Raw genomic sequence first — 232,819 nt, 5'->3', positions numbered from 1 at the left:
CTCACACAACATTGCTACCTAGAAAGGGGCCTTTTCGTAAATCTGAGACCCAGTCCATAAAATAGAAACTAGAAGACCCTGCTCACTAAGCCAGTGAGGCAGCAAAGAAGCAAGTGGGTAGAGAGAGAGAGAAAAGGAAGCCTGACTCTGAACCTTGCTGTGTGTGCTGTATGAATTTGCATTATCCTGTCTATGTGGAAAACCCCAAACGATAAAGTCTGATAAAAACTGAAACCTTTGGGGCCTTGGCAGACAGAGTCGAAGGTGCTCCTGCCCCACAGAGAAAACCTCCACAAATCAGTTCACTTGATTCCTGTGGAACTAGCTCCCACGCAAGAAGAATTCCTAATAAAAATGTGTACTCCACAAGAGGAGACAAAGAACTAAGGAAAAGGGAGAGTACAGTGAATTAGATAAACCACATCCAAAGAAATACAGGTAATAGAAAAAGACAAACATGCTTACATTAAGGATGTTACATTGTTCAAAGGAAAGAAAAGCATGGAAACCATAACACAAGAACAAGACATAATGAAAAGAATCTGAACTTTTTTTTTTATAAGAAGAAAAAAAATTCTAAAAATTAAAAATACAGTAATTCAAACATCCAGATTTGGCCAGATAGTATAACTAGCCCCTGACGTGATCTGATACCATAAATGACAAGTAAACTACAAGTTTCAGATCTTAAATAACACCAGAGAGAAAAAGAAAAAAATTACTCTGGCTCCTAGGTGGACACCTATGTGGGGTCACAACAGGAAGAGGGGGAAATCCCAGGCAGAATACAGTGGGCTCAAAGACTTTAAGAGATAGAGATCCTTGTTCAGGGAGTCGGAGGTCGTGGGGAGTTTCTGGACAGAGCACTGGAGTGGAGACGGCTACACACAGAAGCTGCTCCAGGAATTCCCAAAGGGTCACCTGCCTGAGACATTGTACAAGCAGCAGCGCTGGACTGTGATCTTTGCCAGAAGGGCAACAGACAAGGTGAGATTTACCGCAGGAAGAGCGCACTACCTGGAGACTGTCGCCAAGCTCCAATGCAGGGAGCCAGCTGGCTTGCTGAGTAGACAGGCAGAGATTGGAGTTTGAGGGAGTGCACAAGCTGGCTAGAATGGCCAAGCTGGGCATCAGAGAGAAGACAAGCTGCTGGGAAATCAACAGAGGGATACTCTCATGCACCTCGCTGAGTCCTCGCTACACTTGTATGAGAAATCACCCGTAGCTGGAGAAGTGAGCACCAGAAGGACAAAAGCAGAAATTTCCTGAGGCTCAGCGAGGCTAGGATCAATCCCTCACAAGGGTAGAGAGACTGCAAGACCGAGGGCATCAGGTGGAAACCTAAAAGACTATTGCTTTACCATAAAGCCTAACTTAACTTTAAAGACTGTTTGGAACCCACTTAATAAAACTTAAGAACACAAAAACGCAAATTAAAATGGTTTTTTAAGGAATTTTTTTTTTCATTGTGGTAAAATGGGTGTAGCATGAGATTTGCCATGTTAATCACATTTAAGCATACAATCCAGCGGCATGAAGTATGTTTACCATATTGGGAAATCATCACCACTCACTGCCCATCTCCAGAACTATTTCATCATCCCAAACTGAAATGCTGTGCTCATTAAACAAGAGCTTCCTATGCTCTCCCCGCTCTGGTCCTTGGTAATCCCTGATCCACTTTCCGCCTCTATAACGTCTATTTTAGGGACCCCATATAAGTGCATCACACAGCATTTGTCCTTTGGTGTCTGGCATATCACACTCAGCATCATGTCTTCTAAGTTCATCCATGTTGTGGCATGAACCAGAATTCTATTCCTTTTTAAGGCCAAGGATATGCAATTGTATGTATATGTCACTTTTACAACTCCATTTTCTGTTGATGGACATTTGGGTCATTTCCTCCTTCGGGCTATCGGGACCGATGCTTCAGTGAACTTGGGCACACAATTATCTGCTGGAGTCCCTGCTTTAAATTCTTTGGGGGGTATACACCAGGAAGTGGAATTGCTGGATCATATGCTAATTCTGTGTTTAACTTTTTGAGGAACTGCCCCTCTGTTTTTCCTTAGTGGCTGCACGCTTTGACATGCCCATCAGCAATGCATAAAGGTTCTGTTTTCACTTCATTCTTTTTTTCAACCTCTTAAGACAATTTAATATTTTAATTTAATTATTTAATTCAATTCTTCCTTCCCGGCTGGTGGAAAATTCCTCCTCACTCCTTCGTGTATCCTCCCCACACCCACCCAGGATGGTATCAAACTCCAAGGGACAGGGTATTGGAAGGTTGAGACTTTTTGGTCTTCACAGGTTATCGCTGAAATGGTGCCCTGTCCTTTGAAATGCAGAGACCCCTTTATCAAACCCTAGAAATCACTTTCTGGGGTGCATGTTTCACCCCTATCCTCCTTTTGCTTCTTCCAAACACCCAAATCTCAAACCCCCAACTTCTCTTAAAATTTTTGCAAACCTTTACACACTCAGACAAAGCACCGGAAATCCTGCAGAGAACTTCTGGCATCATGCTAGTTCTTTCTGGCCTGCCGGGTCTCTGTGGATAAGTCTGGTGCCAATCTAATATTTTTACCATTGTATGTTACAGACTTCTTGTCAGAGCTGCTTTCAGGATTTTCTCTTTGTCTCTAAGACTTGTAAATTTTACTATTAGATGGTGGGGTGTGGACCTATTCTTATTGATTCTGAAAGGGGTTCTCTGTGCCTCCTGGATTTTGGTGCTTGCTTCCTTTGCCATATTAGGGAAATTCTCTACAATAATTCTCTCCAATATACCTTCTGCCCCCCTCTCTCTCTTCTTCTTCTGGAATCCCAATTATTCTAATGTTGTTTTGTCTTATGGCATCACTTATCTTTCAAATTCTCCCATAGTGTTCGAGTACTTGTTTGTCTCTTTTTTGCTCAGCTTCTTTATTCTCTGTCATTTGGTCTTCTGTATCACTAATTCTCTCTTCTGCCTCATTTATCCTAGTAATAAGAGCCTCCAGGTTTTATTGCACCTCATTAATAGCTTTTTAAATTTCAGCTTGGTTAGATTTTAGTTCTTTTATTCCTCCAGAAAGGGATTTTATTTCTTCAGACAGGGTTTCTCTAATATCTTCCATGCCTTTTTTGAGCCCAGCTAGTACCTTGAGAATCGTCATTCTGAACTCTAATTCTGACATCTTACCAATGTCCATATTGATTAGGTCCCTAGCCTTCAGTACTGCCTCTTGCTATTTTTGTTTTGTGGTGAGTTTTTCTGCCTTGCCATTTTATCCAGATAAGAATATACGAAGGAGTGAATAAAATACTAAAAGGGTGGCAAAGACCCCAGGAAAATGTGCTTTAACCAAGTCAGAAGAGACTTCAAATCATGGGGGGAAGGACGAGGATAAGAAGAAGTTCAGAAAAAAAAATTTAAAAAGAAAAATATAAAAAAGAAAAATATATCTTAGACTGATGAATAGAACAGAGTCACCCACTTAATTTTTGGAGTATTTTTGTCTCTTAGAAGAAACTATCTCCCCAAATTTTAGAGTATGAAACACACACACACATATATATATAATTTTATATATATATATATATATGTGCATATATATATATACACACACACACACACACACACACAAAATAAGGATAAACAACATGAAGGGATGGAATATGACTATAAAGATGAAAAATTTTTAAAAATATTTCTAAAAAAGTTGATAGGTTGGTTGGGAGAATAAAGAAAAAGAAAGTGGAGAGAATTTGCTCAGGCTGAAGTCTAGAACAAAGCCCTGTGCTAGATTTAGGATATATTTTGATCTATTAGAAGAAGTTGTATCCCAGATTTTTTTAGAAGAAAAAACCCTATGTGTATACAAAAAATAAAGCTAGATATATTGAAGGATAAAATATGAGTATAATAATGAATGTTTGAAAAGATTTTTTAAATGAAAGTATTGTTAAGTTAAACTAGTTAAAAAATGTTAAAAGAGGAAAGAGTAAAAGTTAAAAAAGATTTTAGCATAAGAAAAAAATAAAAAAAAATTAGTCAACTTTGCAAGACTAAAGAATCATGGGGAGAAAACCATGAATTCTATTCTTTGCTTTCTTCCTCTCTGGAATTCCGCTGTTCTCCTTGGTAAGTGAACTTGGTCTTGGCTGGATTTCTTATTGATCTTCTGGGGGTGGGGCCTGTTGTAGCCATTCTCAAATGTCTTTGCCCCAGTCAGAATTGCACCGCCCTTACCAGGGACCGGGCTAAGTAATCCACTCAGGTTCACTTTTGGGAGCTTTTGTTCCCTGAATGCTTTCTGTAGAGTTCCAGAGGACAGGAATGAAAATGGCAGCCTCCCAATCTCTGGCTCGGAGGAGCCGAGAGCTCGGGGCCCCACTCCTCAGTGCACACAATAACTCCCATCTCCCTGGCCTCCAGCCTTGCTCTGAGCTCACCCACCCTGTGACCTAGCGTCTCTCTCTCTCTGGCACACAGCTCTGCCTGGAGTCTCCAAACCCAGAAGATCTCTGTGCTCTTCCAAGGGGGTCTCCTCAGATCTTGGGGGTAGCTGCTCAAAGAGTAGTGGTCTCAGTGTGACACAGATCACAGTTGAAGGTAACCCCAAGTTGAGAGCTCATCCTCCATCTCTGTAGCCAGCTTCCCTGCTCTAATACCTGTGAGCTCTGTGACACTCAGACACCCCTGATCCTTCTGTGACCTCACAGGACCTGAGACCACCCTGTCCCTGCATGGGCTTCACCTCAGCTTAGTCCCTGCGGGGATGTACCTCAGTGGAGCAGACTTTTAAATGTTCTGAGTTTGTGCTCCGTTGCTCTGCCACTTGCCGAGAGCTGGCCTTTCCCCCGTGGTCTATTTTCCTGTCGCTTTGGATTCACTTCTTTGCAGGTCCCACCTTTTAGAAAGTGATCAATTTTCTGTTTCTAGAATTGCTGCTCTTTGATCTCCTGTTGGATTTGTAGGTGTTTGGAATGGTTTGATAAACTATCTAGTTGATCTCCTGCTACCTGATATCACCTCAGCCTACTACTCCTCTGCTATCTTGACTCCTCCCCAGCAATACATTTTCTAATTAAAATTTGCCTTCAGTAACAAGATTTCCAAAATGTCCTTGAGTCAAGGATTTTAGCTGGAATTTATGGTTCTCTTTCCAGAAATCTCAGAAGGCAAAATCTTTACCATGACTAAAGAGCTTTTAATTATATGACCAAGATCATAACCTAAACTAACCTTGTCTAAATTAAACTAAACTAAAACACTATAAATCAAGGCATTAATTTTATGCTCCAAAATTTAGTGGAATTTAGCTTGTCAACCCCCAGCAAAAGTCACTGTGACAATTTTCAAATGCATGCCCTTAAATGACTTTGCCACTGGAGCAAGATAGTAACTGTACAAGAAAACACCTGAATAGCTTTGCTGCAAACTCCAGCCACTTAGCATGCACTGGACAGAGCCAAACAACTTCAAGCTTAGGAGAGTTGTGACCAAGCAACATGTGCCTCATGCATCCGAGGAGGAAATAAATGTACTTTTGCATCAGCCTATAGAGCTCATTTTAATGGAAATAAATGTATTTTTGCATCAGCCTATAGAGCTCATTTTAATGGAAATGAAGAGACTCTAAGGACTGTATGGTCTATTGATGGATTCCAAGTATACTGGAGAACTTGGAGAAAGAAAATGATAAGCTCAAGGCTTTAAATTCTCAATGCAAGGTCAGTATAGGGAACAAGAAAAAATTGTTTAATGCCATGAAAAAAAAAACTATCTCTTATAGCCAAGAAAGCCCAAGTTCTGAAAAACCAAATCAAGTCAAATTCAAAGTATAGCCAAGTTGCACTGCAATGAGAAACATTTATTTTGAAGAAGCCTTAATGAACTCCCCAAAGAAATTATGAATGCTGATCCTTACCAAGACCCACCTCAACTAGCTGTCATTTCTGCTAGACCAATGACATTTTCAAATTCTGTCAGTTTCCAGGGTTGAGTAGATATATGACCCAAGAAGAGGAATGATATGCATGAAAAGAATTTCAAGGTTTTTTTCCAATTTATATCCACAGAGATCTGGGAAATATGAATGGGGGTGGATCCTAACAATGTTAGATTAGGGTAGAAGAAATACAGTGTGATATTTTGTCTGATTTATCGAGGGTGCACTAACAAGAGATTCTGAATTTGATATAGTTACATAGGCAACTAGGAGTAGCTCTAACAGTTCACACCATTGGTTTACTTAGCCCTAAACTCAAAGGTGACCCATGTTGAATAAAATTAAGATGCACACACTTCCTTGGTCTACTGCAGAAGAAGGTATTTAAACACTAAAGAAATTTCAGCTTCCAGGAAAGATGGGGAAACAGGATTGGATTTGCTCTCCCATGTGTAACAATTAAAAAAAAGGATGAAATATATAAAATAAGGATGTAGAAGACATTGAACATCAGAGAACAGAGGACAGTGACCCTGTGATATGGAGTGCAGTAAACTCCATGAGTTGAGGAGAACCTATTGAGTCAGGAGAGACTATAGGACCAAGGAAGCTAGAATTCACAGGACAGAGACACAAAGAAGAGAGAATTGCACAAAAAGAGGACTCTGGATATCTATAGAGGATCCCTTGAGTATTCAGCTAATTACCAATCAATATATACATGTGAAAACAATACCGGTGACCAGGGAAAGAGCCACCCAAAAAGATTAGCTGTAATAGTGTCTACTGCTCCCAAAAAAGTAGGTACAATTCCCTTTCTCAAAGACTTGATGGAAAAGCATCAATATTCATGAGGCAGTATGTAGAATAACAGAAGATTCTGATTCCGTAGTGAGAATGATTAGCCTTTGATTGACCACTGCTCTCATCTCATCTAAAACAACGACAACAATTTTAAGATGCAAAAGGATCAGCTTTCAAGTAGGTTAATTCCATCCAAGAATAAAACTCAAGATTATTTGTAGAAGTACAAAAATATCTAGTAACCAATGTATAGCATAAACTCATAATGTCTGGCATTCAATAAAAAATTATTAACTATGCAAAAACAAGAAAATACAGTCCATAATGAAGAAATAAATCAATTAGAACCTACCAGAACTGACACAGATGTTAGAAAGAGCAAATGAGAACAGTAAAACAATTATTATAGGCACATTTGTATGTGCAAAAGTAAAAGTAAAGGCATGGAAAGTATTTTTTAAAAGATCCAAGTTGTGGCATGTGAGTGGCTCAGTCAGTTACCTTTCTGCTCAGGTCATGATCTCAGGGTCATGGGATCCAACCCCACCTTGGGCTCCAAACTCAGCAGCAAGTCTGCTGGAGATTCCTTCTCCCTTTGCTTCTGCCCCTCCCCACTTCAAAGAAATATATATATTTCATGCCCAGAATTCAACTTGGAGGTCTGTCTCTCTCATTCATATAAATATATGAATGAGATATATATATGTGATATATATGTATGTATATATATGTGTGTGTATATATATATATATGTGTGTGTGTATATATATATGAATGAGAGAGACAGACCCCCAAGTTGAATTCTGGGCTTGAAAACTACAATATTTGAAACAAAAAATACAGTAGATAAGACACAAGATTAATAGTACATTTGTCATTGCAGAAAACAGGATCAGTAAACATGAAGACATAACATTGTACACTACCTAAATGAAACAAAGAAGAAAAAAAGAGCAGAGAATCTTTGAGCTGTGGGATAACTTCAAGTGATTTAATATGTGTCATTTGAATTCTCAGAAAGAGTAGGTTAAGAGGACAAAAATATTCAAAGAAATAATGGCCAGAAATTTTACTTATTTCATGAAAACCATAATGGACAGATCAGAGAAGCTCAGTGAATCCCAACCACAAGAAATACGAAGGAAAAAAATACAGAAAGTTCTACACACCATAATCAAGTTGCTCAAACCTGATTATAAAAATGAAATCTTGAGAGCAGTCAGAGACAAACATCTTCAGGACAGAGAAATCATGGATTGGGTGACAGCAGTTTATTGTCAAGAGAATGCAAGCAAGAAGACAGAGAAACAGAAACTTTAAAGTGCTAAAAGTAAAGCTGTGAAACTAGAATTTTTCCAGTGAAACATAGCTTTGAAAACTAAAGGCCAAACAAATATTTTTTCAGACATACTGGAAGGATTCATCAAGAGAAGATTTGTATTCTAAGAAATGTTAAATGAAATTCTTCAGGAAAAATGGACTGAAGAGCCCTGGAAATGCTATTCATCTGAGTGGTGTATTGAGAACTATCCTGATAAGAATGTCAGATAAACTGGCTAGTGGAAACCCCTAGAACTGCCACTACTTATCAAAAGAGTAAACCAACAGCGATCTCACTCCCTGAAGAACTTGCAGAGATAAATTCAACCATCAAAGACCTGAAGGATTCAGAATGCACGATTTCTACATCTTCATTTATCTCACCTGCTTGGCCTATGAAAGAGAGAAGTCATGAAATGACATTATTGGCTTAGCATTAAATTAAGAGATGATTACTCCAGTTGATGGTGTCAGTCAGCACAATCCCTTCTATCTGCTATGCAGCTATCTATCTAGAAAACATTTTTCTCTCTACCTGTTAGTAAAAACCACCCAAAGCAGTTTGCTTCCTTTTGGCAGGGCTGTCAATACACCTTTTCTGTCCTACTTATTGTTACATCTGCCCTATCCCTCTGTCTTAATTTAGTCTGTAGGAACCTTGATCATTTCTCCTTTCCAAAGAATATTAACAGCTCTGTGGGATGACTTAGGAAGAGAGAGAAAGTTAGGAAGATATTGATAGAAGGTGAGGCTAGAAAGACCAGCAAGAGACAGACGATTCCGAACCAAAGATTTCAAGGATTTTAAGGACCTGGGGTTTTAGCTTAAAAAAAAAATGGATGATGGGCATTAAGAAGAAAACTTGAGGTAATGAGCACTGGGTATTATTTATAACTGATGAATCACTAAATTCTACCTCTAAAACAAACAAACAAAAATCAATGGCAGGTCTTTAAAGATATTATAGCTTAATGGATTGGCAAAAAAGAGGGGGGTGGCAACGGTCTTCTAAAAGTATTATTATTGGGGCACCTGGGTGGCTCACTTGGTTAAGCGTCTCCCTTCAGCTCAGGTCATGGTCTTAGCGTCCTGGGATTGAGCCCCATAGGCAGTTCCTTGTTCAGCAAGGAGTCTGCTTCTCCTTCTCCCTCTGCCCCTCCCCCCTGCTGGTTCTCTCTCTCACTCTCTCTCTCTTTCTCAAATTAAATAAAATATTTTTAAAAACGAATGAGGAAGAAAACAATTTTAAGGTTGCCATGCAAGGTAGAAAAACCATTTGAAGTTGTTTACCCTGAATTTATCCATGATTGCCACCTGCAGTTGGAGGTGCAGAAAAAGTGGAAAATAGGGCTTTCTAAACACTTGCAGTAGGAAAACAGAAAAGCAATGTGCTTCTGTTATTGGCAGAAGTGCTTCTGAATTTGTGGCTTATGGTCTCTTCACTGATTAAGGAACTGAGGAAAGAGTGGGCAGGTGGATTTGGGAGACAGGGTTGACAGAGGCCATAATGTGGTCAAAGTTCAAGAGTGAGTCATTGAGTAAGTAAGTTCAACACAGAGGTTATGGACAGAGAATAGGAAGTTTGACTTAGGGACTTTGGAAGTGGTGTGATATTATGACATAAATTAGGTCTAGGATGTTACCAAGGAAGTAGTTTGTTGAAATTATCTACTCTGAAACCATGCTAAATATTAGCCTCACTCTTAAAGTCAGTATAATGACAATTATCATTTTTAACCCTAACAGTGGGGTTTATATGATTTAAAAAACAAAACAAAACAAATCCACAAGGGATAGGTTTGCATGTTCAGTCTCTGGATCAATTCTCATAGAGTTCATTTACATGTCATCAACCTGTAGCAACTGTGAAATTTTATATTTAGGGTCCATATTTCCTCTCAATGGTATTCAGATTTCTCTAACCCATTTACTAATTTCCTACAACTGCGATCTCACAACCTTGGCTGATCATCAGAATCACCTAGGGAGCTTTTTAAATTCATAAGTTCTCAGCCTGCCCACGGTTAACTAGATTCAGCCATTCTCAGGTCAGGCGTGGGAACGTGTATGTTAACAAAAACTTTCCCAAGTATTTTTAATAATTCGCCACAGATGGCAGCCAATGCTCTGAGAGAGGGGAAAGAAGTCTGACTCTGACTTCTCAACTCCTCAATACAAACTTCTAGAGCTAGACATCTCAAAGGACCCAGCTGGAATGCTGGAGGGAGGGAATATAAACTAGAAGTAAATGGAGCAGAAATTTACATTTCAGGGAGCTAATTTGTAGATTTTGAGTAATTTAATGATATTAAGACATTCCCTTACTTCACCTTTACACCTTAAAAAAGGAAGAAGGGCTATTTCACAATTTCTCTATGAATAACATTCAGATGCTTGTAACTGTATTGAAACATTACTGTATAAAAATTATATGATAGACTTTACCATAAAATGGTGTAATTATTTATGATATTGATTTCAGGGTTTCTTTATCATTTTATATTCTCCTCCATGTCTGATTTTTGGTGACTGGAAAAAGAGAGCTAAGTTGGGAAGCTATTGTAGAAGATTGCATTAGAGATAATGATGGTGGAAACTATAAAAATTGCAAAAGGAATCCAAAGAAAAAGAAAAAGTTGAAAGTGATTTTAAGGTAAAATGGAGACAATGTGGGATTGGGAAAGGTGTCTTCAGATTTTGACAGGAGCTCTGAATCTAGCTTTGTATGAGCTTTAGGTGCCAATAAGTAAAAAAAACTTTTTATTTTGGTTTAAAGATTGTATATTTAGTCTTATTTCAAATCACATGATTATCCCTAACATTAGCTTATCCTTTAACAAAAACACAGAGATTTAAAAACCAACTTTCAAAGTGGATGTTGTCACAGTCTTTAATCTCAGGACCAGAAAAAGAAGAATCGAAAAGCAGATGCAATGTACCTTGTTTCCTATTTCCTACGGAAGCTCTTATGAGAATTTAAGATAAAACCCATGGGGGAAGGGAGGAAGTGAACTTAGTTATGTAAGTCAGATAAACTAGAGAATACCAAGAGTAAAATAGTAATAAGACTAACCAACTCCAGGTAGAGAAGATTAGACCCTTTTAAAGCCCACATGTTTAGAAATATAGTCACTGTCTATAAAACATCACTGAATGCTCCTGGTCAGGAGGCACTTGCATGATCTATGAGTTTGTGCTTAAATTAAAGTTATTTACTTTTACTTTAATCCTTACAAAATTCTTTACCTCCATCCTTATGTTACTTTAATCCTTACAAATAATGATTCCTTGCAAGTGATAATTGTACCCTTAATCAGAAGCCCAACTTTGGCCCTCTCAGCCATTTGGAAGAATTATCGATGGCTTGTGTATAAAACTTGTGATTGATATGAAGTAGGAATGAATAGCCAGAGCTGGTTGAGAAAATGAGGATGCAAAATAACATTGACTTAGGAAAACTTTAGGTCTGATCTAACATGAAGAAATGTTGCAAATGTATCTTATTTTAAATATGAGTACTTCATTTTTAAAAAATCTTCAGATGTTCAAAGGGTAAATTCAGCATGGGAACTAACACGGATTAAGAGTAGCACATTGTGAAAACAACTTCAGATTATAATTAACTTAATATTGCCAATAATGTGATAGAACAATATAAATCACTTCTGTTATCTTGGAATGCATCCATGCAAGTATAGTGTTCAGGAAAAGGGAAATGATCTCTTTCTTCTTTTTGCTGATAACACTGCATGATGCTGAGTCCGCCATACTCTAGAAGGAAACTGGGTTGTATCCAATTGTGGATGAAGACAGGAACTTAAAGCTATAATATAATTAATTAAGGAAATAAAATACTTCGCCTATAGAAGAGAAAAACACAGCTGGTGTCCAAAACACGAAGTAGCATTAGTGTAGTTCCAAATGGCAGGACTCAGTAAGGCCAATGAGTTAAAAGAGCAGGTAGATAAATTTTGTCTCCATGCCAAAACAAGAAGGAGATATTGCCTTAGCTAACTTCAAGCCTAAGAGGAAACTAGTAAAGCCTTTGGGAATAATACTAACACAGAGACTCTCGCATAAGGCAAAGGAATGAAATACTCAGTAGCCTTCAAAAATTATTCAAAATTGGTGCCAAACTTTGGAAGATTTAACTGGGAGATTATTAAAAGCAGAAGTTCTAGATCCTTCACCTGGGGCTTCTAAGTTTTTCTAACTAATTTGTGTTTTAGCCCAGGAATCTTCATTTTTTAACATGTTTTTGGGTGATTGTGATGATCAGCCATGTTCAAAAGCCACAGTATCATATTCTTTCTAAAAATATATTCATCCTCTAAATGCTGTAATTCTAAATACTTACAAAAGATGATGCTTTTGGCTAAATTGTCTGATAAAACATTCAATAAGGCTAAGATTTAATTTATATTTATTAATCTGTCACCAGTTAACTTGCATGAATATTCTAGAAATGCGATCTAAAAGAGAATTTGGAAGAATTAAAAAACAAAAGCAAACACTTGTTTGTTTATTGTTTAATTATTCCACTTGATTATCTAGAAATATTGGTGTTTGCTAGATGCTATGGAAGTTCTAGGGTCAAATATAATACTCCTTTGCCATCCCACAGAAAGCACCGGTCTTTCTTAGTCTGATATAGGGATTTTCCAAAAGGGAGCAAAGGATCTTTTGTCCCAATAGCCAACTGTAAATTCTGATTGCTACTTATTTAAGAAAAAAAAAAAAAAAGTAGTAGAAAAAAAATGCAATTAAAAGTTTCACAAAGCACAGATGTCCTAATGTCCTTAGTCAGCATGAACACAAGCCAGTAAAACTCAGGAACAATCTCTGCGATATCTCCTATCTCTGCCTGGATTCTGGTCACACTGCATGTCCTTAGTCACAGGGTAGGAGGAACCAGGACCTCAGACAGTGATTTGCTTCCAGAGAGCAAGGATAGCTGAACTGAAAAAGCTGGGACAGAGTCAGAGTTTCCATAGATTAGGCCATTGCTTTCCCACCAACTCCCCATTTATCATTGGTGTTTGAGAATTGCTGATGAGAACATGATGTCCAACAGCTCTGACTGGCCCTCTGTGGGCCCAGCATTCTTCCCTGGAGGGGAAGAAGCCCTCAGGCAGAGGATCACAGGGTTTTCAGTCAACAGCCTCCCATTTGGAGGTGAATTGACAAGGGGCATCTGGAGCCATAGCATCTTCTTCTGCCGGAGGCCCTTCATGAAGAACACAGGTTATCCCTCAGGACTGATCTCTGTGCTTCAGTTCTTCTCTCCTTGTGTTCTCTCAGAGATTTTGTTACCTCATGCTTTTACCCTCTTGGCACATTTTTAGTCTATATTTCCCCCCCAAACCTGGTTCCCTTTGTCTGGCTGTCAATAGCATAAACCCACTCAAAGAGAAATCTCATTATCACCATCAAAACTTCAAATCCTTTCCTATGGTCCTAGAAAATCTTTATTCCTCGCAAATATTTGTTAAATCTTAACTATGGTGCCAGGCATTGCCTAGGTAGTAGGGATAGGTCAGTAAATAAACTAGATTTGCCTTCACAGATTTCAAACCCTGAGATGAATATAGGGGTATAGGCAAACAAACAGGTGATTCTAGAGTATGAAAAGCCTTGGGTTATTAGGCAATCCAGAAACTAGGGGATGATAAAGAAACATAAGCCTGGATGAAGAGTCAGGAATGCTCCTTGGAAGTAGTAAGATCTAAATTGAGACCCAAAGAATGAGTAGATGCTAATGATCCTTGTCAAGATTGTTTTCCTAAGACCCAGAACAGGGCCTAGAGCACAGTAAATTCCCAATTAATGCTTGCTAAATGCACGAATGAGGAAAAAACATTTTGGGTTGAGATTAAAAATGTATAGGAGACTCAATGTTTTAAGAGAAATCACTTTGCATTTGGGCAAATGGTAACAACATTGTATGGACAGGAAAAGAATGAATATTCATATGGTATAAATAATATTACGCTAAAAGAGAGCATTCATGCCAATAGAAATGTGACTGCAAACTTTTTTTTCTTTTTGGTTATAAAACATAAGGAGCATTTTTAATGAGTAAGATGACTGCTGTCTCATGGACAAAACAGTCCATTCCAACAATTTTATTCTGACCTATACCTTTTCTTTATAGCAGTAAAAATGGAATGTCAAATCCTAATTTATACAGAATCAAATATAGGGAGCATTTTTTTTAAAGATTTTGTTTATTTATTTGACAGACAGAGATTACATGTAGGCAGAGAGGCAGGCAGAGAGAGAGGAGGAAGCAGGCTCCCTACTGAGCAGAGTGCCCGATGTGGGGCTCGATCCCAGGACCCTGAGACCACCACCTGAGCCGAAGGCAGAGGCTTAACCTACTGAGCCACCCAGGCGCCCCAGGGAGCATTTTTAATGAGTAAGATAACTGCTGTCTCATGGACAAAACAGTCCATTCCAACAGTTTTACTCTGACGTATACCTTTTCTTTATAGTAATAAAAGTGGAATGTCAAATTCTAATTTATACAGAACCATTTCTATTAAGACTAATATTAAAATGTTATTTAAAACATTCACCGGAGGGGTGCCTGGATGGCTCAGCTGCAAACTTTTAAAAATATGAGGAGGAAGAGCCCCAGGTGGTGTGAACTTTATATTTGGAAGCTGAGACAGGAGTGGGATTTGTCCCAAAGAGAGATGGTGGGTAGCATTCATGGTAAAAGAGTTGGAAAAGAAATCCCAGGCAAGGGAATAATTGGTTCAAGGTTGCAATCTCAGAGACTTGGCACGTTCAGGTGGTAAAGCAAACAATTTGGTAATGTGAAGGTGAAGACAAGACCTGGAGCTGCGGGATGCAGATCATAAAGCCTTACAGATCATGTTAAGATATTTGAGTTTACTTGAGGATAATGATCGATCAAGGGGTTATTGATCAGGTAAAAAGAAAGAGTGAGATGGTGAGAAAATCAGACCAGATTGCCACCTAGACAAGGTTACTACAAGGTGGACCTACATTCCAAGGCCTGATTTTTTTACTTCAAAGTTTCAGAAATTTGCTTTTACCAGCATCACGGATTGGTCTCTATTAGACTCACACTAACAGAACTTCCAAGGAACTGTATCTATAAATTGTATGAATTTTCCAGGGCCCAGGATATTCATATCCCCTGCACAGATCCTCCCCTCCCTTCTCTGTGTAGGAGTCTAGACCTCAGAAGGTCACTTTTTAAGTTGGAATTTGAGAAAACAGACAAGGAAGATAAACTGAAGGATATTTCTGAAATAAACCCAATTCTACCCTGTGGCTCTCAACCCAGATTGTACACTAGAATCACTCAGGGAACTTTTCAAAATTACTAATGTCCCTCTTCAACCAATTAAATCAGAGTCTCTGGGAGTGAGCCCCAACTTACTTTTGTAAACCTCTCACAATATTCCAACATTAAGCCACTGATATGGGCCCTTGGCATGACCTCCTGAGACAAGTTTCTTGGCTGAGTCGATGCTCACGTTCCCACAAACTCAACATTAACCTTGCTGGACATGACGGGATACACACCACCAACTTTCTTATTTCTGACTCCAGGTTTTCTAGCTGCCAATGCAAACCACCTGTTCCAATGACATATACTTCCTTCCTCATTTAAAAATATTTCAAACTCACAGGAAAAAGAGAATGATAACTGTGAACCCAATACCGAACTTTGTCAAAGCTTACCATTTGGTAAACCTCCTTCAGATTTTTTTGTACAATTAAAGATATGAATTTAAATGCACTGGGAGACTGACTTGTGGCTCAGCAGAAGCTTCTTTACTTTTCCAAGTAGACTTAAGTGAAGAGAATGGGAGAATCGTGACAGTGGAAATTTTAACAATTGAAGAAACCAATGTTATTAAAGTTAGAGGGAGAGTGTGATGCAATGTGGGAGTAATTCAAAATTAATGCAGTAAAAGGGAGGAATAAAAAAACAACAAAACCTTTTACTGAGGCCTAAAAATAGCACCTCTGCATGCGGAGGAGGTATGCTCTACTCAAAGCAAAAGCAGGGACTAGTGTCCAAGCTAGGTTCCCAGCGTGGGGTTCTTTCTGCTTGGAGGGGGTCCTGTTGTAGACGCTATTTAAGGTGGTACAAAGTCTATGAACCAATCTTCATGACTACTGGTAGGCTTGCAAAATCACCAGCCAATGCAGCAGCAATGGCCTATGAAATAAAAGAATCCCTAGAGGAAAAGTCCAAGTCTAATCAATTTGAGCAAGTATACATTTTATTACTTAGTCTACTTCTTACACAAAGCGTTTTGGAGAAGCGAAGTTATAGGTGTGTGATTTATAATATACTGGAGAATTCCCATCTGTAACTTAGGATGGCTGGAAATGGTTCCTAATAGGAATAGATAATATGTTTCATCGTAGTGGCTCATCAATATTTTCATGCATTATTTAACCTCAGTGCATGAAATGCTTTCTTTCTTTCTGAAGGAAGAAAGGTTCTATTTTCTTTATTTGCCATATATTACAGTAGAACTAAAATTATTGTTAATTACCACTTGAAATTATATGTCAGCTAGCAAGAACTTATAGGCTTTCTGGAAGATTTAGTTTGGGGATGATAGTCTAAATTTCTTATATGCTGTCACTATTAATATGCATCTTTGCTCCACAATAATTGGAATGAAAAGGGAAACTGTGTAGGTCTGCGTGCTTCAAGATATTGACTGTCAGTTGTCTTGGGATTCAAGTTGTAAACACTTTATGAACTTTCATCCACTTGCTGTATTTGTAAGTATTTGCTATCATCAATCTACTGCTACCAAATGTGCCTAACAATAACAAACTCTCAAATTGTTTTAGACTATCTGGAACATTTAAAAAGGGATCTTTGGCAAAGTTTATAAAATGAAGTTTTTGTTATGTTGATTGTTTTCATGATTTGTTATTGATTCTGAGTTTAATTGTTTTCATTTTAATTCTCAAACCCTACAAATGCAAGGGAGCATACTAATTTGAAATTTTTGTAGGTGTGTTAAAATTGCTTTAGGAAGTTGCTTAGGAAGTTTATCAACTTTCTGTGCATATCACTATTTTTGTCATGAACAAATTAATGTCTTCACTGAGTCAATTATACTAATTGTTATATTCACTACCAAATTTAGAGCTTTTAGATTGTGATAAATTTCAAAACCACTTACTTTCTTACTCTTTGCCTTATTTCCAGTGTTGAGAACAATTCTCCCTAATTTTTCTTAATACACAAACTGAACTCCAATTTAGGAAAATTTGCTTCCTATTAGAATACCAAATGCTCCTGGGTTTTCATAAAAGCCCATTTTGTTCTTCTGTGAGCTTCTTTATATATTTTAATCAACTACTAGGAATCTGTATCACTTGGTATTACCTTTCCTTGATTTTCAAATCTTCAATAAAAATTTTTTTTAATAGTTGATTGCTGAGAAAATTAGGGCACATGATTTCTTTTGAATGACCTTCTGTCTTAAGTGTTTGAATCTTCATTTAGTGTCATCAGTAGATTAGTTTGCCCAAGTTCTTTTTAAAAGCCAACTCCAAAGTAAGATCAGCTATAGGACTTCTTCCCATGTCAGGAACAAGTAGAAATAAAGACAATGAGCCATAACTAATCCAGTGTCTACTTGAAACAAAAGATCTTTGTTTACATGAAAATTTGAATAACCCCCAAGTAACAGAAACAGAGGGGCTATGAAGAAAAAGTGGAGAATTCTGGAAGGAGTGTGAAAGGGTACACTCTTGCACTACTTAGTAAGCCTTCAGGGCTTTTCTGAATGTGGCCATCCCAGGAGCCACAGAGAGGCCACGGATGACTGCAGTCTGTCTCCATCACAGAGGCATGTGCAGGAGGCATGTGGTGAGTATTCTGTACCTCTAAAAGCTGTGTCAAGTCTTTGCTTCAGTAGCCCACAAACACAAGATCTGAAATATGTTAGATACAGGTAGCTATGATATGTAAATCCACAATTTTTACAGGAAGGTATGTCCAAATGGTAGCAAAATCTCTTCCACCTTGACTTGGAAGGAATGAGAACAGGAATGGTGAGGAAATGTCTGGAAGGATTTAGGTGGCCTGGAAAGCCCCTACAATGTTCTTGTCCTCTAGCCTCCTGACCAGCCCACATCCTTATCACCAGGAACACTATACCAACTTGTCTTAAGGTTCTAAAATGCAAGTTTGACCATTTTTGTGAACAAGTCATTCCTTGATTGGAATTATGTAATAGAAGTATTCTGAGACAACTCACTATTGAGGGCACTGGTTCTAAACTGACGACTCAGAGAAATAATCAACTGGTTTGGGCCGGGGGCAGGGGAGGAATTGTCCTAGCAAGGATCTAGACACTGATTCTACTCAGTCTGATACTACATGAATCCTGCTTTCCAAAAGAGAAAGAATATTCTTCTTTATGTGACTTCTGAATGAACTTCTTTCACTATTGAGAGTCCAGCATTACACACCCCCTAAGCCAGTGTGGAAACCCCCCAAAGGGAGTAGTTCCTCTTCTGCTTTTTAAATTAACTGACCAATTTTTTTTTTCCAGGAAATCTCTAGGAATTGGCCTTGCCTTTTTCTTTCTTTCTTTCTTTCTCTCTTTCTTTTCTTTCTTTCTTTGACATATGACTTTTTATTGTATCCAAGAGACCCACATTCCAAGTAATGTTAATTTAATTAGGTAGTAGAAACATTGCCTCTGTTTTAAAATTCCATATTAAGCCATAACAGGATTAGTGTCATGACTTAAAAAAAAAATTTTTGAGTTGGGAAAAATTAGGTCATGAAAAATGACTTTCTTTTCTTGTGGCTTGATAGGTGAACTATACAGCCACTGTACACGTGTTCTTGGCAATTCCCCAGAGGTTCACGTCCCAGGCACTGTCATCACTGAAAACCACAGCTTGCAGATATGTTAGCCCCCATGTGTACATGGGCACTTGCTCTGTGCTGGAACTAGGATATGCTAACTGAAGCATGAATGTAATTTTTTTGTAAGAAAAGGGAACCAGACAGAAAATATTTAGGGTGATTTGATATCAGTCCCTTTTATAATTCGCCAGAAGCTTGGAAGTTCCAAAACTGATCACAGGGACATAGATTTTATCTTTTGGTAAATCACGGACTGGGAAGTAATTTGCTAGGGGCTTCTGGGTTAGTCCGTTCAACAAACTTAGCTGGTGCTCTTGAGCCATCTTCAGTAAGGACCCTTTGTACATTACCAAATGCACCATTACTTTATTTTTATCCTTTCTCTCTTTTTGAATACTCTCACGAATTATTTGTTCACTAATTAGACTGTTTCAAGAACAGGACTTATCTCGAGGTGCCTGGGTGGCTCAGTTGGTTAAGCGGCTGCCTTCAGCTTAAGGTCCTGATCCCAGGGTCCTGGGATCAAACCTCCATGAATCTCCTTGCTCAGCAAGGAGCCTTCTTCTTCCTCTCCCTCTGCCTGCTACTCCCACTGCTTGTGCTATCTCTCATTCTGTCAAATAAATAGATAATATCTTGGGGGAGAAAAGGACTTGTTTTTTATTTATTTTTTATTTGATTGATTTTTACTTATTTTAGTATCAACTTCTACTTTCTTTGGTTTCGTTTTCTAACATCTTAAAACAGATGTTTTTTAGACTTTCTTCTTTTCAATATCCATGTAAGATTTAGACCTTCATTCTAGAAACTGCATTAGCTGAATTCCACAAATTTTAATGTGATATCTCCTTTATGGTTCACTATGAAATGCATGTAAATATATGTTAATTTTATTGTGATTTTTCTCTGCTGCAGGTATTACTTAAACATGTCTATCTTAATTTTCAAGATCTTTAAAATTATTTGTGCTTTACTGAGTTTAGACTTAATGACATTTAGATAAAAAAGTACACTTCATGATTTCAATCTTTGAAGTTGTTTTTAATTTTTAAATTTTTAATTTTTTCTTTTTTTAAAATATTTTTATTTGTTTATTTGACAGCTAGAGAGAGAGCACAAGTAAGCAGAGTGGCAGGGAGACGAGGAGAGAGAGAAGCAGGCTCTCTGCTGAGAGCCTGACGCGGGGCTCGATCCCAGGACCCCGGAATCATGACCCGAGCCGAAGGCAGCTGCTCAACCAACTGAGCCACCCGGGCGCCCCTAATTTTTTCTTTTTAAATTTTTATTTAAATTCTAGTTAGTTAACAGACAGTGCAATATTGGCTTCATCACTTACATACAACACCCAATGCTCATCATAACAATTGTCCTCTTTCCTACCCATCATCCACCTAGAACATCCCCACCCACATCCTTCCATCAACCCTCAGTTTGTTCTCTATCCTTAGGTGTCTTTTATGGCTTGTTTCTCTCCTTTCTCTCTCTCTTTTGGCCCACTTCCTATATGTTTGTCTGTTTTGTTTCTTAAACTCCACATGTGAGTGAAATCATATGGTATTCGTCTTTCTTTGATTGACTTATTTTGCTTAGGATACTACTCTCTAGTTCCACCCACATCATTGCAAGGGCAAGATTTCACTCTTTTTTTATAGGTGAGTAATATTCCATTATACATATATATGCCACTTCTTTTTTTTTTTTTTTTTAAATAGAAATAAGCCTGTGGTTCTTTTCTTTTCAGATTTTTAAAAAATTTTATTTATTTGACAGAGAGAGATCACAAATAGGCAAAGAGGCAGGCAGAGAGAGAGGAAGGAAAGCAGGCTCCCTGCAGAGCAGAGAGCCTGATGCAGGGCTCAATCCCAGGACCCTGAGACCATGACCCAAGCTGAAGGCAGAGACTTAACCCTATGAGCCACCCAGGCACCCCATACCACTTCTTCTTTTTCTGTTCATCAGATGATGGACATTTGGGCTCTTTCCACAGTTTGGCTATTACTGATAATGCTGCTATCAACAGTGGGTGCATGTATCCCTTCAAATCTGTATTTTTGTATCCATTGTGTAAATATCTAATAGTGCAATTGCTGGATTGTAGAGCTGTTCTAGTTTTAACTTTCTGAGGAACCTCCATACTGTTTTCCAGAGTGGCTGTACCAGTTTGCATCCCCACCAACAGTGCAAGAGATTTCCTCTTCCTCTGCACCCTCACCAGCACATGTTGTTTCTTGTGTTGTTAATTTTAGCCATTCTGACAAGTGTGAGGTGCTATCTCATCGTAGTTTTGATTTGTGTTTCCCTGATTATGAATGATGTTGCGCGTCTTTCCCTGTGTCTGTTAGCCATCTAGATGCCTTCTTTGGAAAAATGTTTATTGATGTCTTCTGCCCATTTCTTAACTGGATTATTGAGGTGTTGAAATTAAAATTTTTATTTTTAATGAAGAATGGTTGACAAAAACAGTATATCAATTTCAGGTGTACAACATGGACCACAATACCCCTCTGGGTTACCCAGCTTAATTTAAAAATTTTAGATCAAATTGCCTACCTTATGCAATTCCCTACAAGGCTTTTTTTCCTGATTGTAGTAAAACTTGACATTTGCCCTCAAATGCAACATATCTTGTGATCATACCTATATGAGAAAGCCTCCATAAAATCTCAAGAGTTCAAGATTTGGAGAACTTCCAGGATGGTGAACACATCCACACTGGAAGGGGGGTGATGCACCCCAACTACACAGGGACAAAATCTCTTGTGCTCAGGACCCTCCCAGACCCCATTATATTTCCTCACCTAGTTGTTCATGTGTAAACTTTATCTTGTCCTTTAATAAACTGGTAAATAAAAACGTTTCCCTGAGTTCTCTGAGTCACTCTAGCAAATTACTATAATCTGAGGAGGGTGTCATTGGAACCTGTGACCTACAGTTGGTCAGTCAGAAGCACAGGTGTCTGAAGTGGGGGTGGGGAGCGGTAGTCTTATGGGACTCAGCCCTTAACCTGTGAGTTCCAGTGCTATCTTCAGATAGACAGTGTCAGAATTGAATTAACTTGTAGGACAGCTTGCTGGTGTTGAGACTTGCTTCTTGTTGCACGGGAAACCCCACAAGCATTTGGTGAACAGAAGTAAAGTGTTCTATGTAAAACTAAAGGAAGGGAACACACAAGGAAGAAACAGTGAGGAAGTACGGTTTTTTGTTGTTGGTGGTGTTTTTTTTTTGTTTTTTTTTTTCCCCCTATAGGTAGGGGAAAAGCTGAGTTTCTTCTTTACAAGTATTCGGGGCATCTGGGTGGCTCAGTCAGTTAAGCATCTGCCTTTAACTCAGGTCATGATCTTGGGGTCCTGGGATCAAAGACCAGGGCTCCCTGCTCAGAGGGGAGTCTGCTTCTCCCTCTGCTCCTCCCCCTGCTTGTGCTCATGCACTCTCTCTCTCCCTCTTTCAAAAATAAATAAAAATCATAGAAGAAAAAGTATTCAGGAGTAGAGCCTCGGGCAGAGGAAACAAGACATTCTGAGGTATAAGGACCTTTGTCAGAGCATGATGGCTATATCTTAGAACAACGGAGGCCTTTGCCATAGGAGCAGGGGAAGGTAGGGGAAAGCAGCAGCAAATAAATTCAGAGAGGTTAAGACAACCAGGTCATATAGGACCATGTAGGTCGAATTTAAGACATTAGTTTTCATAGGAAATTACTGGACAGTTTGGGGCAGAAAGAAGTGATTTTTTTTTTTCTAACAAAAACTTACATAGGATCACTGCAGGATACTAGTCACCCAACACTCTTAACTGCTAAGAACTTGGGTTTTGGTACTGGTGAAAGGTGTTTATCTGCAAATGAATAGAGTTAGAAAAGCCAAGAACAAGCACAAGAATAAACACCAAATGTTTTGTGGATTTACCTGTAAAATAAAGAAAATGATACAAGTGCAAGAAAATACGGATGAATCACTTTATAATCTATGTGGTATGTAAAGGTTTTCTTACTATGGTTCATAATCTGAATATAATTTTAAAAATATTGATCAATTTGAGAACATAAAATTTTTAAATATTTACAAGGTAAAAAAAAACCCACAAACACATTATTTGCAGACTTATGAGATGAGAAAAAATAGAAAGCTGGATAATATCTAGGGTTGGCAAGGATATGGAGAGAGAAGGACACTAATTCACTGTGGCTAGGAATACAGAATGATGCAGAGGATCCAAACTGGTATTATTCCATTGAATAACATACATACCCAGTATAACTCAGTAATTCTGCTCCTAGGTACATTTCTCAAAGAAATTATTTTATAATGCCATATAGTATATATACCAGGATGTTCATGATAGCATTGTAATAGCAAGGAGTTGAAGGCACTCTAGGTTAGACCTCCTGAGGCAAGGAACACAAAAGCAAAAATAAGCTACTGGAACTTCATCAAAATAAAAAGCTTCTGCACAGCAGGAAGGAAACAATTAACAAAACAAAAAGGCAACCTATAGAATGGGAGAAGATATTTCCAAATGACATATCTGATAAAGGGTGAGTATCCAAAGTCTATGAAGATTTAATAAAGCTCAACACCCCAAAAATGAATAATCCAGTTAAAAAATGGACAAAAGATATGAATAAACATTTTTCTGAAGAAGACATGACCAACAGACACATGAAAAGACTCCTCTTCACTCATCATCAGGGAAATACAAATCAGGACGACAATGAGATATTACCTTGCACCTGTCAGAATGGCTAAAATTAATAACACAGGCAACAGCAGGTGCTGGCAAGGGTGCAGAGAAAGGGGAGATCTCTTGCACTGTTGGTGGGGATGCAAACTGGCACAGCCACTCTGGAAAATGGTATGGAGGTTCCTCAAACACCTAAAACTAGAACTGTTCTACAATCCAGCAGGTACACTATTAGATACTTACCCAAAGGATATAAAAATACAGATTCAAAGGGGTATATGCACCCACTATTTATAGCAGCATTATCAGTAATAGCCAAACTGTGGAAAGAGTCTAAATGTCCATTGACTGATAAATGGATAAAGAAGATATGATATATATGTATGTATGTATATATATTCATACATAACATATATATTATAACATTTGAATATGAATATTATAGAATATTCATATGTATATTCATATGTATTCACATATATATATGAATATTACTCGGCCATCAAAAAGAATGAAACCTTGCCATTTGCAACCATGTGGATGGTGCTAGAGTGTTCTATGCTAAGTGAAATAAGTAAGACAGAGACAAACACAAATACTATATGATTTCACTCAGATGTGGAATTTAAGAAACAAAACAGAAACATATGGAAAGGAGGCAAAAAGAGAGAGAGAGAGAGGAGGGAAACTAGCCATAAGAGACTCCTAATGATAGAGAACAAACTGAAGGTTGATGGAGGGATATGTGGGTGGGGATGAGCTAGGTGGGTGGTGGGTAAGAAGGAGAACACTTGTTTTGATGAGCAGTGGGTGTTGTCTGTAAGTGATGAATGACCAAATTCTACTCCTGAAACCAATATTGCACTATATGTTAACTAACTAGAATTTGAATAAAAATTTGGAGAAATAAATAAATAAAAATATATCAAAAAATAACTGACTAGCTAGAAGAAAATATTTGCAAAAACGGTAGAAAATTTTTAAAAGATGAACTGAGAATTCACAAAAGAATTTAAAAATGGCGATTAAGCCTATTTATATGTTCAAGCTCACTCAGAATAAGAGAGATGCATATCAAAAGTACACCGAGATACAATATCTCACCTATTAGATTGGCTAAAATTAAAAACTATAATGATAACACATTTGATTAACAAGAGTCTGTGAAAAGAGATGCTCTCATATATTCCAGGTAGGAGTGGAAGTTGATATAACTCTTAGTGAGGGAACTTGGTAATATATAACAAAACTAAATATGTATTTTCCTTTTAAATGAAGAATCTCACTTTTAAGAATTTGCACCAAAGATATACTTTCAACATTCAAAAGCTTTTGCACAGCAAAGGAAACAGTTAACAAAATCAAAAGACAACTGACAGAATGGGAGAAGATATTTGCAAACGACATATCAGATAAAGGACTAGTGTCCAGAATCTATAAAGAACTTAGCAAACTCAACACCCAAAGAACAAATAATCCAATCAAGAAATGGGCAGAAGACATGAACAGACATTTCTGCAAAGAAGACATCCAGATGGCCAACAGACACATGAAAAAGTGCTCCATATCACTTGGCATCAGGGAAATACAAATCAAAACCACAATGAGATATCACCTCACACCAGTCAGAATGGCTAAAATCAACAAGTCAGGAAATGACAGATGCTGGCGAGGATGCGGAGAAAGGGGAACCCTCCTACACTGTTGGTGGGAATGCAAGCTGGTGCAGCCACTCTGGAAAACAGCATGGAGGTTCCTCAAAATGTTGAAAATAGAACTGCCCTATGACCCAGCAATTGCACTATTGGGTATTTACCCTAAAGATACAAATGTAGTGATCCAAAGGGACACATGCACCCGAATGTTTATAGCAGCAATGTCCACAATAGCCAAACTATGGAAAGAACCTAGATGTCCATCAACAGATGAATGGATCAAGAAGATGTGGTATATATACACAATGGAATACTATGCAGCCATCAAAAGAAATGAAATCTTGCCATTTGCAACAACATGGATGGAACTAGAGCGTATCATGCTTAGCGAAATAAGTCAAGCAGAGAAAGACAACTATCATATGATCTCCCTGATATGAGGAAGTGGTGATGCAACATGGAGGCTTAAGTGGGTAGAAGAATAAATGAAACAAGATGGGATTGGGAGGGAGACAAACCATAAGTGACTCTTAATCTCACAAAACAAACTGAGGGTTGCCGGGGGGAGGGGGTTGGGGAGAAGGGGGTGGGATTATGGACATTGGGGAGGGTATGTGATTTGGTGAGTGCTGTGAAGTGTGTAAACCTGGTGATTCACAGACCTGGGGATAAAAATATATGTATATAAAAAATATATGTTTATAAAAAATAAAAAAAAATAAAAATAAAAAATAAAAAATAAAAAAAAAATAAAAATAATTATGCACAGAGTTATTCCTTACATCACTGCATAGAATTGCAAAATATTAAGTACAACTTATATGTCCATATATAGGAAAATGGTTAAATATATTATTGTAGATCCACTCTAAGCTGTAAATAAAGGAGGAATATCTCTGAGCTTATACGGGGTGAATTCCAGTGTATCTATTAAGTTAAAAAAAAAAAAAAAAAGCAAGGTGTAAATAAGGACCCAGAGCATTTTTATGACCCCAAATCTTTTTATGTAATAAGGAAGATAAATAAGAAGATATACATGTGTCTTATTTGGGCAAAATTGAAGAAGACACATAAGCTAGAAACTATGGAAATGGATTTGAAAGGAAAGGGGTGAGAGTAGAAGTAATAGAAGTGACATTTCTCTATCATACCATTTTATATAATTCTGACATTTGGAGCTATGGTAAGGCAAAATTTTAAAGTTTTGCAATTTTTTTTTTGCAAAAATTAAAAAATAAAAAAGGATGGGCTAAAAAGTATTACGCTAAGCAAAATAAGTCAGTTGGAAAAAGACAAATATCATATGACTTTACTCATGTGTGGAATTTGAGAAATAAAACAGATGAGCAAAGGGGAATAAGAGAAAGAGAGACGCGAACCAAGAAAGAGACTCTTAACTATAGAGAACAAACTGAAAATTCCCAGAAATATTATAAATATATATAAATGTTCTTTCTTTCTTTATTTATTTAGAGAGAGAGCACAAGTTGGGGGTGAGGCAAAAGGAGAGGGAGAGGGTGCCTGGGATGCTCTGTTGGTTAGGCAACCAGCTTCGGCTCAGGTTATGATCCTGGGGTCCTGGGATGGAGTCCCACATTTGGGCTTCCCCTGCTCTGCAGAGAGCTTGCTTCTTCCTTTCCCTATGCCTGCTACTGCACTGCTTGTGCTCTCTCTCTCTCTCTCTCTCTCTGTCAAATAAATAAATAAAATATTTTAAAAAGAGTATATAATTATATAGACACATATGCATATATGCAAATATATATGAATATTACATCTTTATGAATATTATTCCAATATATTGGAATATTCCAGTATATATATTATATTACTCAGCCATATAAAAGAATACAATCTTGCCACTCGTAACAACATAGATAGACCTTGAGGGCATTATGTTAAGTGAAATAAGTCATACAGAGAAAGACAAAGCCTATGTGATCTCACTTATATGTGAAATCTAAGAAAATTGACCTGTAGAAACCGAGAACAGACTAGTGATTGCCAGAGGTGGCAAAGGCAGGAAGTGCAGAAAATGGGTGAAGATGATCAAAAGGCACAAACTTCCTGTTAGAAGATAAATTCTGGGGATGTAATGTACAGCATAGTGACTATAGTTAACAATACTGTATTGCGTATTAAAAGTGTCTAAAAGAATAGATCTTAGAAGTTCTTATCATAAGAAAAAAATCCTAACTATATAGGGGATGGTAGTTAACCAGGGTAATCATTAGCAAATGATTATGTTATATACCTTAACTGTCAATTATATCTCAGTAAAACTGGGGAAAAAATAAAATGGGAAGAATAAAAATAAATATATCAGTTACTTACTCTCTAAACAATGTTAATTTCATCAAAAACACCCTTATAGAAAGATTCGGAATAGTGTTTGACTATATATCTGAGCATCCTACAGCCCAGTCAAGTTGACACATTAAAATTAACCATCACAGTATCCAATAGGATATTGTAAAAATAACACAGTGTGACTTCGGGGAATCGATGATTAAAGACATTGTGGCTTCTGCCTTTCTCTCTTTTTCTGGGAAATGCCAGCTGCCATGTCACCAGGAGACTCAAATAGTCTTATGATGAGGTCTACATTTTGGGGCTATGAGGGCTGCAGCCAATAGCCATGACTGAGCCCTCTTGGGTGGAGATCCTCCAGTTCCAATCTAGCCTTCAGATAACTGCACTTCCGGCTGATGTTTGAAATGCAACCTCAAGAAAGCCCAAGCCAGAACCCCCTAGCTAAGCTGCTCTTGAGTTCCTGACACACAGAAACTGTGTGAGATAATAAATACTTATTCTTGCTTTAAATCAATAAGTTTAGGGTAATTTGTTATTATGCAAGAGATAACTAATTTAAAAGTCATTCTATAAAAACCCTTGCTACATACTCTTCAAAAATGTCAAGGTCATGAAAAACATAAAAAAGACCAGGATCTTTTCCAGGTAAATGAGGAAGAAAAGACATAATAATCAAATGTAGTGTGTGATCCTTGAATGATCCTGGACCAGAAAAATGAAAGGGTGAGAGAGAGATTGCAATAATAAAAATTATTGAGATGATTCGAAATATGTGAATACAACCTGTCACTTAGATAATATTTCAATGTTTCCTGTTTTTGTTCATTGTACTGTAGTTATGCAAGAGAATGTCCTTGTTTTTAAGAAATGTACCAAGAATTTAGAGGAGTATCATGCCTCTATTTTACTTATCTCAGTCCCAAAGTAACAATTATGTAATTATAATTATATAATCATATATATGTATGTGTGTATATATAGATCGCTCTATATATAGGCAATTACACCTATAGCTATCTATCTCTGTCTATGTAAAGAGAGAGAGAATGATAAAAGAAATATAGTGAAATGTTAACATTGGGTAATCTGGGTGATGGATATATGGGAATTCTTTGCACCATTCTCGAAATATTCTGTAGAAATTGCCTCAAAATAAAAAGGGCATAAGAGGAGACGTGGCTGCTATTTATAAATTTCCTTTCTAAGTAAACTGTTTCTTTAAACGGAGGACTTGAAGCTTTAATAGCTTTTGAAATGAATTTATTGGATTCAAACCAGAATTTTGGAATGGCATGGCATGGCATGACATGGCATAGCACAGAATAGAATAGAACAATAGGAGAGGGCATTATAGATTAGCAAGAGTGAGTACTATTTTGTGAAACTTGTTTCATTTCTCCAGAGAGACAAAAGTGGATGCAGGATATTGTTCGGTTAAAAAAAAAAAAAGAAAGAAAGAAAGAAAGAAAAGAAAAAAAAAAAAAAAAAAAGTTGGAAAGCCACAGCGCTGAGGGCTAGAGCCAGAGCCAAAGACCGGGTCACAGTCGCTCCGCCCCCCTGCCCCTGGCCCCTTCGCCCCCTCCCGCCCGCACCCCAGAGCCCGGGCCGGGCGGATCTAACACGCGCTGGCGTCCGGCCCCAGGCAACCTGCAGGTGTGCGCGCAAAGCTAGCACGTGGCGACAAACTCTATTTAAGGGCCCCCGTGCCCTAGCTTTCAGCTGTCTCCTGCTTCAGCCCTCCTCTCCCGGAGCTGTCCGAGGCTCGAGTGTCTCGCAACGCATCCTGCCGCTGGGGCTCCCGCCGGGGCATGGGCGCTGCGGGCCTGCTCTGCGTTTGCCTGGCTGTCATCGCACCGGGGGTTCTCGGTGAGCTGGGAGGGGCGGGTAGGGACACGTCTGGGGCAGGGACGGCCTCTCTGCGGCGGTGCAAAGCAGAGTGAATAAGCGAGAAGGTCCGATCAGTGCTGGATGCTTGACAGCCTTCCGCTCGCTTTGGGGGACCCCCAGGATCTCCTGGTGCTCCTTCTGGGGTTGGGGCCACTCTCTCTGCTCTGCATGGGCTCTCGGCTCCCGGGACCCAGCAGATGCTCATCGCTCTCTGCCTGAGGTCTGTAAGCGCTAACGCTGGCCAAGTAACCAGAACCTACCCGTGATGTGTGAAAGACCTCCCGCTGACTTCCCCAGTAAGAATAATGTCTGGTTCTGACGCGGGGTTTTCATGGTTTCTGAACTTTGATGTGTTGCTGGTAAAGACATTCTAAATGAGAAACACCTGCAGCTATTGAGAAAAGTTGGTAATGTGAATCAAAACTACAGTCATCTTCGTATTACTTATTCCTTTAATGGTAAGGGCTCCAGAAGGTCTCATTCAACCTGCAGGTGTGCGCACAAAGCTAGCTTTATTAACACCCCACCCTACCCCCCAAGTGACTTAATTTTACAGAAATATAGTAGTTTGTTAAGATTAGAGTCTCTTGGCTACATGTGGATCTGACTTTCTCATTATCTCCAGAATACAGCGAATTCCTAGTTAAGGTCTCTGCAGACCTCAATAACTGGGTGACTTTTGGCAAGTCTTATAGCTCCCTGACCCTCAGTTTCTTCTTCTGTAAAATGAAGCTAGTGGTAAACTGCACTACCACCTTCCTGAGCTGCCTTGAATATGACATGAAATTAGGCAAATGAAAGTTGGGTGTTACTTGTGACCACTAAGTATCAGTCCTAAGACTGGTAGAGACCCAATTTTCTGCAGCCGGCATTTAAGTATGATCATCCCAGCTTCTTAATTGTAGAGATACATTGGTTCGATTTCAACAGAAGCAAATTGTCTGCTCCCTGCATCCAAATTTCTCTTGGTCCTATTAGTTGAACATTTCCCCAGACTAGTAACTTTCTTTCTCTCTCCTATGTGTTAACTTCCTTTGAAAAAGTGTTATGTTCACAACTTTCCCTAACCCATCTGCATGGCACAGTTCCAGACCTGGCTTCTCATCAGTATTCCGTTCCTACTGGATATTATCAATTAAAAATCAGGTTCTTCACCAGCCCTGCCCAGTTCTTCATCCCCTCTCAGTACCAGTGTGAGCTGCCCTCTGGTCACTGAACTCCAAGACACTTAACGATCAGGTCTGCCTGTCAACTGTTCCAGCACATTAGCTGTCACATAGCTTCTGTCATTTGTCTTAGCATTCTTACACCAATATTCTAATTGTATTATGATTACCTGTGTCACTCTTTTTTTTTTAATTTTTTCAATTTATTTATTTTCAGAAAAACAGTATTCATTATTTTTTCACCACACCCAGTGCTCCATGCAATCCGTGCCCTCTATAATACCCACCACCTGGTACCCCAACCTCCCACACACCCCCGCCACTTCAAACCCCTCAGATTGTTTTACCTGTGTCACTCTTGATACTAGCCTTCAACTTGCCAATGGTGAAGACCAAAAGTTTAAAATATACTTTTTCATTATACTACTCCTTTACTTCCTACTGCCTGTGGGATTTAAAAAAAGAAAAAACTAAGTCTTCAGCCTTTCAAGCTTTTTGTAGTTGGATCCCATCTAAATATGGCCCCCCTCAACTCTCCACTGTTTCTAATCATGAATACACTGTTCATCTTCTTGCCTGACTATCCCCCATGGTCCTTTGCTCATGCTTTGCCCACACACCCCTCCTGACTATTGCTTCTATTATATACCCTCCCTAGACTATCCCTGGACTCTGGGCCAGTTCCTGACTTGAAGGATGCTTAACTAGCTCTTGAAGTACCTTTTACAAAATGTATTTATTTTTCTAGTTTTATTGAGGAATAATTGACATATTGCTGTGTAAGTTTAAGGTATATACCCGCGATGATTTCATTTACATATATGGTGAAATGGTCACCCCAGGAGTGGTGTGCGTCATCTCATTTAGATGCAATAAAAGGAAAAGAAAAAATTATTCTTGTAGTGAGAATCCTTCGAATCTATTCTCTTAATTTCCCTCCATATCATACAGCAGTATTTGCTCTAGTCTTCATGGTGAACATCATCTCCTTGTGCTCATTTATCTTATAACTAGAAATTTGTACCTTTTGATCACCTTCCTACAATTTGCCCTCCCACCATCACACCTCCAGCAGTCACAAACTGATCTCTTTCTTTATGAATTCGGTGTGGTTCTGGGTGTTCGGTTTGTTTGGTTGTTGTTTGTTTTTAGATACCACATATGGGTGAGATCGTACAATATTTGTCTTTCTGTGTGACATGTTTCACTTATCATAGTGCCTTCAAGGTGTATCCATGTTGTCATTTTTAATGGCTGAATAATATTCTATTATATATATACATACCACAACTTCTTTATCCTTTCCTCCACTGATGAACACTAAAGTGGTTTCCATGTCCTGTAAATAATGCTGCAAAGAACATGTGGGTACAGATCTCTTTTTGAGTTAATGTTCTCATTTCCTTTCAATATATTCCCAGAGGTGGAATTTCTGGATTATGTGGTGGTTCTATTTTTAATTTTTTGAGAAATTGAGATGCCTTTTAAAAAGCACCAAGTTCTTGGATTCTGTCTCATGCTTCAGAGATTCCCTCCTTTGGGGTGTGGCCCCGGGAAACAGTTTAACAAGTACTCTGGAAGATTCTGAAGCAACTTGTCTATAGGGTACACAGCTATGAGCAAAGTCATATAGGAAGCAAATTTTCTTCTTAGAGTTTTCCCACTTTTCTCCTTTTGTTTATTTGCATAAACCAATTCTAATTTCCTGCATTCTTAAATTTCACTCTTCCCTAGACTGATGTCATCCTACCCTAAGAAAACAAAATCATTAAATAGGAATTCCCTTATTTACCAGTTATCTACCTTCATCTGAGATCAGATCCTCTCTCCCCTGCTTAAAACCTGCCAACGGCTTCCCATCAAATTAGATGTGATTAGCTCTTTAACCTTGACTACAGGTCTCTGTCTCTCTCTGAAATTTTCTGTTCTCTCCCCTTACTCCCTCTGCTCCAGCCACACTGGTCTTCTTGCTGTTCATATTTGTTTAGACTACGGTTTCCGTTTATTGAAGTGCACTTCCTACATACCGTCTCTTGCCTGTCTCCTTTACTTTCAGGTCTCACCTCCCCTGCCCACCCTTCTCTGATTCATCGGAAGTAGTCTGAAACTTGGTCACACTCTATCACACAACCGTGTTCTATTTTCCACAGAGAACTTGTCCTCATATGAGACCTTCTTGTTCATTTTTTTACTTTGTTGTTTGTTCTCTCATTGGAATACAAGTTCATGAGAGCAAGGTCTTTATCTGACTTCTTGCCTGATGAATCCCTCAACACTAGCACATAATGAGGGGTTCTGTAACAATGGAAAAAAATGTATTTCCTCCCGACAACAGTCAACTCCTCCTTCTGAATTATGGTTGCATTCCATCCTGTCTTGCCTGTGCAAGGACTTGACTTCTGCAAATATCCCATCTTCTGTCACCCATTTGTACCTCTCTCTTGGATCATCCCTACCAGCAGTTAAATATGGTCCAGTGTATCCTTTATGGGACCAGGTCAGGGACTTCTCATGACCCCTTCTCTTCCTTCTCATCCCTCTTCTCAAAACTTCTCATCCACTGCTTGCTCACATTTCTTTACCTCCTTTACCCACCTCAGAGAGGCTTCTCTCCCCCACATTCTCCTAAAGCTACTATCAGCAAGGTTACTACTGACCTTCATGCTGGCATATCCAATGGTCATTTTTTCTCTCCTTATCTTCTCAGTCTTTTGACAAAAGCTTATTACTTCCTTTCTCTTAACACCATTTTCATTCTCATCATCCAAAACAGGGCTTCCTATTATTTGACTTCCTCTCCCCTCTGTTTTTTTTTTTTTTTTTTCCTCTGTAATTCTATGATTACTCTTGGTCTCTTTTGCCCTATCTGAAATGTTGTAAGGTGTTGGCGCTCAGCCCTGGGCCTGTTCTGCCTTTCTCCATACCTTCTTCCTAAGAGATCTCATCCAATCTCATGGTTTTAAATATTGTTTATATGTTTATATGTTTATATGACTCATTTATTATCTGTAGTCTTGAACTCCCTACTGAGTGGAAAGTTTGTACATCCAACTGCCCTCATGCATGTCCATGTGGGGGCCCAAAAGTGTGTTAAATATACCAACTCTAACATGGAATCAGTTCTGCACACACCTTAACACACACACACACACACACACACACACACACAATGGTGCTTTCCCATCTTTAGGACATGGTATTACCATCAGCCATGTAGCTCAAGTCACCATAAGTAACTTCGAAGATGTTACTAAATCCTGCCATTTTCTTATCCCTCTCCCCAATACAACAAAAAGTTTCTACTTCTAAAGATTTTTTTAGTTATGTATTTGACAGACAGAGATCACAAGTAGGCAGAGAGGAAGGCAGGCAGAGAGAGAAGGGGAAGCAGGCTCCCTGCTGAGCAGAGAACCCAATGCGGAGACCTATCCCAGATGCAGAGCTTGATCCCTGGATGCTAGGATCATAACCTGAGCTGAAGGCAGAGGCTTTAACCCCTTGAGCCATCCAGGCATCCCAAGTTTCTGCTTCTAAAATGTATTCCAAACTCATCCACTTCTCACTGTCTGCATTTGGTCCAAGCCTCATTTTTGTCTGAACTGTTATAATAGTCTCCAGACGTGCACTTTCTACTTCTAAAAAAAAAAATCTAGAGCATTCTTCACTCACTTGCCAGACTATTCTTTTTAAAAGGTAAATCAGGCCATGTGACTTTTCCACTTAGACTTCTTAATGTGGCCTAAGAAATCTAATATGATCCCTCCTGCTAGCTTTCTAACTTGGTCTCCCACCACTCCATTGGTATGATCACTACATTCCAGTCATACTTGCTTTCTGTCTATCCCTAAAGCATAGCAAACCCATCCCTGCTGTTAGGCTTCTGCCTAAAATGTTTTATTCAGTGCTGTACCTGATTGGCTGCCCTTCAGTCACAACTTAAATGTCTCCTCTTCATAGGCTTTCCTCAACCATAATAGCTGAAGTCCTATGTCTCCCTGCCCCCTACCCTTGGTGCATTACATTTTGACACATCACTCTGGTTATCTCCTTTACATAATATTTATTGGTATTTATCTGTCCCTGTCTCCCACTATAGGAATATAAATTCCATGAGGGTAAAAACATTGTTTCTAATGGTCACAGCATACTCCTATGTTTGGGACAGTACCTTGGTTAAAATGTGTAACTGTCTTTGAAAAAATGATCAAATAGCCAGGAAACCCAGTGGTAAGGCATTTGATTATAATTCTCATTCTCAATCATAATTTTTCTCCTATCTGCTTTTTGACCTTTCTGTTTTATTTTTATTACCTTGTATATTCTTTATTCATTTCAAATGGATTTCTGAGCCATTCCAAGTAAAGCCTCTTGAACCCCAAATAGAGTTAAATACATCCTGGTTCTCCAGAAACTGCTTTACTTAATCAATTTTTAACATGGTTTGAAAAATGCACATGTTAATGTCTTACCACTGTCTTCTATTTTAGACACAGTCAGGATCTACACTAATTTTTTCTTTTGATTGTAGAATGATGTGAAGAGGGTGCAGTGACCCTTAAGAAAAACTTTATTTCTTAATGGCTCATGGACTAACCTCCTTTTCTCTGATATGGAAGAGAACACGACTGTTGGAAATTCTTGTGACCTGGATTTTTGACAATTCATTACAAATAAAAACTATTGTCCCCCCCCAAAGAGAGAGTGTCAAGTCTTATTGGGGATAAGATTTTCCCATTATTTATCATCCAGAAAGTATAATTCTCATCTTGTGTCACCTCAGAAGATAACATTATGAAGTACCCTTCTGCTCTTGCTGCTTTTGGGTCTCCATTTCATCTTGGTCCCCATCATTGTTACTCACCATTACAGATTTAAATTGGTCTTCCTGCTTGTGGAGAAGTACTTGGTATTGTCCTTATTCACATTATGTAATTATAGATTAAATAATTTAACTAAGATGAATTGGCACAAGTAATGCCAGGGTCATGAAACTGGTCTTCTTTGAGATCAAACCTTTACTTTCCCTTTAGTCTTGCTGTTCTGTACAGGTATGTACTTGGAGACGTTTGCGGTGGTTAAGGAAGAAAACCAAAGGACTTGAGGCGAGAAATAGAAGAAGACCAGTGATACCTGGGTCCCAACAGTGATGGCTATTCTTAGGTCCTGTCCATGACTTCTCCAACAGAAGTGTCAGGCCACAGGAAGACTGAGTCTGGCTGCAACCTTGGGAGCTCTGTGTTGCAGTTGTTCATTTAGTTCATGTTTATTCTTTGACTTTCACCTGTACCTGTCTCAAACTTGTTTGAAAAAGAGATTTATAAATTTGCTATTCAAAGGTCCCTTTGCCCAGAAAAATGACTTTTCCAGGTACATCCTCAAATATATGGGTGTTACAGTTTCTTACTCATCTCCTAGTATAATATGATTCATTAATAGTAATAATAATATTATTAATCATAGGGAACTGTCTCAAATCGACTAGTTCCTTTTATCTAGTACCCATCAGAAATATTTACTATGCTCTCTTAGGGGAGTATATGATTCTACTAGATTAATGGAATAAAATAATGAAGAATAATGAAAATATTTTCATCTTGCTAGGACCAAAAGATTTAATGATTAACAGAGTAATGTGAATTCATTAAAATAACTTTAGAGGGTCATACATGTGCTGTGCTTAGGGGTCTCTAAGGTACTAGTTCCCCTGCTATCCCAGGAAGGTTTTTATTTATAAGGTTTTAGATTTTTGTAATGAACCTGTAAGAAGATGGAAAAACTCCAGAATCTTTGTGGAATTTTATAAAAAAGTATTTTCTCTAGTTCTTCCTCTAAGTCTGTCCTAAAAAGTCTTGGAACTTCTGAACTTCTACCTCTGTATATGCACCCATACTGCAAGATCCGTTGTTTGCCCCAGAAAATACTGCTGCATTTTAGGTTTACTTTCTAAAGATCAAAGTTGTCAGGGTAATGACAAAACAGCAGCAGAGTAGAAGTTTCAGTCTCTCCTAGTTTTGATATTCCTGTGGTCTTTGTCTCTAGGTCAGTGTAAGCCCCTGCCAAGGTATCATTTTGCTAAGCCTAAAGTTAAGAGTGATCAGTCTGAGTTTGCTGTTGGGACGTCTTGGGAATATGAATGTCTTCCTGGGTATATCAAGAGGTCATTCTTTATCACCTGCCTAAAGACCTCCAAGTGGTCAGATGCTCAGGATTTCTGTAAACGTGAGTAATCTGTAAAAAAGGCATCTTTGGGTTTATCAGCATATCTCTATGAGCTAATTTCAAGATAAAAGACCATCAAATTAGCAAATCATCTTAAATTAAGGGGGCTTCTGGGTTCTCCATGTTTCTTTTATTCATAAGAACTTTGGTTAATACTTTAAGATCCATAAATTCGTTCTATGGTCTCTATACTGTGTGAGAGTAAGATTAAAAGTTAGTATACAAAGAACACTGGTGTCATTTCATTCTTATCCATGCAATTCAAGAAATATTTTTCAGTAACTGCTATGTGTTAAGCATTAGGCTAGGTGATAGGGATGGGGATACACAAAAATTAGTCTCTGCCTTTGAGGAACTCCTATACCCGCTGTGAAGACTGGCTTTTAAATAAATGCTGTATCTGATGTAATTTCTTTTATTTGTAGAGAGAAAGTTCTATGAGACCATAGAGAAGTAAATAACAAAGGCCATCTTGGAGAATTAGGGAAATCTAGGCATTATGGGTGGAGGAGACAGCATATTCAAAAGCATAGAAGTACAAAAGAACAGGGAATCTTTGGAAAAAATAGTAATTCAGTGTGGTTGGAGTATAAGTTGCGTGGTGGGGAATAACAGTTAATTAAGTGGACTGATGCTTATTTGTAATGAGCCATGCATTTTTTCTTCTGATAAATAATGGTTAAGTCACTGCAAATTTTTAAATGCAGGAAGAGGCGTGGTCATGTTTGTACTTCTGAAATATATTATGTGCAGTGGTATAGAAGATGTAGGTTAGTCAATGATCCAATTAGAGATTTCAGCAATGACTAAATAGTTGATTTGGAGAGAGATTTCTGGAATCTAGTCACTAAAATTTGGTTACCACTTGAATGAAGAGCGGTGGGGAGAGGATTAGTTATAGAAAGGAAGTAATGACAATGAGGTTTTTTTAAGCCACAGACTTGGTAAATGATGCCATCAACTGACAGACTATAAAAAGGGGAAATAGAGATTGTAAACTATGATTGACCCTAATAATGTTTGCATCCATACTCGGAAATATAGAGTGTATGCTTTAAACAAATAGTGTTCTGAAGTTGATTGATCCTTTGGAAGATAGAAGTTTTGTAAATGTCAAAATTGGTTTTGATTAAGTGTAAGTAGGCTAGTTGGCAAGTCCAATCAGGTTGGTTTTAATATAAAACACAGAACATCCCCCAAATTCCAGTCCCAAATTCTGTTTTGTTTTGTTCTCCATTATAGGTAAATCATGTACAAGTCCTGGAGAACTCCTCCATGGCTCTGTCCTCATACCCACGGGTGTCATGCTTGGGTCAACAATTACATTTTCTTGTGATCAAGGGTGAGTTGGCAGGAGACATCTCCAGAATACATGAGTATTAGAACAGTGGTTTCAACAAGAAACTGTCAGTTCTTCAAAAGAAATCCAAGTAATTGCCACCTACCCTTAAAAATAGATAAGCAAAAACAGAATCACCATCCTGATCTAGAGATAACTCTTTAAGATTATCCACTTCTATAGATGAGAAAGAAATTTGGGCTATTCTTCTGATTTTAAGTCTCCAACCTTCCTGACCAGGAGCCAAATTTCATTTGGCTTTAGATTATTGAACTTTTTGTATGAGTCCTTACTTGTCATACATGATATTCTATCTTTTACTTGTCATATATGATATTCTATCCTTTGCCATTTCAGTAGAAAAAGAACTAAGCTTTCCTAAAATATCCATTTCGCTGGGAGGTTATCACTCATCTCTTTGTCTTTAGATATCGACTTTTTGGTGTTTCATCTGCTACATGTATTATCTCAGACAATACTGTAACCTGGGATAACGACATGCCTTTTTGTGAATGTGAGTAAGATGATTCCTTCATTGCACCCTATGTACCTCCTCTAGTACCCTTCTAGAAGGAAACTGGGCATCTACACATCAAAATGAGCACCCAGGAGAGTTATACTTGGTTTGGATCATTCTGGGCACAGAGCTGTGGTTTCTCTTCTACTGCATCTCCCAATCCCACCACACTTTCCTTTGACTACTGTTCTTTGATGATAAGTTATTTCATCGTGAATAAGTGCTTAAATCTAAAATATGTTATGAGATTACACACTGGCATCTTTATTCTATCCAAAATGTTTGGCCACCCTAGGTGTTTCCCACAACCGTTTTTCTGTACTTTGGGGTGAGGGGTGGGAGGAATGGTGATCAGATCATAGTTTCTTGACTTTTCATCAGGCCAGTCCATGAATCTTTCTACCTTGATACTTCCTATTCAGAATCATCTTTAAGATGAGGATACAGAATTTCAATAATCTGGGTTAATTGTTGGCTGAGTTGAAGTGTGGTTTGCAAGAGTGAAGACAAAATTCCCAGAAGGTATAACCTTTAAATGCCTTCTCTTTTTTCCCACCTACCCCTCAAAAGCTATACCTTGTGGGCCACCCCCAGCCATCTCCAATGGGGACTTTTACAGCAGCAGTAGAGAGGACTTTTTCTATGGAATGGTGGTGACTTATAAGTGCCACACTGGACCAAATGGAAAAAAGCTGTTTGACCTTGTGGGTCAGAAGTCAATATATTGTACCAGCAAAGACAATCGAGTTGGCATCTGGAGTGGCCCTGCCCCTCAGTGTATTCTTCCAGTCAAATGCCCAATTCCAGAAGTTGAAAATGGGATTATGGAATCTGGATTTGGACGTTCATTTTCTTTAAATGATGCTGTGATGTTTAGGTGTAAGCCTGGCTTTACCATGAAAGGCAGCCACATAGTATGGTGCCAATCAAACAGCAAATGGAATCCTCCACTGCCAAAGTGCTTTAAGGGTGAGTTGTGTTGAAATTTGAGGATCTAGAAACAAAAGGAAACTTTTAGAGAAATAGATGCATGGCACTTAATAGAAGATAAGGAGAAAGACAGTATAGGTAGTTGGGTCTGCTGATTAAAGAATTTTAAACTAAACTGTGAAAGTAATAACTAAATTTTGAAGAAGTAGGAGATTTACTATATTCTGGGACAGTACCAGATTTGCATTAATGTAGGGCAAATTAGAAGATGTTTGAAAGAAAGAAAGAAAGAAAGAAAGAGTGAACCAGTGAAGAGAGTTTTTTTTCCCCAAAATGCATATTTGATTCAGTTTTATTTAAACAAGAATAAAAAAACTCTCAATCCTATTGGAAATTGGCTGGTGTCAGAATTTGATTAAAAATATTGTAGACCTTATACATTCTCATATTGAAAAATGTGGCCTTTATGGAATAAGGCTAGAATTAAGACTGGGTCATTTCCCCATTCTCCCTCTCTATCCTACTCTTATTAAGAAATGTCTGACTTACTAAAAACCTGGCATCATTGGGAGGCCCTCCCACAAGACTCAAGAAATGTTATCAATCTAGTTTGGGGGCAGCAGGAAGAAAGAGGTACATTTTGATGGTGAAAATGTATTACAATATTTAGGTTCCCTTGGCTACAATATGAATGAGAGAATATCCAAGACCTTTTTTAGTTAAATGGAATGGAAATTGATGAGTGGGTGTCATGTTTCCCAGCATAGATCAAGATAGGGAAAGCAGAGAGTTTCATGGTTCATCATATCTAAAAAAGTAACACCTTAGTCCCATTTTACCTCCACCCCAGCCAAAGGAGTCTCTGCCCTACACTTAGACGTGTTGGCATAACCACCTTCATCCCACCTCTGCCTACCTCAACTTGGCTTATGTTGTAGAAGAGAAAGTTCTTATTTCAGAAATAAAAGACCTCTGGTCCTGTTCTCTTCTCAGGGTGTCTACCACCTCCACATATCAACCATGGTAGTTATAACATCTTGGATAAGGAATTCTTTCCAATTGGACAGGAAGTATCCTACAGCTGTGACCCTGGCTATACCCTTATTGGAAGTAACCCTATCCAGTGTACATCCTTGGGAGCCTGGAGCTATGCAGCCCCTGAATGTGAAGGTGCCTAAAACTTTATTCCATCTTAAGGAAACCGAACTGTTTCCTGACTCCTCATGTGCCAGCCTTGTCTCTTTTTTCCTAGCAAAATCATGCGATGCCATTCCAAACCAACTTCTCAATGGCCATGTGGTGACTCCTCCTAATCTCCAGCTTGGGGCAGTGGTTTCATTTGTTTGTGATAAGGGGTGAGTGTGAGGGGAGAGGGCCTGAACTGAGACCTACGACTCATAGCTAAGCATTGCAAACAATGATCTTTAAAGATAGCTAATTTTTTTTTCTCTTTATGATTTTTCCTCTTATTTTCTTTACCTTGTATGACTAATAATTCTAATATTAAGCAAATGTTATTGATTTTTGTCCAATGGTATGTATTGTGTATGGCCAGAGAGAGCTGGGAATTGTCCTTTCATCATATGAAAAAGCAAAATTGGGGGTCACAAAATTAAGGCTCCTATTATGAAGAAAAATGAGGGTTCAGTAAGAGGGGGTACTTTATGGTGTATCTTAGGTAACAAGGTCTTTGATGTTTTTGTCAGTAGGAACTGAGGTTTTTTCTTTCTAAATGGTCAAGAGTATTTTAACATTTAGATACCAAAGAGAAAAGGGAGAATTCAAAAAGATAATATTATCATTAGGATTTTTTTTGTTTGTTTCTTTTAACTTGGTCTGAAGTCATGACATAGCTGAGCTGATTCGCAAACTTTGACTTTTTCCTTAAGCCAGAGATGATTCAGAAAAACAATAGAGGCCATTAATACTGCATACTTGAGAGAAGTGATTAATTCCATGCAGCTGAAAATTTATTTGTTCTGGTGATGATTTGCTACCCCTTATTATTTAAGGTACCGATTAAGTGGCCAATCTTCTAGTCAGTGTGTCTCAGAAGGAATGAGAGTATTCTGGAATAATACATTTCCTGTCTGTGAACGTGAGTAGAAAACAAAAGTAATAAAGTACAGATCTTGTTCTCTGATTTTTGGTGTATTCCCATGCATAACATCTTATACATATGTGTACTTTGAATAGATGTATGCCAGTCTTCTCTATGATCTAGGATGCAGACCAAAACTCAATTCATTGAATTGACTATATATTGTATCAAGTATTCTATATATATAAAGATAAATGCTCTCAACATTCTCCCTACTGAAACTGAGTAGCACTGAGGTGCTGAAATGGTTTGGCTGTGTCTTCTTATGCCAGTTCCTCCACTGATGAGCAACTCGTGAAGCTCACTGGAAATCAACCAGATGTCCTGGATGTTGGAAGTTTTCCCTTTATTCTGAGACTCATTCAGGAAAGATGTGCATACATCAACACAGCTGTAGCAATATCCTTCATGTGTATTAGGACAAGTAAATAAAGGCTATGATGTCATTATCCAAAACCTCTGATCACTTCTTGTGGGCTTTTTCAAAGGGGTTCAACATCAAAGGGTAACAAAAGATCGGTAGAGAGGCTGCAGAATCTTCAGTAGTAAGACAAAATGCATTCTCACCACTTGTAGCCCCAGTTGTATGTTTGAAACAGGCATCGGATGGTTAGCATGTTCCAGTTATCATTCTTGTAATTTTCAGGTACTTTTATCTCACTGGATTTTCCTTGTAACCTTATGAACTAGCTTGGATTATACTATGGACAAAGAAATTGAGGCTTTGAGAGGGTAAGACTTGCCTAGTCACACAGCTATTAAATGACAGTGGGGATTTAAAACTAAGTCTATTAAAACCAAATTTCATTAGTGTATGGTGTTTCCCCACATGTGATTAACATATTATTAAGATTCTTCTTGTGTGCTCTTTGCCTTTTGTTTCACTATAAAAATTGATGAGACTCTAAACTATTGGATAAATTCTGTTTCATTGTTGCTGTTGGTCAGCATGGTGTTTATAGACCAGTTGATTTGTTTGCTGCAGATGGGAGAGAGAGGTAAGATCCTGAGAGGCTGGGGATAAGGACAGACGATGAGTAAGAAATAAATCATACAAATTTCTAAGTCTGTTTCTGAAAAAGTGACATGACCTATTTTTGGACCTTTCATCTAAATTTAAATCTTTTCATTGTCATAATTAGTATGACCACATATTGCCTTGTTTACTTTTCAGGGATTTCTTGTGGCCCTCCTCCTCCTATCACAAATGGTCGGAATAGTTATTCTTCTGGTCCCATATATCTTAACACTGTGGTAAGGTACTCTTGTGTAGGTGCCTTCCGCCTCATTGGAGAAAGAAGTCTTTTTTGTATAAGTAAAGACCAAGTGAAAGGAATCTGGGATAAAGCTGCTCCTGTATGTGAATTGTATAATAGAAATTCTTTCTGCTCTGAGCCCATAGTACCAGGAGGATACAGAGATAAAAAATCTAGACCACCATACAGACATGGTGATTCTGTGACATTTACCTGTAATACCAACTTCACCATGAAAGGAAACAAATCTGTTTGGTGCCAAGCAAATAAAACCTGGGGGCCAACACCACTGCCCACCTGTGAGAGTGGTAAGTAAAAACAAAACATAAAGCTAAGTGGGGAGGCTGGAACCTTGCATTTCTTTGCAGATCAAGTTTTTGTTTTGAAGGAAGAACAATGTAGATATGTGAATGGTGGGAGTGGAAAGGAGGGAAAAGGTGAAAATTATGGTTTCTTATTTTTACTTAGTCCTAGAAGGATGTGAATGTTCATTGAACAAACATCAGTAGAATAAAAAATAATGGGAAAATGTGATGGAACATACCTGATAATTGAATGGAATAAGTCTCACAAGGTTGGGGGTTGGAGTTGTTTGGGATGTGGCAATCAGATGGTTTTAAATTATATATCTGGGTTACTGCTAAATTGAGAAGAAATGTGGGATCTAATAGCAAAATACACCCAATGGATTTAAAGCTCATCTTTGAATAGTTGTTGGGCTATCCTGGCAGAAACAATGCCCTATTATCTGCAGCCTCTATGAATATTTTGTAAGGTGGTCCACTATTGTCCAAGTCACCTAGGAAGTCCTAGCATTTCAGGTCAATTAACATTGAAAATAGGAGCCACTCATTTTCATAAGAAAACCATTTTCTTTTCATTTGGTTTGGTTTATGTTGTTGTTGATACCTAAAACTGAATTTCAATTATTCAGTTGAATAATTGAATAATTATTGAGGGGCTGGCATGCATATATATACACATACACATAGATATGTGTGTGTATGTGTATATATATGCCAGGCAATATATATTTGACAAAATTAGCTGTTTTCTTAATAAAAAACAGTATTGATCAGTTCTAAATCAATTGACTTGAAAAGGCTGTCAAATCATTAGAAAAAATATGGATCTATCTATAAACATGTATATAATATTAGAGGTAGGGAAGGTCTTAAGAGAGTCACAAAATGGGGTGACCATGGAAAACAAGATTTATAAAGATTTAGATAGATCTGTATGTACTGACATGGAAAAATATAAACCGATTATTAAGCAAAGAAAAGGCATAGAGTAATATGTATTAAGTACATGTACATACACGCGCTATATGTGTATATATGTATCACATATAGGATCCCCAAAAGGTATATTACTAATGTCTGGCAGAATGACCCCCCAAATAGTAATATTCTACTTTTGGTGCAGAGAATAGACTATGAGTAGGAGGAGAGTATGGGTGAAGATGAGCTTTTTTTTGGTAATTGAAATTTTTTAAAAAGGCAAATGTAATTCATGTAGCTAAAAATGAAAATGTACAATTTGTTGTATAAAACATATACACTTAAGCCACACCTGTCTGATCTTTAAAAAGCTGAGTTGAAAATTAATGATGACTGGTTATCATAGATCATATGTCATATATTTGGATCTGTATAAGTCAAAACTAGATTGCGAAGGATGTATCATCTGATGGCCTTTTTCCTAATGTGTGTGCATGAAGATTTCCCTCAGGAGTGTCCACCGCTTCCTGCCATCTCCAATGGATCTCACACAGGGGAGGGGTTTGGCCCCTTTGCCCCAGGATTATCTGTGACTTATAGCTGTGAACCTGGTTACTTGCTTGTTGGAGAAAAGACCATTAGATGTTTGTCTTCAGGAAAGTGGAATGCTGTTATTCCCACATGTAAAGGTACCTACACTTATAACCGATTTTAAGAATTTGGACTCTTGGGGCACTTGGGTGGCTAGTGGGTTAAGCCTCTGCCTTCAGCTCAGGTCATGATCTCAGGGTCTTAGGATCGAGCCCCACATCAGGCTCTCTGCTTGGCTCTCTGCTCTGTGCCTGCCTCTCTGCCTACTTGTGATCTCACTCTTTATCTGTGTGTCAAATAAATAAATAAAATCTTAAAAAAAAAAAAAAAAAAGGATTTGGACTTTTCTGGGGCACCTGAAGAGGTAAGCTCCAGACTCAGCGAGGTAAGCCCCAGACTCTTGATTTCAGCTCCAGTCATGATCTCAGTGTTGTGAGATTGAGCCCTAAGTTTGTTTCCATGCTGATTGTGGAGCCTTCTCAAGATTCTCTCTCTCTCCCTCTTGACTCTTCCCCCCCAAGTCATGTGCATGCTCTCTCTCAAATAAATAAATAAATAAATAAATTTTAAAAACAGAATCTGGGCTATTCTGTTATTTGCCACACTTTGCTCATCTTTGACTTATTTCCTTAGAGGCAGAGTGTGAACCCCCAGGACCATTTCTCAATGGACGGATAAAGAGCCCTCCAAGTCTTCGGGTCGGTGCAACTGTGAACTTTGACTGTAATGAAGGGTGAGTTTTAGGAGGGCCTTGGAGATTTAGTTCATCTGGTTTATGTGTGCATGGTGTGAGCTGTGACAACTGCCAAGGGCTCCTCTGTGAGAATCCAGGGATAGCCTACGGTGAGGCTGGTAGAGAGAATGCTTATGAAGGGGGTTGATACACATCAGTTATGTGAATTTGCCTTGGATTTTAAGTGTAGGTCGTTGCTCTGCAACAGCTACTGCTTAATAGTCCCGTCTGTCTCCAGGTATCGGTTACAAGGCCAACCTTCCAGTCAATGTGTAATTGTTGGACAGCAGGCTTCTTGGACCAGGATGCCAGAATGCAAAGGTAGGTTAGAAAACTGTGGTTTGCAATGACTACCCTGGTCCTTGAACAGAACACTTCACTCTTGGCTTAACTAAAAGCTTTTTGTTCAGTCATTACTATACAGAATTTGATAGAGCAGAGATCTCACATAGACATCTGGAAGAGTATGGTCTTTCACTAAAGCAACCTTCGGCCACCTCCTTATTCTCTGGTTACTCAAGGGAAAAAGGGTTCCTAGGCTCTTCTTTCTCTGAAAGCTCTGTAGACTTGCCAGCCAGGCGGGGCACAAAAAGGGGATTGTATATTCAGTAGAAGAAATCAGAGGATCACCCCGGTAGATATACTCAAGAAAAAAGTTCTAAATCATAATTTTAACATTATATTGCTATAGCTGTCTTGATCTGTATATTTCAGATTCAAGTATCACTGTCCCTGAGCCTAGGAGGGCACCGTGGTACAGCAACATTCGAGGCATTCTTCATTTGCAGTATAACTGCAGTCTTGTCATTTCTCTCTAATTTCTCTAGAAATTCTGTGCCCGCCACCTCCTTCTATTCTCAATGGAAGACCTACAGGAAGCTTTTCAGGGAATATTCCATATGGAAGCACAGTCACTTATACCTGTGACCCAGACCCAGAGAAAGGAGTGAGCTACAACCTTATTGGGAAGAAGACTATCCATTGTATCACCAACAGTCAGAAGACTGGGATCTGGAGTGACCCTGCCCCAAGCTGTGAACTTTCTAGTTCTGCTGTTCGGTGTCCACCTCCCCAGATCCTAAGAGGCCAAATATCATCTGGGCAGAAAGAACAATATTCCTATAATGACACTGTGGTATTTTCTTGCTCATATGGCTTCACCCTGAAAGGCAGCAAGGCAATCCGATGTACTGCCCGAGGCACATGGGAGCCATTGGCACCAGTCTGTGAAAAGGGTGAGTATTCCAATACTCAGAGAAGGTGCTACTGATTTTTTTTTTAAGTGTTAGAGGATAGGGCTATGGATTTAAGCAGGACTTACCCAGTTTCTAGTCCCCTCAATTCTACTACGTATAGTGAATATAAGTTATATAGCTTTTCTTAACATCACCCCATCACTATTACTTCATTTTATGGTGTGGGAGTATCCTTGGAGGAAAAGCTTTAGGGATCACAGAGTTGCCTCTTTCTTTAGGGGAAAAAATACTGTTTGTTTCAATAGTCATTTTTTTTAAAGATTTTATTTATGTATTTATTTGACAGAGAGAGAGATCACAAGTAGGCAGAGAGGCAGGCAGAGAGAGAGAGGAGGAAGCAGGCTCCCTGCTGAGCAGAGAGCCCAATGCAGGACTTGATCCCAGGACCCTGAGATCATGACCTGAGCCGAAGGCAGTGGCTTAACCCACTGAGCCACCCAGGCGCCCCTCAATAGTAATTTTTTTTTAAGGGAAGAAAGCAAAGTCCCCACCCCAGGGATGTATCCCATTAAACACACAGGAGATGATTCCTTTAAAAAAAAAAAAAAGAAGAAGAAGAAGAGGAAGAGGAGGAAGAGGAAGAAAGAAGAAGAAGATGAGAAGAAGAAGAAGGAGGAGGAGGAGGAAGGAAGAAGAAGAAAGAAGAAAGAAGAAAGAAGGAAGGAAGGAAGGAAGAAGAAGAAGAAGAGAAGAAGAAGAAGAAGAAGAGGAAGAAGGAAGAAGAGGAGGAGGAGCAGGAGGAGACAGGAGAAGAATTAGAACTGAACAAAGTCTTCAGCACCCTAAGTGCAGAAATGAAAAAGAGATGAACCGCTGATCTAAAATTATCCAAAACTGAGCTACACATTAATGATAATTGCTTGTTTCTTTCTGTTGTTTATATAAGAAAAATTTTCTTTTCCTTCAGAGTGCCAAGCCCCTCCTAAAATCCTCAATGGGCAGAAGGAAGATGGACACATGGTCCGCTTTGACCCAGGAACATCTATAAAGTACAGCTGTGATCCTGGCTATGTGCTCGTGGGGAAAGAATCCATCCGCTGCACCTCTGAGGGGGTGTGGACACCCACTGCCCCCCAATGCAAAGGTGCCAGGCTTTGAATTTAGACATTTTATGGTTTTGAGTTTACCTTGAGCTGATTTCTCATCCAGGTCTCTTTTCTTAGTGGCAGAGTGTGAACCTGTAGAAGAGCCAGTCTTTAACAAACCGCAGGATCAATTTATTAGACCAGATGTCAACCCTTCTTGTGATGAAGGGTAAGTGAGTGCTGTCTCGGCCTGAACCAGGTCTGGCTTATTAGTGTGCACTACAAGCTCTGTTGTCTGCATTTATCTCAAAGAACCTTCCTTGTCACTTATTCGCAGAAGGGTTGATTGCTCTATGGTTGTGTGTATGGAAACACGATCGATGGGTGGTGCTAATGCTGGCTACATATTTGTCCCTATTTTTTCTTGTCCTAAAAGTGGTGAGTCTGCTTTAAGTAGTCTCCAAATGGCAAAATGACATGACTCTTTGTCTCTAGGTACCGGTTAGGTGGGAGTGTTTATCAGAAGTGCCAAGGTGCGATTCCTTGGTTTATGGAGATCCGTCTATGTGAAGGTGAGTAGCAAAAGTAACAGAGAACCTGACACAGTGTGAGATGTACACGTTTCCTGGGAGATTTCTGTTTGAGGCTGTGTTATGGGAATACGAAGATTAGATTTTGTTTGATTAACTTTGTCAACAGTTCTAGTCGCACGGTTTTGTTGTTTTTCTGCTGTCACCACTTTCTACTTCATAGCATGCCAATCAATTTAAATGTATTTCCAATTCTCTCTTGTGATTTGGGAGTTTAAGAATAAGGAGGATAATGAGTATATGAGCCACCATCCTTAATTGGGGGAATGCTGTAGTTTAGTGGAGAGAAAGAGGATTAGTGTTGGATCTGAACTCAGATTTGCTTAATTTGAGCTGGGGCAATTTATGTAACTTCTTGGAAATTCCAGCCTCTTATCTGGAAAGTTAATCTGAGACTCAAGACTTCAATGTTATTAAAATTAAATGGTATTATCTCCCCTTCATAGATGAGAAAACTACCTGTCAAACATAGATGCTCAATTGACAGCAATTCTTGGCTAACCTATCATATCACTTCAGCACAAAGATGGTACTCAGAAAAGCTTAATTCTACCACCCCCCATGCCTTTTATTCACTTATTGGTTCTTTTAAAAACAATGATTTTAATTACCAATTTACTACTGGAATTCACTGCCTCACAACATGATACTGATGAACATGTTAACTTTTATTTTTTTGAAATTATTATCTACTTGGTTTTTCACTTTATTTTTTATTTATTTATTTTTTATTGTGTTACATTAGTCACCATACAGTACGTCATTAGTTTTTGATGTAGTGTTCCATGATTCATTGTTTGCGTATAACATGCAGTGCTCCATGCAGTCCATGCCCCACTTCATACCCATCGCTGGGCAAGTGTTCACTTGTAACAAGATTTCCATTATAAAAATCTTTGCTATGATATCTGTTTAAATCAAGTTTTATATACATAATGAGCTTTGATGTAACTCCTATCATCAGAACTCATCCATATCCTCCAGGAAACCTGATAACTACAGGTTCGTAACCAGCTTCATTTTTCTTCTTTGGTGTCTCTATTTCTCTTCTTTGGTGTCTCCATTTCTCTTCTTTGGTGTCTCCATTTCTCTTCTTTGATGTCTCTGTCTCTTCTCGTTGGTGTGTAATACTGGAGCAGAATTCTACAGTAAATTTTCATCTCTCCAGAAATCACCTGCCCACCGCCTCCTGCCATCTCTGATGGGACACACACAGGAAGTTCCTCAGAATATGTTCCATACGGAACCACAGTCACCTACACATGCAACCGTGGGCCAGAGAGTGGAGTGGAATTCAACCTCATTGGGGAGAGTACCATCCATTGTACAAGCAATGACCAAGAGAGGGGTATCTGGAGTGGCTCTGCTCCTGTCTGCAAACTTTCCCTCCCTGCTGTTCAGTGTGTACCTGCCCAGGTGGAAAATGGATATAAGACATCTGGGAAGGAAGCCCCATACTTCTATAATGACAGTGTGACATTCAAGTGTCATCATGGATTTACTCTGAAGGGCAGCAGTCAGATTCGTTGCAAAGCTGATGGCACCTGGGATCCTAAAATACCAGTTTGTGAAAAAGGTAAAGACCCAAAGGGGAAAATGAGGTATTTACTCCTTTATTCTTATTTATTAGCTCCATCCCAAAACTAGAGTCATAGAAAAAGGCAAGGTACACAGATTATTATACCATTTCTTCCATTCTGTGATCAATGTCCTATGTGGTTTTTATATGTTCTTCATGTAAATGCCCCCTTGATCAGGGATCTATTCAGGGTAGATAATGAGAGGACCTTTTTTAAAATTATTATTATATTTCAAGTTTTTATTTAAATTCCAGTTAGTTAACATATAGTATAATATTAGTGACTCAAAATTTCCATACGACACCCAGTGCTCATCACAAGTGCCCTTCTTAATCCCCATCATGTATTTCACCCATTCTCCCACCCACCTCTCCTCTGGCAACCATCAGTTTGTTCTCTATAGTTAAGAGTCTGTTTCTTGGTTTTCGAGAGGACCTTTTTAAAGGTGCCTGGTTCCTGCAAAAGAGCAGAAAACATTTGGTAATTAAAGCTTCATAGTCTTCGGTTTAAAAGATGCAGATTGTCTGCTGTCAGATGTTGTATACTTAATGTTCTTGAGTATAAATTCCTTTTGTTGCTGTTGTTGGTATTTACGTGGGGAGTTTTCTCTTCAGGCTGCCAGCCACCTGTTGGGCTCCATCATGGTCGGCATACAGGTGGAAATAGGGTCCTCTTTGTCTCTGGGATGGCTGTAGACTACACCTGTGACCCTGGCTACTTGCTTGTGGGAAACAAATCCATTCACTGTATGCCTTCAGGAAATTGGAGTCCTTCTCCCCCTCGGTGTGAAGGTACTTTCAGTTGCAGAGTTGCTTTTCTATGTGATATCAGGCATGCATAAATAATTCAAACTTTGCTCTTCTAGAAGCACCATGTCAACCTGTGAGAGAAGATTTTCAAGAGCCTCCCATTCATTCACATGTGATACCAGTTAATACATCCTGTCAAGATGGGTGAGTATGAGATGGTCCATTCTGAAAAGGGATCTCCACCTCATTTCGCGCATTAATTCTGTCCTCAACTTGTCTTGATGACTCCCTCTAGACATCCCTCATTATCACACTCACAGAGAATGTGGGGTTCCAAAGGTCTAACTAACATCTTTCTCTTCTGTCCTTTCTTGATGTGGAAATGGCTTTGCTGTGGAAAACTCTGTGCCTAAAGTAGTCTTCTTGCTTGAAGGATCAAGAGTTTTAGCTCTTGTCTGCCAAAGCTCTTATTTAGAAGAGCCCCTGTATCTGTGGTTTGAGGAAGCTAGGTTATAGAGATGTGATGCTGGGAAGAAGAAATGCATTATAATCTCTCTCTAGGTACCAGTTGACTGGACATACTTATCAGAAGTGTCAAGATGCTGAGAATAGGGTTTGGTTCCAAAAGATTCCACTTTGTAAAGGTAAGTTAGAAAAAAATTATTGGTGGGACAGTAGGGAGTTAGAGAGGGAAGATCACTGAAGAACTAGCCTTATAACTACCTCAATAATGTATGTATTCTATTTCATTGTACAAAAGATAAGAAAAATTTTTCTGTGTTTGGTCAGCACTGGCATTGGGGGAAAAAAGTCACCAAGTAGGAACTGAGTATTTGCCATTCATCTGCTCAAGATTTAAGAAAAAAAAATTATATATATGGCCTATATTTCTAGTTTATGGGAACATAGCTACATTTATTCCTTTCTTAATACTTTGTTTTCTGAATTTATTTGAAATGAATATGTATTACTCACATAGAGAATTTAATAACACTGTTTTAAATGAAGCATCATCTGGGTTCAAAAAATCTAAATTATTGTATGGTTACGTGTCATACGTGCAGTTGCTTAGTTTCTTTTTTGCCTGACTGAAGACTGTCCACCTTGGTGTGCTAGCTGAAGCAGAATTTCCTAAATCTCTTCTGCAGTAATTCACTGTCAGCCTCCACCCACGATTGACAATGGAAGGCCCAGGGGCGTGATGGCAGAACCCTTTCTATATGGAAATGAAGTCTCTTATGAATGTGACCAAGGATTCTCTCTTTTGGGAGAGAAAAATATACGATGCCTAAGTGATTCTGATGGACATGGATCTTGGACTGAACCTCTCCCAAAGTGCTTAAAATCTCCTCCTGTAATTCACTGCCCTAGCCCAGAAGTCAAACATGGGTACCAGCTCAACAAAACTCGTTCTTCATATTCCCACAATGATACAATATATGTCGCCTGCAATCCTGGCTTCATCATGAACGGCAGTCACGTGATTAAATGTCATACCAATAACAAATGGGTGCCAGGTGTACCGACTTGTATCAAAAAGGGTAAGATAGGGCATCTGGGTGGCTCAGTTGGTTAAGCAACTGCCTTCAGCTCAGGTCATGATCCCAGGGTCCTGGGTTCAAGTCCCACATTGGGTTTCTCCTGTTCTGCGGGGAGCCTGCTTCTCCTTCTCCCTCTGCCTGCCACTCCCCCTGCTTGTGCTCCCTCCCTCTCTCTGTCAAATAAATAAATAAATTAAAAAAAAAAAAAAAAGGTAAGATACTCTAAGGAATATAATATGGGGTGTTGCCCAGAATGAAGAAAAAGGGCTTTGAATCTGCATTGACCATTCAAACTACAGAAAACATGTAAAAGGCAATCACATTGTTTTACAAGATACCTTCCTTGTCCACTCATCTGATTTTATTTTCCTTTCCCTTTCTAGGAGTGTTGAGCAAAAGTACTTGAGAAGATAATGGTTAACTTCCAAATTTATGGAGTCTCTAATATTTATTCTTTTTACTAATTTAGAAGTTAAAAAAAAAACCATACTTTTGGGAGGGCAAGTGTTTGGCAATAATATTGCTTGATAATTGGATATTTAAGGCTGTGAAACCAGTCAAAAAGAGAGCTTTGGGTTTTCAGAGGGGAATGTTGGCCTTCAAACCCATCGATTTGTCTTTCTTGTCATTTTACTTATCATTTGGCAGTTTTATTCTTGTCGGTAACTATCTATAACAGAGGCTGCCAACTGGTGCCCCAAGAACTGAATTCAGCTTACCAGAATGGCTTTCTTTGGCTGGCACAGTAGTCTCATCCTAAGTCAAACCCACCTCACCCTAAGTGAAGCCCATCTGAAGTGAATCTGCATAGCTCAAGATAAACAGTGAATATGTAATACAGCGAGGGACCCCCTTTGTTTTCCTGCAAGACACCTATATCTTGAACCAGGCAATGGCAGCCATTTTTAGGACGGATGGTCTCTGGTTTGTCATATTTGGTGGCTTCACTTTCTGGTTCTTGAAGGCATTGGAGTGTGAGACCCTTAAACCACAGACTCTTTGCTATCTTAAGAGAAAAGAAAAAAATACTATTAGCTGATAGATTACAATCGTGGGCCACGGCCATTGACATTTCATTATGTTACTTTTGACATTGTTCTTCAGCTCCCATACGAAATATGGAGGCAATGCAAATTTGTGTGGAATGAGTATTTCTGGATACCAATTAGTTAGCTTGTTTCCTACCTTCTTTCAGTATTGCTATCACCCACAGATAGTGTTGGTTATATGTTCCTCTGTGCTAAATTAAAGATCCTTTTTTATTGATGTCTAAGCTTTCTTAGGATGTCAGCCTCCACTTAAGATACCCAATGGAAATCATACTGGTGGAGATATAGCTCGATTCTCTCCTGGAATGTCAGTCCTGTACAGCTGTGACCAAGGCTACCTGCTTGTGGGAGAGGCACTCCTTCTTTGCACACATGAGGGAACCTGGAGCCAATCTGCCCCTTATTGTAAAGGTGTGGTGTCTATTATTCTCCTGTTTTTAAATCAAGTTTCTCCCAAATAGATAGTGAGTTAGGTACTTTCAACTTAAAAGAGCCAAATAAATGTACTAATTGGATCCTTTAATTAAATGCATTTAATTGGATTGATTCAATTAGATGAATACATTAATTAGTCTACCACAAAATAAGAAAAAATGACTTGGGGTGTAGCTTATCTGAGGAGTGATCACTTACGTAGCCCTTTAAATATAGAAAAATGAAGTACTTATACAAATTAAACAACTAAAATGCAGGTTGAATTTACCTGTGGCTGTAGTTACATTAAGTGTGCATTTGACAAAATACTGATAAAAAGCACAATGATCTTGTCAGTGTATTTTCTCTAAGTGGTGGTGGAATTATGGGTATTTTTTTTAATAAAGGCTTCAGAATTTCATTTTCTTTAACATAGTGCCTATGAAATAGGGGTAGCAAGTTAATATCCAATATTCATCAAGCACTTTTTACCAAAAGCCAAAATCAGTACATATTTTACATGCATTGTCTCATTAATCTTCTTGAGAACCAGATGAAGTTGGTGCCGTTATTATTCCTATATGACAGATGAGGTCTCTGTAGCACGGAGAGATCCGTAACCTACCCAAAGTCACACAGTGGGGGACATCCTAGAGTCATGATTCAAATCGAAAAACCTCCCACTATTGCCTCCTGTGCTTCGAGACGAAAGAAATAAATGAGGAAGTACGTTCATCTATGGATAGTTATAGTAGAGCAGATGAGACAGTCATTCAGAATTCTTAATATAACCCACTCTCTAAGAGGCTGTTAAAATTATCCGACACTGTTAGTTTAGAAACTAAAGCACAGAGAAGGAAAGTCTGGCTTAAATTACCTAGAGCTAATTGAGATGGACGGTTGTCACAGAAGGAATCTGCCTAGAATGTCCTTTTGTGTTATCACAGCGAGGCTTTCCTTACTGAGAATGAACCAAATTGGTTTCCTAAGCCTTTCCATTCAGGGAAGTATCTACTTCCTTGAGAAAAGGCTAAAATATGGCCCGGCTTCAATTTGCTTCCTTTCATTTCAGAGGTAAACTGTAGCTCCCCAGAGTATATGAATGGAATCCAGAAGGGTCTGGAGCCTGGGAAAATGTATCAGTATGGTGCAGTCGTCACTCTGGAGTGTGAAGAGGGGTATACCCTGGAAGGCAGTCCCCAGAGCCAGTGTCAGGACGATCAGGGATGGAACCCACCCCTGGCTGTCTGCAAATCACCAGGTAACTGCGAAAGTCTTCCCTGCTCATACTTGTCTCCCTGGAGAGAAGAGAGCTAGGAGTATCTGTCAGTGTTAGGTTTTAAACTGATGTGGGTCTGTGACGAGTGCTACAGTAATGGACTCATTTGAAGTTAGTGGTTTATTCTAGAAAAAGCAAAACTTTCTGAGGATTGGGGAAATAAAAAAAGAAAATAGAGAGGAGTACTAACTCACGAGGTGCCGCGCTATTAATCTTACATTTGGAAGGGGGTCATTGCTGAGATTTCCATTGCTGAAACTTGATTATTTATAAGTACTTACCAATTTGACAGGGACCTCCAAAAAATATGGTGAACAACCTGCTGTAACAGTTACTACTTGCATTCTAACCTGAGAAATCTCTGATTGTAAAGTTGCGTGTATTGGCGTTTTTCATTCCTGAACTACCCCAACTTAACAGTGTTATTTTTTTTAAATGTCCAGTGAATTGTTACATAATAGAATGAAGGAAAAGTGCATGCAATCCAGGGCCTCAATACATCTTTTTAAGGAGATTCTGAGAGAAAGAAGCTGAGTGTTGTCTTTAGGGATATTACCGTGGGACTTTGGGCTGCACTGAAATATGCAACTAGACTAATATTTTTGTGATTTTGCGTTCTCCTTAGCCTCACTTGCTCCTCTTCTTAGTGGTAAGTTTTCTTAAATATTTGAATTAATTTTCTAATGATGTTTTATAAAAAACATATATATCAAATTTGAGGCCTTATATCCTGTCTCTTATTTTTCCTTTTCACTTTAACTCCTAAGAAATTATCATTTTGTTATCTTAAGGCTCTTTTAATATGAAGGCTCTTTTAATATTTATATCTAAGGCTCTCTTCATATTACAGACAGACACTTTTGGATAGAGTTGAATAAATTATTTAAAAAGCCAGCTACTTCCAGTTTTTCTTTTTTCTTTTTTACTTCTAGCTTTTCAATTGAGTTTATGTTAACTTTTGGTCTTTTGCATGATTTGGTACTATCAAATAAGCTATCTTATTCTGCAACAAAATATATTTTCCAGCTGAGAGTTAAATGTTGTTATGCCAAGTCGTGGGATCCTTGTGTCCTGAGCTCCTACTATCACCCCAGTAATGAGAATATTATTAATAAAACTGAAAGGGAAAGAAAAGCTCAAGAGAAATTTGACTGCAGCCCCTGTGATCAAATGCTTGGTGCTTTAGATTAAATGTGGACTGGACTGAATCAGAAAAAACTTAAGCCCAAGTATGATTATTGAGGAATGTAACATTTATATGGCTAACAAAGGATAAGGATAAAGTCCCATAACAATTTCCCCACCATTGGCAATAGCCCCACAATCACTTCAAAGGAATATAGGGCCCAATTTTCTGGCATTTGATTCTTGCTGTTTTGATTTCTAGGTCTTTCTGCAGGTTCAGTACTTCTTGTATTCTTGATTGGTGTCACCTTATGCACAATATTAAAATACAGAGAACGGTAAGTTCGATGCATGCTTGACCAAAGGGCACAAAAGGTTTGGTTACTTGCCTGAAACTAAACTCAGAAGTACAAGTCATATAACATGAACGTTATAGTGTAGAGTAAGAAGTATTGTGCCATATAGAAGGAAGCCCCCTCTGTGAGAACTTTAAAAATATTAAGCACTTATTTTTTTTGAATGATGTTTATTTGGATGACATATATTTTAAAAATCTAGAAAATTGAAAACTTAAAAATCCCAGTGGTAACAACTGCAAGTGTTTTGGCATATTCTTATCTGATCTTAAATATTCTTTATCTTTTTTCTCTTTTTGACTGGAATTTTGAAATGACAGTCCCCTGCTTTGATTTTTTAAAATTTGGCTTCATCTTTTATATCTTTATGTTTTCTTTTTAGTTATATAATAGTATATTGTTCTATGTATTTCTGTATCATGAAAATTATGGGTTGCTTCCACATTAATTTTGATAATAAAGGTACAAGAAACACCGTTGAATAAACTTTTTTTCTATATCTACTTATTTCTGTACCATTTCTAGAATTACTAAGGGTAAGAGTATGAGCATTTAAGATGCCTAATCAATATTGCCAAATGACTTTCTAAGAAGTTTGTCCTAATTTGACCATATGTCAAATAATCAATATATTTTGATATGTTGTGTTTCTGGACTTCTCTTCCTGCTGTACTGATTTCTCCTTTCATCACAAATTACTTTATGTTCAATTAATATAGCTTTCTACAGTCATACTATATAGTAGGTCAAGAATTCCTTTGCTGTAATTGTTTAGGATTTTCCTTTCTATTCTCTTCTGTTTGTTCTAACCAGGTTATCTTTTAAAATCATTTGGCATTTCCAAAAAACATATGTTGTGATTGCATTTAAGTCTATAGATTAGTCTGTGCAAAACTGACATCTTTTCTGTAATGTGTTCCATTCAGAAACATCTGAGGCCTTTCTATTTTTGAAATAATCTTTTCTCTCACTTGGTTGTTGTTTTCATGACTACTTAAGTATATTACTAGGTTTCTATGCTTTGTTATATTGTGTTTTATTATGCAGAAATAAGATATATATTTCTATTTTTAACATTCATTTTTAAAATTATTTATTTATTTTATTTTATTTACTTATTTTACACACACACACACCCCCCACAAGGAGGGGAGGGGCAGAGGAAGAGAGAGACACAGGCTCCTCACTGAGCAGGAACCCTGACATGGGGCTCGATCCCAGGACCTCGGGATCATGACCCAAGCCAAAGGCAGACACTTAAAGACTGAGCCACCCAGGTGCCCCAAACATTAATTTTTTAAACATTTTAATATACAAAGTAATATTGCCATAGTAGGTCATGTGGTATTTGGTGGGTACACAAAGCAAGTGCTCAAGTAATGGGGAATTTTGATCAGAAAAAAACTTCTGTAGTGAAGGAAATATCTCAAGCAAGCTTCAAGATACTGTGGACAAGGAGAAAAAAGTATTCCAAGTGGAAGGAGCAGTTTTAGTGAAGACCCAAAGGCTTGTCTTTCCATCAGGTATTATAGGAACTATGTAAGCAATTTGATGTAATTGTATATGATGGTGACTGTAGGAGAGGGTGGTAGAGATTTGGGTGTAGGGATGGCATAAAAGACCCTTCCGACCCATAAATCCTGTGTCAGAACATTCTGATAAGTGCAAAGGATGCCATTTTAGCAAATGAGACCATCAGGAATCAACCTGGGAATGTTCTGTATGTGCAGGTTCTTGAATCTCTCTATACAAGCTAGTGTTAGGGAGATGATTAGGTGAAGTTTTACCAAGTCTCAGGTAACTTCCAGTGGGAGGTGACCAAGTCATCTCACCCCAAACAGGTCACCCATAAATGCCAGCAAAATTACTTTAACATGCCAGGTCACCTGGCTTGTGCCATCAGTGCCATCTGGCACATTGTTCACAGTTGTAAAACACCTGGTGTAGACATTATACAGGAAGGGGTTACATTGAAACTATGTAATGATGACACCTGTGAACCTGAGGGGTTTGTTCTAAGCCCGCCAGACCTGGGCACCTCAATTCACAGGGCCATCACAGTTACATCAGATTGCTTATGTAGTTCTTGTAATACAATGGTCTTAGAAGGGTCTACACTCATAATATGCTTTAGACTGTAGTGTTGACAAAAAGATGTACCATATAACCCTCGTTTTGTGAAAGACTTCAGGAAAAAAGGGTGTTTTGTGAGCAAATAAGATTGGGAAGTACTACATGCAGTATTTTTCTAATGAAGATTCACAGTGACCAAGAGTGTATTTAAAGTCCTACAATAAAGAAAGATGTTTGGTTTTATTTTTAAACCAGAGTTCCCCAAGCTAATTGGACCACAGAACTCTTTTTCTCCTATAATGCATTCACATCCCATGGAACTAATGTTTCATTTAACAGTCACTGGGGAATCTAGAAAGATGGGTAGGAGCTAGATCATCAAAACCTTGTATGCCACGACAAGGAGTTGGTGTTTGTCCTGTAGGATCTTAAGCAAAGTAATAATATGTCTAGATAGGTATTTTCAAGAGGAGGGGCAGGACTGCGCTTTCAACAAAGCAGCAGTGATGGGGATCAAGAGGTATCGTCCCTATTAAGAAGAGTGGAATGACTTGTGTGGAGTGGAGCCGGTGGTACACCAAAAAGAGGAGAGGGACAGTTTTGTAGAGAAAGATGAGTTCAGTTCTGCCCTCTTACTTTGGGGCACCCATGATGTAGGACTCAGGAGGGGAGCCTGGGCTCAGGTAGGCAATATTTAACTCACATTTGAAGCCTTGGGACCAAGAAACAAAAAAGGTAAAAATAGGGATGAGAACAGTTCTCAGAAGGACAGTAATGCTTAAAAGAGAGGAGAGGGAAGGAATAGTCAGAGGTAGGAGGAGAATTCAGAAGGAGGATTTTCATAGAATTCAAGGAAGAAGAGGGTCTTAAGAAAAAAGGGATGCCATTTACATGGGTTTCCTCACAGGAAGTCAGAAGATAATTTTAGCTAAGTTACTAAAAATTTAAATAAATAGAAAATGTGGTCTCTATCTCTTTCCTTTATGCTACTAAGTTTGTTGTCAAAGGCATACACATGTAGGAAACTGGCAAACTTTAGGAATGCCTAGGAGCTCAAATAATTTGATGTTCTTGGCAGATTATTAAGTTTACAAATAGGATTATATCAAGTACTATATTTAATTGCCTCCATTGATACAAACTAAACATGTATGTTAAGGTACATTCCTAAGCTTTACTTACTCATTTTATTTCCAGTTTGTAACTGATTTCAATTTGTTTTCTGATAGTTGATATAGATACTTGAGCCGCCTTAAATACTCTCTATAAATGAGATGAGAGTCACTGAAAAATTTGTCTAAGTAACAATATATGTCTAAAAGCCACCCAAACATTTGGGAGACACCACTCTTAATGCACACTGCTTATAACCTACCTATAAGCTGACCTTTTAAATATATATGAGCAACATACTCTAAGTACCCTTAGCAGAAATCTTTCTTCTTCAGTAATTTTGTAATACCTTATTTCAGAGTTCTACATAATAGTGTAATTGCATTTTATTTTCTCTTGCTCATTTTGGCTAAGTGGTTTTAGAAGCACAGTAAAGCTTGTGGGCTTTCAAGGAGTAAAAGTAAAATTGTCCTCTTAAAAACTAGTTCAAGCTTTTAGTGCTATCAGTCTAAGTAAGGATTCTGAATTTAACATCAAATATAAAAACTTTCCTTTAAATCAGATTGGAAGACTATGTCCCCCAAAAGGTAAGTTTGTAGTCATATCCTAAAACAAAAGCTTCTTTTTGATTTATTTTTCAAGCTGAGGCTCATGGTTCTAAATCCCTGAAGGTCTTGGATCTGAGGTAAAGCTACCTAGTATCAGCTTCTGACTTGGACACTTGGCATCCTAGTAAATTATTTTTATGGGCCTTTCCAAATAATAGGGGTTATAGTAATTATCTTACATGATAACAAAATGAATTATTCATGAGAAGTATTTAGTTATCATGTGATAGGAATTATGGAAAACAAACAACTGTGACCTATTTGTAGTGATCATGGCCAATAAGTAAAGAGTTTACTTTTTTTCTTTTTCCATCCAGCAATTATTATACAAATCGAATCCCTAAAGAAGGAGATCTTCATTTAGAAACACGAGAAGTATACTCTATTGATCCATACAACCCAGCAAGCTAATCAGAAGACAAATTGGTATCTAATGAAGTTGAAGTATTTTTATTCATTTTTATGTCAAAATGTCTCCAATTTATATTTACTAATTTTCATAGTGTTAAATATATATGGTTCTGTTCCACACATCTTTGGTAATCATGCACAGAGATTATTAACTTATCTACTTCATAGTGCCAATTAATGTCCCTGTTTTTTTAATTCATTCATCCATTCAGCAAATAGTAAATACCTATCATAATAATTAAGAATAAAATTAAAAAGATGATACGTGTTTTGAAGAGAAATAAAGCAGGAGGAGCTAGAGAAGTTGGGAGAGAAGCCTTCACTAATAAAATGGCATTTGAGCAAAGACTAGGATGAAGGAAGGAGTTAGCCTTACTGGTAGTGGAAGAACAGCCCAGAAAGAAAGAACAGCAGGTGCAGAGACCATAAGGTGGTGTGCGCCTGTTGTGTTCGAGGCACAGCAAGGAGACCAGTATGGCCTAGTATGGACTGACCAAGGGAGAGAGGGGCAGGGATAAAAGCAGAGAGGTAAAGGGAGGAGGAGAACAAGGTTCATCATATAGAGTATGCTAGGTCATTATAATGAGCTTGGTGTGTATTCTGAGATGGAAACCAAAGGATGGTTTTAGGCAGAGAGGAGAATGATCACCTTAACTGCTGTGTAAAGAACTGAGTGTAGGAAACCCAAGGTGGAACCTCAGGAGCCAATGAAGACTTGATCACAATAATCTAGGTAAGAAGTTGTGAGTAGCCACAAGTAGGCTGATGAGAAGAGGTCAGTTTCTGCATGTATCTTTAAGGTAGTGACAGGAGGTTTGCTGACAGTCGTAAGGCAGGAAGCAGTAATGATGGCAGGGTTTTTTGGTCTGCTGACCGGAAGGATAGAATCATGATTAATTATGATGACTGACAATGTGAAAAGGCAAGATTAGGGAGAAAAAAACAAGTTTCACTTTGGAGATGTTAGAAATGAGATATCTAATAGCTATCCAAGGAGAAGTATCAAGAAGGTAGTTGGGTATACAAGTCTATTTCAGAGAATGGATCTTAGGACATAGATATGGGCTTTCTCAGCATATGGATGCATGTAATAATGAGATCAAATAAGATGAACAAGAGGATGAGAAGGGTTAGGGAAAAGGTCCATGTGCCAGGCCTTGGGTCCTTCCACATCAGAAGACATGAGAGTCTGAGAAGGAACCAACCAAGGGGTGAAGAAGCAGGCTCTGATATAGGGGAAGCATCCAAGAGTATGGTGTGGTAGAAGTCATGTGAAGGATGACGTTTAAGGAGGTGGGAGTGATCAACTCTGTCAAATGCTGCTGATGGACCAAGAGCAGTAGTGAACACTGACCACTGTGTTTAGCAGCTCAGGATTTGTTGGTGAACTTGACAAGAATGATTCCGGTGAATAGTAAGGAGGCAAACTCCTGATTGAAGTCAGCTTAAGAGAGAATGAAAGGAGATAAATTAGCGATCTCAACTATAGACTCCTCTTTCAAGGAGGTTTTCTACAAAGAGGTATGGAAAAGGGAACAGATGGCAAGACTAACAAGTAAGGTCAAAAGAACTATCCATTAAAAATGGAGAATCCGCAGTCAGGCCACCATTTCCATACGCTGATGAGAATGATCTACTAGGAAGTGAGGAATGATGACAGGAAGGAAAAGGAAGAATTGCTGGAGCAACATCTGGGTAGGCAAGAACGGAGGGGATCAAATGCTCCAGCTGGAGAGGCAGAGCTTAGATCAGAGTGTGGCCTCCCTAACAGGAGAGAAGGCAGAAGATGCGGGCATAGACAAAGGCAGGGGGAAGCCGTTATGGCAAAGGCATGTGAAGAAGGTTCTCTTCTGACCACCCTGTTTGCTCAGTGTCTAGAAAGCAAAACAGTCACCTGAAAGGAAGATTGGGAAAGGAGATGGTAGGGATTTAAGGAGAAAGGAGAGGGCACTAAAGAGTCACCATGGGGGTTGAAAACTGAATGATGAGGAGTATAGAAAACAGGACTGACAACATGAAGGGTCCCCTGATGTCCCCAGGAGGAGTGGTGGTGAGCATTTGGAGGTCTGCCATGCCCAGGCATTGTGCTGAGCCTCCCTCCTGCCTTGCGTCGGCCCTCATTACCGCAGTGAAAGGAATTAGCCCAAGGTGAGCATATGACATCCAAGATGAGAACCAAAGCTAACCTATTGGCCACAGTGTCAGAATCAGTAATAGTCAAAGGTTTGAATTCAAGCTCAAATCTGTCTTCAAACTGCTTTCTCTTACATAGTCTATAAAGTATAAAGATACCACCTCTGTCCTCCTGGAACTTAATTTGATACAGAAAAAAAGACACTACATGTCATAGTGTAAGAATAATTACCACAAACAAGATACAGAAAAACTGCTGTGGTTGCTGAGGAAGAAAAGATCGCCTGGTGCTGGGGAGTTATAGAAAAACAAAAGAGAACAGGGGAGACCAGGCCAGAGTGATGGATAAACCCAAACCACGGGGGCGTCCAAAATAATGCTAGTACTTAAATACTTGTTGAATGAATGCACGAGTTAGAATGCAACTCTTGCTTCGATTTCTCCCTCATTTATTATTCTTTGTATTTATCAATATAAACTTTATTATTTGCTTCAGATCATGTTATCTGAAGAAAGGGGCCTCCTTAAAAAAATATATCTTCTAAGAGGCTCAATGCTCTATTGGTTATGGCACTTAGAGTTGGTACATAGAGAAGGTGAACACTGTCATTATTTAAACTTTGAGTTACACCCCTGCCCTTCGTGCTGCCTCCTGAACAGAAACTCTCTCTTTCAGTGTGCCTTCTTGTTTGGAACATTGGTTGGGAAGAAACCGTTTTCATCTCAGCAAGTCTAGGCGTATGGCCTCAGCATCAGTGAAATGACTTCATAACTATAATTTCCCAAATGCAGTTATTCTCAAGCAGAATAAAGAAAGTTCACTTGATAGTAAAGATGGGAGCCCAGTTTCACCGCCACATGCTCTTCAAGGACTTTCTGAAGCCTCACCCACAATATGCCTGACATCAGGCTATAGCTATAAACCCGTAACTCCAAAATAACACCATTTTAAGGAAGGCGCTAGAAAGCTGTCCTCTATCTCCACTCTTCTTATGCAATCAGTATACTTACTGTTATCACACACTTCTGGTTGTAGTGTGGTTTTAATCATTTAAGCCAAGTAGAGAATATTTCATGTTGTTATGAAATACTTTCGTTGAGAAGTCTAATTTTATTTTAATCATAGCATCTTGCTCTCATATGGCTGAATATTTCTCTTTCATTTCCACTTGGTTTGACAGGTTTTTTCCCCCCACAATATATACATTGCCTTTTCCCTAATCAGTAATTATAATTTGCACATTTTTTTCCATTATGAGAGTCAAGTTTTAATTGTACAGTTTTGGTGTACAGATGCAGGCTTTGGAGACTTCTTTGGCAGTTCTATCAGAGCTTTGGTTCCTTTAAAAATCTGTATAGCAGTGACTCAAATAAATTTTATCTCTTAACAAAACACTTGCCTTATGTGATTTTTTTCTGCTACAGTGCATGAATTCTTAGGGTTTTAACTTCTATGTTTTTATTTCAGTTCCATTTAGTGAGGGGTTTTAGAGTTCCTCATTTAACATTTATGCATTCTGGATCTCACCACTTCGTTGTTTCAGCCAGTTCTCAACCCACAAACTCAGTTCCCTCATCACCAAGTTTTTCTTTTCTATCTGTCCACCCAACACCTTTTCCCAGCCCTTCTCCACCACTGTCAAAATCCAAATGCCAATTTTCCTTGGTCTACCATTTATACTATTGAGAAAATAAAATCTTGCTCACTGGCTACCATAAATTTCTCTCACCATCTTCTCCTAGACTATTCTGTTTGGCATCTTTGAGTTTTTAAAATATATACAGAACATAAAATTTACCATCTTAAAAAATGGTTAAGTGTACAGTTCAAAAGCGTTAGGTATATTCACATTGTTGTCCAACAGATTTCCAGAACTTTTTCATCTTAAAAAGTTGAAATGCTATATCCATTAAACACTAACTCTACATTCCCCACTCCCTCCAGCCCTCAACCAGCAGCCGCCATTCTACTTCCTGTCTCTATGAACTTGACTACTTTAAATAGCTCATATATGTGGAATCATACAGTGTCCTTCTGTGACTGGTTTATACCACTTAGCCTAATGTCCTCAAGGTTTCTTCATACTGAAGCCTGTGGAAGAATTTTTTTTTTTTCAGGCTGGATAATACTTTACTGTATGTATAGACCACATTCAGTTCACTCATCTATCAATGGATATGTGGACTGTTTGCACTTTCCAGCTCTTGTGCAAAATGCTGCTATGAACAGTGTTGTGCAAATAGCTCTTCATGACATTGCTTTCAATCCTTTTGGATACATACCCAGAATTGGGATGCTGTTCAGTATCTTTTATTCATTCATAATCAGAACTGTTTTCATTCCTCTAAATTAATCTGTTTGTTCACCTCAAGCCATCTACTCCATCTTACATTCATCTCTATTCTCCTTCCTTCTCTTAGCAGATGATGAAAACATCATCGGATAACTTAACTCAACCTCCACTCTCCCCCCCCCCACTGTCACTCACCCAAATACCCATCTCCAGCCTGTGTAATTTTCTTAACTTCTGTGAGTCTGGGGACTGTGACAGGGGTAAGAGCAGAGAAGGTTGTTGTGAGGTGGAAACTAGAATTTCAAGGAATGAGGGGAGAAAGCAAATGTCAGGATATCCGTGCAAAAAGTGATAATGAGTGTGTGTTCTGATAGCCTGTGATGTGAGGCTGGGGAGTTGGATCTTCTATTCCCTTTTGCTCAGCCTATTATGCTCTGGCATCTCCTTCCATTGCTCTGTGGAGACTCATTTAAAAGGATGGTATCAGATTCTTGAGAGCTTGGTATTGGATAAATTAAAGAGGAGATGTGACAAGGATCAAAATAAATATTTCTTGCAATAGAGTGTTGGGAGAGAGCCCCATGGAAACTGCTGGAAAATGAGAAACATACCTAGCTTTTAGGGCATTCCCCTTATTCAACTGGTGAGGATAGGAGCTGAGACTTGAGTACAGGGATAAATGAAGTAAAACCATATTCTAGAATGTGTGAGCTGGGCTATTCACACTCAGTGGTATACATTTGCTGGACTGTGTGTATGGGGGTCTCCATTAGGGAAGCCACACTGAGAAGAGGGAGAGTAGTTCTCTACCTTGAGCATCTTTTCCCCACCATGAATCATAGCTATGCCATGAATCATAGCTATGCATGTTAGCTAAAGGGCTAACATGTTTACCAAAATATCTGCTATTATACTTTCCCACTCCTTCCCTTCCTCCGCTCAATACAGCACGTGACATTTGCAATTACTCCACTCTCCACACAACTCATTCCAACTCTTACTTTACAAACAACGGACTCTTGTTTTATCTAACTTTTAAATCTGGGGTCCTTATCTTAGAGGCTGCAGACCTCCAAAGGTTCATGGCTAGAACTAAACTTCAGTATACCAGTTTCCTTTGTAATCCTAGGTACTCTATTTTACACATTGAAAAATTAATTCTGAGAAGGGGTCCATAGGCTTGACCAAAGAAGCAGAGGGGTCCACCATACACAAAAATATTAAAAACCATGAACCACATGCAAATGCTTCTGTCCTGATTTTTTAATCATTTATTCTACATGTTCTCACTTAATAGTACCATCAGTTCCTGAGATTTTGACTCTCTTCCACCCATTTCCAAAGGGCCTATTTTTTGGCTTTTCTGGAAGTCCAGTTTCATAATCCACAAACTATATTCCCAATCTTTTCCTAGAATGTTCCTATGCCTCCCTAGCTCCCACTAAAACTCTGTCTGTCTCAAGCCCAAGTCTTTCTCAGTTAAAAAAGAAAAAAAGAGCCTTTGACACTCTCCCTTGGTCAGGTTACCTTCTCTCTTTCATATGTTTCCTACTGTAGCAAGTTACCTTGTAGCCAGAAACGATGAAGATTTATTCTTTTTATTATTATTATCATTATTATTGCCAGTTAGCCCTTCAACAGATGAATGGATAAAGAATATCCATTCATGTGGTATATTTACACAATGGAATATTATTCAGATTTATTCTGTTCCAAGCCTGGAGGTCACAAGTCCAAAATGAATCTTACAAGGCTAAAACAGGTTTTGGCAGGTCTGGTTCATTCTGAAAGCTCCAGGGGAGAATCTGTCCCTTGCCTCTTCTAGCTTGTAGAGGTGGATATAATTCCTTGGCTCATGGCAGCGAGGTCCTAATTTCTCCTTCAGTTACAACCTTCTCCTGCTCTATCTATTGTCTCCTCCATAAGGCCCCCTGTGATTACACTGCCTACTGGGATAATCCAGGATCATCTCCCATCTCAAAATTCTAGGGGCGCCTGGGTGGCTCAGTGGGTTAAAGCCTCTGCCTTCGTTTGGTTCAGGTCATGATCCCAGGGTCCTGGGATCAAGCCCCGCATGGGATGGAGCCCCACATCAGGCTCTATGCTCAGAAGGGAGCCTGTTTCCTCCTCTCTCTCTGCCTGCTTCTCTGCCTACCTGTGATCTCTGTCAAATAAATAAATAAAATCTCTTTTAAAAATCCTAATTCAATCACAACTGCAAAACTACTCTTGCAACGGAAGATGATGTAGTCACTGGGCTGGGAATTAGGAGCTGGACGAGTTCGGGGGCCATTATTCAGCCTACCACACACTCTCATTTCTCTGGTCTTTGAATGCTTAACTCCCTGCTCCAAATTTGTCCCCCACATTTTATATCAATAAATCGCACCATCATTCATTTTGAATGCTGAGGCTCACTGCTGCTTCCTTTCTTTTCCTCACCACTCACGTTAAGAAAGGGAGTAACCAAAATCCAACGCATGAATAAGTTTTGTGGATTCTGTCTCTGATGTCTTAATTGCCCACTTAATCTCTGGTCAAGGCCACGGTCATATTTCACCTGGATGATAGCAAAACCTCCCGGCTGGTCAGCCCCATTCCCTGTTGCCTTATTCCAATCCAGTCTCTCCGCAGTATAGACAACTGTATTTTAAAAATGCAAATCTGATTAAGTCATTGTTTAAAAATTGTTTTTTCAATGGCTTGGTATATCTCAATTCAACATAAAGGAAATGGTTCTTCATATTTCCCGTACACTGCACATATTTGTCCAAAATTGTGGCTCTAACACAGAGAGCTGGCATTTCGTCCTCTGACCTACCCACGCGGATTCTTGCAAAGGGGAAAAGCCACGCCCGGGCGTGTGAAAGCCGGGCTGGGAGAATCACCGCCTTTAGCCGGGGCCGCCCATCCTCCGCGCGGACTGCATCAAGGAGCTGAAGCATCGCCAAGTTTTGCTCCTGTAGATGCGTCTCTAAGGTGGTCGGTGAGAGCCAGGTTCGCTGGAAACAATGCAAATGAGGAGTAAACAAGACCTCGCCCATTAAGGGGAAGCTGCGGTCAAAGGCTTCCGTCCCGGCCTCCCCGCTGCACTCCCTAGACTCTGGGAGCGGAGTGCGTTGTCTCACCTCTTCGCCTCGCTCCCTGCGCTTGCCTTCGAGGTCGCACCTACTTCCTCGAGGTCCTGCGGAGGATGGCAGCGTCTTCTCGGAGCAGCCTGCAGCCTCTCGGGCCGCCGGAGCCCCCTCTCTCCGGCTCGCGAGGAGCCCTCCTGGCGGTTCTGGTGCTGCTCGCACTGCCGGACGCCTGGGGTGAGACGCGGGGCTGGGCTTTCGGGTCCTCGGGGTGGCGCGCAAAGGCAGGTGGGCTCTGGGGTCCCCGTTTGTGCGGGGACCCTGGTGGCCTCCGGGTGAACGAGGAGTTGCCTCCTGCTGGGGGCGCTGGTGTGGTGCCAGCCGGGAGCGCGCAGGTGCTCGGCAGGTGCCGCGGGTAATTACCTGCTTTGGTGTGTTAACGAAGCCCCGCGGGAGCAGAGTGGAGTGCTGACCTCAGCGAAGGAAAGGGTGGTGGGAAATGCGACTAACCTGGGTTCTAATTTTAGCAAGTTCTTAAGTGTGAGGAAAGTTACTACACCTGTCCGAAAGGATTTCCTCTTCTGTGCGGTGGCAAACACTGATCTCCACCTCATGGTAGTGTTACCTGAATGGCATAAAGCGTGTCGGGGTCTAGCACAGAGCCTGCCACTTATTCATGTTCTAGCCCCCAGCCGTTACTTCTGCCCTTCGTTCACCAGGGTGTTTGGACAAGCAGTCCTGGGGGTGAAGTTCTCACCTTACACTGCCCTGCATCAGACTGCATTCACCCGCCCGCGCCCCCAACCCACCACAGACACTCACGGAGAGCCTTCGTTTGCACAAATCCCATGGCAGCACTTGGGGTTAGAAGGGCAAGCTCCTGGGAAGCTCCAGGGCCCTCGCTGTCACAAGCTGCAGACAGAGGGAAATGTGAGATGTTTACACAGTGTGGTATTTTAGTCATGTGGTTAGTAAAAAATATAACCTGTTATAACTATTTGGAAAGTTTGTGGAGGCATCTTCCTGTCCTTCCTTCCCTTTGAATAGGTAAACACCTACATTTAGAATCCTTCTCTTATTTTTGGTCTTCTGAGAAGTCGTCTTAGTTTGCTTGGACTCCCTGACAACATCTTAGTTGAAATGAGAGTCTTGATTGCTTTTGTCCAGCCTCTTCTTGGCGACTGATTTTGTTCTCCACTGTCACTAGACATTACACATTCATTACTGCTTGTGCCTTCTCTTCTAAGAGAGGAAGGAACAAGGTAAAACCAAGTTTCCACAAAAGTTGTTATTAGGGATGCCTGGGTGGCTCAGTCCGTTAAGCCTCTGCCCTTGGTTCAGGTCATGATTTCAACATCAAACTCCTTGTTTAGCAGGGAGCCTGCTTCTCCTTCTTCCTGCCACTCCCCCCACTTGCTCAGTCTCTCTCTCTCTCTTCCTCTCCCTGGCAAGTAAATAAGTAAAATCTTTTTTAAAAAGCTGTTGTTGGGGTGCCTCGGTGGCTCAGTCAGTTAAGCGGCTGCCTTCGACTTGCCTTCGGCTCGGGTCCTGATCCCAGGGTCCTGGGATCGAGCTCTGTCAAGTGAATAGATGGAATAATCTTTTTTAAAGAGTTGTTATTAGTATTTTATTTCCTTAGACATCGTAAAGTAACCTGTCAAGTGAAGAAACGTGATAAAACCTAAAAGTTTTATTTTCAGAAGAGAGGCATGCCAAGTAAACTAAGCAATCTGTTGTCAGTGCTTAGAAATGTTTGTGGACCTTATGAGTATCTGGTCCTCTTCGTACTGGAATGTTAATTGCAAAATATATACAAATATATATTTACTAAGGTTATCATAATAACTTCAAAATGTGAAACAGCTAAACTATCTGGTAATTTACTTGCTAAAGGAATGTAGGCACAGAAAGTGCTGACGGAATGCTGATCAAAGCACTTTGGACGTGATGAGAGAGCTATGTCTTCAAGGTGCATGCATATGGAAGTTGGGTGGTAGGGTTTTGTGAAATCTCCTTAATTGGGAGGCCAGGGTTCTGGGGGTTTTTTCAGCCTCTGCTACTGAGTGGTTATGTGCCTGGGGTCAGCAAGTCAATAGGTTCCCTGAGTTTCAGTGTCCGTGTATATCAAATGGACATAATTCACATCTGGCAATCTGAGAGGATTACTGTAAAAAGCAAATGAGGTAGTGTATGTGACAGGGTTACGAAACCTGAAAATCCCCATGCAGATATATGAAGCCATGAGTAGGAACGTCCCTCAAGAGAGTCTAACCGCCACCACATGTCTGTAAAGGGAGAATCTCAGCTTCGGTGATCAGAGAAGGCTGAGTGGGAAGGAGCATGGATTTAGAAACAGGTAAAGATTGAATCCAGCAATGACCACGCAGGCTGACTCACAGAGGTAGTTTTTTTACATACAAATTGGCCTATTAAGCCTACTAGGACAGTGTAGACTATAGGGCAGCTTCTGGCGCCCTCTTCTGGCCCTTGGGTGAGATGCGGCTCTGTTGCCCCGCTTTGTATAAAGATGGCTAGGTAGAAAGGAGGGAAGGCCAGTCGCTTTCTGTGATTTGCCACCTTTTGGGTTCAGATACGCTCAGATGAGCAGATTTATGGTTTATATTACCTCGTTTTATCTAATCTAAATTTTGTGATTGGACAAGTAACTTCAAAGTTTTTCTGCATAGAAGCAGAATGAAGAGAATTCTAATAAGAACAGCTTAAGCAAATAAGAAAACAGCATAGCTGACAATACCTTCCACACATACGTACACAGCCCCACACACAGGCATACACACATGCAGGCTCTCTGTCAGAGACATGAAGAGGAAGAAACATTGTCAGTCTAATTACAAGTGACCAAAAGTTGACAAAAACCAAAAACTCAGAAAGTAACAAGAGTGGTTGAAATGATAGCTTTACATCCACTTGTTTTTTTTTTTTTTTTAAAGATTTTATTTATCAGAGAGAGAGAGAGAGCAAGCACAGGCAGACAGAATGGCAGACAGAGGCAGAGGGAGAAGCAGGCTCCCTGCGGAGCAAGGAGCCCGATGTGGGACTCGATCCCAAGACGCTGGGATCATGACCTGAGCCGAAGGCAGCTGCTTAACCAACTGAGCCACCCAGGCGTCCCAACATCCACTTGTAAACAGAGAAACTCATTGTGACTATTATGTCCTTGTAGATGTTAATTAATGATTATGTTAAATCATCATGATTAGCAAAGCACTTAAAATGTTTATTTCATCTGTATCATATTTTTAAATTTCTATTTATATGTAATATAAATTACATGGTTATAAATAAAAACTAGTATAGATATTTAAATATATTTAATATTTTACTATATATAATATGTTACCTGTAATATAAAATAGTTATATTTCTGTTATATAACAGTTTATATTTATATATTATGCAATATTTATGTAGAGGACATTATAAATTATAATTCATTGTTATAAAATTAATATATAATTGCATTAAATATCACACATAATAGCTTCTTAAGCTATATGATATGAATATAATTTATAGTATTAAGTTGGCATAGTTTATGAGGTTTGTAATTTATAATATACATTAATCTGTAAAATATATATGTATTGTAATATAATAAATTAATGTTTTATATATAGCATGCCAAGTTATATATTAGAATCATACTATTACATATTAAATTAGATTATGTAATATACCAAATACATAATATACTAATATTATGAATGTATAAATATTTTTAAACATAAAGCATAAATACATAAATTTTTAAAATTATGTTCGGTTAGCCACTGTACAGTACATAATTAGTTTTTGATTTAGTGTTCAATCACTTATTAGCTAAGTATAACACACAGTGCTGATCACAACACTTGCCCTCCTCAATATCCATCACCCTGTAACCTCCTCCCCTCACCTTCCTCCCCTTTGAAATCCTCAGATTGTTTCCCCAGGGTCCATAGTCTCATGGTTCAACTCTCTCTCTGATTCTCCCGCTTTGGATTTCTCTCCCTTTTTTTGATGGTCCTCCGTGCTAAAGCTTATGTTCCATATATGACTGAAACCATATGACAATTGTCTTTCTCAGTTTGACTTACTTCACTTAACATAATCCCCTCCAGTTCCATCCATGTCAGTGCAAATGGTACATATTCATCATTTCTAATGGCCGAATAATATTCCATGGTATATATGGACCACATCTTCTTTATCCATTCATCTGTTGAAGGGCATCTCAGCTCCTTCCACAGTTTGGCTATTGTGGACATTGCTGCTATGAGCACTGGGGTGCATGTGGCCCTTCTTTTCACTACATATGTATCTTTGGTATATATACCAGTAGTGCAATTGCCAGATTGTAGGGTAGCTTTATTCTTAACACCTTGAGGAACTTCCATACTGTTTTCCGGAGAGCATTCCCACCAACAGTGTAAGAGGGTTCCCCTTTCTCTACAACTTCAACATTTGTTTTTTCTTGCCCTGTCAATTTTGGCCATTCTAACTGGTATAGGGTGGTATCTCAGTGTGGTTTTGATTTGAATTTCCCTGATGGCTAGTGATGTTGAACATTTCTTCATGTGTCTGTTAGCCATTTGTATGTCTTCTTTGGAGAAATGTCTGTTCATGTCTTCTGCCCATTTTTTGACTGGGTTATTAATTTTTTGAGTGTTGAGTTTGAAAAGTTCTTTATAGATTTTGGATATCAGCCCCTTATCTGTAATGTCATTTTCAAACATCTTCTTCCATTCTGTGGGCTGCCTCTTAGTTTTGTTGGCTGTTTCCTTTGCTGTGCAGAAGGTTTTGATCTTGATGAAGTCCCAAAAGTTCATTTTTGCTTTTGTTTATATGCCTTTAGAGATGTGTCTTGAAAGAGGTTGCTGTTGCTGATATCAAAGAGGTTACTACCCATGTTCTCCTTTAGGATTTTGATGGATTCCTGTCTTACATTGAGGTCTTTCATCCATTTTGAATTTTCCTATGTATGATGTAAGGTAATAGTCCATTATCACTCTTCTATATATAGCTGTCTTATTTTCCCAGCACCACTTACTGAAGATACTGTCATTTTTCCATTAAAGATTTTTTCATGATTTGTCAAAGATTAGTTGACGATAGAGTTGAGGATCCATTTCTGGAGTCTCTATTCTGTTCCATTGGTCTATGTGTCTGTTTCTGTGCCAATACCATGCTGTTTTGGTGATCACAGCTTTGTAATAAAGCTTGAAATCAGGCAACAAGAGGCCCCCAGCTTTGTTTTTCTTTTTCATCATTTACTTGGTGATTCAGGTCTTTTCCTGTTCCATAAAAATTTTAGGATTTTTTGTTTCAGCTCTTTGAAAAATGTCAATGGTATTTTAATAGCGATGGCATTGGAAGTATAAATTGCTCTGGAAAGGATAGACATTTTAACAATGTTTATTTTTCCAATCCATGATCATGGAAAGTTTTTCCATCTTTTTGTGTCTTCCTCGATTTCTTTCATAAGTGTCCTGTAGTTCCTAGAGTATAGATCCTTTACCTCTTTTGTTAGGTTTATTCCTAGGTATCTTATTATATATTAAATAAGATTATATATTATACCAAATATAATATATAGTATAATAATAATATCAATATATAAAGATTTTGACATTAAAATATAAAATTTTTAAAAGTGCATGCTCTTCTTTTTCTTTAACTGATAGAAGTGTTTAAATAAAACACTTGCAGATCTTTTCATAAAAGAGTAGAATATGCAGAATGGAGAGCAGAGTGTAGTCCAGGTTGACAGTTTATGTTTGAAACAGAACATGGAAGTAATAAGTAGATTGTGCTTCTAGCACAGAATAAAACCATCTGCCTTGAATGCATGTTTGAATCAGGAGTATTTCCAAGTGGACTCTGACACCCAAGACGAAAACCACAATGAGATGAAAATATACACCTACTAGAAAAGCTAAAATGTTAAAAATTGACCATAGCAAGTGTTGGCAATAAGGTGAAGACTGGAATCACTACTCCTTGGTAAAATGATACAACCACTTTGGAAAGCATTTGGGAAATTTCTTAAAAAGCTAAACTCAAATGTGTCTATGACTGAGCATTTTACTCCCAGGTATTGACTCAAGAGAAATGAAAGCAACTGACCACACAGAGATTAGGATTTTCATAGTGGCTTTATTTGTACTAGCCAACAACTAGAAATAATCTAAATGGCACTCAACAGCCAAACAGGCAAATCAAATTAACATATATTGGTACAACTGATTATCACCCAGCAAAAAAAAAAAAAAAAAATACTTTTATATATGCAAAAACCTGGGTGAATCTCAAAAATAATCATTCTGTGTAAAAGCTAGACCAACAAAATGGGGGGGGGGGAGTACAAACCAAATGAGTTGGTTTATATGAAATTCTAGAAGATCAAATCAATCTGTAGTAAGAAGCAGGCCAGAGATCGCCTAGAGAAGGAGGTAGAGGGACAGATGGATTATAAAGCAAAATGAGAAAACTGTTGGAGTGATGGAAATGTTTGTTATCTTGATTGTGGTAATGGTTTCATGGTGCACACATGTGTCAATTTCACTCCACACTGTTCTCCAATGTGGCTGCACCAACTTGCATTCCCACCAACAGTGTAAGAGGGATCCCTTTTCTCCACATCCTCTCCAACACACGTTTTTTCCTGTCTTGCTAATTTTGGCCATTCTAACTGATATAAGGTGATATCTCAATGTGGTTTTAATTTGAATCTCCCTGATGGCTAGAGATGATGAATAGTTTTTCATGTGTGTGATAGCTATTTGTATGTCTTCATTGGAGAAGTGTCTGTTCATATCTTCTGCCCATTTTTTGATATGATGATCTGTTTTGTGTGTTTTTTAGTTTGAGAAGTTCTTTATAGATCCTGGATATCAACCTTTTGTCTGTACTGTCATTTGCAAATGTCTTTTCCCATTCCGCGGGTTGCCCTTTTGTTTTGTTGACTATTTCCTTTGCTGTGCAGAAGCTTTTGATCTTGATGAAGTCCCCAAAATTCATTTTCGTTTTTGTTTCCTTTGCCTTTGGAGACATATCTTGAAAGAAGTTGCTATGGCTGATATCTAAGAAGTTACTGCCTATGTTCTCCTCTAGGATTCTGATGGATTCCTGTCTCACATTGAGGTCTTTTATCCATTTCGAGTTTATCTTTGTGTACGGTGTAAGAGAATGGTCGAGTTTCATTCTTCCATATATAGCTGTCCAATTTTCCCAGCACCATTTATTGAAGAGACTTTTTTCCACTGTATATTATTTCCTGATTTGTCAAAGATTATTTGACCATAGAGTTGAAGGCCCATATCTGGGCTCTCTACTCTGTTCCACTGGTCTATGTGTCTGTTTTTATGCTGTCTTGGTGATCACAACTTTGTAGTAAAGCTTGAAATCAGGTAACGTGATGCTGCCTGTTTTATTTTTGTTTTTCAACATTTCCTTTGTGATTCGGGGTCTCTTCTGATTCCATACGAAACTATAAACTCCCAAAATTGAACCAGGAAGAAATTGACCACCGGAATAAACTGATATCTTGTAATGAGATTGAAGCAGTGATCAAAAACCTCCCAAAAAACCAGAACCCAGGACCTGATGGATTCCCTGGAGAATTCTACCAAACTTTCAAAGAAGAAATAACATCAATTCTCCTGAAGCTGTTTCAAAAAATTGAAGCAGAAGGAAAACTTCCAGACTCTTTTTATGAAGCAGGCATTTCCCTGATCGCCAAACCAGGCAAAGACCACACCAAAAAGGAGAATTTCAGACCAATATCACTGATGAATATGGATGCTAAGATTCTCAACAAGATCCTAGCAAACAGGATCCAACAGCACGTTAAAAAGATTATTCACCATGACCAGGTGGAATTCATCCCTGGGTTACAAGGATGGTTCAACATTCACAAATCAATCAGTGTAACAGAACAAATCAATAAGAGAAGAGAGAAGAACCCCATGATCTTCTCAATTGATGCAGAAAAAGCATTAGACAAAATCCAGCATCCGTTCCTGATTAAAACCCTTCAAAGTATAGGGATAGAGGGAACATTCCTGAACTTCATAAAATCTATCTATGAAAGACCCACAGCAAATATCATCCTCAGTGGGAAAAAGCTCACAGCCTTCCCGTTGAGATCAGGAACATGACAAGGATGCCCACTCTCACCACTCTTGTTCAACATAGTATTAGAAGTCCTAGCAACAGCAATCAGACAACAAAGAGAAATAAAAGGTATCGAAATTGGCAATGAAGAAGTCACACTCTCTCTCTTCACAGATGACATGATACTTTATATGGAAAACCCCAAAGACTCCACCCTCAAACTACTAGAACTCATACAGCAATTCAGTAATGTGGCAGGATACAAAGTCAATGTACAGAAATCAGTGGCTTTATTGTATACTAACAATGAAAACACAGAAAGGGAAATTAGAGAATCGATTCCATTTACTATAGCACCAAGAACCATAAGATACCTGGGAATAAACCTAACCAAAGAGGTGAAGGATCTGTACTCGAGGAACTACAGAACACTCATGAAAGAAATTGAAGAAGACACAAAAAGATTGAGGACCATTCCATGCTCTTGGATCGAAAGATTAAACATTGTTAAAATGTCTACACTGCCTAGAGCAATCTATACTTTTAATGCCATTCCAATCAAAATTCCACTGGTATTTTTCAAAGAGCTGGAGAAAATAATCCTAAAATTCGTATGGAATCTGAAGAGTTTTTTTTTAAATAAACTATGGTAGATGAGTTTATGGAATTGATATTAATATACGGGGATTAATATATGAGGGATTAGGAATGAAGGAGGAAAAGAAACCAGATCAAGCTTGCTGTAATGAAGACTCATATGTTTCTTTCTATTTCAGCTATTATTCCAATTTACATTTTTTACTTCTACCTCACAGTAAGAAGAAGATAAATTTGGGTTCAAATTCTGTTCTCGGAATCCAGTTTCTAAAACTATACATTGATATCTCTTGTATAAGCTTCTTTTTGCTTCTCTAAAAAATTATCACAAACTTAGTGGCTTACAACAATAGAAATTAATCCTCTTATGATTCCGGAGGTCAAATTCTCAAATGGGTCTGTAGGGCTGTGTTTCTTCTGGAGGCTCCAACGGAGATTAGGTCCCTGCTCTTCTCGTCCAGAGGCTGCCTGCATACTTTGGGTCATGGCTCTCTTTCTCTACCTTGAAAGCCAGCACTTGAATGTCTTAAAATCTCCTTCTTCTATCTTGGATCCTCTGCCTCCCTCTTTTAAGGACCTTTGTGATTACATTGAGGGCCACCCAGATAAACCAAGATAATCTTCCCATCACAAGATTCTTAATTTAACTACATCTGCAAAGCCTGGTGCCATATGAGGTAACATTCACAGGCTCTGGGGATTAGGGCATGGATGTCTTTGGAAGCCCCTTGTTTAGGCAACCACATATTTTCAAAGATTTTCAAAATCTTAGCTGAGCCTGCTGGTGGAATCTATTACTATTAGGGTCCAGCTTAGTAACAAATGATTGTAGCCCAGCAAGCAGCAGGCAGGGTGTACACTGAATATGGCTAATGGAAGCATAAAATATATGTAGAATCTAAAAACATAAACATGATGGAACAAAAGACAGGGAGAAAGTAAATGGAGTGAGCATTTTCTACAGTTCTTGCATTGCTGGGGAAATAATTGTTCATTGCATGTTAACATGGTAAGGATGCATGTCATCTTTAAAGGAGCTATGAAAGAATGTGTAACAAATAATCTAATAAGAAGAAATAACAATAGGGATGCCTGGGTGGCTCAGGTGGTTGAGTGTCCAACTCCTGATTTCAGATGAATTCAGGTGCTGTTCAGCATGGAGTCTGCTTGAGATTCTCTCTCTCCTTTTCGCTGTGCCCCTCTGCCGGCTCACTCACACTCGTGCTCTCTCTCTCTCTCTCTCTGTCTGTCTCTCTCTCTGTAAATAAATAAATAAAATCTTTTCTCATACTCAAAATGAAGGCAAAAGAGAAGAGCATAAGGAACATAGGAAAGGAAGTACAAATAAAAATCAAATAAGATGATAGATCTAATCATGAATATGTCAACAACTATAGTGAAATAAATAGACAATTCCACTTTACAGACAAAGATTAGTGGAGTGCTGCATTTCCCAAATTGTTGGCTGATGTGCTCTGGGAACCTCCAGGATTTCAGAGGAGACCCATGGGCTATTTTACATTTTTGGTGGAACAATAATTCTGGGTATTTCTCAGATACTGTGCAATCACTGGCTCCCAATAGGCCTTGGCTACATTCGCTTGCAGTAGAGTTCTTTTATTTTATCTTCAGTGGGTTCCTTTTGGTGACAATAAATTTTTGCAAAACTGGGTTTTTAGCAGTGGCTGTGATAAAAGCATCAAATGAAAATTTTTGTAGAATAAGAAATGAGGTGGTGGATTACAACTCAACTCTAAGGTTTGAGAAGTTGAGCAGTGCTCAGCATCCCACTATGAAGAATGGTGGACAGGGTCACCTCAGTTGGCGAAGTGGCTGATTTCGGTTCATATCATGATTTCAGGTTCCTGGGATCAAGGCCTGCATTGGGCTGTGTGCTCAGCAGGGAGTCTGCTTGAGATTCTCTCTCCCTCTGCCCCTCTCCCACTTGTCCATGCTCGCTCCCTCTCTCTTTCTCTCTTGCTCTCTAAATAAATAAATAAAACTTTAGAACAAAATGAAAACCTCATGTCTATGTTCACTAGTAAGAGATGCAAACATTTTACCATTATTAAGATGTTCTGTTTCTTTGATCGCATCTATGAAGCACACTGGAGAAAAAGAGGTAGTAAATAGAAGTTTCTCCATTAACTTGGATGTCACTGTGGTTTGACCTTCAGGTCAGTGCAAAACTCCGGAACACCTCCTATTTGCCAAGCTGACAAATCCTACTGATAAGAATGAGTTTCCTATTGGGACAGCTCTGAAGTATGAGTGCCGTCCTGGTTACTATGGGAGAAGGTTCGTTATCACCTGCCTATACAACTCGGTCTGGTCAAGCGCCGAAGACAAGTGTCAGCGTAAGTACCTCTGGACTGAGAACTCTGTGTCAATCAAACATCCGTAGAGCTGAATCATTGTTCAGATTTTGGAACCAAGGCATATACAATTGTTAAATTTGCCTCAAGTAGAGTACATGTGACAGTTCTTCTTTCTGTCACATCTTCCTACTGCTCTGACTTGCTGGCAACTCCATTACAAGGTCACTTCATGAGAAATGACCATCACAAGACACAATGCAGGAGAAAGCTCCATTCAGTAGGGGTTTCCCATTGTCACCATTGAAACTGCGTCACCAATGATTCAGAAAAGGGAAGAAAATTGTAGGTGGGGAGAGAATCCTGACGTCGAGATCTCTGATTTCAGCTGTTTGGATGACAAAATAACCACTAAGGTAATAAGTAAAGTTTGCATTTTTCTGGGAAGCACAACACAGGGAAAAGATCAATTAGGAGGGGAGATCTTTTTTTGGAAGTGGAGCTTAGTAAGTGGCTGACTCTGAGGCAGTCTTGTTAGTTTCTCCGAGGTGGCAAAATCTGCAGAATGGCAAATACTTTTCAGGAAGCTTCAGCCAGGTTGGGACCTTATGTATTACTGAGAGAAGTTCGGTTTGTTCTATACCCAATCCCTCAATTCTGCTTCTCCCCCCATAGGGAGATCATGTGGAACTCCTCCAGAACCTGCCAATGGTAAAATGATTGTAAACGGAGATGCCCGGTTTGGGTCAACTGTTAATTACGTCTGTAATGAAGGGTGAGTTGGCAGCAGCATCATTTGGGTTGACAGTTCCAGAACTATAGCACCAATCTCTAAACAAGAGTCTTAGAAAGTCTTCCCGTCCATTCAAACCATAGCAATAAGATTTCTAAGTAGATGTGGTGGCTTGAATCCAGGTATTAAACTACATTTGAAAAGACTAAACAAATATTTGAAAAATAGGAAACACCTGTATCTGTGCTAGAAACTTGGGGGTGGGGAGGAAAGATGTCTATGGCACATCAAATTCATGCACCTAGAACCAAGTGAAACGTTCACTAAATGAGAAGGACAGGTCTCTAAAGAAGCAAATGGAACAACCATTAATGGCTCCGTGCACATATTCCCACCCCAAAGCAACAAGAGCTGGAGATGGTGGGTTTCGAAGTGGTAAAGAATGAGTTGTTTAGGATGATGGAGCCCTGGGGTGCAGAAGCAAATCTTGATTGTTATAGCCCCTCTCCAGAAATGTGCACGGTGCAGAAATTTGCTGTGGCTCATCCTTAAAGGAGATGACCAGTTCAGGAAAGAAGTAGGGAGACTGCTTTACTTTTTGCTTTTTAAAAAACACTTATTTATTGCTTACTTAAAAGACATATAATATAACATAAGTGATCATTACAATCAGGAAGAAATAAAGTGAACTTCAGGGTATATGCTATCCACCTTAGGAAACATTGCTAGAACCTTAGACATCTCCACTGTGTCTTTCCCAGTTTCCATTCCTCCACCTACAGAATCTCTCTGGAAATCACTGTCCTGAATTCTATGTCATTCACTCTCTTGCATTTGTTTTCCATTTTCTCCCATATATCCCTACTCAGTTTAGATTTCGCTTTACATATTTTCAGCTTTATATAAATGGCATGCTATTACATGTGTTTCTCTGCAGCTTGCTTTTTCACTGAGCATTTTATTTCTCACAATTATCCATGTGGTTGTAGTTAATTCAGTTTCACTTGGGAAAATATCCTTGAATGGATATACCACTACTCATTTTCTCTTGGTTGTTATATTTGGATTGTTTCTCATATGTTTTTCTTTGTTTTGTTTTGAAATCATAAGTATTCCCAATATAAATACACATGTCTCCTAGTGCCCATGTGCAAGTTTCTCAGGGACAGTGGTTTTCACACTTATTTTGTTATAATGCACAGCTAAGAAATATATTTTACAATACATATACACACTGACACACGTACACCTCACACACACATTTATATAAAGTACCAAAAACTTCTTACCATTTCTAATTAACAGCATACTGGAGGTTCAAGCCAAGAAAATTGGTCATGAAAAAGAAATAAAAGGCATCTAAATTGGAAAGGAGAATCAAATCAATCTCTGTTTGCAAATGATGTGTTTTGTATAGAAAATCCTAAGGAATGAACACAAACACACACACACCCAAAACCCATTACATCTAACAGATAGTTCAGCAATATTCACATATCAGACCAACATGCAAAATTAAATTGCATCTCTATACACTAACAATGAACACTAGGAGAATGAAATTAAGAAAGGAGTTCCACCTACAATAACATCAAAAAGAACAACTTAAGTTCAAAATAACCTGAACTAAAGCAATGTAAGATTGTACACTGAAGATTATGAAACATTGCTGAAAACAAAATCAAAATCTAAATAAATGGAACCACATCCTATATTCCTGGATTACATAACTTAATATTGCTAACATTGTAACAATATTGAATACTACAGAATTATATAATATTGATCTCACCAAATTGATGTACAGATTTTATTCAATGCCCATAAAATTCCAGCATCCTTTTGCAGAAATCAACAACTGATCCTAAAATTCTTCTGGCAATGCAAGGCACCTAAACAGTTAAAACAGTCTTGAAAAAGAAGAAAGTCTCACTTTAAAACTTACTCTAAACCCACAGCAATCTAGAATGTGTGGTACTGGCCTAAGGACAGATATATAGATCAATAGAATAGAAATGAGAATGCAGAAGTAAACTCACACACTTATGGTCAACTCCGTTTCAGCAAGGGTGCCAGGACAATCCAACGGTGAAAGAATAGTCTTTTCAACAATTGGTCTTCGGGCAACTAAACAACCAAATAAAAACACATGAAGTAGGAAGAATGAGTATCATGAATTATGTTAACAGATTAACAGTAATCCCACTTGGCCTAGACGTATAATGAATATTTTCTCTGCATTGCTACATTTGTTTTAGAAAATCTTCTTTCACATTTTTTCCTTTTATTCTCACAGGAATGATAGGCTTAATAATGTTCCATTCTCAACCTGTCCTTGTCTGGCTTTACAACCAATTTATCTATATAAAATGAGCAGAGCACGTTTCTTTTCCAAAGAAGGCTGGATCCCTCGATCTTTTCTTCCAATTTCTTCTTGTACTTCTGTGTTCTTTTAAATATATTTAAGGCTATTTAATTAGGTGCATGCACACTGAATACTTCCAAGAGTATTAAAACTTATTATAGTGGGTTGCTCCTTCTTTCTAATAATGCTTTTTGCGTTAAAGGCTATCTTATGTGTGCACTTATACTCCTATTATATATTTAATATAACTACATTGCTTTTTGATTATTTACCCACTCTCTTTAAATCTTTTTACTTTTTACTCTCCTATATCATTCTGTTAGGTGAGACTCTGATAATCAATACTTAGATTTCCTTCATCCAGTTTGATAATGTCTACCTTTTAACTAAGGAGTTTAATCCATTTTCTTTTAATGATATTACTACTATTTCAAATTAATGCCTACTACCTGATTTAGTGTTTCTATTTACACCAACTTTATGTTTTCACACTTCCTCAGCTTTTTCCATTAGGTTTTATATTCTTATTCCATTATGTCCTTCACTAGCTTGGAAAATAGATGCTCTATTTCTATTTATTTAGAAGTTTACCAGGAAATTTTAACTTGTATACTTGAAAAATGCAAAAGTTAATCCCTACATTTATCTCCCTGCTTGCAACACATGGATGTAAGAAAATTTCAACAAATTTACATTTGCAAATATACTCAATAGTACATTGAATTTATGTGATCCCATTCACTTATGAATTTGTGTAATCAATATAGAAAGCTAAAAGTTAAGGAAAAAATGTGAAAATGTAGTCCAATGACTCAATCTTGACCAAAAAAGAATGGAGAAAAAAAATTCATATGGATCTTAATGAAATTTAACAAGTAGGGATAAAAATTTTTAAATATAATTTCCAACTGAAATAACAATATAGAAAAATTAATCCATGTAGGAGGACAGCCGATGTTCTTGTTATAAGTATATCTATACAAAAGATTGAAGGATTGACTCTAAGCCCCTGTCATCCAAAGGATGCCTCACAGATCAGCAAGGTCAGCATCTCCTGGGAGCTTGTTAGAAAAGGAGAATCTTCATACCTACTGAATCTGAATCACATTTTCACATGATCCCTGCATGATTTTAAGGCACATAAAACTTTTGAAAGGCCTTCCCTAAACTAGAACTGTGCTAACTTCTGTAAGAAGGAGTTTGGGTAATTTTGTTTTTCATTACTGGGAGTTCTGCACCTCTTACTTTTGACTATGTTGTATACATATTAACTTCCTAATCCAGATTTAAGAAGCTATTACTAGAAGTTTCAGTTCCAAGACAAGACGGGCAGACTCAGTTTTCCCTGAATCTCTCTCTACATGTAACTAAATACCCTGAAAACTGTTCAACATGCAAGCATAGAAAGACTTGGAAAGGTGGAAAGAAGGTGATTGGGGACCTCAGAGCTTAAAGAATGACACTGCAGTGATGCCCCTGGGTTTTCTCTTTATGTCTCAGACTGGATGCTAGAAAGGAATGCAATCCCAGATAGTCAACAGGCAGGGACAGACAGGGAGAGTAAAGTCTGGTCAAAGGACTGGGAAAAGGGAAGCTCAGTGAGGACATACTGGGAAGACACATTGATGGCTCCAGTGGCTCAGTCTGCCCACATGAACAGCATAAGCAGATCAGGGATGGGTTGGGGAGTCTATCCTTCTTATGTCCCACAGCCTTGGGAAGCAGCAGGTCCCAGTCCACCAGCAGCTGTATTAATGGGACAACCTGGGCTTTAGTCTCAATAACAAATTTACCACATGCCCCACACCAGCCAGCAGCAGTGAGCCCTATTCTGCCTGTGGTGACAGTGTCAACAGAGCTCAGGTGGCAATACCTAGACTTTAAGGCAGCAGTAAGAGGGTTCCTCCACTCACACCACAGAAGCCAGAAGGCCCAGCAGCCCAGTCCTATGAGACACAGCAGCAGAAAACATTCCAGGCCCAGCATCTCTTGATCCTATACCCATGGCAGGGAGCCACCAACCCAGCAGCAGAAGGAAAACCATGTCTGGAGTTTCTGGATCCTCCATCCAGCAGGAGAAAGCATTCCAGGCCCATGTCTCCTGGTTCTCTACCCAGCAGCAAAATGTAGCCCAGATAGATGCTTCCCTCCCCTGGTGGCAATGACACAAATGAAGGGGGAATGCCATCTTCGCCAGATAGCCATAGAAGGCCAGAGGGCTTATTCTCCATCCAAGGTCCCAGCATTTCCCATTCCTTACCTACTGACACCAGACAGTTCAGAGAAGCACCTCCACTGTCTACAGGCAGTATCAGCAGGAATGCATCTGGCATATAAGAGGAGCCAGGAGAATGAAGCCCCAGAAGAAAACACAAGACAGGACTAGAAAATTAAAGCTCATGAAAGTAGGCCAGAATCTACACACTACCCTACAGAGGGAGGTTACATGCTAAGATACATTAAATAAGATCAAGAGTCTCTTAACATAACATCCAAAATGTTCAGGATACAACAGAGAACCATGTGTCATTGGTCATTGTATATGATCCTTCTCATATACCGCTGGACTTGGTTTGTTATAAATTATTGAAGACTTTCTAGCATCCATAAAATATTAGCAAATCAAACCCAACAATGCATTAAAAGAATTGCAGCCAAAGACCACACTGGAAATTGCTCCAGGTATACAGGACAGATTCAACATTCAAAAATCAATCAACATGATCAACTCTATAAACCGGCTAAAGAAGAAAATGTATAGGCCCCTAGCAATTGACAGAAAATGCAGTTGGCAAAATCCAATATCAATTCATGATAGAAACTCACAGCAAGTTAGGAATAGCCTTTAACACGTCTGAAGTCAAGGTGTCAGCAGGTTGGTTCCTACTAGGAGCTCGGAGGAAGAATCCATTTCGTGCTTTTCTCCTAGCTTCTCGTGCTTGTCAGCTGTCCTTGGCATCATAAGCTATAAACACATCATTCCTACCTCTGCGTCTGTTCTCATGTGACTTTTCCTCTGTATGTGTCAACATTTTCTGTCTGTCTCCTTGTCCAGATTTCCTTCTTCTTCTGAGGACAACAGTCATTGCATTAGGGCCCATGTTAATCCAGTATGACCTCATCTTAACTCTCTTATATCTGTAAGACCTTGTTTCCAAAAAAAGTCATATTCTAAGGTTTCAGGACAGGAATTTGGAGACACCAATTGCACCTGGTACAGACACAAACAGACATTTCACTGAAGAGAGTCTATCAGTGGAAAGTAAGTACAGGAAAAGATATTTAACTTCAATAGCCATTAAGAAAATGCAAATTAAAACAACAATAGAATAATGCCACACATGTATCTGAGTGGCAGAAATACAAACTAGTGAAAACAGCAGATGCAAGTATGGTTGTAGAGGAAACGGATCATGCATTCATTGTTGATAGGAACAGAAACTGGTAAACCCACTCTGGAAAACACAAATGAGCTATCAAGCCATGGAAAGCCAGGAGGAAATTTAACTGCAATTTACTAAGTGAAAGAATCCAATCTGAACAGGCTCAATACTGTATAATTTGAGGGAAGTGGCATTCTGGAAAAGAAAATATGGAATAAAAATATCCATAGTAGCCAAGGGGTAGGAGGAGGGAGAGACAAATACACAGAGCTCCAAAGATGTTTAGGGCAGTGAAACTACTCTGTCATTCTATAAGGGTGCATTCATGTCATTAGATGTTTGTCCAGACCCATAGACTATACAACGTAAAGAAGGAATCCTACTGTAAACTATGGACTATAGGGGATAATGATGTATCAATGTAGGTTCATCAGTTGCAAGCCACTGTACCAGTCTGGTGGGGGATGTGGATAATGTGGGAAGGTATGCATGTGTAGGGAAAGGGAGTATATGGGAAATCCCCTGTATCCTCTGGCCAATATTACTGTGAACCCTCAACGGCTCTTAAAAATAGTCTGTATAAAAATTGAATACTTGTAAGCACACTCACATATCCACAAATTAGTCTTGAGGAAGTATGAATAAAATTGGTGATCATACCTATGTCAGAATCCTGGTTTTAATATTTTACTACAGTTATGCAAGACATTATCCATGGGAGAAATTTACATTTTCCAAGTCTTATGGCACACTTTGAATAGTTTGTGGCATACTACGTGAGAATCGCTTTGACATTTTACATAGGAAATCCGTGTTCAACTTGTTTTGTTCTGCTTGGATTTCCTTTGGTTCTAGTTTGAAGAATCTTAAACATGTTAGGCTTAAACTAAAATGTAGCTCAAAGTAATTAAGAGCAGAGGACCCATTTAGCTAAGACATCCGAATAAAGATGTAAAATTTGCGAAAGTGGTAGTATACTATCACAAATAGTGATAGTATACACTATGTCATATATTATGTCTACATAGTATATGTATACATATATGTATATGTATATACATATACATAGTATATACTAGGTTATAGACTATGAAAAATGGAAATTGTCCTTCTGAATTCTCCAGGATACACTGTCTTGTAAGTAACCATTTCAGTAGGAAAATGAACAGGGAAAATAACATTCTTTCTTCTTTCCCTCTAGATACCGACTTATTGGTAAGACCTCTATTGCATGCATCATCTCAGGCAAGACTGTCTCCTGGGATGACGATCCACCTATTTGTGAGAGTGAGTTGAAACAGTCCTTGTTATTACCTTTTCCAATAGATTCTAAGTTTCCTGCTAAAGTTATACAAATGTTAAGTAGATTCCTTTTGTGCATTCTATCCCTCAAAACCTATGGGGTTTCTGGCAACTGTTTCCTTATGTTTTTTCCATATGTCGTGCCTTTTATGAATCTGGGGACTTAATGCATAAAACCCTTCAAACCTTAGTTTTCCTTCAATTAATTCAAAATGACGTTGATTGTGCCACCCCCCAGTATAACAATCATTCTACTTGGCAAATTAGTCAAAATTTTTCTAAAGCGATGCTCTCCAAGGCTGGTGAAGCTGTGGATCAATCAGCACTCGCACACACGTGGAGGTCCACAAAACCTCTTGAGAGGCACCATGTGCAATAAGCCTCAAAATGGACATAGATTTTGATCCACTTCTTAGAATTTATACTTGGGAGATAAATACAGACTTTTCCTAGGAATTCACTATACACTTCTCATTGCTTCATTCATTATAACAGCAAAATGTTAAGGTAACCTAAATGTTTCCAGCTATGGATTGGAAAGTACAAGAAGGAAAGAGCCTTGTTAAAAATGACTACCGAGAATTCCTTAAGAAACACGAAATCGAGCCCCGCAGAATTAAGAGAGATACTTCCAGGGGCACGTGGGTGACTCAGTCTGTTAGATGTCTGACTCTTGGTCTCAGCTGAGGTCTTGAGCTCAAAGTTGTGAGTTTGGGCCCTATGCTGGACTCCACACTTGGCTTGGAGCCTACTTACAAAAGAAGAGGAGGAGCTAGAGGAGGAAGAACATGAAGATGACAAAGAAGGAAGAGGAGAAGGAGGAGGAGGAAAAGAAGAAGAATAGGAGGAGGAGGAGGAAGAAGGAGAAAGAGATGAAGGGGGGAGGGGGAGGAGGAGAAGAGGAAGAGGAAGAAGAGGAACTACACCCATACACTGGAATGTTATTCAGCTAAAAATAAGAAAAACAAAAGAACATAGAAACATGATGTCATGGAGATCCCATGACATATAAATATGTAAGTTATAAGCTTTTATGTGAAAAAAATCAGATGACAAAAGAGTACTCTGGCTAGATCTCTTTATTTAAAGGTAATACACCTATATCTATTCCTAGATTTTCATCTTTAGTTCTAATTCTCTAACCTTTCTTATAGCTAATCTTTGGTGAATGACTTCAAGCCTCTTGGTGAAGGTGGGACGAAACTTCAGTATATCTTCTGGCCACGTAGCAGCATGCTTTCTCAAAATAATGATTAAAAAATTTTTTTGTGTGGGGGTACCAGGTGGTGGGTATTCTAGAGGGCACGGATTGCATGGAGCACTGGGTGTGGTACAAAAACAATGAATACTGTTAAGCTGAAAATAAATGTTTTAAAAATGGAAAAAAATACTATATATACATATGTATGTATGTATGTATGTATGTGTGTATATATATATGATATATCCATTTAAGTTGTGGTCATACTTAAAAAAAAAAAAAAAAAAAACAAGAAGAAGATTGTATCTTCTATTCATTTGAGCTGCTTAGAGTCTGTCCATAGGCTCCCAAGTCTGGGAAATGGTTGATGAATAACCATTACTTTTTTTTTTTTTTTTTTTTTTTTTAGTGATTCAATCAGAGGTAGATTTTTTTCCTGCTTGTAGCCACCAAATAATACTTAACTGCACTCTTCATCTATTTCAGTTTTAGGGGATACACAACAATTAGCCAGGGACAAAGATCTCTGCAGGCAAGTCATTCTGATCTCTGTTTCAGTTGCCTCTGGCTATTAAGTGCTGCCACTTGGCTCCTGCCAGCCTGAGGTCCTTTGGTCTCCACTGAATTCAGGAAACCCAGATCAATAACAAAGCTCCCAGTGTCACCAGTGTCATTCCCAGCCTACAGAGAATAGCCATCAGAGAGTCTGTCAAAAATACGGAAAATTCCCCAGAAATGTATTTCTCAAAGCCTTGGGTGAAAGGATAAAAGGTGTCTCTTTGAACACCCCACCCCTCAGGCACATAAGGAGTGGATGAACAATCAGGCTCACATAAGTCCACTCTGGCATTCCTAAATCCCTAAGCCATAGGATTTCTTCCTCAGGACTACAGTAAGAAAGGTCCTGTATTTTAGCTTCATTTAATGTAGGTCAGCCTCTAACACAGTGAATTCAGAATCTTAATTCTTTATCTTTTGGGGGATACCTTCTTGCCGGTCCTAATTGGTGACCCCCTTCCCCTCCCCCTGCAACCACCACCCCAACTCCACTTCCAGGTCTTTTAGGAGTTAAATCAGGTTAAAGAACCACAATTATGGTGAAGTATTAAGGGTAGGTCCTGACGAAGATCCGCCGTCCCTGTAATTAGAGTTGCCAGATTTAGTAAACAAAAACACAAGATAGCCAGTTAAACTTGAATTTCAGCACAGCAACACATATTTTTGTATTCTAAATATGTGCCTTGCAATATTTGGGATATACTTTGTTTGTTTGTTTGTTTTCTGTTTGTTTTTTGTTTTGTTTTGTTTTTAATTTACTTTTTTTTTTTCAGCAAAACAGTATTCATTATTTTTGTACCACACCCAGTGCTTCATGCAATCTGTGCCCTCTGTAATACCCACCACCTGTAATACCCCGACCTCCCACCCCCCACCTCTTATATTTATATTTCTGAAATTCAGATCTAACTGGAAATCTGTGTTCTTCTGGCAACCCTACCAATGCAGGCTACTCAGGACAGGTCATTACAGGTTCTTTGAACAGGTTCATTGACACAGGGGAGGAGGGGCTGCTGCTTCTAGCAAAAGAGGCTCAGCAGAATTTTCAGGTACAAGGTATTCAGCATCCTTAGAATCTACCCATGTATCTCCATCTCAAAATTTATTCTTTTTTTAAAGATTTTATTTCTTTCTTGACAGAGAGAGGGACAGCAAGAGAGGGAACACAAGGGGAGTGGGAGAGGGAGAAGCAGGCTTCCACCCCAGCAAACAGCCCCATGCAGGGCTCCATCCCAGGACCCTGGCATTCTAACTTGAGCCAAAGGCAGACATTTAAGGATTAAGCCACACAGGCACCACACCCCCTTCATCTCCATTTTTAGAGTCCTCCTTTTCCTAATCAATGCTCAGACATTAACATAAGAGAGCTGTTAAGTTGTGAAGTCAATTTACCTTGGAATCCAGCCCTAGGTTTAGATGTTGGATTTGTTCTTCAGAAATCTGGGCTCTGTAGCTACACAGTGCAAGTTTCTTTTCGGGCATATAATAGAAGCGTTCAGAGGCAGACCCTGAGCAGGAATTAAAAGCTTTTTCTTTCTGTTAAAGTCTTCAATGCACTTAGAAGTAACCAACCAACCAACTCTTTTCTTCCTGCCCTCCCTCCTCCTCTCCTGCCTCCCTTCCTTTCACCCCTCCCTATTTCTCTCATATTCTGGCTAGGACCACCACTAACATTTTTGATATGGTTGGGGATACAGGGTGTCCTGCTCTTGTTCCCCAACTCAAAGGGAACGTTTGAAATTCTTCACCATTAATGGAGTATTTGCTATAGGCTTTTGTAGATCCCCATTTTCAGGGAAAGGAAATTCGCTAATATTCTTCATGGCTAAGAATTTTTTGTCATTAAGTCATGTTGAAGTTTATCAAGCACTTTGGCTACATATCTGGAAATAATCATATTGTTTCTCCATTACTCTCTTAATGGAATGAATTGTTTTCATGATTTTTTTTAATGTTAGTTTTTGATGTAGTGTTCCATGATTTATTATTTGCATATAACACCAGTGCTCATTTCAGTACATGCCCACCTTCATACCCTTCACCAGCCAAACCCAGGCCCCTCACCTCCTTCCCGCTGAAACCCTCGGTTTGTTTCCCGGAGTCCTACACCTCTCATGGTTCATCTGCCCCTCTGAGTCCCCTCCCCTTCAGTTTTCCCTTCCTTCTCCTAATGTCCTCCATGCTAGTCCTTATGTTCCACAAATAAGTGAAACCATGTAACAATTGTGTTTCTCTGCTGGACTGATTTCACTTAGCATAGTCCCTCCCAGTTCCATCCACGTCAGCGCAATATTCATCATTTCTGATGGCTGAGTAATAATCCTTTTTGTGTATGAACCACATCATTATCCACTCATTTGTTGAAGGGCATCTTGACTCCTTCCAGAATTTGACTATTGTGAACATTGCTCCTATGAACATTCGGGTGCATGTGACCCTTCTTTTCATTACATCTGTCTCTTTGGGGTAAATACCCATTTAAAATGCATATGCTCATAGGAAACAGTATAAGCAGGAAAGGCAGAAGGCATGCTATTATGCCCACCCAAATCACAATCTTGTAGACATGTATCTCCATGTTAACAAAGATTAAAACCAATAACAAATGCAAAACTAGTTCTGCTCATTGCCTTTCTGACGAGCTATTTGATCCACTATTATTTAAGTTGCCATCTCTTTTCTCAGCGATTCTTTGTGGGCCACCCCCAGCCATTGACAATGGAAATGTCCTTAAGCTCTACGGAGAAGAGTTTCCCTATGGAAGCGTGGTGACCTATCGCTGCCATCCCGGAGAGAGAGGGGAAAAAAAGCAGTTTGAGCTTGTGGGCAACCCATCGATATATTGCACCAGCAAAGACAATCACGTTGGCGTATGGAGCGGCCCTCCGCCTCAGTGCATCATACCTAATAAGTGCACACCTCCACACATTGACAACGCAGTGAGGGTGTCTGAGAACAAGACCTTATTTTCCTTACATGAAACCGTGAGGTTTATCTGCGAGCCCGGCTTTGTCATGAAAGGACCCTCCAGCGTGCAATGCAGAGCCCAAAACAAATGGGGGCCAGAGTTGCCGAGCTGCTCTCGAGGTGAGTCTGACTGAGGCTTTGAAGGGACCGACAAAGGGCATGTGTTGCAGGGGATCAGGAGGTCAGTGCTCATTCTGGGGGAAGGATGTATGCGGGGAGCTATGTGCGCAGATGAAGTATGAATTATGAAAGTGTGTGTGTGTGTGTGTGTGTGTGTGTGCACTTTTGCCTTCACTTTGAGAGTAGGAGCTTCATCAACCAAGGAAGGAGACTTTTGGGACTCTCATATCAAGCATCCTCAGAGCAAAATACAAGCTCCAATACCTCCCCGATATCCTGAAGGCTGAGGTGCACATTCTACTCAGCTGTGCAATAAGCACTTTAAATGCCTTATCTCATCTGCCCTTAACAGCTCTCCTTTATGACAGGGCTAGTAATTCCATGTAGACTGGCCACACTGGAGAAAGCACCCTCAGGGTCCTGGTCATGCATTTGACCTTGTGCCAGGAAGAACTCAGCTCCAGTGATCGCTCTCTAACTAGGTGTGAGGCCATTGGGCACATCCCTTCATTGTCTGATTTTACATAACGGTTAAAGGAGGGGGCAGGAGCATCACTTGATTCCCTCTGTTAAATCTGAGCTCCCCTTTAATGATAAGCCTGGGACTCCTCGGAAGGTTTAGAATGTAGTAAAAGATGTTTATCCCTCAATGACTGGTCCTTCGCACCTGTTCTTTCCACAGTATGTCAGCTGCCTCCAGAAATTCTGCACGGAATGCACAGTGCAGAAAACCAGGCCGATTTCTCCCCGGGGCAGGAAGTGTCCTACAGCTGCGAGCCCGGCTATGATCTCCGAGGGGCAGCTTCTCTACGCTGTACGCCCCAGGGAGACTGGAGCCCAGCAGCCCCAAGATGTACAGGTGCCTACACTGTCATCTCTTTGCAGATCAGTCTTTTCCATCCTCACATGACCATCTTACATCTGCTTTTTTTGTTGTTCTTGTTGTTCTTGTTGTTGCTCTTGTTATGCTAGTGAAATCATGTGCAGACTTCCGGGACCAACTCCCTAATGGCCGTGTGCACTTACCACTGAATTTCCAGCTTGGGGCAAAAGTGTCCTTTGTTTGTGATGAGGGGTGAGTATGACCTGGCAGAGAGATGGGGGACACAGGACTCGATGCTACTGTGCTGACACCGGGGCTAGTGGGGGTCTACCCAAAGAGCAAGCTGCCTAATGGCAAAGAAGTAGCAGAAAGGACTGATACCTGAAACAGTGATTGGGAAGTATGGTGGGAACCAGACGGAACCAAGCAGCACAGGTGCTTGAAAAGGAAAAATAGTAAATGCACCAAAGAGCAGAAGAGTAACAAGAAATCTTGGATATTTAGGTGAAACATTACATGTATGAATGAAAAGTAACTTGTAGGCACTAAAGGTTAAATATTGCATAGTGGTTGTTTATGAAACGATTGGGATGTCAAAGAAAGCTATTTACAAGTAATATGCAGGGATTGTTCCAAGAAAAATTTAAACCAGCCAATAGTGGAATTTGGAATAGGAACAAAGTATCAACAGGAATGGTTTTCCATCTAGTTTTATGTCAGCTAATTAGTGTTAGGCTGTATTACAGGAGTATGAAGACCTACGCTCATGTTTGCAGTAATGTCATGAACTCTCTACGGGAATCTTAATGACCTTGGTGTTATGTTCCAACAGCACTGCTGGGTAAAAAGCATGGACGGCAGAGCAGCTGTCCTCCATCTATTCTGAGGATCCCTTGGCAGGCAGCAGATATCTGTTCCAACAAAGCCCTGGAGGCAATCCAGGCAGCCCCTGTTCTCCAAAGAACGGTCTCTTCTCACCTTTTCCATCCTTTCCCAGATAATTTGCATTAACTCATCAATACTGGGGATACGCCAAAGGTATTGATCTGAAACATTCTGAACCTGTAGGTCCAAAACAGCAGCCTCTGCTGTCTTTCCTCACTGTCTCTGATTTACCAACTTGAATTGGGAGTTGTCTTCCTCCTGAGCCACCAGAGAGGAGAGTGCTACATTGTGCCCTAGAGAACAGAGTTGCTGACAGAGACAGACAGGGAACTGTCAGAGGGGCAGGATGGACAGATGACCCCCTGATGGTTGACAACCAGAGACTGTTGTCACTGCTCCGTCCTCACAGGAAACCGCAATCTTGCAAATGTTTTGATTTCAGAGCCTCTGGCAGCTGAGAAAGCCGATGAGCTGGGCTTTTCTCACCTGGCATTTATCTCAGGCACTAAACTGTACTTCAGCGGAGGGGGAGACAGAAACGGTGCGCTCACCCCACCACTGGTGCTTTTGTTCCTCAGGTTCCACCTAAAGGGCAGTTCTGCTAGTTACTGCGTCTTGGTTGAAATGGAAAGCCTTTGGAATGACAGTGCTCCTGTGTGTGAACGTGAGTACAAGGAATGCCTGTTCAGGTCGGCACCTCCCTCCTGGTTTTCTTGCTGGTTTGTTCCTTTAATGTGTCTTGCCTATAAAATTACCTAAGATTTGTCCCTTTGTTGATTTCACTTTGGATCAACATCTTTCTTTGCTGCAAGGGCTCTTTCTGGGGGAAATAAATCTGAGCATCACATGCTTGGGGAACCATCCTGTAAGGGTGTATAAGCATAATGTGTGCTACAAATGGAGAGAAATCTACATAGGAGGAGGGGGATTTAGAGCCTGAAGCATGTTTCCTGTAGAAAGGATAGTTTTTGTATCCTTGCCTCAATCAGCATTCATTCCCAGCCTCATTCTTTTGACAAACTTTTTTGAGCATCTGGTAGGTGCCACCCAGCCTTCTGGACACGGGGAATACACCTATAAACAAAACTGACTAGCACCCTGCTGTCATGTTGTTTATACTATTGTGTAGAGGGAAAGACCAAAAAATAACAAACAGGGCTGCCTGGTAAGCAAGGTCAGTTGAGAGTCAGAGTCTTGGTTTTGGTTCTGGTCTCAATTGGTCATGGGATCAAGCCCCACATCAGGCTCAGAGCTGAGCTCAGTCAGCTTCAATCTCTTTCCTTCTTCCTCTGCCTTTCCTGTTTTTGCCCTTTCTCTCTCCCCCTCCACCTTGAAATAACTAAATCTTTAAAAATAATGACAAGCAAACACAGAGACTACTTCAAGTAATACCAACTGTTATTATGAAAAAAATAGGGTAATGCGCTAAATTAGACATTGGGAATACACCTGTAAATGAGACAGACTTGGGCCTTGCTTTCCTGTTCTTTATACTTGTTTTTAAGGGAACAGAAATATAGTGTGTTAGATACAGAAACACTACTAATATATTCAGTCTTCCCATGTATTTCTTCATGAAATCAAACAGGATGTTGCTTCATCTTATGATCATAGCTGTTGAAAAATACCTGTTTATAATAGAGGGTTTTCAAAGGAGTATCTTGCTCTAAAATATTTAGAAATTTTATATTGATTTATGTAATGAAACGCCATAATTACATCCTTCATATCTGGAGGTCAATTGTTTGAAAATCTTAACTTTCATAGAATGTAGTTAAGAAGCATGAGGGAAAGAAAGAAAAAATACATCCACGAACCCAGATACACTTACTAGAGTGTAAACATTCCACCTTTTGATCATTCATAATTCTTTCAAGCTGCGGTGTCCTCTTCCCAAATATAGATCAAACCAGAAAGGGGAAGGCGTATCTCCAGAGAGCTACACTCAAAAGAAGAAATGTGCATTTCTTCAATGAGGAAAAAAAAAAAAAACACCTTGAAAAAACCAATATATATCTCAAAAGCCATTACATTGCTGCATATTCTGGATCCGGCATAGGAACACTGAGATGTTCACTCATTGTGATGGCATTGCTATAACCATCTGTTTTGGTTTTGAGTATATCAAGAAAAGATTAGATAGTGATAGACAGTGATAGACAAATAGTAAATGTATAATATATTTTGAAAGATTTCTCTGGTATGAAGATCCTTGATGTCACAAAGCCTTTTCTCTACTTTGAACTTAAAATAGTATTTTATATAGAGTAGGTCCTCAAAAAGTCCAGTTGAATTAATAGATAATTTTCTTATTAAATGGGTGATTTTCTTCTCAATGGGCTTAAGAAGATTTTTGTCTATTTAAAAGAAAGAGCTCTCAGTCATTCAGAAGCCTTCACTCTCCCAGGAGTTCAGGATGATTAAGTCCCTTCTGGGCTTTGATTTCAGTGTCATTTTATTTAGAAGCATCTCAGCAGAGACCTTATATACTTACTTTGTGGTTCATACTCTCCTTGAAAGTTAATTATTTAATGGGCAACACAGTCACAGCATCCCGTAATTGAGGAATCAACTCAGATTAAAATATCAACATTTTCATGTAACTTATAGCACTTGGGTTTTTTCCAGGTATCTTTTGTCCAAGTCCTCCCTCTATCCTTAATGGGCAGCACACTGGACCTTCTCAGGGAGACTTTCCCTATGGAAAGGAAATAAATTACACGTGTGACAACAACCCAGCCAGAGGGATGAACTTCAGCCTCATTGGGGAGAGCACCCTCCGCTGCACAAGTGACGATGAAGGGAACGGGATTTGGAGCGGCCCTGCCCCTCGCTGCGAACTTGCTGGTCCTGCAGGTCAGTGCATATTGCCCTATGTCCCATCTAGATCAGAATATCTGGGTGAGAACCTCCCTATTTCTATTGGTACAGTCATTTTGGCTTGGGAACTTGACTTTCTTGTAAAAGTAAGGCACACAGAATTACCTACTGGAAGAATGGAAGCTGGGTTCTAGATGTGCCTTGCTGTGTCCCAACTGGTGGTACTCTGATGGCCCTTCCCGCTGGGTTAAGGAGTGTGGGACAGTGACAAGAGAAGGAGGGAGACAGTGGGAAGAATCAGTGAGGCCCAGACTTTACAGAGACCATTTTCAAGCACTAAAAACAAATGCCAAAGAAAACACTCTGTCATACCATCTCTATTACAAGTTGTATTTTGGGGCACCTGCGTGGCTTAGTGGGTGGAGTGGCTGATTCATGATCTGGGCTCAGGTCTTGATCTCAGGGTTATGAGTTCAGCCCCACATCGAGCTCCCTAATGGGCATGGAGCTCCTGTTGTATTTCTATTGGATAGATGTGTGTGCTGAGCAAAAAGCACATGTTGATGACTATATTTTACTTTAGATTTGATGCGATGGAAATAACTAAAGAAATTCCAAGGCAGGCATTTGTATTGCTTTTGTTCCTTCTAAGGAATGTTTTGTTGACCCTTCATCTCACTTTTAGCAACAGGCACTCAAGATGGCCTAGAGAAGTGAAATTCAAGGTTGTGCTCTTGGCAACTCCTTCTTTTTACATATTTTTACATATTATCTGGCATTAAATGACAATACCTGACAATCCGGGGCTCATTCATGGTTGTGCTTTTCCACACCAGCTCTGTGTGCCAATAAGGACAGACAGGGCCAAAGTGGTCCTTTGTAGAACCTGGTGGTACTCTATGTGATGCAGTTTGCAGGTAGAGAATATGGGTCATCCTGTTTAAAGGCTGAAGGTCTACATTTAAAGAATCACTTTGCCACGGATGGTAAATAAGTAGTGCTTTGGGACCTGCCAGCTTTGGGTCTTCCTGATTAGCAAAGCATTTAAAATGTTTATTTTCCATTCATCTGTTGATGGACATCTAGGCTCTTTCCATAGTTTGGCTAATGTGGACATTGCTGCTATAAACATTCAAATGAACGTGCCCCTTCAGATCACTGCATTTGTATCTTTAAGGTAAATAAATGTTATTGCAATTGCTGAGTCAGAGGGTAGCTCTATTTCCAACTTTTTCAGGAACCTCCATACTGTTTTCCAGAGTGGTTGCAACAGCTCGCATTCCCACCAAGAAAGCAGGAGGTTTCCCCTTTCTTCACATCCTCACCATCCTTATGTCATTTCCAGCCAGGTTAATTTTAGCCATTCTGACTGGTGTGAGGTGGTATGTCAATGTGGTTTTGATTTGTATTTCCCTGATGTCGAGTGATGTTGAGCACTTTGTCTTGTGTCTATTGGCCATCTGGATGTCTTCTTTGCAGAAATGTCAGTTCCTGTCTTCTGCCCATTTCTTGATTGGGGTATTTGTTCTTTGGGTGTTGAGTTTGATAAGTCCTTACAGATTTTGGATACCAGCCCTTTGTCTGATATGTCATTTGCAAATATCTTCTCCCATTCTGTCAGTTGTCTTTTGGTTTTGTTGCCTGTTTCCTTTGCTGCGCAAACTTTTTGATCTTGATGACGTCCCAATAGTTCATTTTTGCCCTTGCTTCCCTTGCCTTTGGTGATGTCCCTAGGAAGAAGTTGCCGTGGCTGAGGTCAAAGAGGTGGCTGCCTGTTTTCTCCTCAAGGATTTTGATGGATTCCTCTCTCACATTGAGGTCTTTCATCCATGTTGAGTCTATTGTTGTGTGTGGTGTAAAGAAATGGTCCAGTTTCATTCTTCTGCATGTGGCTGTCCAATTTTGCCAACACCATTTGTTGAAGAGGCTGTCTTTTTTCCATTGGACATTCTTTTCTGCTTTGTCAAAGATTAGTTGACCATAGAGTTGAGGGTCCATTTCTGGGCTCTCTATTCTGTTCCATTGACCTATGTGTCTGTTTTTGTGCCAGTGCCATACTGTCTTGATGATGATAGCTTTGTAATAGAGCTTGAAATCTGGAATTGTGATGCTACCAACTTCGGTTTCCTTTTCAACAATCCTCTGGCAATTCAAGGTCTCTTCTGCTTCCATATAAATTTTAGGATTATTTGTTCCATTTCTTTGAAAAAAGTTGATGGTATCTTGATAGGGATTGCATTAAATGTGTAGACTTCTCTAGGTAGTATAGACATTTTCACAATATTTGTTCTTCCAATCCATGAGCATGGAATGTTTTTCCATTCTCTTCGTGTCTTCATCAATTTCTTTCATGAGTACTTTATAGTTTCCTGAGCACAGATTCTTTACCTCTCTGGTTAGGTTTATTCCTAGGTATCTGATGGTTTTGGGGTGCAATGGTAAATGGGATCGACTCCTTAATTTCTCTTTCTTCTGTCTTGTTGTTGGTGTATAGAAATGCAAATGATTTCTCTACACCGATTTTATATTCTGACTCTTCACTGAATTTCTATATGAGTTGTGACAGTTTTAGACTGGAGTCTTTTGGGTTTCCCACATAAAATATCATATCATCTGCAAAGAGTGAGAGTTTGACTTCTTTGTTGATTCAGATGACTTTTATTTCTCTTTGTTATCTGATTGCTGAGGCTAGGACTTCAAGTACTATACTGAATTGCAGTGGTGAGAGTGGATAGTGATGCTGTGTTGCTGACCTTAGTGGAAAAGCTCTCAGTTTTTCCCCATTGAGAATGATATTTGCTGTGGGTTTTTCATAGATGGCTTTTATGATATTGAGGTATGTACCCTCTATCCTACACTGTGAAGAGTTTTCATCAAGGAAGTATGCTGTACTTTGTCAAATGCTTTTTCAGCATCTGTTGAGAGTATCTTATGGTTCTTGTTCTTTCTTTTATTAATGTATTATATCACATTAACTCATTTGCATATGTAGAACCAAACTTGCACCCCAGGGATCAATCCCATCTGGTCATGGTGAATAATTTTTTTAATGTACTCTTGGATCTTATTAGTTAGGATCTTGTTGAGAATCTTAGCATCCATATTCATCAGGGATATTGGTCTGAAATTCTCCTTTTTGATGAGGTCACTGTCTGGTTTGGGGATCAAGGTAGTTTTGGCTTCATAGAGTCTGAAAGTTTTCCTTCTGTTTCTATTTTTTGAAACACCTTCAAGAGAATAGGTACTATTTCTTCTTTGAATGTTTCCTTGTAAAATTTCCCCATGAATCCATCAGGTCCTGGACTCTTATTTTTTGGGAGGTTTTTGATCACTGCTTCAATCCCATTACTAGTCTATTCAGGTTGTCAGTTTCTTCTTGTTTCAGTCTTGCAAGTTTATAGGCTTCCAAAATGCACCCATTTCTTCTAGGTTGCTTAACTTATTGGCCATACCTGTTGATAATGATTTCTGATGATTGTTTCTACTTCCTTGTTGTTAGTGGTGATCTCTTCCCTTTCATTCGTAATTTTATTAATTTGGGTCCTTTTTCTTTTCTTTTGGATTTGTCTGGCCAGTGGTTTATCTATTTTATTAATTCTTTCAAAGAACCAGCTTCTAGTTTTGATGATGTGATACCTAATTCATTGATCTCTGCTCTAATCTTAATTATTTCCCTTCTCCTGCATGGACTAGGCTTAATTTTTGTTGATTCTCCAGTTCTTTAAGGCTCTCCAATGAAGACATGCAAATGGCTAACAGACACATGAAAAAATGTTCATCATCATTAGCCATCAGGGAAATTCAAATCAAAACTACCTTGAGATACTACCTTACACCAGTTAGAATGGCAAAAATTAACAAGGCAAGAAACAACAAATGTTGGAGAGGATATACAGAAAGGGGAATCCTCTAACACTCCTCTTGGTAGGAGTGCAAGTTGGTGCAACCACTTTGGAAAACCGTTTGGAGGTTCCTCAAAAAATTAAAAATAGACCTACCCTAAGACCCAGCAATTACATTACTGGGTTGTTTACCCCAAAGATACAGGTGTAATGAAAAGAAGGGCCATAGGTACTGTAATGTTCATAGCAGCAATGTCCACAACAGCCAAACTGTGGAAAGAGACAAGATGTCCTTCAACAGATGAATGGATAAAGAAGATATGGTCCATATGGAGGGGGAGATAAACCATGAGAGACTGTGGACTCCGAGAAGCAAACTGAGGGTTTTAGAGGGGATGGGGTGAGGGGATGGGTTGGCCCAGTGATGGATATTAAGGAGGGCACGAATTGCATGGAGTACTGGGTGTTATAGGTAAACAGTGAATCTTGGAACACTACATCAATAAGTAATAAAGTACTGTACAGTGACTAAATAATATAATAGAAAGATTTTTTTAAGGTAAATGCAAATGTATGCTCTGACTGAGCATTTTACTCCTGGTACTGACTCAAAAGAAATTAAAGCATCTGATCACACAGAGACTTGGGCATGGATTTTTAAAATGGCTTTATTTCTACTAGCCAACAACTAGAAATAATCTAAGTGGCATTCAACAGCCAATTAGGCAAATCAAATTTAAGTATATCCGTACAAGGGATTATCACCCAGCAAAAGAAGAAATACTTTTTATATATGATATATGCAACAAGCTGAGTGAATCTCAAAAATAATCATTCTGTATAAAAGCTAGACCAATGAAACGGGGGGGGGGAGTACGAACCAAGTGAGTTGGTTTATATGAAATTCTAAAAGATCAAATCAATCTGAAATAAGAAGAAGCAGGCAAGAGATGGCCTACAGAAGGAGGTAGAGAGACAGATGGATTATAAAGTAAAATGAGAAAACTGTTGGAGTGATGGAAATGTTTGTTATCTTGATTGTGGAAATGGTTTCATGGTGCACACGTGTCACTTTCATCACGTTATATACTTTAAATATTATTCAACTATTGTATCTAATATATCCTAAAGCTATGAAGAGTTTTTTTTTAAATGAACTATAGTAGGTGTTGAGTTTATGGCGTTCATATTAATATACTTCCTAGAATTTGAGGGATTGGCAATGAAGGAGGAAAAGGAAACCAGATCAGTCTTTCTCTAGTGAAGGCTCATATGTTTCTTTCTATTTCAGCTATTATCCCAATTTACATTTTTACTTCTACCTCACAGTAAGAAGAAGACCCTCACAGTAAGAAGAAGGTTCAAATTCTGTTCTCTAGGAATCCAGTTTCTAAAATTATACATTAATATCTCTTGTATTAGTTTCTTATTGCTACTCTAACAAATACCACAAACTAAATGGCTTATAATAATGGAAATTTATTCTCTTACAGTTCCAGAGATCAAATTCTCAAATGGGTCTGTAGGACTGTGTTTCTTCTAGAGGGTCCAAGGGAGATTAGGTTTCCCAGCTCTTTTCTCTTCCAGAGAAAAGAGCTGCATACTTTGGCTCATGGCTCTCTTTCTCTACCTTCAAAGCCAGCACTGTAATGTCTTTAAATCTCCTTCATCTGTCTTGGATCCTTCACCTCCCTCTTTTAAGGACTTTTGTGAGGTAAAATTTGCAAGCTTCAGGGATTGGGGCATGGATGTCTTTGGGAGTTCATGGTTTAGGCAACCACATATTTCTACAGATTTTCAAAATCTTAGTGGAGCCTGCTGATGGAATCCATTACCATTAGAGTCCAGCTTAGTAGCAAATGGTTGTAGCCCAGCAACAGCAAGCAGTAGGCAGGGTGTACACTGAATATGGCTAACGAGAGCATAAAATATATGTAGAATCTAAAAAAATAAACATGATAGAACAAAAGAAGGAAAGAAGTAAATGGAGTGAGCATTTTCTATGTTTCTTGCATGCTGGGAAATAACAATTGTTCATTGCACATTAACTTGGTAAAAATGCATGTCATCTTTAAAGGAGCTATAAAAGAGTGTGTATCAAATAATCTAATAAGAAGAAATAACAATAGGGACTCCTGGGTGGTTCAGGTGGTTGAGTGTCCAACTCCTGATTTCGGATGAATTCAGGTGCTACTCGGCACAGAGTCTGCTTGAGATTGTCTCTCTCTCTCCCTCTCACTGTGCCCCTCCTCCTGCTTACTCATGCTCTCTCTCTCTTGCTCGCTAGCTCTCTCTCTGTAAATAAATAAATAAAATCTTTTCTCATACTCAAAATGAAGGCAAAAGAGAAGAGCATAAGGAACATAGGAAAGGAAGGACAAATAAAAAATAAGATGATAGATCTAATCATGAATATATCAACAACTATGGTAAAATAAATAGACAATTCCACTTTACAGATAAAGATTAGTGGAGTGCTTCATTTCCTAAACCAGCAGCTGATGTGCCCTGGGAACCTCCAGGATCTCAGAGGAGATCCATGGGCTATTTTACATTTTGGGTGGAACAACAATTCTGGGTATTTCTCTGATACTGTGCAACCACTGGCTCCCAATAGGCCTTGGCTACATTCGCTTGCAGTAAAGTTATTATTTATTTATTTTTCGGTAGGTCACTCTTGGTGACAACAAATCTTTGCAAAACTGGGCTTTTAGCAGTGGCTGTGATAAAAGTATCAAAGACAATTTTTGTAGAATAATAAATGAGGTGATGGATTACAATTCAATTCTATGGTTTGAGAAGCTGAGCAGTGCTCAGCATCCCACTATGAAGAATGGTGGACAGGGTCGCCTCAGTTGGTGAAGTGGCTGATTTCAGTTCAGGTCATGAGTTCAGATTCCTGGGATCAAGACCTGCATTGGGCTCAGCACTCAGCAGGGAGTCTGCTTGAGATTCTCTCTCCCTCTGCCCCTCTCCCACTCATGCATGCTCACTCCATCTCTCTCTCTTGCTCTCTCTCAAAATAAATAAATAAATAAAGCTTTAGAACAAAATGAAAAGCTCATGTCTATGTTCACTAGTAAGAGATGCAAACATTTTACCATTATTAAGATGTTCTGTTTCTTTGATCGCATCTATGAAGCACACTGGAGAAAAAGAGGAAGTAAATAGAAGTTTCTCCATGAACTTGTATGTCATTTTGGTCTTGGCCTCTAGGTCAGTGCAAAGCCCCAGAACACCTTCCATTCACCAAGTTGGCAAATGCTACGGACAAGTCTGAGTATCCCATTGGGACATCTCTGAAGTATGAGTGCCGTCCTGGTTACTCTGGGAGAGGGTTCTTTATCACCTGCCTCTCCAACTCGGTCTGGTCAAGCGCCAAAGACAAGTGTCAGCGTAAGTACCTCTGGACTGAGAACTCTGTGTCAATCAAACATCCATAGAGCTGAATCAATTGATCAGATTTTGGAACCAAGACATATACAATTGTTAAATTTGCCTCAAGTAGAGTACATGTGACAGTTATTCTTTCTGTCACATCTACCTACTGCTCTGACTTGCTGGCACCTCCATTACAAGGTCACTTCATGAGAAATGACCATCACAAGGCACAATGCAGGGAAAAGCTCCATTCAGTAGGGGTTTCTCATTGTCACCATTGAAACTGCGTCACCAATGACTCAGAAAAGGGAAGAAAATTGTAGGTGGGGAAAGAATCCTGACGTCGAGATCTCTGATTTCAGCTGTTTGGATGACAAAATAACCACTAAGGTAAAAAGTAAAGTTTGCATTTTTCTGGGAAGCACAACACAGGGAAAAGATCAATTAGGAGGGGAGATCTTTTTTTGGAAGTGGAGCTTAGTAAGTGGCTGACTCTGAGGCAGTCTTGTTAGTTTCTCCGAGGTGGCAAAATCTGCAGAATGGCAAATACTTTTCAGGAAGCTTCAGCCAGGTTAGGACCTTATGTATTACTGAGAGAAGTTCGGTTTGTTCTATACCCAATCCCTCAATTCTGCTTCTCCCCCCACAGGGAGATCGTGTGGAACTCCTCCAGAACCCGCCAATAGCAAAATGATCATAAACGGAGATGCCCGGTTTGGGTCAACTGTTAATTACGTCTGTAATGAAGGGTGAGTTGGCAGCAGCATCATTTGGGTTGACAGTTCCAGAACTGTAGCACCAATCTCTAAACAAGAGTCTTAGAAAGTCTTCCCGTCCATTCAAACCATAGCAATAAGATTTCTAAGTAGATGTGGTGGCTTGAATCCAGGTATTAAACTACATTTGAAAAGACTAAACAAATATTTGAAAAATAGGAAACACCTGTATCTGTGCTAGAAACTTGGGGGTGGGGAGGAAAGATGTCTATGGCACATCAAATTCATGCACCTGGAACCAAGTGAAATGTTCACTAAATGGGAAGGACCAGGTCTCTAAAGAAGCAAATGGAACAACCATTAGTGGCTCCGTGCACATATTCCCACCCCAAAGCAACAAATGCTGGAGATGGTGGATTCCGAAGTGGGAAAGAATGAGTTGTTTAGGATGATGGAGCCCTGCGGTGCAGAGGCAAATCTTGATTGTTATAGCCCCTCTCCAGAAATGTGCATGGTGCAGAAATTTGCTGTGGCTTACCTTTAAAGGAGATGACCAATTCAGGAAAGAAGCAAGGAGAATGCTTTGCCTTATATCTTTACTTTTGCTTTTTAAAGAAAAACTTTTTTATTGCTTACTTAAAAGACATATAATTCAACATAAGTGATCATTAAAATCAGGAAAAAATAAAATGAACTTCAGGGTATATGCTATCCACCTTAGGAAACATTGCTAGAACCTTAGATGTCTCCATCTAAGGTTCCTGTTTTTTCTGTTCCCATTCCTGTTCCCATTCCCCCTCTCCAGAATCTCTCTGGAAATGTATAGATGTATAGTTTAATAGAATAGAATTGAGAATGCAGAAGTAAACTCACACACTTATGGTCAACTCTGTTTCAGCAAGGGTGACAATCCAATGGTGAAAGAATAGTCTTTTCAACAACTGGTCTTGGGGCAACTAAACAACCAAATATAAACCCACAAAGTAGGAGGAATGAGTATCATGAATTATGTTAACAGATTAAGCCTGAAATATTTGAGTAACCCCACTTGATCTAGAAGTATAATAAATATTATCTCTGCTTTGCTACATTTGTTTTATAATATCTTCTTTCACATTTTTTCCTTTTATTCTCATAGGAATGATAGGCTTAATAATGTTCCATTCTCAACCTGTCCTTGTCTGGCTTTACAACCAATTTATCTATATAAAATGAGCAGAGCCTGTTTTTTTTTTTTTTTTTTTTTTTTTTCCCCATAGCAGTCTGGATCCATCAATCTTTTTTTCCAATATCTTCTTGTACTTCTGTGTTCTTTTAAATATATTTGAGGCTATGTAATTAGGTGCATGCACATTGAATACTTCCAAGAGTATTAAAACTTATTATAGTGGGTTGCTCCTTCTTTCTAATAATGCCTTTCAGTTAGTCTATTTCATGTGTACACTTATACTCCTATTATATATTTAATATAACTACATTGATTATTGATTATTTACCCACTCTCTTTAAATCTTTTTACTTTTTACTCTCCTGTGTCATTCTATGTTAGGTGAGTCTCTGATAAACAATCAATAGTTAGATTTCCTTCATCCAGTTTGATAATGTCTACCTTTTAACTAAGGAGTTTAATCCATTTGCTTTTAATGTAACTACTACTATTTCAAATTACTGCCTACTACCTGATTTTGTTTCTATTTATACCAATTTTATGTTTTCACACTTCCTCAACTTTGGTGTTCATTAGGTTTTATATTCTTTTTCCATTATGTCCTTCACTAGCTTGGAAAATAGAGGCTCTATTTCTATTTACTGAGAATTTCCCCCTGGAAATTTTAACTTGTATACTTGAAAAATGCAAAAGTTAATCCCTACATTTATCTCCCTGCTGCAACACATGGATGTAAGAAAATTTCAACAAATTTGCATTTGCAAATATAGTCAATAGTACATTGAATTTATGTGATCACATTCATTTATGAATTTGTGTAATCAATATAGAAAGCTAGAAGTTAAGGAAAAAATGTCAAGGGCTAGCATTATAGTCCAATGGCTCAGTCTTGACCTGAAAAAAAAAGGACAAAGAAATTCATATGGATCTTAATGGATTTAACCCAGTAGGATAAAAATTTTTAAATATAATCTCCAACTGAACTCACAATATAGAAAAATTAATCCATGTAGGAGGACAGCCGATGTTCTTGTTATAAGCATATCTACACAAAAGATGGAAGCCCCTGTCACCCAAAGGCTGGCTCACAGACCCTCAAGGTCAGCATCTTCTGGGAGCTTGTTAGAAATGTAGAATCTTCATACCTACTGAATCCGAATCACATTTTCACATGATCCCTGCATGATTTTGAGGCACATAAAACTTTTGAAAAGCCTTTCCCTAAACTAGAACTATGCTAACTTCTGTAAGAAGGAGTTTGGGTAATTTTGTTTTACATTACTGGGAGTTCTGTACCTCTCACTTTTGACTACGTTGTATACATATCAACTTTTAATCCAGATTTAAGAAGCAATTACTAGAAGTTTCAGTTCCAAGACAAAACGGGCAAACTCAATTTTCCCTGAATCTCTCTCTACATATAACTAAATACCCTGGAAACTGTTCAACATGCAAGCATAGAAAGACTTGGAAAGAAGATGATTGGGGACCTCAAAGCTTAAAGAATGACACTGCAGTGATGCCCCTGGGTTTTCTCTTTATGTCTCAGACTGGATGCTAGAAAGGAATGCAATCCCAGATAGTCAACAGGCAGGGACAGACAGGGAGAGTAAAGTCTGGTCAAAGGACTGGGAAAAGGGAAGCTCAGTGAGGACGTAGTGGGAAGACACATTGATGGTTCCAGTGGCTCAGTCTGCTCACATGAACAGCATAAGCAGAATCAGGGGTGGGTTGGGGAGTCTATCCTTCTTATGTCCCACAGTCCTGGGAAGCAGCAGATCCCAGTCCACCAGCAGCTGTATTAATGGGAAAACCTGGGCTTTAGTCTCAATAACAAATTTACCACATGCCCCACACCAGCCAGCAGCAGTGAGCCCTATTCTGCCTGTGGTGACAGTGTCAACAGAGCTCAGGTGGCAACCCCTAGACTTTAAGCCAGCAGTAAGAGGGTTCCTCCACTCACACCACAGAAGCCAGAAGGCCCAGCAGCCCAGTCCTATGAGACACAGCAGCAGAAAACATTCCAGGCCCAGCATCTCTTGATCCCCAACCCATGGCAGGGAGTCACCAACCCAGCAGCAGAAGGAAAACCATGTCTGGAGTTTCTGGATCCTCCATCCAGCAGGAGAAAGCATTCCAGGCCCATGTCTCCTGGTTCTCTACCCAGCAGCAAAATGTAGCCCAGATAGATGCTTCCCTCCCCTGGCGGCAGTGACACAAATAAAGGGGGAACGCCACCTTTGCCAGATAGCCATAGAAGGCCAGAGGCCTTATTCTCCATCCAAGGTCCCAACATCTCACCTTCCTCACCTACTGACACCAGGAAGTTCAGAGAAGCACCTACACTGTCTACAGCAGTATCAGCAAGGATGCATCAGGCATTTAAGAGGAGCCAGGAGAATGAAGCCCCAGAATAGCACTGCAAGACTGGAAAATTAAATTGTCATTGGAACCAAAGCCTGTGAAAATAGGCCAGAATCTACACACTACCCTACAGAGGGAGGTTACATGCTAAGATACATTAAATAAGATCAAGAGTCTCTTAACTTAATATCCAGAATGTTCAAGATACAATAGAGAACCACGAGTCACATCAAGAGCCAGAAAAATCACAACTCCACTGAGAAAAGATAATCCACTGAGGCTATGACCAAGAAAAGTACATGTTGGAGCTCTGTAATGAAGATTTTAAAGCAGCCATCATAAAATCACTTCAACAAGTAATTACAAATTCCCTTGAAAAAAACTCTTAAAGGCAACCAGAAGGAAAGGACATGCTGTTTATAGGGGAATACAGTCTGATTGGTGGTGGATTTTATACCTGAAAATATGGAGACCAGAAGGAAGTGTTTTAAGGACTGAAAGAAAAGAACTTACTAAGTGTGAATTCTGTCTCTTTCAAAATAGTAACTGCATACCTGGAATAAATCCCAGTTGGTTATTGTATATGATCCTTTTCATATACTGCTGGGCTTGGTTTGTTATACTTTATTGATGACTTTCTTGCATCTATACAATATTAGCAAATCAAACCCAACAATGCATTAAAAGAATTGCAGCCAAAGACCACACTGGAAATTGCTCCATGTATATAAGACATATTGAACATTCAAAAATCAATCAACATGATCAACTCTATAAACCGGCTAAAGAAGAAAATGTATAGGCCCCTAGCAATTGACAGAAAATGCAGTTGGCAAAATCCAGTATCAGTTCATGATACCAACTCACAGCAAGTTAGATAGCCTTGAACACATCTGAAATCAAGGTGTCAGCAAGTTGGTTCCTACTAGGAGCTCGGAGAAAGAATCCATTTCGTGCTTTTCTCCTAGCTTCTGGTGCTTGTCAGCTGTCCTTGGCATCATGAGCTATAAACACATCATTTCTACCTCTGCGTCTGTTCTCACGTGACTTTTCCTCTGTATGTGTCAGCATTTTCTGTCTGTCTCCTTGTCCAGATTTCCTTCTTCTTCTGAGGACAACAGACATTGCATTAGGGCCCATGTTAATCCAGTATGACCTCATCTTAACTCTCTTATATCTGCAAGACCTTGTTTCCAAAAAAAAGTCATATTCTAAGGTTTCAGGAATTTGGAGGCACACAAACAGAAATTTCACTGAAGGGATTTTATCGATGGAAAGACAGACCAGGAAAAGATATTCAGCTTCATTAGCCGTTAGGAAAATACAAATTAAAACAACAGTGAAACAATAAAACACATATATCTGAGTGGCAAAAATACAAACTAGTGACAACAGCAGATGCTAGCATGGTTGTAGAGGAACTGGATTACACGTTCATTGCTGATAGGAACATAAACTGGTAAACCCTCCCTGGATAACACAAATGAGTTAACAAGCCATGGAAAGCCAGGAGGAAACTTAATTGAATTTTGCTAAGTGAAAGAATCCAATCTGAACAGGCTCAATACTGTGTAATTCCAGGGAGCTGGCATTCTAGAAAAGAAAATATGGAGCGAAAAGATCCGTAGTAGCCAAGGGGTGCGAGGAGGGAGAGATTAATAGGCAGATCTCTGAAGATGTTTAGGGCAGTGAAACTATTCTGTGTCATTCTGTAAGGGTGCATCCATGTCCATATGTGTTTGTCTAGACCCATAGACTATCCAACGCTAAGACTGAAACCTGCTGTAAACTATGGACTACAGGGGATAATGATGTGTCAGTGTAGGTTCATCAGTTGCAAGCCACCGTACCAGTCTGGTGGGGGATGTGGATAATGTGGGAAGGTATGCATGTGTAGGGAAAGGGAGTATATGGGAAATCCCCTGTGTCCCCTGGCCAATATTACTGTGAACCCAGAACAGCTCTTAAAAATAGTCTGTATAAAAATTGAATACTTGTAAGCACACTCACATATCTACAAATTAGTCCTGAATAAAATTGGTGATCATACCTATGTCAGAATCCTGATTTATTATTTTGCTACAGTTATGCAAGACATTATCCATGGGAGAAATTTACATTTTCCAAGTCTTATGGCACACTTTGAAGAGTTTGTGGCATACTATGTGAGAATCGCTGCCTTTAACATTTTACATAGGAAATCCGTGTTCAGCTTGTTTTGCTCTGCTTGGATTTCCTTTGGTTCTCATTTGAAGAACCTTAAACATGTTAGGCTTAAACTAAAATGTAGCTCAAAGTAATTAAGAGCAGAGGACCCATTTAGCTAAGACATCCGAATAAAGATATAAAATTTGGGAAAGTGGTAGTATACTATCACAAATTGTGATATATGTACTATGACATATAATATATATATGTACATATATGTATATATAAACACACATATACAAAGTATATACCATGTCAAATACTATGACAAATGGAAATTGTCCTTCTGAATTCTCCAGGATACACTGTCTTGTAAGTAACCATTTCAGTAGGAAAATGAACAGGGAAAATAACATTCATTCTTCTTTCCCTCTAGATACCGACTTATTGGTAAGACCTCTATTGCATGCACCATCTCAGGCAAGACTGTCTCCTGGGATGACGATCCACCTATTTGTGAGAGTGAGTTGAAATAGTCCTTGTTATTACCTTTTCCAATAGAGTCTAAGTTTCCCCCTAAAGTTATACAAATCTTAAGTGGATTCCTTTTGTGCATTCTATCCCTCAAAACCTATAGGATTTCTGGCAACTGTTTCCTTATGTTTTTTCCTTATGTTGTGCCTTTTATGAATCTGGGGACTTAATGCATAAAAGCCTTCAAACCTTAATTTTCCTTCCGTTAATTCAGAATGACGTTGATTGTGCCACCCCCAGTATAACAATCGTTCTACTTGGCAAATTAGTCAAGATTTTTCTAAAGCGATGCTCTCCAAGGCTGGTGAAGCTGTGGATCAATCAACACTCACACACACGTGGAGGTCCACAAAACCTCTTGAGAGGCACCATGTGCTATAAGCCTCAAAATGGACATAGATTTTGATTCACTTCTTAGAATTTGTACTTGGGAGATAAATACAGACTTTTCCTAGGAATTCACTATACACTTTTCATTGCTTCATTCATTATAACAGCAAAAATGTTAAGGTAACCTAAATGTTTCCAGCTATGGATTGGAAAGTACAGGAAGAAAAGAGCCTTGTTAAAAATGACTACCGAGAATTCCTTAAGAAACACGAAATCGAGCCCTGCAGAACTAAAAGAGATACATCCAGGGGCACGTGGGTGACTCAGTCTGTTAGATGTCTGACTCTTGGTCTCAGCTGAGGTCTTGAGCTCAAAGTTGTGAGTTTGGGCCCTATGCTGGACTCCACACTTGGCTTGGAGCCTACTTACAAAAGAAGAGGAGGAGCTAGAGGAGGAAGAAGATGAAGAAGACAAAGAAGGGGGAGGAAGTAGAAGCAGGAGGAGGAGGAGGAGTGGGGAGGGACAGGAAGAGAAGACGAAGAGGAAGAGGAAGAAGAGGAACTACATCCATACACTGGAATGTTATTCAGCTAAAAATAAGAAAAACAAAAGACCAAAGAAACACAGTGTCATGGAGAAACAATTAATGATATATAAACATGTAAATTATATGCTTTTATGTGAAAAAAATCAGATGACAAAACAGTACTCTGGCTAGATCTCTTTATTTAAAGGCAATACACCTCTATCTATAACTAGATTTTCATCTTTATTCTAATTCTTTAACCTTTCTCATACTAATCTTTGCTGAATGACTTGAAGCCTCCTTGGTGAAGGTGGGAAGAAACTTCGGTATATGTTCTGGCCATGTAGCAGCATGCTTTCTCCAGATGATAATTTTAAAAAAAAATTTAAAAATTTTTAATTTTTAAAGGATAATTAAATTTCATTTTAAAGGATAATTAAAAATCCGGGAAGGGGAATAAGGGGAGGGTGGAGGAGGGGGGAGGAGGAGGGGGAGGGGAGGAGGAGGAGAAGATCATATCTTCTGTTCATTTGAGCTGCTTTGAATCTGTCCATAGGCTCCCAAGTCTGGGAAATGGTTGATGAATAACCATTACTTTTTTTTTTTTTCAGTGATTCAATCAGAGGTAGATTTTTCCTGCTTTTAGCCATCAAATAATACTGAACTGCACTCTTCATCTATTTCAGTTTTAAAAGATCCACAACAACTAGCCAGGGACAAAGATCTCTGCAGGCAAGTCATTCTGATCTCTGTTTCAGTTGCCTCTGGCTATTAAGTGCTGCCACTTGGCTCCTGCCAGCCTGAGGTCCTTTGGTCTCCACTGAATTCAGGAAACCCAGATCAATAACAAAGCTCCCAGTGTTACCAGTGTCATTCCCAGCCTACAGAGAATAGCCATCAGAGAGTCTGTCAAAAATACGGAAAATTCCCCAGAAATGTATTTCTCAAAGCCTTGGGTGAAAGGATAAAAGGTGTCTCTTTGAACACCCCACCCCTCAGGCACATAAGGAGTGGATGAACAATCAGGCTCACATAAGTCCACTCTGGCATTCCTAAATCCCTAAGCCATAGGATTTCTTCCTCAGGACTACAGTAAGAAAGGTCCTATATTTCAGCTTCATTTAATGTAGGTCAGCCTCTAACACAGTGAATTCACAATCTTAATTCCTTTTCTTTTGGGGGATACCTTCTTGCCGGTCCTAATTGGTGACCCCCTTCCCCTACCCCTGCAACCACCACCCCAACTCCACTTCCAGGTCTTTTAGGAGTTAAATCAGGTTAAAGAACCACAATTATGGTGAAGTATTAAGGGTAGGTCCTGACGAAGATCCGCCGTCCCTGAAATTAGAGTTGCCAGATTTAGTAAATAAAAACACAAGATAGCCAGTTAAACTTGAATTTCAGCACAGCGACACATCTTTTTTATTGTAAATATGTGCCTTGCAATATTTGGGATATACTTATACTTAGAACTAGCTTTCATTGTTTTTCTGAAATTCAGGTCTAACTGGACATCTGTGTTTTTCTGGCAACCCTACCAGGGCAGCTACTCAGGACAGGTCATTACAAGTTCTTTGAACAAATGGAGGCTTAACTCCTCACACAGGGGAGGAGGGGCTGCTGCTTCTAGCAAAAGAGAATTTCAGCAGAATTTCCAGGTACAAGGTATTCAGCATCCTTAGAATCTACCCATGTATCTCCATCTCAAATTTTATTTGTATTTTTAAGATTTTATTTCTTTTTTGACAGAGAGAGGGACAGTAAGAGAGGGAACACAAGCAGGCAGGGGGAGTGGGAGAAGGAGAAGCAAGCTTCCTGCCCAGCAAACAGCCCCATGCAGGGCTCCATCCCAGGACCCTGGCATTCTAACCTGAGCCAAAGGCAGACATTTAAGGATTAAGCCAGGAAGGCACCCCTCTCCATCTCCATTTTTAAAGTCTTCCTTTTCCTAATCAATGCTCAGACTTTTTAACATAAGAGAAGTCAATTTACCTTGGAATCCAGCCACAGGATTAGATGTTGGATTTGTTCTTCAGAAATCTGGGCTCTGTAGCTACACAGTGCAAGTTTCTTTTCGGGCATATAATAGAAGCGTTCAGAGGCAGACCCTGAGCAGGAATTTAAAGCTTTTTCTTTCTGTTAAAGTCTTCAATGCACTTAGAAGTAACCAACCAACCAACTCTTTTCTTCCTGCCCTCCCTCCTCCTCTCCTGCCTCCCTTCCTTTCACCCCTCCCTATTTCTCTCATATTCTGGCTAGGACCACCACTAACATTTTTGATATGGTTGGGGATACAGGGTGTCCTGCTCTTGTTCCCCAACTCAAAGGGAACGTTTGAAATTCTTCACCATTAATGGAGTATTTGCTATAGGCTTTTGTAGATCCCCATTTTCAGGGAAAGGAAATTCGCTAATATTCTTCATGGCTAAGAATTTTTTGTCATTAAGTCATGTTGAAGTTTATCAAGCACTTTGGCTACATATCTGGAAATAATCATATTGTTTCTCCATTACTCTCTTAATGGAACGAATTGTTTTCATGGCTTTTTTTATGTTATGTTAGTCACCATACATACTTCATTAGTTTTTGATGTAGTGTTCCATGATTCATTATTTGCATATAACACCAGTGCTCATTTCAGTACATGCCCAACTTCATACCCATCACCAGCCGAACCCAGGCCCCTCACCTCCTTCCCGCTGAAACCCTCGGTTTGTTTCCCGGAGTCCTACACCTCTCATGGTTCATCTGCCCCTCTGAGTCCCCTCCCCTTCAGTTTTCCCTTCCTTCTCCTAATGTCCTCCATGCTAGTCCTATGTTCCACAAATAAGTGAAACCATGTAACAATTGTGTTTCTCTGCTGGACTGATTTTACTTAGCATAATCCCCTCCAGTTCCATCCACGTCAATGCAATTTCATCATTTCTGATGGCTGAGTAATAATCCTTTTTGTGTATGAACCACATCATTATCCACTCATTTGTTGAAGGGCATCTTGACTCCTTCCAGAATTTGACTATTGTGGACATTGATCCCAGGAACATTGGGGTGCATGTGACCCTTCTTTTCACTACGTCTGTATCTTTGGGGTAAATACCCAGCAGTGCAATTTCTGGATCATAGCATAGCTCTATTTTTAGCTTTTTGAGGAACCTCCACAGTGTTTTCCAAAGTGGCTATTCCAGCTTGCTTTCCCACCAAGAGTGTAACTCAACCATATCATACACAAAGATAAACTCAAAATGGATGAAAGACCTCAATGTGAGACAGGAATCCATCAAAATACTAGAGGAGAACATAGGCAGTAACCTCTTTGACTTTGGGCCACAGCAACTTCTTTCAAAACACGTCTCCAGGGGCGCCTGGGTGGCTCAGTGAGTTAAAGCTTCTGCCTTCGGCTCAGGTCATGATCCCAGGGTTCTGGGATCGAGCCCCGCATTGGGCTCCCTGCTCAGCGGGGAGCCTGCTTCCCTCTCTCTCTCTGCCTGCCTCTCTGCCTACTTGTGATCTCTGTCTGTCAAATAAATAAATAAAATCTTAAGAAAAAAAAACAAAACATGTCTCCAAAGGCAAGGGGAATAAAAGCAAACATGAACTTTTGGGACTTCATCAAGATCAAAAGCTTCCGCACAGCCAAGGAAATGGTCAACAAAACTAAGAGGCAACCCACGGAATGGGAGAAGATATTTGCAAAGGACATTACAGATAAAGGGCTGAAATCCCTTCTCAAATTCAAACCCAAAAACCAAACAACCAAATCAGAAAATGGGCAGAAGACATAAACAGACATTTCTCCAGAGAAGACATACAAATGGCTAACAGACACATGAAAAAATGTTCAACATCATTAGCCATCAGGGCAATTCAAATGAAAACCACATTGAGATACCACCTACACCAGTCAGAACAGTCAAAATTGACAAGGCAAGAAATAACAACTGTTGGAGAGCATGTGGAGAAAGGTAAACCCTCTTACACTGTTGGTGGGAATGTTTTCCTTACTTTTTGAAAAGCAAGCTGATTTTGAATTCTAATCTTACCTTCTTGGAATAAAACGACTTGGTCATAAGATTTAATAATTCTTTTATGTTGTTCAATATACTTTTGTAATATATTTTAGATGTTTTTGAGATAAAATTTATGTATCATAAGACTTATACTTTTAAAATATAAATTTAATGATTTTTACTGTATTAATGCAGTTGTGAGACCAGCACCACTAATTCTAGAACACTTTTATCATTCCATTCCTATTGATTTTTAGAGAGATTAGACTATAATATTTTTCCCAGGAAGGTCCTTATGAGGGTTTTTTTTTTCTCTTTTAAGATTTTCTTTATCTATTTGACACAGAGAGAGAGAGAGCACGAGAGCATAAGCAGAGGGACCACGAGAGGGAGAATGCAGACTCCTCACTGAACAGGGAACCCAACACAGGGCTCAATCCCAGGGTCCTGGGATCATAACCTGAACCAAAGCTAGAAGTCCAAACAACCTTAGGAGCTTTTGATATCAAACTTATGATCATCTCATAAAGCCAGCTGATAGTTTTCCATCTATTTGTTTCCCTAGAAGAGTTTAGGTAATACTAGCATTATTTCTTCCATAGATGTCTGAAAAAAAATTCACCCATAAAGCCATATCTCCTGGAGTTTATGCTGTTGGGAAGTCTTTTTTCCAGCACATTTTTCATACACAGTAGACTACATGTATATATAAATAAACAGATAGATAGATAGATAGATAGATTCATACCCCATAGACTTTATATATATATATATATATATATACATAAATAGATAGATATGTACCTCTATATATACATATACACATAATATAATACACAATATTAATTATTCACTTCAATGACTCTTTTCTAAGTGAACACCCACATATAAACAGCATTCAGAGAAGATTTAGTCCATTTTACCACCTCAGAAGCCTCACCTATGCCCTTTTTCAGTTACTGTCTTCCCAAAGTGACCATTTATTGGGCTTCTATCACCAAAGCTTAGTTTTAACTCTGCTTGAATTTGTATTAAAGGAATCAAAAAGCATGTACTTTTTTGTGTCCAGCATCTATTGAATGATATGTGTAGGAGATTTATTCACGTTGTTGCATGTAAGATTAACTGGATCTTTTTCATTGTATTATATTTCACTGTGTGAACTTAACAATTTATTTGTAAATTCAGCTGTTTATATGTCAGTAGTATTTTATGCCTGTGCATAGGCAATAAATGTACACATATACACATGTAAATATTCAAATGTTTATATATATGCACAACTGGATAAAACATTTACATGTTCTATGTAAACAGTGTTGACATTGCTATAAGTGGAATTGTTGGGTATGAACGTGGTCAGTCTTAATAGATAATGCCGAAAGATTTTATACAGTGAGTAGACAAATTTACTCTTGCACCAGAGGCATCTGAAAAGTCCAGCTGTTCCATATCTCTGCCAACCTGGTATTTATCACGTGTTTAAATTTTGGCTGTGCTGTGGCTCACTGCTGCTTTCATTTGCATTTTCCAGAAGACTGAGAATGCTGAGCACCTTTCATATCTTTGTGTAGTGCCTGTTCAAAACTGTCTTCCAGGGGGAGGAGTCAAGATGGCGGAGAAGTAGCAAGCTGAGACTGCTTCAGCTAGCCGGAGATCAGCTAGATAGCTTATCTAAAGATTGCAAACACCTGAAAATCCATCGGCAGATCGAAGAGAAGAAGAACAGCAATTCTGGAAACAGAAAAACAACCACTTTCTGAAAGGTAGGACCGGCGGAGAAGTGAATCCAAAGCGACGGGAAGATAGACCCCGGGGGGAGGGGCCGGCTCCCGGCAAGCGGCGGAGCAACCGCGCACAAAATCAGGACTTTTAAAAGTCTGCTCCGCGGAGGGACATCGCTCCAGAGGCTAAACCGGAGCGAAGCCCACGCGGGGTCAGCGTGGCCTCAGGTCCCGCAGGGTCACAGAAGGATCGGGGGTGTCTGAGTGTCGCAGAACTTGCGGGTATTGGAACGGGAAAGCCGGCTACAGAGACAGAGCCGACAGTAAGCTCGCAGCTCCGTGTTACCTTGAACCGGTCGCAGGCTCGGTGAGCTCGGAGCGCGGCCGGAGGTCAGGCAGACGGGAGTAACTGGGCGCTGTTCTCTGAGGGCGCACTGAGGAGTGGGGCCCTGGGCTCTCGGCTCCTCCGGGCCGGAGACCAGGAGGCCGCCATTTGTATTCCCGTCCTCTGGAACTCTACGGAAAGCGCTCAGGGAACAAAAGCTCCTGAAAGCAAACCCGAGCGGATTACTCACCCCGGCCCCGGGTAAGGGCGGTGTAATTCCGCCTGGGGCAAAGACACTTGAAAATCACTACAACAGGCCCCTCCCCCAGAAGATCAACAAGAAATCCAGCTGAGACCAAGCTCACCTACCAAGGAGTGCGGTTTCAATACCAAGGAGAGCAGCAGAATTCCAGAGGAGGAGAAAGCCAAGCACGGAACTCATGGCTTCTTTCCTGTGATTTTTTTTAGTCTTGCAGTTAATTTAATTTTTTCTTTTTCATTTTTTTTTTTTTTTTTCTCGCCTTCGGGTAAAATTTTTTTTTTTTTTTAACTGTTACCTTTTTCTTTTTTAACGATTTTTTACTAGTTTATCTAATATATATATATATTTTTTTACATTTTTCTTAGGTGTTTTCTTTTTTAAAAAAAAATTCTTTTCTTTTTTTTTTTTTTTTTTTTTTTTTTTTTTTTTTTTTTTTTCTTTTTTCTTTCTTCCTTTTTGAACCTCTTTTTATCCCCTTTCTCCCCACTCACGATTTTGGATCTCTTCTAATTTGGCTAAAGCATATTTTCCTGGGGTTGTTGCCACCCTTTTAGTATTTTACTTGCCCCTTCATTTACTCTTATCTGGACAAAATGACAAGACGTAAAAATTCACCACAAAAAAAAGAACAAGAGGCAGTACCGAAGGCTAGGGACCTAATCAATACAGACATCGGTAATATGTCAGATCTAGAGTTCAGAATGACAATTCTCAAGGTTCTAGCCGGGCTCGAAAAAGGCATGGAAGATATTAGAGAAACCCTCTCGAGAGATATAAAAGCCCTTTCTGGAGAAATAAAAGAACTAAAATCTAACCAAGTTGAAATCAAAAAAGCTATTAATGAGGTGCAATCAAAAATGGAGGCTCTCACTGCTAGGATAAATGAGGCAGAAGAAAGAATTAGTGATATAGAAGACCAAATGACAGAGAATAAAGAAGCTGATCAAAAGAGGGACAAACAGCTACTGGACCACGAGGGGAGAATTCGAGAAATAAGTGACACCATAAGACGAAACAACATTAGAATAATTGGGATTCCAGAAGAAGAAGAAAGTGAGAGGGGAGCAGAAGGTATACTGGAGAGAATTATTGGGGAGAATTTCCCCAATATGGCAAAGGGAACAAGCATCAAAATTCAGGAGGTTCAGAGAATGCCCCTCAAAATAAATAAGAATAGGCCCACACCCCGTCACATAATAGTAAAATTTACAAGTCTCAATGACAAAGAGAAAATCCTGAAAGCAGCCCGGGAAAAGAAGTCTGTAACATACAATGGTAAAAATATTAGATTGGCAGCTGACTTATCCACAGAGACCTGGCAGGCCAGAAAGAGCTGGCATGATATTTTCAGAGCACTAAACGAGAAAAACATGCAGCCAAGAATACTATATCCAGCTAGGCTATCATTGAAAATAGAAGGAGAGATTAAAAGCTTCCAGGACAAACAACAACTGAAAGAATTTGCAAATACCAAACCAGCTCTACAGGAAATATTGAAAGGGGTCCTCTAAGCAAAGAGAGAGCCTACAAGTGGTAGATCAGAAAGGAACAGAGACCATATACAGTAACAGTCACCTTACAGGCAATACAATGGCACTAAATTCATATCTCTCAATAGTTACCCTGAATGTGAATGGGCTAAATGCCCCTGTCAAAAGACACAGGGTATCAGAATGGATAAAAAAACAAAACCCATCTATATGTTGCCTCCAAGAAACACATTTTAAGCCCGAAGACACCTCCAGATTTAAAGTGAGGGGGTGGAAAAGAATTTACCATGCTAATGGACATCAGAAGAAAGCAGGAGTGGCAATCCTTATATCAGATCAATTAGATTTTAAGCCAAAGACTGTAATAAGAGATGAGGAAGGACACTATATCATACTCAAAGGGTCTGTCCAACAAGAAGATTTAACAATTTTAAATATCTATGCCCCCAACGTGGGAGCAGCCAACTATATAAACCAATTAATAACAAAATCAAAGAAACACATAAACAACAATACAATAATAGTAGGGGACTTTAATATTCCCCTCACTGAAATGGACAGGTCATCCAAGCAAAAGATCAGCAAGGAAATAAAGGCCTTAAATGACACACTGGACCAGATGGACATCACAGATATATTCAGAATATTTCATCCCAAAGCAACAGAATACACATTCTTCTCTAGTGCACATGGTACATTCTCCAGAATAGATCACATCCTCGGTCCTAAATCAGGACTCAACCGGTATCAAAAGATTGGGATCATTCCCTGCATATTTTCAGACCACAATGCTCTAAAGCTAGAACTCAACCACAAAAGGAAGTTTGGAAAGAACCCAAATACATGGAGACTAAACAGTATCCTTCTAAAGAATGAATGGGTCAACCGGGAAATTAAAGAAGAATTGAAAAAAATCATGGAAACAAATGATAATGAAAATACAACGGTTCAAAATCTGTGGGACACAACAAAGGCAGTCCTGAGAGGAAAATATATAGCGGTACAAGCCTTTCTCAAGAAACAAGAAAGGTCTCAGGTACACAACCTAACCCTACACCTAAAGGAGCTGGAGAAGGAACAAGAAAGAAACCCTAAGCCCAGCAGGAGAAGAGAAATCATAAAGATCAGAGCAGAAATCAATGAAATAGAAACCAAAAAAACAATAGAACAAATCAACGAAACTAGGAGCTGGTTCTTTGAAAGAATTAATAAAATTGATAAACCCCTGGCCCGACTTATCAAAAAGAAAAGAGAAAGGACCCAAATAAATAAAATAATGAATGAAAGAGGAGAGATCACAACTAACACCAAGGAAATACAAACTATTATAAGAACATACTATGAGCAACTCTACGGCAATAAATTTGACAATCTGGAAGAAATGGATGCATTCCTAGAAACATATAAACTACCACAACTGAACCATGAAGAAATAGAAAGCCTGAACAGACCCATAACCAGTAAGGAGATTGAAACAGTCATTAAAAATCTCCAAACAAACAAAAGCCCAGGGCCAGACGGCTTCCCGGGGGAATTCTACCAAACATTTAAAGAAGAACTAATTCCTATTCTCCTGAAACTGTTCCAAAAAATAGAAATGGAAGGAAAACTTCCAAACTCATTTTATGAGGCCAGCATCACCTTGATCCCAAAACCAGACAAGGATCCCACCAAAAAAGAGAGCTATAGACCGATATCCTTGATGAACACAGATGCGAAAATACTCAACAAAATACTAGCCAATCGGATTCAACAGTACATTAAAAAGATTATTCACCACGACCAAGTGGGATTTATTCCAGGGCTGCAAGGTTGGTTCAACATCCGCAAATCAGTCAATGTGATACAACACATCAATAAAAGTAAGAACAAGAACCATATGATACTCTCAATAGATGCTGAAAAAGCATTTGACAAAGTACAACATCCCTTCCTGATCAAAACTCTTCAAAGTGTAGGGATAGAGGGCACATACCTCAATATCATCAAAGCCATCTATGAAAAACCCACCGCAAATATCATTCTCAATGGAGAAAAACTGAAAGCTTTTCCGCTAAGGTCAGGAACACGGCAGGGATGTCCATTATCACCACTGCTATTCAACATCGTACTAGAGGTCCTAGCCTCAGCAATCAGACAACAAAAGGAAATTAAAGGCATCCAAATCGGCAAAGAAGAAGTCAAATTATCACTCTTCGCAGATGATATGATACTATATGTGGAAAACCCAAAAGACTCCACTCCAAAACTGCTAGAACTTATACAGGAATTCAGTAAAGTGTCAGGATATAAAATCAATGCACAGAAATCAGTTGCATTTCTCTACACCAACAGCAAGACAGAAGAAAGAGATATTAAGGAGTCAATCCCATTTACAATTGCATCCAAAACCATAAGATACCTAGGAATAAACCTAACCAAAGAGACACAGAATCTATACTCAGAAAACTATAAAGTACTCATGAAAGAAATTGAGGAAGACACAAAGAAATGGAAAAATGTTCCATGCTCCTGGATTGGAAGAATAAATATTGTGAAAATGTCTATGCTACCTAAAGCAATCTACACATTTAATGCAATTCCTATCAAAGTACCATCCATCTTTTTCAAAGAAATGGAACAAATAATTCTAAAATTTATATGGAACCAGAAAAGACCTCGAATAGCCAAAGGGATATTGAAAAAGAAAGCCAACGTTGGTGGCATCACAATTCCGGACTTCAAGCTCTATTACAAAGCTGTCATCATCAAGACAGCATGGTACTGGCACAAAAACAGACACATAGATCAATGGAACAGAATAGAGAGCCCAGAAATAGACCCTCAACTCTATGGTCAACTAATCTTCGACAAAGCAGGAAAGAATGTCCAATGGAAAAAAGACAGCCTTTTCAATAAATGGTGCTGGGAAAATTGGACAGCCACATGCAGAAAAATGAAATTGGACCATTTCCTTACACCACACACAAAAATAGACTCAAAATGGATGAAGGACCTCAATGTACGAAAGGAATCCATCAAAATCCTTGAGGAGAACACGGGCAGCAACCTCTTCGACCTCTGCCGCAGCAACATCTTCCTAGGAACAACGCAAAAGGCAAGGGAAGCAAGGGAAAAAATGAACTACTGGGATTTCATCAAGATCAAAAGCTTTTGCACAGCAAAGGAAACAGTTAACAAAATCAAAAGACAACTGACAGAATGGGAGAAGATATTTGCAAACGACATATCAGATAAAGGACTAGTGTCCAGAATCTATAAAGAACTTAGCAAACTCAACACCCAAAGAACAAATAATCCAATCAAGAAATGGGCAGAAGACATGAACAGACATTTCTGCAAAGAAGACATCCAGATGGCCAACAGACACATGAAAAAGTGCTCCATATCACTTGGCATCAGGGAAATACAAATCAAAACCACAATGAGATATCACCTCACACCAGTCAGAATGGCTAAAATCAACAAGTCAGGAAATGACAGATGCTGGCGAGGATGCGGAGAAAGGGGAACCCTCCTACACTGTTGGTGGGAATGCAAGCTGGTGCAGCCACTCTGGAAAACAGCATGGAGGTTCCTCAAAATGTTGAAAATAGAACTGCCCTATGACCCAGCAATTGCACTATTGGGTATTTACCCTAAAGATACAAATGTAGTGATCCAAAGGGACACATGCACCCGAATGTTTATAGCAGCAATGTCCACAATAGCCAAACTATGGAAAGAACCTAGATGTCCATCAACAGATGAATGGATCAAGAAGATGTGGTATATATACACAATGGAATACTATGCAGCCATCAAAAGAAATGAAATCTTGCCATTTGCAACAACATGGATGGAACTAGAGCGTATCATGCTTAGCGAAATAAGTCAAGCAGAGAAAGACAACTATCATATGATCTCCCTGATATGAGGAAGTGGTGATGCAACATGGAGGCTTAAGTGGGTAGAAGAATAAATGAAACAAGATGGGATTGGGAGGGAGACAAACCATAAGTGACTCTTAATCTCACAAAACAAACTGAGGGTTGCCGGGGGGAGGGGGTTGGGGAGAAGGGGGTGGGATTATGGACATTGGGGAGGGTATGTGATTTGGTGAGTGCTGTGAAGTGTGTAAACCTGGTGATTCACAGACCTGGGGATAAAAATATATGTATATAAAAAATATATGTTTATAAAAAATAAAAAATTAAAAAAAAAAAAAAATAAAAAAAAAAAAAATAAAAAAAAAAAAAACTGTCTTCCAATCTTGCTAGTTTGTGTATCTCTTTATTGCTTTGAGGAATTCGTTATCCAATCTCAGATTTTCCAATAAGCCTAACATACATATTTTCTTCAGGCTAAAACTCATCCTTTGCTTTCTTATGATGTTTCTTGATGATAGATAATGTGCACTTTACAAGTGCCCTTTAATAGTAAGACTTACTACGTCTATCCTTTCTGGCCACTACTTTCTGTGTTCTCCATAAGAAAACTTTGCCCATCATTTTGTCTTTCAAGTTAAGTCTGTGATTCATCTCAAATTAATTTTTTTAAGCTTTAGGGTCTGGTCAAGGAATTGGTTTGCTCATTTTGTTTCTTTGTTTTTCCTAATGGATGGGCAACTCATCTAATATCATTTTTTAAATTTAAATTCAATTAGCCAACATATAGTACAGCATTAATTTTGGATGTAGAGTTCAATAATTCATCCATTGCATATAATGGCCAGTGTTCGTAGCAGTAATATCCACAATAGCCAAACTGTGGAAGGAGCCAGGTTGCTGCTCAAATGATGAATGGGATAAAGAGATTGTGGTACATACATACAATGGATTATTACTCAGCCTTTAAAAGAAAGGATGAATAGCCACCATTGGCATCATCATGGATGGAACTGGAAGAGATTATGGTGAGTGAAATAAGTCAAGCTGAGAAAGACAATTATCGCATGATTTCACTCTGTGGAAAATAAGGAGGAGCATAGAGGACCATTGGGGATGTAGGGAGAAACGAATGGGAAGACATCAGTGAGGGAGACAAACCATGAGAGACTCTGGACTCTGCGAAACAAACTGAGGGTTACAGAAGGTAGGCGGGTGGGGTGATGGAGTAACCAGGTGATGTTTATTAAGGAGCACATGTATTGCAATGAACACTAGGTATTATACACAACTAATGATTCATTGAACACTACATCAAAAACTAATTATGTTGGCTATTTGAACATTATGAGAAATAAAATGACACCTGCAAAACAAAAACAAAATAGCAACCTTCAGTTTGTTTCCTAGAGTTGAGACTCTCATGGTTTGTCTCCCTCTCTGATTTCTTCCCATTCAGTTTCCTATATGATCCTCCGTGCTATTTCTTATATTCCATATATGAGTGAAACCATACGATAATTGTCTTTCTCTGATTGATTTATTTGCCTCTGCCTAATGCCACATCTTTTTTCTCCATTCATCTGTCTATAGACACCTCAGCTCTTTCCATAGTTTGGCCTTTGCGGACATTGTGGCTATAATAGCATTTATTTAAAAAACCATTTAAGAGGACTCATTCCAGGGCCGCCTAGGTGGCTCAGTGGTTTAAAGCCTCTGCCTTTGGCTCAGGTCATGATCCCAGGGTCCTGTGATTGGGCCCTGCATTGGGCTTTCTGCTCCATGAGGAGCCTGCTTCATCCTGTCTCTCTCTGCCTGCCTCTCTGCCTACTTGAGATCTCTGTCTACCAAATAAATAAGTAAAATCTTTTTTTTTTTAATTTATTTTCAGCATAACAGAATTCATTGTTTTTGCACCGCACCCAATGCTCCATGCAATACATGCCCCGCTTAATACCCACCATCTTGCTCCCCCAACCTTCCACCCCCTGCCCCTTCAAAACCCTCAGGTTGTTTTTCAAAGTCCATAGTCTCTCATGGTTCACCTCTCCTTCCAATTTACCTCAACTCTCTTCTCTCCATCTCCCTTTGTCCTCCATTTTATTTGTTATGCTCCACAAATAAGTGAAACCATATGATAATTGACTCTCTCTGCTTGACTTATTTCACTCAGCATCATCTCTTCCAGTCCCATCCATGTTGGTACAAAAGTTCATATTCTTTCCTTTCTGATGGAGCCATAATACTCCATAGTGTATATGGACCACATCTTCCTTATACATTCGTCTGTTGAAGGGCATCTTGATTCTTTCCACAGTTTGGCAACCGTGGCCATTGCTGCTATAAACATTGGGGTACAGATGACCCTTCTTTTCACTACATCTGTATTTTGGGGGTAAATACCCAGTAGTGCAGTTGCAGGGTCATAGGGAAACTCTATTTTTAATTTCTTAAGGAATCTCCACACTGTTTTCCAAAGTGGCTGCACCAACTTGCATTCCCACCAACAGTGAAAGAGTGTTCCCCTTTCTCCATATCCTCTTCAACACATGTTGTTTCCTGTCTTGCTAATTTTGGCCATTCTAACTGGTATAAGGTGGTATCTCAATGTGGTTTTAATTTGAATCTCTCTGATGGCTAGTGATGATGAATATTTTTTCATGTGTCTGATAGCCATTTGTATGTCTTCATTGGAGAAATGTCTGTTCATACCTTCTGCCTATTTTTTGATATGATTATCTGTTTTGTGTATGTTGAGTTTGAGAAGTTCTTTATAGATCCTGGATATTAACATTTTGTCTATACTGTCATTTGCAAATATCTTCTCCCATTCCGTGGGTTGCCTCTTTGTTTTGTTGACTGTTTCCTTTGCTGTGCAGAAGCTTTTGATCTTGATGAAGTCCCAAAAGTTCATTTTCGCTTCTGTTTCCTTTGCCTTTGGAGCCATATCTTGAAAGAAGTTGCTGTGGCTGATATCGAAGAGGCTACTGCCTTGTTCTCTAGGATTCTGATGGATTCCTGCCTCACGTTGAGGTCTTTTATCCATTTCGGGTTTATCTTTGTGTACGGTGAAAGAGAATGGTTGACTTTCATCCTTCTACATATAGCTGTCCAATTTTCCCAGCACCATTTGTTGAAGAGACTGTCTTTTTTCCACTGTATATTTTTTCCTGCTTTGTCGAAGTTTATTTGACCATAGAATTGAGGGCCCATATCTGGGCTCTCTACTCTGTTCCACTGGTCTATGTGTCTGTTTTTATGCCAGTACCATGCTGTCTTGGTGATTACAGCTTTGTAGTAAAGCTTGAAATCAGGTAATGTGATGCCGCCAGTTTTATTTTTGTTTTTCAACATTTCCTTTGTGATTCGGGTCTCTTCTGATTCCATACAAAAGTATAAACTCCCAAAATTGAACCAGGAAGAAATTGACAACCCGAATAGACCGATATCTAGTAATGAGATTGAAGCAGTGATCCAAAACCTCCTAAAAAACAAGAGCCAGGACCTGAAGGATTCCGTGGGGCATTCTACCAAACTTTCAAAGAAGAAATAACACCTATTCTCCTGAAGCTGTTTCAAAAACTTGAAGCAGAAGGAAAACTTCCAGACTCTTTATGAAGCCAGTATTACTCTGATCCCCAAACCAGGCAAAGACCACACCAAAAAGGAGAATTTCAGACCAATATCACTGATGAATATGGGTGCTAAGATTCTCAACAAGATCCTAGCAAACAGGATCCAACAGCACGTTAAAAAGATTATTCACCATGACCAGGTGGAATTCATCCCTGGGTTACAAGGATGGTTCAACATTCACAAATCAATCAATGTAATAGAACAAATCAATAATAGAAGAGAGAAAAATCACATGGTCCTCTCAATTGATGCAGAAAAAGCATTTGATTAAAATGCTTCAAAGTATAGGGATAGAGGGAATATTTCTGAACTTCATAAAATCTATCTATGAAAGACCCATAGCAAATTTCATCCTCAATGGGAAAAAGCTTGCAGCCTTTCCGTTGAGATCAGGAACATGACAAGGATGCCCACTCTCACCCACTCTTGCTCAACATAGTATTAGAAGTCCTAGCAACAGCAATCAGACAACAAAGAGAAATAAAAGGTATCAAAATTGGCAATGAAGAAGTCAAACTCTCTCTCTTCACAGATGACATGATAGTTTATATGGAAAACCCCAAAGACTCCACCCCCAAACTACTAGAACTCATATAGCAATTCAGTAATGTGGCAAGATACAAAGTCAATGTACAGAAATCAGTGGCTTTCTTTTACACTAACAATGAAAATACAGAAAGGGAAATTAGAGAATCGATTCCATTTACTATAGCACCAAGAACCATAAGATACCTGGGAATAAACCTAACCAAAGAGGTAAAGGATCTGTACTCGAGGAACTACAGAACACTCATGAAAGAAATTGAAGAAGACACAAAAAGATGGAAGACTATTCCATGCTCTTGGGTCGGAAGAATAAACATTGTTAATAAAATGTCTATACTGCCTAGAGTAATCTATTCTTTTAATGCCATTCTGATCAAAATTCCACCAGTATTTTTCAAATAGCTGTAGCAAATAATCCTAAAATAAGTAGAATCTTTAAAAAAAATAAAAAAAGAAAAGAAAAAAGAAAGACCAGTTCCCATAGATCACAGTGCAATAGTATAATACCCTAAATCAGGTGACATTATAGGTGGGTCTCATTTCAGAGAGGTTCTGTTCCACTGGTTGATTTATCACACTGTTTTTATGACTATAACATATATTAAGAACTGATACCTGCTGGTGTATTCTCGAACCATGTACTTCTTCCCAGATTGATTTGGTAATTCTTGCCCCTTTGCATTTTCAGACAAAATTGAGAATCAGTTTGTCAGTTTCCACAAAAAGAAACCTACTCAAATTCCTGCTTACTTTGTATGGACTTCATAGATCAATCTGTGGACCACTAACATACTTACATTTTTGAGTTGTAAATTCATGAACATGATATGTTTTGCCATTTCTGAAATTTCTTTAATTTCTCTCCATAATACTTACCAATTTACATTTTAGAAAATGATGTAAACATAGAAATGTAACATTGGAAAATGTAACATTACCTAATTGTTTCTTAAATATGCAATAGTTTGACCTTGGACCCAACAATCTTGCTAAATTTACTTATAAATACAATAGTTTATCTGTATATACTTTTGGATATGCTGCATAAATAATCATATCGCTGATACATTATTATCCTATGTTTAATCCCTTTCTTTCTTGTATTTTTATTTATTTCTCTTGCTTGAATGTATCTTTCTGATACCTTCACAGATACATTTTATCACTTATACAGCATTTATAGTATTTTTGGGGGGGAGGAACGGGAAATAGACTGATTATTTTATTTGAATTAATTAAGATTCCCCTTACCAGAAGGAGAAGCCTTCTTGGGAATTTTTATTTTATTTTTATTTGCTTTCGTAAAGATTGATTAATTGATTTTTTAAAGAGAGAGAGAGCCAGCCAGTTGAGGTGGGGGGAGGGGAGGGGTAGAGGGAGAATCCTCAAAAAGACTCCCAACTGAGCACAGAGCACAACTCACTGCCAGGTTCAGTCAATCCTAAGAGCTCCCAGAGATCATGACCCAAGTGGAAACCAAGAATTGGACACTTGCATGGCTAGGCCACCCAGGAACCCTAAGAAATGTTATATTTAATTTCATGTGTTTTGCAATTTTGGATAAAATCACTTAGTTCTAGTTATATAGTATTACATTAATATAATGTACTATGTCCACTGAATACATTTTCAAATATATTCAGGATGTTTTTTGGACTAATATATGATCATGTCTACAGGGGCATCTTGTTGTGATATCAAACTTCAGCTTGAAAAAATGAGTTGGTAAAACCAATAACAAATGCAAAACTAGTTCTGTTCATTGCATTTCTGATGAGCTATTTGATCCACTATTATTTAAGTTGCCATCTCTTTTCTCAGCGATTCTTTGTGGGCCACCCCCAGCCATTGACAACGGAAATGTCATTAAGCTCTACGGAGAAGAGTTTCCCTATGGAAGCGTGGTGACCTATCGCTGCCATCCCGGAGAGAGAGGGGAAAAAAAGCAGTTTGAGCTTGTGGGCAACCCATCGATATATTGCACCAGCAAAGACAATCAGGTTGGCGTATGGAGCGGCTCTCCGCCTCAGTGCATCATACCTAATAAGTGCACACCTCCACACATTGACAACGCAGTGAGGGTGTCTGAGAACAAGACCTTTTTTTCCTTACATGAAACCGTGAGGTTTATCTGCGAGCCCGGCTTTGTCATGAAAGGACCCTCCAGCGTGCAATGCGGAGCCCAAAACAAATGGGGGCCAGAGTTGCCGAGCTGCTCTCGAGGTGAGTCTGACTGAGGCTTTGAAGGGACCGACGAAGGGCATGTGTTGCAGCGGATCAGGAGGTCAGTGCTCATTCTGGGGGAAGGATGTATGCGGGGAACAATGTGTGCAGATGAAGCATGAATTATGAAAGTGTGTGTGTGTGTGTGTGTGTGTGTGTGCGCGCGCACTTTTGCCTTCACTTTGAGAGTAGAAGCTTCATCACCAAGGAAGGAGACTTTTGGGACTCTTATATCGAACATCCTCAGAGCAAAATACAAACTCCAATACCTCCCCAATATCCTGAAGGCTGAGGTGCACATTCTACTCAGCTGTGCAATAAGCACTTTAAATGCCTTATCTCATCTGCCCTTCACAGCTCTCCTTTATGACAGGGCTAGTAATTCCATGTAGACTGGCCAGCACTGGAGAAAGCACCCTCAGGGTCCTGGTCATGCATTTGACCTTGTGCCAGGAAGAACTCAGCTCCAATGATCAGCCTCTATCTAGGTGTGAGGCCTTTGGGCACATCCCTTCATTGTCTGATTTTACATAACGGTTAAAGGGAGGAGGCAGGAGCATCACTTGATTTCCTCTGTTACACCTGACCTCCCTTTAATGGAAGGGTTAGAATGTAGCAAAAGACCTTTCTCTGTCACTGACTGGTCCTTCACACCTGTTCTTTCCACAGTATGTCAGCGGCCTCCAGAAATTCTGCACGGAATGCACAGTGCAGAAAACCAGGCCGATTTCTCTCCGGGGCAGGAAGTGTCCTACAGCTGCGAGCCCGGCTATGATCTCCAAGGGGCAGCGTCTCTGCACTGTACACCTCAGGGAGACTGGAGCCCAGCAGCCCCAAGATGTACAGGTGCCTACACTGTCATCTCCTTGCAGATAAGTCTTTTCTATCCTCACATGACCATCTTACATCTGCTTTTTTTGTTGTTGTTGTTCTTGTTGTTGCTCTTGTTATGCTAGTGAAATCATGTGCAGACTTCCGGGACCAACTCCCTAATGGCCGTGTGCTCTTACCACTGAATTTCCAGCTTGGGGCAAAAGTGTCCTTCGTTTGTAATGAGGGGTGAGTATGACCTGGCAGAGAGACGGGGGACACAGGACTCGATGCTACTATGCTGACACTGGGGCCAGTGGGGGTCTACCCAAAGAGCAAGCTGCCTAAGGGCAAAGAAGTAGCAGAAAGGACTGATACCTGAAACAGTGATTGGGAAGTATGGTGGGAACCAGACGGAACCAAGCAGCACAGGTGCTTGAAAAGGAAAAACAGTAAATGCACCAAAGAGCAGAAGAGTAACAAGAAATCTTGGATATTTAGGTGAAACATTATATGTATGAATGAAAAGTAACTTGTAGATCGAAAGGATAAATATTGCATAGTGGTTGTTTATGAAACGATTGGGATATCAAAGAAAGCTATTTACAAGTAATATGCAGGGATTGTTCCAAGAAAAATTTAAACCAGCCAATAGTGAAATTTGGAATAGGAACAAAGTATCAACAGGAATGGTTTTCCATCTAGTTTTATGTCAGCTAATTAGTGTTAGGCTATATCACAGGAGTATGAAGACCTACGCTCATGTTTGCAGTAATGTCATGAACTCTCTACGGGAATCTTAATGACCTTCGTGTTATGTTCCAACAGCACTGCCGGGTTAAAAGCATGGATGACAGAGCAGCTGTCCTCCATCTATTCTGAGGATCCCTTGGTAGGCAGCAGATATCTGTTCCAACAAAGCCCTGGAGGCAATCTAGGCAGCCCCAGCGCTCCAAAGAACCCTCTCTTCTCACCTTTTCCATCCTTTCCCAGATAATTTGCATTAACTCATCAATACTAGGGATATGCCAAAGGTGTTGATCTGGAACACTCTGAAAGTGTGGGCTCAAAACAGCAGCCTCTGCTGTCTTTCCTCACTGTTTCTTTTTTTTTTTTTTTTTTTTTTTTTTTTAAAGATTTTATTTATTTACTTGACAGACAGAGATCACAAGTAGGCAGAGAGGCAGGCAGAGAGGTAGGCAGAGAGAGAGGAGGAAGCAGGCCTCCTGCTGAGCAGAGAGCCCGATGCGGGGCTCGATCCCAGGACCCTGAGATCATGACCTGAGCCGAAGGCAGCGGCTTAACCCACTGAGCCACCCAGGCGCCCCTCCTCACTGTTTCTGATTTACCAACTTGAATCGGGAGTTGTCTTCCTCCTGAGCCACCAGAGAGGAGAGTGCTACGTTGTGGCCTGGAGAACAGAGTTGCTGACAGAGACAGACAGGGAACTGTCAGAGGGCAGGATGGACAGATGACCCCCTGATGGTTGACAACCAGAGACCACTATCACTCCTCACTGGAAACCGCAATCTTGCAAATGTTTTGATTTCAGAGCCTCTGGCAGCTGAGAAAGCCGATGAGCTGGGCTTTTCTCACCTGGCATTTATCTCAGGCACTAAACTGTACTTCAGCGGAAGGGGAGACAGAAACGGTGCGCTCACCCCACCACTGGTGCTTTTGTTCCTCAGGTTCCACCTAAAGGGCAGTTCTGCTAGTTACTGCGTCTTGGTTGAAATGGAAAGCCTTTGGAATGACAGTGCTCCTGTGTGTGAACGTGAGTACAAGGAATGCCTGTTCAGGTCGGCACCTCCCTCCTGGTTTTCTTGCTGGTTTGTTCCTTTAATGTGTCTTGCCTATAAAATTACCTAAGATTTGTCCCTTTGTTGATTTCACTTTGGATCAACATCTTTCTTTGCTGCAAGGGCTCTTTCTGGGGGAAATAAATCTGAGCATCACATGCTTGGGGAACCATCCTGTAAGGGTGTATAAGCATAATGTGTGCTACAAATGGAGAGAAATCTACATAGGAGGAGGGGGATTTAGAGCCTGAAGCATGTTTCCTGTAGAAAGGATAGTTTTTGTATCCTTGCCTCAATCAGCATTCATTCCCAGCCTCATTCTTTTGACAAACTTTTTTGAGCATCTGGTAGGTGCCACCCAGCCTTCTGGACACGGGGAATACACCTATAAACAAAACTGACTAGCACCCTGCTGTCATGTTGTTTATACTATTGTGTAGAGGGAAAGACCAAAAAATAACAAACAGGGCTGCCTGGTAAGCAAGGTCAGTTGAGAGTCAGAGTCTTGGTTTTGGTTCTGGTCTCAATTGGTCATGGGATCAAGCCCCACATCAGGCTCAGAGCTGAGCTCAGTCAGCTTCAATCTCTTTCCTTCTTCCTCTGCCTTTCCTGTTTTTGCCCTTTCTCTCTCCCCCTCCACCTTGAAATAACTAAATCTTTAAAAATAATGACAAGCAAACACAGAGACTACTTCAAGTAATACCAACTGTTATTATGAAAAAAATAGGGTAATGCGCTAAATTAGACATTGGGAATACACCTGTAAATGAGACAGACTTGGGCCTTGCTTTCCTGTTCTTTATACTTGTTTTTAAGGGAACAGAAATATAGTGTGTTAAATACAGAAACACTACTAATATATTCAGTCTGCCCATGTATTTCTTCATGAAATCAAACAGGATGTTGCTTCATCTTATGATCATAGCTGTTGAAAAATACCTGTTTATAATAGAGGGTTTTCAAAGGAGTATCTTGCTCTAAAATATTTAGAAATTTTATATTGATTTATGTAATGAAACGCCATAATTACATCCTTCATATCTGGAGGTCAATTGTTTGAAAATCTTAACTTTCATAGAATGTAGTTAAGAAGCATGAGGGAAAGAAAGAAAAAATACATCCACGAACCCAGATACACTTACTAGAGTGTAAACATTCCACCTTTTGATCATTCATAATTCTTTCAAGCTGCGGTGTCCTCTTCCCAAATATAGATCAAACCAGAAAGGGGAAGGCGTATCTCCAGAGAGCTACACTCAAAAGAAGAAATGTGCATTTCTTCAATGAGGAAAAAAAAAAAAAACACCTTGAAAAAACCAATAAATATCTCAAAAGCCATTTCATTTCTGCACCTTCTGGATCTGTGCATAGGAACACTGAAATGTTTCACTCATTGTGATGGCATTACTATAACCATCTGTTTTGGTTTTGAGTATAATAGCCCCAAGTCATCAGGAAGAGAGTAAATCAGTGATCGACAAATAGTAAATATATAATATATTTTGAAATATTTCTATGGTATGAATATCCTTGATGTCAAAAGAGATTTTCTCTACCTTGTACTTAAAATAGTACTTGATACAGAGTAGGTTCTCAAAAAAGTCCTGTTGAATTAATAGATAATTTTCTTATTAAATGGATGATTTTATTCTCAGTGGGGTTAAGAAGATTTTTGTCTATTTTAAAAGAACAAGCTCTCAGTCATTCAAAAGTCTTCACTCTGCCAAGGGTCAGGATGATTAGGTCCCTTCTGGGCTTTGATTTCAGTGTCATTTCATTTAGAAGCATCTCAACAGAGACTTTATATACTTACCTTCTGGTTCTTACTCTCATTGAGAGTTAATTATTTAATGGGCAACACAGTCACAGCATCCCATTATTGTAGAATTAACTCAGATTAAAATAGAAACATTTTGATGTAACTTATAGCACTTGGGTTTTTTCCAGAAATCTTTTGTCCAAATCCCCCCTCTATACTCAATGGGCAGCACAATGGGCCTTCTCAGGGAGATGTTCCCTATGGAAAGGAAATAACTTACATGTGTGACCACCACCCAGCCAGAGGGATGACCTTCAACCTCGTTGGGGAGAGCACCCTCCGCTGCACAAGTGACGATGAAGGGAACGGGATCTGGAGCGGCCCTGCCCCTCGCTGCGAACTTGCTAGTCCTGCAGGTTAGTACCCATGTACCTTGAATGGATTCAGAACATCGTCATAAGTGAAAGGGTCAGAGTTACACACATAGCTAAAACAGGGGACTCCAAGCTTGAATAGTAAGATGTGAATAATTCTTCTTGCTGGTGTAGTGGTGAACAGAGTGGGGTAAGAGGAGGGAGAGAAGGGTGAGGGGAAGGCAGTAAGCACCATGTATAAATCAAGAAGAAATACATATTCTTTGGAGAGGACATGATAATAACTAGCTGTGAACACTAACCAATGCCAGGATAACTGATACACACTCCCCGCAGATGCAGGGGCATGCAAAGAATCAAACTGGCAATATGGAGAGTATTTAGCTAAGGTTTTAGCTAGTCCTATGCTGAACAGGCTAAGTTACCAAAAAGACGTGTCCTTGGTAGTGAAAGATCCGCGGATCCCCTTACCCAAGAATCCAACACTGCCACTGGATGCAATCAGCAAGAGGTTCTTTATTGTTACGCAGGCGCCTGCGGGTGGTCAGCAGCTCCTGCTAGCTGAGCACACCCGGCTGGGGTGGTGCCGGGTTTTTATAGACAGGTACAAACAAGTTTTGGGTGGGGCGCAACTGATTGGTTGACAGTTAGAACTTTTGAAAAAGGCATACGTGGAGTTTGCTGATTGGCTTTGGGGACCCGCGCGCGCGATGAGAGAGGCGCGGGAAGGGGGAACAAGCTGATTGGTTCTGAGGGCCCGCGCGCGGGAGGAGAGAGGCAGGGAGGGGGAACAAGAAGGGGGAAGGTAGGAATGCCATCATGGCGTCTTCTATTATTTCTATAAGCCAAGCAGTTACAGAAGGGCAAAAGAGCAATTAATAACCTAATTTACACCTAAAAGCCAGCGGTTCACAGAAAAGCAAACAAGCGGTTAGTTATCCTATCTATCTTCTAGGGGAGGGGTCTTTCAGTAGCTTAAGATCCTGACTCAAAGTAGGCCCATTTGTCAGCTGGCTTCTGAGTCCCAACTTAAATTTTGTCCTTGAATTTTTACATTGTGAGAGTTAGAAGCAAGGAAAATAAGCTCAAGGAAGAGTACGAAAGAGAAAGAAGCTTTTTCTTCCTAAAGACTTGAGGTTACCTGGTTCTTGAGTTCTGACTGTAGGCCTTCCCAGGATGGAAGCGGGAGTACACTGGGGATATGGCACCAGATGTGGAATACCTCATGAGAGAGAAAAGCATGCCAATGAGAAAAGGCAATGCATGATAAAAGGAATTTAACCCTTCTTTGGTATCCCTCCCCTTCCAGCTAGATGGTTCTATCGGAATCCAAGATTTCCTTAAATGAAATTGCTTAGGCCACAAGCCATGCCTATTGAATGGACAAAAGAGAAGCTGGTCTCCTCCAAAAGGGAGATAGTTGAATATAACAGACTCTATTCAAAATATGCAGCGAGAGATCTACCCTCTCATTAAGAAAACACAGCAGCTTAGACAAAGCTGCTCAATGGCTTGGTCTGTTTTGTTCTTGTTCTTAAATATCTGGCTTAGCATCAGAATGAGAAGAGTGGTGAGTAGTTGCCTAGGGCTTCCATACAAATTACCACAAACTAAATGGCTTAAGACAACAGAAATGTCTTCTTTCACAGATCTGGGGACTAGAAGTCTGAAATCAAGGTGTTAGCAGGTCTGCACTCCCTTTCTCAGCTTCTGGTAGCTCCTGGTATTCCTTGGCTTATAGACACATCATTCCAATCCCTGTCTCTGTCTTCATGTGGCCTTCTCCCCTGTGTTTCTGTGTCTCAAATGTCCCTCTCCTTCTCATATAGACACCATCCATTACTGGGTTTAGGGCTCACTCTGGTAATCCAGGATGATCTCATCTTTTTTTTTTTTTTTCATTCTTTCCTTAGAAATTTTATTCTCCCCATCACACTATTGAAAGCTCCTTAAAAAACATTAAACAAAAGCAATCCATGGAAAGAAAAGGAAATATATATAAATATTTATGCCAAAAGCAGTAGCATTATAAATATCAATCAATTTTAAATAGCAAATATCAAGGAAGTAAACAATTTTTAAATACCTTTCAAAAACACAATTTCATTTTGAGAGTGTTACTTTAAATATAGCTGAAAAGACCCTCATTCCATGTAAGTTTCCACAGTGAGGTCCTGGATGGATGTACCTTCTGGGGTAACATCATTCAACCCACTACAACTAGTGACTGCTATTTAGAGCCAGAGAGGCTGCTTTTGTTGGACACCCTGAGAATGAGGTAGGGAGGAATAAATGGAGAGAGAAGGTAAAATATGTGTTGATATACATGAGTATATTAACACCAAGAAATGAGCATATGAATGGTTAACCCTACACACAGGCAGTCTAATGGGCCCGATACATGAAACCATGAGCTAAAATTCTTGCTTTGGTGAGACAAAAGCAGAAAGGCCAGAAAGGTGAACAGTCTTCCTAGTAGTAAAAAATTTCCTGATGAGTAGCTGCTGTTGGAAAGCCCCATGCTAAGGTAACTTGAAGGGGAAGAAAAACCTTTTGCCATTATTGTAAGTCTTCTTCTCTGAGCCCATCTACCAGATTCACTGGAAAGAATGAGGAGGTACGCTGGAAATCACTCTGCTCACTGTGGTTTTCCTGTGATTTTGCTCTCCAGATTACTGTAAAGCCCCAGAAGAGTTTCCATTTGCCAAGCCTACAGTCCTGACTGATGAGTCCGAGTTTCTAATTGGGACATCTTTGAATTATGAATGTTCCCCTGGGTATTTTGAAGCTATGTTTTCTATCACCTGCTTAGAGCACTTGGTCTGGTCGAGTGCCGAAGGTATCTGTAGAAGTGAGTAATGCCATCCTGGGAGCTAATTCATGTATGTCAAAGCATCTGTGGGATCTAATTTAATTTGTTCAGATTTTGTAGGCAAGATATCAAGGTTTGCCCAAGTCATTTAAATGGAGGGTAGACTTTGTCAGTCAGCCTTTCTTATGGCCTGGAGTCTGTGCCTTGACTCCATATTCATGTCACAGGAATGTCTCTCACAAAAGGAAGCCCAGGGGAAATTTCCATTCACTGGTGTTGATCTTTGATGGCTAAAACCCAGAAATGAATGAAATAGGGATGCCAAAGAAAATTATGTAGGTCACATAAATGAATGAATGGTGAATGGTACTTGGTTAACCCAGATGGAGGTGAAATCCCAAATTTCGAGGCCTTTAATCCAGGCTGATGGGATAAGAAAACAATTCTTTATCCATCAGTGACTTTTATTGGGAGATCCAGAGTAGTCTTTTATAAAGCAGTGCTCTGTAGCTGCTTGATTCTGAACTTGTATGGTGAATTTCCTCAAATGGTCAATTCTATGGAGCAATCACATGTGTATATACTGTTCAGTATGCTACACCCCGGGCTGAATCTTAAAAACCGAATTGAAATCTACACTTAGCCCCAAATTCTGCTTCTTTCCTGCAGGAAAATCATGTGGAGCTCCACCAGAACCCTTTAATGGCACAGTGCATATAAATACAGATACCCAGTTTGGATCAACAGTTCATTATTCTTGTAATGAAGGGTGAGTTGAGAGCACTATCCCTAGGATATAAGCTCCAGAACAACAATACTATCTCTGACCTAGTCTGACAAGGCAAACTAAACTGTCACCTGCACTTCAGAAAGTTAGCAGTAAGAACTTCTGGGTAGAGATGGTAGCTTGAACACTGGGATATGACCAAAGGAAATAAAAAAGAAGTAGCAACCTGTATTTGTATGTTAATGAGGGGAGGGCACCAGGGTCCTGCTAAATGTAGTAATGTGGAACCTGGTAAGATCCTCACTGGATAAAAAGGACTGGCCTGCTACATGAGTAAAAAGAGAACTGCTAGCTGAACTTTGCATGCAACATTCTTAACTAAGATCTGCAAGTATATATATAGCTGAGTTGGAGGACTTTGAAGTTGGGGTTGGAGAGGCAGTCTCAATGGAGTAGCTCTGGGAAATGTATTAATATGCCAAGTGAGTGTGAACATTCATGGAGTTCTTGCCCTAACTCTTCACTGGCACAGGGAACCTTGCTAGAAACCAGTGCCTCAACATAGAGGGAGTAACTAAGGAATGTGTACTAAACTCTTGCCACAAAAATTCAGAGAAAAAAATAGAATTTTATTGGATTACAAAAGGAAACATATATTATATGCATTAGACATATCTGGAAGCCATGAATAACTCAAAGATCAAAAAATTAAACATCCAACATTCTACCACTCATCATAGTTAATATTTTGCTATGAATTCTTCCAGGGTTTTTATCTGATAACTCACATATAACCCAGATGTCTGTTGAACTCAATTGCCTTTAGAAGGGAGAGCTGGTTAAATTGGACACAGACATTAATGCCATATCTGGAAAGCATCGATTCTGCCCTTATCATTGCTCTCCTGCCCCCAAGAAGGGCTTCTGATTTCTCAGTTCATCAGTCCTTCAAATGACTGTTGCCCCAGTCAACATCAATGACACTATCAAGACAGTGAAAAGAGGGCCCACAGAAAGGCAGAGAAAATTTATAAATCATTTCCCTAACAAGGGTTTCATAAGCAGATTATATAAAGAAGTCCTGCAGCTCAACTACAGAAATGCTTACAGTGTAATTGAAAAAAAAAAAAAAATGGTCAAAGGATTGAAATTGAAATAGACATTCCTCCAGAGAGGATAAGAAAATGTCCAGGAAACACACGAACAGATACTAAATATAATTAGTCATTAAAGAAACACACATCAAACCCACTTCACACTTTATAGGATGGCTCTAATAATAATGGGTGTTTTGGTTTTGTTTTTGGGTTTGTTTTTTTTTGATGAAAAATAAAACTATGGGGAGGATGTAGAGAAAATGTAACCATTATGGTTGGTAGTGGGATTGCTAGTGGGCATATGGACTGGTGCAGCCGCTGTGGGAAATAGTTTGGTGATTCCAAAGTTACCATGGAATTACCATGTGACCCAGCAATTCCAATCCTAGGTATGTATCCAAACAGATTGAAAACAGAGACTCAGACAGATAAAGGTTTATCAGCTGTTCTACCTATTTTGAAGTACATCCTGATAAATTACATTTTTCCTACAAAAATGACACATCTCACAGATATTTTCAATTTCATTGGGATAGAGGACATAACATTTTTATAAAGTACTTTTAATATATACTTTTTAAAAAAGATTTTATTTATTTATTTGACAGATAGAGATCACAAGTAGGCAGAGAGGTAGGCAGAGAGAGAGGAGGAAGCAGGCTCCCTGCTGAGTAGAGAGCCCAATGCGGGGCTGGATCCCAGGACCCCAGGTTCATGACCTAAGCCGAAGGCAGAGGCTTTAACCCACTGAGCCACCCAGGTGCCCCTAATGTGTACTTTTTTATGAAGTTTCCTCAGTATCTATAATGATAACTATTTTCTCATTCATGTGTATCCGTAGATTTGTTATTTTGTGAAGTTATGATTGGCCAAGTTTTGTTTGTTTTAATCAGCCACTTTAAAGAAACTGCTCTTTGATTTACTTATCATTTCTATTCTCTTTTTTGTACTTACTGGTTTATTTTACAGGTTCCTCAGACCAGCTTCCTTTATATGTTCATGTTTATAGTCTATAAAACATCTAAAGTAAAATGTTGGGTTCATTTATATGAAATTAAAAAAAAATTTTTTTGAAGATTTTACTTATTTATTTATTTATTAGAGAGAAACAGTTTGGGGGTTGGGGACAGAGGGACAGGCAGACTCCACACCTAGCACAGAGCTGGGTGTGGGGCTCTATCCTAGGAGCCTGAAATCATGACCTGAGCCAAAGTCAGGTGTTTAAACAACTGAACCACCCAGGCACCCCTGAACTTTTTCTTGTCAAATGACAAAAGTATTAAATATTTTTCTAAAGCAGTTTTGACATCAGCATCCCAGAAATTTTCAAAGAGTAATATTTGCATCAGCATTTATAAGGAAGGCACTGAATAATGAATGTCAGGTTTATCACTACAGGTTGTTGAGGCCAGTTGGCATTTAAATTCTAACCTTAGTAACTGTCATGTGAATTCGGACAAATTTGTTAAACTCTGTTTTCTCTTTTGTAAAATGGGGGCTAGGCATAATATTTGCTTAAAAGCATCATTTTAAAAATTAATTAAGTGAATCTATGTCAAACACTTTGAAGAGTGGAACACATGACTCGCTGATCATGTTATTCTTATCCTAAAGGTAATCTGCAATGGCTGTTTTACTTTTGTCTTTGACCAAGATCCCACCCAACCTTTGAATTTTTTATTTATTCTGTAGTTATTGATTGCTAGTGTTATTGTATTATAATGAGAACATATAGCTGTTTTGATTTTTCCTATGTGCAAATGTATTCAGATACACTCTGAGGAGTGATAGGTTACAACTTTTATAAATGACTCCTTGAGAGAAAGCTTACATTCTCTGTAAAATACAAAGTACAACACACAACTGAATGTGAGACAAAATCGTATCTGTGAGCTACTTTTAATCATTTGCAGCCTATGGAATATCTCCATAGATTTCCTCTACTCCAAACTAATTCTAAGTCCATGAACAAATAGGAAGGATAGAGGTAGCACAGCTCTTACATATCCCATCCCTGACCTTATGTAATGGTCTCTCCAGTGTCTGTGTCAGCATGCTTCTGCACAGTGTGTATTTTGCTCACAGGGAAAGGTATATCAGGACTTTTCTTGATCAGAGGTTAGCTTCAAGGCCACCTGAATTCCTAATGTCCTGGGAAGCTAAGGAGTAGGCTGGAGTAAAAGAATTTCAGAGAGATGGGAAATCAAGTCAGAAAAAATTACAATTGCTACTGGAGCATATTGGTGTCTCATAATACAATAAAAAATATTCCCTGTTTTTTACAGCCATACATAGACTGGAACCTGCCTCACATTTTTTACTCCAATTCTCTAACTTAGTCATAGTGAACACATTAAAAGCAACATCTATAGTCAAAAGTCATGACACCCATGATCCTGTGCTTTTAAGACAATTGTTAAATGTAGAATAGGAGAAAGGCAGAAGGAAATACAGTAGGGCTTCTCAAATAGTTTCTTTGAAGAAATTTTGAGGATTTTGTTGGTGCATTTGAAATATTTGTTGGCACACTGGAAAAGATTTTACAACATATCAATAAAACAGAGTAACAATAAGTAAAACTCAATATAAGTGCCTCGACCCATTTACAAAAGTACTCACTATCATTGCTCTACCACACAGTTCCTGTCACCTTTATATCACTGTTTTTGGAAGACCTGGTGTATAGGTTAGGATTGGATTAAGCTGTAAAAGACAGAACAAACAAAATAAAAGGCTTAAACAAGATAGTAGTTTACTTCCCTCTCAGTTTAAGAATCAGGGGAAGTCCTTCAAGAAAACAGTAACGTACAAACCCAGGGCTAATAGGTGACTCCGTGATCCACATAAACCTCGGATTCTTCCACTTGAGACTCTGTGTCATCACATGGTCCAGCTCTTGCCAGACAAGAGAAACAATGGAGGAAAGGAACAGCCATTCCTTTAAAGACACTTTCCAGAAGTTTCTCCCAACCCTCTAGGTGCATCCCTGTAGCTAAAACTTAGTCACATGGCTATACACAACCCTAGGGAACCTTTAATGAAGATGCCCAAAAGCCCAGTTAAAAATACAGGGCTCCATCGCTAATGAGAAAGAAGAAAGTAGATAATAGAGATAGCAGGAGACTCTACTACAAATGGTTACTGCCCTGATCACATCTTTGATAATCAAGAAGCAAAGTTCTTAGCTGTTCCAGTAACTACTCACTATTATATGACATTGCATTATACCCCTTATCTTTTACTTAATCAAGTTTAACCCTACTCTACACGAAATGTGTGAATACCTTAGCTGAATATCCTTTGTGACATTTCTTACCATAACAGTATAGATACCTACTAAATAAAAAATAAGTGATGAAATGTTCCAATCTTGGTGACCTACACTGAATGATTTTATGTCACAATAGGTAAGTATTCCCATCTATTACATTTGAGTCATCTTAGCAAAACCATCATCCTATCCTTCATTCAACAGGTATTTTTCAAGTACCACATGGCTAAAAGTCTCTAGGTGAGGTTCTAGAAAATATAAATATTTCAATAAGATATTTTCCCTTAATCAAGGAGCTTGTCATTTCCTGGGTGGATGTGCACATGGATAGAATAGCTCTTGAGATTCCCTAAAGACAAGTACAAAATGTCCCTTGATGAAGAAGGGCATTACTGCATTCTGTAATGAGGGACTAGCAAGAAACATGGATGAAAGCGGTGAGAATTAAACCTGTTGTCCTTAGAAATGGCCAATTTTCAGATGGAAATAAGGTTTCTTCCTTGATATCTCCTGTTTTAATCTGCCTGTAATTTGTAGCTTCTATCCACAATTCTTTTCTCATAGTGACTTAAGTAGAAAATAAGTGTAGAGTATAATTTTTCCATTCTTTGCTTCTAGGTATCGACTCATTGGCTCCCCTTCCTCGGCTTGTCTCCTGTCGGGCAGTACTGTCACTTGGGATAAGGAAGCACCTGTGTGTGAGGGTGAGTTGACGGGGCCTTCTTCCCATAATTCCCTCTGTTCCACCCAAATCTGCCCATGTTACAAAGAGGAAATCTGGTCCATCTTGCAGAGAGTAGTCTCTCAGATATTCGAAAACTGGAGTCCTGGGCTGCATAGACCTCCAGCTGTTTGTTTATTTTAGGAGGTTATTTATCTGGAACTGTGGGTCTGAACTTGGGTAAAATTGCCCTCCTTTCCTACTTTGATAGTAAAATGTTCTCCAGGGTAAAGATTTTCCTCGTGACTAAATTTAAAAGACAGTGAAGAAAATGAAATTTGTCTCTGCCACCTCTTCATAGCACATTATAAGCCCAAGAAGTGATTTACTCCCTTCCGTATTATTTTCACTCTGAAAAATGAAACAAGATCTCATAAATCTTAGTGATTGCCCCAAGTCTCTGGTCATTTTGCACTTCACCCTTTCTTTAAATTCTTCAGGTTCATGTCCTGGTTGTAGTTGTTTTTGATTAGTCGGCCCTGCACCTTTTCAGTGGGATGTGATAAGGTGAACTTCCAAAGCTCTGAGCAGACGGATGATTGACGGATTGCAAATTGGTAAAATATTCGAGCTGGAAGAAATCAGGATCACACACAGAACTGAGGACAGTGAAAGTGGGCACAAACTTCTGGAAGGACTTATGAGCAATAGGTCCAAAAGCCTTAATGTAAATGCCCTTTCACCTAGTAATTCTATATCTGAGAATTTATCCCAAGAAAATAATCATGGAATTTCCCCCATGATTTTGGTCCACAGGCACTCAATGCAACAATATTTAGGATAGTGGAAAATGTTAAGAATCTAAATGTTCAGTATGATTGGAATACAGTTAATAGAAGAAATAAGTATGATAAGTTTTGAAGAAAGGCAGAAAAGTATACCATGAGCATTAGAGATTGAGCTGCCTCACCCAAGTGGAAACAGATAGTATATTTATGTATCTACATGCTCAAATATTAACAGGCACTAAAAATGATACTATAGAAAATATATCCATAGCTGCAGGACCATATGCACACAAACACATCTGAAACAATATACATAAAGTTGCTAAAAATAGTTCTTTTTGGTCCATCATCATTTTCTTCTCTTTGCTTGTCCATATTTTATAAATTTCCTCTAAGAAATGTGTTCATTATATTGATATTATAGATAGATAGATAGATAGATAGATAGTATTGATAAAAAGAAGATAGCATTGGCTTTTAAAGATTCAAAGAAATGGACAAGGGGTTATATATAAAATGCCTTCTTTACCCACCAAAAATTTAAAATTCTCTGAAAAAATCCAAGTTAGGAAAATTCTATCAATTTACTAGATCAGTCTTCTAGGGGGACATCTTTCATGAAAAATGTTTCCACATCTACATTTATAGGTCAATACACATTGAACCGAGTCAGTATTGGTTATCCATATATGTGCATGTGAACATGTATGTAGGTAATTATATGAGTATTTAAAAACTTTCATGTAATGATAGAACATAGTAATCATTTACCATTTACCTCTGAATCTGTGAATATTTCATTTCTCATGCCTTATCTTTTACATTTCTTTTCTCCCTTTTCTTTTTTTGAAATATATTTGACATAGAGCATTGTTATTATCATACATTGTAATATGATGCCATTGTAGTGATCATTAAAAGTTCTACCACTTTAACATAATCATCCTTTCTCTTTAGTAGTTAGAATAATTAAGTTCCCGTCTCTTAGCACATTTGATGTTCCTCATCCAACATTGTCTGTGTGCACTGTGCTGTGTATTATCCTTATAAGGATTTCTTTACTACTCACTGGAAGTTTGTACTATTAAATAACATCTGCCCTGTCCCCCCATACCCTAACCCCTGGTAATCACCATTTTATTCTGTTTTCACAAGTTTCTCTTTTTTTATATTCCACGTGTTAGTGATACTGTATAGTACTTTCTTTCTCTCACTGACTGATGTCACTTAGCATAATGTGCGCAAAGTCTCTCCATGTTGTAGCAAACGGCAGGATGTCCTCCTTTCTCATGGCTGAGTAATACTCCATGGTATGTGGGCACCACATCTCCTTTATCCATTCATCTACCGTTGGACACAATTGTTTCCAAATCTCGGCTATTGTAAATAATGCTGCAATGAGATGGGGTACATACATGTTTTGGGGGCTTCGTTTATTCATTTGAGAGACGGGGGGAGTGTGAGCGAGAGCATGAGCAGGGGAAGGCACAGAGAGAGAGGGAGAAGTGGACTCCGCACTGAGTAGGGGGCCTGATGCTGGGCTTGATACCAGGATGCCAGGATCATGACCTGAGCCAAAGGCAGAGGCTTAACCCACTGAGTCACCCAGGCACCCCATATATTTTTGAGTTAGTGTTTTAATTTTCTTTGGGATAAATACCCAGAAGTGGAATCATATCGGTAACGGGATCATATTGAGTACTATTTTTAATTTTTTTTAGGGCCCTCAATACTGTTTTCCATTGTAGCTGCAGCACCTGTTTGCAGGAGTTCTCTTCTTCCACATCCTCAGCAGCACTTGATAACACTTGTCTTCTTGCTGATGGCCATTCCATTGGACATGAAGTAATTCCTCATTGTGGTGTAGATTTACGTTTCCCTGATAACTGGTGATGCTGAGCATCTCTTCATGTACCCGTTGGCCATTTTTATGTCTTCTTAGGAAAAAAGTGTATTTTTTTTGTTGAAGTATAATTAACATACAGTGTTACATCAGTTTAAGGTGTACAAAAGAATGACTCAACAATTCTGTACCTTAGTGCTCAGCAAGATATGTGTAATTTTATCCTTTTTAAATCAGATTGTTTGGGTTTTGTTATTGAGTTGTATGAGTCCTTTGTACATTTTGGAGATTAACTCCTTATCTGATCTATCACGTGCAAAATGTTCTCCCATCCTACAGGTTGCCTCTTCATTTTGTTGTCTCTTTTGCTGTGCAAAAGTTTTCAGGTTTCCTGTAGTCCCATTTGTTGATTTTGCTTTTGTTGCTTGTGCTTTTAGTGTCATATCCAAAAAGTCATTGCTAAGACCAATGTCAAGGATGCTTCTCTTCACTTTCTTCTGAGAGTCTTATGGTATCAGGTCTTATATTTAAGCCTTTGATGCATTTTGAGTGAATTTTTGTGAGTGGTGCTCTTAGCTTTCTTGTCAATTATTAATTGGCTGTATAGTCAGGAAGTTCATTCTGGACCCTCTATTCTGTTTTGTTGGCGTAGGTATCTGATTTTGTGCCAGTACTATACTGTTTTTATTACTGTATCCTTGTAGTGTAGTTTGAAATCAGAATGTATGATACCTCCAGCTTTGTTCTTTTTCATTGAAATTGCTTTGGCTAATCTAGGTCTTTGGGAATTGATTTGTGTTTACATGGTGGTTCCAGATAAATTTTCTGATTGTTTTTTCTATTTCTGGGAAGAATGCCATTGGTATTTTGATGTGGATTTATACATGGGCTCGGGCGGTATAGACATTTTTACAATATTTATTTTTCTAATCCATGAAAACAGGTCGTCTTTCCATTTGTGTCTTGATTTCTTTCAGCCAGGTCTTGTAGTTCTCATTGTAGATATTTTTCACTTCCTTGGTTAAGTTTATTCCTAAGTATTTTATTCTTTTTGATGTTATTGTTAATGGGAAAGCTTTCTTGATTTCTTTTCCAGATGTTTCATTCTTAGTGTATAGAAATGCAACTGATTACTGTATCTTGATTTCATATCCTATAACTTTACTGAAGTCACTGATTAGTTCCAAGTGTTTTTGTTTGAGTCTTTTGGATTTTTCACTCTACAGAATCATAACCTTTGCAAATAGTGACCATTTTACTCGTTCCTTCTCAATTTGTATGCCTTTTATTTTGTTGTCTTGCCTAATTGCTCTAGCCAGGATGTCCAGTACCACATTGAATAAGAGTGGTAAGAGTGGGCACCCTCATCCTTTTCCTGATCTTAGAGGAAAAAACTTTCCATTTTTCTCTCTTGAATATAATGTTAGGCATGGATTTGTCACATATGACCTTTATTACATTATGGTATGTTCCTTCTATACCCAATCTGCCAAAGGCTTTTATCATGAAGAATGTTGTATTTTGTCAAATGCTCTTTTCTGCATCTATTGAGATGATCCTATGATTTAAAATTTTTCATTTTATCAATGGGATGTGTTGTATTTATTGATTTGTGTATGTTGAAACATCCTTGCATCCCAAGGATAAATCCCCCTTGGTCATAGTGTATAAACCTCTGAATGTGTTCTTGAATTGGGCTTCCTAATATTTTGTTGAGAACTTTGCCTCTATATCATCAGGGATATTTTTCTATAGTTGACTTTTCTTCTGGTGTCCCAATCAGGCATTGGTGTCTGGACAATCTCATGCTTGTCTCATAGAATACATTTAGACACATTCTCATCTCTACAGTTGTTTTGGAAGGTTTGAGAGAGGTTGGTATTAATTTTTCTTTGAATGTTGGTAGAATTCATCAGTAAAGCTATCAGCCCTAGAATTTTCAATGTTGGGAGATTTCTGATTACTGTGTCTATCTCTTTGCTAGTTACTGGTCCTTCAGATTTTTTTTTTAAAGATTTTAATTATGCATTTGAGAGAGAGAGAGCACAAGCAGGGAGAGCAGCAGGCAGAGGGAGAGGGAGAAGCAGGCTCCTCACTGAGCAAGAAGCCCACCAAGGGAGCTCAATCCCAGGACCCTGGGATCATGACCTGAGCTAAAGACAGATGCTTAACCAACTGAGCCCCCTAGGCATCCCTAGATTTTCTATGTCTTTATGAAATGGTCTTGGTAGGTTTTATGTTCCTAGAAACTTATCCATTTCTTCTAGATTATCTAATTTGTTGACCTATAATTGCTAATAGTAGTGTCTTATGGTCTTATATATTTTTGTTGTAATGTCTCCTTTTTCATTTCTAATTTTATTTTAGTCTTCTCTCTCCCTTTTAGTTAGTCTGCCTAAAAGTCTGTCGGTTTTGTTTATCTTTACATAAAACCAGCTTTTAGTTTTGTTGATATTGTCTATTAGTTTTCTGTTCTCTATTTCATTTATTTCCACTCTGATCTTTATTGTTTCCTTCCTTCTGATAACTTTGGCCTTAATCCATTCTTCTTTCTCTGGTTCCTTGAAGTGTAAAGTTAGGTTGTTTGAGATCTTTCCAATTTCTTAATATATGCATTTATCACTATAAACTTTCCTCTCAGAACTGCCTTTGTGGCATCCCATAAGATTTGATATGTTATTATTTCCATTTTTATTTATCTTGTGATAATTTTTCTATATCCTTTTTAATTTCTTCTTTGATCCATTCGTTGTTCAGAAGTGAGTTGTTTGGTTTCCACATAGTTTTTAGTTTCCACATAGATTTTCCAGTTTCCTCTTGTTGTAGATTTCTAGAAAAAAAATATGTCTATTGAGGTCAGAAAAGAAATAGTTATCTGAAATTCAGTCATCTTAAATTTGCTGAGATTTGTTTCATGCCCTATCATGTGATCTTGGAAAATGTTTTGTGTGCACTCAGGAAGAATGTGTATTCTGCTGCTGATAGATAGAATGTTCTATATCTATCTGTCAAGTCCATTTATTTGAGAGTATGGTTCAAGTCCAATGTTCCTTGTTAATTTTCTCTCTGATCTATTCATTGCTCATATAGAGGAACTGAAGTGCTCTACTAGTATTGTACAGTTGTCTATTTCTCCCTTTAGATCTCTGCATATTTCCCTAATAGATTTAGTGATCCAATGTTGGGTATGTATATAATTATATATTATATCTTCTACATAGATTGACCATTTTATCATTTTATAATGACCTTCTTTATCTCTTGTTAGCATTTTTGGCCTGAAGTCTATTTTGTGTTATGTAAAGTATGAGTATGCCCACGTTCTTTTGATTTCTATTTGCGTAGAATATCTTTCTCCATCCCTTCATTTTGAGCCTATGTGTGTCTTCAGAGCTGAAATTAGTTTCCTGGGGCAGCATATAGTTGGGTCTTCTTTCTTATCCATTCAGCTACTCTGTGCCTTGTACCTGGTGTAGTCATCCATTTGTATTTTGAGTGATTATTGCTACATAAGGACTTACTACTGCCTTCGTATCATCTGCCTTCTGCTTGTCTTGTTCCTCCTGTTCCTCCTTTGTTTCTTTTCCCCTCTGTTTCTGCCTATCTTGGCAAAATGGTGGTTTTCTATGGTGATTTGATCATCCTCATTTTTTATGTTTCATGACCCTAGATTTTTGCTTTGGGTTTACTATGTGGCTTATACAAAACGTCTCATAGAGAAAATAGTCCTTTTTATGTTGATAACACCTTATCTTTTTTGTTGTTGTTGGTATAACAAAGTATTGATTTATTTAATCCTTTTAAATCTGCGGTGAAAGTCAATCATTCAGTTACTTATGTCCTGATCAACCCAGATCATTGGTAAAATTAAAAAATGCATACAGACTTTTGATATGAAAAAGGCAATGTAGACTCCATTGGGGATCTGTTGTTTTTTCCTGCCCAGCATCCACTATTCTTTTAATGGCACCTGAGTTTCCTGTGGTAAACTGCCTGCTCTCCTATTATGGGTCCACGAGGTACACATCTAGCAATCAAGAGTAGTCCTTTTTTGTCATGCTTCACAAATGTGTAATCCCAGGCAGACTAATGACAGTGAGGTCCTGAACTTCGATGGAACTAGTATGCAAGAAGCTCTCACTCCAAGGGGATTAGAAAGCTGGTAGAACATCAGTCTGGAGCTTCTGGTGGCCATCATTTTGCCTGAGAATGAAGCTAACTGAACCCCTCAAAAACTGGGTTTGGAGAAAAGCTAAAAATTACAACTGGGTCACTACAATTTAAAAGCTCACAACACCAGGGTCTTACCATTGTCAGATTATGATGTTATAATTCTATTTCTGAAAATAAAAACACATTCATCCTAGAGTCTCCAAAATCTTTCTAGGAAGGAGCAAAATGAAAGAGGATCTTTAGTAGTCTGACCAAAAAAAAAGTCCATTATTCTCATAATAAGAATTGAATGGAGGGGCACCTGGGTGGCTCAGTGGTTTAAAGCCTCTGCCTTTGGCTCAGGTCATGGTCTCAGGGTCCTGGGATCGAGCCCCGCATTGGGCTCTCTGCTCAGTGGGGACCCTGCTTCCCCCTCTCTCTCTCTGCCTGCCTCTCTACTTGTGATCTCTCTCTCTGTGTCAAATAAATAAAATCTTTAAAAAAATAGAACTGAATGGACTGATTTAAAGAAAAATAAACATTATTGTTTACATAATATATTCAGAATCATGTGGTTCCTAGTGATTGCAGAATCTCGTCATGCTTGGAGAGGAACAGAAGATGGTAGCTGAGAAGCACATGCTCTCATAAAAGACACCTAAACAGTTTTCGTAGGATGACGAATATTAAGGATTTGAACATAAAACTTTTTCTCAGAGGAAACAAACTTAGTTTCTAAAGAGCATTCACTTCTGACATCTCCATTCCTGATTTCAGTGGCTGCAGACTATGTACATCTGTGCCACACTTAGGACAAGAAAAATACCTGTGAAAGAAGAAACTACTCTTCACACAGTAGAACAGAAGATATGCTCACTTATGGTGTGAGGCATGGGCGGGAGGCACTCTCCACACATAGAACATTGCCCACTGCCACTGGTGGCTAATGTATTGTCACTGTTAGGTGCACCAGTAAAAGGAATAAACCCTGAGGATCACTTAGCTTTCAACTTCTGGATATTAATAAATGGTAAGAGAGAAAAACCTGAAACTCAGCAAAACCACACCAGAGAATTTCCCTGGTCATATACTCACAGCCTAACTTCGCATTTTGTTTCAGGGCTTGGGACATACAGAATGAATGCCGAACGTTCTGTCAAAGTTGCAAACTTGCCCCTCTAAAGGAAAATCAAGATATTAATCAGCCCATGTAATTTCAAAAGTCCAACCATAATATTCACACACTGCCTCACTTTCCCAAATGACACTGGTTTCAAAACAGGTGGTACCAGTGCTCCTGTAGCCATGGCCTGGCCTTCCAGGAAACATCGCTTATGTACTGAATATGCAAAATGGACTGTCCCACAGTTGCATTTTTAGAGTAAATGGTGAATCACCACAAAAAAATCCACAAGAACCTTTTCAACTTTGGCTCAAAGTGGGCGAAGGGACCTGGCTTACATCCATGAAAGCAGAGTAAACTGGGGCCAAACCAGCTGCTCCAGAGCCTCGTTAAGTTTAAGTGCATCCTGCTGACTTATTCTTAGCACTCTGTTTGTCCTCTCCATGTTTTCTCTGCAAGTCATGTCTTCTCTGAAGGTCTCTTAGGAGTCTGCAGAATACCCATTCCATGTCACCTTTTCTGAAACGTTCTCTGAGAAGTGTGGCTTCTCCTAGCTGAACCTGGATTACCCAGGCTTCCAGACCTCGCAGGCTTCAGAGCTGATAACACCTTATCTTCCTTCACCTATTAAGCTTTTTATATTTCTATTATTAGTTTACCTCTTTTCATGTTGTATATTCATTAAGAAATTATAGTAGATACAGTTCTAATGAATGTTCTTTTCTGTAAGTTTTTCTATTATAATTAGGTGGTTAACATGCCATTCCAATAGAGTTATGGTTTTCTGTTTTATTTTTCACCTTTGTTAGAGTACTGCTTACTTTCACTTGCTGTTCTGTCACTCGTTGATGTCTTTTCATTTCAGCTGAAAACATTCTTTTAACATTACTTGTAAGGCAGGTCTGGTGGTAGTGACCCTCCCTCAGTTTTTTTCTGGGAAAGCCTTTATTTCTCCTTCATATCTGAAGGCTAATTTTGCTAGAAAACATACACTGGCTGACTGTTTTTGTTTTGCCACTTTGAATATATCATTCCTCATTCCTGTTCTAAAGAGTTTCTGCTGAGAAATACACTGGTAACCTAATGGGGCTTCCTTTGTAGGGTACTTTTTTTCTTTTACCCTTGGTTGCTTCAAAGATTCTTTCTTGATCATTGATTTTTGGCAGCTTCATTACATGATATTCTGGGGAGGGCCTTTTTGCAATGAGATAATAGGGTATTCTATTAGTTTCTTGGATTTGTATGTTTAATTCCTTACCCATGGTAGGGAAGTTCTCAGCTACTATTTTTCTAAAGATAATTCTTGCTCTCTTCTCTTCTGGTAGACCAATTATTTTTATATTTGTTTTTCTCATATCTAATAGCTCTCATAGGGTTTCATCACTTTTTAAAAATCTTAGTCCTCTCTCTTCTGAGTTATCTCTAAATTTCTATCCTCCAGGTCACTAATCTGTTCTAAATCTGATCTGTCCTATTTCCAATACTTTCTAATCTAATCTTCATCTGATTCATTGAATTTGTCATCTCCAGAATTTCTATCTGGGTTGTTGGTTTGTTTGTTTATTTGTTTCAGAGAAATAGAAAATTTTAATGTGCATAAATGAAAGGGTGGTTTAGTTCTATCTAGTTCTTTTTAAAAATTTCAATCTCTTTGATAAAGAACTCTTTCTTTTTTTCAAAGTTTTATTTAAATTCTATTTAGTTAATATACAGTGCAATATTGGTTTCAGGAGTAGAATCCAGTGATTTATCATTTATATACAAACCCAGTGCTCATCATAACAAGTGCTCTCCTTCATACCCATCACCCATGTGTCCCATCCCCACCCACCTCCCTCCATCAATCCTGTTTGTTCTCTATCCTTAAAGAGTGTCTGTCTTATGTGTTCAGCTGGTTAAGCGTCTGCCTTTGGCTCAGGTCACATTCCCAGGGTCCTGGGATTGAGGCCTGCATCAGGTTTCCTGCTCAGCAGGGAGTCTGTCTCTCCCTCTCCCTCTCCCCCACCTCATGCTCTTTCTCACTCTCTCTCTCAAATAAATAAAATCTTTTTTTTTTAAAGTGTTTCTTATGGTTTGTCTCCTTCTACCTTCTTTGTTGTTTATTTCCCACACCGTATGTTCATGTTTTGTTTCTTAAATTCCACAGATGAAGGAAATTATATGGTATTTGTCTTTCTCTGATTGACTTATTCCATTTAGTATAATACACTCTAGCTCCATCCACATGGTTCCAAATGGAAACACCTCGTTCTTTTTGATGGCTATATAATATTCACACACATACACACAGACACACACACAGACACACACACCCCACATCTTGGTAAATAACTCTTTCTGTTCATTAATTTTATTCCTGAGTTCACTGAATTGCCTTTCAGAGTTTTCTTGTAGCTCACGATGGAATCTCTTCCTAACAGCTGTTTAGAATTCTTAATCATTTAGATTGCAACATTCCATGCCTTTGCGATTGATCACTGGAGAATGACCTTTTCTCTTTGTTATACCACGTTCCTGTGATTTTTCATAGCATTTGACAAAATGTCTCTCTACCATCCCACTTAAAGTAGTACATACATTTAATTGTTTACTGCAGTTCAAGTACTTGCAAATAGAAGCCCCTCCTTTGATTTCCAAAAGGTGACACGACAGCTCAAGTTTTTGGTTTCTCTTTACCTACCAGAGGTGGTTCTGGGCTGCACTGGGGAGCATTGGTTTTAAAAAGCTGGTGTAGGGGGGTGCCTGGGTTGCTCAGTGGATTAAGCCTCTGCCTTCAGCTCAGGTCATGATCTCAGGGTCCTGGGATCCCCACATGGGTCTCTCTGCTCAGCGAGGAGCCGGCTTCCCCTCTCTCTCTCTGCCTGCCTCTGCCTACTTGTGATCTCTGCCTGTCAAATAAATAAATAATAAATAAAATCTTAAAAAAAAAAAGTTGGCGTAGGTACCCCAACCAGGTGGTGGGTATTATAGAGGGCACGGATTGCATGGAGCACTGGGTGTGGTGAAAAAATAATGAATACTGTTATGCTGAAAATAAAAAATTAATTAAAATAAATAAATAAATAAATGGGGGCAGGGAGCTGGTGTAGGGACTCCAAGGTGGCTCAGTTTTTTAAGCGGCTGCTTCTGGTTCAGATCGTGATCCTACGGTTCTAGGATCGAGTCCCACATCGGGCTCCTGGCTCAGCAGAGAGCTTGCTTCTCCCTCCCACTCTGTCTGCTGCCCTCCCTGCTTTGTACTCTCCCTCTCTGTTAAATGAATAAATAAACCTTAAAACGAAAAAAAAGCTGGTCGAAAAAGCTGATGGCAGAGTTGGTTAAGGTGTGGTTTTTAGCACCTGTTGCTTTGTGGGTGCCCACAACCCAACAGTGGCAGAATCCTCAAGTTTGGGATACTGCCAGAGGTCTGAGGGCAAACCCCCTGCTGAAATCCCAAAGCTGATAGCCAGGCCAGAGGCTCCTTCAATGACCTTTGTTATTCTTGTTTGCCCCCCACCCCGCCCTCCCCCACCCCACCCCACCCCTGCCCCCAGAGTTGCAGAGGTCCCTTCTCAGAAATCTGTGCACCTGGAGAAAAATGGGTTCAGTCAATCACTCAGCACTTTTGCTTTCTACCTCCTCTGTGAGGGCAGTCTCTGGCCCTGAAGAGGGAGCTGGTTCCTCAAGATCCTCCTTCTCCTCTGCCTCCAAACTCCTCTCTGCCCTGCCTGGATGGGCGCTTGCTTCTCCCCTCATGCTGGCTGGACCTCTGCAAATTCTCTCTCTCTGGTGCGTGTCCACCATGTTTGGCTCTCTCCAGTTTTGCTTTTCCCTCAGTTGCAGCAAATGAGGGTAAGGCAATTTCCCCCCCCCAGCCCCACCCCACCCTTAGCCCCTTCCCTTGGATTCCAACTCCCTTGGATCCACAGCAGCCTCCAAGATTCTATCTACTTACTTTTAGAAGCACAGGTGCATAGAAATGTAATGTATAGAACCACCTTTGTTCAGTTGCGAAACACCCTTTTAATCTGGATTCTGTTAAAATATCCTGCTAGAAAACTATTAGGACATCTTATGGGATTGTGATGGAACTTCATAAGAACATCCAACCCGAGTAAAACTCAGATATCAAAAACTCTACCTTCCTGAGACATATAAATCTGAAGGTAAATACATAAGTAAGCTTTCGATAAATACAAACAGATAAAATCGAGATACGAGAAGTCAATCACTGTTCGTTGTATGAAGGCCTTTACTTTGTTTATTCACACAATTCTGACAGGCTTGGGTATCTATTCCTAAATTCATATCAGATTCAAAGCATCAAATTAGTTTTCGGGAGAGAACTGCTAGGAACAGACTAAAAGCAGAAAGAAATGACAGCCGGTCGCTTGGAAGAAAGAAAAACACAAAAGAAAAGGCTCCTAGAGCCTTAATCTGGCTCTGAAGAACCCAATAGGAATCACTGTATTCTGAAGACACTATTGTGTATTTGGTATTGATACAGATGATGATGGTCATGAATCATCAAGAAACACATCTGCTGAAAATGATAGTCTATGTTTAATAAAGATTCACTAAGATTTATTCACAACTTCAGATCTTTGAGGGCCAACCTCATCTGTCTTATACCCACAGTGTCAACCCAGGACTGTCTTTAAGCTAGACATCAAGCAGGCAAACAACAGTTGCTAAAAAACAAATTAGTTATCTTTCCAATCGAATCTTAGCTACCTGGAGGGTCTTGGACTTTTACAATAAACTGAAATTAAAGTCTCAACTTCAGTTAGTTACCTCTCTGAAAGAAAAAGTCTTACATATTTAAATCCACCCATCATAGTTGTGTTCCCATTGCAAAAATACAGTCCCAGGATACCATGGAGGTAGGATCATGTTGATTGAAATGCTAATGGAAACTAAAGCTCTTGCTTTCTTTCCAGAAATCTTCTGTCCAAATCCTCCCTCTATCCTTAATGGGCAGCACACCGGACCTTCTCAGGGAGACATTCCCTACGGAAAGGAAATTACTTACACGTGTAACCACCACCCAGCCAGAGGAATGAACTTCAGCCTCATTGGGGAGAGCACCCTCCGCTGCACAAGTGACGATGAAGGGAACGGGATTTGGAGCAGCCCTGCCCCTTACTGTGAACTTGCTGGTCCTGCAGGTCAGTGCATACATATTTCCCTATGTCCCATCTAGATCAGAATATCTGGGTGAGAACCTACCTGTTTCTATGGGAACAGTCATTTTGGCTTGGGAACGTGGCTTTCTTACAAAAGTAAGGCACACAGAATTACCTACCGGGAGAATGGAAGCTGGGTTCTAGATGTGCCTTATTGTGTCCCAATTGCTGGTCCTCTGATGGTCCTTCCTGCTGGGGTGAGGAGTGTGAGATAGTAACAAGAGAAGGAGGGAGACAGTGGGAAGAATCAGTGAGGCCCAGACTTTACAGAGACTATTTTCAAGCACTAAAAAAAAATGCCAAAGAAAACACTCTGTCTCTATTACAAGTTGTATTTCAGAGCACCTGTGTCGCTCAGTTGGTGGAGCAGCTGATTCTTGACCTCAGGTCTGGATCTCAGGGTTGTGGCTTCAGCAGCACATTGAGCTCCCTAATGGGCATGGAGCCTACTTTAAACAAACAAACAAAGAAACAAAAAAAACACACAAAAAAATCCAGCTGTATTTCTTTATTAAAGATTTTATTTATTTGATAGACAGAGATGACAAGTAGGCAGAGAGGCAGGCAGAGAGGCAGGCAGAGAGACAGGAAGAAGCAGGCTCTCCGCGGAGCAGAGAGCCCCATATGGGGCTTGATCCCAGGACCCTGGGATCATGATCTGAGCCGAAGACAGAGGCTTTAACCCACTGAGCCACCCAGGCGCCCCCCCACCAACCAGCTGTATTTCTATTGAATAGATGGGTGTGCAGAGCAAAAAAGCACATGTATTTTACTTTAGATTTGATGTGATGGAAACAACTAAAGAAGCTCCAAGGCAGGCATTTGTATTGCTTTTGTTCCTCCTAAGTGTTCTGCTCAGTCTGTGACTGCATTTTGTTGACCCTTCGTCTCATGTTTAGCAACAGGCACTCAAGACATCCTAGAGAAGTGGAGTTCAAGGCTGTGCTCTTGGCAGCTCCTTCCTTTTACATATTAGTCTGGCATTAAAGGACTCTCCTTGTCCTTGAAACAGCTGTGTGCACCAGTGGGGACAGGTAGCACCAAAGTGGTCCTTTGCAGACCCCGGTGGTCCTCCCATCTGATGCAGTTTGCAGGAAGAGAATACAGTTGGTCCTCTTTACAGGCTGAAGGTCTACATTTAAAGAATCAGTTTTCCCACTGATTGGGAAATAAGTAGTGCCTGCTTTGGGTCTTCCTGTGTCTCTAAGAGTCAAACATGCTATTGGATATGTTGGCATATTTGTACTTCTTTGTTTAAGTGAGTGTCTTTTCTTGTGTTTTGGGGGGATCTTGTTCTTAGAATGCCCCCATCTGCCCAAGATCCACAATGGGTATTACCTTGAAAGACCTGCATCTCCATATCTTCCTGGAATGACTGTCAACTACACTTGTGACCCAGGCTACTTGTTGGTGGGAAGAGCCTTCATATTCTGCACAAACCAGGGAACCTGGAGCCAATTTGATCATTTTTGCAAAGGTATTTATTATTCTTGTTGGGTTTTTTAATGGAAAATGGATGCATGGGGCTGATAAGACTGAGATATCTTTCTGAGAAGATTGTGAAATGAGTGTCAATAGAGGGGGAGAAAAGCAGGGGGAAAAATAGATGGGAAGGAAGCTACCCAAGGACTCTTAGTTCTACCAAAGTAGTAGAACGAACTGATGGAATTTCCAGTAATACGGTAGACATCAAACACCAATATAAAATGATTTGTGGGCTTTTAACTAATAATATATCTTAGCTCTGAAGGATCTCAGAGAGTCACAAGTGGTCCTCACCAATACCTTAAATAAGAGACTAGAAGTACACTTTTTTTTTTGTAAGGAAAATTGAAGCATGGAGCAAGGTTGAGAGCAATTAATTCCTGGAATGACTGAATATGGGTCCTTATTATAACTTCCAAGACCAAAGGTGAAGTGCTTATTTCATCTCTTCCCTAGAGCAAGTGCCAAGAATTACTGCCTTTATTCCTATCTGTGTTTGCATAGATTTAAAATCTTTTGTTGTTAATATTCTTTAAATCTACAAAATTTGGGATCAAAAAAATTCTGTGACTAAGCATGGTACTGAGGTCCTTAATAAAAATTATTCGTGTCAATCTCGCAAGGAGTTTGATGAGGTGGGATTATTCTTGCTATTATTCTACAGGAGAGGAAATTGAGAGAGAGACCCAGTAATTAGTCCATGGTATGCAGCTCGTGGGTGGTGGTGCCTGTGTTGGGCCACTGCCCCACCCATGCTTTTATTTATTTATTTATTTTTAAGGTTTTATTTATTTATTTGACAGACAGAAATCACAGGTAGGCAGAGAGGCAGGCCCAGGAGAGAGGAGGAGGCAGGCTCCCTGCTGAGCAGAGAGCCTGATCCTGGGGCTGGATCCCAGGGTCCTGGGATCATGACCTGAGTCAAACATAGAGGCTTTAACCCACTGAGCCACCCAGGTACACCCCAACCCATGCTTTTAAACACTGCACCGTGGTGTGCCTGGGTGGCTCAGTGGGTTAAAGCCTCTGCCTTTGGCTCAGGTCATGATCCCAGGGTCCTGGGACTGAGCCCCAAGTTGGGCTCTCTGCTCAGCAGGGAACCTGCTTCCTCCTCTCTCTCTGCCTGCCTCTCAGCCTACTTGTAATCTCTGCCTGTCAAATAAATAAATAAAATCTTTAAATAAATAAATAAATAAATAAATATACACTGCACCGTATTCTGTCTCCTTTCAATTGTGGTTCTTTTGACTTTGCACAGCAGTAAGTTAGCAATCTGCTTGTTGTCCCCCTTCTTTTCTTTTTAGAAAACTGAAAGCAGGGGTGAGGTAGGAGGGATTTCAGGCATGCCTGGGTTTCAAATGTAAAGAAGCAGTTAGTCCTATGGCTGCCATGGTGGTTATAGGGCCAGAGGGCGCTCCACAACTGAAAAGTCTCAGAAGTCCTTGGCTAGCCACACTCTGATTTTAGAGAAAGAATATGAGGTCCTCTACAGAGGTGTAAATGGCCCTGCTGTATTTATTTACAAGAATGGAGTGCATATACTGTGGAGTCCCCGTGACTCTAGAGAAATAGGAGCGCTCACCCCTCCTTGCTTTAGTTGCACGGAGAAGTAGGGAGGGTCAGCGAATACTTAAGTATTCAAATCAAGACTCTAGCAAGGTTCTTCTCCTGAAAATATTCTCTTGGCAGCTGCTTTCATTAAAATTCATTTTGTCTTAATAACTGCCCTCTTTGAACGTGCTTTATAGCAGTCATTCTAGGTCTTTAGCACGAGCAAAATCAGCCAGGAACCTTGTTAAGATTAGGATCTCAAGTGTCATTGCTAAGAACTCTGATTCTGACATTTTAAACTGGAGTTTGGTCTACTTTTAACAAACCCATCAGCATATTCTGAAGTAAGAAGACCACAGACCATACTTTGGAAAATACCACTTTATCTTCTTGGTTCCTATACAGAAAAGAATAATTTGGCCTCATGATTGAATAATTACAATGAAAAAGCAGGCTTTGCTTGAAGTTAAAGAAGGTATCGATAGCTGGGCAGAAAAAGAAAGCAAAACAAAGAATAAGCTAAATAAGGTAAAATAAAGTAGAAAAAATGTTTTGAATTTAGAATCATGATTTACTAGCTTCTTTGTTCTATGCATAGAAATGAGCCAGAAACATGCATTTAATCGAGAAGTAAAATACGAGTATGTACTGTATACCTAGGGAGAGTTAATGTGATATTCCTCTTTCCTTATGGGGTGAGCAAAGTGGATCCAGTGTTAGAACATGGTGATCATATCTCCCAATCTTTCCCTAGTTGCAGAGGTATCAATAATTAAAGGTGGATGTATAATACATTCCATATTCTCTTACTGAAAGTCAGAGAACGTAAAATCCTAAGATGTTGAGTGGGTGTCAATAGTTCCTGACTGAAAACATGACATCTTTGCTGAAGGCAAAGCAGTTTGGGGTCATAGATCTCTCCACTATGTTGGTTTCAATTAATAATTTACAATAAAATGTCAATTTCCTTCTGATTTTTCTAATTTCAGAGGTAAAATGTATCATCCCAGAGTTTATGAATGGAATCCGGAAGGAGCTGGAAATGAGAAAAGTGTATCACTATGGAGATAAGATAACTTTTGAGTGTGAGAATGGGTATACTCTGAAAGGCAGTCCCCAGAGCCAATGCCAGGCAGACAACACATGGAACCCTCCTCTGGCCATATGCACATCTAGTAAATGGAGCTGCAAGAAATGTAGGTCCTTCCTTAGTCATGGTTACTATTCATTCAATCTGCAATACTGTCACTGAATGTGATATGATGTTTATAACATCTGCTAAGAGCTAAGGAGTAAGACAGGAGCTCCTAATTCTTCCCAGAAAGCCCTTGCAATGAAAGTAAGGCAAGCCTCGCTCTTCTCACACTGCTCAACCTATCCACCTCTCCTCAGGAACCCCTCTGAACCTTTTTTGTCTATATTACTCTATTGTTGATTGCATGGTACAGTAATGATTTGTTTATAGCCCAGGGACCTTAAACATCAGGAGCACATCAGTAGTAGTTCAGGCCTTCAAGAATATTCTAACATGAGTGAGAGAGCACTTTCCAAGGTGCAGAGACAAGATGGTTGGTGTCCCTCACTGGTATGCAGGATTTTAAGCTGGTACAGCTGGAGAGAGCAGATTTAGAAATCATATATCTTAAATTGCACACATGAGTGGAATCAAATGGTATTTGTCTTTCTTTGATTGACTTATTTCATTTAGCATAATACCTAAAGTTCCATCCACGTCATTGCAAAGGACAAGGTTTCATTCTTTTGACAGCTGAGTGATAATCCATTGTGTGTGTGTGTGTGTGTGTGTGTGTGTGTATACTGCATCTTCTTTATTCATTGAAGAACAAAACAGATGAACAGAGGGGAAGAGAAAGAAAAATAAAATAAGTTAAAAATGGAAAGGGAGGCCAGGAAGAGACTCTTAACTATAGGGAACAAATTGAGGGTTGCTGGAGGGGAGGCAGGTGGGGGGATGGGGTACCTGGGTGATGGGCATTAAGGAAGGCACCTGGGGTAATGATCACTGGGCGTTGTATAGAACTGATGAATCCCGAAACTCTACCCCTGAAGCTAAGAACACACTATATGCTAACTAAATTTAATTCAAATTTTTAAAAATTAGTTAATTAAAAAAAATCATGTATCATTGAGCTCAGTAGAAGAGTACCCCTCTGCTAACAACTAGAGAGTGATATAAGATAGAAAACCCTAAATCCTAAACTTGTGCACGTGAAGATGCTATTGAGCAAAATTAACAGTGTACAATCATCGTTAATCAAAATTAATGTGAAGCTACCCTCCACACCTCTTATAACTCTTTGTTATAATACATGATTGAATACTAAGATTGTTCAAGATCTATTTTTTATAGTTAATCCCTTAAATATGTTCACTAAGCTGACTCACATAATATTTCCAAGTTATAAATTTGACACTCCCTTAGTGTCAAATTATATTTACTTCTTTGGCAAAAATCTCACTATTGAACCAACTGGATGTCTTTAGAGAATTCTGAATGTGTCTGAGAGAGAGAGAAAATTCACATAATTGGAAGAGTAACCGTACCAGATAGTAAAAGAAAATAGAAAGCCACAATATCTGAATTACTTTATGCCAGCACAAAAAATAAACTTACTTTCATAAGTAAATGGAACAAAGCCGAGATTAATAAAATAAAGGTATCTTGCAGATAAAACATAATAACAGACATCAAACCAGGGAAAGGAAAAGACGACCAAATGCTATAAGGTAGCACTGAAGAAATTTTTTTTTTTAAAGATTTTATTTATTTATTTGACAGACAGAGATCACGAGTAGGCTGAAAGGCAGGCAGAGAGAGGGGGAACCAGGATCCTCACTGAGCAGAGAGCCCGAGCAGAGAAGTCCTTCCCAGGACCCTGAGATCATGACCTGAGCCGAAGGCAGAGGCCTTAACCCACTGAGCCACCCGGGTGCCCCGACCCTTTCTTTTTATCTTATAATAAATACCAGATGGAATAAAGAGAAGTTTAAAAAGTGAACGTAGAAAAGCTAAGGTGAAATATAAGAATATTTATGAAACACCTAAAGGAAGGGCAACGTTTTGAGCTTTCTGATAGCATAGAGAAAATCATAAAATGTCAACAAACTTGTCTTCAAAGTTACATACTTGGAAAAGTTTATTTGAAGACATTAGCCAGATGAGATCTCTGTGCAGATATAATGAAGGGTTAATAGTGTTCTCACGCACACACAAGTGGTGGTTGTGATGATGGTACAAGCTGACATATATTGAATACTTCGTTCCACTGTTGAAGTATTAGCTAGAGAGAAAGATGCTATAAATACATAAAAACTTAGATCACAGGAATATGTTCTGGAAAGGAATGTACAGAACATTTCAGGATATTATAAAAAAAAAAAAAAAAACAAATCAGTAGTTCTCAGCCAAAGCAATTTTGCTCTCCAAAGAACACCAGCAAAGAATAAATTAAAAAAAAAAAAAAAAAAAAAAGACAAGGAATCACTTGATGCTTCCTCAGTGAATACTGATTATAGCCAGAATTGTTGGCTTATTACATGCTGAGACTTCATTTCACAGATGTTCTAGGAAGAGAAGTCCACTAAATGAGTTACGAGCCAAATCCTTTTTCTTTTAATTAACATACAGTGTATTTTTTGTTTCGGGGGTACAGGTCTGTGATTCGTTAGTCTTTCACAGTTCATGCCGTTCACCATAGCACATGCCCTCCCCAGTGTCCATCACCCAGCCACTCAGCCCCTTCCACCCCAGCAATTCCCAGTTTGTTTCCTGAGATTAAGAGTATTTCATGGGAGCGCCTGGGTGGCTCAGTGGGTTACGCCTCTGCCTTCGGCTCAGGTCATGATCCCTGGGTCCTGGGATCGAGCCCCGCATTGGGCTCTCTGCTCAGCGGGGAGCCTGCTTCCTCCTCTCTCTCTCTGCCTGCCTCTCTGCCTACTGTGATCTCTCTCTATCTGTCAAATAAATAAATAAATAAAAATTTTTTAAAAAGACTCTTTTATGTTTTTTCTCCATCTCTGGTTTTATCTTGTTTCATTTTTCCCTCCCTTTGCCCATGACCCCCCAACCTGCCTCTCAAACTCCTCATATCAGTGAGATCATATGATAATCGTCTTTCTCTGATTGACTTATTTCGCTCAGCATAATACCCTCTATTTCCATCCATGTCATTACAAATGGAAAGATTTCATTTTTCTGCATAATATTCCATTGTGTGTGTATATATATAGACCACATTTTCTTTATCCATTCATCAGTTGATGGACATCTAGTTGTAAGCCAAATTCTTAACAGTATAGGAGAAAAATTACAGGGACTCTTATTTTTACTTCACATATTTCTGTATTATTTGGATACTATTACATTTGCGATGAAGAAAAAGATACACATGTTAGGAGCGGTAAACAAGAACTAATATCCATCCATCTATTGGTGCTTCCTTTATGACAAAGGCTTCTCTGAGTCCTTTTTTTCCTCTGAGTCCATTTGTTTTTTTAATTCTGTGAGCTCTTGAGCAAGTTAATGATTATAATTAAGCATATATAGAGATATATAAAAGCTCCATGAGGGCAGGGATTTTTGTCTATTTCACTTGTGTCCCCAGTACCCAGAATTAAAAAGCTCATATGTTCTCAATAAATATTTAGGGAATAAATGCTCTTATGAGTTAGATGTACTGTGATCTCTAATACACAGGTAGGATAAATGAGATACAGAAAAATCAATGAACGTGGAAAATATATGGCTATTTGGTAGTAAAACTGATTTTTAACCGAGCCAATCTGACTCCAAGGACTTGCAGTATCTTCTTCTTCATTTTCTTTTAAAGATTTTATTTATTTGAGAGTGGTGGGGAAGCATGAGCAGTGGGAGGGGCAAAGGGAGAAGCGGACTGCCCAATGAGCAGGGAGCCCTATACCAGGTTCAATCCTGGGACCCTGGGGGATCAAGATTTGAAATAAAGGAAGATGCTAAACTGACAGAACCACCCAGATTTGCACCCTTGTCTGTCATTCTACTGATTCTTTTTAGAGCCGACAGGTTTGAAAGAGACAGAAGCCCTAGAACAGTAAGATTGATTTGAGGCTCTCTAGTCCCTGAAGACCTACTAGAGGCATCCTGAAATCATAAGCTTCCAGAAACAGCTTTCTGGAGGTGAATGTAGAAAAAAATCAGTTAGGCAGACATAGTCAGCCTAGGAAGCTAGAAAAATGTACACCACAATTTTAGGACAATTTTACCTAGTAAAGGATTTTTCAGGGTAGTACAATCCTGTGTGATATTTTTCATTTATGCTGTTTTATAAACTCTCTTCTGTAATTGTTTTATGATAAAATTTTAAGTTAAAAAGAAAAAAAAACACACTTTGCTCAGTGTACAAGATAAAATGAAGTTATATGAAGGAAACCAATGGCTTTTTATACTAGAAAAAGATTAGACTGTATGCTAAAAAAATCAGGATGAATCGTCAGTGACTGATCTCCTGTTGGTCATGCTGTGGGCCAAACTGACACTGTCCTGCTTTTGTCTTCCCCTTAGGCACAAGTGCTCTCATAGTCGGTAAGTTTTGGGAAGGGCTGGATGAGGAGCTCTAGCACCCTGAACAGTAAGTATGTTCTTACACGAGTGAAACCTAAAAGGAGAGATCTGTGTCTCCTACATTACAGTTTCAGTTAGAAGGAAAGTAAGTCAAAATTCAGGCCACAGTGTGGCAAGACTGGTATCCTCACAGGCATACAGAGTGAGTGTCCTTGAGGGAAGGTTCTATACTGGCTTTAAAGCGTTACAACTGAATAATTATCTTTAGTGTTGGTAGCTGGAAAGCCCTACTTCCTCTTTGGTTTATAACCCAGGAGGTTTCCTCAGGATGGTATCATGCCCACTCCCACAAACTGGAAGCCACAAAGACCAACTTCCTTAGCCCATTTAAGAGGAGTGGTTTGGTGGCAGACTCTGTGGCAGAGGACAGCTCCTCCCTGGGCCTTACACAAGGTGGGAGCACAGGGCCTTTGAGCACCGGGGCCAGGAGCTCCAGGGCTGTTGTTACCGAGCTGTTGAATGGCTGCTGTGGACTAAAGGTTACAGACTGCCCTGCTCACACTTTATCAGTGACTCTGACCCTAAGACTAACGCGCTAGATTAAACCAGGAGTTGAGGAAAACTCCTAAAGATAAGCCTGTGTGAGGTGTTTTTTTTTTTTTTTTTTTTTTAAGATTTTATTTATTTATACGACAGACAGAGATCACAAGTAGGCAGAGGCAGGCGGGGGCGAGGGGTGGTAGGGAGCAGGCTCCCTGCTGAGCAGAGAGCCTGATGTTGGGCTTGATCCCAGGACCCTGAGACCATGACCCAAGCTGAAGGAAGAGGCTTAACCCTCTGAGCCACCCAGGCGCCCCATTGTGAGATGTTTCTTAAGAGTAGAATTTATACTTGAATTTAAAGAACTCACTGGCAACTTTGAGGGGACTAGATGTTTAGAGTTTAAAATGTATGGGTTATATATTCTGTGCATTCAATGACCCTGTTTTACTGCCTAGGTATTATCTTTGGCGTGATCTTCTTTCTTTCATCTGTCATTGGCTCTTATTGGATAATTGTAAAACGCAATAAAAGGTAAGCATAGCCATATTGTCCTAGAAAATGTCTACAACTGTACCTGCCTCCTCTTGAAAGCCAAAGAAATGAAAGTAAACCTCAAAAAAAAAAAAAAAACCCACTACATAAACAGATGTAATAATTTGTAATTATAAAGAAGACCCTTGATGTATATTATAGAGAAGTATTCACACTAAAAGAAATATATAGGATAATAACATTTTTTCAAGTGATACTTAAAATTATATAAGCATCTCAGAGACCTGTGCCAGGTACTGAAAGAAAAAAACAATACATATTTTCTGTTATCTCATAACCACCATCATTCAATTGGATAGCTACTCATTCAGCATACACTAAGGTTGTATTTTCTCTCACTCCATGTTCTACTACTTATCATCCAAGACCTCTTCTAGGTCATTCCTCAGATAACCACTTAGTCATTGTGCCTTGGAAGCTGCTCTGGAACACTTGTTGGTACAACCCTCTGCTCTTCCTCATGCAAGGATCTCAAGTTGCCCTTCCTCGCCCTCTGAAAACTTTGGCTCCTGATTCACTCTTGCTCTTTGTCTCAAGGGATGCCCTCCTTGTAATTTCTAAGAAAGGATAAAGAGTAACTGAGCAATGAAGTACTGGCAAGTGGCCAAGTGACTTAACTATGCTTCCACCCTGAAATCCCTAATACCAACATATACTCGAAACCTAAAGGTACCAGGATTGCATCAAGTCTCATTTAATTTCTGTCAGGGAGGTGCTTACTTAGCCCTTGAAGAGGCAGAGCAGCACACCACATGAGATCCCAAAACTTGTGAGCAGTGAGAGCTGTGTTCATTCCCACCTACTGGCTATGAAACCCCCAGGGAGACACTTCCCTTCTCTGAACTTCATTTTCCTTGTCTGTAAAATAGGGACAGTAGTTCCAAGCTCACTTAACAGAGTGCCTCGCTTAGGATGAAGGTCAGAAAATGTGAGCTATCATTCTTCACACGTGATCGTTACTGGCATCTCAAAGCATTAAATCCTTAGAAATACTGTCTGTCTTCCTATGCTTCATGACAAGGACTGCTGCTCTCCAAAGTGTGGATGTTAATTGGACAGAACACAGAACTTCTACCTTCACTAAAGCAGAAGAGGAAGCTTTGAGTCAGACCCACTGTGCAGGGCCCCTGACCTTGAGAGGCTTCAATGTCACAATCAGGTGGTAAAGGGTTACTTGCCAGTCAGAGCTGCTTTGGAAGGAAGTGTTGCTTTAGGCAGGGACACTTCTCTGTAAGAATTCAGGCTCTTCTGACACAATGTACAGGGTGGTTTTCATAGCTTTTTCTCCTTCAAGTTTTGACTTAGTCTTGAAAGGTGGAATCTGGTTATGTTTTCCTTTTACGTATCTCACAAAGATTTCAGAAACTTAGGCAAAGTCTGCCCTAAATTTCAAAGTGAAGGCCACTGACAAATTTCTTCCAAGCCTGAAATGTATATAATTAAGCTATTTTCCTATTTTTCCTCTTCTGCCCATTAGCAAGAATACAGATGGGAAACCTAAAGAGATGATCCATTTACATCTTCAAGAAGACAACAGTGTAAAGCCTCAGACTCTGCAAACCAATCAGGAAGACAGCAGCAGGTACCTCATGTAAATCCTGAACTCATGTCTTGGAAAGCTCAAGTACTGAAAAATGAGAATAGGATCTGCATAGGTTGCTGGTCTAGCTGGATCTCTGGGGCCGGGGGTCATAAGGTACTACAGGAAGTAGAAATGCCTTGTTGCTGTTGTGTTGGATTCTGGCTGTTTCCAGCAATTGGGTGAGGACTGCCATCTGTCCTGTGCACGGGCACTGTTTTCACAGAGCATTCCTGTATTTTTGTGCAGGGGTGCCATGAACCTTTGAGAGGGAAGCTTTTGTTTTTCTTGTGGAACCCAAGCATTTGCCACGTGGATGTGCCTCCGGGTCCCCCACTCCCCTTAAGTGCACAGGGTCACCTAGGATCCTGTGGAGACTTTGTATTTCCGGCTTCCCAGCTCTGACTCAATTCTCTGCCTCACCTGTCCTCCTAGGACTGCTCTCTCCCTTCTGTGCCCCTCCCCCACCCCCAGGCGCTTGTCACCACACCTCATGCCTACAATTTTTTCTGGAACATTCTTTTATATCAAGGTACACGTAAAATTGTGTACATTGACTGCTGATCAACTTTAAATTAAATGGTAGGAAGTCCTTAAATGAGTTTGTCTCCAATCTCCTTTTGAAGATTGGGATTTGGACCATAATGTTCTCCAGGAGCAGGGCTGATCATCTGTGGCAACATACGGTAGACAAGGAATGACTCAAAATCTGCACCCTGTGCCCAAGCCAGGTGCAAGGGCCAAGAGGGTGATACCAGTAAAGAGGCAGATTCAAAGACACAGCTGCACACTAAAGGACATGAGAATGTTCAAAGATGACACAGGTAACAAATGATGTTGGGCAATCATGTGAGGTGGAGAGAGAAACATTGAGGGATCAGGTGGCAGTAATAATAGGGGGTGTCAGGTGAGTGGCTGGGCCTCCGCAGGGATCTGTCCCCTGGTGGGAGGAAGTGTTTGGACATCTTGGACTATATGGTATCTTCTGCAAATCGTGACTGCCGTAGGGGGAGGACATGCTCTCGGAGGCAGAGCCTCGTCCAAACTACCAGCTCCTGTTTACTCTCCCTGCCATGGCCTGGCTCAGAAAAGAGAGTCAGAAATATTCTGTGTGTTATGAGGGACCTCTATGTTTCTGGAACAAGGCTCTTTCTGTTTAGTCACTCAATTATGAGAACACGTTTCCTTTGGCAAAAAAAAAAGGCAATGAGGAAAGATCAACTTCTTCATTAATCTCTCTCTTATCTACTCAGTGTCTCAACTTTGGCTGTATTTTCTTGGGCCCTACACAGCAACCATGAAGGAGGGCAGAAACACATCTTCTGAACTTGTCATTATGTGTAACGCTAGTATTACCATTTTAAGCAGCAAATTCTTGGGTTGGTCCCTTGTCACCCATGCTGTCACCGGAATAAAAATATCCTGCTATTTCAGTGCCCTTCCTTGACAAAGTACCACAGAGCTGAGGAACACCTTGAGTCACAATGTTGTTGGAAAGGAGCCTATTCAACAGAGTAAGATGTGAGACTCATACAGTGACAGACGTGACCTCGCAGAGACCAGACCATGTGCCCAAGAAGATGCTGACATGCTCCCAGGAGCCCGTAAAAGCTCCCTCCTCTTAGCGTGGATTACTGTCAGTCCTCCTGCTCTCCCCTGCTGAATGCACACCTCAGCTAGTAAGGGGAAAAGACTGCACTCAGGGTTTATAAATAGTCTCAGTTACGGAAAGGAAGATGGCGTCACTTTGGATTTCTGTTTACAAGTTTGTGATTTCCCTTTCTCATTTTCAAATGTTCATAGTATGGAATGGGCTCATTAACGAGAAGATCAAAATCCAGGAGGAAGATATGATAAACAAACAAGTCATGTGTAATTATACTATTCAGTGATAACCACTGTTAATATTTTGAGTTTCTGCTAACGTTTCTTCATACATGTTCATTTCTTTATACACAGATCTTTCTTAATAGCCACTTTTTCTTCTGTAGAGCAAAATCTATTAGAACAGAAAAATATAGTGGATCCGTTTTTGCTATCACTAGGAAAAAAGTATCCTCTTTGTATTATATGTGCTGCTGAAGTGAGCATAGTTTTGTTTATATGAATAAAATCTTTTATAAAAGGGCATTACATGAATCCAGGGAAGAGGTTTTCAAGAGAAACTTCTTAAACAATGAGATCTGGGTATTTCCTAAGCTCTATTTCAAAAGCAATTTGTACTGTGTGTCTAAAACATACTAACTTAAATAAAAGGATAATTCTATTATAAAGCATGTGACTTACTTTTTGTATAGATTCAGAATAACCCAATAAACTAGGAAACGCTGAATTTAAAAATTGCAACATTAATGTACAGGTCTCTAAATAAGTGGTCCTGGAATCCGTAACTGGTCCACACACTTACAGATCGGCCATGCTAAGGATCTAGAAGATACCAGAATCTTTCTGGGTAGTTAACAATAGACTTGCATATGATGACTGCTAACTACTGTGTAATTCTGGGTTGCTTTTCAAGTGTATTGTGCCACACTTACCTTGATAAATATAGAGAGGGAACTGGATATCAACTTGAAGTTTTCTTTAAAATCATAGAAGAAAGGGGAAAAAACAGCATTAACAAAGTCAACTGACAAACTAGGAGGAAAAAATTACAACGTATATCATAGACAAGAGTAACTGGCATATTTAGAGAGTAAAAAAGTCAAACACCCAACCTCCTCGCCTCTCCTCCCTGTAAATGGCCAAAGGATATCCAGCTGGGCCTCCAACAAAAGAAAGGCAAGTAACCAATGAATATATGAAAAGATCCTCAATGGTTTTGCTTAGTTGAAACTTGGGGAAACGTTGGGAAATATATTAGGTCTTGAGTTTCTGAAGAAGCACACTTTAAACAAGGGCTAGAAATTACCTGATGGGAATTGGCCTTTCTTAGAATGAACATTCCCTGTCACAAGAGAAAAAGGTAAATTCCTTTATCCCCCCAGATTGCAGTAGGTCAGTGAGCATTGTGACGAACCGGCATCTGATGCCTGGGCCATTGAATTTCAAGGAATTCATGAGATTTTTTGCCTGTGACATCAGTGATCCATGGGAAATACTGATTATACTAATTATGGGTAAAATACCAACCTGTCTAACTTCATTTGTATTGCTGAGTAATTCTGTTAACCTCTGGCCTTACATTTATCATCTGAGAAGCTGGTCTCCAAGATTATTCTTAGTGCTAACAATCTAATTTTGTTTCTCATTTCCTTTTTGTGTACATGTCATTGTGAGCTGTAAGTTAAAGTCTATGACATTTAAATTTCATCACTATAATGGGATAGGAATAAAAGATTTTTTTTCCTTCTTAATCTATGTCTGGAATATGGTTTGTAATATATTTACTTTTTAAAGCCTTCAAAATCCAAGAGGAAACAAAATGAAAATGCTTTCCTTCTGAGAAGTGCCACCCTCTCTGCACCTAACGGTTTCAGACTCCCTCCCTGCGTGGGGTGTGGCTTATCACTGGAATGTTCTTGCCAGTAACAGCTAAATATGAAGGTCAACGGGCAGGTGCTCACCAGGTGCAAACGGAGGTGGCACAGCTCCCAGGGCCAACATCAAAAAGATGGCTTATCTTAGCTCTACACTTCACTGTGTTGCTTGTGAATTTGCAATTTCCCTAAAAGCATTAGTTAAAAAGGCTCTCCTTTCCCCATTGAATGATCTTGGCACCTTTGCCAAAGATCATTTGACCATTTAGAGGAGAGCTTATTACTGGATTCCCTGTTCTCTCCACTGACCTATAGGTCTGTCTTTATTCGAGTACTACATTGCTTTTAGCACTGTTGTTTTATGATAAGTTTCGAAACCAGGAACTTTAAGAACTCCTACTGCATTCTTGTTCAAGATTGTCTTGGCTATCCTTGTTCTCTTGAGATTCCGTATGAATTTTGCAATAGCTGTTTTTATTTCTGTAAAAAAAAAATGCATTGGGATTTTCATAGAGATCACCTAAGTCTAGTTTTTGATGGATAATTATTCTGTTCTTACTCCAATACAGATCTTAGTATTTAGAGTCATTTCTAATTTTATTAGTTTGAATATTATCCCTCCGTGGGAGGTAATGTTAAAGACACTACCGGGCAGCAAAGAGCAGCATTTCTGAGACAGGATAGCATAAAGAGAAAAAATAAAAACCTTAATTTACAAGTAACAGAAGTTTTTTTAAAAAGTGGAGATATATATATATATATATATATATATATATATATATATATATATCCATTCAACCTACTTGACCTGTTTGGCACTGGAACACAAGGCCCAACAAATGCAGAATACCCAAGGACGCCGGAAATACTCGTTGAGATCAACCACATTCAAGCCCATAAAACAAGGCTCAAGAAAAAATTTTTTTAAAGATTTTATTTATTGAGAGAGAATGAGTGAGAGAGAGCATGAGAGAGGAGAAGGTCAGAGGGAGAAGCCGACTCCCCAAGGAGCTGGGAGCCCAATGCCGGATGAGATCCTGCAAGTCCGGGGTCATGACCTGAGCCCAAGGCAGTGGCTCATCCAACGGAGCGCCCCTCTCCAGAAATTGGTCAACAACAGTTGAGGGGCACCTAGGCGGCACCCTCAGTGAAGTGCCCAACTCTGGGTTCTGGCTCAGGTGGTGATCTCAGGCTGTTGAGATTGAGCCCTGAGGCAAGCTCTGGGCTCAGGGCAGAGTCCACTAGGTCTCTCTCTTGGTCCTGCCCTTCCCCCCTCCCCCACTCACGTGTGCTCTTTCCCTAAAACAAACAAGGAAAACCCTTCACAGCAATGAACAAGGGTTGAGAGTGGGAGGGGTGGGGAGAGAAGCCACGGCCCTGGGGCGAGCGGGAGGAGCCCGAGATGCTGCCCGCCCTCCAAGGGCCAAGTTGGCTCAGCGGCTGCTGCTGCTGCTGCCGCCGCCCGCCGCCGCCGCCGCGGGAGCAGCTAATCGCCAGAGCCCGACCTGCGCCAGCCGGGCCGCTGGGACCCAGAGCGCTGCGCTAACAGCCAGTAGCGCCTCCAGCGCCCGCGGAGCACGCTCAGTTGGCTGCCGCGGGGCTGCAGGCGGGTCCAGGGAGGCGGCGAGGGCGGCGCCCAGGCGCCCTTGGGGGTGGGGTGGGGGGGGCAGGCAGGATGCATCCAGACCCCTGGCGACTGACTGAGCTGCTGCAGGGATTCGCGCGGTGGAGGTGCAGAGGCACCAGCCTGCGGACCTGCTGGAGTTCTGCTGCCGCACTTCAAGCGCCTGCAGCAGGAGAACCAGGGCAAAGGCGCCACAGACTTTGGCCATGAGGGCGCACCTGGGGGGACGCGGGCACCGGGGTCTGGGGCAGCACCCCCAGGGAGGGGGTCAACTTCTCGGAGGAGTCCAAGCACACTGACTCTGAAAATGGGGGGGGGGGGGGGATGCTGTGCACGCCAGGGCGTTGGAGGCACTAGTAATAAACCTATCCACAGGGGCGCCTGGGTGGCTCAGTGGGTTAAAGCCTCTACCTTTGGCTTGGGTCCTGATCCCAGGGTCCTGGGATCAAGCTGCTCATCTGGCCCCCTGCACTGTGGGGAGTCTCTTTCTCCCACTCCCTCTGCCCCTACCCTCTTCTCTTGCACTCCAGATCTTTCTCAAATACTAAGTAATATCTTTAAATAAAGAGACTTTGGGGATAGCTCTGACTCCCCCAACTCAGAGCTCTTGAGAAAAGTGTGAAGACACAGGCAGGGCAGGGCTCATGCAAACAGCTTCCCTGTGGGTACGGGGTGGTGCTAGTATCAAGGAGGGGACACTGGAGGCTCCCCGCCTGAGGCAGGGGACAAGGGGTCACATGATGGCACCGTTTCTCAACCTGAGGTGTGAAGGGACACCTGAGGCCTGTGTTCATGCCCTATTTCCCTGGAAATAGTTAAAGAAGCAGGATTCAAAGGACTTCTATTCCTTCTATGTGTTCTCCAATTCCACTGTTCAGTAATGTAATGGTAGCTGGTTTGGTCCCGTGTTACCAGCTCCTGTTTCAGGGAGCCTGGGTGGCCAGGCCCACTAGCATCTGCCTTGACCTCCTGTCATGATCTCAGGGTCCTGGGATGGAGCCCAGTTTGGGCTCTCTGCTCACCAGGAAGTCTGCATCTCTCCCTCTTCCCCGCCCCTCCTCTCTTACACAGAGGCTCTCTCTCCAAATAGATAGATAGATAAATAAATAAACCCTTCAAAAAAAATAAATAAAAGCTCACGTTTTGGCAAGCTTTCATGTTGGAATACACTAGAGAGAAATGACACGTTTTCATTACCATAGCATACTCCCTTTTATTTTAAGCACCTTCAGGTTTGGCTCAGGTATTAGAAAGGAGAAGATTCCCATAAGGAAGGGGGAGCTCCATGAACTGTGCATTTTGGTTGTGTTGGTCTCATGATGAGTCTTCCTGTGTGGCGGGGGAGGGAGGCAGGGGCAGGGTGACCGTTCCCACCCTGTGTCATCAGGGCCACTGCTGCTCACGGGGCTCAGGGGTGGGACTGAGCCTGTTCATCCCGAAGCCTAGAGTCTCCCCTTTCCTGCACATCACATCACTGTCCAGGGGACCAGTCCCTTGAAGTCTGCCCTACCAAATGCCTAGGTGAAGTCTCTCCTGGGGGACATTTGTAGACACTCTCAGCTACAGAAAACACAGTGAGCTCAGACCAGCAAGGGCCCTGGTGCCCTGTGGCTCTGTGCCCTGGGGATGTCAGGGCCAAGGTCCCCTTCTAGAATCTGTGGGGCTTCCTGGGTCCCAGACACCCAAGTGAGGGGGCCTCCTCCATCCGTCTCTGTGCCTCACCCATCACTGCAGCACCTGTGTGTGCTTCCCAGGTTCTGGTTGGACAGCTGGAAAGGGGGGCCCTGCAGTTTTTAAAATGGACGTGGGTCTTTAGAATCATTGAGACCTATTTTTCTTCGGTATTTAAACCCTATTTCCTCTCTGAATTATTTTGGTCACATCAGTGACTACTTTCAAGGGCCTTCTGCTTTGTTTCAGTCATGACATGCCTTTGCTTTTTGATATTGATGTTTGAGTCATTTGACTTTCTTGCTGTTCATTTTCACTTTATTGTTGGAATTCTCTATTTTCAGAGGGATCTGCTTTTAGCTCTGGGAATGTAGGTTTAGTTAGTCAGTGACCAATCTTTATTTCTGATTCTTTAGGTCCCTAGATACATGTCCAGAGAGCCATTTTTGCCTTGGCCTACAGTTCTATCAGCAAATGTTCCTATTTATAGTCCCAGACAGCAGGCTCACAGGGAGCCTGGGTGAGTGTCACAGACTCCCTAAGCTTGTCCTTAAATAATAAATAAAGAATAAAATAAAATAAATGCTAAATAATAATGATGATAATAATAAATAAAATAATAAAATAAATTAATTTTAAAATAAAATTAATAAAGGACAAGTAATAAAATAAAAATTAATAATTAATAATTAATGCAATTAATAAGAAATAAATAAATTGATAATTCAAGGCAGAATTTTTGGGACCCCTGACTGTCTATGTGTGTTAAGCATCTGCCTTTCCTCAGGTCATGATACCGGGGTCCTGGAATGGAGGCCCGCATTGGTTCCCTGCTCAAAGGGGAGTCCGCTTCCCCCCTGCTACAACCCCTCCCCCTGTGCTCTCCATCTCTCTCTGACAAATATGTAAATAAAATCTTTAAAAAATTTTAAGGCAGAATTTTAGAAATAGCCTCTAAAAAGACAAGCTGCCCGGGTGGCTCATTCGGTGGAGTGTGTGATGCTTGGTCTCAGGGTTGTGAGTTTGAGTCCGCCCACCCCACCCCCCACGGTGTAGAGATGAATTCAGGTATGAGAAATAACCTCTAAAAACAAAGAATTTTGTCATTTTTTCTACGGATAGATAAAAATCTATATCCACATATAAAAATATGTGAGCCCGGTTATGTTGGGACTCCCGTTACTGAACAATTGGAAAGCATGTTCAACTCCATGATCAGAGACTATCCAAGAACACAGCTGGCTCCTGGCCTGGGGGGAACCGTTTTTAGCTGCTAACTGCCAGGGAAAGAAAGTCTCTTCCCAGGCCAAGTTTTCAGCCTCCTGAGCCCCCAGAAGCATGTCTGTGGCCTCAGGAGCTCTCATTGCTTGAAGTCTCTGTGTGCCACTGGTGTGGGTTGGGTCATGAGCAGATGAAAGCTCTGGTACTAGGCCAGCCCTGGACACAGGGAACGGTAGATGCCACCCATTTGTGCAAGCAGGTACAGGGTCCCACCAAACTGCTATGCACATGAGGAAGAGACTGACTAGGACATAGTGGGGGTGACCTGCCCACTGGGGACCTGACGAGCAGCCAGGAGGAAGAGCAGGATCTAGATGGCCTCACTGTATCCCTGGGTCGCTGCTCCTCCCCTCTTTCCTATCTGCCCTGTTTCTCTGTGTGTGTGTGTGCATGTGCTTGTGTGTGTGTGTGTTGTCAGTCCCCTCTGTTCCTCTCCCCTACCACCTCCTTCTGCAGTGCTGTCCCTTCTCTGCTTCTCTGTCTGCTTGCTGCCCCATCTTTCCCAACTACCTGCCACCGTGTCCACGGCAGTCAGCGTCATCTCTCAGCCCCCAGGCCACCTTTCTTGCATGTTCAGGCCAGCACCCTTAAAGCCCAAGCTGTACTTCCTGGAAGAGTGGCAAAGGGCCCTGTGGGGGACAGGGGTCCACCCCGCCTATGGGCCACACTGCAAATGTAGCTGTCGGGGTCAGGGCCAGGTTACAGGGATCAGCCCCCTCTCAAGCCCCAGTCCCAGTGTGGGGGCTGCTCAGCACCTTCTCCCCCTTCCCACCTGTGTCCAACAAGCTCTAAGACCTATACGGATGAGGGAAGGTCAGGGCCTGAGCTCTAGCCAGGCCTGCAAACCTCTAGGACCCAGCTCTCAGCATGGACTCGGGGTGGCATCAGCCTGCCAGCTGGGTGGCCTGGGACAGGCGGTGAATCATCTGCGTGTCTCAGCGTCCCCAACTACGGAACAGGGGGGAGAAGACTCCCTCCTTCTTAAAGTGCCTCTGAGGACTGGATAGGGATGGACAGACATGAAGAACTTGGCACGGCAGTTGCCGCAGTCAGTGGTGAGAATTCGGTTCCAAGTGGCAGCAGCAGCGAGAGAGAAAAGCCCAGAGAGCACCAGGAATGCCCACTTGGACTTTCACCCTGTTGCTGGATTAATCAAAATGGGTAAAGAACCCTAAAGGTCTTCAGAGCGTCTCCTAGAGGCCAGAGTCGCACAACATGTGAGCCCACCATCCAAGATGTCACCCAGAACCAAAGGGCCTGACACCCAGAGAAGGAGGCAATGCAGGCACTTGCCCAGGGAAGAGAAAATGCATGTAGCCCTGCCATGCCCGGCTGATGGGTCTGCAGGGGCGCGGCTATGGGACCAACTCTTGTCCCTTAGTGCTTCAGGCCCAGCCAGGGGAGATGGCTGGCACCCACTGCACTCCCGTTCCCCTTCCTCAGTTCAGCCTTCAAGCCCAAAAGATCTGTGAATCCCCCAAGGGTTGGGAACGAGGGAGTTGACCCCCCATGGCGCCTCTGCAGGCCTGATTCTTGCACTGGGCGGTGACCCAACAGAAGCTGTGCGCGTGCACAGGGGTTCCTGCACGCGCGCTCACTCCTCAGGTTCCAGGTTCTAAAGCTGTGTCCTGGCAACAGGCCCCGCATTGTGCTCTAGGCCTTCAGCCCTGACTTGGCAGCTGAAGGAGAGCGCTGCGAGCCTAGTTCGCTATCCTCAGCGTCTGACCTTACCAGACTGCTCTATGGGCACCTCCTTGAGCAGGCCATGCCCCTCCCCCCATCCCCGGGCTCTGCGGGGTCCGCACCTGCCAGGAGGGCTGGTCCGCCCCCACCGGGCTCACTGTGGCCGCAGACAACTCTTGGAGGCCAGGGCTCGCCCGGCGGTCCACGCCCCGGGGTCCACTCACAGGCGGTCCTCCAAGTACCCCGCAAGTTGGCATCCACGCTCTGTCCTAGCAGCTTGGAGAAGGTACTCCGGGACCCTGGCGACCCCGCACTTTCTTCTGGGGCTTCTTACCTCCTCCTGTAGGTGGGGCTGCCAGCTGAAGTCAGTGCTGTCAGATGCCGCATCACAGATGTCCTGCCGCTGCCGCTCCGAGTCCATCGTGGATACGGTCACCCCCTGTCTGCTGCAGAAGCGGGTCATCACTGGGCTGCGGCCCTCAGCACCCAGAAATGACCATGGTGACTCCACAGCGGAGCAGGTGTGCAGAAATCCCAGACAGAGCGGCAAAGGGACAGCCCAGATAGAGACTCACAGAAAGGACCCTAAAGGCACTGAGGCCCCACAGGGGGCATTTAGGCGCCTGGGGGTCCACGGAGGCCTCTCTTCCTTTGTGCCCAGGCCTGGGCCTCTGCTGAGAGCCGTCCCCCGGAAAGAGAGCTCAGAAGACCCATACAATAAGAAGTCCCCCAGCTCCCACAGGAGCTGCTGCCCCACTCGAAATGCCATCACCAGCTCTTACAGTTCCACCAGGGGCTGCCACCCGGTCCAGAAGAAAAGGCGTCTGGCCACAAGTCAGGCCTCACAGCCCCCGAGGTCCCCCAAAAAAGTCAGCCAAGAGAGGCCCTTGTGTCCTGCCGGAGTGCCTGCACTTTGCCAAAAGAACCAGCCGGAAAAGGCTGCCGATACCACCACGGGGCAGAAGGCAGCGCAGAGGACCTATTCATCCCCAGCTGACTGTTCCAGGCCCCGAAAACGCAAGTTTCCTCTGCTGCCACACAGGCGAGGGGAGCCTCTGAGGCTGCCATCACCCCCTGAGCCAGGGTTTCGAGTGACTGTTGAGGACCTGGACCGGGGAAAAAAAGCTGCTCTCCAGCGCATCCAAGATGCTCTTCGAGGGGACACAGAGGCCACCTGCAGCTGTGGCCCAGCTAGCCCATCCAGTGCCTTGGCCCTGCCTGCTGCAGTGGCTGCTCCCCTGCCAGCCTCTGACTCCCAGGTCACCTCCAGGGACTGCTCCAGTTCTTCCCAGCCTCACCCCTTGGGGTCTCACCCTGGCTGCAGTGGGAGCAATGTTGCATCTACCCAGGCCCCCTCGATGCTGTCCGGGGACATCACAGCCTCATTCACAGTCCCCCCAGGGCTGCCTGCACTGCCTGGAGGTAGGGGCAACCCGGGATCCACTGGCCATGCCCCACTCGGGGCTGTTGGTGGGCAGTGGCCCGGAGCCAGCACCCTTCAAATCTCTCCCGCGCGTGGACAGCCGGCAGCTCAGGCTCCAGACCCACTCCAGGCCCTGAGCACGGCAGTAGTCCAGCTGTCCTTGGGCAGGAGGTAGGTTATATGGTTCCCTTACCCGCATCTGCCTCCCGGGGGACCCGTGCCAGTGCCCAGCCAGGCTCAGTTACCTCCTCTGCTGGCCTCGCCCCTGGCGCAGCTGCTGCCCCTGGCTTGACAGCGGCCCCCCAGTTGCCCAGCGCTGTATCCCATGCTGGGCCCAACAGCCAGCACCCCGGCCCCCCAACTGGCACCACAATGCTGGCCCCCATCAGCATGGGGCTTTCGGCAGCACCCACAGTTTTGGGGAGAGGAGATAATGTTGCAGGCCTGTGCTCCAGATTAGGGGCTCTCTGCATCACAGCAGCAACGAGCAGGGCCCCAAATGGCCCGCAGGGCTCCAGGGCAAGCCTGGGCCCGAACACAGGGGGCTGCCCACGCCAGAGCACCTTGTCGGGGACCGCTGGAGCCAGCACGACGAACCAGCCTGTGTCGGGAGCCCCGAGTTTCCCTCCCTTCAGTCACATGCCCAGGAACCTGAGCAGGAAGAGGTCTAGATCAGACGGCTACAGCACTTCCAGCAAGGCCGCCTGCAGGGACGGGAGCATCCTGGCCTTTCCTCCTAGTGGCCCCACGTCCCTGGTCAGCAAGGCCCAGAGCAGCCTTGCCACCAAGACCCCCTCATCCCCTGCCCAACGACTGATTAAGTGCAAAAGAGCTGCATGGTGTAATAAGCCATCTTCCACCACATCACAGCCCACTGCAGCTGCCCCTGGCTTGGCAGTTGCCACCCAGGTACTTGGCACCATGTCCCATGCTGGGCCCAACAGCCAGCACCACGGCCCCCCAACTAGCACCACAATTCCGGCCCCCATCAGCATGGGGCTTTCGGCAGCACCCCCAGTTTTGGGGAGAGGAGATGATGTTGCCGATCTGTGCTCCAGATTTGGGGCACTCTGCATCGCAGCAGCAACAAGCAGGGCCCCAAGTGGCCCCCAGGGCTCCAGGGCAAGCCTGGGCCCGAACACAGGGGGCCGCCCACACCAGAGCACCCTGTTGGGGACCACTGGAGCCAGCACAACGAACCAGCCTGTGTCGGGAGCCCCGAGTGCTCCTCCCTCTAGTCACATCCCCAGGCACAAGACCAAGCAGAGGTCGAGATCAGAGGGCAGCACTTCCAGCAAGGCTGCCCGTGGGGACGGGGGCGTCCTGGCCTCTCCTAGCACCACCGCCTTTGTGGTCAGCACGGCCCACACCAGCCTTGCCACCAAGACCCCCTCATCCCCTGCCCAGAGATTGATTAGGGGCAAAAGAGCTTCACCGGGCAACAAGCCATCTTCCTGCACATCCCAGCCCACTACCGCTGCCCCTGGCTTGACAGCGGCCCCCCAAATACCCAGCGCTGTGTCCCATGCTGGGCCCAACAGCCAGCACCCCGGCCCCCCAATGGGCACCACAATGCCGGCCCCCATCAGCATGGGGCTTTCGGCAGCACCCCCAGTTTTGGGGAGAGGAGATGATGTTGCCGATCTGTGCTCCAGATTTGGGGCACTCTGCATCACAACAGCAACGAGCAGGGGCCCAAGTGGCCCGCAGGGCTCCAGGGCAAGCCTGGGCCCGAACACAGGAGGCCGCCCACGCCAGAGCACCCTGTCGAGGACCACGGTAGCCAGCACAACGAACCAGCCTTTGTCGGGAGCCCCGAGTGCTCCTCCCTCTAGTCACATCCCCAGGCACAAGACCAAGCAGAGGTCGAGATCAGAGGGCGGCACTTCCAGCAAGGCTGCCCGTGGGGACGGGGGCGTCCTGGCCTCTCCTAGCACCACCGCCTTTGTGGTCAGCACGGACCACACCAGCCTTGCCACCAAGACCCCCTCATCCCCTGCCCAGAGATTGATTAGGGGCAAAAGAGCTTCACCGGGCAACAAGCCATCTTCCTGCACTTCCCAGCCCACTACCGCTGCCCCTGGCTTGACAGCGGCCCCCCAAATGCCGGGCACTGTGTCCCATGCTGGGCCCAACAGCCAACACCACGGCTCCCCAACTGGCACCACAATGCTGGCCCCCATCAGCATGGGGCTTTCGTCAGCACCCGCAGTTTTGGGGAGAGGAGATGATGTTGCCGATCTGTGCTCCAGATTTGGGGCACTCTGCATCGCAACAGCAATGAGCAGGGGCCCAAGTGGCCCGCAGGGCTCCAGGGCAAGCCTGGGCCTGAACACAGGGGGCCACCCATGCCAGAGCACCCCATCGGGGACCACGGGAGCCAGCACAACAAACGAGCCTGTGTCGGGAGCCCCGAGTGCTCCTCCCTCTAGTCACATCCCCAGGCACCAGACAAAGGAGAGGTCCACATTGGACGGCGGTACTTCCAGCAAGGCTGCCCGTGGGGACGGGGGTGTCCTGGCCTCTCCTCCTAGCACCACCGCCTCTGTGGTCAGCACGGCCCACACCAGCCTTGCCACCAAGACCCCCTCATCCCCTGCCCAGAGATTGATTAGGTGCAAAAGAGCTTCACCGGGCAACAAGCCGTCTTCCTGCACTTCCCAGCCCACTGCCGCTGCCCCTGGCAAGACAGCGGCCCCCCTAATGCCCGGTGCTGTGTCCCATGTTGGGCCCAACAGCCAGCATCCCAGCCCCCCAACTGGCACCACAATGCTGGCCCCCATCAGCATGGGGCTTTCGTCAGCACCCGCAGTTTTGGGGAGAGGAGATGATGTTGCCGATCTGTGCTCCAGATTTGGGGCACTCTGCATCGCAGCAGCAAGGAGCAGGGCCACAAGTGGCCAGCAGGGCTCCAGGGCAAGCCTGGGCCCGAACACAGGGGGCCGCCCACACCAGAGCACCCTGTCGGGGACCACCGGAGCCAGCACAAAGAACCAGCCTTTGTTGGGAGCCCCGAGTGCTCCTCCCTCTAGTCACATCCCCAGGCACCAGACCAAGGAGAGGTCCACATCGGACGGCGGCACTTCCAGCAAGGCTGCCCGTGGGGACGGGGGCGTCCTGGCCTCTCCTCCTAGCACCGCCGCCTCTGTGGTCAGCACGGCCCACACCAGCCTTGCCACCAAGACCCCCTCATCCCCTGCCCAGAGATTGATTAGGTGCAAAAGAGCTTCACCGGGCAACAAGCCGTCTTCCTGCACATCCCAGACCACTGCCGCTGCCCCTGCCTTGACAGAGGCCCCACAGCTGTCCGGTGCTGTGTCCCATGCTGGGCCCAACAGCCAGCACCCCGGTCCCCCAACTGACACCACAATGCCGGCCCCCATCAGCATGGGGCTTTCGGCAGCATCCCCAGTTTTGGGGAGAGGAGATGATGTTGCCGATCTGTGCTCCAGATTTGGGGCACTCTGCATCGCAGCAGCAACGAGTAGGGCCCCAAGTGGCCCCCAGGGCTCCAGGGCAAGCCTGGGCCCGAACACAGGGGGCCGCCCACGCCAGAGCACCCTGTCGGGGACCACGGGAGCCAGCACAACAAACCAGCCTGTGTCGGGAGCCCCGAGTGCTCCTCCCTCTAGTCACATCCCCAGGCACAAGACCAAGCAGAGGTCAAGATCAGAGGGCGGCACTTCCTGCAAGTCGGCCTGTGGGGTCGGGGGCGTCCTGGCCTCTCCTCCTAGCACCACCGCCTCTGTGGTCAGCACGGCCCACACCAGCCTTGCCACCAAGAACCCGTCATCCCGTGCCCAGCACCTAAGAGGACGTAAAAGAGCTGTACCGTGCAAGAAACCATCTTCTCCCCCATCACAGCCCACTTCCTAAGGGCCCAAGAGGCAGAGGCTCGGCTGAGCCAATAGCTACCTGGAGAAGTATCTAGTGGTGTACTTCCATGTGACACCGGTGCAAGACTAGTGTGGAACGGGAGACACAAATCAAGCCTGGTACTAGAGCAAGACGGGACTCCCAGCCTGCCATACAACATTGGGAAAACTTCCCAATCCCTGACCTACCATTTTTAAGGAAGGCGGGGGCCTGAGGCCTCGTCTGTGATCCCAGGGGCCATGGGCCTTGGGACAGTACACGGAGATCGTGTCCCTTTGGCCTCCAGTCCCACAGCTCCTGGGACTCCTGCCGCTGCCCACAGATTTCCCCTCCCCTCTCCCCACGTTCCTCTCAGAACCTTTAGGTAGTGTTCATTACTTAAAGCCTGTTCTAGTTTCTCTGCATAGCTCTCTTGAGTCTCCTCTGTGGGTCATGTGGGCAAAAGTTGGGGGCCGAATGGATGCTGGCATGGGAAGCCAGACGCCACCGTTTCCAGGTTCCCGTGGCCCAGCGGAGCGGGTAGGGCTGGAAGGACAGACCCTTGAAGAGTGAGAGTAGGTTTTCCGTTTCGGGGATGGGCCTGGGAGAACCCTGGCCTGGGGAGGGCAAACTGGGGAGACTCACCCTTGCCTATAGGAAGCGCTGCTCCTCTCCCACTGGGGACCCCACGGAATCTTCTTGCTTCACAGCCCGAGGGCGATGTAAAGACACTCCTGGCCTAGAGTATGGGTCTGGCATCCAAGACTGTGGCTCAGGGCAAAGAAGGACAGCTTTGCCTTGAGGGTATGACAGCTCCCTGAGCGCTGAGTGACATCCCACTTCATACAAGCACCAGGCCTCCCTCCGTGCATCTCTTCCCTCTGCCAGGCATTTGGGGGCCCCTTCCTGATGGCACTCGGGAGAAGAATGAGGAAGAAACAAGTCACCTGGGAGAGGGAGGGAGCAAGGGCGACGCTGAAAGGACTGTCACCCCCAAAACTCCTCAGTCCCGTATTGATTAGATACAAGATCACAGCCAACGAACGAGGAGGTTATACATTAGTCTTGGGTCTTGTAGGTCAACCAGAAGGAATGGGAGTCCTACATAGACCATAGTCTTGCAGGTAAACAGAGTAGGCTGTGCCTGGCCCAGCAGCATGGAATTTTTGGCTGAGCAAGCGCACAGAAAGGGATGATTTTAACAGCAGGCTTTCCGGAGGCAGGGAGACCACGGTAAAGGGAAACGGGCGATGTTCCCGCCTGAGCGGCTGGGCTTCAAGGACCCGTATCCTCCTCTCCCCCGGAGGCCTGCTGCTAGTTCGGGGTTTCTCAAGGGCATCGTCAAGCAGGCTTGCATGACCAGTACAATTTCTCATTAGTGATATTTCAAGCAGCCTATCATTCTGAGGGATGGTTACATTTCCCCCTTTTTGTTAATGCAGAAGCAGCAAAATCCGTTTTGCAAGTTCTTGAACCATTAGTCGTCAGAAAGATTTCCATGAGCATCTGAGGACTAAGCATAAAATGATTATAGCAATAAAAAGTGTCATCATTCCACCTATAATGCCAGCACCAGTGTTTTGATCCAAGCAAAGGGGTTTACATCAGATAAAATATCATTAATCCTTTGAGTGAAACTCACACATGGAACTGATGGTAAGGATCACAGGGAATGCCTTGAATAGTATCTTGAAGGTGTTTAAAATCCACAGTTAAATTACCACCATCATGACTACTAATATGGGTCTGGGATGTATCACATAGCACACGGGTGCTAAGTTGAGGACAGGAGTCAGGTGGCCCGTCAGGCTCCGGGTGTTGCCAGGGGGCACTGCCAAAGGTGGTCATGTCCTCAGGGAGGCATGTGGGTTTCTCCCAGTCTGAGGGTTTTGTGCAGCTCTGAATGGCATGGCCTCCTCCTGGGTTGCAGGCAGACTCCTTGGGTCTATGTCTTGAGTCCTCAATCAGGAGGGCTCAGGGGACAGGCCCCTGGGGACAGAAGTCTGTAACCCAACCGAGAGTTACAGCACTGGGATGGGCGCCCCAGGGGGCTGAGTAGAGGGTGATTTTGGCCACACGTGAGTGTGGCTTTCAGAGGGCTTTCTCACGTGATTTGGGCTGCGACCACTCGGGAACCCCAGCCAGTCCCAGGCAGTGGGACTGCGGGCCTGTGCCACCGGAAATGAGTTCCCCAGGGGCTTTCCAGCCAATTCTTATCTCACAATCTTTCTGCCCAAATCAATATCGATATTGATTTGGGCAGAAAGATCATGAGACTTGGCTGGCATTGGGTGGCAATTCCAGCCACGCTGGCAGTCTAGAGTGCTTTCTCACTAGGTGGGTACTTGTCAGGCCATCCAGGAACATGGGCCAGGTTCATGCATCTCCCTCAAGGGCCCCTGACCAGGGGAGCATTTCGGGGGAAGAATTGAGGGAGTGGGTCCAGCTGAGAGTCAGCCTCCATGTTTGTCGCCTGGTGTGTCGCCGAAGGTGGGGGTGGGTTTGAGGGTGCATGCATGTTTCTCCTGCTCTGAGGGTTTTGCACAGCTCCGAATGGCACAATTTCCTCCTGGGTGGCAGCCAGAGTCCTGGGGTGTGGCTCAGTGGTCCCCAGTCTGAAAGGCATGGGGGCCAGGTCTCTGGGGAAGGAAGCCTGAAAACCCAACCGAGGGTTAGGGTTAGGGTGTAGGGGCATAGCAGGCCCAGTCTGCCAGCACTGAGGCAGGATCCCCAGGGGGCTGAGTGAAGGACTGAGGTCAGGTGGTGTATCAGGCTCCAGGTTTCATGGCCAGGGGGGCCACTGCAATTGGCCTCAGGGAGGCATGTGGGTTTCTCCCAGTCTGAGAGTTCTGCACAGCTCCAAATGGCATGGTTTCCTAGTGGGTGGCCAGCAGATTCCTAGCATTTGGCTCTGGAGTCCCTAATCTGGAGAGATTGGGGGACAGGCCCCTGGGGACAGAAGCCTGAAAACTCAACTGAGGTTTAGGGTCAGGGCCTAGGGGCATGGCAGGCCTGATCTGCCAGCGCTGGGACAGGGACCCCAGGGGCCTGAGTAGTGGGATGGGTTGGCCACATGTGTGCCTGACTCATTGAGGGCCTTCTCACAGGGTCCAGGCTGCGACCACTCATGACCCTGTGCAAGGCCAGGAAATGGCCCTATGGAACCGTGCCACCCAAAGCGAGTTCACTGGACATTATCTTGCCAATTCTCATGAGCTTTCTGCCTGTATTGATATCGATTTGGGCAGAAAGCTCGTAAGAATTGGACACTGTTGGGTGGCGAGTTGGGTCGCACTGTTGTCCACTGTCTAGAGCACTTTCTCGCTAGGTGCATGTCACGGCTATCCCGGGACATGGGCTGGTATGTGGCTCCCCTGAGGGCCTCTGCCCACAGGAGCTTTCCAGCGGCAGAGTGGAGGGAGGGGGTCTGGATGAGTGTCAGCCTCCATGTCTGTGGCCCAGTGGGTTGTTGAGGGTGGACTCAAGAGGGGCATGCACATTTCTCCCGCTCTAAGGCTTTTGCGCAAATCCAGATGGCACTGATTCCTCCTGAGTGGTAGGCGGAGTCCTGGGGTATGGCTCAGGGCTCCCCAATCTGGAGGGCTTGGGGGACAGGTCCCTGGGTATGGAAGCCTGAAAACCCAACTGAGGGATAGGGTGAGGGCCTAGGGGTCTGGCAAGTCTGACCCACCAGTGCCGGGGCACACACCGCAGGGGACTGATTAGTGGGAGGCATCGGCCTCATGTGTGCCTGGCTCACATGGGCTTTCTTATAGGATTTGGGGCATGACCACTCAGGATCCCGGGCCAAGCCTAGGTGGCAGCCCTGTGGCCTGTGCCACCAGAAGTGAGTTCACTGGGGATTTTTCAGCCAATTCTCGTGAGCTTTCTGCCCAAATCGATAGCAATTGGGCCCCAAAACTCGTGAGAAATAGCTGACCTTGTGCTTCCATTTGGGCCGCATGCGTGCCAAAGTTTGGAATGCTTTCTTGCTAGGTGCGTGTTGCAACCATCCGGGGCCACAGGCTGGGCCCATGCGGCTCCCCTGAGGGTTCCCACAGAGACAAGCTCCCTTGGGGGCAGAGTTGATGGAGAGGTTAAGGCTGACAATCAGGCTCTGGATTTGTGCCCAGGGGTTGGGGGAGCCCTGAAAGCAGGGTTGGCCTTAGGAGGGCATGCAGGTTTCTCTCACTCTGAGGGTTCTATGCATCTCTGAATGGCATGGTTTTCTCCTGGCTGGCAGGCAGAGTCCTGTGGTGTGACTCAGGGGTCCCCAACCTGGAGGGCTTTGGGGCCATACCTCTGGGGACAGAAGCCTGAAAATGCAACCTAGGGTTTGAGTTAGGTTGCCTAGGGGCACAGCAGGCTTGATCTGCCTGCACTGAGGTGGTATTCCCCAGGCGGCTGAGTTGAGGGTGGGGGTCAGTCGGTGCATCAGGCTCCGGGTTTGTGGCCAGGGGGCCACCGAAGGTGGGGGTTCCCTCAGGCAGGGCATGCAGTTTCCTCCTTCTCTGAAAGTTCTTTGCAGCTCCAAACAACACGGTTTCCTCCTGGGTGGCAGGCAGACTACTGGTGTATGGCTCTGGGGTCCCCCATCTACAAGGCTTGGGTGCCAGGTTTTTGGGGACAGAAGCCTGAAAACCCAACCTAGGGTTAGGGCCTGGGGTATGGCAGGCCCGATCTTCCAGCACTGATGTGGGTTCCCCAGGCGGCTGAGTAGAGGGTGGGGTTGGCCAGTGTTCTGAGATAATTCATGCCACTCATGTGTCTGGTATTTAGAGCACTTTCTCCCAGGGTTCAGGCAGCGAACACTCAGAGGACCCCGGGCCTGGCCTGGGTGGTTCCCCTGAAGCCCCCAGCACTGGAAACAAGTTGGCTGGGGGTTTCTAGCAATCTCACAAGACTTCTGCCCACTCAATATTGTTCTCTTGAAGTCAGAGTATTAGTTGTTCTGAGGAGACCTTGATACCCTAGTGTTAAGTGATCAGCCATAACTAACGTGAGTAATCTACTTCTTATAGCAGGAAGAAACATTAAAATAGTACAACATATTTACTAACTGAACTCCATACTTTAATAAAAACCTTGGCAATTTTTTGTTGTTGTTGTTAAAGAATTTATTTGAGAAAGAAAGATAGCCTGAGAGAGCACGAGGGGAAGTCAGAGGGAATAGCAGACTCCCCATGGGACTGGGAGCCTGATGTGGGACTCCACCCCAGGACTTTGGGATCACGACCTGAGCCCAAGGCAGTTGCCACCCATGTACCCTTTGGCAAGATTCTTAATATTTTTTAAAATCATGGCTGTCACTTTGTTTACTCTCTATATCTATTCCTGAAAGTATGTTGGCTTATATGAAGATAGAATTTTATCTTCTTTCATCTTTATTCTATATTGTATTTTACTCATTTAATTGTAGGATTATTAATTAAGGAAAAGTTCTGATCAAAACTTACCTGTAATTCCATCCACATTACACTTGAATTAAAGAATATAGAAAAAATATTTTTTCATTAATATTACCAGGTGTATCAACAGTGTGATTTATTTTTAGTTATGTAATGAAAAAAATACTTGGGTGTAGATTTTTTTCAAAAATGATAACCATGACATGATGAAATGGTCATTAAAATAGTTCTAGATTTTGCTTTCTTTATAAAAATCAGTATTTAGAATTTCACAGTGTAGAGGTCCTAAATTCTTCATACATGAAATTATATAAAAATAGAAGACATAGACATATTTAACTCTTTAATCCTTTGATTAAGCAGCAAGCATATCACTCTTCCAGGCCAAACACTGCTTAAACAAAAAAGAAAATTAATGACGTGCAAAATATTTACAAAATATGCAAAGCACACAATAAGACATCTCACTATATACATGTGTCATATTACTAATGAAGCTCAGATTTTTTTCTGTGTGCTCTAGTGTATGTAAATCAAATTACAGCATATCCCTTAGATACAGCATCTTGGCCCATGGCTGGGATAGAACAGATTTTTAAATGAATCATAATATACTTAACAGCTAGACAGATGCTGGTGCTGACCAACACACTGACTTGCCCCACACACTGTATATTGAAGATCTACTGACAAGAGACAAGACAATAAAAGCCATATAGTATGCACGTATGCAAGACAATCTAAGTACTTTAAAAAAAATGCTTTAGATATTTTAAGATATATAACTCCCCCCCCCGTGGCTTTTAAAGTAAAAATAAGTATAAATTCTTGAATATTAAGAATTTTAAATCAGATTTTTATCTAGTTACAATCCAGGGGCAGGAACTTTTTAAGATGATCCAATGAGAAAGACAAGATACACCCTGGAAAAAGTTTGTGCCAGAACATAAGGTCCTTATGAAAAGCAGAGCTCTAAACTTCAAAATTAAAACTAATCAATGAATTTAAATATAATAGCTCCTTAGGGCGTTAGAGCCAATGGTAGGAACTATTTTTCCAATATTGGGAATATAGGACTTCTCAAAACATAAATCAAGGGCCTTAGATGTTGACTATTTCTTGAAGTAGTTCTAGATCTGATGAGAATATAAATGTGCAAACATTTAGCCTTAAGTTCCACTAGTATAGTAATTTAAGTGATCTCTTTGCACAAGTCATGATTCCAATATGAAATCGCTGTATCAAAAATATTAGTAACACATTGTTGAAATACTATTACTTGTAAAATATTCTTTGTAGGTGCTTAATGATTTATGTGTTCAATTAAGACTTGGGATGTTTTCGCTTCTTATAAAAAAGGGGTCTCAGCATTTTAAAAAACTTAGCACAATTGAGACAATATACTGATGCATCTTTAGATAACACAGAACAAATTCTTCGATTTATTTTACGAAATAGTGTTGATGATTTAACCCTAAACCATACCCACAAGCACAGGTCGGCTGCAAGGAATCCACAAATGTATCCAAATAGTACAATAGAGATTTATCAAGAAAACATCCTTTATATTAAATGAAGACCATATTAATAAGTATGAGGGCAATTTTAAGTCAGATCCTAAACACAAAAAGGGCATTGTAAATAAATGCTTCCATAACTATCACTATCTCCACATAACTGACAAAATATAATTCTCTTCTAAAGTCCCCAAATATAGGCAACTACTAGTTAAAAGCAGGTAGCATTTTAAAAAATCAAAATTAACTCCATTTTCAAGGAACTTAAAGACACTGTACTTCAACAAATCTGTATGTAAAATTATCACGCCAATCCTCTTATTACTTATAGATGACAGGTCAATGACCTTTAAGCAAGGACTTTGCACTAGGACCCTAAAGTGTAAGTTAAGGGTTAGTAGGTTCAGTACATTCTTTGTGGTTTCATATAATTGCTTTGCAATTGATTAAATTGCTTTCTTTTAAAGGAATATATTAAAATTCCTTTAGAAAAAAAAGCAAGATATTTTGAAAAAAGGGATACGCACTGAAATTTTTAAAATATGCATTAAATGAACATATGTCAAAATCTGAAATGCAGGCTATTTATTCTTGTACTCCTAACATAGGAAAATGTTGTTAAAAATTAAATTAAGGAAGAAAGAAAAAGTCAAACATCCTTAAGAAACTTAAGGAGTTTCCACAATTCCTACGTCAGTATTTCTGTACTAAGAGCCTTGACTATGAAGAGGCAGAAATAGAAAGAATCTCAATAAAATATATATGGTAAAAACAAAACAAAACAAAATCTATATACTTTCTTAAGTATATAGAATACTTAATGTCCTTTTGTTCCTTTTATGAGATCATGTACTGAACATATACTCTAGAAAGGAGGCTAACTGTAGGCTTTTTGTTATATAACATTTAGTTTGGTTGCACAAACCAAAAAATGTCCTAGACATCCACTTATGCTAGCCCCCTGCCACAGAACTAGTTCACAGCCTCAGTATCAAGGAGGACTGTTCTCTTTTGCATCAGTCTGATGAGCACTGGTCTAATGATGGGGTGAAGAGTTACTGTAGCTCTGTCCAGTTTAATTTTAGTGCAGCGAGTCCTGTGAATCTGTCTGAATTCCAATAAGTGACGGTGGCTGTTGACCACCAACCGTGGACAACACTGGTCTTGGGTTGAGACGGGGCGGCAGAGAATTAGCAGGGCAAATGAGAGGTGGTGGAGGCTGATTTAGAGTTGGCCGGGGCTGGATGAACCGAGCCTGCTGCTGGAGTGGAGGAGGCTGCCGGTGAAGAGCAGGGGCAGCAGGCAGTATTGGATGAAGAAGTGGTGGAGGCTGGTTCAGAGTGGCCATGGGGGCTGTTGGTGTTGGAGTGGATGATGGGGCAGGAGGTGGTGGACCCAGGGTCCGAGGAGCCTGTGGGGTCTGTGCCTAGAGGTGAGGAAACAAAAATACATGTATGAGATGAGCGTTCCTAATGAACTGAATGCAATATAGCTTGGGCTGTCCCAGGAAAAATAAAACAAATCAAAACAAAACAAAAACATAACACCAGTGTTTTTTTGGAAGCACAAGCTTCTTTTATTTTAAACAAAGCAAAACAAAAAACCAAAAACTGAAAAAGCAATGAAGCTACCAAACAGGCATCTTTATTAGTAATCAGCTTAACACTGGAAATAAAAATAAGACTATGAAAGAACAATACATTCTCCATTCTTCTAGGATCAGAACTTAGCATGTCCTTAGGACTTAAGAGTCACGAGAGAGGCACCACTGAGTAAGTGGATTGTCAACCTTTCATGCTCATTTAGCTAGTCCTCTGACAAATTAACCTTACAGAACACCACACAAAATGATGATTCCTCAACTCATATTAGCTCAAATTCCATACACAAACACACCTCCTCTTCTTCATCAGTGCTCTTCCCTGATGCCACATTAGAAGCAATTTTTGTCTCCTCCCCTAAAGTAGAAGCATCACCATTAGAAGCCTGGGTTCCTTGTTCTGCTTCCCACTCCTGCAATACCTCCTCTAAGTTAAACCGACGCCTGTAGTTTACAAAGAAGTTCTTCACTTGGCCAACAGTCTTGTTGCCAATTACATCTGCAGTAGCTTGAAAATCTTTACCATATTTGCAGACACCTGGAAGGCAAAGTAAATAATACACCTGTGAAGGATCAATAAGGAGAGCTGTGTGTACTATACATCATGCACACACAAAAGATACCAGCAATGAAAATCCTTTCTCATAAACTCTGCTCATTTCTCAATTCTGAGAAAGAGACTAAGATATCAGGGTCACAGATGAAAACTATCAATTATGTCATTTCAGCGAGCCAGCCACTTGCCTTCAACTGAACAGTCAGAAACTTACCATTTTTCACATACTCAGTTATTTTCTCCAATCCTCTCTTGAACTCTCAAATACAGTCCATTTATTGTAAAGCATTGAATTTTTTGTTCCATCCTCAATTCCACATTCATTTATTTCCCTAGTAGCCAGCCACCTAAATTTGAGCAACACCGTTTGTAAACAAAACTGAATGGGAATGAGCCATCTGTTTTATCCCCTCAATGGATTGAGTGGGTGGTCTTAGAGTTCCCCCATTAAGAAAAGCATCATAATTTTGGTTTTAATACCAGCCTCAATTGGTTTTCTTGCCTAAACTCACCAGGGCACCAATGAATAGAAATGAGGTAAAAAGAGAATCATGACAATGTGATTTGGCAAAAAAGGGAAACTATTTTTCAGAGTTAGTTGGATTTCAACTCCTCTAACAATTTCAAAGACTGTGTATGAGAAGGAGTCTTAGCTGTACTTTATAGCCTTAAGAGTAAGGTTACAGGGACGCCTGGGTGGCTCAGTGGGTTAAGCCGCTGCCTTCGGCTCAGGTCTGATCTCAGGGTCCTGGGATCGAGCCCCGCATCGGGCTCTCTGCTCAGCAGGGAGCCTGCTTCCCTCTCTCTCTCTCTCTGCCTGCCTCTCCATCTACTTGTGATTTCTCTCTGTTAAGTAAATAAATAAAAATCTTTAAAAAAAAAAAAAAAAAAAAAAAGAGTAAGGTTACAGTAGCGACTACATGTACTTGTGTTTATCATCACTACCTTAAATTTAATGACTGCACATTCAGTTATTTGAGAACCTAACTTTTTGTAATGGAAATTTTATTGGAATTAAAGATTGATATTTGATTTATGAACCTGGGATAGTCAATTATACTACAGAATTTGGAATGACTTTATATGATCAGATGGATAATAAACTGCTCTTAAGGGAATTCTAAAAGGACGTTCACTGACTCATCATTTAATTCAAAACACAGAAGGTGTCAAAAGTGTTGACTTTACAATTTCATAACTGTTTAAAATACCAGAAAACATTCATTAATTAGAGAGGAGAAAGGGAAATAAATGATACTTATGATACTAAAAAGTCTATAATATAACCTAAGCAACCAGAATCATGGGAATTTAAATAAATTCAATATGTATACAATCATAGATGAGAGAATATAAGGGTATGTTAACACTCAGGAGAAATGCTAGATTCCTATCTTACAGATACCCAATTACCTTAAAGCATCATCAGGATATGACAAAATTCTTGTTTTTAATTTCTGCCTTTATTTTATATAGAGAATTTGGGAACGAATAATCTCTTGCTTATATTCAACTAGCCAGGCTTGACTATGGGGAATGCTTTTATCTTAAAGAGCATTTTGGGCAGGAGGTCTGACATTAAGCTGGAATGATTTTTACTACAGAGTTTGGGGTGTGTAAACTGTGCTCATCTGCTCTGTTCTCAAAGGGAAAGACATACGCATGATAATAAATTATGGCACATTATTTACATTATTTAGCAAAATAAGCTCTTTTTAAATCCATAAGCTGATTTTCAGTTTAAACTCCATAATTGAGTAAAAATTCTAAGGGTGACCAGGTTCCACTAAATCCACATCTGCAATAAAAATCCAAGGGTATTTCCTATCAGGAATTATTGCTATATATTCAAGTACTTCTCTACTACTTATATTCTGGAAAATAACAACTCATTTGAGATTGCTGTACTGAAAAATAACTCCTAATTAGAAATCAGACACAGAGTTCTATCGATGTACTATTTTTTACAAGGAATATGTAATTTATATTCTAGAAATGATCAAATCTACTGAATACATGAGTTTGGAAATGAAAACTTCAAATAAATCTAAGATTAGTTCTTCTGTATTATAGCAAGAAGTCACATTAAGATGGATTCCAAATACGAAGACATTGCAATCCTCAGAACACCTATTTGTTTAGCAAAATATATTACAAAACCTACCAATAAATTGTCCCCATGTCTGATTCCATTTTATTTTCTCTTGTTTAAGGGACTTGATCTTGTTAGCAACATTGCTGCACTTCCAGAATTACAGACCCCCAAATATAAACTACTTCCTATTGGAACCTTAGTTTTCCCAGACACTCTGAATGTCAAGGATTTTTTCTAAGTCACCTAGGTTCTGAGTCACCCAGGTATGTTTATCATTAACTCATGTATGCCATATAAACTACTTGGTAAAATCTCAAGGCTCAGACCATACTGCAGACTTTCGTCATCTGGTTGAGGATCCCACTGGTGTCCCAAGAACACGCAGGCCTTCGGGGATGTTAATGTGCTCAGCCTGCAGGGTGGCAGGGCAGGGTCTGGAATAGCTAGAGCTCCTTGACAGATGTTTCTGGACAAGAGCAGTCTCATCCATTTGCCCTAGTGTGTTGTGACAAATTTCATAATTTTTTCTGTATGCCATGAGGTGAGAAAAGTTGGGAAGTACTGTCCTAGGAAATATAATGCTTAGTGCACAGGAAGCACTCAGGAAATAGGATTGACTTTTCTTCCCCAAACCACAAGAGTCACATATAGCTAACTTTTTTATCACCTTCACAATGCCCATGACGCTGGTTCAACAGCATATTTTGTTTAGAAGGTGGAATTCTTAATTCTATACTGTGGCTGATAACTAGGTAAATTCTAGTGAAATACTGGAACAGCTCTTTCCGAAGAATCCCGAGCTAGACTTCTGGAGGAAAACCTAGCAGGGTAGCAATGCAGAGCAACTCACTTTAACAACCCAGGACATTAGAGATTGCTTTAGTTCCAATTTGTACCTGCAAGAAGGGTGGTCTACTGTTTTTCATAATTTAGAGTAAGTAAGGCCATCTGATTGCTTTATCAGCAAGGCTGAGAATCAACATAGTGATTAAATCTCTTTCTCTTCCTGAAGATGTAATAAAAGGTCCATTTGAACCATGGTTTTAAATGAAAACTTCCCAGGTTGGGGCAAAGGTCAGTTTTTAAAGGTTAGTAGAATGAAATTTTAGAAAATCCTCGAAGAGTTAAACTGTAAATATCCCAGGAAGAGGAAAAAGTGTTTTCAATCAAATTTTGAAAGTTACAATCAAACAACTTGGCTTCTTATGCTGGCAGATGATACCTTATAATCTTTTAACATACACTTTAAAGTTTTGTTTGGGAATTAATATAAAATCACATTTTATAAAAGCCCACATTTCCCAAACAGTATTCTTCATCCGGCCCAACAAAAAAACCCACACATTCATATTTTTAAAAATTTGGCTAGTAAAACTAAATTCAGGAGCATTTGTAGTATGGTGTTTTCCAACTCTGGACATGAACAGTAGACTTTTTTCTTTTTTTCTCCTGACATAGAAGGGATATATCTGCTTTTGCTATGTTCAAAAAGTTATTTTAAAAATCTGATTTGGGGAGTGCCTGCGTGGCTCAGTGGGTTAAAGCCTCTGCCTTTGGCTCAGGTCAGGATCACAAAGTCCTGGGAGTGAGCCCCGCATTGGGCTCTCTGCTCCGTAGGAGCCTGCTTCCCCCTCTCTCTCTCTGCCTGCCTCACTGCCTACTTGTGATCACTTTTTCTCTGTCAAATAATAAATAAATAAATCTTTTAAAATAAATAAATAAGATAAATCTGATTTGGGGCTACACCCCACCCAAAAAAGTAAAAATATTACAGTGGTAAGCTGCTTCTAAACAGTAAATTGGGGGGGGGGGGCATTGTTTCCTGCTTCTCATATAACAGTATTTCTTAAAGTGAGCATGTACTTAGGATAACCAGGAAATATATTTTTGAAATAAGAACACAGTGACATCTAGAAACTCCAGAGATGTGGTTCTTCCCAATCAATAAGAGATTAATTTTAAACTCAAACCATTTGGGAACATGCATTTCTTTCTACCTCCTATAAATCTTTTCAAGAATTCATATTAAAGTAAAAAAAGAAAAAATCAACAGCAGTGGGACAGTGAATGGTGCATCCAGGTAAGGGCTAAAAGTAAAAATCACATATTCTCTTTTTAATATCTAGCTTTTCTCTTCCGAGTCTTGTGTTCCCATCATACTTGTTATAAGTTAAATTCCATCACAAACATGCTAGAAATTTCGAATCATGAATTATCTGAAGCAAGTGTATCAGAGAGCTGACAATTATACTTCTGGGTCTCCATTCTTACGATACCTGTTATAATAGAAGAAACTCTCTAAGGCAAATGAGTGTTTTTTCAATGGAAAAATATGAACTTCCTGATCTCCACACTTCCTTTTGATTGTTCATGTACTGGTTTACAATCCCTATGTTTTAATCAAGTGCCAAATCTTTCTCCCCTCCTTTAGGAACCATTCTAGCTTTTTTCTTAATGTAGGAGATAAAATTAGAAAGAAGACAGTTTCCAGGCTTGCAACCTAAAAATGAATGAAATGTATAAACTACAGGAAAAGAAGGTAACTTTAACTGTGAAAGAATAACTGACTTGAGTGTATTGTTGTCAGTGTTTCATTATGAAAGGCAGACAATATGGTGAAAAAACTAAACTAAAAAAAACTAAACTAAAAATTAAAGCTGATATCTTGATAAAACTGGAAAAGTTTCTTGTTGTTTACCCTAAAATAGCACTAATATTTTATTAGGGAGTGTATTATTTTTTTTAGCACAAATGATTATGAAATAAATACATTTAAGAGAAGGCCAAAAATAAATATTGTTTACCAGGCTTCTGCCCCTCTAAACTTTGAAGAGTCAATGTTTTGTACTATCATTTAAATCTATTATTATTTTTTCAAAATATTAATTTGAAAATATTGCTTCATTTTACATGAAAAATATACACCCAGAATCTAATTTTTTTCTTAATTCTTGCTAAATAAGAAATGTTTATCATATGAATATCAAGATGGATTTTGGGGTGATTTCTAAAAGCATTACAAATTAGAAAAGATATATTTATATGTATGATGTAAGCTATAAACAGAGATATCTTCATTAACACATATTGTGAAGACTGTACTTAATCGCCTGTTAACCAATCCGTTATAATAGAAAATTCAGATACTTAAGGCTGGCACAGATTACTGAAAGTATAGAAATACCATTCTTAACAAGTACTTTTCAGAGAGAGGCTTAAATTAGGCACATTTATAACATCCTACCTGGGGACTCTTGCAGAATGTTAATGAAGTTATTACGTAGTTAAAACTAAAATTCAGAACTAAAATTAATATAATAAAGTGATAGAGAACATAAGTACAAACATTCCTGTTTTGGTCTGGGCATGATTCCCACCCTTCCAAATAAGGGAGAAAGAAGGAAAAATAATTATTTATTTATTTAAGTATTTATTATTAGAGTAACACTTATTTAAATAGTTATTATTTAAATGGTAGTATTTAGTTAACAACAGTATTAAGTAGATGGGGAAAAAAAGGAGGAAATATATGTATTTGAGCCCTAGGAAATGATCCTAATATTGTATGTGGTTTTAAAAGAGTTACAATAAAAAAGTTTAATAGTAAAATTGTAAGTGTCACTAATGACACTAGAGTGTATTTCTCTCTTCAGGTCACTCTAATAGTCAACTATGAGCAAGATTTAAAAAGGCATTTAACAAATGAGTGTTAAATCAGAATATATACAGAATAGGTCTTAAATATAAAGTGCTTATAAACTAAAATGTTACTATCAAAACTTACATGATCTACTGTTTTGTAAAACTGAAACAGTGATAATAATACCATATAAAGTTTATCACAAATAAAGATTAAAGAGAAGAAAAACAAAACAACTGCCTGCTCGGTATTTCTGGACAGCAAACTACATGTTAAAATAAAAACTGCGGTTATGTCCCTTAACCACACCGGGATTCAGGTACATAAGACATTACTATAGATTATACTGTTTATAAGACACACTTCTGAGAATTATATAAATGTGTGGGCCCATTAGCAAAAATGGCACTTTTTAGTTTTCCCTAAAATAACTATTTTGGACACAAATAGCTCTATATTGTTTTATTTTATGTAATGAACCCCCTTCCCAGAAGAAAAAAAAAAAGAAAAACCCTAAAAAACCCAAAGTGAAACAAAAATTCCACATACAGAGTTAAAATAAAGACAATAACATATCAAGAAAGGACCTTCAAAATCCAAAGACCATGTATATTTCTGTACAAATTACTTTCTAAAGGTGCATAAGAATATTGAATATATCTCAACAGGGAGGAAATGTCTGATTATATCCATAAATATTCTTTTAATATTTATAAACTGAGATAACGTCCACATACACAGTTCAAATTCTACATGTAAATCTTGCCATTGTCCCTTCCCCTGAATGCAGCTCAGCACAATATCCGACCCAGGCATGAGATTCCATGGTAGTGCTGCAGAACAAACATGAATGCTCTGGAAACATTAGCCCAGATTTTCCTAAATGAGTCTCTCCAGAAAATCATTTCACTGGGATAATTTTCATATTAGAGTACAAGATTGATACACTAACTTTTATGTAACTCAAATACTGGAAATCAGGGTTAAATTCTATAGGCTACACACACACACACACACGGATGGACAGAAACACAGGTGTTACACCTATAAAAGCAATGCTTCCCCAAATAACTATGTTAGAGCTCAAAGTCATAGATCTAAATATGAAACAGCCCCTGAAAATACCAGTTGTTTTGTTGTTGTTGTTGTTTTTATTAACAGGGAGCTTGCACTCATGACCCTAAGATCCAGTCATCACATGCTCTACGAACTAAGCCAACCAGGCGCCCCTACTCATTTTTTACTCTAAATTTTAAGGTTACTAATTTTAAAACAGCTATTATTGAACATTATAAACAAATTAAACTTTGTTCTCATTCAGAAACAGTTCCACAATTACAGATGTGCTCAATGCGCACTCCACCACTCTGCTACCATAGGATCAAGTATTTATTCTGTTCATGAAATGACTGTTTGGGGCTGTATAGGCCAACAAGAAGGCTGCCATCATACTGATGGCACTGTCCTGTGACAGTTTCTAATCACACTGATAGGGTAATTCTCACTCACTCTAGTCCAAACTGCCGAGTCCTCTATTAGTCAATATTTAATTACATTACTCTCACATCCAAATGATAACCTGCACATTCTTTTTGAGTTAAGTATGTTCTCTGTGTTTGAATAATTAGAAATATTTTTCTAAGTATAGTTTTATGTTTCACAGGGGCCCAACTCACATATAGTTAACTACTATAACCTACTATATATATAACCTATTATATATCTAGGCTAACTAGATAAAAAAAAGCTTTTAGTACTCAATACAAGGACAGCTCAGGCAGGAAAAACCAAATTGTAGACCAAACTTATAATTACACAATCAACCCTGTAGATAGTTTATCTTGAATGGAAAAGAAAAAAACAACAAAAACCAAAAAACAACTACAACACTGAATAAAAAATATGAAGTTGGCCCTTCCTTAAGTAATTCAAACATGAGACAATCCAATCTACAAAGTGCTCTGCCATATAATTCAACAAAGCATTCTAGTTATATCAGTGCATTTAAAAGGCTTTATGTATATTTTTCAGTGTCTCTCTTAACTCTATTATTTATATATATATATAATATAAATATATATGAATTTATTTTTAAAGCCAAGTTTCTAAGCATTCAGTGGCACATCTCTTAAGATACACTGAAAATTAAGTATATCATTAATATTTTCAGTACCTGACATTTATCATACAGAGAAACACTATTATACAGAACAATTGGATAAACCAGAAACACGTTATAGTTCATGCTTTTAATGATGAGGGTTATCAATGACTAATATAGTAAGAATGAACCCAACTGCAGGAAAACTGAAGCAAAGGCACACAGAGACCATATGTTCAAGCTTGTCATCACCATCACTGTTAAGGCTGAGAATGTTTTACGTACTGTACAGGACCCAAAATGTATATAGGCTCAGTGAAGTCACACCCACGAGAACAAAACAGAATTCCTGGTTTTCAAGACTTTGTGGTAAACATAAGTGCCCTTTCTTGATCCATTTCCAAATGAAGGGAAGAGCTATGGAAGTCACCTTTCATGACAAGTTAAATAATTAACAATAATAGCTGCTCATCGTTAATATACCTTGCACTGCTAGAAGCTGCTCCTCTGTGGTCCTACGGGCATTAATTTTCTGATTTGACTACAAAATTAAAGAGAAGTTTCCTAATGAGGATATGAAGACAGACATTTTTCCAAAGTGCTTATTTTTGTTTAACTTTTCACCAAATCATAACTTTTCACCAAGACATGAGATTACTAAAACTCTGATTTACAAAGATCTTGTTTTTAATAAGGATTTAAAAGTACGTTCTGAGTTACCTTTTACCCACATAAAAAAGATAATGAAATGGAAATGAACCAGTTTGGGAGAATGAAAAACATTCACATTTATACTCAGGTCAGAAGCATTAAAACTGAGAAAATCTATTAGTCATCCATTTTCCAACTACAATGTTCCTATCACACATGGCAAGTGTTAAATTTAGCCTAGTTTTAAACATTCAAGAGACTTTATCTTCTTTAGAGAGATCTGTGACTTGCTCTTAAATTTCTTCTCTTCACATTTTGATTAAACCTAACCTTACTGCACCAAAACCAGTGTTATAAATTAATACAGAACTGTAGCTCAGTCCTAATTCCTAAAATATTTCCCTAAATTTCTGAAGCACAAAGTGACCCACTATAAGAATAGATTTTTCTCCCTAAGGTCTCCCCACATTTCTCCCAATATTTCTGTTTAAAAAATTCCCAAGTTTGGGGTGCCTGGGTGGCTCAGTTGGTTCAGCCGTTGCCTTCAGCTCAGGTCATGATCCCAGCGTCCTGGGATCGAGTCCTACATCAGGCTCCTTGCTCCGCAGGGAGCCTGCTTCTCCCTCTTACTCTGCCTTCCACTCTGCCTGTGCTCGCTCTCGCTCGCTCTCTCTCTGACAAATAAATAAATAAGAAACTCTTAAAAAAAAATTCCCAAGTTTAAGACTTTCACTATGGTACAACTACAATAGTAAACACCAAATCAAATGTCATTAGTGTATACCCGCTGATTAGTGCAATGACCACTGGCAGTAGAGGGAGGGACAGAAGTATAACAGCCTACAGAGGTTTACAGAAGAAAGTGCCCAGATAAATTTGCCTGGTGTAATACACAGATAGGCTGGGCAAAACAGAAAGAAAGACTTCCTTTGAGAACAAGTGTAGGTCTTATCTCATTTATGGTCTTAGCAGTAAGTTTCTACAGTACACAGAGGTTCTAGGAACATCTACTTTCTCACCAGGGGGAAGAGGTATAAAAAGTAAGTATTCAGAAGAAAGAATAAAACAAAAATTCAAAATTAGAAAAAAATTATTAGAGAAGAAAGGAAAAAGTTTTTTAAAAAACTGGATAAATGAGGAAAAAACCTAAAGCAGAAAACACCGAATACCAGATGATGAGATTAAGAACAGAGCAAGGCAAGGCCAGGCAGACAGTGGATAAAACTCAACTCGAGAACATCACCGATGAAGCAAAATGCAAACATTAAAAAGGTAAAGAAAAAGAGGGGGCTATAGGCTAAGAAGCACTTAGGGGCGCCTGGGTGGCGCCTGCCTTCGGCTCGGCTTGTGGTCTTGGGGTCCTGGGATCAAGCCCCACATCAGGCTCTCAGCTCAGCAGGGAGCCTGCTTCCCCTTCTCTCTGCCTGCCTCTCTGCCTACTTGTGATCTCTGTCAAACAAATAAAATCTTTTAAAAAAATTTAAAAAAATAAAAGTAACATGCACTATGAAAACTTACTTCGGCTTATAAGCAAATTAAAAGACAGGATAGACGCAAATAGCTATTAATAAAATTAAAAGTTCAGAGTTTACTGCAGATTCAAAGATGAGAGGGAAAAGTTACAATAACTAGACCAGGGAAGAGGGCCAGCTGGAAGGGATAGACACGGAGGTGGGTTAAAGAACATGATAAGTTTCTGAAATGCAAAGATCAGGAGAAGACCCACCACGTATGGGCAACAACAGGATCAACAATTAGGAAGAAGTGATAAATAACGTCTGGAAAGTTGGTGATAGTTTAGTTAAGTATGTAAGGACCACTTTTGGAAGTGGTCCTTACATATCAAGGTCAATGAGTTCACACTAAATTTAATAAGCAATAGATTTTTGGGGGGAGGAACAGAGAGAGAAGAGTAGGATTCTGATCAGAATAAGACTTTAAGCCTGGAGAGCTGGCAGAAGAGTGGTGCTGTTAAGGACCTAAGACGTTATGAAATGCTGATTGGGGAGGTGCAGGAAGGCAAGACTGAGGTGATGATGGTAACCTGGGATTCACGGACAATGAGGTCATTCAGGTGGAGCTCAGGATCCAATTGAGGCTAAAATAGATTCATCTATGCAAACACAGCTTTTGAGGGTTTGGAAATGTTTGAGGGAAAACAATGAAGTCATATCTTACTTACATATAAAGTTCTAAAATCTGCCCATGAATTTAAAAAAACATTCTTTTAAATCCAAATTATTAGTGCAATGTTCTTACAAAGGTGGTCATGGACACAGGCACATGATTGCTTAGTAGGTCCACAAGGCCAGATATCTCTCCAGCACTGAAATGGACCAAGTCTTTCAGTTAATCCCAGATGAAGCTTTGGTTGAAATTTAAGGTAGTACTGAATGAAAAATAAATACTTATTTAAATACTAGAATTTCAAGTCAAGGAGACTGCTCGTACAGGAGGCCTGTGGAAGCTAAAGCCTTTTAAAGAAATAGTGGATTCACAGTTCTGGCCTCTATCAGCTTACTCTGCAAGGAAACATTTGATAAATGGGAGTTGAGGCAGGATTGTCAGCTCTACTCTACTTGCTATTACTAAATATAACTCCGTTTTACCTGGCTTAATATCTGCGGTTGCATTTGTGCCATTTAAATGTACATATGATACAATTTTAGTATAGTGAAGTGATGAGCTTGTATGTTTCCAAAGAGAAGTGAATTTTGAGGATAAAAGCTTGGAGAATGCTTCCATTTACATATAGAAGGGAAAAGTACAGCTGAAAAGGGAACATAATAGTTACAAAAGACATCCCCTCTCAAAAGTTAAAGGTACAGAGAGGTTGTCATCTACGTCAAGGCTGAGAAAAAGGCAAGAAAAACGAGTTAGAGCTGTGGAATTTGATCATTAGCAGCACTGTTAGCCTTTAAGCAGCAGCCTCGGTGGAAAAATGCAGGGAGCAGGGTTGAAACTGCAAACTCTAATTCATTAGAGTCCGTATGACAAAATAGAAGCAGTGGAAGAAAGGGAAGACTGAAGGTGAAATGGGGTCAAAATTTTTAAATACGTAAAATTCCTTCAAGTTACTGATTTTTCTATTCTCTTTTAAACCCAAGAAACTTTGGTAGAGATTTGTCTAACTTACAGGAAGGACAACTAAGATGTATCTCAGAATTTAGAATTGTGTAGTTGTTATGGTTAGCTAGGTAGTATGACTGAGAACATTTTTCTACAGCAAACCCCAGATGGAAATACTGTTCTTTTGATCATACTGTTTCTTTTTATCATAATGAAATACTAATCTAAACTAAAAGGATCCAATATATAACAGTTATAAAACTAATAATATAAAAGGCTCCAAAGAGCCTTTTAGAACAATCGATGACATCCCTCGTGAATTCGGCATCTTTACTGCATCCTTTCCCTACTAAATTAGTCCTCTCATCTTTCCCATTTTTGTCAGTAGTCGATTCACACTATCTTTGAGTTGAAAGAATTAGAAAAGGACACCAAGTTAAACCTTCCATCCAACATCCTTAATGAAAGGATGTCACCTACCTATGCATGAAAACATCAAAAGATGAGGAAATTTCTAGCTCCCCAAAGCACTCCTTTTTTAGTTTCTTCCTTCCTGGTTTCGTTCATCTCCTTGTCCCTTGTCTCCTTCCTACCTCCAACCAAAACAAATCAAAGCATAACCCCACAGGCCACCACTCCCCACAACACTCTTACATACTTTCACATAGATATATTGTGTTCTATTTTGCAATGTTCTTTGGATTTATCACTAGCTGTCCACTCCTACAACTATCACCTGACTGTACCCAAAATGCCTTTTACCATTTACTTTATCACTCACATGCTTAGTATTTTAGCAGCTGTAAAGTTTCCAACTTAGCCTGTATAATACTGCCAGGATAACCTTCCTAAAATTAAAAATTCCCATTATAGAAATACAAATCAAAACCACAATGCGATATCACCTCACACCAGTCAGAATGGCTAAAATCAACAAGTCAGGAAATGACAGATGCTGGCGAGGATGCGGAGAAAGGGGAACCCTCCTACACTGTTGGTGGGAATGCAAGCTGGTGCAACCTCTCTGGAAAACAGCATGGAGGTTCCTCAAAATGTTGAAAATAGAACTGCCCTATGACCCAGCAATTGCACTATTGGGTATTTACCCTAAAGATACAAACGTAGTGATCCAAAGGGGCACGTGTACTTGAATGTTTATAGCAGCAATGTCCACAATAGCCAAACTATGGAAAGAACCTAGATGTCCATCAACAGATGAATGGATCAAGAAGATGTGGTATATATACACAATGGAATACTATGCAGCCATCAAAAGAAATGAAATCTTGCCATTTGCGACAACATGGATGGAACTAGAGGGTATCATGCTTAGCGAAATAAGTCAAGCGGAGAAAGATAACTATCATATGATCTCCCTGATATGAGGAAGTGGTGATGCAACATGGGGGCTTAAGTGGGTAGGAGAAGAATCAATGAAACAAGATGGGATTGGGAGGGAGACAAACCATAAGTGACTCTTAATCTCACAAAACAAACTGAGGGTTGCTGGGGGGGAGGGGGTTTGGGAGAAGGGGGTGGTATTATGGACATTGGGGAGGGTATGTGTTTTGGTGAGTGCTGTGAAGTGTGTAAACCTGGTGATTCACAGACCTGTACCCCTGGGGATAAAAATATATGTTTATAAAAAATAAAAAATTATATTTAAAAAAAATTCCCATTATATCCTTCCTGTATGGAAGAAACTACAGGGTCTTCACGTTTGAACTAATTTAAAAGGAAAACTTCTCTTCCTAGCTCTCAGACTTTCACACTTTAGCCTTGCCCACTGATTTCTATCATAAAGAAGTCCCTGTTGAACTCAATCCTGTTAACATCTCTCATTTACCACATTCACTCCTCCTCAGCGTCCAACTTTGCCTTCCGAAGTAGACAATACTCTTCATGAAAGAAAACTGTTTTACACCTCCTTTAAACTCTCAGTGGTAATCAGCACCACAATGCGCACATAAGTGCTCAGGGAATGCCCCTTGACTGATTTTCTCCTTCACGGGATTTATATGTATTTTGAATATACTGTTCAATACCAAACCACTGTTCATATTATTTCCTTTCTTGCCCTTTTTGCATGTGCAAAACTCCTACTCATCCTTCAAACCTCAGCTGAAACATCCCCCATTAGGGAAGTCTTCCCTGATTATCCTAACAAGCATGAATAATTACCACTTGTTTTCCTGTAGCTTTTTACTTATAAATCTATCACACAACTTTAATCAGTTTGTCTTATACTATCTAGACAGTTCTTTTTTTAAGGCAGATGGAAAAATCGACCCAAATTTCCCATAGTGCCTAAAACAGTGCCTTACATGAAATAAGTGAACAATACTTATGGGAGTGAATAAACTTTCTTCACCAATTTTTTTCCTAAGTGAAAAGAACAAATACAACCAAAAGAGTAAGTAAAGCATCTTAGTACCTGTTTACTTTCAGTTGATTTACATCACTTAGTAGCCTACTGTTCTAATGGTTAATGAAATTTCTTTTATTACATATTAGGCAGAAATTCTATCTAACCTAAAGAAAAGGTGATCATGACATGATTTTTCAACGTCTTTACTAAGACTGTTAATTTAGTATTTTGAAATAGATCTATTCAGGTTATTTTTCCCTGCAAAGCAACAGATAAGACATGATAAATATAAATATATCCTGTTTCCTAGATAATAAACCTACATATATTTTTCAAGTCATAGGAGTTCAATAAATCATCCTCAAACTAATATTCAAACTTCAGTGTATGGATGGTAGAGTGTTAAGATTCTGGTTGTTTCATTTGGATCATTATTTTTAGAAAAATTCAAAAGATGTCATATATGTCTGATAACTCTAACCCCAAACCGCATTTAAATGTGAGAAATAATACACTATTTTGCTATTAAATGAAAACTTACAAAAGTAAGAGTGAGCAGGAAATGAATCTTGGACTCCATCTGGATTCTAAGACTGTGAAATACAGTCAAAATTTCACTATTTACTAGATTTGATGTTGATCAAGCCAGTTAACCTCTCTGAGGCCCAGATGGATTTGTCATGTAAAATAGTATTTGCTTCATCTACTTCTTGGAATTTATGTGAGCATCAAATTAGATACCATACAGTTATGCTATTGAACTTTCATGTCTTACTTTTATGTCATGTTAATGAGTGAAGCTATCCTTCCATTTTTTTGGAAAATTTGAGGTTAGAATCATTGTTTCCTTGAAAATTTGGTAGACTTTCTCGGTAAAACTGTCTAGGCCTAGTATTTTCTTATGAAAAAAATGTTAACTGTTCCTTCATTTTATTTAATGACTATAAATTTATCAGGCTTTCCTTCTTAAGACAATTTTGGGAAGATATATTTTCCTACAAATTTCTAAGCTTTGTTTAAAATTTTCAATTTATTGACATAAAGTTCTTTATGGTAGTCCCCTATTTTTAATCTCTAATATAATTTTCTAATTTAATTTTTTAAGTTACAAAATTACAGGCATTTAAAGCTTTTGGATTTTATGCATCTTAATGCATAGATAAGAAATTTAAATAATTTTAATATAAAATTTAAAATAATTTTTGTTACAATAATATAAAGTAGTATTCTTTGTATTACTATCGTTCAATAAATAAAAATGTCACTTGAATGTCAGTTTACTTGTGGGTTTGGAATGAGATGGTATATTAGTCTATGTATATTTCATTCTTTCTCATTATCTAACCTTCGTGAAAGAAACCATTCAAAACAAAACAGAAAAAAACCCCAAGAACAACTTTATTCCTGAGGATTCTTCCTTTCTGAAAGATTCTAATGAGGGAGACAACATCTGGTGCATTCGTTCTGAAGCCCTGCCCGCAACCTTGCTGCCCTCCACTCAAGCCCCTCGTGCATATTTCATTCGTAGATATTTCAGGCAACTTGTGATTGGGGGGACAAACCATTAGGACCAAATAAGGATTATTTGATTATTAAATAATAATATAAATAGGCAAGTCCAGGATATGAAGCACAGCATACAAATCTTTATTAAAAGAAACAAGAGAAAAGATTTACAATAGGAGCTTCTGTGAAAAGACTTGATTGGAATTACAGGCATTTAAGTACTCCTATAATTATCGCAAATATCAAATATATATTAGGTTTCAGAGGAAACAGAGGGAAGAATTGAGAAAATGGTTAATCTATATCTCGTTCTTAGATTTCAAATTTTCAGGGACAGGAGTACAAAAATGTTAATTAAGTCCACATACTAAAATCCTCATTAAAAATCTGAGTCAAAAGACAAATACCTTAAAATAAAAAAATTGTTAAAATTGCTAAACCGAACTCTTTTTCTTATGTTCTTTTTCTTTCTGTGTTACAAATTCACATAGGTAGGAAAAGGCTTTGAGCAAACACTGCTGCAGACCCAAAAACATACTGGTTTGCTCATTAATTACCTTCCATGTTCATGTGTACTGTATAGCTGTTTTTCCCTACTTACTTTGCTTGATATGTATTGCTAACAGCAGGAAAGAAATGACTTCACTTAAATCATTATTCAAGTCTCAAAAGACTATCTAAATAACAAAATAGAGACATGACAAATTACCCATGCTATGGTATCTTCAAAGTATTAACAACACATGGGACCAAAATAGTAAATACCAGATATAACTCAAAGAATAAGGTTTCACCATACTTAGTCGCATACTCTTCAATAACATACCTCAGGAGGTTTGAATTCTTCAATTCCACCTTCCATTTTCTATTTAAGTGCACTGTTTACTTGTTTAGCATTCTGAACCTTCAAAAAAAGAGCCCAAAATATGAATCAGATCTCATTCTTAGGTAAACATATGAGTACTCAGTAAGTGAAAAGGATATATACCAAATCCATCTTAAATTTTATTTCAGGAGGACAGACAATTATATTTTACCACACTTGGGCCACACAACTAATACCCACATCAAGAAACTATATATATTAACTAATTATATATATATATATATATATATATATATAACCAATATATCTCTAGTAGGCCAATAAACAGTCTACAAATTATAGTATCAGTATTTTTTAACAATGTCTGTTACAAGACAAATGGTATACAGAGGAATTAAATTCCATCAATATTGCTCATTACTATAATTTTTTAATAAAAATAACAATTATCCCAATAAGAATAATAATGATGCGAGTGGATAGTATTAGGTGTTTATTAGGTTAAGCATCATTGTTGGTACCTCACATGTAATAAATCACTTAATTCTCACTACTACTTTGTTAAGTAAGTATAATCAGTTCTGTTATAACCTGACATAGGCCTTCTCAAAAATCACCCTACTAGGCAAAATTGCACAATAAAAATCACAAGACTTATGGGGAAACAGAGCCTGGGACCCAACACTGAGAAACTTCATAAGAAAAAAGACAGGAACCTCATAAAAATGATAGCAGATTTATGCATTCTAAATAATAAAGAAATTTACAAAGGCTACGATAAAGATGGCACTTTACCTTGGAAAAGACCTCAGGTTACTTATAGAAGTGTCAAATAATTGCACCATGTGAGTTACTGGGAAATGGTAGGAGAAGGGTTATTCGAAATCAAATGAAAAATTTTAACGCCAGCTATAGATGTGTGTGGTTCATAACATATAGTGAATTGAGAGAACTGGTACACATCTGAAGTATTTGGATATATACTCAGCTAGATCAGTTTTCCACTGATAAAAATAAAATATAAGCAAATGCAAAATTCACGTTACACTCAAATTGTTCCCTAGTATATTAATTGTGTTGGAACAAATTCATGTTTTCAAAATAAGCATTATAGCAGAACTGACTCTACTTTTACAGTACCCACTCTACAGATGAGGAAGGCAGGGCACAGAGAAGTCCAGAAATGTTCCCTATGAAACAGACAGATGCAGCAGAACCTGAATGTGAACCATGACAAGTTTTTAACTATCATTCTACTGGCAATATTATTCATCTTTACCTAGAATATTAAGGATTAAGATTTTTGTTTCTTTATTTGTTTACATGTTTTTCTTGGCTTTTTTTTCCCCCTCCAGTATTAACAATCAAATATTTATAAAGTGACTTGTGAATTTTTTTTTCACAGAGATTTTAACACAGCTAAAATGTAAAAATCTAGGTTGATTCAAATGTAGTTAGTAGGCCAACCATGTTATACACACAAAGATAAAACGTAAAAACGTAAATTCCTTAAGAGTTTCACAGATTAGTGGGGAGATAAATAAATATAAAAGTATAAATATAAAAATATTTATATATTTGTATACATATATAAATATATGTATTATATAAAAATATAGAAATATAAAAATGTAAAGAAAGCTAAAACACCTAATGTAGACTTGGAGGAAGAGAGAAAGAGCAAATATTTTGTATTCATGTTAACACACATGGGTAATAGGGAAAATAGGTTTAAGTTCTCCCAAGGAGATGACACCCAGATTTAGTTTCAAAGGATTACAAAGAATTAAGCAAGCAGGCAAGGTTTGGCTGGAATGCCTTTCAGGCAGAACAGCATGTATGAAGAGTTATGCTGGGACAAAACAGGGCAATTTGAATTCTGCCTAAAGACTGAAGAAAAGATTTTATTTATTTGTTTGTTTATTTATATATTTGAGAGAGCATGTGCACGCATGCGAGGAAGAGCTGAGGGAGAGGGACAAGCAGATACAGTGCTGAGCGTGGAGCTCATGTTGGCCTCAATCTCAGAACCCTGAGATCATGAATGGAAACACTTAACAGCTTCAAGACTACTTGAAATCTTTTTAAAGATATTACAGGTAGGGACGCCTGGGTGGCTCAGTTGGTTAAGCAGCTGCGTTCGGCTCAGGTCATGATCCCAGCATCCTGGGATCGAGTCCCACATCGGGCTCCTTGCTCGGCAGGGAGCTTGCTTCTCCCTCTGCCTCTGCCTGCCATTCTGTCTGCCTGTGTTCGCTCGCTCTCCTTCTCTCTCTCTGACAAATAAATAAAATTTAAAAAAATATATATTACAGGCAAAGTGTTTTATAAGTTCTCTAAAAAGAAAGAGTGCTATGGTTTGGAAGATAGGAATTGTGCACATGTTCATTGTTCAACTAAAGGCCAAGCATTCAGTCAAACACCTACTATATACATTAGAGAGCCTGGTGTCATAAAAGCCAAAGAAAAGGAATTCCAAGAAGGAAGAAGGGGTAGTCAGTGTCAGATATTAATGAGCAGTGACAGATTCAAGAAAAATAAGAACTAAGAAGAGGACACAAAACCTGGCAATTTGTTAATAAATAAACTTAAGATAGCTTTTTCCAGTGGCAGAACTGGGATGGTGTATGGGGCAGAAATTACACCGGAAGGGTCAGAGAATATGTGATGGGAAGAAAGCAGAGGAAGCTAAGATGGTAGGTATTTCTTCAAGAAGTTTGTTGGATAAGAAATGAGAAATATAAGAGCTGTTTGGGTGAATAACCAGGGTCAAGAGATAGAGAAATAGGAATGTTTGGGATAGAGAAAAACTATCTTGATCCCATACTAGACTGTTGCAGGATTCTTACATTTTATATAAAGTAGTATAATATTAACTCTAAGGATAACATTGTAATACCTAAACAAGGATGATATGGTAGGCTGAAGATGCATTCTGTAATCCCTACAGCAACTACTAAAATAAAAAATGCAAAGGGATACAGTTGAAAACATAAATAAGATGATGTTATACCTCTCTCTAAAATCCTTCAGTGGTTTCTTAACTCACAATGAATTTTAAATTTAACAAGACCTTTTGATCAATCCCTATCTATCTGTGCTGTAACCTGCTAAAGGCAAGTAGAAATTAATTTAAGAGCTTCAAAATGAATGATTTTGATCATACCAGTATTTTAAGAAGATAACACAGACAACAATGTGTAGCATGGAGCTATAGCAACAGTGAACAGCAAGGAAAAGCCACAAGACAGTTATTGTCAGGGAAGAGGGTATAAACACCTGAACAAAGGTAGTAGGGATGGGATTAAAAATAAGGAGACTAATTTAAATAAAATTTCTCAGGTAAACTTACATAACTAGTTTACTACTTGGACTTGTGTGTTGGGGGATGTGACAATAAGGGATGAATCAACGCGGATTCTCATGTTTCAACAGACAGGGAACAAAGAAAAACAATCTTTTAGGGGTAAGATGAGATGCCTAGCAGGTAGCTAGAGATACAGCAATACAGAACTTGGGAGAAAAGTCACAGCCTGAGAAGTAGATTCAGAAGTCACTGGCATATAGTGTAAGACTGCTTGATACAGACCAAGAAAGCACAGACTTAGAAGAGTTACTAGGTCTAAGGGATAGGGAAAACAACAGAAAGCTATCGGTTTCTGAAAATGAGAGGGGAAAAAATGAGTAAAAAGGCCAGTGACCAAAGAGCAACCATTAGCTGAGTACTTACTATGTGCTATGCACTGTCGTAAGCACTTTTCATATATTACCTGTTTAATTTCTCCCAAGCATCATATTATCTTCATTTCAAGATGAGGAAGCAGAGTTAAGAAGAATTAACCAGACACTAAAAAGAAATTTAAAAAATAAATAAAAATTAAAAAGAACAAGAAGAAGAAGAGTTAACCTGCTCCCCCAAGGAACTAGACAATGTAGCTAAGGTTAAAATTTACATTCACTGACCCTAGATCTTGACTCTTAACCATGATTAACCTGATTATGATGATGATAGATTTATAATACCATGGCAGCTACTACTGGTGACAATAAGGAGGATGAAGAGAGCAGCCATTATTCACTGAGTATTCAAAATGTGCCAGACCCAACTCAAAAATCTGCCAATAACATCTCAACCAACTCCTACCAACCTGCAAGAGAAGTATGAGTATTTTATCCTTAATTTCATAGATATAAAACTGAAGCTCAGAGAAATTCTATTATTTCCCAATATCACAGAGCTAACCAGTAACAATGCTGGGATTCCAATTTAGAAAAGACAGAGGCATCTTTGAATTTGGAAATAAAGTAAATTTTAAAGAGTGGAGCTTATGTAAGTGGGTAGCTGAGAAAATCCATAGAAAACTTAGATTACTGAAATGGATGAACAGAATAGACAGAATTATTAAAAATGTGATTTTTATAGACTACCTGACGCTTTAAAGAGATCAGCTCCATGTCCAGTTGCCGCAGGATGGTGTTGGCTGCATTGGGACTACAGGAAACAGCTACCACATCTTCCTGGGTTAAATACATGCCCTTAGGGGGACGGCATTTAGATCACTGAGAATGATGGCGGTGTTGTAAACTCTGATACTCTCTTCTTCCAAGTCCAATCTTGCTGGTCTGGACAGGTTGCTCAGTATTACCCTAGAAGAATAAAGACAGGAAATAGGCCATTATGTATAAACCAAAGAAAGTCTATTACTGGAAGTATCTGCTACACTAAGTACACCTATAAAATACTTCTAACCAATTACATTATGTAGAAGTACACACACACACAGAAACACACACAGCACTCACCAACTGGGGGATAGACAACATAATGTATCCTTGGTATATCCACTCAATAAAATGTTTGGTTTCTAGCCCAGAGGACTACAAACAAATGAAAAAATTAGATTCTAAACTATTCTTGTTTGCTTCAAGATAGAATATATTTTCCCTCAGCAATAAAGGGCTTATAAAACAGAAAAGCTGTTAACTTATGAAGCACAGAGTTTTTTAGGAAAATCAAAAAGGGGCCAATTAGAATTAGGACAAGTGGCAGATAACACTTCATTCTCACTTCAGAGTTGTTGAAAGAGAACTATGCCTCTGAAGATTAAAAAGGACACAGAATGATCTTAATCTTGACATTTCTAAACTCAAAATCTATTTATCTGTGAATAAAATAGAATGTGAATTTGTATTTTGAAAGAAGTTAGGACAGTTAGAATAATGACCATGAACTCTTAAGTAGGATTTCATTATTACTTGTAATATTCTTAAACTGTGATATAAAAATACGATGTTTTTCTGCTTCAGAGACAGGAATCCACTTGAAACAGTGGCCATTAGGTTGAAGGCCAACCTAATTTCAACGGATGAGATTACTGTTCCAATAATTTAGAAAAGGAACTCTAAGTCATAAAAACAACTGTATAATGAAACATAATCCACCTCACTGCTTAACAACTAACTCAAAGCAACACATGGCAAATTTGATGTTCAAGGAAATTCCTCCCAGTGTAGTACTTCTAAAATTGCTGGACCAAGTATTTTTTTTTTTAAATATCTTTAAAAATTTAATTCTGAGGTGGCAGGGAAGTGAGAAAATTCCTCAGAGACCAGAAATAATGAGAAAGCCACAAACTAAGGGTGTAAGTGAGTATAAAGGAGCTGGCATATACCAAGGCACAGGCTTCAATGGACAATAGGTTTAAGTCACAGGAGATAAAGACAGACCCCTGCCAGGGAAACCCATCACTGTGTGAAGTAGGGAAAAAAAAAAAAAAAAAAAAAACACTCCTGTCTTGTTGAGGAAGAGAATGATCAAAGAAAAACATGCCTACCTCATCCTTAGCTGAATGAAAAGTAAAGATACCCAAAAAGTCGTCCCTGAGAATCCCTAATCACAGGAGGCCTACACTAAAGCTGGTTTGGGGACTAAGTTTATATGAATTGTCTGGCCTGAAAAATCCCAAATCAGAAATTTAAAGTATGTCAGGTTAGTAAGATCTTCAGACACTTAGCAAAAGCAAATGCAAAGTGTCTCTAGCAGAATCCATTTTAAACCCTGTCTCAAAAATTTTCAACAAGTATGTTCCAAAGAAAATGATTTCCCAACCACAAACTGCTAAACAAGCCCCATGAGTGAGAGATGGCAGAAGCAAACTATAGAATTAGCTCTGCAGTGACTGCAGATATTAGAGTTACTGGATAAAGGTACTACAATAAATGTGTTACATGTGCATAAAGAGATAAATTGAATATATGGAATATTCTTTTAGTAGTCTACCAAAACTGGCTAAGCATATATGCAAAAGAACTGAACATAACATCTAGAAATTTAAAAATATTATAAGTAAGATTAGAAACTCAGTGGATGGATTACTTAGCAGATTAGACAGAACTGAAAAGAACAATAGTGACTTAGAATGTACATATGGTAAAAATTACCACAACGCAGGGCAAAAATATGGAAAGACAAAAACGATGGAAAATGAGTGGTTAAGAGACATGTGAAACTTCATTAGATTTCTAAAAGGATTCCCAAAAGAAAGAATAGAGAATGAGGAAGACAATATTCAAAGAGGCAACAAATGAGGATTTTACAGAACTTAAGACATAGGACTCAAGAATTATGATGAATCCAAAACAAATTTACAAAAACAAAAACAAAAACAGAACAAAACAAAACAAAAAACCCAGTCAGATATTTTAAGGTGAAACACCACTAAAGACAAAGAAGAGACCATAAAAGCAGAGAAAGAGAAAAACACAAATTACCTCCAAAGGAATGATAATTAGACTGGCAGCAGACTTTTCTGCAGGAATGACCAATATCAGAAGTAGTAGAATATTATCTTCAAATGAAATAGACACCAAAACTATTTATAAGTAACAGACTCTCACTAAATTAACCTGTATAAGATATATTTCAGGAAAAGGGAAATGATTTTTGAAGAAAGGTCTAATATTCAAGAAAGAATAATGAGTACATTTTAAACATGTATGTAAATATAAATAAATATTGACTCTATATTTGAAAGATTTTAAAATATAAGGTGTAACTAAAATAGGATAAAAATTGCATACATCAGGAGGGCAGTGACTGAAGTCAAAGCCTTTTAAGGGCCAATATTAATCATGAAGTCATTAAAATATATATATATATTAGACTTTAAGTTAAATACACAGGAAAAATTTCCAGGGTATACAATAAGAATAGAAATATATTTCTGTAACAACCCAAACTAGCAGAGAATAAAAAAGTAGAACCAGAGATGGTTGAGTCTAAATGCAAGGGAAAAAAAAAAAAGAGAAAGCAAGCCATGAAGGAGGGGAAAACTAGAAAAGGCAAGTCAAATAAAAGGTAAAAATGAGAAAGAACAAAAATATACACAGATACACAGGGACTAGACTCTCCAGATCGATTATAAAATCCTACCAGTATTTTCTTCAGAAAGAGACAGACTTAAATTGGGAGGACATAGAAATATTGAAAGAAAATAATTAAGATAAACCAGGCAAATAATAAATCAAAGAAAGATGGCAGAGTTATATCAGACCAGAAGATATTACAAAAATACATAAAAATTTTTGAAACCTGGGTTTGAAATGGGTTCTTCTAGAGACACATACTGATAAAAAGTTCAATTCAGTAGCAAAATAAAACAACTCTGGACTTCTATTCTATGCATTTAATAACAACAGCTTTGAAATATAAAGAGTGTCACCTCTCAATTAATTATCAGATAAGCAGGTAACAAAAACCACATCAGATTTCAAGCACAGAACTGACTAGACACAATTAATAGACACAGAATCCTGTAACTAAAAGAGTAGCATTTTCTTCTCAAACACACATGGAAAAACATTTGTGAAAATTTTGTATTCTAGACTTGAGATTTCAAAATATGCCATCAAAATCCTCAACGTTCCAGCCATTGAGGAGTGGGATCTATGTTTCTTCCCCTTGATTCTGGATCAACTTCAGTAACTCACAGTAACCCACAGAATGCAACAGAAGTGATGTTGAATAACTTCCAAGGCTAGGCCAGCAGAGGCTGGGTAGTTTCCACTTAGTGCTTTTGGAATAAATGCTTTGGAGAAAACCAACCCATGGTAAGAAGCCAGATTACTCACAGACCACCAGGTTAGAGAGGAATGCCAGATGGCAGCTAGCATATTAACTACCAGTCATGTAAGTGTGTTGAAAATTTTCAATTATATTCTAGTTGATACTGAAACATAAAAACCATTCTAAAATTGGGAATACGGTAAAAATATTTGTTATCCTAACTTCTTTTCAACATTATAAAGGTGAATCTAGTTCAGTAAGGGAAGAAATAAAAGGCATGTAAGAATTAAAAAGAAATAAAACTATTATTTTCAGAAAACATAAATCTCTTCATAGGACATGCAATCTACAAATAAATTACACAAAGGTTTCTTTTCTCCCTATATGTCAATGGAGTATTTATTAGGGCTTTTCTAGGAATGCATAAGCTTTAAGAGCAAAGGTCCAAGAATAGCCAACTCCTTACTCCTTAAAAAACACCACCAAGCAGTGGGACTTATACCCTAACAGCCATCAAGACTTACCATAAAGCTACAGCAATTAAGATCTTGTAGGACTGACAAGAGGAGCAGAATAGATAGTCATGCATATATAAAAACCTCATATATGATAAAGCTGCAGACTAGCTGAAAGAGAGGAACTCACTTCCGTATTAGGAAGCACAAGTAAAAATGGATTTCTACCTCACATGAACCAACCTTAACTACTGACAGATCAAGGACTTAAATGTAAAAAAGCAAAACTTAAAAGCTTAAGTTTGAAAATACAAAAGAACACAAATTGAATCTGTACATGCTTCTGATGTAATAGCTGTTCATCAAAAGCTACAAACTGCTAAAAGCTATGCAACACATTTAACTAAGAGATCAGTAGCCAGAATGCAGGAGGAACTCAGTAAGAAAATGAACTTTTATACATTCTGTCTTTAAGAAAAAGACAAAAACAACCCCAGAGGAAAGGAGGTAAAAAATAAGCAAACAAACAAAAATAGGATTTTTCTTTAAAAAGACACAATAATAGACAATAAACAGATAGAAAAATATTCAGCCTCATTAGTAATCTGATGAAATTGAGAACACAATGATACCATTTCATACTACTAGATTTATAACATTTTAAAAGTCTGAATATATCAAGTATTGGCAAGGCAGTGGATTATAAGTACAATGTGGGGGATGGGGACACTGAGCTTCCCTGCAATCAAAACTCTGTATAACCTGTGACTCCTCAAAAACTTAATCACTAATAGCCTACTATTGACCAGAAGGCTTACTGACAACACAATGGATCAACACATCTTGTTATATATATTATACCATATTCTTAAAATAAACTTAGCTTGAAAAAGGAAAATGTTATGAAGAAAATCTTAAGGAAAAGAAATCTACAGTATTGTACATATTGAAAACGTTTGTATGAAAGCAGACACACGCAGTTCAAACTTGTGTTGTTCAAGGGTCAACTTTACTAGGTAACGGCAAATATGAACACGGTTAATACCCTAGAGTAATTCCATTCCAAACACTACAAGGGTAGTATTTACTCAATAAGTCACTGGTGGCACAATCCCTAATGTGCTGTGCATTTCAGGAGAGTTGGCATGCCTTTCCTACCATGCCACTATAATAATGAAAAACCCCTCCATAATTCTAAATGCCCCTCATGGGGGCAATACAAAACCTACTAAACCTGAGAAGCACTATTCCAAAGGAATTCTTATGTATGTGTATTCAGGATATATTCTCATCAGTATTGTGTATGATAATAATAAACTGGAAATGCTGTCCCTTGATAAGAAACAAGTAAGTTGTGGCATACGCATACAATGGAACACCGTAGTATAGTGATGAAAATGAACTGCAAGAAGATGCTAGACAACAACAACAAAATGTGAGTAGCTGAAAAACACATATAATATGATTCCATTTATATAAAGTTTGAAATGGACAAAACTCAACTACGGTTGCTCAGAGATACACACATGTATGATAAAACTACAAAAAAAAGTAAATAATTGAAAGAGTTCAGGATAGGGTTCCCTTTTCAGGACAGAGGTTCTCTCTGGAGAGAAGGGAGAGGGGCACGATTAAGGAAACACACACACACACAGGACTTCTGTTTCTTAAGCTCAGTGAGGAGATGCTAGCTGTTTTATTCTTCTTTAAACTCTGCATACTCTATGATACTATATAGTTCACAATTTTTAGAAGTTATTTAAAATTCTACATAATGTGTCAATACCATGCAGAAGCAGGTGTGCAGATCTGCGTTAAAGGCAATAATATAGTATCACTCCTTCCTGTGTCCCTATGATCTGTGAAAGAACAGAGGAATGAATGAAGCTGCTGACAATACATTACTTGCCCTGGACCACAATCTGGAGGATTCCTGTTAACATTTTTTTTTTCAAGATTTTATTCATTTCTTCGAGAGAATGAGAGAGAGAGCACAAGCAGCGGGGAAGGGCAAAGGGAGAAGCAAACTCCCCGTAGAACTGGGAGCCCGCCACCATGGGGGCTGGATTCCAGGACCCTGGGATCATGACCTGAGCCGAAGGCAGACACTTAACCTACTAAGCCACCCAGTCACCCTCCTTTTGACACTGTTTAACTTATACTTTCCTTATGCTAATAGTATGAGATCACAGTCAAATAAAAGGCCAAATGCATATAGATCATCTCGCATTGTTGGACAGAACAGTATTACACGTACATAAGTTCCCTGGATAACTCAAGTCCCTAATCTCTTACATTTGTACAGTAAGCAAAAAGCTTATAATGTGTATTCACATTCATCATAGTAAATCTGACAGAATGCTTACTATGTTTCAGGCTCTGCAGATAGGATTCTTGCTCTTCAATGGCTTACCACAAAGGGATAGACAGGTGAAATAGGGAACCCCAATGAGTATTTCAATAGATTTAAAGAAAAATAAGGAGGTGGTGTCAATTCAAGATAAAGCATAAGAGAGAGTTCATAAAGAAGTTACATCTTAACAGAGTTATGAGGAATTTCCTAGGCAGATTTGTGAATAAAGAGAATCCCAGAAAGAAAAGACCATCATAACCACAGGACAAAAACCAGGGAACTAAACGACTTTTCTAAAACACGGTTAGTAATCCGAAATATGTGGGGTGGGGTGGGAAATGCCTCACGAGAGAGCTTTGTGTTTTATCCTAACCCTATGGACAAAGCCAAGGGAGGGTTGCAAGCAGTAAATTCGGTTTTAGAAAGATTGCTTTGGCAACAGGGTTAAAGAACAGACTGGAACGGAGTGGTGTGGAGAATGTGGAGACCAGGATGGAAGACAGAAAATTCCAGTAATTCCGAGAAGAGATGTAAGGCAGTTGTATATAACATAAAGGACAAAATTGACAGTTATTTGAGAGAAAAAATTAAAAACAACAATAAAACGAACAATTAAGAAAGTATAGAATAGTATTAACAAAGAAAAAAGTTAATAAGATTGAGACACAACAGTTAAAAAGGTAGACAAAGGGCACCTGGGTGGCTCAGTCAGTTAAGTGTCTGCCTTCAGCTCAGGTCATGATTCTAGAGCCCTGGATTGAGTCCCAGATCCCACATAGGGCTCCCTGTTCAGTGGGGAGTCTGCTTCTGCCTCTGCCCCTCACACTATTTTTTTTCTCTCTCTCTCAAATAAATAAATAAAATCTATTTAAAAATTTTTAAAAATTAAAGAGTAGGCAAGAATCACAGAACTGCCAATACTGTACTATATTTTAACAACCAGCATTTAAATAAAATCTGAAAAATAAAATAGGCTACTGGGTGGGGGTGGGGGGGAAGAATCACAGAATCGTGTTACAAAAGTCAAAAAAGAGATTTTCAGGAAAAGGGAGGGGTCAGTAACTTGAAATGATACAGAAAGCTCGAGCAGAATACAATGAATGTGGCAGTTAGGTTGACATCTCTCAGCTGTTTCAGTGAAGTGAAAAGACAGAAGCCTGACTGGTGCAAAGTCAAAAGTGAAGTAGTAGGAAGGAGCAGAGTTTTTCTAGACTGGTAGAGAGATAGTTACACTTTTACACAGAAGATGTGAGCATAATTTGGGCTCTCTGCTCAGCAGGGAGCCTGCTTCCCCCCGACCCCCGCCTGCCTCTCTGCCTACTTGTGATCTGTCAAATAAAATCTTTAAAAAAAAAAATCTGTAAGATTTTTAAAAGTCTGATCGTATCAAATATTGGTAAGGAAGTGGACAAGGAGTACTATGTCAAGTGCTGCGAGATACAAGATGTACAATGTAACTCAGTCTCTGACTTCAAAAAGTGTATAGTCTAGTGGGCAAAATACAGTAATTTTAATGTACTAAGCATAAACATGCTCAGATGGAAAGGGTACTAAGTAGCACAGAGGTCAGGGAGAAGGGCTGGAATTTAAGGGACTTCCTGCTTGGTATTTTCTCTGTGAGATTATCAGGTTAAGTTTTTGCAGGAGAGTGGAGAGATGGTAGGTGATGTACAGAAAGGGATGCAAGTTCAGAATACCTGCTCAAATAATGAATAAAACAATAGTATCTTTTACTCAAGATTTATTATGTACTGGGTACTCTAAGGAGTGCTTCTGTATATATGACCTCTTTGATTCCCACACAATCCTAATATTTTCATTTTACCAAGGGAAAACAAGAAGTTAAACACTGAAAGACGTAAGGACTGCACTAAGATCTGAAGCCATTTTATCTAAGTAGCAGCAATTTATATGATTATGCATTTTCTCCTGCTGTGCCTCTCAGACCAAGAAAAGCAACAGACCCAGCATTGTGGGTTCATAGGGTTAGGGAAGGTATAGCAGAGCATAGGGAAATGGGGACTTAATACTAGGGATATAAGAGAGATATGGGGAATACAGCAATTTTAAGTAGTTGCTCACTAGGTCTATGGCTCAGAGAAACAAGGCAGACTTGGGAAAAAATGAAGGAATCAAGTAATTTGAGAACATTTAGCAGTAGTAGGAAAATTTGTAAAATATCAAATTGAATTAAGAGTAGGATCTTTAAAATGTCACTTAATAAAAGAGTTGAAGATGATGACAAGGTCCAAGATGGGCCAATGGCATTGAGGAATGGTGGTCATTAAATAGGATGAAGCTACCTTCTGTCTCCCAATTTCGATCTTCACTATGTCACAGATGTCTATACCTCATAAGACTTTACCCTTCAATATTTGATCTATTTTTCACAATTATGTAAATCCTTGCCTACATAAATGAGTCGGTATATCAATTTAGCCTTTTCCTAGTGGTTTTTTTAAAAGATTTTATTTATTTATTTGACAGACAGAGATCACAAGTAGGCAGAGAAGCAGGCAGAGAGAGAGGAGGAAGCAGGCTCTCCTTGGAGCAGAAAGCCCAATGCGGGGCTCGATCCCAGGACCCTGGATTCATGACCTGAACAGAAGGCAGAGGCTTTAACCCACTGAGCCCCCCAGGCACCCCTTTCCTAGTGATTGTAAATCATCATCATCATCATTTAGAGGTACAGGAGTGCTTTTCTAGCTGGGGATTCTTCCATCTCTTCCTTTGCTGTCAGTATACCACTACTACAGATCATCACCAACTTATAATGGTTCTGGTTACTATTTTTCAACTTTATGGTGGTGTGAAAGTCACAGGCACTCAACAGAAACTGTACTTTGAATTTTCTTCTTATTCCAAGCTAGCAATATGCAGTAAAATGCTCTTTCATAATGCTAGGCGGTGGCAGTGAGCTGCAGCTCCCAGTCAGCCAAGTGGACACGAAAACAACCGATACACTGACAACCACTGTGAATATTTACAATCATTCTGTGTTTCATTTTCAGTACAGTATTCAACTATATGAAATACTCAACACTTTATTATAAAGCAGGCTCTGTGTTAGATCATTTTGCCCAACTATAAGCTAATGAATGTTATGAGCATGTTTAAGGTAGGCTAGGCTAAGTGATGATGTTTACTAGATTAGGTATATTAAATACATTTCTGACTTGCAATATCTTCACTTTATGATGAGTTTACTGGGATGTATCCTCATCGTAAGTTGAGGGAGATCTAATTTCTAATTTCTAATTTGCTATAATATGGACCAAAAAAAGTGTTTTTAAGAAAAACTGGGTAACAAAACCAGAAGGCTTAATTTTATACTCTATTATATCATACTATATCATCTGAGGGTGTTTTATTTCTTTTCTCTGGATTAAGGACTAGCGATTGTGACAGGGCTTTTATACTTCTGAGTGGATGAGATAACCCAATAATTATTTAAACTACTGGCTAACTGGGAGTTCTAGATATTTTTCTAAAACTCTCTAACATTGAAAATTACTACTTCCTACATTATGATATAAAAACGTTTTTCTTAACATGAAGTATAGTTCATTCTTCTTTGCATGGATTTATAGAACAGTTACAAGCACTCTAATGATCACCATTACCTCTTTCTTGGCTTCTTTTTTTGGATCATAATCACTATCATTTCCATCCATTGGGTGTGTTTCTTCCACATCATCATCACTGAGAAGAAACAAAGATTAGTAAACTTAATTCCCTTTTTATTCTATTCCAGGAGTTTATTAAATTGCAATATACCTTGCTAACAATTTCACTAGACATTTTCCAAAAAAAACAAGAGTGTCCTTGAGAATATTACTTCCTATAATTTAGACTGCTGTAGTGTTTAGAAACATTTATCTTTTGGGGTATATAGAATCATGTTAGCAAACATGTATACCGAAAAAACAGAGACCCAATAGGATAGATATTTAGAAAGAATACCATTTGGGAAAGAGAACACATATATTAATTTGATATAGTACTGATTATTTCATCTCTCCAGTTGGAGGATAAAGATAAACACCAGTAAGCAGAACGGTTTTATACCACCAGAAACATACAGCTACAATAATGCGGACTTCAGTTAGTCAGGTAATGGTGCTCAGGCAATTATGAAAAAAGCATGTTCTAGAGAGTGTGTTTCTTAATGTATTCTAAATATATGTACTGACTATATCGGTACTAAAAGGAAGCACTTGCAAGTAGAGTTAAACACAGCTCACGTACAACACAGTTGTCTGCTGGCTACAATTAACAGTTAAAGAAAAGTCCTTACTATTAAGATTTCTGATCACTCAACTCTTCCTGCCAGAGACAAAACATCTTGAATGGAAGGTTACATTACATTTACATTTACAATGTGTTGTAATAATTTTTCTGCCTTAGGAAGTGTAAACAATTCAGTAAGTGTCCTAACAATGTAACTATATAAAGGCATCCAACCTACCTGTCACCCTGATTATGTCTATTGGCTAGTTTATGAGCCTGGCGATCCATCAAGCTTGTCCTGGATCGAGTTTTTTTCCAGGAATAGTAATATGTTACAAGGCTAGCAATTGTCTTATCTGGAAGCTTGGAAAAAAAAAAAAAGTCATGTTAATATCAGCAAATTTAATTCACAAATTCTGATTAACAGAATGAATAATATTTCTGATACTATTCTTTGATACTTAAAGGCATAGATGAAAAATATTTTCATGGGTATATTTATGAATTATAGAACTAAAAAGTACTGTTACAGCCATAGTAACCCACCACACCTATGTCATCGACATTTCTGAATATTCCTATTTGTTCCAAGAAGAAAGGGGAGACAACAGTATCACAAACATGGTAAACAATGCACCCAGATGTTCCCAGCACAACATTAGCTTTCGGTATTTGTTTTTCTTAAGGAGTTACTCTTCTCTTCCCACCTCTGTAAGTTGAAATGTTAAAACTAATACCTAATTAACATGCCTCAAAATTTACCAATTTAAAATGTACAATGCAGTGGTTTCTAGCATATTCACTAAGTTCTGCAAACATCACTACGTAATTCCAGACATTTTCCTAAGTTCAAAAAGAAACATCAGTAGTCATCCTCTGGTCTTCCCTTACCCCAGTCTCTGGCAACAAATAATCTACTTTCTATTTCTATGGATTTGTCTATTCTGGACATTTCATATAAATGGGCTCATATACTATATGACCTTTTATGCCTGGCTTCTGTCACTTAGCATCACGTTTTCAAGAAAAGCTGTTCAATTTTCAACAATGAATTTTTTTAATTATTGTCTTAACTCTAGGTTTTAAGATGATAAATAATAAAATCAGACTGTAGCTACCAAATAAAGTCTCTGGGTATTAAAATGACTAATCATCATGCACTGATTTGTCATACTGGCAAACAAGGACACATACGCCCAATCAATAAGGCTCTCTTTACTACTTAGATATATTTGCAAACATTATCTAATTTTCATCCATTCAGGTTAAGAGATCCTAATGCAGCAACTTCTCAGGTTTATATTCTTTTGACACAATACTAAAAATTTAAAAACTAGAAATAAAGAGTTTTTCTCCTTAAAAACAATAGTGCCTGTATAATATTAAAATACAGAATTTTTTAAAATTGATTTTCATATCCAAAAGAATATATTAGAAAACCCTAATGTTAAACAATGAAAACATTTAAAATAAAAATGAAATTGTCATTTTCTTCCTAGAACCACATTTAATACACATATATTTAAATCATAACAAAAAATTATGATGAAATAGTACATAACTGTCATGCAGTTGAGTGGTTATCAAAAATAGGGTATATAGGCAGCCGCCGGAGAGGAGCTGGGGGAGGACGGTGGCCCGCGAGGCTCGTCGCAGACAACGCGGCGGCGATGTCCGCGAGCCAGGCGAGTGCCGCGGCGGCAGCGGCGGGGCCTCGCACGCGGCAGGGCGGCCTGGGCTTCGGCCTCCCTCCGGTTCCCAGGAAGCGAACTGGCGGCCAGCGCGGGAGCAGCAGCAGTAGCAGAGGCGGAGGCTCCAGCGCGTCTGCTGCCTCCCCTGCAGCCTGAGCCGGGGGAGGCCAGGCGGCCCGGGTGGCTGGAGGGGGGTCCGCTGCCCAAGAATGGGAATTCTCTTCACCAGGATATGGAGACTCTTCAATCACCAGGAGCACAAAGTTATCATTGTTGGGCTGGATGAGGCAGGGAAAACTACCATCCTTTACCAATTTTCTATGAATGAAGTTGTACATACATCACCCACAATAGGAAGTAACGTAGAAGAAATAGTGATTAATAATACACGTTTTCTAATGTGGGATATTGGTGGCCAAGAATCTCTTCGGTCTTCTTGGAACACGTACTATACTAACACAGAGCTTGGAATAGTTGTTGTGGACAGTACCGACAGAGAAAGGATTTCTGTAACTAGAGAAGAACTCTATAAAATGTTAGCCCATGAGGACCTACAGAAAGCTGGATTGCTGATTTTTGCTAATAAACAAGATGTTAAAGAATGCATGACTGTAGCAGAAATCTCCCAGTTTTTGAAATTAACTTCTATTAAAGATCACCAGTGGCATATCCAGGCATGCTGTGCTCTTACTGGCGAGGGATTATGCCAAGGACTTGAATGGATGATGTCACGATTTAAGATTAGATGATCTCTACTGACCTCTCCTCATAGACTTTGTATAAACGAAGTGCTGGACTTTACCTGAAAGCTGCAAAAAATTAATGGCTTAGATATATTTATAATAAACTGATTTAAACTTTTTCTATCAGAAGAAAAATTAAGACCACTTATTTGAAAACAAAGATGAAGTCTCACTTTCCAACCTGCTTTCTCATTAGTTCCTTCCAAAGCAACGTCTTTAAAGCTGTGATTGCCATTTTTCTCATAATGAATCCTCTCAGGACATTGTGTAGCCTGTGGTAAGTACAAAGGGAGAAGAAGACATTTTTCACTTTAAGAGCTTTATTATCAGTATAACCCTCCCTAGTTGAATGTGTATTCTCTTCGTGTTCCATTAAGTCAAAATACAAATCAGCACAGATACTCAGTTTCCAATACTTTAAAATGTAATGTTAATTATGAGAAGTATTTTGCATAAGGTTGTGTGTATTGTGTATATACCTCAAATTCAAGTTTATGGCTTTGATTATGTTCTAAAGAAAAGCAAAGAACGCAAAAAGTAATAATATCTTTAGTTAATGACCATAATGAGATGAGTACTGGCATTGCTGTTCAATGCCATTTTGTGCTTTCCTCTTGTGTTCTCTGTATTGTACTAACCAACCCCCAGAATCATTGGGCTGCTCTTAAAAAAAGAAAAGAAAGAAAAGGAGAAAGCTCAACAGTGTGTACCTATTTTTTGTTGATCAGATTATATACATGAAAGCATGTAATCCAGCTGAGTGGAGTATCTGCAAATTTTTGGCTTAATATTATGAATGGACAGAATTACACATTGGGCAATTATCAGACTGGTTCCTTTATGGGATCTGTGCCATCTAAATTTCTGAGAAAATTGTTAATTCATTAATCAGTCAATCATTAATTGTGATTAAAATTATCAAGTGATTTTTTTTCCCAACGTTAATGGGAAGCTGTTGTGTAAAATGTCTGCCCAGAGAATTATCACTCTATAAATATTAATCAAATAGTTTACCTATAGTCTTCTTAAGTATTGAATTATATGTCAGGCATTTAAAGTGAGTTTGAGATGAAAAGTAAAGCTTATTTTCTAAGCAAGAAAGTTATTTCTTAATTTGAAAATTTCTCATTTTAGGAATTAGGATAGTTTGAGATTTTTGTTTCTTCATGTTTCTTTTTATCTTCTTAACACCACATGAATGTATTGACAATTATAAAATACAAACTTTTATGCTTTTAAGAATTGGGTTTAAAAGTTGAACAACATGATACACATTTTTACAGAGAAGTGACTTGGCCCCAAATATGTTTGCTTAGGATATTTTTTTTTCACTGAAAATGGAAAAATACGATGGTTGAAGGTATTTCTGTTGTAATTTCTGTTGTATCCTAAATGTGATCAAATGTATTTTGGGGTGCTCTCTTTGTATATGTTTCATGCCCTGAAAATCTGAAGGCTGATCCAAACTGGCATGTTGTAGAATATTGAAGAAAAGAAGTAACTACGTTTAATACCAGCCTTTTAGATTTCATGCAGATTTTGATGAGGAATCATAGTATATATACCACAAGCTTTGACAAAACTTGGAAAGTTTCTTTCTGTAATATATAATATACTCAATATCTAAATCCAAGTCAGGCATGAGAGATCAGTGTTTAACAGTGGATGTGTTGTGTGTTATATTACAATGTTCATAATGCAGGTATAACATTTTAATATTTGTCAACTTGCTTTTACAAAAGTAAATTCTAAATTACTAAGCTTTATTCATACGTTCTTACACTTTTTCAAATCACTATGAGTAATTACTTGTTTTGTATTAAAAACTCCCATAAAAAACCTAAAAAAAAAATATAGGGTATATACAGGGATGCCTGGGTGACTCAGTTGGTTAAGTGGCTGCCTTCGGCTCAGGTCATGTTCTCAGGGTCCTGGGATCGAGTCCCACATCGGGCTCCTTGCTCCGTAGGGAGCCTGCTTCTCCCTCTGCCTCTACCTGCCACTCTGCCTGCCTGTACTCTAACTTTCTGACAAATAAATAAAATCTTTTTTAAAAAATAGAATATATACAAATATATAGGTATCTGATATAGGTATCAAATATATAGGTATCAAATACTTTTAAACATTAAAATTAGACTGAAAACTGTTTTGTTTTTAAGAATTGGGAAGTGTTTAATAATAGCAAATCTTTCAGGCACAAATTACAGTAAAACTAAAATTACCATACCATTTGCTGAATCCTGTGAAAGCTCTTCCCATGAAAACTAAAGGCTTGTTCAAACAGGACTTTATCTTCCACTGTCCACTCATCCGGAAAGGGAGTGAAATTAGGGAGATCAGCAAGGGACTTCTCAATATTATGTTTATGCCAGAACAACATGCCAAGAGCCTTTGAAGAGAAATCATTCCCCTTTGGTTTTAATGGACTTATGTTCCATCACACTTAAGAGAGTTAAACACAAATTAGGTTAAAATCGTAAGCCCATGACTTCAACTGAAGATACACTCACAGTTTAGAGCTTTTAATCAGGGATGCCCAGGTAGACCTCATTTATTTATCTCTTTTAAATCAGGGCCTCAGAACAGTGAATGTTCTTACATACCACATTTGCTGCATAATCTAGGAAAAACAGTGAACTGAAGAGAGTGACTATAATTACTAAAGCAGGTTTGTTGACTCGTATTAAGACTGACCCATATTTACTTATTTGTCAATGTGTAGAGAAAACATGCTAAAAGGAAAAAATATCCAGTAAATATTTGAAGAAAACTATCAATCATAATATTAAACTAGAACTCCTCACTTGAAACGTAGTAGAGAAATATTTGTTTTAACCTTTTAGAAGTACCATGGGCTGAACAGTTCCAAGGAGTACCTCAATGCAATCTTAATAATATTTACCACATATATTTCTTAAAGTTCTTTATTATCATAATGCATAGAAAGAATCATTATGAGGCATGTTGATAACTTCAATGACTTTATCACCAAATCATAGTAAAACCCAAAATGGGGAATTTCTAACCTTCCATAACCTCCCCTTCTATTGTTAAGTTGTAGGTCTTTATCTTTCCTATAAGGTATCAAGTACCAATTTCGTTTTTAAGAAGAGATTTAGCAACTTTTTAAATAATGCATTTTAAAATTAATTTCTGTACTTCAGTAACACTCCTTTAAAATGAACATGAAAATAAACATATGTGCAGTCACATTTTAAAGGATTAACACCTCAAACAAATATTAAACAGAAAGCCAAAAATTAAAAACAAAATAATCAAAAGCTTCAAAATTCACAAAAAAATTAACTATGTTTAGACAAACATCTCAATTTCTAGAAATAACTTTGTATTATTTAGCCATGGTAATGACTATAAAATTAGCTCTTAATAGTGCAGATTACAGATAATTCACTTTACTATTACTTCTGATAAAGGTTGATCTAATAATTAGTTGAAAACATTTAAGAATCTATATTTCATTTTTCTTTTTTCATGTTCTTCATTTCTTCACTACAAGGGATAATGAACCATATGCCCCAAATAGATCTTCTTTTAAAATTATCTAATAAAAAAAAGCCCCCCCAAGTAAATTAAAGAATTAAAAATTAAATTTAAGAAAGCCCTTCATAAGTTATTTCATTCAAAATTGAGAAGTCTTAAATACTAAATAAAAAGTTTAACTTCTAGGTCTTTCAAATTAAAAGATCAGAGAGAACTGGGGTGCCTGGGTGGCTCAATGGGTTAAGCCTCTGCCTTCGGCTCAGGTCATGGTCTATAGATTCTGGGATGGAGTCCCGCATCGGGTTCTCTGCTCATCAAGGAGCCTGCTTCCCTCTCTCCCTCTGCCTGCCTTTCTGCCTACTTGTGATCTCTCTCTCTCTCGCTCTTTCTCTCTGTCAAATAAATAAATAAAAATTTTTTAAAAAGTCAGAGAGAATTACCTGTACTCAAAAAAAAAAAAAAAATCCCTTTTTGGTTAGCATTTTCCAGAATAATCTAAAGGCTTTGAGATACTTTTAAAACACAAAGCAGAATAAGAAACAGAGGTATTGAGAGAAAAATATTCAAGCCCTTGAGATGAACAATGTTTACAATAAAAGCAAAATCCCTAAGTTTAAAAGGTCAGACTTTACTAGGCTTCTTATGTTATCTATAAAATTGGTGGAACTGCAATTTCTTAGGATAGAACCAACCAGATGTTCTTTGGTTTTGTTAAGTACTGAGGCAAGCTTTAATACTAAAATGTTTCTCTACATACCTGTTCCACATTCAAGAACTGGATAAAGTAACTTTAAATTTCACGTGGATAAAATACTTTCAGGTTTCAAAAGTTCAGAGAATATTCATGAAGAAAAGTGGGAAGGAGAGAGGACCAGCTTCAGTCGAAGATACGATGCAGACTCGCTCTTCGGTGCCTGGACGGCCCGGATCGGGCCCTGGAGGGGTGGGGGTGGGGGTGCGGACGACAGGGCCCAGGAGGAGATGCGGACGGACAGAGGGGCCACACTGTGATGGTGGCATCTCCAGCCAGACGCAGAGGTGGTTTACTTAAATTGTACCCACACAGCCGTTTCTCCGACTTCCAGAGGACCAGCAAGAGACCCTGCCGCAAGTGCATATAGAAACAAGTTCTATGTGAGTTAAGTATTTGCATCCAAAGAAAACATGAAGGGAGGAGAATAGGCGCATTTCTATAAAAGCATGTATTTGTACAAAGCATATTTCGGGGCATATTTGTAAAAGCTTGGGTGAGGGAATTCGTCCTAGCTGAGGAGGGGACCTCGTAAGCCATCAGAGAAAGGGTAAAAATATGTTGCCTTGTGAAAATTGGGCCTTCTGTAGGACAAGGAAAGTCCATAAGCAAAGTCAGAGAGCAGACAACTGATTTATATTTCCACTGGGGGGATGGAGAGGGCTAGCGAGGGTCTACGAATGAAGCGTGTTTTCCCAAGATAGATAGACTAGGATAGAAATCCTCGTAAGAAAACCATGCAAGACGTGACCCAGGAGTCCAGTAAACACAGGAAAAGAGGCCAGTCTCCCTCATTGTCACCAAGTAGGGTTAAACAAGGGTATTTGCCCGTTTGCCTGGAACGTCTGGCCTTAGAAACCTCTGGGTCCTGAGAGAGAGAAGAGCCTGGAGCATCTGCAGCTCGACTGGACCAAGTGTTGTTGACCTGGCAAGGTCACGTCCACTCACGACGTGCTTCTGTTCTCTCCCTGGGCTCCCCCAGCTCCCCAGTCCTCACCTGGCATGTCCCGTCCCCAGCAGACACAAATGCAATCTGTGCTATGGGTGCTGGGGAGGCAGAGAGGCAAGATTCAGGGGGGTGCTAGGGACTGAATGTTTGTGAGCCCCTGAAGTCCACGTGCAAAGCCCTGACTCCCAGGGTGATGGTATTTGGAGGGTGAAGAGGTGGCGAGGACGGGGCTCTCGCGACAGGGCCCTGGTGGTGCCCTCATGCAAACAGACAGACAACAGCGCGCTCTCTGCCACGTGGCAAAGCAGCAGGAAAGTGGCCGTGAGCCACAGAAGGGGGGCTCTCCCCAGAACCCCGCCATGCAACCACCGTGACCACAGACTCCTGGCCTCCGAACTGCCAGAAACAATGGTCCTGTTCAAGCCCCCCCCCCCCCCAATCTGGCACGTTTTGTTAATGGCCGCCCAACAGGGAAGTCCCCTCTTAGTCCAGGGAAGCGCTGACCGGTTAGACCACCTGGTTAGGAAAGCGGGTTCTCAGACCTCAGCTGGACTTCCACGGCCAGGCCAGCGGGGGACCGGACATGGAGCTGATTGTCGTGCCTGCTTAGGTCCCAGCCCTGAGGTTGGGCTGTTGTTGATGAGATGTGATGCTGCAGGGGCTGGAGGGCGTGGGGCAGAGGGATGCCGGTACAGGGTGCTCGCATTCACGGGGTGGGGGGGTTAAGCACCAGCCCCTGCCTGCTTCCCGGCTTCCTGCTGCAGCCCGTGGGGCCTGCCCCCAGCCCTGCCCGGAGGAGCCCTGGGGCCCCCAGGGGCTGCTGAAGAGCTCTGCCTCCTCCCTCAGGCTATGCCCATGCCATCAGCAAGGCCAGAGAGGGTGCCTCTTACCAAATGTCTGCTGCCTTGTGCTGGGTACCTGCTGGCTGGAGAAGTGGATATGTGCCTGCCAGGGGCTATGGCCAGTCCCCTCAGACTGAGAAACGTGCAGCCTTCCTGGGCTCAGCCCCTGGTGGGGGGCAGCCAAGGTGGGAGAGTCGGAGAACAGCGGGGTCTGCTGACTTGGGGACAGACACCTGTTGTCCCAGCTCAGGGCTGGGATCTTGGCCGTGCCAGACTTGCCAGACACCTGTTAGCAAGGAAGGGGCCATCAGTGATTGGCTCCGGGCGTGCGTGATGAGAAGTCTTACAGGCCAACATGACTGGGCCACGGGGGTCCTACATACTTAGTTGCATGCTGTTCCCAGCATTCCTGGGTGGGATTAACACCTGAATCCATAGACTGCGCTCCTCAGAGGGTGGGCCTCGTCCAATCCGTTGAGGGCTAAGTGGCAGACAAGGCTGACCATCAATCCCTTGAATGTGGGGGAGATCCTGCCTGATGGCCTTAAAGCTGAGACGCAGCTCTTACTGGTCCCACAGTGGCTGCCAGGCTCCGGACTTGAGCAGGAACATGGGCTCTGCAGGTTCCATGACTGCGAGAGCCAGCTCCTTACAGTAAACCTCTTTGTGCGTGACCCATGGACTCAGTGTCCTGACAAGGACACACGTGCGCAGACGGGCCCTGCCGTGGAGATACAGCAGGACGCCCCCTCACAGCTGCCTCTGCCCTGGGCCAGAGGAGGGGTGAGGCGGTGACCAGCAGACTGGGCAGGGGGGCTGGCAGCCAGGCCTCGCCGTGTGTTGTGGGGGAACCCGACATCCTCCTTACTGAGCGGGGCTCAGGTCCCACCCGTTCCCCCCTCAGCAGGTCCCCCCCGGCCAGGTGAGCCTGGTGCTGTCTGAGGCCCTATCACTCCGGTGGATGAACTCTGGGTGCTCTTCTAGGCTTCTGGGGACAGCAGGAGGAGGAAGGTTCTGGGACAAGGCCAGGCGAATGGACTGGGATGCAGAAGACAGAGCTGCCTCACACTGAGGCAGGGTGGACAGGGGTGTGTCCCAGGGGCCTCGCCAGGATGGGGGTTTGAACACCATGAACATTTGCAGAGTTCCCCCTAAATTCTGTGTGTGACACGAACTAGAGGTAACCTTTTTTTTTTTTTTTTTTTTTACAGATTTTTATTTTGGGGTAAATGTACTTGCAGTGAAATGTTCAGGTCAAACTTACGGAGTTTCAAGAAAGGAAAACAGCTGCCTAATCCGAACTCTTGAGGCTGCATGGCATTGCCGCCTTGCCAGATTATTCCTTCCCTCCCAGCCTCCGCGGGTCCCAGCGCCCAGCCCAGGAGGCAGCCAGGGTCCCGATGTCTCCACCATCCTCTGGAGTAAGTGGAATCCTATGCAGAAGGCTCCTTCCCCCCGAGCACGTCTTCAAGGTCCCCTCAGTGACTGCCCGACATTGCAGGTGTCTGAGGCCCTCACTCCCCGCAGCTGAGGAGCACCCACTGCGCGCTCCGGCCCTCCTCTTGGCAGGTGCCCAGTTCCCAAGGGGGACGACGGATGAAAGTGGTACAGCCGCGCGCGTGACACACTGAAAGTCACGCTGGCTGTGAGGACAGGGCCTCAACCCGAACCCAGCAGCCAGCCAGAGCCCAGATGTCCTCCCCGCCGCCGTCCCTGGCAC

The 232,819-nt window shown here is 40.1% G+C and overlaps 4 protein-coding genes across 11 annotated transcripts; 3 read left to right on the top strand and 1 right to left on the bottom strand.

The window, feature by feature from the left end:
- The first annotated feature begins 29,218 nt into the window (after positions 1-29,218).
- On the top strand, positions 29,219-64,265 carry CR2 (complement C3d receptor 2). Of its 6 annotated transcripts, XM_059145277.1 has the most exons (27): positions 29,219-29,474; positions 36,701-36,880; positions 38,123-38,222; positions 38,648-38,733; positions 39,307-39,705; positions 40,660-40,836; positions 40,919-41,021; positions 41,679-41,764; positions 42,942-43,331; positions 44,747-44,935; positions 45,471-45,570; positions 45,809-45,891; positions 46,398-46,805; positions 47,734-47,910; positions 47,990-48,080; positions 48,347-48,423; positions 49,610-50,017; positions 50,636-50,812; positions 50,887-50,974; positions 51,332-51,414; positions 51,919-52,311; positions 53,586-53,771; positions 54,847-55,035; positions 55,679-55,702; positions 56,441-56,516; positions 60,646-60,754; positions 63,549-64,265. In XM_059145277.1, the coding sequence occupies exons 1-26, from the start codon at positions 29,417-29,419 to the stop codon at positions 60,737-60,739; spliced, it is 4,422 nt and encodes a 1,473-aa protein (XP_059001260.1). In that variant the 5' UTR covers positions 29,219-29,416; the 3' UTR covers positions 60,740-60,754; positions 63,549-64,265. The 6 variants fall into 6 exon arrangements, with proteins under 6 accessions (XP_059001260.1, XP_059001262.1, XP_059001261.1 ...); XM_059145279.1 differs by lacking the exon at positions 36,701-36,880; XM_059145278.1 differs by lacking the exon at positions 50,636-50,812.
- A 4,081-nt stretch (positions 64,266-68,346) lies between these two features.
- On the top strand, positions 68,347-170,523 carry CR1 (complement C3b/C4b receptor 1 (Knops blood group)). Of its 3 annotated transcripts, none has more exons than XM_059145285.1 (27): positions 68,347-68,477; positions 79,130-79,309; positions 79,943-80,042; positions 86,950-87,035; positions 91,495-91,896; positions 92,579-92,755; positions 92,869-92,971; positions 94,183-94,268; positions 96,233-96,460; positions 103,483-103,662; positions 104,297-104,396; positions 110,480-110,565; positions 129,111-129,512; positions 130,182-130,358; positions 130,469-130,571; positions 132,011-132,096; positions 134,180-134,296; positions 136,926-137,105; positions 137,736-137,835; positions 142,780-142,865; positions 155,648-155,875; positions 157,194-157,370; positions 159,919-160,125; positions 164,490-164,510; positions 165,488-165,563; positions 167,062-167,166; positions 168,598-170,523. In XM_059145285.1, exons 1-27 carry the CDS (start codon positions 68,360-68,362, stop codon positions 168,608-168,610), a joined length of 3,924 nt encoding a protein of 1,307 aa, XP_059001268.1. In that variant the 5' UTR covers positions 68,347-68,359; the 3' UTR covers positions 168,611-170,523. The 3 variants fall into 3 exon arrangements, with proteins under 3 accessions (XP_059001268.1, XP_059001267.1, XP_059001269.1); XM_059145284.1 differs by having other exon boundaries at positions 134,069-134,296; XM_059145286.1 differs by lacking the exon at positions 159,919-160,125 and having other exon boundaries at positions 134,069-134,296.
- A 19,419-nt stretch (positions 170,524-189,942) lies between these two features.
- LOC131814894 (REST corepressor 3-like) lies at positions 189,943-227,439 on the bottom strand. Its single transcript, XM_059146344.1, is given in 8 exon segments — positions 189,943-190,530; positions 191,001-191,242; positions 199,580-199,637; positions 207,517-207,594; positions 211,945-212,163; positions 222,013-222,091; positions 222,858-222,982; positions 227,284-227,439. Coding segments are annotated over 8 exon segments (1,299 nt in total). The 5' UTR covers positions 227,437-227,439; the 3' UTR covers positions 189,943-190,185.
- LOC131814893 (ADP-ribosylation factor-like protein 5A) lies at positions 224,228-226,905 on the top strand. The gene has a single exon (XM_059146343.1). It carries the CDS (start codon positions 224,520-224,522, stop codon positions 225,057-225,059), a length of 540 nt encoding a protein of 179 aa, XP_059002326.1. The 5' UTR covers positions 224,228-224,519; the 3' UTR covers positions 225,060-226,905.
- Positions 227,440-232,819: the final 5,380 nt, after the last annotated feature.

Source organism: Mustela lutreola, chromosome 14, assembly GCF_030435805.1.
Source record: "Mustela lutreola isolate mMusLut2 chromosome 14, mMusLut2.pri, whole genome shotgun sequence".
Taxonomy (NCBI): domain Eukaryota; kingdom Metazoa; phylum Chordata; class Mammalia; order Carnivora; family Mustelidae; genus Mustela; species Mustela lutreola.
Note: the sequence above shows the minus strand (reverse complement) of the source record. Positions and strands in the feature narration are given on the sequence as shown.

Excerpts from the sequence above, each read along its gene's own strand:
- CR2 (XM_059145277.1), top strand. The coding sequence starts at position 29,417 with ATGGGCGCTGCGGGCCTGCTCTGCGTTTGCCTGGCTGTCATCGCACCG. Across the intron at positions 41,022-41,678 it reads TCATTTGTTTGTGATAAGGG|GTACCGATTAAGTGGCCAAT; the intron begins GTGAGTGTGAGG and ends TTATTATTTAAG. Across the intron at positions 50,813-50,886 it reads TTCTCCCCCTCGGTGTGAAG|AAGCACCATGTCAACCTGTG; the intron begins GTACTTTCAGTT and ends TTGCTCTTCTAG.
- CR1 (XM_059145284.1), top strand. The coding sequence starts at position 68,360 with ATGGCAGCGTCTTCTCGGAGCAGCCTGCAGCCTCTCGGGCCGCCGGAG. Across the intron at positions 137,836-142,779 it reads CATTATTCTTGTAATGAAGG|GTATCGACTCATTGGCTCCC; the intron begins GTGAGTTGAGAG and ends CTTTGCTTCTAG. Across the intron at positions 160,126-164,489 it reads TAAATGGAGCTGCAAGAAAT|GCACAAGTGCTCTCATAGTC; the intron begins GTAGGTCCTTCC and ends TCTTCCCCTTAG.
- LOC131814893 (XM_059146343.1), top strand. The coding sequence starts at position 224,520 with ATGGGAATTCTCTTCACCAGGATATGGAGACTCTTCAATCACCAGGAG.